This window comes from Martes martes (assembly GCF_963455335.1).
Source record: "Martes martes genome assembly, chromosome: 9".
In the NCBI taxonomy this organism is placed as follows: Eukaryota; Metazoa; Chordata; class Mammalia; order Carnivora; family Mustelidae; genus Martes; species Martes martes.
In genome coordinates this window covers 86,136,091-86,420,460 of record NC_137896.1, presented here as the reverse complement: position 1 = coordinate 86,420,460, position 284,370 = coordinate 86,136,091, and the positions used below count along the sequence as shown (strand labels likewise).

The window sequence follows — 284,370 nt, the reverse complement described above, 5'->3', positions numbered from 1 at the left end:
CTCAGTGCTCACCTGGGACAGATAGGGCAGGTGAAATCTCTTATTTAAGGTGCCAAATCTTGTGGAAGCGAGCAGGGATGTCTTGGCAGCCTGGTATATAGCCTGGTGATCTGACTTCAGGCCAACCAGGGCTGCCAAACAAGGGGCAGTACTAGCACCTCCTGTGTCTCTCAGCACCCTTGTCCATCCAGATAGACCTGGGTTCCAAAGACTCGTCTCTTGTGTCACAAAAGGCAACCAGCTCACTAGCACTTACTTCCCTGAGGGGTTTGCATTTGAGAGACCCCAGAATATTACTTCTACTTCTGCTGTATAAATTTTACTATAACTGTTACTTCTCCTCCTCTAGGCAAGTAATTTGGTAATTTAAAATTTTTCCAAGGGAAAAAAAAAATTTTTTTTTCCAAGGAGCCCCTGGGTGGCTCAGTCAGTTAAGCACCTGCCTTTGGCTCAGGTCATGATCCCGGGGTCCCACGATGGAGCCCTGCATCAGGCTCACTGCTCCTGGGGACCCTGCTTTTCCCTCTCTCTCTGCCCCTCCCTCTGCTCATGCTCTCTCTCTCTGATTTTAAGATAGAATCTTAAATTTTTTTTTCTTGGGGTACCTGGGTGGCTCAGTGGGTTAAAGCCTCTGCCTTCAGCTCGGGTCATGGTCCCAGGGCCCTAGGATCAAGCCCCGAAGCGGGCTCTCTGCTCGGCATGGAGCCTGCTTCTCTGCCTACTTGTGATCTCTGTCAAGTAAATAAATAAAATCTTAAAAAAAAACCTTTTTTTCCTCAAAATGTAAAAATTATTCACATAAAATTTCCATAGTCTTGTTTTCAAATCTCTGCCGTATCTTCCCTTTTTCACTCCTAAAATTGCATACTTAATGCTTCATGCTTTTTTCATTAGTTTTGTTGGAATTCTGTTTTGTAAGAACTAGCTTTTGTGTTATATCTATTGTTTGTTTATTTGCCTTTATTTCATTAACTTTTCCTTCTTAATCATTTTTTTTAAACATTTATTTATTTGACAGCACAAGTAGGCAGAGAGGCCGACAGGGAGGGGCGGGAAGCAGGCTCCCCGCTGAGCAGAGAGCCTGATGCGGGGCTCGATCCCAGGACCCTGGGACCATGACTTGAGCTGAAGGCAGAGGCTTTAACCCACCGAGCCACCCAGGCACTCCTCTTAATCATTTTTTTTTAAAGATTGATTTATTTGTTTTGGGGGGGTACAAGATGGGGAGAGGAGCAAGGGAGAGAGAGAATGCCAACACAGGGCTTGAGTTGGACACTTAACCGACTGAGCCACCCAGGCACCCCTCTTCTTAACCATTTTAAAACCAGTTTTATAATTGGAAAGCAATACAGGGGCACCTGGGTGGCTCAGTGGGTTAAGTGCGTTCAGCTCAGGTCATGATCCCAGGGTCCTGTAATTGAGTCCCACGTTGGGCTCTCTGCTCAGCAGAGAGCCTGTTTCTCCCTCTTCCTCTGCCTGCCACTCCCTCTGCTTGTGCTCTCTCCCTTACTCTGTCAAATAAATAAATAAAATCTTAAAAAAAAAAAAGAAAAAAGCGGTACAAAGAGTCACCTTTTCTTATAAACTATTTCTAAAAGATCAGTTACCCAAAAGAAGAGAAGATTAAAAAAAGAACTATATATGGCTTATAAACATAGCAAGAGAAGACCTTACAAGTAAAATAATGCATCTTTAATAATGGACCTATAGGCTTGAGGGGAAAAGAGGCATCTTAGAGCTAGTGCTCAGTGGAGGGAACCCTGGAAAATAACCCAGTGCTCCTGCCCGCCCACCCCCATCTTTTATTTAAGGTTGGTGTCAGGGAAGACACAGACCTCTGTTTCCTCCCCTGTAGATAGTGACTAATACAGAATGGCCCCACCTGCCTTACTTACTTCATCGGCTGTTGTATTAAATTAGATACTGAATGTGAAGGAGATGACACCTGATCTCCCACTGAGCCCTCTGCCCCCAGTCTTTGTTCGCCCGCAGGTGGCAGAGTAGGAAAGGGTTGTAGAGGAACCCAGCCTACCCTGGCAGGGTTAGTTACCAGGCCGTGGCTCTTAAGGCAACATTATTTTGAAGGGAAGGAGGGGTCTTATTCTCTGTGTAGCTCACTGTGCCTGTTGTCTCATCTCTTCTTCAGCTAAGTTTTATTTTTGATTTTGTATTATAATTCTGTATTTTACAGAGAAGTACGTGGAAAGGGTGGGTGTGCTAAAAATGAGCTCCAAGAACTGGGAGGCAGGAAGGGGGGCTCTGTATTAGTGGTTCCCAAACGTTTTGGTCTCAGGACCCTTTTACACTCTTAAAAATTTTTGAGAACTTCAGGGCTGTGGCTGTAGATATTTACCATAATACAAATATGGAAAAGAATATTAGAAAAAGACTTTAAAAGTATTTATTAATTATGTTAAAATAATAATAATAAATCCTTTACATGCAAGATACTTTTTATAAAAATATATTATCTAAAATGAAAAAATTCAGAGAGTCATTATTTTACAGTTTTGCAAATGTCATTAATGACTGGCTTAACAGAAGATATTCAGATTCTTGTATCTCCTTCTTTACCAGTCTATGATATGTTGTTTGGTTGGAGTAGGTGAATACAAACTCACTTCATACAGATTTGTAGTTGAAAAAAGTAGGAGTATTTTTAATAGCCTTTACAGATAATTGTGGATATCTTCTTTGATGTTTCACCAAAACTGGACAAATGGTAGTTTCTGATAGGTAGTTGCAATGTGAGATCTGAAACCATATCAGTGAATTTCTCATCCTCAGCTATATTCCAATCCATTGATCTGTCTTGCACTTTGAATGGTTCTTTAGCTCATGGTTGAGACATCATGCATTGGTCATTTGGAAAATAATGGCTCGGTGATTGCAGATCTTCCCAATGTAGACATATTTCAATCTATAGTATTACATTCCTTAATATTACTGCTGATGTCATCAGCAAAGTCTTTAAGTACCAGGAAGCTGTGAAGCTCATGGTATGGAGACAAGTTTTCTGAAATTCTAATTTTCACTTGCCAGATCAAATTTTATCATTGGCAAAAGAATACTATCAGTTTTCCTTGATATGACAAGCTCACTTCATTGATTTTTAAGAAAATGACTGTGAAATGCCCACGTCTGAGTAATCATAGTTTGTCAGTTGTTCTTTCCTTTTGGGGGGGGGGATTAGTAATTTTTATAGTAAAAATGTTTCATGGAAAAAGGAGGTGGTTCATTTCTCAATGCAAACAATCACATAAATTTATCTAGTACTTGGTATATATCAGAAGTGCTTTATGTACAGACTATTAATAAGATGTACTCATGGATTTTTAAAAAAATATTTATTTATTTATTTGACACAGAGATCATAAGTAGGCAGAGAGGCAGGCAGAGAGAGAGGTGGAAGCAGGCTCCCTGTGGAGTAGAGAGCCTGATGTGGGGTTTGATCCCAGGACCCTGAGATCATGACCTGAGTCAAAGGCCGAGGCTTAACCCACTGAGCCACCCAGGTGCCCCTCCTTTTTTTTTAAAGATTTTATTTTTAAGTAATCTCTACACCCAATACGGGGCTCAATCTTATAACCCTGAGATCACAAGTCACAGGCTAGCCAGGCACCCCAAGTGTCATGTTAAAAAATCAGTAATTATTGTTCTATCATGGGCATTCTTGTGTGAAGCTAGCCTTTTTGTTAAACCAAAGTGCCTGGGGTGAAGAATATGACTTCAGTGATTTGTATTTAAGTCCCCAGCAGTTTTATCCACTGTTGCTTTTGTATTATCAGTTCAAATGTCAACTGAGTACTGCAAAAAAGTCTTAGTATTATTATAAAAATGGTCTTTACCTCTTGGGCCACACTGGAAGGGCCTTTGGGACCCCCAGGACTCCACGGATCATAATTTGAGAGGCACCAGTGTGTGTGATCATGGGCAATAATAGTTTGTGGCTTTGAACACCTCGGTATCCCTAGACCTCAGTTTTCTCAGCTGTTAAGGGGAGCCAGGGTTCTACACACACAGACCGTGTTTACTAGTTCTTGAAGCCCCTTCTCCCTTAGGATACTGCTCTCTTCCTTCCTTTCTTATGTCTTCTTTCCCCTCCATATCTCCCCACCTCCAGCCTACCTCTTAGAGGTGGGGATCTTCCTTGTTGTTTTCCCTCCTCTTTTGCTCCCTGGGCTATCTTTTTTTTTAAAAAATATTTAATTTATTTATTTGTCAGAGAGAAGGAGAGAAAGAGAGAGCACACAAACAGGCAGAGAGGCAGGCAGAGGCGGAGAGAGAAGCAGGCTCCCTGCCTAGCAAGGAGCCCATGCGGGACTCGATTCCAGCACCCTGGGATCATGACCTGAGCCGAAGGCAGCGGCTTAACCCACTGAACCACCCAGGTGTCCCTCCCTGGGCTATCTTTTTTTTTTTTTTTTTTTAAGATTTTATTTATTTATTTGACAGACAGAGATCACAGGCAGGCAGAGAGAGAGGGGGAAGCAGGCTCCCCGCTGAGCAGAGAGCCCGATGCGGGGATCGATCCCAGGACCCCGGGATCATGACCTGAGCCAAAGGCAGAGGCTTTAACCCACTGAGCCACCCAGGAGCCCCTCCCTGGGCTATCTTATCCCCTCCTTGATCTTAAGCCATCACCTGTAGGCTGACAACTCCCAAATCTCTATTTTCAGTCCAGATGTCTGTCCTGGGCTCCAGCGCTGTGATTCCAGCTGCCCTTGGGACCTCTTCACCTGTATGCCCTACAGGCATGTCAAAGTCAACATGTCTAAACTGATTCCATCATCTTCCCCAACACATTGCCTCCTCGTCCAGAATAGCCAGTCTTGGTTAATCTGTCATCTACCCACAGCTTAAGCCAGAAGCCCAGGAGCCCTCCTCTCCTTATCTGATCCCCTCACTTCCCTCATCTAATCACCCAAGCCTATCAGTGCTGCCTCCTAAAGATTTTCTCAATCTTTTTCTGCTCTCCAGTTCTACCACCACTACCTCAGGTCAGGCCCTCATCACTCCTTAACCAAACTATAGCTTGAACCTTCTCCCTGGGGCCCCTCATCTCCCCTTTCCAATTTGTAATCTGCAACTCTGGCTGGAAACCACAAGATTATCTTCTCACATGTATCTTGTTGTTGTTTTATTTTCTATTAAATAAATTTCCTAAATAAATTTATTTCCTAATAAATTTCCTATTAAATACATATTGAATACTTATCATGCCAGGCCCTGTGTGGGGTGCTGGGGATAGAACATAGAACACAACAGGCATAGTCCTTGGCATCCAGCACTTGCAGTGTATGAGGGGACAGAAGAAACTACAGGGCACAGGTAATCAAGATACAACGTGATGGGGAAGGAAGAGAGGGCAGTGCTTGGGAGCCTCTAGAAGCCTGAGCTGAGGGCTAGCTGAGCCCAAAAGGTGGTGAGGGAACACTTCCTGGAGGAAGCAACACTCTGAGACTACACACTCGGTGAGAGTTAGCTAGGAGTGGTGGGAGTGTGGTGGTGAAAAATTTGCCTGGTAATTTTGTTCATCTCATTTCCCTGCATAAAAGCCCTCTTCTGAGCTTCACCATTGCCAGCAGGATAAAGTTCAAATTCCTTATCATGGAACCCAATCTGCGTGGCCTCACTGACTACTCCCCTGTATTGAGTCTGAGGTACTCTCAGTTAGTTCCCCCAGCCTCTGGCTAGCTCCCCCACAGCTCCAGGCCTTTGCACGTGCAGTTCCTCATGCCCTCCACCCTTCCCACCCACTCTGAATTACCAATGTCAGTTGACTCAGGAGACCTTCCGTGACCCCTCCCATGTAGACTTTGTGGCTCCCTCTTCCGTGCTCCCCTTCTGTGCACACACCTGCACACCTGTGCACTTGGCACATCATTAGAGCTCATCCACGTGTATCTCTGACTCTTGCTCCTACCTGCCAGTGCAGAATTCCAGGTCTAGCCTACCTCCCACACCCTCACCCCGTGAGCATTTTGGGCGTCCCCAGGGTGTGTGTCTCCCCGGCACTGTTGGATAAGGTTAGACAGCTACACCCTCCCACTCCCAGCTATCTTTTCCCCTCCTCCACTCCGCAACCTCCCTTTGCCCCTGTCACACCCCATGGAGCTATCAGTTCTGCTGGACATTGCCACACCCATTAGACACCCCGCGCCTGCTGGGAGCCACTGACACTCCTGCTGGCACGAGGTCAGCTGGCTCCACTGTAGGAGTGGGGCTGGGAGGCTGCTGGCACCCCCAGTGCTTCACAGATCCTTGAGGTTTGGTCCCACGGATATGTGTACGTCACAATTTCGACTTCAACTCAGAATTACTTCCCCCTTTCCACTGAGCAAAGCTTTGGCCCTGGTTCAGTTCACTGTGCTTGCCTCCTTCCCTTAGGAAGAGTTCTTTCCTAACAAGTCTCGCAACCCTTCATGCACATATACTCCCCAAGGTTCTGCCCTTCTTTGGTGGGCTAAATAGGTGTGACCTGCATCACCCTTCAGCTCTAGCCTGGAGGGAAAAATATATGTGTATTTATATATTTAAAATAGTAGATGATACAAGCGATACTGAATAGAGCTTCATCATTAAAAAATAAAAGCAGGGCACCTGGGTGGCTCAGTGGGTTGAAGCCTCTGCCTTCGGCTCAGGTCATGATCTCAGGGCCCTGGGATTGAACCCCTCGACGGGCTCTCCGCTCAATGGGGAGCCTACTTCTCCCTCTCTCTCTCTGCCTGCCTCTCTGCTTGTTTGTGATCTCTGTCAAATAAATAAATCTTTTTTTAAAAAGGCAGTTTAGAAATACATAAAGTAAAAAGGTAAAGCCCCCCTACTAGCCCTTCCCCTATCCTAAAAGCTTACCCTACTGGTAGACACTGTTAATTCTTTGGTGGGAATGTTCAGACTTTTTGCTCCATATTTATACATATGTTTGGCTGGCATAATATTTGAGAAATCTCTTTCCTCTTGGATTTTCCCCTTTCTCACTCTCACATTCCTGGAGCTCATTTCTCCTGAGCTAGCTCCCCAGATTAGAAAATAGAATCAAGTTTCAGGTGTCTCTGGCTTTTGTGTGCCAAAAACTTAGGCACTTACAAGAACTTTAGGGTTTGTGGAATAGCTCATTGAAGGAAAAGGATTCTCTTGCGCAGACTGAATACCTTGGCTAGAAACGAGAAAGAAGGATTTCACTGGGAGTGGAAAGACCCCCAGTTCTTTGCAGACCTCTCCTCCCCATACTGGCTCAGGGCAAGAGAGACAGGGCAGAAAGATCTGTGGTCTCCAGAGTCCCACTTGCCTTCTAGCAGATCACCTGGGCAGGCAGGAATAAGATCCCAAAGAGGGGTGGCCACCAAGCTGTAGGGACAGTCAGCCTGGTCCAAGATTCTTGGGTGCCCATGGGTGGCAGAGAGCAGCAGAGGCTATTAGATTGGCTTCAGCCAGCTTCACAGCCACCTCCTCGGCTCCATGCCCGGCACTTCTCAGTATTCAGGAGAACTCAGATATACCTACAGTTGAGTTTCCTGTTAGCACGATGGGAGCTTACCATAAACATTTGAGTTGAGTTATAGAAACTAAAGTTTGGTGTCGTGCACACTTGAGTTTATGAACAGATTCATTCCTATGGCTTGTGCTATTCAAAAAAAATTGCAGTATATCTTAAAAATGTTTCTCCATCAGTAGTTACAAATTTATCTTGTTCTTTAAAAAAAAAAAAAACAATATCAGGGACGCCTGGGTAGCTCAGTCAGTTAGCATCTGCCTTCAGCTCAGGTCATCATCCCAGGGTTCTGGGATCCCAACATTGAGCCCAGCTTCGGGCTCCTTGCTCAGCAGGGAGCCTGCTTCTCTCCTTGCCTGCCGCCCCTGCTTGTGCTTTCTCTCTCTGACAAATGAATACATAAAACCTTAAAAAACAATAAAAAGCAATATTATTTTCAAAGACATACATGTTCATAGTAGAAAATTTTAACAGTACCAAAGGAGGAAGCAAAAGTTCTCCAGTCCTCTGTTCCTACTCCCTAGGTAGAACTATTGCTAATGGTTTTTCCTTCTCCTCCTCCAACTCCTCCTCCTTCTTTTTTTTTTAAGATTTTATTTATTTGACAGAGAGAGCACAAGCTGGGGGAGTGGCAGGCAGAAGGAGAAGGAGAAGCAGGTTCCCACTAAGTGAGGAGCCTGATATGGTGCTCAGTCCCAGGACCTGGGATCGTGACCTGAGCTGAAGGCAGACACTTAACCAACTGAGCCACCCAGGCGCCCTGCTAACAGCTTCTTAATGGTTCTTGTAGAAATTTTTCTATGCAGATAAAGACATGTATCCATTTCTATATAGCTTTTTTTATATACAAACAATCCCAAACTATGTATACTTATCTGCAACGTATTTGATTCTTTATTTAGCAATTTGATATTATTGCATGAATTGTGTCATTTAAGTAGATATAGTTCAACTTCATTTTTTTAAAATGATGCCCAGTATTCTATAGAATAGATGTGCCACACATATGTAACCAGCCGATTGGCATAAATTTCCAAATTTGTAGCTATTACCAGTTAAGAGCACAATGAACATAATAATATCTAACATTTGTTGACCACAGACATTATTTTTTGCATGTAGTAAGTCACATAACCCTTGTAATAGTCCTGTAACATAGGCCCCAATTACTGCCCCTGCTTCACGAATGATTGAATTAAGTCACAAACAGATCAATAACTTTTTCTGTAGTCACATATCTGGTAGGTTGTTGTTCTGGGATTTGGACCGGGCAGTGAGGTCCCAAGCCTGTACTCTAGATTAGTACAGGCCCTGTGTGGATGCTGTGCACCTGTGCTAATACAGAATATTATAGAATATATATGGAATAATATAGAATAATATAATAATATATTATATTATTATAATATATATATTATAATAATATAATAATATAGAATACATTTGTAGCAACTCCTGGGTCAAAATAAGTGCATGTTAAGCTTTAATAGTGCTAAATGGTCATGAGGTTGTTTTATTAAAAGAGTAATGTGTTTCTTTTTATAATCAAGTGCAGAGCTTGCTTGTTTCCTGAAAACAGAGGGGCTGCAGAGGCTCCTGGGCCCAGAGGCCTCACTAGGTGAGAGCCTTTTTTCTTCCATGGCCAGGGCTTTAGGTCTGAATCCTCTATGGCCTTCTCCCTTCTGGGCTCAACAGGGCTTTCTCAAGGCCTCTCAAGGCCACAGACACAAGCTGCTGGAGAAGTCAGCTCCCGGAGAAGTCAGCTCCTGGACTCCCTTTCTGTCCGTACCCTCTTAGTCTCTCAGGGGTGAGGGTACCGTCTGATTAGAATAGGCCCCAGTTTCCCATTCCATCTGCCTGGAAAGAAAATGGCAGCCACCTACAGAAATGGAACTGGCTGCTCTGTACTTCCCCACCTGCAGCTCCTACATCAAGCCACAAGGGGCCCCATTGTGGGACCTTTAGTCCTGGATCCATACCAGACCTGCGGAGTGTGTGGCATAGCTTCTCCATAGCAGTGGCTTTGTTTTTTTTTTTTTTTTTTCTAAGATTTAATTTATTTATTTGAGAGAGAGACAGAGCCCAAGCAGGGGGAGGGGTGGACAGAAAGGGAGAAGTTGATTTTCTGCTGAGCAGGGAGGCCTGTGTGCTGGCTCAATCCCAGGGCCCCTGAGATCATGACCTGAACCAAAGGCAGCCACCCAAGCAACTGAGCCACCCAGACGCCTACCCCCTATCTTTTTAAAAGTAAATTCTATGCCTAATGTGGGGCTTGAACTCATGACCCCGAGATCAAGAGTCACGTGCTTTAGGGGCACCTGGGTGGCTCAGTAGGTTAAGCATCTGACTCTTGATTTTGGCCCAGGTCATGATTTCAGAGTTGCAAGATTGAGCTCTGCATCAGGCTCCGTCCATGCTGGGCATGGAACCTGCTTAAGATTCTTTCTCTCCCGGGGCGCCTGGGTGGCTCAGTGGGTTAAAGTCTCTGCCTTCGGCTCAGGTCATGATCCCAGGGTCCTGGGATTGAGCCCCACATCAGCCTCTCTGCTCTGCAGGGAGCCTGCTTCCTCCTCTCTCTCTCTGCCTGCCTCTCTGCCTACTTGTGATGTCTGTCAAATAAATAAATAAAATCTTAAAAAAAAAAAAGATTCTTTCTTTCCCCTTTCCTGTCCCCTCTAAAAAAGAAGAGTCGGTGCTCTATTGAGTCCGCTGGGTGCCCCTATGACAGTGGCTTTTATAGGACTGTATCAGTGGTCTGAAAGGGGGCAATTTTGCCCCAACACCACTAGCAGGGGACATTTAGCAATGTTTGGAGCTGTTTTTGGTTGTCACAAATTATGTGGGAGAGTTAGTGGGGTACTACTGGCATACAGTGGGTAGAGAGAGGCCAGGGCTACTGCTAAACATCCTTCAGTGTGCAGAACAGCTGCTCACAAGGAAGAGTTACCAGCCCAAAATGTTACTAGTGTTGAGGCTGAGAAACCATTGGCTACAGAGGCTAGACAGTTCCCAACATGACTGTTAACCATGTGGCTCCTCCTTCTGTTAACAGTGCCAAACACGTTTATGTTTTGTTCTCTTGTAGCTTGCAGCTGTTCTAAGTGCTTTATCTTCATTAACTCATTTAATCCTCACAGGTCTGTGAGGCAGGTTCCACTATTATCATCTCATCTTGCAGATGGGGAAGCCGAGGCATGGAGCTATAAAGTACCTAGTCCAAGGTTCCCATGGTGGCAGTCTAGGCTCAGTCTCCAGATAGCCTCTGCACATGCTCATGGTAAGCACAGCAGGACCTCCCTCCCTTCTTTGCTACTTCTAGAACCTTGGGAGCATGGGGGATTGTTCATAGCTGTACAAGGAGGGAAAAAAAGCAGGACTGGTCTTTACTTCCCGATTCTGATTCTCCCATTTCTGATGGCTTTTGTATTTTTTTTCCTCCACTCAGTTTAACCGAAGTGAGTACTTATTACAGAGATTATGGACAACCATGAAAATTAACTTAGTGAATTTGCATAAAAAATCCTGTGTCCTTCCTACAGTGGTCTCTTAGGGCTCTTTCATTCTATAGGCTGGACTGCTTGGGTGGCAGATTCACTTAAATAGGAGAGCAAACCTGATCACACAGGAGGACAAGGAGGAGCTGGTGAGTCAAGCTTGGGACACCAGGGACACAGGACTACTCTGATTAGGCCCATAGTTTTGATGAAGGGGCTGCTTTTCCAAAGGAGGCCTCCAATAGCCAAGATGAGAAGTTGTAAATGGGGTGAGGGTGGCGGAAGAAGTGGGAGGGGATCTGTTGGATCAAAGCCAGAGGAAATACTTATTGGTTCATTAATTATAGGATGCCATAGGATTGGCTTTGCCTCTGGGTGGGGGCAGTAACCTGTGCTTTAAACAAACAGCCTTGTCACTCAACAATAATGAGCAGCAACAATAAGCATCTTCAATGGGACGAAATTGACAGGTGGCCCACAACATGCAGCCTCAAGCCTGGCCTGGAGCTGAGCTTGAATGCCACACCTGTGGAGCCAACCAGTCTGTGCTCAGGCAGCCCACAGGATCATGGGCACAGAGGTGACATGGTCTTTCTTGGGCCATTTGCCAAGAACCTGTAGGCACTGTAAGACTCTTACCCACAGTCTAGAGAATTGAAGAGACAAGATTAAATTTGAAAGGTTAAACAGAAGCATAAGAAATACCATATATGTCACGTGTAGGGGATGTAGATGCTCAGAGTCAAATGGGAATTCTGGACAGGGATTCCCTACCAGGCAGATGGTAGGGAAGGAGGTCTGTATCCCACCACCATGGTTCTTTTAAAAGCGGGAAACGGGCGCCTGGGTGGCTCAGTGGGTTAAAGCCTCTGCCTTCGGCTCAGGTTATGATTTCAGGGTCCTGGGATCGAGCCCCACATTGGGCTCTCTGCTCAGCAGGGAGCCTGTTTCTCCCCCCAACACCCGCCTGCCTCTCTGCCTACTTGTGATCTCTGTCAAATAAATAAAAATCTTTAAAAACAAAACAAAAAAAATAAAAGTGGGAAACATAAAGAACAAAGAAGAAAGTAAGAAGTCATACTATTAATACTAGTCAGTGGTATGTGTTATTATTTTGGTTACATGCCTAAAGACCTTTTTTCTGTGCACATGTGGATGTATACACACATGTATTTTGTTACATAACTGGGTTCGTCTCATACATAGGTTCTATGACTTGCTTTTTGTATTTAGCAATACATTGTAAACAGTTTTCCTTGACAATAAACACACTTCTTACGGATCTGTAGTATTTCACTGTGTACCTACCATGCTTTAACTAATCCCTTATTATTGCCCCTTGGGTTACTAATAGTAAGGCTTCTACAAAATACTGACTTTGTGTACATCCTTATTTTTATTCTTAGGATACATTCTTTTTTTTTTTTTTTAAAGATTTTATTTATTTATTTGACAGACAGAGATCACAAGAAGGCAGAGAGGCAGGGAGAGAGGGGGAGGGGAGCAGGCTCCCGATTGAGCAGAGAGCCCTATACGGGGCTCGATCCCAGGACTCCAGGATCATGATCTGAGCTGAAGGCAGAGGCTTTAACCCACTGAGCCACCCAGGCGCCCTAGGATAGTCTTGAAGTACAATTGGTAGATCAAAAAATATGCACACTTTCAATGGGTTCATATTTTATATTGCCCAGTTGCCTTCCAGAGAGGACAGATCAACTTAGGCTCTTACCCCCAGTCTTTTTTTTTTTTTTTTTTAAGATTATTTACTTATTTATTTGCTCAATCCCAGGACCCTGAGATCATGACCTGAGCTGAAGGCAGAGGCTTTAACCCACTGAGCCACCCAGGCACCCCTCTTACCCCCAGTCTTATGAGAGCATCTCTTTGCCTGCAGCTTTCCCAATATTAGGGAATACTACCTTTCTTTTTTTTTTTTTTAAAGATTTTATTTATTTATTTGTCAGGGAGAGAGAGACAGTGAGAGGGAACACAAGGAGGGGGAGTGGGAAAGGGAGAAGCAGACTCCCCGCTGAGCAGGGAGCCCAATGCGGGGATTGATCCCAGGACTCTGGGATCATGACCTGAGCCGAAGGCAGACATTTAATGACTGAGCCACCAGGGTGCCCCTACTTTTTTTTAATTGCAAATTTGATAAGCAAAAATAGTAATTTATTGTTGCTGCCTTATTTTGCTTTTCTTTTTAAAAAATTATTATTTTATTAGTGGGACTCTTATTTTTTTTTTACAGGCCAATTAGTCATTGGTAATTCTCTTTTGAAGGATTGATTATGTGCTTTATTTAGTTTTCTATTGGTATATATTTTTTTCATTTCATTTGTTCAGTGTTTTATTATTTAGTGTGGCTTATTCTTTTTTTGTCTTTTTGATTTAAAGGAGAACTTGATATATATTCAAGGTATTAACTCTTTGCCTTTCTTATATAACAAATGTTTATCCTAGATTGTCATTTGCATATTTAAGTATTCATTAATCTAAAATGTCCATGCAATCAAGGTGGTCTTTATAGGCTTTCCGAGCCATTGGACTGGAGGTGGCTGTGACTAGAAGCAGAGAGGCCCACGGGCAGTCCTTGAGCTGGTAACAGGGTGGTAGGATGAGGCCTTCAGTTAGGGCCAGGCTGGTAAGGATCAAGCTGCACAGGTTCAAGGTAGAATGAGAGGTGGCTAAGAAATGGTAACCTTGGGAGGGGGTAATGAGGAGGGAGCAGGAAGAGTCTGGGGTGATTCAAAGGTACTCATCTGGATGGCAGAGTAAGCAGGTGGAGGATGAACTGGAATCAGAAATACATGAAAACGTCGGGGTGGGGAGCAGAGGTGGAGATTGTTATAATCCTCCTTGGGATTGTTGATGGAGGTTCCTGGTGGAGAGAACTCATTGGTATTTGGATCTCTAGGTGGAGCCTATGTTTCTGTCTTTGTGTCAGGCTTAGAAAAAAAAATTTTTTTCTGCTGCAGAATTATATGTTCATATAAATTCTCAATACTTAAATGGTTCTTTTTAACAATTTACATTTATAAGTAAAAAAGGAAAAAATTACATTTAATTCTTAACCTATATGGAATTTGTCACATTTTGGTAAATTCTGAGAGTTAAGAGTTTAACTTCTTTTTCCTAGTCAGTAATGATTAAAATATCTATCCTTAGCCTCCTGTTCTGAAATACTGACTACATCTTACAGTACATTTCCACACACACCTGGGTTTGCTCTAGGACTCTGGTCTGTTCCAGTGAATTGATCTGTTCATACACCAGTACGTTCTGTTTTGATCACCTTTTCTTTAATATAGCTTAATAGATGCTAGTGTAAGGTATATGCCAGCACACTGTTTTTCTCAGAATTTTCTTTGTTCTTTTAAGGTAGACTTCAAAATCAATGTGCTAAGTCCTCCTCCTTTGGACTGCACAGTGGAGCTGAAAACATGGGTCATCCCAGTGGAGTCCTTTATATTCATAAGCACCAAACATTTGGATTTGGAGCTGGATTTGATGGGGCTGGACTTTCTTCACGATGCAGAAATCACCTGGCCTCTTTAAGGAAGAAGCCCCTCCCTCCCATTGACCTCCATGTGGGACATTCCATAGTCTCTGACCCAAAGACAGCCCTATGGACCTTCAGAGCTCTTGTGTCTCTGCTGCTGTGGCTGCTGTATGCCTAGCCATATGCTCCCCGCTGTAGCACGACGATCCTGTCCATCTTGCAGGGGACCCTGCCTCTAGGCAGTGCCCTCTTCAATCCTGGTCTTCTCTAAGGATTTCCTGTGGGTTAGCTCTGGGGATCTTTTCTTAATCTGTTTTTAAATGTGTTATTCCAGAAAGAATTCTTCATAATCACCAGCATTGTAATGGCTTCTTCCTAGTTTCTTCTGAGCATGCGTGTTTTTACCTATTTCACATTTGCTTGGCCCTTGCTTCCCTCCTTCCTTCTCTCCCTCCCTCACTCCCCCTTTCCTTCCTTCCTTCCCTCCCTCCCTCCCTCTTTCTTTCTTTTCTTTCCCTCTCTCCCTCTCTTTCTTTTCTTTTCTTTCCTTTTCTCCCCTTCCCTTCCCTTTTCTTTCTCCCTCCCTTCCTCCCTCCCTTCCTTCCTTCCTTTCTTTCCCTTCCTTCCACTCCTTTCTTACCCTCCCTCCCTCCCTCTTTTCTTTCCCTCCTTTCCTTTCCTTCTTTCTCTTTCTCTCCCTTTCTTTCTTTCTCTTTCCTTCCTTTCTTCTTTTTCTCTTTCTTTTTAAGTGACTACTTCCAGAATCTTTATTACTGAGGAGTAATGAACATACACGAAAGCTACAAATCCTAAGCATACATCTCAGTGAATATTTATAATGTATATACTCTATAACCACCACCGTGATCAAAATATTTCTTGTAGAGTTAAGAAGCTGTGGTGGGAGATTAGATGAAGAGGGAAGTCATGAGTGTGTCCCTAAGCTCCTATCTTTAAAAAAATTTTTTCTTATTTTTAAAGATTTTATTTATTTATTGGAGAGTGAGAGAAAACAGGAGCAGGGGGGAGAAACAGGCTCCCCGCTAAGCAGGAAGCCTGATGTGGGGCTTGAACCCAGGACCCCAAGATCATGACCTGAGCTGAAGGCAGACACTTAATGGACTGAGCCATCCAGGTGCCTCTCTTTTTTTTGCGTATTTTTTCTGTTTAAGATTTATTTATTTTAGAGAGAGTGCAGGAGGAGGGGGGAGGGGAAGAGGAAGAGAGAGAATCTCAAGAAGACTCCCCACTGAGCGGGAGCGCAAGCCCTTTGATTACAACCCTGAGATCATAACCTGAATAGAAATCAAGAGTCAGATGCTTAACTGACTGAGCCATCCAAGTACCCCTCCCATTTTTTTCTAGAACTGTCTTTAAAGGGTATTAAGGGAGCCACACTAAGTCAGGTCTATACGGTGGTGTAGAGAGCAGAACGGTTAGGAGTGGTGGGTTATGTTCTTGTCCTCCTCTCACTAGCCATGGGACTTCTGTGCCTCAGTTTCAGCACCTGTAAAATCAGAGTAGATGATAGCTCCTTCTTCACAAGATTGTCATGAAGATTACATGAGGCGGTACATGTAAGTGCACAAAAAATGTTAATTGTTGTTTTTGTTGTTATTAATAATGAGGAGGAGGAGGAGGTGGCAGTGATTTCTTTTTTTTTTTTTTTGGTGGCAGTGATTCTTAATGAAGGGTACACATCAGAATCACCTGGGGCAATTCTGCAAAATACACGTGCTCAACCTGGCCAGATCTACTGAGTCAGAATCTATATTTTAAACACCTCTCCAAGGTATTCTGTTGCTTATCTGTGATTAAGAAACACTAGGCTGGAGGTGGCCTGACGGGAAGCAGAAAGACCAGTGGGTGGCCCCTGTGATTGTGAGGGCTAGAGGGGTCAGAGCTGGGCAGATTCATGGCAGAGTGGAGAGGTGGCCAAGATGTGGTGACCTTGGGTGGGGAGCAAGGAAGGAAGGGGAGGAGTCTGGGGTGACTCATAGGGTGCTGACCTGAATGATGGAGTGAGCAGGTGGAGGATGAGCCAGCCAGAAACCAGAATACAGGAAGCGGGGCAGGGGTACGGAGGGCCAGAGAGTGTTACAGTTCTCCTTGGGATTGCCGATGGAGGCTCCTGGTAGAAATAACAAGTTAGTATTTGGGCCTCTAGGCCTGGGCCAGTGGTATTTTTCAGGGAGTCATTGGTTTGAAGGAGATAGAGCCATGGACCTAGTCACAGAGCAAATGTTAAGGGCAGAAGATGGCCAAGTTCATAGGCATCCACCTCTGGGAAGGCCTGTGTCCACTCTTTCTTACTCCCTCCCTAGAAATAGAGAAGTGCTTGTTTCTTGTGTAATAACCCCCTTGCTGAGGACCTTTTGGGAATAAACTCTCCCTTGAAGAGGAATAATAACTGTGGGTGACTTCCTCAGAGTTCTCAAAGTTTTCCACATCCCCGATAGAGGAGCTTATCCTTATCTTCAGTACCCTCAGACCGCACATCCGGCTAGGGCAGCGTCTTCTGACATCCCTTCATCCCACATGCTGTCACACATACTCAGTCTACGATGGATGGGTTCTAAGGCTCTGGCTTTCTTCAGGCCATTAATATCAACCAGTTACTCTTTGGTAAAAATTTAGGTCATTCCAGTACCCCTCCCAGTGACATTTGCATTTAGAACTACAGGGGTAATAGAAATAATGGAAGTTGTTGGATTCCTGAGGGAAGGCAATCCTGGAATGAATTAATCATTTGCTCATTCTAGAATACCCCTGTCCAGTAGACCTTGTTACACTGGTGGAAATGTTCTGCGCTATACAACATGATGGCCATGAGCCCTATGTGGCTATTGAGAGTTTGAAAAGTGGCCAATATAACTGAGGAACTGAATTTTTCATTTTAATTTACTAAAAGTTAAATTTAAACTGACAAAAGAAAAGCAGGCACTCTCACTGAGAGATAGGGGCACTAGGCTGGGCACCACCCCACTCAACTCTCCCACCCTCTAGTGTCCCCCAAAGGTAACTTTGAAAATAGGTCTTTGGAATCAAATCAGGAACTCCCACTCCTCTAGCCTCAGTCCCTCAGTTTACCTCCCCAGGAATGCAGGTGTCTATAGCTATCCCCCACAGGCCTTTCTCAGCCCTGTGTTCACCCCACTCCTTCTTACCATAGTACATTGCCCATGTCTTTCCTTCTGCCCTTGCTGCCCCCTCCCTGTTCCTGCTCAGGCCACAGCAAGCCCCACTTCCCCCAAAAAGGCTTCCCTTACACCTGTGCCTTCAGGTGAGGCCAATTTTAGGACCTTGAACAGATTCCTTTGGACTTCTCATTCGGGGTGGGGAGGTGGCAGGGCTGGGTCTCAGGAAGATGTAGCTGTGGGATGGATGTGTGTTAGATGACCACATTTCAGACTTCCTTGACCACTACTCCCTGTGAGAAATCCATCTCGTGTCCCAACCACCACACACCTACAGGCAGATATATAAAACCGAAGCAAAAGTTTTATAAAAATAACATTCTTGCTGTATGTGATGCTTGGATATTTTCTGTTCTACTTATTTTTTTAAAGAAATTTGCTGTTTGTGACCCACTAAACTGATTTCATAACCTAGTAATGGGTCATAGCCCATGGGGTGAAAAATGCAGCATGAGCTCATTGCTCAGAACAGCTGAAAACACAGGCCCCGTGGCCCCATCTAGACCTCACCCTCCGGGCTCCTGGCTGAGCTGCCCCATGATGGCACCGGCAGTCGTGTGCCCCTGGTGGCAGTCTGCCTGGTGTGGCTCTGCGTCTCCTTTCAGGGGCCAGTTGGTCATACTGTCAAGTGGCCATGGTCACAGATGCCGTTGCGGTACTGTGACAGGAGGCTGAAGTCTGTAAAGGGCTCCAGAAATCTGAAGGATGCCAGCTCGGTGTCAGTATCACGGGGCCGTACGTTTCATCCTTCTTGCTGAAGCTCCGCGTGGCGGCGAAGTTCCCAGGCCGAGTGGGGCTCCTCAGGGCCGCTCACCGGCAAGGCTCTGAATAACAAATAGAAGAAGGGCAAAACACGGAGCTCTGCGTGCAGCATCACAGTAATAGAAACGTCTCTTTGGACTTTAGCCCTGAACTGGAAGTTATTAAAAACAGGATCCGCAGCAATAACTACATCAAAATCCTTGCATCTCAACCCAGTGTTTTAGTTTTCTGAGGGTCTCAGATCTGGTAACGCTTAGCACACTGTTCTTTCTTCTTCTTCTTCTTCTTTTTTTAATTGTGTTTAGCTCACGGTTCTAACAAGAGTGGCTCTCTGATTTCCCAACCACTACGGAAGAAAAGAAACAACCTGGAAGGGTGGGGCTGGCAGGTTGTTTTTAGACACTGATGTGTAGATGACAGGAAAGTGAAGGCCATAGGGAGGAACAGAGCAACAATAAGGAAACATCATCACATTATTGTCTCGTTCCATAGGGAATGCTCATAATGATGACCACTTCAGTGAGAAAACTATAGTTTTTTTGTTTGTTTTTTAAAGATTTTACTTATTAAAGAGCATGAGCACAGGGCGGGGTTGGGGGGCAGAGGGAGAAGGAGAAGCTGACTCCCCGCTGAGCTCAGAGCCCATGGGGCCTGAAGCTGGGCCCTGAGATCATGACCTGAGCCAAAGTCAGACACTTAACTAACTGAGCCATGCAGGCACCCTGGAAAAGGATAGTTTTTTTGTTTTTTAAAGATTTTATTCATTCACTCAACAGAGAGAGATAGGGAGAGGGTGAGCACAAGCAGGGGGAGGGGGAGAGATAGGCTCCCTGCCTGAACAGGGAGCCTGATGCAACAGGGGACTCGATCCCAGGATCCTGGGATCATTACTTGAGCTGAAGGCAGATGCATAATTGACTGAGCCATATAGGTGCTGCAAAAAGGATAGTTTTTAAGGCTTTAGGGAATTGTGGGCCAAATTTCAGCAAGATTTCCTTTTAAAGTGATTAAAATACTATTTGACAATTTGGGCTTCACTTATTTATTTATTTATTTGACTGAGAAACAAGTAGGGGGAGTGGCAGGCAGGGGAAGAAGCAGGCTCCCCTCTGAGCAGGGAGCCCAATGCGGGGCTCGATCCCAGGATCCTCCAGTCAGCTGAAGGCCGACTGAGCCACCCAGGTGCCCGAAGCTCCCATTTTTAGAGAAGGTATTTTGTTGGAACCTCAGTGAATCTGGATAAATTTGATGCTGTTGAGCTGATCCTGATTAGGGCTAACCATATTCCTTATGGGTTTGAGGTATGCTGTGATCTCAGGTTCACAAGGCAGGTCCTCCACACCCAGCCTCACAGCCTAAAATCCTCCCATTTCTGTTGGATTCTGTTGTTCATCAGAGTAAATTTGTGCATAAATACTTTCTCACCTGAAAGCTTGCTGTTAGTGGCTCCCTGATGCCCTAAAGATAGATGCAGAGAGGAGACTCTGAGATGGACACTCCCTGGGGATGGCAGGCCTGGGTGGGGTGATCTATGACCAGAGGGCAGGACAAAGCTACCAGGCTTTGGCCTGGAGTGAGTTTTTAGGGAGTAGCGGGGTGGGGGGTTGGGCCGAGGACAAATTTCCCCCTCTTCACCCTGTATTACCCAGTCACTGGGGCAGGGCCCGGTATCTGTTTCTTTGGTGCACTGTCCCCTCAAGGCTCTCTGACCACCAAGTCCCCAGATCTGCTTCTGTGAGTCACCCCGAATGACTGCAGGGGTGTTCCTATCAGTGAACAAAAAGAGAAGCCAAGTATTTCTGAGACAAAGATGATTTATTCCACACCATCTGAGAAAGGGATGTTAAGTGGAAGGCAGTGGGAACTGAGATGTGTTACACCACCAGGAGGCTTCTGTCTTAACAATAGATGATTATATAGTATGCATGCATAATACATTACACATCCTCTTGTTGATATTTGCAAATGCTGTTTGATTACAAAACGATGAAACATTTCTTCTAATGGGGGAGAATAATAATAATAATAAACTAAGATAACAATCTCAAAAGTCTTTGGAAAGATTTCAGAGATTTGCCGAGCCATTCACTGATGTGTCCCCAAGGCCAGAAGTAGAGTAGGGTTTGGTCAAGTGGTGGTTCTAAGAAACTATGTAATAAAATTCTTTATTTTTTTCAGTAGAAGTATAATGTGAGGGGTAGAGAAAAAACACCCAATTCTTACCAGTGGAAATTAGATTCTGATGATGAAGTCAGAATGATTTTTATAGGGAGAAGGGTGGGCAGCAGCAAAAGAAGACAGATGAGTTTAGATTTTAAATGAACCTACTGGTTTTTCACGTGTATGTCATACCTTGCGTTTATCCAGAAGGACCAAAGTCCAGAATTAGCGGTGATTGTAGAGGAAGCCTGTCCAGCACAAAGGTTGCTTGTCTCCTTCCGTATTGACATCTGTATGAGTAGGGGGATGAACAAGGCAAAAACAGGCCCTCTGTTAGGGAGAGGCACAGAGTGTTAATGTAAGAGAGAAAAATTGCCCTATTTCCATTCGTTTCCAGTTCTGTCTCCCTTGAGAATAGTCCTCAAATGGCAGAAGGTGGGGGTGTGGTGGGGGGACCACAGGGAGTGAAATGAAGTACCCAGTTAATAGAGATGTTAGTGGACCTCCCTCCACCCCAGCCTGGGGCAAGGTCCACCTGTCGTCAAGAAATCACAGGCAAGTGTGGAAACTGCCATGAATAGGGTTGAGTTCAGGGCAGTGCAGGGTGTGGCCCCTCAGGGGAGGCTCCTGGGGGCGGCAGGCAGAGGCTTCCTTCCCTGGAAACCAGCTCCTGAAACCGTGACTTGGCTCTAAAGCATTTTTAAGCATCTGAAGGCTGCTGTCTTTGTCAGTCCAGTGCTCTCTCTGGCTATTTGTTCTGGGGGTGGCTGTGCATGAAATGCACCCCAAGCGAGTGCTAGGACAGGCCAGGCTGGCCTGGCAGGTTCAAGGGTGCAGGGCCCGCCCCACAACCGGGGCCCACGACACCATTCCTGAGCGTCAGGGCCCAGACACCAAAGTTCCCTGTGTGTGTCTCGTCTGTGCCTGGCCCTGTGCTGGGCGTTGTCTGGTGGTGTCCTGACACATCATATCCTGGGAGATGGGTCGTATCAGGCCATCCCCATTTTACAGCTAAATAAACAGGGTGGGACGTTAAGTGTCTTATAAAGGGCAGAGCCTGGACTTGGAACCAAGGTTTCCAAGGCCAAAATTGGGGGGCAGGGGGAGGATGCCATTTCTATACCCCACCCTGGTCTAGACCAGAGGTGACTTAGCTGAGAAATGTGCCCTTGGGAGGAGATGGAGCCAGAGCTCCAATAACTGACCACCTCAGCCCAGGGGAAGGGCTAGAGGGGCTCTGAGAGTCCTACCCTTCCAGGGCTGGATCCCTGGATCTGCTCATGGGACCCCCACCCCTCACAGAGCCAGAACCTGCCTGCAGTGTGTCTAGGGGATCCCTCCTGCAGAGTGTTCCTTGCCGGCTCACTCTTCATGAAAGGTTTTCTCAACCAGTGGTCATTTTGGAGAAGGAAGGCAGTAGTTGAGAAACATGTTTTTAGGTAGTGGTGGCCTTTTCCTCCCCTAAAAACAATTAAAAAAAAAAAAAGATTTTGTTTATTTTTTTGACAGAGAGAGAGAAATCACAAGCAGGCAGAGAGGTGGACAGAGAGAGAGGGGGAAGCAGGCTCCCTGCTGAACAGAGAGTCCCATGTGGGGCCCTGCTGAGGGGCTCGATCCCATGACCCTGAGGCAGAGGCTTAACCCACTGAGCCACCCAGGCACCCCCTAAAAACAATTTTTTAGAAACAGTGTTAGGTTTACAGCAAATTAAGAAGGTGGTACACAGATTTCCTATATACCCCCTGCCCCCACACATGCAGAGCTGTCCCCATCATCATCATCCCCCACCAGATCTGTGCATTTGTTACAATTGATGAATCTATGCAGTGGCTCTTTTTTCCCAACAGAATTTCCTCTGAACATGTTTAAAATTGAACACAGATACAAAGGGAACTATTCTGTGTAAGGAGATTGTGGGGAAACCTGCGCATGCCTCCTGTTTCCTGACCCCCTCCTACTACTCCACCCAGATTCTCCAGAACCCAGATATAGTTTATGGCTCCTGTTCTGAGGTGGGGAGAAGTAATGCTACTCTTCTCCCCAGCTGTGCCTCTAGAACATACGTTCCAAGCACCAGGTTTAAAAAAAAAATGATTATATATATATATAAAACATAAAATTTACCATTTTGACCATTTTTGAGTGTATGGTTTAGTGGCATTAAGTATATTCATATTGTTTTGCAACCATCACCACCATCCATCTCCAAACCTTTTTCATCATCCCAAACTGAATCTCTGTACCCACCAAACAGAAACACCTCACCCTCTCTCCCTCCAGATTCTGGCAACCGTTATTCTACTCTGCCTCTGTGAATTTGCCTATTTTAGGTACCTCATAAGTGGCATCAAACAATAATGGTCTTTTTGTGTGTGGCTTATATTACGTAGCATCATGTCTTCAAGGTTTAGTCATGTGGTAGTGTGTGTCAGAATTTCCTTCCTTTTTAAGGTGAAATAATATTCTGCTGTATATATATCCCACGTTTGTTTATTCACTCATCTGCTGATGGACATTCGAGTTGCTTCCACTTAGTGGCTGATGTGAATAATCCTGTTATGAACCTTGTTATGTGTTCTTGTCTCTGCTTATGATTCTTTGGGGTATATACCGAGAAGTGGAATTGTTGGATCATGGGATAATTCAATGTTTAACCTTATTTATTTGTTTAAGAGGGAGAGAGGGAGAGAGAGTGGGACTGGGGGGGAGGGGCAGAGGGAGAGGGAGAGTCTTCTTTTTTTAATTTTAGAGATTTTATTTATTTGAGAGAAAGAGTGAGCAGGAGTGGGGGGAGGGGCGGAGGGAGAAGCAGACTTCCCATTGAGCAGGGAGCCTGATGAGGGGCTTGATTTCAGGACCCTGGGATCATGACCTGAGCCGAAGGCAGATGCTTAACAGACTGAATCACCCTGGCACCCCATGCAGGGAGAGAGAGTCTTAAGCAGACTCCATGCTGAACAAGGAGCCTGATGCAGGACTCCATCCCATGACCCTGAGATCACAACCTGAGCCAAAACCAAGAGTCAGATGCTCAACTGCTCTACCAACTGTGTCACCCAGGCAACTCATATGTTTAACCTTTTGAAGAACTATCAAACCATTTTCCGTAAAGGACGCACCTATATTCCTACCAGCAATGGACGAGGGTTCCAATTTCTCCACATCCTTGCCATCAGGGCAGACGTTTTTAATCTCTTGTTCATGGCTGTATCTCCTGAGACAGGGACAGTGCCTCACACATAGTAGGTACCCAATAAATATTTGTGGGGTTGAATGAGTGGGAGGCTTTGGTCTCTGGGCAGCTGTACCCAGGAGACCTCCTACCTGTTAACCACTCAACAGAACCTTCCCCTGTAGTCCCTGCTCTGCTCTAGGAGAATCACCCTTTTGATTGGGTAAGTTACCTGGAAGTGCCCACTGATGTCAAAGAGGAAATGGTGGCACTGTGGAGATTTGAGACTCTTAACATGCGTGGGAGGCTTTCAGACTGTGGGTCTTGACTCATTTCTGGCTCCGGAAACCCCATTTTTAAGGGTTAAAACCAGGAATTTTAAAAAATGAAATACAAAAAAAATACCAGGGATACCCCATGGAAGAAAGAGTAAATATCATTTTGTGAAACTTTTGTTTTTAGTGTGATATTTATGTATGTTTATAATGGATCACAAAGAATTTGAAAAACACTGTTGGAGAGAGTATACAGCCTCTGCTTAAAGAATTCCCTATGCCAGGGAGGGTTTACTGCCTTACAAGGGAGCACATGCTGCTTGGGGGTCTTCTGGAATATTGGAATGTTTTTCCTTTATTGAGCAGAAACCATTCCACTGAAAGATCTTTCCTTTGAGGTCCTTCTGTGTCCTAGGACGTGCAGTAGGCACTTGAGTTGAAGAGTAGAAGGTGCCCTCAGGAGTTAATGGAGAAGAGAGGTAGGAGAACAATAAGGGGACAGAATGATGTGGGAAGGGAGGGGAGAGGAGAGCTGGGAATGCTGCCTGGAGGGGTCCAGGAAGGAGCCAAAATGAGCCTTGAAGGTTGAATAGGGATTTGCTACTCTCTACCAAGAGAAAAACTTACAGAAAAATATGAAGATGAGGAAGGGCAAATTGTGTTAAAAAAAAATGGCAAGTAATCTGGTCTGGCTGGAGTCCAGGGTTCCTTTTCTTGCCAGTAAGATTTTATTTATTTGTGAGAGAGAGCACGTGCACAAGCAGGGGGAATGGCAGGCAGAGGAAGAAGCAGGCTCCCTGCTGAGCAAGGAGCCCAATGTGGGACTCAATCCCAGGACCCCGTGCTCATGACCAGAACCGAAGGCAGACCCTTAACTGACTGAGTCACCCAGGTGTCCTGAGTCCAAGGTTCCTAAGGAGGTCAGGGTTAGGGATGGCCAACTTGGGGGATGTGAGGCAAGAGAGCAGGCAAAGCTCAGATGTGAAAAGGTCTTTGTGTCAAGGGCCTAGATTTTCATCCTACAGGCAAAGGGGTGTCTTTTCAATATTTAGAAAACAGATGCTTGTCAGGATGTATACTGGGCTCTGGGGAATTCGGGTCAATGAAACCTGAGAAACCATCATCCCTGTGTAGGGAGCTGGTATGAAGTAAAGAAACATAGAAACAAATGGTTATTGAAAGTGAGATGAACAGTGTGATGGGAAATAACAGGGTCCTATGGAAAAGAGTGAAAGGGGTACTTGGTTTAGACTAGGGGGAGAAGGCTTCTGTGAGGAAGTAATGGTTCAGTTGCAGCCTGCAGGTGAAAAGCCTTCTCAGCAGAGGAGGCAGCAGGGGCAAAGGCCACGAGGTGCGGAAGGCCCCGAAGGCAGTGAGAGAAGAGGTGGGAGTGGCTGAGCCCGCCCAGGGAGGGCCCAGGGACCAGACGGGGCAGGCCTAGAGGAAGGATTTGGGATTTTATCCCAAGGGCAGTGAGAAGCCATTGGAGTTTAACCAGGGGTGTGTGTGTGTGTGTAGGTATATGGGGAGGGGAGAGGGGGAAAGAGATTGAGAGAGATTATTTATTTATTTCTACAAGAAAGGAAAAGTACCTGTAGGGCAAAGATCAGAGTCGGGAGGTCCAGAGGAACAGAAGGAAGGGAGGCAGTGAGGGGTGTGGAAAGACCACCCTTGTTTTCCGTGGATCCTGGAGCTTGACTGTTTGGACCTGGGGTTGGGGATAGAAGTGACAGGAGATGCCCAGAGGATATGACACTTGGGGAAATACTGGTTTCTTCTGCCAGAGGGCAGATAGTGGGGAGGAGAGTTCTACTTTATTCCTCAGAACTCCTTTTCCTGGTTTCTTCTTATTCAGACTGGATGCTAACTGAACCTCTTCGTCTTTGTCCAGGCTGTTCACCCTCCCTGGAACACCATTCCGCCTCGTTTCTCTTTCTTCCTAAACCCAGGTGGCTCATCCCTCAAGGCCCAGACGAAGGCCCACATCCTCTATAAGGCTTTCCCCACCATTCCAGCCCCCCTCTGTCTGTGGCCAACAGGAATGGGAAGAATAGTGGCATGTTCTGACACTGCCCTTATAGGGAACCCTCTTCAGCTCCAGCTTCGAACAGGATGAGAGTGTCCCCCACTGAATGACCTCATAACCCCCTCCTACTCTCCTCGCTCCCAGTGAGAGACACACATGGCAGGGGCCCCAGTCACTGTGTTCTGGTCAGCAGAAGACCAGCTGTGAAGCCCCCGGAGGGGGTTCTGATGGCCTTCATGTCCCTCACCATCTGGGTCAAGTGATCCCTAGGCCCTGAGGGAGGAGAGGCTGGGGACTGATGTCAGAACCACCTCCTGGGGTCTGCTTGAATGAGGTCTGGGAAACTCTCATCCCACTTCCAAATGAGGGCTTTCTACTGCTAGAAACAGTGGACTGGGGACATAAAGACTCAAGTTAAAGAAACTTTTAGGTGTCTCCATGAGGACTTGCTGATCTGGGTGGCCTCAGCCTACTCCAGGGGGCAGCCACACTTTTTTTTTTAAAAGTTTTTGTTTGTTTATTTGAGAGAGTGAGCAAGAGAGAGCACAAGCTGGGGGAGGGACAGAGGGAGAGGGAGGAGTAGACTCCCCAGTGAACAGGGAGCCTGATGTGGGACTAGGTCCCAGGACCTGGGATCATGACCTGAGCGGAAGTCAGACACTTAACTGACTGAGCCACCCCAGTGCTGTGTCCTGAGCACACTTGTATCTAACCGGAGGTGGTAGTGATAAGGGTTCTCAGTGCTGCCTTCTTACCTGCTGGGCAGTTGGGCTGCTCAGGAGAACATTCACCACTGTTAGCTAATCCGCCCCCACTGCCACGTTTCCTGGACCACATGGGGAATTACCCTTGTGAGAAGCAGCCCAGACATTGTTCTCACCTGTAGGGCAGAGTCCTCTGTGTCTTTTGAGTGGGATTTATATTAGGTACCCTGTTTGTTTTCTCCAGTAAAGGCATCTGTATGTGGGGACATCTTTGTCCCATTCGATCAACAGATCTCCCTTGGTCCCAGTCTTCCCAGGTCTAGTCTAGGACGACTGCTTCCTTCTCTAAGTGTCCCTCTAGATTCCTTATACTTAATTTACTGCATGCCACGTAATCTCCATTTTAGTTCTGGCCAATCTCACACTTCCCCTCCAAGGAAATTCCACCCACCATTGTTGCATGACACTGAGACAAATGAGCAAAAACAAATATACTTATAGATTTATATTGCTTCATGATTTCTGGGATTAATGTTGCTATCTGAGTCATGCCCAGGCCTGGATTCTGTCTACCCAGCTTTGCTGCATATCTCCTACCACAGCCTTGTGACAAAGGTCTAATTGCTTAATTGTCTTCTACCCTAGTAGACTCTTAGCTCTCAGAGGGCAGCGACTGTTGCATTTATCCTTCCTATGCCTGGCCTGGCACATGAGGTCAGTTCTCCCTATGTATTTGTTCAGTGGGCCATTGCATGAGTTTTAAACTTCTTAAGGGTACAGACTGAGTCTTCCTGTCTCTTACCAGTTCCACATCTCATTCTTGCCCAGAGCTAAGCCAATAATAAGGCTAATAGGTTGGCTGTTGGATGGGAGTGCTGGAGAGTCATCGGGAAAAATTTCTCAGGTCAAACTAAATTTTGATCCTCAAGGAAACAAAGAAACCCGAAGTCTAGACTCCCAAATATCAGGAGTGTCTGTCAGGGATTGGTCTGCCACATGTGCACTGTGATCCTGGGCATTGGGAAGGTGGTGTGGTGAGGTGGGAAACACTTGGGTGGTAAAATAGGAGAGGTGGCCAGTGATGCTCAAGTGCCAGGAACTGAGGAATTTGGTTAATTCAGCTCTCTTCCCCCAGTGTGCAAATTTAAAAGAAAGAAGAAGGGAAGGGGAAGGAGAAGGAGAGAGAATGAGCCTGGGCTTGAAAGCTAAGTCAAAGTGGATCTGAATCCCCTTTTCATCTCCTTTAAACAGGGAACTCCCAGACATGGTATTAATCTCTCTGAGTCCTAGTTTCTGCATCTGTGGAACTGATGGCACATGGCAGACAGTAAATAATGGGAATTATTAGTACCATGGCATCATATTTCTTTTCTTTAATTTTTTAAAAAGATTTTTTATTTATTTGACAGAGAAAGAGAAAGAGGAGTGTGCATGCATGAGCAGGGGGGAGGGACAGGCAGAGGGAGAAGCAGACACCCCGCTGAGCAGGGAGCCCAACACAGGGCTTGATCCAAGAACCCTGAGATCAGGACCTGAACTGAAGGCAGACGCTTAACCGACTGAGCCACCCAGGTGCCTGGCATCATGTTTCTCATGTTTTCTCAGTGAGGGCCCAGCTAACATAAGCCAAGAAAAGGTCATTTATTGGAAGACTCCCAGCTCGTAGCCTTGAAGAAAGGTCGGCTCTGAGGCTTCAGGAAGACCAGAAAACTTGGACCTGGGTTTTCAAGAAAAAGAAGGCTGCCATTAGGTAGAAGCCATGCCTGCCTCTTTGTGTGATCGAGACAGAGTCTCACTGGCTGGTCTGGATCCTGTCTGGACAGTCCCACTGGGGATTGAAGGAGATGGAGTTCTCCCTCAGAAAAGTGAGGTGCTGTATCCAGAAGAATGGCGGGGAGATTGCTAGACAGGCAGAACTGTTGACCGTCACACACGAGACTCCCCTCTCCCCCATCCTGGTGCTCCTGTAGGCCTGCCAGGTGAGTCCTCAAGTGCAAAACGATGTAACTACTGCTTACCTCCCCTGTTTTCTTTTAATTCCTCCATCAGTTTTCCATTTTAACACACTCTGCCCAGCCGGGGCCCACTCTGCCCTGAGCAGGAGTGTGGCATCTTTAGTCAAAGGGCTCCCTGCTCCAGTGCCTCCAGCCTCCTCTCTGACCCTCCCCAAGGGTTCCAGACCCAAATCCTCACCTGCTCTTTGCAAAGTTCTGTACGCCCTACAGAAAAGAACCTCAGGCCAGTTTTAATTTTTTCATTAGCTTTTTCCTACTTTTACTTTTTCAATACTGACTCTTCTTTTTACTTTACCCTTGGCCCAGTCCTGCAGGAAATGTGTTCTTAGGAAGGCTGCTGGGAGACCTTGGGTTTCCAGTAGGATGAGAAGGCTCAACGGAGACTAATGCAAAACCCGAGTATTGAGGGTTGCCGAGTGTCCTTCAGGGCCGGAGGAGGGATCAACTCCCCACTTTGCCAGTCCTTTCTGCTTTCCTCCTCTCCCCTTTTTCCGTGCCCCATATTCTACTGCAAAAATGTCATCCATTCGGGGTGTCTAAAAGGCCTCTAAGCCTGAGGGTCGCACTTGGGAGGTGGAAGATTTCGTGATGACCGCCTCAGGCCCAATAAGGGAGAGAGGCCCACCTTCTCAGTACTGGCCAGTCAGAATATTTGCCTCCTAGAAGATTCCTAGCTCCAGTGCCCTTATACCCCACCAAGGCTTGTCCATTCTAGGAACTTATTGCCTGCTGTGAGCCTGCCCCATCCTTCTGCCCCTATTAAAGCTTCTCTATCTCTTGTCTTATCAGCCTGCTGTATGTTAGAACAGTTATTCCCACAGAGGTGGTAAATTCAAAATCCCAGAAAACTTGTATTTTATAGGGGAGATTTAAGAGGACAGAGTGTCAGTTTCAAAGGGTAGCTGTAAGGATTAGCTCCTTATTGTGGGGGCCCTGTGGATAGTATAGCTTTAGTGCTGGAGGGAGGGAGGGAAGAAAGGATAGACAGATGAATGAACTAATGAGGATGGAAGGAACCAATGGGGAGAGATTCATAATCACAGTCACCTTCTCAGAAGTCTGTCCGTCACATAAACGAATGGCCACCTAGGTGTCTGCCTACGTGGGCCTGGCTTGGGGGACTCTACCAGCCTGAGCATCACTTAGAAGTAAGGAAAAGGATTTTGTGAAAGAAAACTGTGAAAAGCAGTGAAATGTGACATCCGGACAAGGGAATTTTTTCCTTTTCCTTTTTTTGAGATATAATAATCCAGAGACCACAAAATTCAGCCTTTAAAGTGTACAATTGAATAGTTTTTAGTGCATTTGCAAGGTTGTGCAACCATTGTCACTAATTGAAGAACATTTTCATCGCCCCAACAAGAAACCTTGGACCCGTTAGCAGTTGTTCCCCATCCCCCAACACCCAGCAACCACTAGTAGACTGTACTCTCTGTCTCTGTGGATCTGCTTATTCTGAACGTTTCATAGGAATGAAATCCTATAATAAATGCCCTTTTGTGTCTGGTGTCTTTCACTTAACATAATGTTATCTACATTGTAGCTTGTGTCTGTGCTCCATTCCTGTTTCCTGCTGAGTAATATTCCATTGTGTGGATATGCCACATTTTGTTTATCCTGCTGGATGTGTGGAGGGGTTCTAGTTTTTGGCTATTATAAATAATATTTCTATGGATATTTATGTACAAATGTTATTGTGGACATATGTTCTCAGTTTTTTTGGTTTTGTTTCGTTTTTAGTTTTCTTGAATGTATCCTAGGAGTGGAATTGCTGGGTCATATGGTGATTCTGTTTAAGTTTTTGAGGAACTGCCATGGTTGGGGATTTTTGATACCTTTTTTCCCTGATTATAAACAAAAGTTCATTGTAGAAAATTTACAATATATACAAATGTACGGAGAAGAAAGTAAGATTCTCTATATGACCCATTAATAACTACCTTTAACATATCAGTGTATTTCTTGTCTTGTTTATGTACATAACTTAAAAATTGTATTGAGTTTAAAATATATATGGTTTGTGTCTTAATTCTTTCACTTTACCTTCTACTGTAAGCATTTGCCATGTCAACAAATATTATTATATTATTTCTGACCACATTCTGTCATCATCTGATGCATTATAACTTATTTAATTAACTGGCTCTTCTTGGACATGTAGATAATTTCTACATTTTTGTGATTATCACAGGTGGTACAGTATCTTTGTATGTAAATGTCCATCTACCTCTCTGATAAGTTTTTTTTTTAATATGCTGGGGGTTTGTTTTTTGTTTTGTTTTGTTTTAATCTGCTAGGTGTTGTGTTTTTTTTTTTAATATATATTTTTAGGTAAGATCTATGCCCAACATGAGGCTTGAACTTATGACCCCAAGATCAAGGCTCCTGGGTGGCTCAGTAGGTTGAACGTTCGACTCTTGGTTCCAGTTCAGGTCATGATCTCTGGGTGACGGGATCAGCCTCACATCAGGCTCTGTGTTCAAGCTGGGAGTTTCTTGAGATTCTCTCCTTCTCCCTCTGCCGCTCCTCTGCTCGCATTCTCTCTCTTAAATGAATAAATGTTTTTAAAAAAAGAGTTGCATGTTCTACTGATTGAGCCAGCCAGGAGCCCCATGTATCTCTGAAAAGTTTGAGATAAAATCTTAGAAATGAAATTTTTGGGTAAAAGAATGTGAACATTTAAAAAAATAAACGTTTTGCTTTGAAATAATTTTAGGTTTATAAAAAGTTGCAAAGACAGTGCAGAGAGTTCCCATGTAGCCTTCACACAGCTCCCTCTAACATGAATATCTTACCTAACCAGAGTATATTCATCAAAATTAATAAATTAACTTTGGTACATTACTATTAACTAAGTTCCGGACTATATTTGGCTTTTATTAGTGTTCTAACTAATGTCCTTTATCCATTTCAGGATTCAGTCCAAGATACCATGTTGTATTTAAGCATGTGAATATTTTTAAGGCTTTGGGGTGTGTGTGTGTGTGTGTGTGTGTGTGTGTGTGTGTGAAAGTTGTGTCAATTTATATTCCCGTCAGTAGTATAGGGGAGGGCGCCTGGGTGGCTCAGTTGGTTGGGCGACTGCCTTTGGCTCAGGTCATGATCCCGGAGTCCCGGGATTAAGTCCCACATTGGGCTCCCAGCTCCATGGGGAGTCTCTTTCTCCCTCTGACCGTCTCCCTTCTCATGCTTTCTCTCACTCTTTCAAATAAATAAATAAAGTCTTTTAAAAAAATAGTATAGGGGAAAGACTTTGTCAACCTAATAGGTATTATAGCAACAGCAATAACATCAGTTTAGTGGACATTTATTTTTCCTTTTTTTTAAGTATATGGATATGTTATTAGAGAATATATGCAGGAGAGTTTTAAAACCACTTCGTAAATGAAGACCTTTAAGTGGTATGCTGCCAGTTATAGAAATAAACATACAGTTTTGGAAACAATATTTGTCAGTTTTTTTTTTGTTTTTTTTTTTTAAAGATTTTACCTATTTACCCGACAGACAGAGATCACAAGTAGGCAGAGAGGCAGGCAGGCAGAGAGAGAGGAGAAAGCAGGCTCTCCACGGAGCAGAGAGCCCGATGCGGGGCTGGATCCCAGGACCCTGGGATCAGGACCCGAGCCAAAGGCAGAGGCTTTAACCCACTGAGCCACCCAGGCGCCCCCAATCTTTTTAATTATTATTCTTTCTGGATTTTTTTCTCTTTTTAATTAAAAAATTTTTAAATGTGAATTCTGGTATAGTTAACATACAGTGTTGTATTAGTTTCAGGGGTGCAGTGTGGTGATTCCACAATTCTGTACATCCCCTGGTGCCCGTCACAAGTGCGCTTTCTGCCCCTGTCGCCTAGTTCACCCATCCCCCACCCGTCTTTCCTCAGTTTGTTCTCCAGCTTTTGGTTTGTCTCTTTTTTCATTTGTTTTGTTTCTTAAATTCCACATGAGTGACATCATATGATATTTGTCTTCCTCTGACTGACTCCACATAGCGTAATACTCTCCCGCTCCATCCATGTTGCTGCACATGGCAAGATCTCGTTCTTTGGGGCGGCTCAGTAGCGTTCCATTGCATACGCGCCCCCTGCCACATATCCATTTCTCCATCCGCGGATGCCCGAGCTGCTTCCATACTTTGGCTTTTGCAGAGATGCTGCTTATAAACATAGGGGTTTGTATGCACGTATCCATGTATCCTTTTGAATTAGTGTTTCTGTATTTTTGAGGTAAATACCCAGCAGGGCGACTGCAGGATCACAGGGTAGTTTTATGTTTAGCTTCTTGAGGAACGTCCATACTATTTTCTACAGTTGTTGCGCTGGTTTGCATTCCCACTGACAGTGCACGAGGGCTCCTTTTTTCCCACATCCTGACCAGCAGTTGTTTTTTTTTTAATTTCTTTTTTATTTTATAGATATATATATATATTTTTAAATTTCTTTTCAGCGTAACAGAATTCATTGTTTTTGTACCACACCCAGTGCTCCATGCAATACTTGCCCTCCTTAATACCCACCACCTGGCTCCCCCAACCTCCCACCCCCTGCCCCTTCAAAAACCTCAGGTTGTTTTTCAGAGTCCATAGTCTCTCATGGTTCACCTCACCTTCCAATTAAGAAATTTTTTATTTTAGCCATTCTGACAGGTGTGAGGTGATATCTCATTGTAGTTTTGATGTGCATTCCCCCGATGATGAGTGATGGTGAGCGTCTTTTCGTGTGTCTGTTGGCTATCTGCTTGTCTTCTTTGGAGAAATGTCCATTCGTGTCTCCTGACCATTTTTTTTTTTTTCTCCTGACCATTTTTTAAGTTAGTGAGCATTTCTGAATTGGAAGTGGCTTTACAGATTTTTTTCATCTGTTTGGTAAGCACTTATACTTGTTTTTTATTTCCCAATCATCGGTAGGGGCTTTTGTCAACATCTAAGGCTTTAGCTTCCATTCAAGCTGACATAGAGCCAGTGTCAGATGAACATCCAGAAAGCCATCATGGCATCCTGCAGAGTCACCGAGACAGTGTCACCCAGGAAGGGAGGCCTGCCAGATGTTTCCTAAAGGCCTTGTTTTTTCCTGCAGGGGTCTGCCCAGGGCTGTGGAACCTGGGTGCTCTCTGAGGGAGCAAGCTCTGCTGGTGACCCAGAGGCCAGCTGTGTCCAGAGTGGTACAGGGCAGGCAGTGACATGTCCTAAACAGCACTGTCCAGGAGTCCACAGAATGGCGGTTTCGTCCTGGTTCTCTTGCTACCTGTGCGAACTTGAGCAAATCTGGCCCATTTTCTGGGCTCTCTTTTTCTCATCTGGTTAATGGTCAGGATCTCAGGGACTAAATGGACTGTTGCAAAGCACTTTGAAAAGCACTGGACAGGGGGGGGAGAAAAAAAAAAAAAAAAAAAAAAAGCACTGGACAGGTGGGTAATATCGTCATAGCAGATGCTGTCCTGAAGCGGACTGAGGAGTGCCTTATGTGGGTAGTGTGAGTCTCAATCCACCATCCCAGGAGGGCAAAAAATGCTCCTGAGATCAATTCAAGTTCCAACCCTGAACTCACATCCCCTGAACGGGGAGGAAATTTATTACTGTCATTATAGGCCCCCTCTTAATAAGGGTCACCCCAGAATCCAGGAGGCTTCTGGTGCTGCCCAGGAAAGGGGCACTTCTGTAGGCTGTGCTCTCTCTCATGGGCCCTGGTACCCTGTGAGGCTCAGACTCTGCCCTCAGGCCTTGCTTGAGGCTTTCGTCCCCAGGGCCATGCCTCCCCACCACTGAGGCCCACTGCTCCTTGAAGGTGCAGAGCACTAGTCTGGCTCCTCTTCCCACTTCCCAAAACCCTTCTTCCTCTCCCCTTTCACATTTTCCCTCCCAGTGTGGCCTTTAGAACACTCCTCTGAGTCTGCAAGGAGCTCAGGCTCAGGAAAACAGATGCAAAGGGGAGAAGGGCCTAGGGGTGGCTTCTGTCTAGTCCTGAGACTCAAAGAGGACAGATCCCAGGCCTTCTTGGAATGAGAAGGCAAAGGAAAACCACAACCATCTAAACACGAATTAATATCTGAGAAAATAATCTGGCCACACTGAGAAGAAATTGAAAAATATGTCCTCTTGTCCAAATACTGTCACAAACCTGTGTCCTCCAGCATGTCATGCATTGTCTCCGAGCCTGTTTCCTCCACCATGCAGTGAGGCGCTGGTTTCATACCCTCTAGAGCAACTGTGGACACTCACCATCCTACAGTCAGTACTTCCTGGGAAAAGCTGAGCTTTTCTTTTATTTTGACATTCTTGGTCTTTTGTAGTCACCATCACGTGACCTGAACATGACCCCTGTAGCAGCATTGCCAACAGATTTTTCCTGAGGCCTGTGGTTGGTCTGATCTATGATCATTTCTTTTGTTGCTCTGTGTAATCATCATGGTAAATGGGAGCTAGCTCTGGGCTTGGCCTCAGTGCTCTCTCTGCATTATCTCATTTAGTCCATGTAACTGTTTGTTGGGTTGGTCCTACTGTTGTCATTGTATGAAAGAGGAAACAGAGGCCAAGTAGCTTTCCCACAGCAAGATGGTAGGTATGGGACAGAGCTGGCTTGATTCTGAAGCTAAGTTTTCTGGCCCACTGGGTTGTGACCCCTCAGGGAGGCAGAGGGGATTGGAAGGCAAATGTCCTGGGAAGGCTGTGTGATCTTTCTTAGAACCAGTCTAGGAAACCCTCCCTGAAGCAACTCCCAGGTTCTCATGTCTCCCCGGGGCCTGAAGAGATGGAGACAGTGTTGGGAGGAGCACGGGAGCCCCCTCTCTATAGTTCTCTGGGGGTGGGTTGCTACCTGGACGTAAGGTCCGGGACCCTGGCTGCATGCTGACCCTGCAGAGGGTTGTCCTCCTTCCTTCCTTCCATCTTCCCTTCCTTCCTTCCTTCCTTTTTTTTTCTTTTTAAAGATTTTATTTATTCATTCATGAGAGACAGTGGGGTCAGGGGAGAGGTAGAGGGAGAAGCAGACTCCCCACTGAGCAGGGTGCCCGACACAGGGCTCAATCCCGGGACCCTAGGATCATGAACTGAGCCGAAGGCAAATGCTTAACTGACTGAGCCACCCAGGCGCCCATGTCCTCCCCTCTCCAGTGGCTGGGGACAGGCACATGGCTAGTTGTGTTCATGCAAAGGTGGTCTGAGAGTGTGCCAGTGTGCTCCCTTCTTGGGCTGGGGTGGGAGCGATGATGTCTGGGTTTACATCCATTCACTGGGCAGATACTTGTCACTGTCATCACCACCCAAGGGCAGGGACCCACATTCAGGCTCATTATGTAGAGGCAGGTCCAAGGCAGCCTGGAATGATGTAGCTCATACTGACATAAGCAAGTCTCCCCCTCAGTGGTTCTGGCCCACCAGTCCCTCCACTGTCCCCTTGGAGTTACTCCTGCTTCTCTCCTTTTCACCCCATGGGCTAAAAATTGGCTATGGAAAAAGAGAAAACCCCAAGACCTTGTGACCTTCCAAAGATGCATTCTAGCCAACTTCCCTGATGAACTTGTTGGGGAGTGGTATCTTAAGCCAGGTTTGGGGTTATATCACTCGAAAATCATGTTGGACAGGGCTCCTTGGTGCCTTAGTTGGTTAAGTCTCTGACTCTTGCTTTCAGCTCAGGTCATGATCTCATGGCTGTGAGATCGAGCCCTGCATCTGGCTCCATACCCAATGTGGAGTCTGCTTCTCTCTCTCTCTCAGCCTCTCCCCCTGCTCATGCTCTCTCTCTCTCAAATAAGTAAATCTTTTTTTTTCTGTGAAGATTTTATTTATTTATTTGAGAGAGAGAGAGATCACAAGCAGGCAGAGGCAGGCAGAGAGGAGCGGGGGAGCAGGCTCCCCGCTGAGCAGAGAGCCCAATGCGGTGCTCGATCCCAGGACCCTGAGATCATGACCTGAGCTGAAGGCAGAGGCTTAACCCACTGAGCCACCTAGGTGCCCCTAAATAAGCAAATCTTAAAAAAAATCACATTGGACCATTTCTTCTCATTTGTACATATTAAGCCCTTCCTAGGTTGTTCTGGGCCAGGCACTATGGATATAGTGGAAATCCAAGACAGAAGATCTAAAGCCCATCTTCCATTTTACAGGTGGAAACAGGACATCCCAGAAATGCTAAGGAGCTCATTTAAGGCCACACAGCTACTTAGAGCAGTTGTGGGTTTGGAACGTGAGGTTCCTGACTTTCAGCCCTGTGCTCTTTCAACAGCATCTTACACAACTTACAGTACAGTTGGTTGCAGGAGCAGGAACACTGGCTTTGGAACAATTCTAGAACTCTTAGAGGGGAGCAGAGTTCCCCTTGCTGGTGATTTCCCACCCACTGGGCTTGCTGCCAGTATCTTTATGTTTTTTGCTTATAGATGCTTGTCTGGGAGTTGTAATTTTCTTTTGAGACACTGGGAAATCCCATAATTTAAAAAATGATTTGGTGAAATTAAATTCCTACATTTTTGCCCAGTTTGTGCTTCTTCAGAGTTAGTGAGTGAGAGTGTGTGTGTGTGTGTGTGTGTGTGTGTGTGTGGTTATGGGGGCGTTCTAGCAGTTCCTGTCCTCAGGCAATTTCACATAGGTTGATCTGGGTTAGGGCGCTCCATATGTGCTTTGCACAGGGCACAGTGACAAAGAGGAAAGTGGCAATGAAGTGTGCGGAAGACCTAACTCAGGCCCAAATGGAAAGATGTCCTGCCATCTTACTGACTGGGACACTCTGAACAGGGAGGGAGAGGAGGTCTGCATGGCTTCCCTTGGTGGGGTGAGGTGAGGTCTCAGGGAGAGAAGAAAGAGGCTGATAAGGGGTTTTCTTAACCCAGAAGTGTCCAATTTTGAAGGCTCCTGACTCATTGTCAGTATTAGTCATTCATTCACTCAGGTAATTCTGGAAAACATTCAACAAATCCCCTCTGGGCAAAGGCCCTGTGTCAGGTCCCAGGAAGGATGTGTTCTGTATCCAGGGAAATGTCTAGGCTGGTCTCTGTGGTCCAGGAGAGAATCAGTCTCCTGCAGGTCCCGTGGCCTGTGGGCTGGTGTTCCGAGGGCTCCCAACTCAATCTCATTGGCTCTGGAGCTGATTCCTGGCTCCCAGGGTTGGGATGGGGATGAAGACTGCACATCCACCTGCTGCCTCACCAAGCCCAGACTGGAGGGAGCGACGTACTGTGGCGCTGGGCCTGGCTTCTCCGGGAAAGTACTACTGCAGCAAGCCAGGGGGCCAAGCAGCCGGGGTTGGAGGGTCATGGGTTTCCATCCCTCCCTGACTTACACTGGACATTTTGTTAGAGAAGATGAAAGCCAGGCCCACTACCTGGAAATGAACCCAGATTTGGATCTCATGAGAGATCAGGATAGAGTCTCAAGACAGAGGTCTGGGGAATGTGGTGCAGGGATACAGGCCTGAGTGGCCAGTCCCGGGTCAGAGCCTCTCTGGGCCACACAGTGGGGAGAGACAGGGCTGGGTGGGGCAGAACTGCGCTTGGGTCACATTTCTAACTCCTGGGTTTTTTTTGAGCTATGAGTCGGACAGATTTTATCTTGCCTCTTTTGACCCTCCATGAGGCAACAGCTGGGGGCCAGGGGAGAGACAGAGAGCAGCAAGCATGCTGGTTCTTCTTTTGGCCCATTTAGCAATTTCCTGTAATTTTTGAGCAAGAACAGGTATAACCCTTTGCGCCCTGAGGTGTGCAGTCTCCAACACATATGCCTGTGGCCCTGAGGCTATCTGGAAATTGACCCTGGCTCAGTCCAGTCAAAAACAAATTCATTGGGGCACCTGGGTGGCTCAGTGGGTTAAAGCCTCTGCCTTCGGTTCAGGTCATGATCCCAGGGTCCTGGGATCGAGCCCTCCATCGGGCTCTCTGCTTAGCAGGGAACCTGCTTCCCTTCCTCTCTCTCTGCCTGCCTCTCTGCCTGCTTGTGGTCTCTGTCTGTCAAGTAAATAAATAAAATCTTAAAAAAACAACAACAACAACAAAATAAAAAAAAAAAAAAAACCAAACTCATAGACCATGGGAGAAGGTCAGGCACACACTATATACATATGCAACCTTGGCCGGGAGCTTGCATTCATTTGGCTGTTCATTCGGCAGAGAGTTTTGGGCACTTATTTTGTGCAATGCACAGTGAGGGTCCAGGCCCACATCTTACCCATGAAGACATGGGACCACAGGGAGAAAACCACGACCTGGCTTCTGTTTCTAAGTGAGGGAAGCTGGTGGCAGTTTCTTGGCAAATTCAAATGTGTCTGCTGCAAACAGATCCTTTTTCCTCAAGTAATTCTGGGTGCTTTCCAAACTTACCAATTCCCTCAAGAATGGGGGAGGAGGCCAGGAAGCTCTCCAGGGAGAGGAACAGAGTGGTCAAAGGCCCTCTGTTAAAGGAGCGAGTCCCCTTTAAAAACCTGAGGGAAGGCAGTGTGACAAGGAAGGAAAGGTGAGTTTGCAGGGCAGGTTGGGCTCTTGGTGGGTAAGTGGGGACTCTCTGAGCCTCACTCACGATCCCACTTCTTCTCTTCTCCTCACCTAGAACACCCTTTTCCTTCATCAGATCTCAATTCAGGCATCTTAACTTCCAAGGAAAACTGCTACCACAGCTACTCTGAGAAGCCAGTGGTCCAGTTCCATTACCCAGCTTCTTGATTCTTAACCTGTATCTCTCCATTATATTTCTCAAATTGATCTTTCCGAAAGACCTGTAATTCCTTTTTTTTTTTTTTTTTTTTTTTTTTTTTAAAGCAGTTGGGGCTTGAACTCACCACCCTGAGATCAGGACCTGAGCTGAGATCAAGAGTCAGACACTTAACCGACTGAGACACCAAGGTGCCCCAAGGCCTGTAATTCTAGACTGGGAAGGCTTCCATTGCTCCCCATTGCCTTCATTACTATCAGAATCACTGTTTTTCAAGCTTTCTCCATGGGCCAGTTAAAACCCCTCTAGATTTGGTCTTGTCTTCTTTCATGGTCTTCTCTTGACCCCCAAGGGCTAGCTAAAGTGAATCACTTGTAGTGGCCTGCATTCTCATGCCTCAGGGCCTTTGAACCATCTTCCTGGAGCATTCTCCCACATTCCTCATCTAGCCAACTCCATCCCATCCTTCAAAGCTCAGATCAAGGGCTACAGCCTCCAGGAGCCTTTATAAGGGCATCCTCCTTCTGCTCTTCCCCAGCACCCTCCACGGAACTATGTCTGTCAAGGGGCTGGTTGCCCTAGTTCTGCTTCCCCTATAGAGCTTTCTGAGAGCCTAGCTCATTTCTGCTTCCTCAGTACCTAGCGTAGAATATGGCACATAGTTAGCAATAAGTAAAGATCAGTACTGAAGGAATGCATCAGTGAACAAACGAATGAATTCTGCTTGGAGGTGGGGTGCTCACTAGGGAGATAATATTTGAGGTTGAGTCCAAAAGAATGACTAAGAATTTGTGAAGCAGGCATTTTAATTTCTGGGACAAGGAATGGCATGTGCAAAGCATGGAGGTTTGGGAGAATGGGATGTGTTAGGGAAGCTATGGCTAGTTCTGTAGCTGAAGCAGAAGGTGAGTGTGTGGAATATGCCAGAGATGGATCTGGAGGGACAGGACAAGGGACAGTGACTGTCGGGGTCTGGAAAGCCTGACTCCACCCAGTATAGGACAGAGCAGGACATAGAGAGTGCTTTTGATGCCACTAGGAAGGTAGGCAGGAACGGTCAGTGGCAGGCCATGGGGGACTGGAAGAAGGCAATGGGGGTGTGACCCAAAGCAGATCAGGGGACAAAGAGCAGGGGCAGACTTGAGTGGGGTTTAGATGACTGTGACCTACAGCCAGAGGAGGTGTGGGGCTTGTGGGATGGTGACATTGTGGTTTCTGGCATGGGTTCCTGTGTGGCTGGCAAAGCCACTCACCAAGATGTCAGCCCAGAGAGGAGCCAATTTGAGAGAAAGAATATGAGTTTGGATTTGCTTATAAGACCTGAAAATTGTACATCAGAAGGGGCCCTCAGGTTTGGAGAGCTTTTTGAGGTCCCTGTTCAAGGCAGATCTGTGGGGATGGGTTCAGATCCAGGTCTGCCCAGAAGATACTAGCTCCCAAGACCTGATGTTAAATATTCAGGGATTTGCAAGACCGTAGTTAAACCTGCCTTTTATTAAAAAATTTAAGTTCATAAAATTACAATTAAGTAAATTGTTTTAAAAACAAAGGTACTCAACTCATCACTTCTAAGAATTTCAGAATATTATTGTTTATGGCTTTAATTATTTACCTCTGTTAGGTCTCTGGAAATACTATATGACATTGTGTTACTCTGCTATTCTTCCTAATGCCTTCAGTGGCATCACATTGATAGCCTGAAATTGGCCATGGTGGGAATAATTGTACCATGGAAATTGATAAACACTACACATCGGGGCCTGATGTATTGCTTTGTTGACTGCCGAGACTTAGGAAAATTATGGAGAAAATGTTAATAATGCACTTTGAACTTATATATATATATTGTGCCTATAGCCATTATGTTGTGAATGGCCCGGAGAAATTGACCAGAAGTTCTTCCAATATTCAAAAAGTATTACCTGATTCAGTAAAGAAGTTGCTTATTGACAAAGGAGTGAAGTTGCAACATGTGTCTTCATTGTTTCACTTTTTTTTTATTAGTCGGCACAAGCAAAAATACCAACCAGTATTCATGTTAGAACTACACTCATTTGTCAATTATAATTGTAGGTTAGTTATGGATTTAGCAGGTTGGTAAAAATCAATGAAAGTTTTCTGTAAGACTCAATTTGCTATATGCAATTTACACTATAGACTACTGTATATTTTATTACTACTTATAAATTGCTAAACATCTTTAAATGTCAGTTACGTTTGTAATGAACTCACATATGAGGGTTTTTTTTTTCTCCAGAGGGCCTGTTGTTATGTATTTACCAGCACACCACTGGGCAGATTGCCTTAGGCTAAGGAGTGACCAGAGACCAGATTGGACTCCTTGGAAAGATTCCCAGAAGAGGGAGGGAATCATGGATGGAAAGAAGCTTCCATCCATGTAGAGACTGGGGGCAGGTAAGTGAGGCTCAGGTGGAGGGATCGGGCTGGAGGGAGAGTTCTGAGAAAGGCTGTAGGAGTGAAGAGAGCCTGGGGTAGGAAGCAGCTGGGTCCCACTCTTTCCTCTGCCAAGGAGGGTGCAAACTATGTCCTGAGAGTGAGAGGCAGATGGGTGAGGAGGTGAGGTGGGGTGAAGGTTTGGCCCAAGTAGGCAGTGAGGAACACCACAGGGGGTCTGGGAGGATGAGGCTGACTTAGGAAGACAGCAGAGACCACAGCACAGATGTGTAACCGTGAGGGCCAGAAGATGGGGTGTGTACCTGATTCCTGCCATGGGCCAAGCCCTGCTGTGAGGATTGCTGTATTATCTCCCAGGACAATCCTAGGGGAAACCAAGTCTGGGAGAGCTTAAGTCCTTTATCCCCAGCCCCCCCGCCGGGTAGTGGCTGAGTCAGAACTCAGGCACCAGGCTCTGTTGACAAGGCAGGAGCCTGCATGGTGGCACTTCTCTCCTTGGCAGAACCCCTCACACTGTGCAAATAGAAATTTCTTCAGGGCAGAGATGGGCAGGTAGGTGTGGCCACATGTCAAGGGCTTACAGGCATCAGAGTTCCCACAAAGCCTCCTCAGCCTGCGGCCCAGCATATCCTTGCTGTGCCATTCCACAGTGTCTACTGGAAGCTAATAATAATGAAATGGGGCTTGCATTTTTTTAAACACCTTTGTTACTTTATTTTCTAATGATTCATTTTATTATATTTTTTAAAAACAAAGTACATGACAGATTGGGAACTTACAAAATTGGTCCTTGCCTTTAGAATATTTGAGAAGCACTGTTCTAACCCACCCTTATTTTATTTTTTTAAAAAAATTTAAATTTAAATGAAATTAAATTTATTTTTATTTTATTTTAAAACCTTATTTATTTATTTTATTTATTTTTGAGTAATCTCTGTGCCTGATGTGGAGCTCAAACTCACAACCCCGAGATGAAGAGTCCAAGCTCCACCAACTGAGCCAGCCAGGTGCCCTTCTAGCCCCCACTTCTAACCCCATTGCTCCCCTGCTAGAAACCCTTAGTGATTCCTACTGGCTGTGGCAGAGGTTTCAAATGGTGGATGGGGACCAGTTTGTGGAAATTAACTGAATGTGTTATTTTCAGCATTTAAAAAAAAAAAGAAAAGGCATTTTTGTTTCAGTTACTTACCTGTTTCATGTAGTATAGTGCATATGTGTACTAGCATATGGTGAAAAAGGTCTTTCCACGCTCCCAGTAAATACAGATGTTTGAATGTCACTGCCCTGAAGATACGGACCACAGCGCCAGACCTGATGCCCCAAGTCCAGAGGAGAGCATGACTTCTTGGGAAGAAGGTGATGGTGAGCAGTGATTAGAGGATGCCCCGGTTATGGATGAACAGAGGGAACAGGATGAGCCAAGTCAGAAAGACCATGACTTTCATGCTGAGATTGTGTCTCCAGCTTTAAGAGGGCCTGGAGGCCACTGGTACCTCGCAGGGGTGTAAGGGTTCCAGTCCCTGTGATGGGAGCTCAATGGGGAGCCCTTAAGTCTGCCAAGGAAATCGAGAGAGACTTCCCAGAGGAGGCAGTGCCTCAGATGGGAAGAGTTGGGGTTCTCCAGAAGAACAGGCCTGTGGGGAAGGCTAGCCTGGTCAGGTGAATGGCTTATGAGAAGGCACAAGCAAGCCCATCATGTTTGGGGAACCGTGAGGCACTTGGGGTAGGTGGAGTGTGAATTAGGGAGGAGGCCTTCATGTGCTATGTTGTGAGTTGAGATTTTATTTTGGGTTGAGGAGCCATGGAGGAATTTTGAGCCGAAGGATGACATGAGTGGACTTCGTCTCAGGACTCGGGTGGGTGTGAGGAGAGTGGATTAATGTGAGGAGATCTGCAGCTCCGTCGCTGCAGTGGTGGGGCCTGAAGGGAGGCAGTGAGGGTACAGGGGCAAGGAGACTGAGGAGGGGGATCCAGCAGACTGTGGCTGGATTGGGCCCTGAGAAGAGGGAGGCAGTGAGGGTGCCCCTGCTCTGGCTGACTCAGGAAACTGGCTGGGTGGTGGCACCTTCTGCCCGGGAAAGGAACACAGGGGGCCAAGAGGGTCTGAGGAGGAGATCTAATGAGTTCACTGTTGAAAAGAGCGCCTGCCTGGCTGAGGTGATCAAGCATGTGACTCTTGATCTCAGGGTCATGAGTGTGAGCCCCACGTTGCATGTAGAGATTACTAAAAAACCAGAAAACAAACTTAAAACCAAATGGAAGAGGCAGCTGTAGGAGGATGTGGCAGTGGGCAGCTGGAGCAGAGCAGAGAGGTTAGGCCCGGGGTACAGCCCAGGGAGAGCGCAGAGTGAGAGAGACATAGGGTGCTATCCAGGGTGCCACAAGAAACTGGGGACAGTGGTCTTGAGGCACAAGATCCAGAAGCTTGGGTCCCAGGAGCCAATGGGACAGAAAAGACTTAGGAGGAAAAGCAGTGATGCAAATGCCGGAGGCCACAGGCTGTCCTCAGCCCTTCTAGGCAATGGGAAGGAAGGAGAGAAGGAGTCATTGACCAAGGGAAGTGCTGGACCATGTGAGGGAGTTATTTTTTAAAATGTGAGATACTGGTACATGTTGACTCAGCTGAGAGAGGGGAACCCTCCACCAAGAAAGAAAAAAAAAAAAAAGCAAGTATAGGACAGGGACACTTGGAAAAAGCAGTGGAGTGAGTAGCTAGGCGGGAAGGTGCAGGCCTCTGTCGTGCCAGGGGCAAGGCTGGTGTTGCTGTCATGGGGATGGGGCAGGGACGGAGGAAGAGCAGGGCTGTGTGCCAAGCCCAGAGCCTGGGGCCCAGTGTGTAGGTCAGTCTCACTGGCAAGAGTTAGCTGAGAATCTCTGCACCAGGGCCCGGGAGAGGATGCTGAACAGGAACACAGTGACACAGCTGAGACTGCCTGTCCTGGGTGACCCACGTTTCCAGCCCAGGACTGGCTGACATCTAGACTTCACAGGCTTTGGTCCTAGAACTGGGCAGACCAGGCTGGAGAGGGTCTTGGCACAGAGCTTTAGTTTGCTTATCTTACTTTGATTATGGAAAATTTTCAAACACACCCGAAAATTGTGGGAAACTCAAATGAACCCTCTTATACCTATCCTTAACCTTCAGTGATTATTATGATTTTCAGTGCTATTGTATGACCTCCCCCTGTAAGTACCTTTTTGAAAACATTAAAAAAAATCATTTAATAGATTTTATTTTTTTAGAGAAGTTGTAGGTTTACAGTAAAATTGAATGAAAGGTATGGAGAGATTTCCCACATAATCCCTGGTTGAAAACTTTATTTGGAAATAACTTTAAGCTTACAGAAATTGCAAGAATAAGTTTCTGTATTTTTAAATGTTTCTCTTATTAGAGAATATGTTCTCAGACTGTATATAGAAGAATATTAAGATCACTCATGGTCCTACCACCCCGAAATAAGTACTATCACTATTTTGGTATATTTCCTTCCAGTCCTTTTTCTGTGCTTTTATGTACATATATTTAACTGGATCTTTTTTTTTTTTTAAGATTTTTATTTATTTATGTGTCAGAGAGCGAGTACAAGGAGGGGGACTGGCTGGCAGAGAGAGAAGCAGGCTCCCCACTGAGCAGGGAGTCTGATGCAGGACTCAATCCGAGAACCCTGGGATCATGCCCTGAGCTGAAGGCAACTGCTTAAGTGACGGAGCCACCCAAGTGTCCCTAACTGGACTTTTTTTTTTTTTTTCAAGATTTTATCCACTTATTTGACAGAGATCACAAGTAGGCAGAGAGACAGGCAGAGAGAGGAGGAAGCAGGCTCCCCACTGAGCAGAGAGCCCGATGCAGGGCTCGATCCCAGGACCCCAAGACCATGACCTGAGCCGAAGGCAGAGGCCTTAACCCACTGAGCCATCCAGGCACCCCCTAACTGGACTTTTTAATCCAGAAAATAACCCCATCCCCTAAAACCTTTCTGTCTGGTGTGTCCATATGATCTGGCTCAGTCCCAGAGCCCTCACCCCCGAAGCCCTCCACAGAGACTGCAGAGAGCAACCACCGTTGATCCAAGTCTATGGTTTTTGGCTGCTCTCATTCCCTGGTTTCAGTGCCAGTGCAGGTTTCCCCTTAACATTCCTTTCATTTTTGTTTTTTCTTGGGTAGTATAGGTTGATTTCTGTGGGATGAGTTGCCCAGTGCTCCTTGGATCACCGTCTTGCCCACCTTCCACACTCATCTCTGGATTTGGGGCATCTGTGTCTGAGCCTGTCTCCCCAGCTCACCTGAGCACTCTGTGAGGTAGGGCCCTGCTGATTCATCTAAACGTGAGGCACAGTTGGCCTCCAGAAATATGTATGGAATTGAATCAGCCCACTTATTTGGCATTGCCCATACCCATCTACGTTGCAGACTCTTGCCTTACACTAATTTACAGCCAGCAGCATGGTGTCTGGCATACAGTAGGTGCTCAATAAATGTTTGCTACTGCTACTACCAATAACTTGGGGATTTCTGTACATGTTAGGGCTCTGCTGTTTTTCCTCCTTCCCTTTCCCACCTCCCCCCACTTCTCCCAGATGGTAAAGAAAAGACACCACTTTGACATGACAGAGGGAAGGTGTCCCCCCTTTGTCCCCCTGTCTTCTGGAAGTTAGGAACAAATCTAAGTTGGCAGTGGATTCACAAGAAGCCGTTCCCTGCTCTGAGGCTATTTTATATGTTTGCATTGCTCACAATACCAGTTATCATTAGCAGCAATTAAAACTATTTCAGGATCAGTTCAAAGCTGCCTTTGAGGTATTTTAAGTTGGACCAAAGTGTCTAGCTCTAAGCCAAGTTTCCTGGTGTCATTAGAAGCCCACTTGTATTTGGAGAATACCCAATCTGTATATTTTGATTGCCTGAATCTTTCATAAATTTCAGGGGTGTTTGCCACAAGTGGGTCAGTGTCCCCAGAGCTGTTGAGACTGTCTTACAAGTCTCACTCCCACCCTCCGTTAAGTGAAGGGGACCATGGAGATGGGAGAGGAGAAGGGGGTCTGCCAGACCCCTCTGGCCAGGCAGAACCCCTGGGCCCAGGGGGAGGGTGGCAGAAATCAGAGCAGAAAGAGATGAGGGTTTGGTCTAGGGTGAGGGCATCAGGGCTTGGGAAGAAGGTGGGAACCCAGTTTGGAGGGCAGGCTATGGGAAGGGGAAAAGGGAGGCCTTCAGAACACCTTAAGTGATACTCATATTTGATTGAAAGATAAACATAGGGAAAGAACCCCTTTTGGCCTGTTGGACTTGTAGGGAGTTAGTCAATAATGTGTTCTGACTCTTGCTTGGCTGTGGCCCTGACCCCGGTCCTGGAGGACTGGCACTGTGGCCTGAGATCACTGTTCCGGAAACACCTTTAGGGCCCTTTGGGACCCTCCAGGGCCACCGTGGGCACCCAGGCATCTTGCTGCCTACTGACAGAGTGGGTTCAGTTGGTGGGCTGCGCTCGGCAGTTTCCTGATAGAAGGGTTCTGAACTGATGGTAAAGGAAGGTGGAGGGCAATCCAGATGGGCAAAGAGAGGTTCGGGAACAGTAGAGAACTGGGGAAGGGCCCCACAGGCAGAAGTGCCTGTTCAGTCAGGGCAGTGGCAGGGATCAAGGAGGGGGACCAGTTAAGGAAAAGCTACCTCTGCTAATGCCTTTGGCCATGACTGATGTGAGTACTGGGTACTTCCTGCTTGGGAATGGCGGTGCTGGTAGTCGGAGGCTTTGTGGTTTGGGAATAGGGAACCTGCTGGTGCCTTGGTTTTCCCCACAAGCATTGCTTTGGTCAGAGCCCACCAGCCCCACCTTGGTCTCTGATCTGAATCCCTAATTGGATTTTTGTGTAGAATTCACCTCTTTGCCCTTCTTTTCAGCTGGAAGACCCGATGCCATGCCCCACTGAAGCAGAACGCCAGAAGCAACTGTGGGCCCTGCTCCTAGGAGCCGTGCCATCCACCCTGCACACCCCCCCACGCACCCCAGCCCCAGGACTGGGGCCTCTGCACGGGCAGGGGGGAGTTGTATGGGACAGGGGATCGGCACTTAGGGTCTTACTCGTGGTGGTGAGTGCCCAGAGAGGGGAGGAAGGGAGGCCGTGGTGTCCTTGGCCCCACACAGTCGGGGAGGGGGAGGCAGGATGACCCACTTTCAGAGCGGCGGGCCTGTGACTGGGATTGCTTCACATGGTCAGTCTGCATGTGCATGTCTGTCTGCAACTCTTCAAACGGCTGTTAAACATCTGCGTCCTGTTTTCATTAGCTTGTCCGCCATGGTGATGGGACCTGCCTAGTTCTCTGAGCCAACAAGTGTGCCCAGAGGCTGATAAACAGCAGGTGCCTCCAATAAATCGGATTTTAATAGTCCGTGTAAATGTGCGTGTAAATGTGCGTGCAAACACACCTGGGAAATGAAAGGTGGGAGCTGAAGTCTGTATGCAAGTTACACAATTTCAGAGCCGTTTCGAACTGAGGACTGCAGGGTGACCGTGTTTGCATGGATGGCGTGGGTTTTATATGTACAGGAGGTGTGTGCAGTTGTGCAGGGAGCACAGCCCATCTGAGTGCGGTGTGAAGGGGTAGGTGCATATGCATGTGGATGGGGATGTGGCCGAGAAGCCCCCGTCGGATCAGGTGGGGACAAAACCAGCAGTGTACTCCCTAGGGCCTGGGTCAGAATGAAAGCGTGGGACCCCTTGTTCAAAATTATCAGGAATTTCAGGACAACCGTAGCGGCCGGGCAAAGCCAGCTTGGCCTTTCTGAGTGCAGAGCCCCCAGTGACGTCAGGTGATAACTCCCCACAGAGCCTCCTGGGCTGGAGCATGTGTACCTCCTGTCTGCCCCCTCAGCCTTCCTGTGCTGCCCCAGTAAGTCCCTCTGCTCTCTCCCCCTCCAGTTCCCAGGGTGACCCTGATTTGGGGGCTGGGGTGCTAGCCAGAGGCAGCCCCAGATTCTTAGTGAGGGGGTGTGGAGGGTGGCGACTCCCTCGGTCCTTCCTGTTTATTGTCCTGGTTTGCCTCCTTTCCGGTTGAGTATGGTGTACCTGCTTCAGAGCACACTCAGGAGTTGCTGATGGGTAATAAAGAGGGTGTTCCCGCCCTGATACCTGTACTTGTCAATAATTAACCATGATTTCCTAGGTTCTGGGAGGAGGCAGCGGCCCCTGGCCTGCCCCAGCTGGTTTAGCTCATCACTGTGGATTAGCATACCAATTCCAAGGTCCCTGAATGGTTCTAGCGTGTTCCCGGTATGGCTTCTCCCAAGGGGTAAGGGACCTTGAGAAGTTACTTCACCGTGTTCCCGATCCTAGCCTGAGACCAGTTCCTAAACTCAAGGCCTTCCTGCTCTCTCCATAAAGATGAGAGTACTGTGTGCTTTTGTCTGGGGATCCAGAGGGGAACATTCGAGCAGAACGCCTGCCGGTCGGCTCTGAGGAAGGCCACCCACCTCAAGCCAAAGGACCCAAGAGTGTAAAGGTTATTTTGGCAAATGTAAAGGGCAAGGTGGGCAAGAAAGGTGGTCAGGAGTGGAGATTTCGATAAATTTGTTAATCACTAGGGATGGGGCTTGGCCTGCCCCAGAGAGAGGGAGTGACCGAGGGCCCCCCACCCCCGCAGGGGTGTGATGTCCAGTTGGCTTTCCAGGGAAAAAAAAAGTCTTGGTTAAGAATTTGCTAATATCTGTGGTGTCCGTACTCCCACCAGGTCCAATTTCAAGCTACCAGCTGGTTTAGGAACTGACTTACAGAACTCCCAAACATTTAACAACCAGCTCTCACTGTCCATTAGATTGCTGTCCCCACCAGAGGCCATCAGCCACGCAAGCCCCCAGGGCCCACCCGCATGCCTCCTTGAGCCCCGACTCCCACTTCCCTGCCTGTATTTGCAAAATGCCGTTATCCATGCACTGGACAGTGTGTGAGCCTAGGCCTGAGGCCCGTGTGGCCCTTCACACTCCTTGTGCTGCAGTCCTGGGGGAAGGCTGGCAGGTGGGTCTCGCGGGTCACTGCAGAACTGCGGAGGGAACAGGTGTGAAATGGCTTTGCCAAAGTGAACCCCAAACCCAGTCCAGTGCCCAAGTCCCAGTGACTACTATCTCTAATCCAGAGTGATGGGGAGGTCTGACTCAATGTGTGCCCTGTGGGTTGACAAGCCCCATTCAGGAGCAGCTAGCAGTCCGCCTGCTGATGAGCTACCCAGCCTCTCACATGCAGCCTCCTCACACCCTACCACTTCCAGGGACCAGGTGAGCCCGGTGACGAATACCAGGTAACCAGGAAGCCACTGCTAGGTCAGTTCCCTGGACCATAGAATGACACAATGCCCATCTCAGGAGCTTGGAGTCTGTCCACAAAGTTCCCTTGCAGAAGAGGCTTCCTGGTCTTGTGGGTGGCCAGAGTGTTACTCTGGGTGCAGGTGTTCCTGGTGCAATCTTCTTAGAGACCCACCTGCACTTGACACCTTCCCAGTGACTCCATTTCCCCCTCCTCCGGGCTTCTGGAATGGCACAAGGGCCCCACCTTAGCCAGGCAGCTGTGATGAGAGTTGTTGACCCAGCTGCGTCTCTGCTAGCCCACTGTGTCAGCTGGAAGGGGCTGACACAGCAGCAGGGACTGGGGATTTTTCGGCATAGCCAGGGACCCTGGGAACGTCCAGAGGCAGGACCGGGGCCAGGATTGTTGGGGAGTCAGCCAGGCACTGGGGGAATGAGTGGTACAGGGAACGGATGAGAAACAGGCTCTGGGCCAGGAACAATAGCTGAGAGCCGCAGGTGTGCTGCTGTTCCAGCTCCTCTCCTGTCTTAATCCCTCTTGTCTGGTGACAGCACTCCACTGGGTCTGGAGCCCGGCAGGGAACACCTGCTGACCCGAGAGTAAGTTTCTGTGGGGGCTGGAGACAGTCACACGTGTCTGGTTTATGTGAACCTCGCAGTCCAGTTCATTGCTGGAGACAGAGTTATGAATGAACCAGTACACCATCCTGCAACACACGCTCCACTGGGAGTGGGCACACATGTGAGAGCCACAGAAGGCTCCATGGAGGGGGTCACATTTGAAAGAGATCATGAAAGTGGGTCCCCCCAACAGCCCTAGTCTCTCTGCACAGGCCCAAGTCAGGCTCCAAGCCTGGGACTCACAGATCTGCCTTCTGGAAACCCACGGGGTGGCCCAAGGCAGGCTGCACTCCCCAGCAGGAGGTCACACAGCCAAGTTCCTCCATCCAAATCCTCCCAGAACCTCACCACTGGCTTCGCCAACATGGCGGGCATGTCCCCTTCTCGGAACATAAGGGAGTGAGAGTCCCTCACTGCTCTTTCCATGAATGAGGACGGAACTGGGAGAAAGAGGGCTGCGGAGCTTGGGGAAGGGGCTCTTGGAAGCTTCCTGGAAGGTGAGAGGGAACAGGAGGGGAGGAGACAACATCAGTGGCTCAGAGGTCGGGCCCGCCCAGCGCTGGAGCTGGAGCCCATCCGGATCTTGGCGTACACTCCCAGAAGTTCAGGGTTGGCACCAACCCACTTCAGGGCCTTAATGAGGGTGCTCTGGCTGAGGCCTGCCCCCCTCCCCCAAGTGCTGACTCTGAACTAGATGTGATCAGTGAGGGAAAAATGACTGTAGCGATCAAGTTCATGGCAAATGCGTGTGTCTGTGTGTGTGTGTCCCCTCACTTAAAAAACAATTTCTGTGCATTCTTGATTTTGGGACTGTCCTCTATCTTCCCCTCTAGAGAATCTCATGGGGATTCCACACTTGGTTTAGAATGAGAAACACCCACGCCAGGCCTCACATATGGTAGGAGCATGGTGAATGGATGCTCCTTTTCTTTAGCCCCTCAAAGTGGCCATTTGGGGGTGGGGCAAAGGGGCTTCCCCAGGCTGGAAGCTGGTGGGCCTTTGGTCCTTGCCTCCCCCTTCCTTCTCCAGCTGATGACAGACATCTGGATGTCATAACATACTCTGTGTCCTCCTCTGTTATTCTCAGACACGGGCTGGGGAGGGTAACTGAGTGGGTCCCCTCTGACTGGGGCTGGACTTTCTTGCACCGTGGGCTGGCCTGTACCAGTCCCAGCGATGGATGCAGAAGGGTGAGGCACTGATCCTGCTCGTTGGGCAGGATGCTGGCAGGAGGGAGGGCTGAGCAAGGGCGGGGCTTCCAGAACAAAGGAGAATGGGGAGCCCTGGGGGCCTAGGCTAGGCATCAAAAAGGCTCTGCCGATTGAGCAGGCCATAGTAGCTGCCTGCCTCCGTGCCCAGCAGTCAGTCGGACAGCTCGTGCCGGGCCCCCATCCGCCTGCCCCAGACAGGCAGCAAACAACACTCCGCTCCGAGAGGCCTTCTTCTCCAGCGTGATTGCGCCCACACTGCTCTGCGCTTTGCTCTACTTGGCGTGGGTCGGTGCTGCAGTTCCAGAGGAGGGCAGAGGGATGGCGGGGAGCGGAGCCAGGAGCCAGGAGGGCCGTCGGGAGCATGCCTTTGTTCCCGAGCCCTTTGATGGAGCCAACATAGCCCCACACCTCTGGCTGCACCGCTTCGAGGTCATCAACGACCTCAACCACTGGGACCATGCCACGAAACTCAGGTTCCTGAAAGAGTCTCTCAGGGGAGATGCCCTGGAGGTCTATAGTGGACTCAGCCCCAAGGACCAGGAAGACTACGGTGCTGTGAGAGAGACCCTCCTGAAAGCCTTCGGCGGGCCTGGGGCCACCCGCAGCCACCTGCCCAAGGAGATCGTCTTTGCCAACAGCATGGGTAAGGGCTACTACCTCAAGGGGAAAATTGGCAAGGTGCCTGTGAGGTTCCTGGTGGATTCCGGGGCTCAGGTGTCTGTGGTCCACCCCAGCTTGTGGGAGGAGGTCACGGATGGTGACTTGGACACCCTGCGGCCCTTTGAGAATGTGGTAAAAGTGGCCAATGGGGCTGAAATGAAGATCCTGGGCATCTGGGACACGGTGGTGTCCCTGGGGAAGCTGAAGCTGAAGGCAGAGTTCTTAGTGGCCGATGCCAGTGCTGAAGAAGCCATCATCGGTACTGACGTGCTCCAGGACCACAATGCCGTCCTGGACTTCGAGCATCGCACATGCACCCTGAAGGGGAAGAAGTTCCGCCTCCTGCCTGTTGGAGGGTCCTTGGAAGATGAGTTCGACCTGGAGCTCATAGAGGAGGAGCCCTCCTCGGGGGAGGGGGGACAGGAGCTCTCCTACTAAGAAGCCCCCTTTCCTTTATCCCCGTAACATCGGTGGGAGGACCCACCACAGTGGAAGGGAAGGGCAAACAGCCTCAGGGGTCACTGGGTTTTGCCAGCCTTCTGGAACCAACTCTTGCCTCCTCCTCTCCCTCCTCCTCCATCTGCAGGGGCCTTCTGTCCCTGGTCGGGGAGGCTTCCATCTGAGCAGGCACAGGTGAGGGAGAACAGGCTGGCTATCTCAGAGGGAGGGAAGAGTCCTCATAGCGGTCAAGCTGCTATTGGTGGCAAAGATTTAAGACTGGAGGGTTCCAAGACGACTAGAAATGACTGTCTTTCAGAGAGGACTGGGGTACCTCTTCAGATCCCCTGAGATGTGGCTCGGTCCCTTCCAGCTCCACGCGGTCCTTCTCAGTTGGGCTGGGTACGGGCTGCGTCCGGGCTGCAAGGTCCTCACAAGCAAGACCAGCTCTGTGGGCGAGGGTCACAGCTGTCTTGGGAGTCTTCCTTGCTGGGTCTTCCCACCTGCCTGTGTGATGTAGTTTCCTTCTGTCATTTGCTCTGAAACTCACCGAGCCTTATGCCCATAATTCTTTACTTCAAAAACCAATAAAAATTGACTCATGGAAAAAAAACCACATCATGTGTTGATTGGGGATGAATGGAATGGATGTGAGTGACTGGATAAAACGGGGAGAAAATGTCGAAGAGAGGGAAGCTGCAAGGGCTCCGAGAGTGATTAGCCTGGAGATGTAATAGGATATACACACAGTGCCTGTATATATGTCTTGGATTTTCTTAGCCTCGATTTCAAATATTTTTACTTATTTCTTCCATAATTCCTCTATAACTGCAAACTACAATATTTTCACACCCAAATTGCCTCTTCTACCCAAAAGTGACCCTAACGTTATTTGTGAGGTACTGATTGGGGATTGGAAATTTATGGTTCTTGTAAACAAGTGGGAAAGTACGTGCATGGCAAATAGCTCTTACAGCAGCCTGGGAGACAGAGGCAGACCGGGCAGGGGGCAGGTATCGACCTGCACGGAGCAGCCCACGGGAGTCTGAAGGACAGAATGGGGGAGATGGCCGTGGGGGCTCTGGCACCATGAGGACAGCTTCTTCCTGGAGGGACGTGGAGCCTGAGACTAGAGAGATGGGTTGGAGTGGGAAGGACATTCCCAGATTTGGGAGTGGGGTGTTCGTCTTTTTTAGGGGTCTTCCTCATATCCGCTCCTAAGTTCCTGTCCGTTTGGAACTCAGCAGGCCTGAGTAATGGAAACACTCAGCCAAAAAGGATCTGCAGGGAAACTGAGAGTGCAAAGCCTCAAGAGCTTTAATGGGAGGAAGGGGACATCTTCCTTTCCTGAGGGTGGGATGAGCCTCTCCTGGAAGTTTCCGCCTGGATGTCCCCAAAGGAGAGACAACTAGCTGGGCAGGCACCAGAGGCACGGTGGAGTCGTCTTCCTCAGAAGCCTCTGGGGACTTGAGGCTGGCCGTCCCTCGCTGCTCTGAGCCCGGGGCCCTTGCTCCCCATTCCGACTCCAGCCGTGATTCTCCTGGAAACTGAGGCCCAGGCGCAGCCCCTCATCTTCATGATTACCACAGCCCATCCCTAGGCAGCCAAGCACATTAAGAGGAATGAGCTCCAGCAGGCTCCGTGCACGGGGCAGTGGGTGGTGGGTGGTGGGTGGTGCTGGGTCACGAGGAAGTGTTTTTCAGGGCAAGTGAGGCCTGGAGAGACCCCGCTGTGGTGGTGGGAGGAGCCGAGAAGGAGGTAGGAGAACACTGCAGAAGGGGATGGTCTTCTTGTGCCTCCCAGGTCCCTTTCCCAAGCTCCTAACAAATGCAGGCTTCTGTCCTGGGCCAAACCCTCCCCTGAGGGGACAACCCCGGTGGCACCTCCCTGTGACCTATTTTCTCCAGGTCCGAGGCCAGGAAGGAGGGAGGGTGGGGAGGCGGACTGGGGATAGGAAATTGGGTGGCAGGCCAGAATTTCGGGGCGACACCCAGGTTGTCCCCTCTCTGTCCTTGCCCACGTTGTGGCAGGCTGCTGAGCCCTGTCCTGTGGGAACAGGAAGGGTGACCTGTGGCCTGGTGGCAGAGACGCTCACTCCTCTGTTCTGAGCCCCGGGGTGGGCCTGGTGGGGGTGGGGGCCCTGTGACTTCCTAAGCACAGGCCCACAGGAGGAAGGAACCAAAGGGTGGCTCTCACGAGGGAGTGAGACCGGAGACCAATGCTGTGTGCGTGTGAGGTGGTTACAGGTGCAAATGGAGCCTGGGCTGCAGGGGGGTGAACAGCTCTGCTGGGAACGGAGCATCCAGGGGGGCGCCCTGGAGAGCAGCTAGGAAAAGGAGGTTGTGGACCCATCGCAGAGGGCCTGGTGCCTGGGGGAAGGGTTCGTGCATGACTTACGTGCAAGTGCTTAAAATGTGGTAGACCTGGAACAGTCCTCCGGCTCCTATGCCGCTCTGGGAGCCAGGGTGATATTCGGATGTAGGGTCTCAATTTGAGATGATGGAAAGGCAGGGGCATCAAAGTAAAGGTTTAATCCCGGCTGCCAGGGAGAATCCGATGGGAAGAGCAATGAAAGCCCGTTCCTCAGGGTCCTGTAGGGCATCCAGGCTGGAGAACATGTGGGCAGCGTCGCAGCTGTATTTACCACCCCCCCCCCCTCCGGTGACTCAAAGGGCAATACCCGGACCAGCAGGAAAGCAACATCAGTGTCACCTGGAGCTTATTAGAAACGCAGGCTCTACCCCACCTAGACCTGCACAAGAGCCTCCACCGGGTGGGGGGGGTGGGGGGGTGGTGTGTGTGTGTAAAGGACAAAACAACAGAAAGCCCTCTCCAGGTGACTCTCGTGCACAGCAAAGTTTGAAAAGCTCTGGGGAAGAACGTTCTGATCCTCTAGTTACGGGGCAACTCATGGCTCCCACAAGGCACCCATTTCTCTACTAATGACCACCACACCCTGAATTTGCCGTTAACTCCCCGGACTATCCTAGATAATTCCTCATGCCCTTATCCCGCATTTGTTTTATTTTTAAGCTTTTGTTTTGGAATAATTTCAGACCTTCAGAAAAGTTGCAAGAGCACCACAAAGAATTTCCATCCGTTTTACCTACTTCCCTAGTCACTTTTTTAAGATTCTTTATTATTTTTATTTTTTATTTTTTAAAATATTTATTTGACAGAGAGAGATCACAAGTGGGCAGAGAGGCAGGCAGAGAGAGAGAGAGAGGAGGAAGCAGGCTCCCCATGGAGCAGAGAGCCCGATGCGGGACTCCATCCCAGGACCCTGAGATCATGACCTGAGCAGAAGGCAAAGGCTTAACCCACTGAGCCACCCAGGCGCCCAAGATTCTTTTTTTAAAATTTTATTTATTTTATCTTAAAATTTTTTTTTGAAGATTTTTTTTTATTTGACAGACATCACAAGTAGGCAGAGAGAGAGGAGGAAGCAGGCTCCCCGAAGAGCAGAGAGCCTGACGTGGGGCCCCTGGAACCATGACCTGAGCCGAAGGCAAAGGCTTTAACCCACTGAGCCACCCAGGGTGCCCCTAAGACTCTATTTCTTAGGGAGAAACAGATTACAAGCAAGGGGAGGGGCAGAGGGAGAGGCAAAAGCAGACGCCCTGCTGAGCACAGAGCCCTCGGCATTAGATCTCATGATCCTGAATCAGGACCTGAGCTGAAATCAAGAGTCAGAAACTCAACTGCCTGAACCACCCAGGCAGCCCCACCCCCAAATGGTAACATTTTTATCAGTTAACCTTTTTCTTTCATTCTCCCCTGGACTATAGCTACATGTATATGAACTGTTTGAAAATTGCAAATATGCATTTACTTCTAAAGACGTTAGTGTTTATTTCCAAAAAAACCAAGGACTTCTTTAAGAATAAAATCTTTAAGATTTTTTATTAGAGAGAGACCAAGAGAGGGCTTCATCTTGTATCTTCCTTGGACCAGCATTGGGATCGGCCGTTTCTCCAAGGAACCCTGGTTCCTTCTAGTGGAATCTGATGTTCAGAAACCAGGATCTAGGTGTTTGGTGTGTTCATTGTTACTGGGGTGTCCTTATATCACTGGTGTGGTCAGATCTAAGAAAAAACACCTGCTTCATCCATTTATGTTTCTACATCTGTCTCTCTGTGTATTAACAGTGAGTTCATACTGATCCGTCCAACTCCAACCCAGGATGACAGGGTTTTCTCTAACCTTCTCCCTTTCCGTCTTCGCAGCTTCGTTCTCCAGCGAGAAATCTAGCTCCAGGTGACTTACATGCTCAGCCTTAGCATACCCAGAAAGTAGTTTCAGAATTGCTAACCCTGTGCCTACGAAACACAAACACACGAGCAACCACTTATTAATCACCTACTCAATGGGAAGTGTGGGTGGTCCTTGGCAGCAAATGAGAAGAAAAAGAAATGATGAAATCTGACCACAGTCATCTTAAGGAGAGCCAAGGCTCCCAGGTGTGTAAAGCCCTGGGTGCCGGCGTGAAGGTTTTACTTTGTCTTGAGGACACAAGGTGCTCGTCAGGCGAGGAGCTGGAGTCAGACCCGAGGTCATAAATCTTTCTCCTGTAGCAGTGCTGAGGCCGTGGCTGGCCTCTGTACCCCACAGTGGTGACCTGGCCCGCCCACCTGGTCCTCCGCCACTGAAGAGACACGACGCGGCTGTCAGCGGATGCCACCACACGTTCTAGTCCCGTCAGTCACTGTGTGATTCAGGGCCCACTCTTGCCAAGCAATCCCGGTAATGCAGGTGCCTTCGTTGGCCGGGCCGCCAGGAGGGCAACTCTGGTCAGGCCTCTCTCACCAGCCCCTCTCCCGGCGGTTCTGGTCCTCACTGGGGGTTCGCACACTGGCTCTCAAGTTGTGACTGCTCGGATACCATGGGCCGGCTTTCCTGAAGCCTGGACGGGGGCACTTCTCCAGGGCACAGGCTGTCGTGGGACTTGTCTGCGGCCGGCCTTGCCCTGCTTCACTTCTCTGGGCTCCTGTTAGAGCATCTTCCTGCCCTAGGAAGTGTGTGAGAGCTGAGCCGTGCCCTCTGGGGATCTGCAGTCTGAGGAAGGAGGCAGCCCTGCAAAGGGACCCCAGGCCTTAGAGTGGCCCAGCGCTGTGTCCCCTCCCCACTGCCCTCTGCACGGGGCCAGGAAGGGCTCCAGAGAGTGGATCTTTAAGCTGAAGACAAGTGGTTGTTTCCCAAGAAGAAGCGGGGGACAGGGGGAGAGGTAGGAAGGGGAGACCAGTGGGGCTGGCTAGTGGGGTGATTGGGGGTGGGGAGAGACAGAAGGCCAGTGTGGAGGGTCTTGTATGACTTTTGAGGCGACTCCAGAAGGCCAGAGATAATTGATGGTGGATTTTTTCAGCTTTAAGATGCACTCTATTAAAAAGTACACTATCAATTTATTTTAAAGTTTAAAGTTACAGGTTTATCTTAATGTGTATGAGGAAAAATATATATATATACTAATAGTTTGTCCTTTTGTGAACACTTTGGGTGCACTGGGCCTAAAGTAGATAAAACTGTGACTCCATTATCCATAAGCCAGAGGACGAGGCAGTATGATGATCGGGCAATGGGCATATAGGCCAAAATTTTGGAAGCAGTATGCAAATGACTGAAATTTGGGAAATACGTTGATAGGTTTCTCCTCAATAGAATGTAAGCTCCAGAAAAGAGCTCTTTTGTGCCCCATGATACCCAGCAGGCTTGGTGCATATCTGGGCCTTGATAAACAGTTGTTGAAAGACTTGACAGGTGATTGAATGAGCAAGGTAGTGACTCAACAGGTGTCCCTCCTAAGTGACATCAGGAATGACCTCAGCTGTAGATCAGACAATATGAAGGAAGGCTGAGATTTCTCTTGGAGTTCATCCAGAAGGGTTGCATACAGTGGCGAGTGATCAGAACTTGGTGGACTTAGAACGTCCCAAGGACCTTGTCGAGTCACAGGGCTGTAGGGGACCTTGGCAGATATCCTACCCAGAGCCGTGCCTCTAGCATCCTGGGCAGGTATCGTCACAGGCTGGGCTCCCCGAGAAGCCGACTGTGAGGTGAAGTTCGCCTGCCGCACATTTGTTAGGGATCTGGGGATCAGCACCTGTGGAAGGGCAGGAAGCGGGGTAGGGCAGGAGGAGAAGCGAGGCGGTCTCAGTAGGGGCCTCAGCCAACCTTATGAGAAGTTCTGAAGCTGAACTGATTCTTGAGAACTGTCAGGAGCTGAAGCAAAGGAGCCGGGCAGTTACGCCCCTTGGCGAGAGGGCCTCAGAGGGCCGTGCCCTTGGGCAAGGCCGCTGGCTTCACCTAGGCCACCCCAGAAGGATGCCCATGGCTTCATCCCTGCAAGGAGACCTGGGTGATGTGTCCGAGTCTTTCACAGGTGTCCGTCCAGCCTCCGTACATTATCAGCTTAATCCTTATTTTTTGGAAAAGAAAAAACATCCATGCATGTATCAATGGTATATCCCGATTTAAGAAGCCGTAGAAGGTGGGTGTGTTGGGGGGTGTGGGTGGGTAGGGGTGGTGGAGGTAGGTCCCAAAGTAGAGAAAATACTTGACTTCATCTCAAGTAACAATTGCCTGGTGGGAGGTGCTGCAAAGCATTCTGGTACCGCCCGTTCAGACCCAGCCAGAAAGAGGCCGTGATCGATTAGTGAGGTCCAACCCGGGAGCAAGCGTGGAGGGGGAGCACCCGATTCCTCTACTGTGTGTGGTCAGGGCCCTTCATCCCTAGGTGATGGGGAGCTCTGGAAGGTTATAGGCAGGGAGGTGACAGGAGGACCCCTCCATGTGTAATGCATCTGAGCCCCAGCTCACAAACACTGAGATTTAAGGGAAATGGCAGTCCAGAATGTTTTTCCAAAATTAAAGCTAATTGCATCCATCTCAGTCCCCAGTCAGCCAGGCTGTTGAGAGGGTCACTCTCAGTCCTTTTAGGGGCTCTCCCAGAACCTGACACAGCACAGAAGCTTTGTGGGGAGAGGGGCAACAAGTCATGGACACCCCGTGCACCGTCATCATGGAGAGGACCATGTCCCTGGTCACGTGATCCCTTTAGGCCACGTGGTTGTGCTGCTTTCTGCTGCACGCAGGAGCGCGAACAGCTGGGGCCTCAGGTCTTGCCTTCGGAGGGACACCAGGCAGCCCCTCCCTGGGATGTCTTGACACCTCTGGGGCCACTGACCGGTGTGTCGGTGCCTGTTCTCTCCAGGACTATCCAGCCACCGTGTCTTCCTCATCCCCTCCCTTGCGTCGCGGAGCCCACCCCACACCTCCCTGGCCGAGGCATTCAAATAGATTTTTTTTTTTTTTAGTTTGACAGAGAGGTTACAAGTAGACAGATTTGGGGGGGCGGGGGAGGCAGGCTCCCCGCTGAGCAGAGAAGCCATGCAGGGCTGGATCCCAGGACCCTAAGATCATGACCTGAGCCAAAGGCAGAGGCTTAACCCACTGAGCCACGCAGGCGCCCCTCGAATAAATTCTCATTGAGGGTTTAGGCAGGTACAAAAGTTGAAAAAGTTAGGCAGGTACAAAAGTACCATGTCTTCTAGTCAACGCTGGCTGGTAGCCCAGGACCAGAAGCAAACCCTAAAAGGCTAAATTACTTGTCTGAAATGGAAGTCGGGACAAGAATCTAGAGCAAAAGCCCACATGATGGTGTTTTCGTGTTCCGCGCTGATGTGCATTCCAGTGTCCTGTGGACAGGGAACAGGCTTAAGACTGGATGGAGAGGGGTTGTCTGCAGGGGAGGGGCGTCTGCGCCGGCCGGGGTGCAGGCTAAAGAGCCTGACAAGCAGCCTCAGTGGTGAAGGGGGACCAGTTCCCGAGGTAACGGGGGGTTTCGCCCCTCAGGGAACACTTGACAATGTCTGAAGACCTTTCTGGTTGTCACAGATTTCAGGGAGGTGGGGGGGAGAAGGGGATGCCACTGGTGTCTAGGGGTAGAGAGAGGCCAGGGATGCAGCTCAGTCTCCCACAGTGCACGGGGCAGCCCCCCAAAAGGAAACTCCCAGCCCTGAATGTCAACAGTAGGCCAAGGCTGAGGAACTGGGCTGAGGTAACTCACAGTTTGCTGATTTGGCAATTTCTAAGTCTTACAAAACCTCTGGAATGTAGGTTTTATCTCCATTTAACAGGTGGGAAAACTGACATTAGGGGAGGTTCGTTGGCTCAGCCTTGTTCAAATGATAGATGGCTGAACTGGGAGCGTAAGCCTGCCTGCCTTCAGAATGTTCAGTTCAGTCTGCTGGGGCAGTCCACACAGAGATTTGGTAAGAATGAATTTGTTTTCATCTATTATAAATAGACCGAGGAAGACAAAGTGGGTGGAAACGAATTTGGAAAGCGGAAATGTTCAACAAATGGGCCTTGGTGAGCTAAGCAATATGTAAAGTATTTGTAAAACTTTTGAACGTGTTCACTGTGGTTAGACACCATTCAATTTATGAAAATTAAAAATCTGTAAAAATTACCAAATGAGTAGAAGAGACATGATTGACTGAGAATAAACTTGGGAGGTAGAACTCCCCGAAAACCTCCCCCGAATTCCCGGTCCTTTAGTTACTTCATTGCTTGGTTAATTTGTCATTGTTTACATTCCTTTTAGTAATTGTTGTTGTTGTTTTTACAAATGCAGGGAGTGCTCATTACAGGAAAACCAGAAAATTAGGTCAACCCAAAAATAGATAAAGAAACTTCTTGAAGAAGCTTCTACCTAGTCACCCACCCGAGGTCAAACACGGCCCATTTTCCCAGGACCTTTTTCTATGGACATTTATATGGGTGTCTTTTCCTTCACCCTTTCACTCCCTCTACTGTTTTTTCTTTCTTCCTTTTTAGCAAAAATTTCAGCAAAAATTTAATTTTCTTCCTTTTTAGAAAAAAAATTTCTTTCTTCCTTTTTAGTACTTTCTCCTCGTAAACTTCCCTACTTTATGTAACTAATGCCCTATGTAGGACATGCAGATTGTTTTCAGCATGTTGCTGTTACAAACCTCACCTTACAGTGAAGAAAAGGAAGGAATTCCAGCCACACACACCACAGATCTCACAGCCATGATGTCCGGTGAAAGCAGACAGACCCGAACATGGCCAGTGTGAGTCCACGCACATAACCTGAAACCAACAGGCAAACTCAGCCACCGTGTGTAGAGATGCACAGTCAGGAGGCAAGGGAAGGTATGCGATCATGACAGACGCGGGGCGGCCAGGATGGTGCATCAGGAAGGGCATCTGGGGACACGTGGGGGCCAGCAGTGTCTTGATTTGTGACTGGGTGGGGCTGGTGTGGGCATTTACTTAGCAATAACTCACTAGGCAGAATGTGGATGGTCTATGCAACTTCATCTGTGTGCATGGCATTTCACAAACCACTTTTGAAAAATGAGCAGAATTAAGATAGGTGGCAGAAATATTAAGTAGAAATTTAAAAGAGGGCAAAACTTCTGAAATTTAAGCAAAATACTTGAGGCACAAAAAGATGCATTCTGCCTCCATACTACCTCAAAATCCCAATTTTTGAAAAATGTGGGCCTTATTTTTATTTTATTTAAATTCAATTAGCCAACATAGAGCACATCATTAGTTTCAGAGGTAGAGTTCAGTTAACCATCAGTTGCATAGAACACCCAGTGCTCCTCACATCACGTGCCCTCCTTCCTGTCACCCGGTCACCCCATTCCCCACCGGCCTCCCCTCCAGCGACCCTCGGTTCGTTTCCCAGCGTCCAGGGTCTCTCAAGGTTTGTCTCCCTCTCTGATTTCTTCCCATTCAGTTTTCCCTCCCTTCCCCTATGAACTTCTGCACAATTTCTTATTTTTGTGGACTATATTTTTAGACCAAATTGTCCTTTGGGCTGAAGTGTGTCTCCTCCCCTGTTCTCATCCAGATTGTTTTCTATCAAATTGCTTTTGTTTGTGCCAAGTCATGTGGATTATTCTAAAGCCCAGGTATTTTTCGGGGCCCTCTGGCCTGCCTTCCTACAACTCTGCCAGTGTTGAAGTCCTTCATCTGTAATAAAAGCCTCACTTGCTGGCTTTCACCGTCAGCCCTCTGGGGTACGTGACACTGGAGTCATCGTCCTGCCTCAGCTGTGGGCCTGAAGTCTGTCTCACGCTTGTGTTCACTCATTTACTCACTTGTCCATCGGTCTACCAGCATGGATGGCTGAGTACCCCGTGTGCTGGGCATGGTTCTAGGCGCTGGGACAGCACTGTTTCTGGAGAGTTCTGTCTCTGCTCTTACAGAGCCCCCTTTTAACATGAAACAGACAAACCAGAATGTCCTGTGATGAGAAGAAATGAGTCAGGATGAGAGGGAGAGTGGGTAGAAAGTGAGGAAGGTTGTGTAGTTTGTACAGAGGGGGTCCTGGGGACCTTGCGGGCATGGTGACCTCTTTGCAGAGACCCGAGCAGAGCAAAAAAAGCCATGGAGGTGTTGGGGGCTGGCATTCTGGGCAGGAGTAGCAGCAAGTGCAAAGGCCCTGGGTGTTCAGAAAATAGTCCATGGGGTGGGGTGGTAGGACCTGAGGTCCAGGAGGGTGGCCAAGGCCAGCTCAGGTGGGGACTTGCCACTGAAGAGATCTAACATTGTGCTGAGAGATGGAGTTCCACAGGTAGATTTTGCCCTGAGGAAGGCTGGGGTCTGATGGCTGTTTAAAAAGGATAATAGAGGGAGGGGGGCCTGGGTGGCTCAGTCGGTTAAGCGCCCGACTCTTGATTTCAGCTGAGGTGGTGACTTCAGGGTGGTGGGCTCAAGCCCCGCACAGGGCTCCACTCTGGGTGTGGAGCCTGCTTAAGACTCTTTCTCTCTCTCTTTGTCTCTGCCCCTCTGCTCCTCTAAAAAAGATAGTGAGGGGTATGGGGGGAGGGTCCCTGGGGACAGAGCGGGGAGAGACCAGCTTCCTGTGACCTAGGGGCTTCACTCTGTGGTGGCCCCTTCACGCTGGAGACTTTCCACTGAGCCCCCTTCTCTCTCTCTGAGCCGTGGCAGTGGGTGGCACTCCCTTCTGGGACTGGCAGGTCCATAGCCAAGGACGGGGGAGTGAGCTCGTCTCTGAAAAATGCATCTTGTCGGAGATGCCCCCTCACTTTAGCTGTCAAGAAGTTTTGGATCCTGATTCTGTTAGGCAATCAGGGTGTCATCGTACCACTTTGGGGTCACCATCAGATGTGGGGAATGTGCCATCCATACCTCAGTCCACATTAGTGTATTCATGTTGACTAGAACAGGATGCCTTCCTGTAGCTAGGCTAGCATCCACTAATCTAATCTCATGGGACCACAAGTTATTTATTTATTTATTTATAAAGATGTTATTTATTTTAGAATGAAAGAGCGAGCACAAGTGGGTGGCAGAAGAAAAGGGAGAAGCAGACTCCCTGCTGAGCAGAGAGTCCAATTCAGGGCTCCTAGTTCCAGGGCCGTGGGATCATGACCTGAGCCGAAGGCAGACACTGAACAGACTGAGCCACCCAGGCACCCCAGGGACCACAAGTGATTTATTAATACTGAAATTTGCAAGTGATTTTCTCTTTATACAACAGAGCAGAGTCCAGGCTAGTCCTGTGAAAATAATATTCTCATTTACTTACAATCTGATAAACTTATTTGAGTTGGAGAGAAAGGGTGGTGTTCCTTCTGCTTCTGACAGGTGACTCAGACCCAGGCCAGCTCTGCTGCTGCCCCCAGCCTCTATGGAAACCCCCAGAGGAGCCCCAGTTCCTCTAGACAAGTAGGGATTACTTTCAGCCCTGGGGCAGCTCCCCTCTATTCTTTGGCAAGTTTATTTCCACTGCTTTAAAAAAACCCACACTCACCTTCCCTCTCCATGCTCTTGACCCCAATTACCTTACCCCTGCTTAGCCAACCTCACTGCTCTCTGCTGCCAAAGAAGGGACCACAGTGTTTTTTTGTTTTAACACACAGGTTGCTCTCTTTATAATTGTGTTCTCCTTGTTCTCTACAAAGGTGATTCTGAAATGACTTCTAAAATATGTATCTTAAAATAGAAGACATTTTAAATAAAAATCAAGGTCAAGAAAAGGACTAGGGGGAATTTAAACACACACACAGACACACAAATCAGGGTCTCACATAATTACTAACAGTGAGGTGTGAATTTGGCTCTGAGCTTCCTGGCAGCCTAAGCAATAAGAGAAAGGTGACCCATTTAATGATTCACTTTTTCCCGAGGAAACACACACCCATTCTTCAGGGAAAGCAGTGGGATTCCTGCTCTGAGTTCCAGACAAGTAGTTTCACCCACCATTGAGGGCTGTAAGTGTGGTGAAGAGGAAGCAGTGCCCCACCCGAGTCCTCTCCTGGTCGTCTGTCTCCACTGATGACTCTTCTGGGCCCCATGCTGTTCCATGCCCTGTGCTGGTCTGTGCTTGCCCCGCAGCTGCCTTAACCAACGGTTTTAATTGCAAAGTTGAAGAGAATTGTCACAACCTCTTGGTTTATACTTGAAACGTGGGGTCTCTGTTGACTGGCTAGGGCTCTGGTGACTGTTGTTCTAAATTTGCTGTTGGAAAGACACATGCAAATGCTGGGACCCAAGGCACCTCCCACTCTTCTGAGGAGATGTCTACAAAATGGAGGCATTTTAGCTGGGGGGTCTCTGGCTTCACCAGCCCTGTACTTCCTGGTTTCTCTTTGAGAGTCTCTGAGCTGCTTTGCCAGGCTGGAGGGTTTTAGGATTTGTGTTTCCACTTTTTGAACAGCAAGCAGGTGAGGCGCCACCTGAACAAAACACCCCTTTCCCCACCTTTGGCCACAGTCCATACCTGAGTCACCCTCTTGTCTCTCCTCCTGTCATTTTTAACCACTTCCTGCTTGCCCTTCGTTGTCTAAGTAGCATGGTCAGAATGACATATTTGAACACTTCCCTGCCATCTCATGTAATTTTCCCTTCCAGGCTGATTTCTTTTCTGAATGTTGGAATTTTGTCTTCTGGAGACCTAAGATACATTTCTGACTGTGGTCGTAAAATAATGATTGCTCATATGTATTGAATGCTCCTGAAAGTCAGCCACCCGGCTGGGCTCTTTCCATCTCCTCTCTCTTAATCCTCCCAACAGCCCCAGGAGATAGATATTATTATTATCCTCCTTTTTCAAGATGGGAAAATGGAGCCCAAGACCAGTGGCCCCAGGTCACCTGGAGTATAGTGGGTGGAGCTGGCACTGGGCCTTGGATCCATCCGACCAGAGTCTGTGTGCTTGACCGTCACCCGGGACCCCCTTTCAGGGTACCCCCGAGGATGTCTCATTCCACTGTCGATCAGGATCAGCGCCGTGATAACGGCATCTTCTCCCTTCTGGGCGATGGGAGTATCAGCAAGGCAAGAATTTGTCAGACGTTTTTTAACTAAATGACCTTTCCAGCAGACGGTTTGGGTCTCCCACCCCTACTGGCTGCTAGGCAGGTTGGGGGACGGCCCCCGGGTATTATCCAGCCTGGTATCTGGGTGACCAACAGGGTTGGTTGGGCTGGTGTTTCTCCCTTCTCCTCTGTCCCCTAGGCCCTTCCCAGGTGTCTCCTCTCCCAGGCCCATGGCTTCCTTGAAGGTAGACCTATTCCAGACACAGAGCTCCCTACCGTGGGTGTCACCACTCACCTTTGCCCCCAGGTGAGGCCAAGAGCGTCCTAGGAAAGCCTCCTCTCTCTTCCCTCAGGGCCTCGATGAACCTCTCCAGCCCTGAGTCCCCAGTCACCAGCTCCATCCTGGCCTTGGGGCCACACCGTTTGCTCTGCACTGGCTCTGGCCTCCATCGTCCCATGAAATCCTCAGCCTGTCTTCACCAGAGATGCTGCGCTTGTGCACAGGGAGGGCAGACCCCAGAAGCTGCAGCCTGGCAGAGCCTGTCCTCCTGTCTGCTGAAAGCGTGTCCGTCATTTGCCTCCAACACGTAGCTGCTTTTTCCTCTGGGCAGATGTCCACCCCTAGTCATCAGTGAGAGGTCTCATCTGCTTCGTGGGTCCCTAAAAGAACGTTCCATGAATTCCACGTGGGGCAGAGTGGCCACCCAGTCAGTGCCAAGCCCAGAACAACACTTCCTGCAGAGTCCCTGCCTGGGGGGCCCTCGGACGCCCTTAATGGATGTGAAGGCCCAAGTGGGCAACAGGAACGAGAGGCTGCTGTTCCGTAGACGCTTGGCAGAAAGCCTTGCTGTGTCCCTCCTCGTCTAGGTCTTGGTGACATCTAAGAGGTGGGCCAAAGTGTCACTGGATTCAAGGGAACGCCAAGGCTACGTGCAAGTGTGTTAATACTGGCTGACTGAAATGATGGCCCAGGGCCCCCAGCCCAGAAGACGTGGTGGAGAGAGCATGTCTCCAAGTCCCGTAAGAAGGTCTTCCTCAGCAGCGTGCTGGGTTCTTGTCACCAGAGCCCCAGGAGGTTCAGGAGTCGGGGACTCCCCCTCAGAATGGACAGAGAGGAGCGCGAAGGTGGACGTGAGGACGGCGACTCAGTGACGGCAATCCACGGTTGTCTTGTGTGTTCCCGGTTTCTGCCTCATCCCCTGGACCGTAAGGTCCCTTCACAGAAACTAGATCGCTGCGTCCAAAGGCTTTGAAAAGATGCCAAATACGGGAAACGGGTTAGGGGAGGACGCCGCTCCTGCAAAAATGGAGGCGAAGGAGTGTGGGCTCTGGAGTCCGAGTCCCCCGGCACCGCAGACTCAGGGCCAAACACCTCGCCTCCCACTGCCCGTGTCCCCCACCCCCAGAGATGGGGCTGATGCTGACATCAGGGGTCCGGGAGGTGCTGAGGCAGAGCCCCCAGGGGGCGTGAGCTGACCATCAGGGTGACGTGGACCCGGACAGCAGAAGCAAGGCCACTTCCTCGGGCTCCTGTGAACAAGCAAAGTCAGGAAACCTTGGGAGTAAGATTTGTCACCATGCAGGGAGACTGTCTGTCTGTGCGAGCTGCCTGGGTGATTATCTGCAGCCTGGAGCTTCCTGTCATCCGCCCAGCAAACGGGGGACCGGCGCTGGCCCCTCGCGCCTTCCACCCCTGCTGCGGACCGTGTGCTCTCCGGTGGGTTTTCTCTGGAGCCTGTCCACGGAGGTCCTCGACTGGCCTGGCACATGGCCCCTGCTTTTGAGAGAAAGCAGAAGGGCAAGGCTACTTTTCCCAAGTAGAAGGACCAGAAAGACCCATTTTTAATAAGTCCCACGGGCTGCAGACCATCCTAACTTAAACCACTTCTTAGGTGGTTTTAAGAATGAGAGGTCACTAGTCAAGAAGGAGAAAGCCCTCCTTTTCTTTCCTCTTGACTCTGAACAAGTGCTTTCTTGAGGGAGCAAGAAGAGGCCATTGAGGGGGCACTGGGCTCAGAGGCTTGTGGGGCAGGGTCTGAGGGGCAGAGCCAGTGGGTGACCCTAGAAAGTGGCATCAGAGGGCAGGGTTTTGTGATCTGTCCCTATGTGTGTCCCTCTGCCTTACGACAGAGCCAGGCTCAATTTTGTTAAATGAGTGAATGTAAATTAACCAAATGGGTTCATATGTGAAATAACCAACCCCCTAAAGCAGGTGCCTTCTCTCCTCTTGATCGCATGCGTCCTTCTCAGTTGGCTGTCCTCCCTGCACGCGTCCCATCACACACCACATGCTCTGTCCACCCCTGCCCCTGCCAGACCCCAGTCCTACAGGGCTGCCCCCTTTCCCTGCAGGCTTACTCCTGTCCTAGCAGACACCTGCTTTCTTCAGGGCCCATCTGGAAAGCTGCCACTGCTGTGATGGCTCATGGCACATCCCTGCCCAGCTTTAGTCCATAACCGACCACGTGGTGTTACATTGTGACTACATCTCTGTCTTTTCCAGCAGAGCGTGGGCATCAGCAGGGGTGCCAGCCCGGTGACCAGTGAGCCCGGGGCGAGTGCGGAGCAAGGACAGGTGAGAGCAGCAGCCACACGATCCTTGCCCGAGCCACGCCATCTCAACTCATCACGGAACCCGAGAGCTGAGAACTTTTGGCCAGCGAACTTCCCATGAAATTAAGGAGTCTGATTGATCACCTCAGTTCTATAAGTAAAAACCACGAGAGGGTACAAAACATCAGGAAGACCAGAATTTCTTTAATAATGAAATAATTTATTTGTTAACGGTGGAACAGTACAGAAGTTTACATATACACAGCAAAGATTCTCTAAAACATGTAGTAGTTCTAAAAATGCATGTGCTAACTGTAGTAAAAAGCACCATTCTCTAGATCTTGACACAGGATTTACATTGGCTTCATATTTACACCAAGAAATAAACATCTGGAAACAGAATTCCATACTCTCTCATCTGCTGCTCCCCTGTTTAGGCTGTGTTTACTAGGAAGATGGCCCCAACATTGATGGTTAACAGCAATATTCCCAGAGCACCAATTCTAGGGACAAGGGGTAAAAGGCAAGTTTGGTTCTCAGGTAAAAGCTAAAATGAAGAATGCCCCATCAACTCACCACCCTCCCCAGAATAAGAAATCAAAATCAAAAATTTGGATAAACCTTAGAATCGGGTGCCTCACTAATTCTCATTTTATGATTTTGAGAGAAGACAAAGATACTCAATTTCTTTAGCCAGTCAAGAGCTGACTCTAGAAGTGCCAGACAGTTATTTCTTCTTTCAGAAGAATGTAAGAAAAGCGTCCATGGAACAAATATTGAGGAAATCATGATAAATCGCATATCACACACACACCCCTCCCCATCCCCAGATAGCTTTGAAAACAAAACATCCCATAGTCACAGAGATCTGAATGAGAAAAACCACCCCATCTGCAAGGGTCTTTGGGTCATCTTCCCCCAGAAAGGATTTGAAAACTCAGTAGCCAGCTACCTAAGCATGCCGCATCCAAGAGTTAGATACAGGAAAACAACAACAACAACACAAAAAAACCCCAAAACAACCCAGATTGACCTGCAGGAAATCGCCTTGTGGCAGTTGACTTCCTGGGGTTCGACACACGGCAGGTAGAGGAGGAAGGCAAAGAAGCTTGGGAAACAAGCAGAGAAGGAAGAGAAGACAGATTCAGGAATAGATTATAAAGCACAATGAAAGTGGTATTCTTGCCGATGCAGTATGGTATAAAAACCTAAATGTGTATGTATATACTTTTCAAAAATAAGTTTTCTCTTTAAAGGATGGGGCAGAGGCAAGAAGAAAAAAAGCCCATAACACCCATTTGCAACCCCCCAAGACCGCAATAGACAAGTTATTTTGAGTACCACCATCCTACCTAGTTGACACTTTTTTTCACCCCACAGCCCAGGACCTGCTCTTGGCCACTTTGGGGATGGATCAGAGAGGCTCACGGGAAACCCAGGTAAGGACCCTTTGTTTCTTTTGAAAACAAGCAGAGGTTAAAGGACCACCCTTTCCTTAGAAGAAACCTGCTCCAGGGGCCAAATGCCAGGTCAGGGCCCTACCACAGTGCTCAATTTTGAATTGACCCTGAAATCGAGTCTGGGGTAGACTGGGAGAGGAATTTAGATCCTGCTCAAAATAGTGATTCAAAGGGCATTACAAACTAGCATTAGGTCTGTGACTAGACACAGGAGTCAGCGGTCACTAGCAGCACCTTGAAGAATTCAAGATCTTTGCTCAGCAGCAGAAAACCCACACAATCCCCTGGGTGCTTTGCTGTTTTAAGCCAACGGGCAGAGAAAGCTAGGCTTTCTGGGCTGTTCACAGAAGCACACAGACGTAGTTTTCTCACTGCACAAAACTGGACTACATACTCTTCTTATGCCATCTGCATTGCAATGGTATCGGTGAGAGTATAGATTTCTCTTGTCTTTTAAAATCAATTTTACATAAAAATATGCATGTGCCTATATTTACACACATCTATAGTTACATACAATTGTCAAAGTCTTAAAGGCTGGGGTTTCTATCTTTGCCCATCCCCTCCCCCCCCCAACAACCCTCATAGAAAGGTTTTTCATTTTTCTTTAAAAAACCCTAAACAACCAAAAAGACTTTATAGTTCCGAACAGTCACGCTGGTGGATCAGTGAATGAGAAGACAGGTTGGCAAATCAGGGCTGCTGATAGCCGCGTGGGGAAGGGGAGTAGCTGCCTCGGGCTGAGTTTGCTGGTCCTGAAGGTTACAGTTTTGGTTAGAGAGAGGCCTAGCTGGCATGCCGATTTGGTCCACCTCGAGCTTTTGCAAAGTAAGGTCTACCCTGGTGTCAGTTTATCACAAGTGCATTAAAAATATATCCATTTCCACATTTATATATGCAAATTGAAAAGGACCAGACAAACAGTGCAAAGGTCAAATAATTACTGTTTTATATTGGGACAGTACATTTCAGATTTCAACCAAAAGACAAAAATGCAGTTTAACTTAAACACAGAAAATAACGGCATCTCTCAGATGCCTTATTTCTAAATCGAACAAATACACAAATTCTATTCCCTTCCCTCCCCCAAAGCAAGCCCACCAGCTTTGCCCAAAGTCTTGAGTTTTCGATGCCATTTGGCATCCAGCATCTTGGCCTTGTGACGGGCTTCAATGTAGCAATTAAAACGCTTGAGAGGTCTAGCGAATGGCATTCGAAAGGGACCTCAAAGTGCAGATACATCTTTTCAAACATGTTACAGGCTGAGCTGGCTCTTTGAACACTATCACTCTGCTTAAATTCAGGAAGCAGGCTTTAAAAATGCAAAAGGCATACAAGTTGTATTTCAGTGCAAATCTTCAGCTGGTCATTGGAAAAGATTCCAAAAAAAAAAAAAAAATTCTCTGTGTCACCTGCCCCTCCCTCCCCGCCCCACCCCCACAAAAGCTGAAATTCAGGAAAAAAAAAACCAGAACAAAACAAAAACAGAAGTACAGATGACTTTGGAATCATTTAAAGAATCAACTATTTCCAATTAAAAATTTTAATACATTAGAATCATTAAAATGAAAGAACAAAAGTAATCTTGCTTTGTTTAGACGGCTCTAATGAATGCGCTTCCGCGTAGCGCGCGTTTGAACTCTGAGTCGTGTAGAAGGTGGAGGCGCTGGAGGCGAGGCGAGGCCGGGGGGCCAGAGACCGCAGGCGGTGGGGGCTCGGGGCGGCCACCTGCGCGCCGCTGCTTCAGCCGTGGAGCCCTTAGGTTGCAGTGCGTCTGGATTTTAGGAATGTTCTTGTCACTGTGTGACACACACTCTGTTTCAGCATCACAGGTTTTACAAATGGTTCAAATTCAATGAAAAACATTTGCCAGAGGCTGAAAACCTCGACCTCAAAAATATGAATGCAAAAATATTAAGGGGAATGAACCAATTTTGTAGATACCTACATACAAAGTTTCTAGAACATCTATAAAAGCACAAAGTCATAAGAATTTGTTTTCCATTACATTAGTTTATATAAAATGAATAAATAGTATTTATAGATTTAATGTGTCTTATGTACATATACATGTGCTCTGTTTTAGCTTAAATAAAAATGCTACAAAGTGGGAGACCACTTGAGGGAGAAATCATAACCAAAAAGAAAGATCAGCCTTTTAAACTCAACCCCAGAAGCCTCCATAAAGAAGTTTCTGGGTGTATCCAAAAATAAGGAGAGGAATTCTAATAACACTGTACCATCCCCTCCTGTTCACCTGCAACACAGGGTAGAAATGTGGACTTTTCCTTTCACTGATGATGGACACTAGCTCAGCTAGCGCCAAAGCTCAGTTATTGCTGAAAGTTAAATAGGAAAATAGATTAGAGTTGGACCCAATGTCACTTATTTGGGGGTGAAAAAAAGGCATAATCACTTTGTGTTAAGTGGGAAATGGAGATCTCGTTTATCTCTGAGGTAGGAAAAAAAAATGTTCCAGAGACAAGTAGCATAACAAACTTTGAGGGAAAAACGTGCCTTGGGATAGCAGTACGCAGCACGGTCCCAAGAATATCGCACACAAAGAGATTGTACCATCTTGTTTGTGACAACAAACGCTGCTGGAGCTTGCATGAACTGTGCGACCCCAAAGACGTGCTCTAGCACAGTGTCCACTTCCAGGCGAGAACTACTGCTCCCATCCACACGCGGCTGGGTGGGGGGTGAGCACGGGGGAGGGGGGTGAAGGGTATGTTTTCTGGAGGTGTTCCTGACTCCTCACTGGGGTGAGGTCCACGGTGAAGTGCTCTTAAATGCTGCTTTCGAAGCTTGCTTTGGAGTTCTGAGATCAGGATCTCAACTTTAAAAGTTTGTTTCCTTCCATTTCCTAAGCACAAGACACTTTCGGACATTCCTGCTAGGTGAGTAACATAGCCAGAAAACTTTAAGACAGGTATGCTAGACTACCCGGGGACAGTAAATAAGGGGGGGAGAGTGCTGGGCGGTGAAAGTTGCTTATTCGGTCTGAGAATTCTTGGGTGCTTCAGAGTGATTGGAATGTACAGTCTGGCAGACGGATTTTTATGGAGAGAAAGAGAAACTAGTGGATGCAATCAGAAACCCACCATCCTAAGCACTTCCTGGAAAACGTTTACAGAGCTGGTTCTGGTACAGGTGGTACACGGAGGCTGACGTGCAAGGGGACTGTGGTTGGGTCTGATACGCTACCTAATCCGCTTGGCCGGCAGAGACCTCCGGGAGGCAGCCGCGGCGACCCCGCGCTCTCAGAGGCCCAGACACGTCTTGTGATTGTCCTGGAGCTTTATTCTCTTCATGCTGGAGCTGGAGTAGCCCTCGTCACTGCCCAGGCTCTGCATGCTGCCCCGCTCGTCCGAGTCGCTCACGCTGCTGCTGCTCCAGTCCAAGTCGCCCGTGAGATAGTCTGTGCTTTCAACGTCCACGTCGATCTCTTCTGTGGGGAGGACAAGAGACACAGGTGGAGGCGCACCACGGGACACTCGGGCCCAACCGCCAAGCCAGCCCTGCCAGGCCCTGTGCTGGAGCCCCAGCCGGAGTGCGAGGAGGTAAGAGGGACTCGTCACTGCGGGTCCAGTGATTGGACATCGCGACAGCTCAAGTGGGCCAGGCCTCTGTTCCTCCCTGGTGTGGCCTCTGGGGACACACACACAGGTGCTTACCCCTGTCGGAGTCCGAGCGCTCTGAGGAGACCGTGGAGCCGATGCTGTCCATCCGTATCCTCTCGATGCCCAGCTTCTCCAGCTGCCGCTTCAGGTGCCGCTGCTCTCGCTGAAGCTGGTCTATTTGGTGAATGGCTTTTCTGTCACAATCTTCAAGTTTCTGCAAGTCAAAGGGGGAGCTGTTGGAGCCCGCAGGCCAACTTCCAAATGGGCAAGGACTCTGCATCTTGCCTTCGAGCCCCCTGACAGGCCGGCTTTCCTCAGAAGCTCTGCAGTGTCCCTCATTTCGCTTCTCCCAAGGCAGGACTGGGGCCTCCTGCCTTTGGCTATTCTCCGCAGCACCGACCTCGCTGTGGTTACCTGCCCGGTCACAGGTAGGGATCTGGGGGCTGAGCTCAGCCCCTCTAATGCCGGGGAAGAGCTAGCAGCCCCCCAGGTCTGTGGGGACACCCTGAGCACTGCTCTCTGAACTACAGCCCGCCATGGGCCAGGAGCTGTAACACGGCCGTGCAGAAGGAGGGTTCGTCAGCTCCGTGTTCTAATGATATCAACACCTGAGTTATTCTAGATCTCAATTAACTTCTGTTCAGTAGCAGGAAAGTCTTTGCAAGTCCTGATTCCAAACTGTCCAACATAAGAGCTTAAGCGCATTTCCAAAGACCACTTGTTTTTATGAATCTGTTTAACTGTGGTTATGTTGCTCTAGACAGAGGTTCTTTTTCCCTCCAGAATTGTCAGGAAGGCAGGCCACTAACCATAATTAAGGAGACATTTGTCCAACAGTGACTAAAGGGTTATTGCTAAACAGTGAGTTCCGGCTGTGGCTCGCAGCAGTCTGACTACAACTCTACTCTCTCACTTTTTGCTCTTCAAGCTACGTGCTACACGCAGACTGTTTCAGACCCTCTGGGAGGTGCTAGGGATACAAGGTGAGCATAAAGACCTCGTCCCCTCCTCCGACAATGGAGACAACCAAACAGTCACACAAACCATGGTCAGATGACAACTGTGATAAGTGCTAAGAGAGAGAGAGATCCAATAATAGCTCAACTGTGGCAGGAAGGACGTAAGCAGGTCAAGAAAGGCTTCCCTGAGCTAGTGATACCTGTGTTGAGATCTAAAGGATGACAAGAAGTTAACTAGGTGAAGAAGGGAGGAGAAAACATACCAACCAGAGGGAACGGCACGTACAAAGGCCCTGTGGCTAGAAAGCATGACAAGTGCAAGGGGCTGAAAGGGCACAGGACCCAAGATACCACTGTACAGGCAGGTGAGGGCCAGGTCATGCAGCCTGGGGCAGGCCTGCTGACAGTCTGCCGTAAGCCACTGAAGAATTTTAAACAGGGTAACATGTTGACTTGGGCTTTGGAAGGATTACTCTTGGGAAGCACAGAGCTTAGCTCAGAGGCAGCTAGAAGAATACAGGGAGGCTTCTGAGGAGTTCACTGCAGTAGATGGTGGTAGGGTGAAATGGGAGTTAGCCTGTGAAATATTTAGGTCTTGGAGAGGACTCAGATATGGCTAACAGAGCAAGGGCTAGCAAGGTTGATCCTGAGTTTCTGGCTTAATCAAACAATTAGAGGACCCTTTAACTGCTGCTACACAGGGGTTAGAAATACTGAGTTGGGTTCTGGACATGTTCGGTTTGGGATGCCCGAGATCATCAAAGAGGCAGGCTGGAGGATGATACACATTTGCTATCCCTCATCAACAGACAAATCCTTAATGGACAGGTAAAGCTAAAAATGAATCCCAAGGATCTTCTTACCTTTATGTGCAATTTGGCTTTTGTCAATAAACTCAACGTAGTGTGTCGGTTCGATTCGGGCCCAAGCGGAACTAGCCCCTTCAACTTCTCCAGGCACAAGCGAAGATGGGCCCGCCTACAAAAACAAGGTCACAGTAGCATTGAGAATTTCACAGTGGGCCAGAAGGCGCTCTGGAAGAACAAGTTCTAAAAGAGCAGGAAGTTGCCCAGGCCCAGGCCAACGCCACCAATGACCTCTGGTCAAACAAACATCTTTGGACATTGGACAACTCTGGTGAAAGCCACAGAGAAGCCAAAACTGGGGTTTTCTCATCTCTTTATAATAAAGGTGTTAGGGAAGGGACTAAGATCTACTCTTATTAGGCATATTTGTCGGGTTATCTCCAAGTTTCTGGGTTTGGATGTGACCTGACAGCCAGGGTTTGAATCCTTTTCAGCCCATACTTCCTCTTTTCCCAATCATGGGCCACTAGAACTCGAGCACTGCTGTATGTAGCATTTACACACGTGAATGGCCTGTGTGGTTACTCATTACAGCTTGCTTTAGAATAGTGAAGATCAAATCCACGTAAGTCACTAACATTGAGACCTGGTTAAAAAAATTATCGTGTAGCTATCCAGCAGAATACTATGCAGCTATGAAAAGAACCAGAATGTGTTCTACTTACTACCAGGAAAGAACTCTCAGATACATTGTGAAATGAAGAAAAGCAAGATACCATACCATGCATACAACATGCCATCTCCGGACAAAACAGAGGAAAAGTAATTGTGTTTTTTTCTATAGACATAAAATCTTGAACAATAAGTAAGAAACTAATCTAACAGCAAGGAGAGAGAAGTCAGGGAAGAGGTGGAGATAAGGTAATATTTACTGAATGACTTGTATCTTTTGGCTTTTCAACTATGTAAACTGTTCAAAAAGTACATTAAAGAAAATGAGGGGTGCCTGGGTGGCTCAGTGGGTTGAGCCTCTGCCTTCAGCTCGGGTCGTGATCTCAGGGTCCTGGGATCGAGCCCCGCATCGGGCTCTCTGCTCAGTGGGGAGCCTGCTTCCCCCTCTCTCTCTGCCTGCCTCTCTGCCTACTTGTGGTCTCTGTCTGTCAAATAAATAAATGAAATCTTTTTTAAAAAATGAGCAAGCACATCATAAGCACTGCTACACTACACAGCCATGCAGAACAGCTAGAGATAACCACACGTGGACCCTGGAGGGGGCACAGAGGTGCAGTGGGACAGAGCGGGAAGGGAGAAAGCCCGGAGGTGGCGGAAGCCGCAGTGAGCCCCTCAAGAGAGGACCTTTAGTTACCGACTGACCAGAGTCCCTAAAGTTTTGGAAATTAACACTTCATTTCTTTGTGCTTTATTCGGGAACCTAGCAGAGCCCATGAGTGGGAGAAACACCCAGGATTCAGAGTTTTTGCCTCAGCCTACCACATTCTAAAAGCCTTCGCAGGCCATTCCAACCCATCGTGATTCCTCCACTTTCTGAGGACTTACTGGTTTATACTAGTCAAGGGGACATTCACTGTTCTGGTGGAATCATTTGGTATTTGCTACTTAACCACTCATTCATCGCAAACTCCTCAGAAGGTTGGACTGCCACTTAATCACTGCTGAGTTACTATGGTGCCTCCCCCTCCCACTTCCTTAATAAATGTCTGCTGAGGGGGTTACGTCACTATTCAACTAGATCGTAAGCTTCTGGAGGACACAGTCCATCTCTCCTCCACCTCTGCTCCTTCAACAGTGCTCCGGCTCCTGGGGTTTTAGATACATGCCCACAGCCCACACACAACCATCCAGAGCAGAGTTCCTGGGAGCCTGGGAGGCTACCAGCTGAACAGGGAGACACCCTTAAAGCTTAATTTGCTCCCTTTGCCACTTAAAATTTTTGACCATATTAGCGAAAGTGAAAATGGCTTCAGAAAGCTCCAAGAGGTCCATATGTATGATAACGACCAAGGAAGTCTCTTCACACCCTTCATACGAAGCCTTCGGGATGTTCTTCCAAGGCAGACCTAACAAATGGTGCATTAGACATCCTGATGAGCCCGTGTCTCATCTGCTTCCAAGCCTCCTTCCTTGTCTAGCTCTCAGAGGAGCTGTCCTAGACTCTCCAAGGGCCCCTGAAGCCTGGACAGACTTGAAGAGCACAGCATTTGCTCCTGAGCTAGGAAGATTTAATGGCACAAAAATGCCTTACTCTTTGATAAGACTTCCACTTGCCCTGAAACCCTGTCCGTGAGGAATGGCCACAAGCAAAGGGTCCCATTACAGGTTTGCTCCACCGACCACTGCAGGAGGGAAAAAGCAAAGCAGAACCTGTGTGTAAAATGGACCTGTTCCCTTTGGATGATAACATTCAAGAAGAGTCATGAAAACAGATCATATAAGAAACACCATGAGAAGGTAAAGTCAATTATACAGTTAGCCAAATTATTTCTCCCAAAGTTTACAAACAAATTGTCAAGTTAGGAAAAAAAGTTCAAAAATTAGATGTAGACATTTTTCAGTTTAACTTGTTACCTGCAAAGACAGCATGATTCAGAACAGAGTCCTATTAGTCATTTTATGATGTGGGTTTATCTGCAAATATGAGTATGTAAATTTTTTAGGAAGTTTGTCTACTGATAAAAATATAATAAAGTCATCTTTCCCTGCATTGTCATTTCTAGTTCTGTAGGGAGTCTAGCCCAGAAAAGTATAATTCTCACTACCCAAATGTGGGTTTTTCCAAAGAACACTTCAAGTTGTGAAACTAGAAATAAGCCATTTGAGTAATTCAAGCTAAGGATAATACATGTACATTTTTTTTTTTTTTTGGCCTGGTTCTATGAAAATAAGACCAGAGCTTTCCCCATAATTTTGTCGAGATCCAAAGCCAACTCCTGTCCTTAGTAGTGCCTGCCTTGGCCTCCTCAAGTGCCCAATGGCTGCCCTGCCCACCTGCCTGCAGACATCCCCACGCTGGCACCTGGGCCAAGCACAGGGAAGGGGTGAGGTCTATGGAGTGGGCTCAGTTCTGTCATGTAATAGCGAAATTTGACTCTCGAACCAGATAAATAAGCCAACAGACCCCTCTGTAAAAGCTGCCCTTGAGGCTCCTCAACCCTGAGACACACATGGGCACGCTGCACCCAGGATCTGGAACCCCTCAGCCAGCCTTGAGAGCACCCAGGAAGCACGAGATCTAGAGCAAGTAACACAAGCACTTGCCTCAGCTCTTCCTCCCCAGTCCGGACTACTCCCCTGGCCAGGGCTGTGGTTCTCAAGGAGGGGGATCAGTGTCCCATTTTGAACCAGGTCTAAATCCCCCTTGGGGAACCAGCAGAGGTTCTGCCACACGTACTTAACAGGAAGCTACTCCATCCCCCAGTCTGCTCCGGACTGAGACCTCCTCCCATCCCATCTTCTTCAGCCAGTCCTCTTCCGGCTGCCAAGAGCTGCCTCCCAGCTCCCCAGCCCCAGGAGAAGAGGGTTGTGCTGAGCTCTGGCTCCCTCCTGCTCCCAGCTGCCTCTTCTGCTTGCACCGATCCAACTGCTTTGTTCCTAGGTCATAAACTTTGACAAACGTCATGTGCTGACTCTTCAGAAATACTGCTTTAATTATTCTGAAGGGACAGATACACCTTTGGTCTACAGTGGCATAAAGAGACCAATCTTTGATCTGAGCTATAATCAGTAATGCTCAGAATCCAGTGTGCCCTGTGACTAGGGATAACTAAACTAGATACAAACTACAGTTTTTCTTCAGTTAAGATTTTGAAAAGGATCTCAAATTCTACTTTTGTTTTTAGTTCTTTTAATAGTCACCATACAACCAAATGCCAGCGTAGTATGTAAGAGCAAAGGTTTGGGACCTTGGCTTTGCTACTGACTTCCTGGGTGACCTTGAGCCAATCCCTTCACTCCATGTGGCACCAGCTTCCTCAGCAGCAGACAGGAACACCACGCCTGACAGCACCAATGTATTAACTGGGACAAGGTATGGAAGTCCCTGGCCAGGGTCTGACAGGAGTGCTCCCTATGTGGTAGCAGTTATTCTTTCAATTCTAGCTTCTTCTGTAGACCAATAATTACAGGGAACAAACAGATTTGGACAGCACTATAATATTCCTCTGAAAATCAAAAGGGGACTCAAAGTGTCTCACTAGGTAGATAGAGGCTATCTGGTAAAAATCCAAGTGTTCCTTAAAGAAAACACTTGTAACCTATTTTCTATGGCAATACAGATCTTGCTTATGCTAAAGATACTATTTTTACATTTAAAAAAAATCAAGGACAGTGAAGGAGACCATCAACAAAAGCAACCTACTGAATGGGAGGAGATATTTGCAAATGCCATATCCAATAAAGGGCTAGTACCCAAAATATATAAAGAGCTGATACAACACCACCCCAAAAATATAATCCAATTAAAAATGGGGAGAAGACATGAATGGACATTTCTCCAAAGAAGGTCTACAGATGACCAACAGACACATGGGAAGGAGCTTGACCTCACTCATCACCACCTCATATCTCAGAATGGCTAAAATAAAAAACACAACAAGTGGGGGCAAAGACGTGGAGAAAAAGGAACCCTCTTGCACTGCTGGTGGGAATGCAAACTGGTGCAGCCACTGTGGAAAAGTGTGGAGGTTCCTCAAAAAGTTAAAAATAGAGCTACCCTATGATGCAGCAATCTCACTACTGGAGCAAAACAACTAAACACTAATTCAAAACAACTTATAAACAGTAGCATTCTCTCCTTCTCTCCAACAGCCCAAGTATGGCAGCAGCTCAAGTGTCCATGGACAGATGAATGGATAAGGAAGATGCGGTATAAATATACACACGAACACAGTATTATTCTACCCTAAGAATGAAATCTTTCTTTGCAACGGTGTGGATGGAGCTAGAGAGTATAACGTTAAGTGAAATAAGTCAGAGAAAGACAAATACTGTATGATTTCACTCACATGTGGAGTTTAAACAAAACAAACGAGCAAAGGAAGAAAAGAAAAAAGAGGCAAACCAAGAGTCTCTTAACTAGAGAGAACCAACCTACGGTCACCAAAGGGGAGGTGGGTGGGGGATGGGGAAACCAGCAAGGGGCATTAAGGAGGGCACTTGGGACGGATACTGGGCGATGTGTGGAAGTGCTGAATCAGTCATATTGTACACCTGAAACTAATTATTACACTATGTTAACTATACTGGAATTTAAAAAATTCAAAAACTCAGCAAGGATCTTATAAAGCTCACGCATACAAAAGAAAAAACTTCTTGGCCACATGTCATGTAGAGTGTTGGGTAGAAGGGAACCCAAGGCTGGGGCGGGGGGTGCTGAAGAGCACCCTATCTGCTCCCGCTGCCCTTCAACAGCCCAAAGAAAATACAGCTGCAAATACTGACCTTGGAAAGCCAAGCACATCTCTGGGTGTGCTGTCTATAGCCAAAGCACCTAAAATCTCTCTCAAACAACAGCAAGAAGAAAGGAGAGCATATTTAAGAATGAACTTAAAACAGCTTTGGAAGGAAACTATAAAACTTTGCTGAGACACATAAGAAAATCTGAGTAAATGGGAAAAATGTGGCACCTTCCTAGATATGAAACTTAAAAGCAAAGATGCCAATGTTGCTCAAGTCTGTCTATGAATTTGACCTAATTCCAGGAAAAAAAAATCACAAGTGTTCTTCTTAATGCTGGGACTCATGTAGAGTTTAGACTCTACATGAGTCTAAACTCCATCTAGACGAACACATGGATAAGGGATTGCCAGATTTTTGAAAAAGAAGAATGAGGAGGAATGTGCTATACTAGATATTAATTTGTATTATAAAGCTTTAATAATTAAAAAATACAGGAGGGGGCAGACAAATCAAGTGAACAGAATAAAAAATTCCCAGAAAGAGACTGAAGATATAGGTATGAATTTAACATATAACAGAGGTAACACTGCAAATCCTTGGGAAAGGAATGAATTACTGAGAAAACAGAGGAATGGGGAGATACCACACTGTTGTCCGTTTTCCTTAAGTCTTGTCAGCCATGAATTATGGAAATTATGGAATTATGGAAAACTAAATACCCAAGTGAAAGGAAGTCATTAATGAGGCAGCTCTGGGCTGCTTGAGGCACTACCACATACCAGAGCTTGGGCACCAACAGAAGGCACCCGGGCCAGCCAGTGCACTCTTAAAGACAGTTCTGAATGCGGCGTGCCTGGGTGGCTCAGTTGGTTAAGCGTCTGCCTTTAGCTCAGGTCATGATCCCAGGGTCCTGGCATTAAGCCCCACATTGGGCTCCCTGCTCAGCGGAGAGCCTGCTTCGCCTTCTCCCTCTGTCTGCTGCTCTGCCTACTTGTGCTCTCTGTCAAACAAATAAATAAAATCTAAAAAAAAAAAAAAAAAAGAAAGTTCTAAATGCTTCTCTCTTTATTTCTGCCCCCAGACTTAAGCTCCCTCTAGTCTATCCATATCTCTCTCCCTCTCAGGCCAGCAGACTTGTCAACTGGGGAATAAACTGGGAAAAGAGTAAGATCAGAAGCAGACTGTGCCATCTGATAGTGCTCCTGAATTTGTAGGTTACCCAAAAAGTTCTTCCTGACTTGAACATGGTCAGGAGTGGGAATGGTATCCAACCGGGTGCATGTGCATGTCTGCATGGTAAGGGAGGACTGCTGTCAGAGATTTTTTTTTTAAACTGAAGGTCTAACCAAATGTTTTCCTTTCATAGTCAAGTGTAGGACAGGACACAAAGAATTAGAAGGTGAGAGCAGAGTGTACAGGATGGCAGCCAGAGAAGGGGGTAGATAAGTAAGTTCACAGGTGGAAATCTGGAAACATACACTTGACTCTTTCATTCATTTACTCCACCTGCATTTCCCAAGGAGGATTACTGTGTACTGCTACTTTCACAGGTGCTTGGATACAAATGCTGAGTTAGATCAAGTCCCTGCCTTCGTGCTTCTTAAAATTTAGCTGGACAGCAGAAGTAAACAAATTATTGAAGAATTATTGATCTGCACTACCTTCAGGCTATGACAAATAGCAGCTCTCACCGAAAGTTCTAGAACAGGCTCCCCTTTGCCCTCTACAAAGCCTATTCTTTCTTTTCCCTCACCCATATCTTGACTTAAAAGGTGTCAAGCTTCCATAGAACATCAGAAGCTGGTTTTTTCCCTTTCCAAATAGATCACATTCATTTCTTCATTCATTCACACACAGACTTCCTACATAGCCAACTGTTCTTTCATTACCAAATAATGGGAAAGATCAAGACTTTCATTTTGTGTTAACCCACTAGAGCCCAGAAATAACAATGTATCTGCAGTTGCTGATCTGAGAGTAGAATCTGGTATCTTAGGCAATCCATGTCCCTTCTCTTTGGGAAAAGCCCTACCTAACAAAGATACACAGTATCTCACTGAGTACTACTTTTCATTAAAACTGGGCTTCATATTCTTCACCAAAGGAAAAAAAAAGCAAACAATAAACAATAGCCAATTTAACCGTAAAGTTTCACCATCTTATTTCCTAGCTTTGTATGGGCACAGATTTAGCCAATTAAATAGCTTCATAAATTCTACAGGATAATTGGAGGTTTAATAAAAATTTCAGGTATGCTACGTATAAGCTGTATAGTGAGAAAAAAAGGTTTAGTATAGAATAAGAAGAAACAAATCATCTCATGGGGTCAAAAATTACTCCCTAAAAGTGATTACAGGTCACAAGAGATCCTTCCTCCAGATTTGGGATTAAGAACAGAGCCTTATCTGGTCAAACAAAAGGTCCAGGCGAAGACTACAAGTCATGCTTTGAGGGGAAAAAAAGGACTCTCCTCCTTTCCCGAAAATGATCCCTTTATAAATAATTCCAGATGCATTACTATTACCAACTTAATTAGAACCTAGGAAGGTTTTGAAGATTTTTGATAATTGTGATAAGGAATCCTTATAAAAGATACAGAGATAGGGAACCTGGGTGGCTCAGTGGGTTAAAGCTTCTGCTTTCAGCTCAGGTCATGATCCCAGGGTCCTGGGATAGAGTCCCACATCAGGCTCTCTGCTCAGCGGGGAGCCTGCTTCCTCCTCTCTCTCTGCCTGCCTCTCTGCCTACTTGTGATCTCTGTCGAATAAATAAATAAAATCGTTAAAAAAAAAAAGATACAGAGATAGTTCTATATGCTAGCAGTATGGGAACAGGTCACTTGATGAACAAGGCATAAATAGCAATTCATTGTGGCTACATTTTGAAGTTATAAGATCACTTCTCCACTAAAAGTATGAAATACACAGTATATTCATTAATATGTCCTTTCTAGAGACCAATTTAAAAAATGGACACAATACATATCATGGCTAGTACCTGCTAGCTTTCTTACCCTTTGACTATTAATGCTTATGACAAAAAGTCAGGCAGTGCCCCCAATGCTCCAGTGGGGACTGGAAATTAGTTGAATAAGCAGCACAGGTCTTTTCTCCAAATTTTTCCAAGGGCAGATGCCATCTATCCAAGAGGTATAGTCCAAGAAAGACAGATTCTAGAGGTACAAATCTGGGTGTTCTTCCACACCATCAATGTAGGCCAGATTTGCACACTGATAACTACATCCCTTCTTTGTAATAACCAGGCCATGCCCTTAGCCCCATGTGGCAACAAAGCAATGCGGATTCATTACAACACCCTAGAGTGAAATCTGAATGTGGTCAAGAAAGTTCAGAAACAGTAGGAGTGGCGCAATGCCTACCACAACTTGGGCCCGATGCAAATGTTACACCCCTACCCTCTTACGATAGGAGGAGCTTGGCCATTTGGAAAGTGGAAATAATGATAGGGACCTGCAATCAATTAGAATATCCTGCCAGAAGAGACCTGATTGCAGAGGTTTCTCATACCAGACCAGAGGCCACTGAAATACTGTTAGACCAAATGAAAATAATAGCTTAGATCAGGCTGCTGAATCCTCCCCACAGAGCGCACACAAAAATCTTTTGTCATGGGGTCAGAAGACTCTAGCAGAGGTAATCTCTCTAGACCAGCTAGCTGCCTAATTCCAGCAAGGCCTGCATATGTACCATTCCAGAAAAACGAGTGTCTATTATTAAAGAAGATCCCAGAGCCTTCTTTTGAAAAAAAGTCCAACCTAGCATCTGACTCCTGCCCCACTGACTACAGCTTATATGCAGTCAGTGTCCATTTGCTGAAGTGTTACTGAAAGGCATTGAGACCAGAGGAATTCCCAGAAAACAGACGAATTATCATCAACAAAGCCATATAACAACAAAATTTCCTATATTCCAACAAGAGTTAATTAGTAATTACAATGGGAATACAAGTGATTTAAAAATCGGGGCACTTGGGTGGCTCAGTGAGTTAAAGCCCCTGCCTTTGGCTCAGTTCATGATCTCAGGATCCAGGGATAGAGCCCCGCATCAGGTTCTCTGCTTGGCAGGGAGCCTGCTTCCTCCTCTCTCTCTCTGCCTGCCTCTCTGCCTACTTGTAATCTCTGTCAAATAAGTAAATAAAAATCTTAAAAATTTTTATATATATATACATTATATATATATAAATAAATGTGGGGGGATGCCTGTGTGGCTCAGTTGGTTAAGTGGCTGCCCTCAGCTCAGGTCATGATCTCAGTGTCTTGGGATCGAGTCCCACATCGGGTTCCTTGCTCAGCAGGGAGCCTGCTTCTCCCTCTGCCTCTGTCAGCTACTCTGTCTGCCTGTGCTTGCTCTTTCTGACAAATAAACAAAATCTTAAAAGAAAAATTTATATATATATATGTGTGTGTGTATATATGTATGTATAAATGTTGGAATACCTCTTAAAAGAAATATGCAAGATGTACAGGGAGACACTGTAAAACTTCAGAGAGAAATTGGATCTGAATAAATGAAGTCACATACCAAATCCTGGATGGAAAGAGCTAATACATGAACATGAACTTTTATTTATTTATTTATTTTTAAAGATTTTATTTATTTCACAGACAGAGATCACAAGCAGGCAGAGAGGCAGGCAGAGAGAGAGAGAGAGGAGGAAACAGGCTCCCCACTGAGCAGAGAGCCTGATGTGGGGCTCAATCCCAGGACCCTGAGATCACGACCTGAGCCAAAGGCAGAGGCTTTAACCCACTGAGCCACCCAGGCGCCCCGTGAACATGAACTTTTAAAAGGTTCATTTATACTGAAATTATTAGATTTTTATTTTGAAAGTCCCAAAGGGATTTGGAGGTTGGGGAGATGGACTGACCATAAAATTCATAGGGAAAAATAAACTAGTGAAAATAGCTAACAACATGGTAAAATTAAAAAAAAGAAAGAAAGAAAAGGAGAAGGGAGTAGGGATTTGCTTTACCAGATCTCGAAGTGCATGGTAAAACCTCAATGACTGAAACAATATTCACTGGCAGAGGAAGAGCAGAGCAGATGATCAGTGGAACAGAAGAACCAGTCTAGAAATGGACTCAGCCACAAACAAGAATTTAGTATACAATAGAGGCAGCAAGTTCAGACAGTGAGAGAAAATGGATTCTGTTAAAGGAAATGATAAACTGGACAATAATATGATACTCAAAGGGGCAATCTCTTTCATATAGATCCTTCATATATAAAATCTTTTCAAAGTAAGGGGGAAAAAAATGCCCGAGTAGAAAATTGGGCAAAGGTTATTTAACAGGCAGCATAAATACAAAAAAGTAAGAAAATGATTTGACTATGCTAGTGATGTAAGAAATGCAAATTGAAACAAGTTGTCTGTTTTTACTTTTTACGTATCAACTTCATAAAGGTCTTAAATTATAATATCACCTTGTGAAGGTATAAGGAAAATACAGCTGGTAACCTGCCCACGGGCAATCCAGCAGTCACATCGAAAACCGTAACGATATGTATATCATTATTTCCACAACTATAACTTTACCTTAAGGATGTAATTATGGTGGACAGAGGTTTATCTACGACGTAGTTTAAGGAAGTACTGTGTGTATTAGCCAAATACAGGAAAGAACCTAAAACAGGGGACTGGTTATATGAGTTACCGCCCATCTGTAGGAGGGAACACGGGCATTCACTAAAAGTAATGTTAGAGAAGGAGACTTGAGGACACTGGAAAATATTCATAATGTAGCTTGAAAAGAAGATAGAAATTATTTACTGTGGGATCCCATGTTGATTTAAAAAAAAAAAGGCATGCACAAAACCTAGATGGGTACAGAACTTAGTAGGAATATTAGCAGCTGTTACTATTGCAAGACCTAGGACAGGCGATTTTTATATTTTTTGTGCTTTTTGGAACTTCCCAATTTTCTACCCTAAACTAAATATATATTTTTAACGATTTTACTTATTCATGAGAGAGAGAGAGAGGCAGAGGCCGAGGGTGAAGCAGGCTCCCCACAGGGAGCCCGATGCGGGGCTCGATCCCAGGATCATGACCTGAGCCAAAGGCAGATGCTTAACCATCTGAGCCACCCAGGCACCCCCTAAACTATATTTTTAAGTCATTTTCCAAAAGCAACTGTGGCGATACACTTCAAAGTTCCACTGCTGTCTTCTGGCAGCTAGAATTATGGATGATTTAAATTGTTCTTAGAAAGACTTTCTATAGTTCTCAAAATTTTCTGTAAGATTAGTTTTTTTTTTTTTTTAAAGATTACATTTATTTGAGAGAGAGAGAGAGAGCAAATGCGAGAAAGATCATAGAGGGAGAGAGAGAAGCCCCTGAGTGGAGAGCCTGAGGTGGGACTCGATCCCAGGACCCCAGGATCATGACTTGAGCTGAAGGCAGATGCTTAACCCATGAGCCTCCCAGGTGTCCCTGTAAGATTAGTTTTAAAAAGAAAAACCATGGGGCACCTGGGTGGCTCAGTGGGTTAAAGCCCCTGCCTTCGGCTCAGGTCATGATCCCAGGGTCCTGAGATGGAGTCCCGAATCTGGCTCTCTGCTCAGCAGGGAGCCTGCTTCCCCTCTCTCTCCGTCTGCCTCTCTGCCTACTTGTGACCTCTTTCTCTGTTAAATAAATTAAAAAAAAAAAAAAAAAACAACTTTAAAAAGAAAAGCCATACACTCAAAAGTGTTTCCTGAGCAGGCTGGATCCACAAGGCCTAGTCACAGTTCAGGGAAGCACAGGCAGAGTGACAGCTGCTCCCATCTAAACTGATAAACTGAACCCTCCACCCCGGGAGCATGGGCTTCATCGGACTCTGTATTCCTAGCACCTGGGACCCAGCATCTTCAGCCCTCCAGATTGCCTGATCTAGAGAATGGAAAATACAAGCCTTCTAGAATGGTGGAGGTGGGGTATTTTCCTACCAACACCAAGGATAGTAAAGTGGTAATGTTGAGTATTTTGTCCTCATAGTGGAGTCCTGATGAAGACCACTCATTCAGAATCTCTAAAGTGCCACAGAAAAGGATTCTGTTTAAAAATCTAACCGAAGCATAATCAACTCTGCAGTATCAAAGAGGAAAACAAATTCCCATTGTTGAAAGCTCTTTTCCTAAGGTTCTTTTTTTTTTTTTTTTTTAAGAGTCATGTCAATCTTTTTATGTGATGTTTTAAGGTAAAAAATGGCTAAAGTGCACATGCACTTGGCAAAGCAGGATTCTCTTATGGGCACCAACTACTAAAACCAGGAGACGACCAGAGCAGCTGCTCAGCCGACTTCAAAACCGAAGATTCTTAAGCATCTACACTCATATGGGGAGAAAAGCGGAGCAACTTTAAGTTCCTCTCCTGGACTGCAGCAACCAATGTTTGGTTAAATTAAGAAATTTGAGTCTTTACTTCCTTCTTTTCTGTTCACATGCTCTGGACTAGAGAAAGAATTATCAAGACCTTAAAAGACCGAATTCCAAAAAAGAAAGGACAGTAAGGAAACTAGATAACTCTTCAGCGAGCAAAAGTAGACTGGTCACACGGAAGCTGTGTGAATTAGAAGCAGCTTGCTCAGTGGGGGCTCCAAATCTAGTTTTCTAGATTATTTGCCTCCACAGCCTCTCACGTACACCTCAATCTGAGCACATAGTGCTCATTGAGACGGTCTCTCTGTCTTTCCCATTACACAGACTACATTTCTCACGGATGGGGACCTTGCTGATCTAATACCCCCAGTGTGAACTCATTTAATACCTAGTACTGAGCACAAGTTCTGGAGACACTGTAGGCAAAAAATAAACACGCCTGAATGGCTAAAAAGTAAAACTGACATTGTGTGGCATTCTTGCATAGGTAAAAAGCATAAAGTAGTGGTAAGTTCAAGAGCCCTTACCCAAAGGGGTAAAATTTTCATAACAAAATGACTGTCTAATGGAATAATAAAAAAGTAAATGCCTAAGTAAGGTGGGGGAGGAGAACTAGAAGACTTTTCAGCAGAAAGAGTCCCAGTTTACCCGGTTCACCCCCAAGGCAGAAAGCTGAGAATCCAAAGATGAGAAAGAGAGGCCACATCTGACTACCTTTCCACCTTAAAAGATACTTTTGAGTTCCCAATTCATGAGCCGGAAATCCCTAAAGCATAAAGGAAGCTTTGACTTCAAACGCAGTCCCAATCACAGAATAATTAAAAGGGAAGAAGAGGGATGGGAGCACGTGTGCAGTGAGGCACACACAGAATTCCTTAGCGGAGTCACGCTACGGGTTCACCCTGTTCCAACATTCTCCTTCCCAGTAAGTCGGGTCTGCCTTTTCCCTGCGGAACGGGTCACTCAGATCCTGACTTTCAGAGGCAGGCTCCCTCTTCAAAGAAGGTTTGCATGAAATAACCGTATGTATTTGCAGAACCATCACTACCCATCATCATCTAGCTCACGCACAGCACCGAGAAAGCCACTCAGTCTGAACGGGTAGCCTGTATTTCAAATTGATGGGCGCTCGGAGACCAGAATGAAGCTTGTTCAATGGTTCGCAGCCCTGGCAGCACATGAGAATCACCTGGGGAGCTTTTAAAAAAAATACTAGAGCAGAGTCTCAACCCAAACCAATTAAAGCAGAATTGCTAGGGGTGAGGTCTGAGCATTGGTTTCTTTCTTTCCTTTTTTAAAGCCCCAAAAGGAATGACTACTAATTCTCCCCCCCACCCCAGCATAGTTAAAGTGGTTACTTCTTTTTTTTTTTAAGTCTTTATTAGAGATAAAATATTTGCTTTAAAATACTCCATGGAGAGGGGTAGTTTTGATTATCTAAGATTGACAAAATGCTAATGATGGTTGAAGCTGGGTAATGGATACACAGAACTTGATTACATTATTTGTTCTCATATATTTGAAGATTTCTAGAAGTTCTTTTATAAAATTGGCAGAAATAAAATCTGTTCCTTCTCCCCAAGTGTATAAATGTAATTTAATACAAAAATATTTTTAAGAAAACATTAAAATAAAAACTTTGCAAGTGACTCTAAGTACAACCAGAGTCAAGATCCACCAGGCTACATCGTTGAAGGAGGGGCAAACCAAATTTAAAAAATAAAGATTCAAACAAACAGCAAGAGGCAATCCAGGTGAGAGAGATCAACTCAGGCTCAGCCAGATGGATCCCAGGGAGGGTGGCAGGCCTCCACTAGTGAATCACCATCTCCAATTTGTGCTATGCATATATTTGCCTGAATTTTGAGAATCTTTATTCACAAGTAAACTGTAAATACACACACATATGTATGTATATTTATATATATCTGGGTGTGTACACGATTTAAGACAGAACTACCAATTATATTCAGCAGCATGTCATTTTTTTAAAAACACTATTTGTGGAAACACAGCTCATGACCTAAAATGCTTTGGCCTGTGAAACAGTCACCCAGGAAGGCGCTCCTTAGGAGAAGCAGGTGGCAGGAGTGAGGGGTGGGGGTGTGGCTTCTGGAACCTGCAAGCCCTTCGTCTACCTAAGTGATTTAGGGGCAGCGCTGCTCAGACGACCGACCAGAGGAAACTCTTACATCAGGTGTCGCTTGTGGGAAGAGCCAAGAAAAAACAGCCAAGTCTCCAAGATCAGAGGACATATCAAAAAAGACCCCCATCCCACCCCCAAATTCCCAACTCACCTATTCTTCTCCATTTCATTGTGAGTTGATCTGAAAGAAGGAACAGTAAGAAAAGAGTGAGATTCTTCTGGTCTTAAAGGACTGCTTCAACACCAATACAGTTATTTTAACTTCTTTCTCTCCAGAGTTGGTAGGAGAGAAAACAGAAAGGGAAGGAAAACTCAGTGGGCTCTGCTACACAAATCAGTTCCTTTGAGGAGTTAGATAAACGTAAATGTGTAAAATAGAGTTCAAGGACAAGTGGCCAACTTAAGAGGCATGCAATCCCTGGTGGAAATGTAATCCATTTTAAGAAAGGAAATAAAAGGGGTCTATTTATACAAAGGGAAAAACAGCTGCGCCATGTGATGCGAATTCGGGTTCTAGAACAGTGAAGAAGCTTTCTTCAGGCTGAGGGCAGAAGAGTGGTGGTGTCACCCCTCTGAATCCTGCAGTTTTTCTAGGTGAGTAGATACGCCAAATTTTTATGCTAAGTTGCTTAACAATAGGATACAATTTTAAGTGGATAAAAATAATCCCTCATCCCTCAATCTTTCTACTCCTGACGTAATTATCTGATCATGTCCACCCTCCTGAAAAATGCTACTGGTGAACAGCTCCCAGAGGACTTCGGGAAGGGGCTTCTAAAACTGAGCTCCACATAAAGACGATACGGATTGGTTTAAAGCCACGGTGAGGGTGAAATGTGAAGTCTAGCTTTGCCACTGACTAGTACTGTAGAAGAAACAAAATCCTTTACCACCTTGTCCTTGATTAACCCCTCTGTAAAATGGGAGTAAAAATTAGTGTCAATTATCTACTCAACACACGTAGATCAATGAGGTAGCAACTGTCAAAGTGATTAGAGAGCCTTGGACGAAAGCTGTGGTGGATGTGAAATCCTGTTATTAAAGTGTTTATAGCTGGCCCTGAATATAGGGCCTGGTCTAAGAATTTATAGACAGGTTTCCACAGAAGTCACAGGAAGCCAGTCAATATGGCCACTACAGTGTCCTCCTCACGCAACTCCTCCCTAATTACAAACTTGGGGAACCTCCCAGCGTTATAAAGGAGCTGAATCTTGACTTTTCTTCATGGAAATTCTCTGGAATCTAACCCGTTCAGGAGACAGCACCCTGGCTCAGGCCAGAACCTTCTGGACCTACAGAGAAATTCTCACAGTAATCATAGAAAAAAAGGACCTCTGTGAATGCTCCGCCACTCATTTATACCGGGGGGGGGGGGCAATCACACCCAAGTTCATTCACACCAGAGAAGGCTGGTGGGGTGTGTATAGGGGTTTGTAGTCTCGGAATGAGAAATTTCCAATCCAGCAATAAAACTTCTCTTCCACAAGGCTCCTGGGACATCAATTTTTATTAATGAGGAAAACTGAGAAAATAATGACAGTATTTTAAGTTTTAGAGTATTTGTTTTCTAGGTAAAGAACCTCAAAATTGGTTACTGTAAAAGCTTTACATTGATTCGCTTGGTTTTCCCTCAGCCTTCTTCAGTTACATTTTTCTGAAGATTTACTTCCTGCAATGGCTGGCAGGATATCACAGTTAACAAGTTGGGCCCGCACTACAAACCTTTGGCTTTAAAGCACGTGGCATTTTAGTTTTAACAGGGAATAACAAGTTCAAAGTCTGACAGATTTTTTAAATGCATGAAAGTATATGACAGCAGTTGGTCAGGATTTCCCTGTTTAATTGTAGGCAAGGACCATCCCAGGAAGGTGGTGGAGGAGAGAAGGCCGGGTATTTGAAAAGCATATCACCTCTGATTACAGAGAAGAGCATGCAGGGCACTCTTACCAAAAATTTCTGGATTCTTTGAAGCTACACACAAGAAAAATTCTGAATCCCCAAGATAAACTTTTTAACAAATTCCGTAGGAAGGACAACTCCTTCTAGACTTTGAACAGTTTTGGAAACTACAGATCTTATCTGATTACTTAAGAGTCTTGAACACGAGCACCTAGGTGCCTCAGTCGGTTGAGCGTCTGCCTTTGGCTCAGGTCATGATCCTGGAGTCACAGGACGGAGTCCCACATCGGGCTCCCTGCTCAGTGGGGAGTCTGCTGCTCCCTCTGAACCTACCCCCCCACATGCTCTCTCTCTCTCTCTCTCAAATAAATAAATAAAATCTTAAAAGTACTGAACGCACTGTGATTTTTACAAGGGGACTTACGTCTAATGTCACCATTTAAAAATATATTCTTACAAGGGGCACCTGGGTGGCTGAGTCAGTTAACATCTGACTCAATCTCAGTTCAGGTCTTGGTCTCAGGGTCATGAGTTCAAGCCTCACACTGAGCTGCACACTGGGCATGGAGCCTACTTAAAAAAGAATATATGTATATCTATGCTCACAAAAAGATAACTAAGCCAAAGTACAGAGTGTATGAGAATGGGAAAAGTTCTTGGGTTCAAAAAGAGTCTCCATGTCAGCTCAGCTATATACCCCTGTTGCACAGAAGAGCTAGGAGGCAGGTCCTGAACTTCCCCTTTCATGAGTGCCAAAGCCTGCTCTACAGTTTAACAAAATAGACCTTTAAAAACAACTCTGGATTTCAGTTCTAAATAATTAGTAACTCTTTTCAAAAATCAGTAGGAAAGAAAAAAAGATTCCACTGCATGTATTCCAGTAGTTCTCTGGATGATTCTGAAGCGATCAATATTCAAATTTCATTTTTGTTTTTTTAAACAAGCAATTAGAGAAACTGGATTAAAATCTGCATTTTTAGTTCCCAAGAAGTTGGATATGTGACTAAATCTTTAATTTTTTATTGTCCAAGTAAAAGTAGTCCCCTGACTCTACAACCAAAGAGCACAGCATTTCAACCTGAATTAAAAGAATAAACTATTATCTGGTGGTTATGTAAACCAGCAGTAATCTCGCCATCGCCCTTACCTCAGTGCAAAATCCTGACCATACATGGCCTCAGAGAGAAGTCTAATTCAAATCAAAGGGGTCAAACTGCATTCTCTGGGGCGATGTCTCACTGTTCAGGTAAGGGTCATTCCTTACATGATCACATTTAAACAAAACAACCTACTCCTGCTTCATGTTTGCTTGGTGCCATCTCCAGGTTTAATTAAGGTCTCTCTCAGAGATCCTTGCACCACTGAGGATATGACACTAATTCTTCAATGGTCAAGAACATGGGAAACTGTGATAGCCTCCGGTCTGTAAGCATGGAAAGCACACCAAACCCATTAACAGAAGACAGCTTTTCCAAACCTCGGTAGTTATAGCTATTTTTTCCATAATAACACTGGATAGTAAAGAGAAAGAGTCTGTTTCGTGGCTTGCAGTTCTCAACTATCATTATTTTTCTTTCCTAATCACCTTTGAGGACCAGACTGCTTCTCTTTCAATATCCCTTTCTCTTCCTCTCCCCGCCACTGAACCTCTTCCAACTTTCCTGTGAAACTTAGGGAAAAATAAAGTGCTAAAGATTAAGCCTTGACTAGCAGAGTGGACAATTCCTTCCAAATCATGAATGGACAAGAATAAAAGTAACAGATGGAGTACCCTTTTCAGGAAAAATAAACAAAAAGGCTTCAAAGTTCTTCCAAACAAAATTCAAAGAATACTGTAACAAAATGCAACACAGCTAAATCGTTTTATACCACTGCATAATGCAAGTCAATATTAACATTCTTCTTATAGGCCCTTAATACCCACACACAGATCTATTAGCTACCACCTTCAGGTAATGGGCAACATGGGAGGGAAAGGAAAAGCCACGAGGTTGTTAATTACCAGGTTCATCCCTCAGGTGCCTTCTTATTCAAGAGCTCAGCACATGTGTGCGGCTCACATCCTGTGGTTCTACCAACACTAAGTACAATGGGATGAATCAAGGACAGAAGCAGCAGCAAGAGCAAGTGAGTTTTAGGTTTAAGTGGGACCTCCTGGCTTTTAGTGGTCTGTATTATGCCACAGAGGCTAACCAAATACAGTTACTTGCAGCCAGGAATAAGGATTCTAAGTCAGTGATGAAAATGTGAATGACTTTATTGGAATGAAAGGTATAAGTAAACAGACCTAACAGATTTCCTGGCTAACTTATATTTTAAGGGCAAAGAAGGGAAAAAGGGGAAAGTAACATTAATAGAGTACATCATAGGTAGCAGGAACTATACTCAGGGTTTTAATGTGATTTCACTGACCATTAACCACATACTTCCCAGTGAAATTCACAGATTTTAAGAACTAGAAGGCTAACATAAAAGGGTTGTAGCATATTAATATTTTAATATTAATCCTCCATCACCAAAAAGGCAGGTCTTAACCTCCATCATTCCTTTGCCATTATAAACAGATTTAACAGTTTATGAGACAAACCACTGCATTTCATTTACATGTCAAATATGAAATCTTACCACCTACACTAAATTGGATACTTTAGCATGTTTATAAAATCTTCACTATGAAAAGAGAAATGGATAATGTCCAGCATTTTCAATTATAAAAAAACCTGCCTTTAATCTGAAACTTCTGAAGGCAACATATTGTCATTGTTCCTAATCTCACTGGAAGTTTCCATAGATTTTTGTTCCAAAAGGGAAGAAAAGCAAAATAAAGTTAAAAAGTTCATAAAGAAATGTAAAACATTTCCATTTCTCTCTTCTGTCCCCTCAACTCAAACAGAAGGGCTCCTTCCTCCAATGGCTTAAGACCATGTGTGCCTGACTGAATCATGACTGCTACTTAATGTATTTACTGGGTTATAATCACAACAGGCAACTTCCATTCTGCAGTTTGTATCATCTGTGGTATAATCTAAAAGAGAAAGAAATATTTACCAAATTACCTGCTACTGCTGTTATTCTTCTTGGATTTGTTCCTCCGTTTTAAGGCATCTCTGTCCTTGTTATTGTATGGTAACATGGAGGCATAACCATGTTCAGCTTCTAGAAAACCGAAGGATCCAGTTAATGAATGAGCCTAGAACATTCAATACTCTCTCCCCTCTACAGTATTTCCTTTTTAAATTTTATTTTTCATTAAAAGAATATTGTGTTAAGAAACCAACGATGCAAGGTGGAATTCTTAGAACAATGATTGTTTTTTTAAAATTGTGTGAATACCCTCAGTTCGGAGCAGGTGTAAGAAGCATTCCAGCTGCTCATTGTTGAGAAAGACACAGCAAGTCGCTGAGCTCATGGAGCTTGGGTTCCCCACTGGCAACGTCCAGCAGGTTGGCGTGCTTTAAGTGGGACCAGCCTCGGGCGAAGGTGCGGGGCAAACACCGGGAACCCAGAGGGCGGGGAAGCGGGGGGCGCAGGGGAATCGCTGCTCCTCCAGCTGGGAGACGGGGCGCCGGGCCCACTTGGGGGCCGGTCCGGACGAGCCCCGGTGGGGTAAACCAAGGGTCTGGCCAAGTGGACCCCAGGCACCCCATTTGCTTTGCGGTGGGGGGCAGCGCTCGGGACTCCGGGGGCAGCGGCTCCTTTCCCACCCTCATTCATTGCCTTTGGGGCAGCAGCGGCCTCCCTTCGGACCGCGCGTGGGGAGAGCTGGAGGGGTTGGGAGCGCTCGCGGTTGCGGTCTCTGCGCCTCCAACCACCCCCAGAGCGGCTGGGCGCCCCTACCCCGCGGCCGGGCCCCTCAGAGCCCCCGGCCCCGGCTCGGGACGGACCCCTCCCGTCCCCGTGCACCTCTCTCCCGCCGCTCCAGGTAGTCAGCCGCCTCCAGCAGCATCTGGATGTTCATCCGAACCGCCGCCGCCATTCTGCACCGGGGGCCGGAGCCGCGGGACCAACCCCCACTGCCCACGGGCTCGCCGCAGCCGCCGGACACCCGCGCCCTGCTGTGGACCCCGCAGAGCAGGGTTGAGAGAGCCTCTCTGGCGACCACGCTCGCCGGAAGTGGGGAAGGGGGTCCGGTGAGCTGGGCACCGCCGACACCGTGACAGAACCCGAAGAAGAGCAGCAGCCGCCACCGCCGCGGAGTGTTTATCTCCGACTCACCATCCCCCCGCCCCCAGGCCCTTCTCTTGACAGGCCCGCTTCGGCTGCGTTCCTCATTGGGCACCCTAAAGAATACCCCGCCCCTGGCCTTGTCCGATTGGGGAAAAGCATTACGGCCCCGCCCCCTAGAGTCCGCTCCTCTCTCTGGTTGGTCACGCTTGACAAGGCCCGGGCTCCACCCCCCCTTTCCAATTGGTGACAGGATTCGCAACTCCGCCTCGTGCTCCTTCCCTGTTTTCCATTGGTTCTATACCGACAACCCCCTTTTGCTTTGTTAGTATTGGCCCAGAGCTACAGAAAGCGAGCCACTTTGCCTATCTCCCATTGGTGGAGCCGGCTGAAACCTCCCAGCTACGATGACGTCACCTTTCTCCGGGCTCAGCGAGCCCTGAGTGGCTGGTGATCAGCGGCGCCGCTACTCCTCCCCTGATCTGGCATTGGCTGGGAGGGCTGACCTGGGCGCCGGCGCTGATTCACCGGCCGCAGCGGAGCTCCGCTCCGTCCGGCCCATCCCGGCCCCGCCTCGGACCTGTTGCCCGGACCTGTCCCCGGGGAAAAGTTCCGAGAGCCTGCCGGTTATCCCTCGAGTGGAAGGCTGGCACCGCGCGTCTCCTGGGCTCTTTGTCCTGCTTGGATTCCTGGCCGGAGCCCTTGGTCCGGCGGCCACAGTCCCAGAGGTTCCAGGCTTCCCAGCTCCCGGGCGGCTGTGGGCCCCGCCGCGAATCCCACTGAAGCGAGAGCGGCGCCGGCAACCTGGTGCGCCCAGGGCTTCCGCCGGCGCCACGTGGCTCTGGGGCTTGAAGGAAAAAGCTTGCCTTGCGTTGAATGCTCGCTGCCCAGCGTTTTTTCTCCTCAGAAAGCGGCGGAATCGGGCAGCAGTTTACAGCCCTGCGCGTCTCTGTTGGCACTCCCCACCCCTACCCCAAGTGCAGGCATAATCACTCCCTCAAAAACTTACTGCATCTACAGAATCCCCGGCGTTGGATCTCGAGATTTTTTGACCCAAATCTCGATCAGGGTCTTTCCTTCCCTTTTAATTCTAGATGAAAACATTAAAAAACAAAAACAAAAAAAACCTTCCTCTGTTCAAGTTTATAAATGGTGTGTGTGGTGTGGTACCAGTAGAAATATATAGAACTAAAAATTTAAGGATTATTCCCTAAACCTATCAAGATTTATAACCCAAGTTACATTGTTAATATACTGACATCTCCATTTTAAAAAGGAGGAATAAATGTCTTCGTAAGCTTGAACATATTTCATAAAGCTTTTAAAAAAAAGCTTACTGTTGGCAATACATGAAAATAATAGCTTGCTATGTGTCACCTGCATTATCACTAATCCTTAATATGACCCCATTAGATAGGCTAATAATTACATTTTGAACACGAGGAAACTGAGACCCAGAGAAGCTAAATGACTTTTCTTGTCATCCATTTAGCCAGAGATGGAGACTGAACCTAGACTAGATCTGTTTCACCTAGAGCCCATGCTACCAATGCCTTAAATAAGAGTTAAGAAAGAGATTTCCTGACTAAGTCACAAACACTGACACTCAAACACTGGGGGGAGAGGAAGAAACATGTAATCATGGGAATTTTTTTTAAACGTGTCCTTTTTAGTGGTTGACAAATCCATTAAAATTAAAGTCAACAGAATTAACAAGTAGAATAAATGTAGTAAAGCATGCCTGACCTATAGGAAACATTTTCTGCTTTTAACGGTTAACTGAATCTAAAAGATTGTTTTTTTATGATTGCTAATACACTGAAGATAAATGTATTAAAGAAAGCACAAAGAAATGAGAATGGGAATATAACATTTTTAACAAGTATTTTTTTTTTCAAGATTTCATTTATTTGAGAGAGTGTGAGAGAGAATACTTGAGTGGTGGGAAGAGGGTGGGGAGAGGGACAGGGAGAAGCAGACTCCCCGCTAAGCAAGGAGCCAGATGTGGGACTTGATCCCAGGACCCTAAGTCATGACCTAAGACAAAGGCAGATGCTTAACCAACTGAGCCACCCAGGTGCCCCATTTAATGAGCATTTTTAAATTGCAAGTTATTTGTAATACAAATTTTAAAGTCATAATGAGTACAATCCTACTAAAGTACTAAAACTGATAATAATAAAAACACTTCATTATCTTAAATTTGGATATTATATACTTTTATATTTTCTGTGACTTTATCATGAACATTCAGCATATTTCTTAATTCTTTCTCTCTTATCCTCAACTTTTTTTTTAGCCCAGTCTTATTTCAGTACCATGATCCTTCCCTTTGAATCAATGTGATTGAAAACCACTACATAAAAAGGGAAGAAAAGGTTGTCAGAAACAGAAAATTAACACTTTAAATATCAGTGGGTTTATCTTTTTTTTTTCTTTTGAAGATTTTATTCTTAAGTAATATCTGCACCCAACATGGGACTTGAATTTACAACCTTGAGATCAAGAGTTGCATGCTTTTCCAACTGAGCCAGCCAGGTGCCCACTAACAGGTTTATCTTAAACCATGGACAAAATACTAAGTCATATAACAATCACAGAATTAGATGAAAGAATGGACTTTCCACCATGGTGGTGGTGGTGGATGAAATTATCAACTAGCCAGTACCACCACCTAGGAATTAGTATCATGAATTTTCAAGGGTATTTGGTGCCATCTACTGGAGATCAAGTAGTACAAAACAAAGATTTTGTTTTGTTTTTCTAGAAATTATTTTACACAAATGTACACAATGTCTACTTAAGATAATCTAAAAGTACAGGTTTTGAAGAAAGAAGTAAAAATCCTAAAACAAAGTATAAGTGGTGACCCCGGCACCTCGTCCCTCAAACGCATTATAAAAGCATTGATCACTAGACACAAACCCAAAAATAAAAAATGGGAATTCCAGAATGTTTGAACCTAAACTTTGTGACCAGGACTTTAAATAAGAAGTTATGCACGAATATGGGCTGTCCAACACTAGTTCACATTTTCAAGCAGGCATCAAGATAAACTAACAGAGGGCACCTGGGTGGCTCAGTGGGTTAAACCGCTGCCTTCGGCTCAGGTCATGATCTCAGGGTTCTGGGATCGAGTCCCGCATCTGGCTCCCTGCTGAGCAGAGAGCCTGCTTCCCTCTCTCTCTCTGCTTACTTGTGATCTCTCTCTGTCAAATAAATAAAATCTTTAAAAAAAAAAAAGATAAACTAACAGACTTGGGAAAGAGAAAGAAAATGCTGAAAATGGGGAAGCATAAACACAGAAGGTATTATACTTGTTGATAATCTTAACTGCATCTTTTAAAAGGCTAAGACCCAGCCTCCTTCCCTTGAGCAGCTTATGTTCCAGGACCACATAGAATACTATGTAAACGCTAATGCAATGTTATGGTAATTGTGATAGAGATGCCTCTTCAGTGAATCCCTCAGAGTGGCAGGAAGATTACTGTGGTATTAAAATCCTTAAATATCTAAAAAGTTCCAAACTTTTGGGAGTTTGGGAAAGGGAATTAAAAAAACCCTACTTGTAACTGAGCTTGAGACCTAACCACTACGACATTAAAATAAATTTTGTTTTTTATGTTTCTGAGGAACTGATTTTATTCTTTGAAGTATAAAAATGAATGAAATTTGCTATATCCATATTAATCCCCTTCTTTGTGGCTACTTTGGATGCTCTGATATCATATTATCAGATGATCTAGTATCATGATACAAGCTTTAAAAACCTTTACTGCTTTCCAAAAATTAGTTACTCCATGAATATTTGTGACTTTAAAAACAGAGCAATAGCTTAACAGTGGTAGTACATTTCACAAACCACTGTGGTAGCAGTTGAAAAAAGCAGAGGTATATATATTGGCATGGAAAGATCTCCAAGGCAGTGTTGAGTAAAGAGGCTGTAAAATGTTCCTATAGCATATTCTTTATGGAAAAAAAAAAAAGAACCCCAAACTATGTACTTCCCTCCTTCACAACTTTGTTACATATACAGGTATATAGTCAAAGGTCTGGAAGGATACACTGCAGAGGAGCAACAGGACCAAGACTGTTCAAAAGGGGTTTAGCTTTGTCTTAAAGTTTTAAAATTTTTCCAGGAAAAAAAATGTGTCCACTTATTACTTGGGTAACTAAAGGTTAACATAAAGATCAAAGGAAGTGGTTAAATGAAAAAAAGGTTACTGAACTATTTTCATGGATTGAGCAGATATTTTGGAGTGCTTTACTCTGCGCCAAGCACTATGTGGTGCTGGGGCTACAGCAGCAAACAAGACAGAAGCCCTGATACTCAGAGCTGGATGTCTGGTTTAAGAACCAGACTGTAATAAATGAATACAGTATGGCAGGCAGTGATAACTGCTACTAGGAAAAGGGAACTTTGCAGAACATATGAAGAAACTGGAAGCTTCACATATGCTAGTGGAAATGTAAAATAGTGCAGCTGCTTTTGAAAACAGTTTGACAAGTGCCTCAAAAAGTCAAACATTAATATATGAGCCAGCAATTCCACTCCTAGTTTTACACCCAAAAGAACTGAAAATATGTTCATACAAAAACCTGTGTACTAATGTTCATAGCATCACTACTTATAAAAGCCAGAAAGTGAAGTACAAATGCCTATCAACTGATGAATTGTAAAAATGTGGTAGATTCACAGAATATTAATTGACTTTAAAAAGGAATGAAGTAATGACACAATGCTACAATGGGAACAAACCTTGAAAACATGTTAAGTGAAAGAAACCAGATATAAAAGGCCAAATACTGTATGATTCAATTTATATGAAATGTACAGAAGAGGCACATCTTTATTTTAGGATTTTATTTATTTACTTGTGAGAGAGTGAGAGAGCATGAGAGGGGAGAGGGTCAGAGGGAGAAGCAGACTACTTGCTGCGCAGGGAGCCCGATGCGGGACTTGATCCTGGGACTCCAGGATCATGACCTAAGGCGATGGCAGTCGCCCAAACAACTGAGCCACCCAGGTGCCCATTTTTGGGTGCCAGAGGCACATTTTTAGAGACAAAATGTACATTAGTGGTTTCAGGGGTGGGGGGAGTGGGGGGAATGAGGGTGGCAGGGAGGGATGAAGAGTGACTGTTAATTGGGTATGGGATCTCTTTGGGGTGAAGAAAATATTTTGTAATTAGACAGTGATGATAACTGAATATACTAGGGATGCCTGGGTGGCTCAGGTCATGGTCCCCTATGTTGGGCTCCCTGCTCAGTGGCTCAGTGTGGAGCCTGCTTCTCCTCTCCCTCAGCCCCTCCTCCTGCTTGTGCTCTCTCTTAAGTAAATAAAATCTTAAAAAAAAAAAAAAAAAAAACCCAAACCCTGAATATACTAAAACCCACTGAAATGGTACCACTGTAAAAGGGTGAATTTTTTGGTGTGTGAATTTCTCCTCAATTTTTTTAAATGTTAAAGTAAGTAGAACAGGGTAAAGGGATAGAGAGGGAAGCAGGGTTGCTGTTTTGGATAAGATGGTCAGGAAAGACCTTATTTTGGGCAGAGACATAAAGCCACCCCTGCAAGTCAGGGTGGAAGTCGGGGAGCAGAAAGGAACATTCCAGGAGGAAGAGCAAATGGGAAGACTCTTAGGTACATTCACACATGTTCTCAAGGAACAGCAAGGTCAGGAGCTTGGTTAAAGGCAGCAGCAAGGGGCTGAGGCTGTGGGAAGCCAGGGTTCAGACTGTATAGGGTTGTACACTGCAGTAAGAACTGGACTTTATTTTTTAAGATTTATTTATTTATTTTAGTGAGAGACAGAGAGCAAGAGCAAGTGAGAGTGAGTGCATGGGGGTGGGGGGTGGGGTAGGCATGACAGGAGAACAGAGAATCCCAAGCAGACTCTGCAGCATGGAACCTGACACTGGGCTTGGTCTTATGACATTGAGATCATGAATTGAGTTGAAATCATGACCTGATGCACATTTTAAAAGGTTTGCCTCTGCTGCTGCAAGAGAGGCTATTGCAGCAATCCAAGCAAGAGAGATAACTTATGTTAGTCTAGGTGGTAGGTGGTCAGATTCAATCTGATTTAATCAGATTCAAATCACCATGATGTATACTTTAAATATCTTAAAGTTTTATATGTCAATTATACCTCAGTAAATCTGGGGAAAAACAACAGTTGGATGCAAAATATACTGAGGTTAGAGCCAAAAAGTTTGCTAATGAATGTGGGGTATGAGAAAGAGAGGAGGTCAAGGATGACCCTACAGATTTTGGTCTGAGCAAAGGCGTGAAAGGATTGGCCATTTACTGAGATGGGGAAGCCTCAGAGAAGGCTGGGCAGGGAAATGAGAATTGAGCCAACCTTAACATTGATGTGCCTAATAATCTAGGCACATAATTGCACAACTGCACAAGCCTACAATTCAATAAAATGGCTAGGCTGGAAGTATAAGCTGGAAGCCACATTGGAGACTCAATAAGGAAGACAATGGAGAGTCCAGGAATTAAACCCCAACGCACTCCAACATTTAGATACTTAGAAAGAGAAGATATGGTACAATTTTTGTCTGAGAAGCAGCAGCTTGCTAGAGGAAGACAAAGATGCTCCATATTTTTCTTACAGAATCAGATGATCTGATGGATAAAACTTCCTTTAAACCAGGACTTCTGGGGGTGCCTGGGTGGCTCAGTCTCTTTAGCACCCAACTCTTGATTTCTGCTCAGGTCATGATCCCAGGGTCGTGGGACTGAGCCCTGCCTCAGGCTCCACGCTCAGCACAGTCTGCTTGTCCCTCTCCCTCTGCTCCTCCCTGTGCTTATGCTCTCTCTCTTAAAGTTTAAAAAATCTTAAAAACAAAAAAACCCCCAAATGATTAAACAAAAACAGGACTTCCTTTAGGATCACAGGTGTCTTATCTCTGGCTTTTCAGACGTCTTCCTCTTCCATTTCTTGGAGTTAGCTCATGGAGAGCAAACCTATTGACCTACGAGGTATTCTCACGTTATTTTTTACCAAGCACTGTGCTTTGGGGATCTTGAGTCAAATCTCTATTAACACCACATGAAGATGACAATCCAAAAATCTGTAATGTGGTCTTGGGTATATTATTTTATCTCAGAAGTTTTAGCTTTCTTATTAAAACCACAGCTGGATCTGCCTTCCTTAAGTGTGCACAAATGTGGTCAGAAAAAGTCCTTATTGTGGATAATTTAGAGACATACAGCTCAGGTGGCAAAAACTCCAAGCAAAATAATCTAACCACCTGGGGGCAGGGACATTTGTGCAATTGGTATTACAAACTGTGCAACTGATGTAGCGTAAATCCCAGTATTTCCTGCTTTTATGGTTTGAAGAGCCTCAGCTTTCTCATCTGGGAAGTGGAGATAATAGTACCTGCTCTATCTCTTACGGATTAAATAAACCAAGGTGCTTTGTGCACACTGTATTATGCAGTGCAGCCATACTACTATTATTTTCTTTGCAGGAAATGAATTTGCCAGGACAATTTTTAAAGAACTACAACAGGTGGTCAAATTTCAGATGCAATAATGATTTATAATCCAGCAAAAAATGCTTGTAAAATCATTTACATACAAGGATAGTGATTACAGAATCCTTTTTTTTGAAGTTTTTTTTTAAAAGTAATCTCTATACCCAATGCGGGGCTCTAACTCATAACCCCGAGTCACATGCTCCACTGAATGAGCCAGCCAAGTGCCCCCAAACTTTTAAAAATAATGAAAGACTTTAAAAAAAAAAACAACAAAAAACCATTATGTGTGCCCATCAGTAAAGATTATTACAGTCCACCCTATAATGAGCTGTGACTGCTGCCCTTAATAAATAGAGGCAATATTACATGCACTGGTAAGAAACAATCCTGGGGCGCCTGGGTGGATCAGGTGGTTAAGTGCCAGACTCTTGATCTCAGTTCAGGTCTTGATCTCAGGGCTGTGAGTTCAAGCCTGCATTAGGCTCTATGCTAGATGTGAAGCCTACTTAAATAAAAGATAAAAGAAATAATTTTAGGATGTACTAGTAAATTAAAAAAGGACAGGTGCAGAATAGTGTGTAGAGTCTGCTTATATTTGAATAACAAAGATATGTACACATATACGTTTGTGTATATATGGAATATCTCTAAAAGGATGCACAATTAGCTCTTCACTATATACCCTTTGTTCTGTCTGAATTGTGTTCCATGTGTTTGTATTACTACTCAAAAATAAAGTAAAATAAAATCTAACCACAGAACCTCAAATATCAGCAAGGTATGGGTAGTGGTTGTTATCTTTGGTATAAAAGGGTTTCCCTCAACTAAGAAAAAGAAAAACTTGCCAAAAGAAGCGGCTCCAGCGGGTGCCTGGGTGGCTCAGTGGGTTAAGCCGCTGCCTTCAGCTCAGGTCATGATCTGATGGTCCTGGGATCGAGTCCCATATTGGGCTTTCTGCTCAGCAGGGAGCCTGCTTCCCTCTCTCTCTCTGCCTGCCTCTGCCTACTTGTGATCTCTGTCAAATAAATTAAAAAAAAAAAAGAAGAGGCTCCAAGACTTGGAATAAGCATTTCACACGAATGTGTATATATATATATGACCAACACATTTTTAAAATGTTCATCCTCCTTAGAAACTGAACAAATTAAAACCAAATACTAGTTTACCAGATTGGAAATTAAAAAAGTATTACACCTGACACTGGTGCACACATGAAAATTGGAAGGCTTATACTTTACTGGTGAGAGATGGTTGTTACCTTTCTAGCCATACATATATCAAAAGCCTTAAGACATGCACACACACCCCTTTATCTCAACCAGCAATGCCATATCTAAGAATGGAACCTGAGGAAATAATGCAACAAGTACAAAAAGATGTATGTAACAGGAACACTACTCACAGTTTTAATTAAAACAGCAAGTCATGGGAGGGAAGCCAATGTTTGCTCATAAAAGATTAGTTAATAAATTATGGTACAACCAAGTAGCTAAACTTAAGTTTCTAAATAACATGTAAGTATTAAAAACTGTTCACAGTACATGGGAGAAAAAAGATTAGCAAAAGAGAATAGCATATAAATTCTGATATAACGGGTAGGGACAATAAATATATACCATAGGAGGCTAGAAAGACATATACCAAAATATTGTTTCTGGGGATAGATGGAGGTGATTTTTGGCTCTTCTTTTTGCTTTTTGGTTTCTTCCAAGTTTTCATATAATAAGCATATATGCTTTTTAAAATGGGGAAAAACAATAGAGGAAATAATTGGGGCAAAAACCACAGAAGATTGAAAAAAACCCAGTTATTTGTAAGTTACTAATGAAATCTAAATCTACGTAGGGGAAAAAAACCTGTAGGGGGAAAATTTTATACAGCAATACAAGTATTTATCAAATACAAAAGGGTAGAAATATTGCTTTATTTGAGAAACTTACATCCAAATTACTTTTATGTGTTTTAAAAAGTCCTAATGTACACCAAGAAAACATATACAGATTCCACAATAAGAAGAACAAAAAAATGGGGCTGATTGCCCCAAATGATATTTCCTAAAAGAAAAAAATGCAGTATTTAACTTTCGTTCTTTTGAGTCAGGGTATGTGAACTGCATACATCATAAATAAAAATTTTCTTACTTTACAAGGAGGAAGGACTGTGATCCTGTTTTTTATGCATATTAAATATGAAATACAAAATCCACTCTTCTGAACAAGGTAAGGGAAAAAAAATCATTCTTTATCATTTCAGTTTTCATGCAATGAAATCCAAAGGTCTGTTGAATCCGCCTTTTCGATTCATGTACTGCCTATGATGAGAAGAGAAAACTCATTGTGTATTAAAAAAAAATTCCAGACTCCTCTTATAAAAAAATTATAATATAAATCATCTTTAAATTGGCAAAGTCTAGGGCAAAAGTATTCATGGTTATTTAATGCACATTAAGGATATTATATCATTTTCAAAATAACCTAAAGCCTTTCAGATTTCTTTAAAATCCAAATAGAAGTATGGAAATATACTTCCAAAATTATTTGGAAAGGTTCTACAGACTTTAAAAAAAAAAAAAAAAAGAGGTTGAAAATCCCTATCTACAGGTAACAATAAGGAAATAGAGAAGAGCTCTAAAACAGGTACCCATCATGTAAATCTGATTGCATATTGTACTAGTTCTCCTCATTAAGACCTTCTTTGAAAATAATTTTATAAAGGGTCGTTAATGATGATTCTGGTCCTCACCTTAACTCACAGCATTCTCAGATCACATTATACATATTCTAAGCTAATTGGAATACTAGTCTTTTATCATTGGTAAAGGTTGAGAGAAAGGCACTTGAAGATGTCATTCTGAATTCAGTGAAATTTCAGGTATGGATTGTTTATTTCTGTGGTATTGATAAAATATGCCTTAATATACTTAATATACTTAACAGAAAAATATATTTGTAGCTGAAATCCTTACACAATCATTCTAGGTAAATAATTCAGGAGGGATCGAATTTAAATCTGTAATTGTAATAAAATTAAAGCCTAAAGGCTTGAGAATATGCTGTTTAGAAAAAAGAACAATGTTGAGTTTTAAAAATTTTAAGCCAACAGCCTTCTCTGTAATAGTTATTAGTTCACACGTAAATTGGAAATTATTCTAACACACCAGAATATAAGCAAAGAAGATCAAAACAAGGAACTATATGGAAACTGCTACATTTCCTACAAACACATCTCATAAATAAATTCTTTCCCAAGCACCTAATTTTTATTATTAGTTCAAACATAGTAATGGGAGCTAAGCATACCTGTACTTCCTCTTCTGAGACACATTTATGGCATAGGCATTTACAGAACCATCCACCTTTTTCCCCTAGAGAAAAGCAATAAACAAATATAAAAAATGGGAAGGATATATTAAATGCCTCAAAGAGCTGGATCCTATAAACATACTCAGTCATACTCAGTCGAATGACTGTACATACAACTCTTGGTTTTAGCTCAGGTCATGATCTCAGGGTCATGAGATAGCCACGCTCAGCTGGAGGTCTACTCGGGATTCTCTCCCTCGCCCTGTGCCCCTCTCCCTACCTCCCCTCTCTAAAATAAACAAATAAATAAATAAATCTTTTAAAAACCCAGAATGCAGAAATAACAGGTGTTAATGTTAAGTGTCACTTTTATCTTAGCCTTTCTTATGTGGCATCTACCTTCTTTTTCACTAACTCCTTTATGGGTCTTTTGATCTGGCCAAGTTAACCCATCATTTGCTGTTTCTCATGTCTAAATTACCTTCTCAACCCTCATCCAAGAACCCCAACCATCTAGTTCTTATCCATCATTCAAGGGCCAATTCAAGTGGTTCAGCTGACAGAAAGCACCCTCTACCCTTCCCCAGACTGTTAACTGTGCTTCCCTCATAATACCTTCCATTTTCTACCTTGCATTTTCATGATGTATATACATGATGTTACTTTCTCTGAGACTGAAAGCTTCTTGATGGAGGGATATGGATATCAGTTACCTTTGCATTCTCACACCCTAGGCCCCTGAACTTGCAGGTGCTCAGAAAATGACTATTAAATATATGAACACCACCGATCAATGCCATCTCTTTCATACACATGTGACCTCCACTTCCCTCCCTCCCTCCCCCACCATTACTCATGGGAGTATACCCTATCTGCATAGCACACCTACTAGGTATCTCTGTTAGGATAAAAAAAGGATTCTTATCCACTGCCCTAAAGGTATGCACAGGTCAGGTATATATTTGAGGTGGAGCTAAAGTAAATGCATTTGGGGGCACCTGGCTGGCTCAGTTGATCAAGTGTCTGACTCTTGATTTTGGCTCAGGTCATGATCTGGGGGTTGTGGGATTGAGCCCTGTGTCGGGCTTCGCACTCAGTGGAGGTTCTGCTGGAGATTCTCTCTCTCTCTTTGCCCCTTTTCCTGCTCGCACTCTCTCCAAAACTGAATAAATAAATCTTAAAAAAATAATAAATACATGTATTTGGTCTTACTTTTCTATTCCTGTTTTCACTACATTGTTGGGAGGGTGCGGAGAGTACAATACTGGGTAAATTACTTGAGGTGTATAATTTTACCCTCCCAAAAATATAAAGCAGGCATGATTTTGAAAGACTGGCTTAGAAAAAAAGTAATGATTCTAACTATTTTATTAAGTTCAATTCCTAAAGGATTACTGGTTTTTGAAAACTATTTGAAGAGTTGTATATTATTAGCCTGTTTTGATTTACATGCTAAAATAGAAAATTACCCATTAACAAACAATCAAATTCTGAAACATTCTAGAATGTGAAAATTTAAGGGAAAATAAGTGACCACACTGGCACATGAAAAAGTAGCATAGACCTATGATGAAATATCACAAGATACACATTACTAAAAGGCAAATGAACAGAGAAGCTTTACAAGTGATGGCCATGAAACTAACTGCATATAAACTAGATTAATATCCTTGTTGATGTCCTTAAGAAAACAAATGACATCATTTCTTCTCATGGTACTCCTTTATTTTTATGGGATGCATGAATTCTCACCTATTTTTTTCTTTTATTAAAGATTATTTATTTATTTATTTGACAGACAGAGATAGGCAGAGAGGCAGGCAGAGAGAGGAAGGGAAGCAGGCTCCCTGCTGAGCAGAGCGCCCGATGTGGGGCTTGATCCCAGAACCCTGGGATCATGACCTGATCATGACCCACTGAGCCACCCAGGCGCCCTATTTTTTTCTTTTATAAATAAACACCTTCAGCACAGACTACAGTTAAAAGTATGGCTCCAGGGTCATGATCCCAGGATCCTGGGACTGAGCCCCATGTGGGGCTCCCTGCTCAGCTGAGAGCCTGCTTCTCCCTCTGCTCCTCCCCACTGCTCATACTCTCTCTCAAATAAATAAATAAAATCTTAAAAAAAAAAAGTATGGTTCCATTTTTACATCTGATTCTCAGAATTTCAAACTTAACATCAAACAATAGAAACCCGCTGCTCCAGCCCCAGCCGCCCAAAAATAATTCTGATAGATTCCCCTCCCTATTCTTCTAACAACAGCAAAATTACAGTTGCTTTACTTCGGAGATATTTTTGTTCACTCAGTGTACACATTAATAAACTATTTCACTTATAAAATACTCTTTGGCAAAACAAATAAGGATTTGGTGTACTCAAGGGAAAAAAAGCCAGATACATAAACTGCATTAAATTCCAAAATGTAGAATAACCATTTGTGAGAACAAGAGCTCCTCATTTTCTTACCTCAAAACAGTCATGCCTCATTATTCCTCTTAGGTTATACACTGTCATTTTAAAAACATGTGAGCTCTAGGGGCGCTTGGGTGACTCAGTAGGTTAAGCCTCTGCCTTTGGCTCAGGTCATGGTCCCAGGGTTCTGGGATCAAGCCCCGCCTCAGGCTCTCTGCTCGACAGGGAGCCTGCTTCCCCTTCTCTCTGCCTACCTCTCTGCCTACTTGCGATCTCTGTCAAATAAATAAATAAAATCTTTAAAAAAAATAAAAATAAAAATAAAAACATGTGAGCTCTACACAATCACAACCATTAGTAAGAAACTTTTACAGATTCTGAGATTACCCCACTCCATTCACAAGATTTGGATTATTTTTGACATTTTTTCTTAAGAACCTATTTCCATTTACAAAACTAAATGGACTTAAAATTCTAGAGAATGTTTTTAAACTATATTCTCAAAGAAAATATATATTCCTTCCACACATACTCTCTATTCTTACTAGCTCCTTCTCTCTTCTCTCCTCTTTCCACATCCTCTATCTCCCCTCCTCCCCATTTCTCTTTCTTTCCCATCTCCCTATCTCTTTCTACTCTTTACCCCACCCCCCGCAACATATAATCCCTTCTCTTCATCATCTTCTTCAAAAACCCTCCCTCTTTTTCCTCCCCCAGTTCCTTATGCTCTTCAGTATTATGATCAAGGCTAGGAAACATTCACTTTCCAATCTCCCCTCTTCTGAGCTTTGAGATATATATATACAGCTACCCAATGTCATCTTCCTCTGTAGCTGAATTTCATTCTTGTTTAACAGGATTTTTCTGTCCTAGAACCCTTTCTTGGTTAACCCCATTTCCTAGTCTTTCAGCCTGTCACTTTGGAGTCCTCAATGACTACTCACTCCTACCACCACCATCAACTCTGGCTCCTGAGTAGACTCAATATTCTGGCCTCAGTTCAGGCCTTCATCATCTTTCATTTGCATGACCCAGCAGTTCTCCTTGCCTCCAACCTAATCTGTCTCCTATCTGTCCTCCACGTTGTCCTGGCTCAACTTTTTTTTTTTTTTTTTTTAAAAGATTTTATTTATTTATTTGACAGAGAGAGATCACAAGTAGGCAGAGAGGCAGGCAGAGAGAGGGGGGGAAGCAGGCTCCCTGCCGAGCAGAGAGCCCGACTCGGGGCTCAATCCCAGGACCCTGAGATCGTGACCTGAGCTGAAGGCAGAGGCTTAACCCACTGAACCACCCAGGTCTCCCCTGGCTCATCTTTCTTTTTTCTTTTTTTTTTAATTTACTTGACAGAGATCACAAGCAGGCAGAGAGAGACAGGCAGAGAGAGAGAGAGAGGAGGAAGCAGGGTCCCTGCGGAGCAGAGAGTCCAATGTGGGGCTCAATCCCAGGACCCTGAGATTGTGACCTGAGCTGAAGGCAGAGGCTTAACCCACTGAGCCACCCAGGTGCCCCCGGCTCATCTTTCTAAATGCACATATCATTGCTTCTTCTCCTCAGCACCTAAAGAATCAACTCTAAGTTCCTTAGCATGGCTAAGAGTATCAAAAGCTTCCACAATTTGCTCCCTATCCCACTTTCTAACCTCATTCCTAGCCCATCAGAACCTCTTACTAGTCACTGAATTTGAAATTCCCACAACACACTATGCTCCTTCATGCCTACATACATTCTCATGAGCTCTTCCCTCTATTCAAATGATCTTCCTCCTCTTCATCTGATCACCCTGAAGATCAAACTTAAACATCAGGCAAACACTCCCCAAATTCTAATGGCAGCTTAGTGCTTCCTTCTCTGTGCTCTCAATGCCCTTCACACAGATACTTCACATCTTCTAAAGGAAAAAACTTGTGTGAATGGAAGAAATTATGAGCAACAGTAAAATAATATGGAAATTTGTGACAGTATGAACAGATTAATTCAAATCAGAATGTTTAACTGGCTACATGTTTTACTTACTTTTGTGGAGTCAAAAGAGGCAAATCCCATTAATTTCATCATTTCTATTTCTTCCTCTGTTTTGCCCTCTAAGTCCTCCTCTGCAAAAAAATAACACACAAAAATTTTTTTTTAAAATTTCTATCACTTTATTATAGACATCCCACCTTTCCAAAGTTTGTGGTATACCACTTTGCTTTTAGAAAAGACCTACATTAGGGGCACCTGGGTGGCTTAGTCAGTTAAGCATCCAGTTCGTGGTTTTGGCTCAGGTCATGATCTTGCAGTTGTAGGATCGAGCACCATATTGGGCTCTGCGTTCAGGGTGGAGTCTGCTTCAGATTCTTTCTCCCTTTCCCTTCCCTGCTTGTGCTTGCTCACACACACACTCTCTCTAAAATAAATACTTTAAAAGAAAAAAAAAAAGACCTGTGTTAGTACTTTTTTTGCTAACCAAAAGAAATGTGAAGAGGATTTTTATTTTTAAGAAAAAAGTATTACTGTACTAATGTAGGTCTTTTTTTTTTTCTTTAAAGATTTTATTTATTGATTTGACGCAGAGAGACACAGCAAGACAGGGAACACAAGCAGGGGGAGCGGGAAAGGGAGAAGCAGGGAGCCAGATGCAGGGCTCGATCCCAGAACCCGGGGATCATGACCTGAACCCAAGGCAGCCGCTTAACAACTGAGCCACCCAGGTGCCCCCTAATGTAGGTCTTTTGTAAAAGCAAAGTGGTGTACCACAAACTTTCAGAAAGCATGACTCTTTGCTTTATGCCATTTCGGCTTAGGAAAGGTTTCATAGGAAGGCTCAACTTCTGTACCCAGGGGCAGGGGCCATGGGACATGACCTGTATAAAAAGGGAGGTGGCAACAGATTAACAGTTATTTCAGGTGCCTGGGTGGCTCAGTTGGTTGAGTCTGCCTTCAGCTCAGGTCATGGTCTCAGGGTCCTGGCAGGGTTCCCTGCTAGGCGGGGAGTCTGCTTCTGCCTCTCCCCTGTCTCTCCTCTCTGCTCATATTCTTGCTTGCCCTCTCTCTCTCAAAAATTACATAATATCTTAAAAAAAAAAGTTATTACATCTCAGCAGTAGAGAATACACAAATAATTAGCTAAAGACTTGGAAATTGGAAAAAATTCCTCCTCAGTTTGGACACAATGTAACTTAAGATGCACGGAGGGAATATGCTCTCCATCCTCCATCAGAAGGGAATGCTTAAAAAAGGATATGGTTGGGGCGCCTGGGTGGCTCAGTGGGTTAAGGCCTCTGCCTTCGGCTCAGGTCACGGTCCTAGGATCCTGGGATCGAGCCCTGCAACAGGCTCTCTGCTCAACAGGGAGCCTGCTTCCTCCTCTCTCTCTCTGCCTGCCCCTCTGCCTTCTTGTGATCTTTGTCTGTCAAATAAATAAATAAAATCTTTCAAAAAAAAAAAAAAAAGGACATGCTTGGAGCCTTTGGGCAGGACCACTTTTAATGTCAGATACAACACTAGTTTTAAAGGTACTTCCAAAATAGAATATTCTCATTTTTAACTGTCCTTCTTATATCAAGAGCACCACAGATAACCAGCAACTCACTAAGGTACAATAATAACAAAATCTCAACACCAATGAACACCATAAAAAAACTAATACTTAAATGTCCCCAAATTATACTTTTATAATTTTATCATGACTAAAGTTCTATGAACACAGCTGTGTTTTTCCTACAGTTATTTATCTAATAACATTACCAGTAATCTGGCGTTCTTTGCTCTTTGTTTCTTTTGTTTCTTTCTTTTCCTCATCTCTTCTTTCTTTCAGTCGAGAAGGGGAAGGAGATGTGGATCTATGTCGTCTTGGGGATCTAATATTCAATAAGTAAAGATATCAGAAGCAGAGATATAACTGATGACTTGTGTTGATTGGCAAAGATGTACATGAGCTCCTAAAAGGTAAAGGCTGAACAAAAGCCAGGTTCCAGAGAACGAGGAGTCCATTCCCCATAGCAGAACAAGGAAGAAGGTTCTGCCTAGGCCCTCTCTGTTAACAAAAAGCCAAAAATGTAATTTATTGCTTTAATCATCAGTCTCAGTACAGCTAGGGTTGAAAAAATTTTCTGTAAGGCAGAAAAATAAGTCTCTAACAATTACAAATACACAAGAAGTTGACTTAAACAGCAATTGATACTTAAGAATCAAGAGTCAATTTCTCAGTTCTTTCAAGATCTCACATTCTTGTTTATATATTTGAGTAAACCCTCATCACCAAAAAGTTAGTAAAAACAAAACAGGGACACCTGGCTGGCTCAGTCCATGGAACATGCGACTCCTGATCCCAGGACTGCAAGTTGGAGCCCATTCTGGGTATAGAGATTACTTATAAAAATGAAATCTTGGGGCGTCTGGGTGGCTCAGTGGGTTAAGCCTCTGCCTTCGGCTCAGGTCGTGGTCTCAGGGTCCTGGGATCGAGCCCCACGTCGGGCTCTCTGCTTGGCAAGGAGCCTGCTTCCCTTCCTCTCTCTCTGCCTGCCTCTCTGCCTGCTTGTGATCTCTGTCTCTCTAATAAAAATAAATTAAAAAAAAAAAATGAAATCTTAAACAAACAAAAAAACCCTAAAACCAAAAAACCCCCAAATACAAAACCTTTACTTCCTACTCCTGCCAAACACCACACTAGTGTTTTTCATGTATTATTTCTCATTTCCTCCTCAAGGCAACTCTATGGCACAGTGTGATTAACCCCGTTTTACCAATGTTAATGTTCAGTTTAAAATGTGGGCTTAAGTTTCCCTTATTTCATGAAACTGTAAATTCCTTCTAAGTGATAAAAACAAAACTAAGGGCACCGACTAGTTTCTTTGGGGCTGGTACAACTTCTGGGTTTTTTCTGCACTCACCTAGAGCGTCTTCTGTGTGGGGATCGAGAGCGGCTCCTTCGCCGATCTCTCTCCCGGGACCGGGACCTTTCTCGGCGCCTGCGTTCTCGCTCACGTGAGGTGGACCGGGACCGCCTGCGCTCTAATACAAACACACAAAATCTTTTTGCAGAGGCAAAATATTACTTCAAATTTCTAGAGCTGCGCCGTCCGAAGGAAATATAATGCCAGCCATTTCTAGTAGTCATATTAAAAAAATTAAGACACAGGTAGAATTAATTTTAATATTGTTATGTGACCCAATATATCCCAACTATTACCACTTCGCCATGTACGCGATATAAAAATTACTGAAATGATTACTTTGTTGTTGTTGTTTAATAAGAAATCTGGAGTGTATTCTATACTTAAACAGCAGTTCCTAATTCAGACTGAGCACATTTTAAGTGCTCAATAGCCGTATGTGGATCGTGGCCTCATTCAAATTTTTAGTCTTGACTAGTTGAAGGTGATAAAAACCAACCAGAGGAGGAAGAACGGAGGGTCTAAGTGAGATTTCCTGATCGAAGTCCTGTTCTTTACATCCCACTGCCTCATTTATGGGGGTGGGTGCCAGAAGATATCACGAGATGCGCTCCCTGGACGCAAAATTCTAAATATCGCTTTTCCTATTACATAAACTGGGAAGGAAACTAACAATGAGCATTCAAGAACTAGCCATTACCACATGCTGAGTGTTATGGAATGTGACAATAATTCTCACGTCAGTTTTTAAAGATAGGTAGTACTACCCCAATGTCTAATTACGGTAATTCGGCCTCAGAAGGGCCGGATGACTTGCACAAAGCCACCCAGAAATTAAGTGAGGGAACCGTGGTCTGATTCTAAATCCTTCAGTCACAAGTATAAACAAGTTATTGTATGAGTCTGACAGAGAGTCCGCGAAACTAACTCAGAGAAGGGAAAATTGCCTTCACACCTGAGGGCTGAAAAGTACAGGGCTCAAGTCTTCGTACCCCCCCCCCAACCCCCCACTTCTCCTCCTCAGGAGAGTAAGGCCCCTTTCTCCGCTGCGCTCGTACTTGGGGTGAGAAAAGGGAGGGGGGCCACGCCTCCGACCAAGCCCCAGACCAGCCAAACTCCTTCGGGACTCACCCCTCCGTGGGGAACGGCTGCGACTGCGACCCATTCGTAATCTTCCTCCGCCTCACCCTGCCCCGGAAGCGACTGCGCAACAACTTCCGGGAAGATCGGGTACTGAGCTTTCACCGCCGACTGGAAAACGTAGACACGACTCTGGAGGGTTCCGGTTGTAAAGAAGGGGGACTGCGCTGAGCCTGCCTAGAATCGTGCAGCCTGCGGGGCTGCCACGACTTCTGAGCGTGGACATTGTCACCTGAGACTCTCTAACAAGCTCCATACAAGCTCCATAGCCCAGTTTTTGAGTCCTGCTTGCAGATGCTGCTTGCCACCAGAAACTAAAACCAGATACCAGAAGCCATGGACTCCAAACAAGACCCCATGACACAGTTTTCCACCGGTTTGGTTCAGTTCAGCCGCCGTGCTAACCCTCCACATAGCCTCCGGCTCACTGACATCTAATTGTATTAACAGAGAACCCAGCTATCAGTGCCATGATAGATCTGACTGCATCCATTTAAGGGAAGAAAAGAATTGGGGCATTCATTCTGAGACGTCTCCTCTCCACACCCCCCACCCCAAAAGCCCCAAGGTCCACTTGCTTACCAGCCCCTTAATTACCTTAACCCCATAAAACCCTGACCATGAGACCTAATAGGAAAAATGTGCCTATAGAGCATGAGCTCCCCTTCTCTATTCTCTAGCTACTGAATAAATGACCTGCTTGCCCTCAAATACTGTTTCGTTATTTGGCAAACGGTATTGAGTAGGAAAAACAAAGAACAAAACCTTCCACTTTGGTAACAAGATTCTGGTGAGAACAGAGTTATCATCTCTGCTCCTCTAGCCTCGCTTTCCCAGTGGCTTCCCATCTTTGCTTCCATGATGGGCTTTAAAATGTGCCTCTGAAGGACATTTGGGTGGCTCAGTCGGTTAAGTGTCTGTCTTCCAGTCAGGTCGTGATCCCAGCGTCAAGGGATCAAGTCCCACCTCAGGCTTGTTGCTCAGCAGGGAGCCTGCTTCAGCCTCTGCCTGCTGTTCTCCTTGCTTGTGCTCATTTTCTTGTTCTCTGACAAATAAAATCTTAAAAAAAAATAAAATGTGCTACTTCATATTATATAAAGGCCTGGTAAAAGCTGTATATCCTCCCACTTGATACAGTTCTCATTTTCCCATTTTTCTTTCTAGTTCTTGCCCACCACACGCATAAAATATTTTATACCAAACAAATTCTAGACCTACCATACACAAAGTTTATGTCCAAACAGGGGAGCGCTAGGGTGGGTCAGGAGGCAGAAGGAGCAAGGGGAAAACATGGGTGAGAGCCTTTATTGTGGTTTTTGCAGGCAGGAATAGCAGAGGCAGGGTAAGCCTAAGAGGTTTTGTTTGTTAGAGAGGGAGAGGGAGGGGTGGGGTAGAGGAAGAGGGGGAGAGAGAATCTCAAGCAGGCTCTGTGCCCAACACCCAGCTGAGCCTGACGCAGGGCTGCATCTCAAGACACTGAGATTATGACCTGAGCCAAAATCCAGTTGGATGCTTAATTGACTGAGCCACCCAGGCACCCCGAGGTAAGAGATTTAAGATTGGCTAGAAAAATTTCAGTGCGTTTTGGGACATAGGGGTTTGGTACCTGGTCCTGGGGTCATTAGAGCAGAGCAGTATTGCCTTGGCTTGTGAAACTTTGATAAAAAAGGTGGTTGCACACCTAAATACCAGAGGATTAATCAGTGAAAAAGACACAAGTCTGCTCTTGAGTAATTTGCAGTCCAGCGAGGGATACACACACCTAAATAGCGTGCAAGTGCATCTATAGAGAAAGAATTAGATACTGTAGGACAGGTCCCTAACGGTTTCGAGGGGGAGGATTGGCAAGAAGTCTCTATGAGGAAATAATGTCCAAACAAGACCTTAAGAAGGAGTAGAAATTAGCCAGGAGAATGGGGCGACATTTGTGGGGAGAGATGGAAGAGATTGTCCAGGTAGAGACTGAATGTGTGAAGACAAGAGGCAAGGGAAAGGAAATGTAAAGGCTGGAGTAGGTTTGTAAACTAGGGTTATGGTAAAGAGTTATTGTGAGACAAAGGCACCAGGGAGTCTTTGAGGGCTTTTAAGGATGGGAGGGAATCAGATTTGAGTTTATTCAGAGAACAACTGATGTGGATACTTGACTAGAGGGGGTATATAATAGGAGGCTGGTAAAATAATCTAGATTGGAAATTACTGGCATGTGCTAAAATGATATCCATAAGTAAGGTGGAAAGTGGCTGTATCTGAGAAATAGTTGCTAAAATGGGAAAAACTTGATGATTTTGGATACAGATGATGGGAGAATTAGAAGATTCAAGAATGACATCCAGGTTTCTGGCTTGTTAAAACTGAATAGCTAGATGGTAGCATCACTTGCTAAGATTAAGACATATATGAAAAATTCGGGAGAAAGATGATGTCCAGATCTGGACATGCTAATTTGAGGTGCCACTGTGAACACTCAGGAGGAGATGCCAACTAGATGTGTATCTGAAGCTCACTGGAGAGATCCAGGCTGGAACTACAGAGAAACAATTAATCAGAGGGGCGCCTGGGTGGTTCAGTCAGTTAAGTGTCTGCCTTGAGGTCAGGCATGATCCCAGGGTCCTGGGATTGAGCCCCATGTTGGGCTCCTTGCTCAGAGCAGAGTCTGCTTCTCCCTGTCTTGTGTTTTCTCTCAAATAAATAAAATCTTAAAAAAGGAAAAATCATCAGAATACAGATGTCCATTTGAAGCCACTGGAGTACATGAAATCTCCTGGTGCAGGTTCAGGACAGAAAAGGGCCTGAAGACAGCCAGAAGAGACTAAGATGAGTCCCCAAAAGGACACTACGGAGTGGGCAGAGAAACAGAATGAACCAGGTGTGAAGTCAGAGAAATTTAAGAGAAGGCTGCTTTTTAAGGAGGAGAAAGTAGTAAATTTTAAGTGTTTGTTAAAAAGAATAAAAAAAGAAAACCCTCATCTAACCTATAGAATTTAGCAACAAAGTCTTTGTTGACTCAAGTTTTAGTGGAGTTGAGTTGTGCATGGGTTTTGAAGTGGAGACAGAATTTGGAGAACCGTTATGAGTAGTTTAACTGATACAGGGCAAAATATGGCAGTGGGTGGAGGTAAATGTTTGAAGGTTTTTCAAAGATGTTGAGAAACTTAACCACATTTAAATACTGGTATGAATGAGTCAGTATAGAGAAAAGAAGTAAAGATACAGAAGAGTAAGGAAAAAACCAAAGGAGGAAGTTCCCTAAAGGAGATCAAACCTTATCTGAGGGCACCTGGGTGGCTCAGTGGGCTAAGCCTCTGCCTTCGGCTCAGGTCATGATCTCAGGGTCCTGAGATCGAGCCCCACATCGGGCTCTCTGCTCAGCGGAGAGCCTGCTTCCCCCCCTCTCTCTGCCTGCCTCTCTGCCTACTTGTGATTTCTCTTTCTGTGTGTCAAATAGATAAACAAAATCTTAAAAAAAAAAAAAAACAAAAAAACCAAAAACCTTATCTGGGAAAAGAAATGGTGTGTTTCCAAAAGTCTTCTTCCCCTTTAAATTGTGGGACAGGAATGGGTTCTGCTAGGGCTTCCTTACTTACTAATCAAACTGCCTTCTCTCAGGATGTAGGTTATCCAGCACTGTGTATCTTTCAGCACTGTACCTAGAAGAAAATCCTTTATATTTCTAATAAATAGTTTGAGGTACCCTCATTCCATTTTAATGGAATTCAAGTGGGGTAGGATCAACACTTGTGATCACACTTGCTTTTAAGTTCCCTCCCCAACCAGACAGTAGTTTTCCAATAAAGGCAAACTGTATTTAAAGTATGCATATACCTTACATAAGAACCAACATTAATAATCTGTGATTGTCCGCAAATGTACTATTCTCTAGCCTTGGTTAAATTTTGTTTTACTATGCTAGTCCTATTTTTAAAAAATCACCAGCTCTTACAAAAGTATTATACTTTATCATTACATAATGGGTGCATGCCGCTGAGTCAATAATCTTCCCCCTAAATTAGATGCAGTCTGACCTCTACTTAACAGTGATTGATGATGTTTGAGGCTTTTTGCTTTTATGCCCCTGCATCTGGACCCTGGGAAAAATGTCAAACTTTCTGGCTGAGGAGGAATTGTACCAGGTCTTTTGTTTTTTTAGGTTCACATTGCTTAAAATTATGAACCAACATTATCATTTCAAGTATTTGATCTACCATTGGCACCCCGGCTCTAATAGCTATTATTAACATGGGTTCATCTTTAAGGGAATATAACTTTTGACATAGTTTCAACATTAATAGTTCAATATTCTGGACCAACTATTCAACAGAACTTTCTGCAACAACAGAAATATTCTCTCTCTCTCCCATCTGATACTGTAGCCACTAGTTACATGTGGTTACTAAGCACAATGTACCTAGTATGACTGAGGAAGTAAATTTTAACTTTTATTTAATCTTTACTAACTTAAATAGCCACGAGGGCTCCTGGGTGGCTCAGGCAGTCAAGCATCTGACTCTTAATCTCAGCATCTTGAGTTCAAGCCCTTAAAAACTGGATGAGTGCTGCGTGTTCTATGTAAGTGATGAATCACTATGTTCTGCTCCTGAAACTAGTACTATACTCTATGTTAGCTAACTTGAATTTAAATAAATTTTTAAAAATAACCACAGTGATCCTTGGTAACCTCACTTTTGCACTTGATACTGAAAATTATTAATATATAATGGTAATCCCATTGAAAGACTTAAACTGTGATAAAATGTGAGCCACTGAACAGTTACTAAAACTAGTGACTACCACTGTTCATTTAATTTTGACTGTACCTTGCTAAGTTTCAAGGGAAATCCATTAAAAAAAAGATATGTTCATATTCCTCTTTAATAATTTAGCATGAGGCTCTAGAATATTTTCTCTTAAGGACCGCTACTTTACTTTGAATAAACTGATGCTAAAAACCAATTTACTGATAATAATTATTAATGGGTAAATATCGTTTTCTAGCCTTAGTAACTTAAAAAAAAAAAGATTTGGCAATGGCTATGAGGCAAAAGGCAGTCAAACACAAAAGCTTTCATATAATAGTTTATATGATACTTCAGCTGATACTATTAATACTCTATGGAAAATATTCCCATTGAAAAGAATGAAAAGTTGCTGCTAAGAAAATAAAAACAAAAGCAAATTTCTACTATCAGTAGCTGACAAATTATCAACTTCTCAGATGAAAACACAACCTACTTGTGATTGAAGAAGTAGCTCTTATTTGTGGACGACGTAAGCAATTTGGATAGGAAAGAACCAAAGAACAGGAACCATATATAATTCAAATTTGGATAATTTATATAATGAAATGAAATAATTTTACTCACTAATACACTCAAACTTTCTCTTTACTCCCAGTATTTCTAAAAATTCAATTAACCACATAATTCAAATTAAGGTTCTTTGTATTTTTTAGCGAGGAACCTCTGATGCTAGAATAAGACAGAAAAAAAGCATCTCATGAAAGATATGTTATAGCCAAATATAAAAATAAGAAAAGCAGCCTCTTGATATAGCTAAATTATTGTATTTAGAACATTTAAACTAAGGGGCACCTGGGTGGCTCAGTTTTTAAGCGTCTGTGTTCGGCTCAGGTCATGATCCCAGTCCCAGGGTCCTGGGATCGAGCCCCGCATTGGGCTCCCTGCTCAGCAAGAAGCCTGCTTCCCCCTCTCCCGCCCCCCCTGCCTGTGTTCCCTCTCTTGCTGTGTCTCTGTCAAATAAATAAATAAAATCTTAAAAAAAAATAAAATAATAAAATAAAACATTTAAGCTCAGTTTGGGGGTGGGAGAGGGGGAGGCATTTAAAAGTTTCCTTTAAGTCAAAGAGGATTAATTTTGAAAGGAGAAAAGCAATTTATGAACCTATGGACATATTACTGAGGAAGAAAAACTATCAAATTCTAGAAGTTAAATCAAATTGGGAAAAAAATCTAACTAGAAAGAAAAAAACTCTGTTTTCAACAGAAGTTTTTTTTTTTTTTTGGTCCATTTTATATAAGAGCTTATTTATTCTTTTTCCAAATGGGTATTTATTATTTGTACAGACACATAAAAATGATTCCCAATTTTTAAAACATACTACAAATATACATTAACCACAAAAAGCATTTACTCTCACTGGAAAGAAGAGGAGCATGGCTATTTGCAAAATAGCAGTGAACACAAGAAGGAAACATATAAATCATGACAAGTGTACATCCCATTTTTGACAAAAATAAGTTCTATTTTTACATTAATACTTTACTGTAAGCTTCTATGAGATCCTCTGACCTTATTTACATATAATCTGAAATTTCTATTAGCATGTATAACTCAAAGGCACTCAATTCAGAGGTTATAAGGTCCTGAGCTTAAGTAGGAAATAGGATTCCCAACCAAAATTTGAACATAAATAATTCTGAAGATTAGAGAATATGAAAATATTTAAAGTGTAGTATTTGGTACATAAATAATCCATGACCTAAGAATGAAGTACAGAATGTCAAAGAAAAGACCATGTAAGGCAAAGAAATATCCTCAGGTTCCAACTGATTTTCTCCCCCAATTCAAGTTCATTTGAAAGTCTAAAGCTGATTTTGTTAAAAATCCTAAGAAACCTAAATTAAAAGCAAAATAAAATAGCATGAAAATGCTTACGTTAAATAAAAAATTCCCCAGCTTCGTCTCCAAAACCACAAAAAGTATTTAATGATTAAAAACAAGCACAGCTTGGAGGGATATCAGAATATGAGGAGGAATCATAAAGAGCATTTGAAAAAATTAAAGGACAGCTTTAAATGCACCAACTGAAAGAGCATTTATAATTTGCCATTCAATTGTTCCTTTAGCATTCTTTTAGCCAAATAAAAATAAATTTACAGACAGATAACTGACATTCACAAACATTAGGTAGGATCAAGGTTTAAATTAAAAATTAACCCTATATTAGGCTGCAATATGAAATTTACCTACAGCGATTTTCTACTGATGCTTAAAAATTAAAAGCATGAGTCAACATCTTTGTAACAAATGGTTCAACAGATATTTTCTTGGCTTTAAAATTTTTTTTCATGTATGCATAGAAATGTAATGAGCATAAGAATAGTCTTCTGTATTATCTGTACAGTTCATAAGGCCTTTGTCATTGTTAGTCACCTTAGATGTGAATATCAGTAGGGCCATTAAATTAAAGCTGGCCGAAAAAGTTTTCAAAGTGCTACTATTTCCAACTGATGAGATCCTCAGCTTTCTGCATTTTCTGGATGATGATTATTTTCAGTTCTTTTTTCTGGAGATATATACAGGAAGTTACAGCAGATGTATAAAGGGAAGATCAGAAGTCTGCTGTCCAAGTTCATCACTACTTGTTCCTATAAAACAAATGTATAGCTTTAATGACAAGACAAACAGAAAAGAGAAAACCAAACTGTTGAATTGAGTAAACTGTAGGAGATCACATGGTGGTTAAGAGCTTGCATCTCAAGTCTCAAAGTCATTGTTCTAATCTTGAAACGCCCATCAACTAGCTGTGACATTGGGCAAGTCAATGACTTGTCAACTGCAGCTTCCTTACTGTAAAATAAATAAAACTACCCACCACACATGATTATAGTGAGAATTAAATGAGACAATGCACATAGAGGACTCAGCAAAGCTGGCCAAGTATGAAATACTCAGTAATGGAAATTATTTTCACTACTGAAAAATTTCTATCAAGTACCTACATATTTAATGAATAGATATAGTCAAGAAACATATGGCAATTTGGCTTCATTTTCTGATGGCCTTCACGTAGAGCAAATAAATGGGAAGAAGGTGGGAAGCCATTATTAGCACCAACAAGCATGGTTCCCATGTTCCCACTCTTGTCTGAGATTTTCCACTGTCTCTAACGCAAACATACGATTTGTCTCCTGGAATGTAAAATACATTATCCTGTAAAAATTTCAGGCTCAGTTACATCAGTGCACAAGAGAATGCCCTGAAATCTCACAGAGACAGGATTTGATCCTATACCAGAAAGTCATAAATGTAACCATCTCTCATTCTACAGATCTCCATTTGGAACCCTGTATGAACAGCATTTGGTGAAAAGAGTGAGTCTTTAGGGTAAAAGGAGCAGCACTGGAACTTCTACTTTTTGAATTCTTAGATACATTTTCTGCAGTAATTTACATTAGTTTTGCCTTATTTTATGTATTTTGAAGAATACACTATTAAATATTAAACACTTTTTTATTTTTTACTACAGAAGATGCTCCTGCAATGGAAAGAGATTAACACACTGGAACATGTGAATGACTGATGTAGGCTTAATTGGACATGGCTTCTGTATTGGGGGGAAAAGCAAGAAAAATTGGATAAAGAAGGTAAGGAACACACACATGCGCGCGCGCACACACACACACACACACACACGGTATCTCCATATATCCCTAAACAGGGAAAGTGGTGTTTAAAAAAAAATGTTAGTGAATGAAAAGAGTGAGATGATGGGTCAAGTGAGGCAATCACCTGGGCTGATGGTATTAACAGGGTTAGCAGAGAGGAATGATGTCAAACATAGTTGGTCTTTAGAACCTTGAGTCAGCCTGGCCTTGACAAAGTCTGTAGCTACAACCCAGGTGAAGGCACACTTACAAAATTTGTTGAGGACATTTGTTTTGGCAATTTGTGTATTTGATGATAAAAACCAAGATTCAGTGTTACAACGAAACAAAAACTCCAAGGAAGATTCTAGTATTTCAATATAGTTAGGGCTGGGAGTAGGGGTAGGTCTAAGTGCCAACTTTTAGATAAGAGGGGAGCCATGTGGACATTACTTGAGAGCTGGAAGGACAAACTGATTTCTGAGTATTAGGTTGTACTAATTCCCAATCCCTATCCCCAAACTAGACAGATTTAATCTTAGCTTTACTAAACCTTTAATTCCACGTGAGAGCTCAATTCACATCTATGTTCACACTGAAGTGCCGTAAGTTCCATTTTCTTTCCTCCATGACAGAGTGGAAGCTGAGAAGCCCATAGACAACAGCATCAGACAGAGTGGCGGCATCTTCCTAGGTTTCCATTTCTACTTCCAGACTAATTACTTCTCCATCTTCACAAATCCCTGCTTCTCTGAGGCTCACCACCTATTCTGTACTAGAGCTCTATTACTGCTCCACATGCTTCATCTAGGTCTGAATTCCAGGATCTATACATCTAACTCTCCACTTAGCTGCAATTTGACTTTGACTCTCCATCCCAGCTCTTGAATGTCTTACCAGGTTACTTTTTTTGCCCATCCCTCAAGTACCAGTGTCCCCTATGTTTCTGACCTGTTAGACGCCCTACATATTCCCTGGAAGCTATCTCATCCAGTCATTATTTCTTCCCCAGGCAATGTCTGTAAACGCCAGAAGCATTTATCCCCCACCCAACACACTTTTATCTCAATGCCCTCAAATTAAATATGGCTTAAATTGAATTCATCATCTTTTCACCCGTACTGGTCATGTTCATTTTCCTTCCTATAATTCAAATCAAAGGAAAAACTACTATAAATCAAGACAGTAGGAACATTTAAAAAAATATATTTTATTTATTTATTTGTCAGAGAGAGAGCACAAGCAGGGGGAGCAGCAGAGGGAGAAGAAGACACCTAGTTGAGCAGAAAGCCTGATGTGGGACTCGATCCCGGGACCTTGGGATCATGACCCAAGCCAAAGGCAAACCCTTAAACAACCAAGCACCCGGGCGTCCCTAGGAACTATCTTTAATTGCTCTCTTACCTTCACACAATTAGGCACCAAATTCTATCAACTGCACTGCTTTATTTCTAGAACCCATCAACATTTCTCCACCCCCATTGCTCCCTTCCTTCAATTAAGGTTTTCATCCTTTATCTGGATTATAGCAATAGCTTCAAAATCACCTTTCACCTATTACCATGTCTCTAATCCTTCACATACATTGCTGAAATCCTTCATCTAATGCAAATCTAGTCTGCATAGTTCTGTAAGACAGACAGCCATAAAATATACAAAAATCAGGGGCGCCTGGGTGGCACAGAACCTAGCACCCAGCAGGGACTCCAATGTTTCTGAATGAACAATTCAAGAAACACTTGAAATACAACTATTATCTTGGCCTGGTGTTTCCAAGACTCTGGCTGCTTTGAGCCATGACAGAACTTTTTATGAAGTTCCAGATAGAAAGTAAAGACAGCCATTGCTCATGCAGCTCCAGAGGGTGTCAGGGGGACCAACAGAGTTCTACTGAAGGCAGATTTGAACTTTTCTTATTATATATCTACCTTCTCAAATATTATCTACCATGTGAGAGAGTCTGCTCTGTTGCTAGAATTGCAACAAGTGGAGGATCCTCTGTCAGAATGTGATTAAAGGAGCTCTCATACAGGCTATGTGAGGTTAGAACTATCACTTCAAGGTTCCTTGCAGTGCTAAATTCTGATATTCTGTCAGAGGCTCTTTGGTCTAAAGAAAATAGCTAATTTCTAATAATTTATGTGAACTATGGGCTCTGAACGCCTTATTAAAACAGTATGTCCCTTGGAATAGTGATTAGTTTTAATAGAAGTAAACTTCCTTAATATTTTTTAAAGATTATTTATTTAGGGGCACCTGGGTGGCTCAGTGAGTTAAGCCTCTGCCTTCAACTCAGGTCATGGTCTCAGGGTCCTGGGATTGAGCCCCGCATCGGGCTCTCTGCTCAGCGGGGAACCTGCTTCATCCTCTCTCTCTGCCTGCCTCTCTGCCTACTTGTGATCTCTCTCTGTCAAATAAATAAGTAAAATCTTAAAAAAAAAAAAAAAGATTATTTATTTACTTCGGGGGCGGGGAAGCGTGCGAGAGCACGTGCTCATGTGAGCAAGACACAGCATGTGTTCCAGCGAGCAAGAGCAGTGGGGAGAGGCAGAGGGAGAAGCAGACAGCCCAATGAACAGGGAGCCCATGCGGGGCTTGATCCCAGGACTGAGCTGAAGGTACTTAACCGACTAAGCCACCCAGGTGCCCTTAAACTTCATTAATATTTTAACAGCTCTCATATTACTTTTCAAAAATGTTTTACTTTCTCATCATGACATTTTGGAACTTCAGCAGGCATGTGATATATGAAGAAAATTAAATAAACAGCTTTAGACAGTGTTTTGGGAACATCACAGATGCTTGCTACTTTAGAAATCTATTGTGCTAGAGGACAATGTTCTCCTAATATTCAGGAGCTATTGCAGACATACTGGATTACCTTCAAAGTGTTTGCTATTAATCTATAAATAAATGCACTTATGAACACAATGGATAAAGCAATTAAGATTCCTAACTTTTTAAAGAAGTTATTCAGGATAAACAATTATTTACCAATTATCAGCTTTTCCCTGCCCCTCAAATCAAATTTTGTTTTTTCTTTTTTTGTCTTAGCTCTACTTCTAATAAAATGGGGGTAAATTATGCATATGTGAACATGGTATTTCCATCTCTATCTTCAAAAAACCTTTCAGTCAATCTTGGGGCACCTGGGTGGCTCAGTGGGTTAAGCCTCTGCCTTCAGCTCAGGTCATGGTCTCAGGGTCCTGGGATAGAACCCCGCATCTAGCTCTCTGCTCAGCAGAGAGCCTGCTTCCCCCTCCCTCTATCTCTGCCTGCCTCTCTGCCTACTTGTGATCTCTCTCTGTCAAATAAATAAACAAATAAATAATCTTAAAAAACAAAACACAAAAAACTTTTCAATCTTTAAATCAAATGTTAATTCTACTTAAGAATTTTCAAAAGAGGATTCAAAAGACAAATACTATAACCATACAATAGAAAAGTAATCAAACATACCTGATCTTTTTCAAGAGTAAGTATTTGATAGCCAGTTGTTCTACTACATATTAATTTTCCACTACTATCAAAAGAGGCCAAACGTAATCTAGGATTTAAAAAAAATACAAATTAAAAAACAGACATATGGGGTTTTTTTTAAGATTTGATTTTTAAGTAATTTCTATACCCAACCTGGGGCTCAAACCCACAACCCCAAGATCAAGAATCTCATGCTCCTAAACATATGATTTTTGAACCACAGATTAATTTAAACAAGTCCTCCCTCACTTTAATATTTACTTTTCTCTTCCATATTCTTTAATTTGATAAAAGATTTTAGAAGTCTTTTCCAATTCTAAACTGATCCCCTTAGAGATTTGTAAGGTGTGCTATTATACATATCTGTGATATAAATTAATTCATCTGTGTCTTTTTTATTGTGGTAGAATATACATAAAATTTACCCTTTTAACCATCTCTAAGTGTATAATTCTCAGCATTAAAAACATTCACACTGTTCTAAAATCATCACTGCCATCCATCTCCAGAACTTTTTTATCTTCCCATCTGAAAGTCTATACCCAGCAAACACAAATTCCCCATTACCCCTACCTTGGTCTGGGACAACCGCCATTCTACTTTCTCTATGAACTTGTCTACCTGAGGTACTGCATGAGTGGAATCATGTAGCATCTACTCTTTTGTGACTGGCTTATTTCACTTAACATAATGTTGTCATCAAGGCTCATGTTGGTGCATGTGTAAGAATTTCCTACCATTTCAAGGCTGAATAAAATTCCATTGTAGGTACAGACAATATCTACATGGACATCCGTGATGGACAATTGGGTTGCTTTCACTTTCTGGCCATTAAATAAGGCTGCTGCGAAAATGAATGTAATAATAATATCTTTGCCAGTCCCTGCATACAATTTTTTTATCTATCTATCTATCTATCTATCTATTTATTTAAAGATTTTATTATCTATTTGAGTGAGCAAGAGAGAACACAGGGGGAGGGGCAAAGGCAGACGGAGAAGCAGACTCCCCGCTGAGCGGGGGCCTCACATGGGGCTTGATTCTGGGACTCCAGAATCATGACCTGACCTGAAGGCAGACACTTAACTGACTAAGCCACCCAGGCGCCCCCCTCCTTACAATTCTTTTGGGTAATACCCAGAAGAGGAATTGCTGGATCATATGGTAATTCTATGTTTAATTTTTTGAGGAAATGCCATTTCATTTTCCACAAAAGATACACCATTTTACATTCCCACTAGCAACGAACAAAGGTCCAATTTCCCCACATCCTCATCAACACTTTTTGTTTTTTGTATTTTTTAAAGATTTTATTTTTATTTATTTGTCAGAGAGAGAGAGAGAGAGAGGGAGAGTGCGCACAGGCTGGCAGAATGGCAGGCAGAGGCAGAGGGAGAAGCAGGCACCCCGCCGGGCAAGGAGCCCGATGTGGGACTCGATCCCAGGACACCAGGATCATGACCTGAGCCGAAGGCAGCTGCTTAACTGACTGAGCCACCCAGGCATCCCTGTTTTGTTTTTGATAGTAACCATTCTAATGGGTTTGAAGTGGCATCTCATTGTGACTTTGATCTGCGTTTCTCTAATGATTAGTGATGTTGAGTATCTCTTTTCAAGCAAGATCCTTTCATGCTTGAAAAGATGTGTATTGGCCATCTGCAGATCTTCTTTGGAGAAATGTTTAAATCCCCTGCCTATGTTTGAATGAGGCTGTTTGCTTTTTTGTTGTGGAGTTTTAGGAGTTCTCTAGATATTCTGGATATTAGCTCCTTATCAGATACATGGTTAGCAAATAATTTCTCTCATTCTCTCCATTGCCTTTTTACTCTTGTTGATAGTGTCCTTTGATACACAAGAGTTTTAAATTTTGATGAAATCCAATTCATTTTTTTTCTTTTGTTGCCTATGCTTTGGTGTCATACTGAAGAAATCATTGCCAAATCCAACGTCAAGTTTTCCCCCTGGGTGGCTCAGTCATTAAGCATCTGCCTTTGGTTCACATCATGATCCCTGGGTTGTGGGATCGAGCTCCGCATCAGGCTCCCTGCTCAGCAGGAAGCCTGCTTCTCCCTCTCCCCCTTCCCCTGCTTATGTTCCCTCTCTCGCTGTCTCTGTCTCTCTGTGTCAAATAAATAAATAAATAAAATCTTAAAAAAAAAAAAAAAAAAAGCTTTCCCCCTGTGTTTTCTTCCAAGAGTTGTTTTATAGTCTCAGCTCTTATGTTTAGGTCTTCGATCCATTTTGAGTTAATTTTTGCATATGGTGTAAGGTAAGGATAAATATACGACTTTAAAAAATCTACTCATAAAAGCTATTTTCTAACTTGTCAGGATCCTCTCCAGTAAGATAGCAAGCTCAACCACCAGGCGAAGTTGGACATATGAAATCCCACAGAAAGTGAAGGACAATCCCAGACATGTTTTCTTAGAAAAATATCTTGCTGTCTTTCCATTCTGAACCTTTAATCTGCAAGAACAGCAGCAAGGCAACAGCTTCAAGCCTATTATCCATCTTATATCATTTATATTCAGCCTATTCTTTCTGACACACTAGATCCAGACTTTTTGATTTGGATTATTACTAACATGTCACAGGAAAAGAAGCTTACTATTTTCCTGCACTTTCATATATACTGTATCTTACCAAAACTCTACTGCTGCTGGCGTAAATTATCAGGTTTTATTTTATTTCTTGTATTTTTTTCTGGAGGGAGGAGGAGTGGGGCAGGGAAATTTCATCCTACCTAAATGCTATGCTCCTTCGAGGCTGTAAACTGACAGATCCACTACACGGCTGATTCAGCGTATTGCGTTTGAAAATGATGTATCGATTGGTGTAAGTTACAAGCAGGTCAAAGCCAAAGTTAAAACCTGTCCACCGCCAGCAGTACTAAGAAATACAAAAGAGAAAGATTTACTTCAGTTTATCATACTAGCAAGTCAAAGATAAAAAGTTCAAAATGTCTTTTCTTTCTTTAACTCACTCCAAATATTTCTCTCTCATGTGTACCTTTCCCTTAGGGCTTACCACACAGAATATATCTGTGAATATATATAAAGGTTTACCACATGGGTACAGTACATTTCAGAGCCAGAAAAGCAGCCTTTATGATCGTCATTCTTTAAGGTACTTTCCTAATATCACCTCTTCGTGATCTGTTATGTCTCCACACCACAATTCTATCGTAAATAATAAGGCTTTTCACTGCAACTCTAAGGAGGTATAACTTAGGGGGCTAGGAGTCTATAAGGAGGTAGGAAGATCCCACTAAAACCCACCTTGCTTTAAAAATACTATAAATTCCTTAAATAACTAACTGACACATACACATTGGTACTTTATTTTTTAAAGTTTATTTAGTAATCTCTACATCCAATGTGGGGCTCATGACCCTGAGATCAAGAGTTGCATGCTCTTCTGAGTCTGCGAGGCACCTCACAACTGAATTATTTTAAATACCAACATGGGGTCCACACGTTTATTTCATCTATCACCCAATAGTTAATGGAATATTAAGCAAGCTGGTATAGTATAGTAAAGGAAAGTTAGAGTTTCAAGTGTTTGGTTGACATTCTGAATTACAACATACGTGCCAAGTACTGCTCTAGGCATAGAAGAACAGCAAGTTTCTGCCCTGGTAGAATGTGTATTTTAATATGTGTATATGTTTGTGTGGAAGGAATAGATGGAACAGAATGGAATGGAAGAGAACAAAACAGAATAAAATGTCAGGAGAGAGTGACAGGATAGGGAAGGAGGGCCTAGCTAGGAAGCCTGCTGGTTCAGAGAGGTGGTCAGGGAAAGTCTCTCCATGGAGATACTAGGTGAGCCGGGCGCTGAGTCAACTAAGGGGCAGACCAGTAACTATCTGGGAAAAGGGTGACTTGGGCAAAGAGAACAATAAGAAGGGCTATGTGGCTAGGGCAGTCACGTGGGTGGACAGAAGATGGGGATAATTTCAGAGAGTCGGTCAGGGGTCAGAAAATGTAAGGCCTAGAAGTCCAAAGTAAGGAAGAGCATGCATTTCTTCTAAGTGTAGTAAGAGGCTGATGGAAAGTTTTAGGGAGGGAAGTAACATCTAATTTGCATTTTAAAAAGATGACTTTGGCTGCTATATGGAAAACAACATGTAGAAGAGCAAAAGTGAAAACAGGGAGAGCAGTTATGAGGCTATTACAATAGCCCAGACAAGAGATAATGCTGGCTTGGACTTGGATGGTAGTGGCAGACAAGCTAAGAATAGATTTCACAAGTAGAGCCCGGAAGAATTTTTTATGAACACCAGTTGTGGTATTTAAGAAAGAAATATCCGAAGTTTGGAGCTTATTCAATGATTAACAGAGGGGCCATTTATGGGTTAGAGAATTACTTGGGAAGGAGAAAGTTTGGGGATGAAAATCAGAATTCAGCTTGGGACTATTTTATTCAGGATGCTACTAGGATTCTAAGAAAGATGTCGAGTGACTAGCTACATATGTGAATCTGGAGTTAGATGTCATCAGTGTGAAGTCATGGGAACTAGATGATATCACTTTGGAGTGAGCTTTGACAGGGAAGAAGTCCAAGCACTGAGCTTCTAGTCATACCAACATTTGCTGAGAAAGAGAAGGATCTAGGCAAAGACTTAGAAGTCACTTAGGCACTAAGTCACTAAGTCTTTCACTTAGGTGAAGACTTAGAAGCCACTGAATTGGGAAGAAAACCAGCAAGATATGCTGTACTGGAAGTCAAATGGAGAAAATCTCTAATAAAGAGTGAGTGCAGATGTATCACGTCGCCAAGAACTTTTGGAAGACCAAAAGCTAACTACCTGACCTGGCAATGTGGAAATCACTGGTGACAATAGCATGGTAGTTTCACTGGAGTTTACTGCGATAAATAAATTAGAGTGAATTCAAGAGAGCATCAGAAAACAGGAAGTGTAGACAAATATGGGTAACTTTTGCAATGAGTTTTTTGCTTAAAAGAGATGCTCAGAAATGGGAGTGGTAGCTAGAGAAGAACGTGGAGTCGGGGTGTGGTTCCAGATGGGTGGTGGTATGATATGGTATATGCTCAATGAGAATGACCCAGTAGAAGAGAAAAACTGATGATGCAGGACAGGGAGGTGAAAACTGGAGGAGCAAAGCTTCTGAATAGGTGAGAAGGGATGGAGTTTTTTATGAGGGGAGGGGATGGACTGGGACAGCAGCAGATGGTTCATCCATTCTAGTTAGAGGAAAAGCATGACACACAGCTATAGCTGCAGGTAGACTGGCAGAACTGCTGGGTAGGAGGATACGTAGATTCTCTTCGTATTGCTTTCATTTTCTGTGTGATGAAAGAAACAAGGTCATAGATAAGAATGAGGGTGGTGGCACTGTCCCTTTTAAAGAAGGTCTGAGAGGTACTCAAAGACTGGCAGATGAATTCACTAGGGAAATACAGGAGGATCCCCATGCAGCACCTGTTTGAAGTTTACAGTTACAAACATTCAAGTAACACCTTGAGGGGGGGGTTTACACTGTGTTTCTTTAGTCATAGACATCTATTTGGAAGCAGGCGTGCAGTGCATATCAAGTCAGGATTTAATAAGAATTGGAGTTTACCCAGCTGAGCTTGACGAGAGGAAAAAGAGAAGTTAAGAGTATTAGCCAGGGACCAATTTTAAGATGGAACATAAAATGTAAGTCAAGTAAAGAAAGAAGTAGCAAGGTGGTGAGAGGATAATGGGAAAAAGGTAATAAGAACAATGTATTGTGCATCCCACTGGAGTTAAAAAATTGCTGGGAGTCCAGGTTCTAGAAAGAGAGTGCTAGAAGGAAAAAGAAGTAGAGTCTGAAAATGATATGCCTGAAATGGCGGTTCTGAAGGGGATGTATTATTTAGTAAAGCAAAAAATGAGGATCTATGTCCAGGAAATGGGTACTGGAGGTAAGGTAGAGCATAAGATCACTGTGGGGAGGAAGGTCAGGGAACAGAGATGCTGAAATCACCAAGACGGGTGACAAGAACAGTGATAAATACAGACAGCCCTGTGAATGATGGCTATAATAAGGGTCGTGACTGGTGTAGCAGAAGCATGTGCTTCAAAGGAGCTGTGGCTCAATGAAGGGTGAGGGAGGAACAAGTTGTGGAAGCAGCAACAAGGAAGACTAAGAAATAAAGACACCTACTTATTCCCCTTTCATATGCTGCTAACATTTATTATAATTATGAATGCAAACATAATTAACTTCTAAAAACAAAGAAGTTACAATAAGGGAATATTTAGGAAAAAATAATGAATGGTTGTCTAAATTAGGCTGAATTATTATTATTTTTTAAAGGGGAAGGGGCAGAAGAAAGAGAGAGAACCTTAACAGTTTCCACGCCCAGTGCATGAGTCTGATGCGGGGCTTGATCTCACAATCCTGAGATCATGACCTAAGCTGAAATCAAGAGTCGGATATTTAACTGACTGAGCCACTCAGGCACCCCAGGCTGAATTATTTTTTAAGATGAAAACTACAATTAGAGTGGGATTTTTAAAAATGTAGTTCATGTCCCATTAAAATCAATTTAATGAGTCACAATAAGCTTTTTTTAAAAATTAAATACAAAATAGGACCTTTGGACACAGCAACAGTTAAATACTATTTCACAGTACTTCTGTTTCACTTATATACATTTATATATAGTGATAATGAAAAACAGAAGTCTAAATGTGGGTAGCAAAGGGTTTGAATGTCTTTGATTTAAGGTAACCGTAAAATAGAAAGAATCACTTTTAACTATGTAATAGCTCCCATATAATTTCTTACTTATCTTAATTTCTGGATTGCTAAGGGATCTTCTTCTTCTTTCTCTTAGTGGGACACAAAAAGTTCAACAGCCTCATGCAACACAACTAAGCACCTAACTTCCTGTCCAGGAGATCAAGCTATAGAAACTACCAAAAAAGCTCCTCTAAGGTATGGCAGGTGCCATGATTGTTACTGAAAGTGTATTTTGCACTAATAGTATTACAATTTGCATGAGAATGTTAAGAGTCATAACCCATACTTACTTCCCCATCTTTGGCAAGCTTTCTACCACACCTCATGCTATTTCCCTCTAGTTCTTCTTTATTGATTTCTTGAGGCCTAGAAATACACATAAGATGTGAAATCTCATAGAAAATAGGCAACTAATAGTTTAGAAATAATTGTTAAGTTTAAAAGAACAGAAAAACTTGCTAATAGATTTAAAAATATCTTTTTGTGTTATAGATATAATAAGAATACATGGATTAAATCTAGCCCATTGCCTTTGCTTAAAAAAAAATTAATGTTTCACTTATTGCCCTGACTTCTAGAATACTTTTTATTAGGGCTCAGCCAAACCAGAGAAGAGGGGAAAAATGTCTATGAGAAACTGTGATCAAGGAAATAAAACACTCAAAATTCTAACTACTAAGTAAAGTAAGTTAAAATCTATTACTTAAGATGTGACAGTTTCATCTACCATTGGACATTACTGTTTCATATCCAAGCCATCTTTTACGTAGTATAATCATGTAAACTCAAGATTTAATAGAAACAGCTGTAGAACTGGTTCCCTACTTTAAAAATCTTAACCAATCTAGAAAAACACTTTTGTTTCAAGTTATGGTAACAAAAAATGCATTATTATTAGTTTGGAATTCCAAATGACAAAAGTAATACAATATATTCATCATATACAACATTTATTAAGTGCCTAGATACTGGGGACATCATCATCACCAAACTGAAATACTGAAATACAATATATTAAAAAAATACATAAATGTATATAAAACTAATAAAACATGTCCTTGATACCCAAGAGTTTAGTCTAGTAGAGAACTAGACATATAAGTAATAATTAAAATAATGTGGAGAGTGTTGTGATGTTAGGAGAACAAAGAAAGCACATTTACTGCCTGGGATTAGAGGGGGCTCATCACAGAGGAGCCTGAAAAGGAGTTTGTTGGGGTAGAGGTCAAGGTGGGATTCTATGCAGGTGAAGGGCATTCCAGATAGAAGGTATAGTAGGTAAGAAGAATCTGGAGCATAAAAAAATACCAAATGTATGAAGAATTCAGTACAGCTAGAGCTAAGATGAGCACGTGATGGGATGAAGTAAAAGACATTTGGGATGGACTACTGACGGGCCCCCCATGCTATGCTAATAAGAGTTTCAACTTTTCCTGTAGATGGTAGAGAGTTTCCAGGCATTAGTTCTGTTACTTTCACATTTTTTATTATGAAAAATTTCAAACCTAAAAGTGGATAAAACAGTATAATAGGCTTAATGTTCTAACCATCTAGCTTCATTAATCTTGTTTCAGTTTTATTCCAAGCCCACTTCTCCCCATATCCCTCCTGACTGACTGTTTTGAGGCTAATTCTCCAGACATATCCTTTAATCTGTAAATAGTTCAGTATGAATTTCTTAAGGATGAGGACTTTTTAAAAATGCTTATATCACACACAAAGAATAACAACTGTCCCTATCATCAGATCCCCAGACACAGTTAAGCAGGGAAGTGACACAATTCTATTTCTGCTTCAGAAAGATAACCTGTCGGCAGTGTGGAAGAGCATGGAAGAGGAGAACCCTGGAGGCAGACTTCACTACATTATAACCTAACATCCCAGAAACACACTTTCTCACTTTAGTAGCCCTGCAGCAACGAGGAGGGGCTCAGTATCTATGAAACAGAGCACTTCGTCGCAGTGCTATAATCATACATACACTTCTGTGGGGAGGAAACCCACTCAGTCCAGCTCAGTTTCTTAGGTCAGATTCTATGCTCAGTTCATAGATACAGATGAGGGAAATGTTGAAAAATAAGAACACCTAACATCTAAAAACTGAATATACAAAAGAATGAGGATGATTTTGAAAATATTTCATATATTACAAAAGGCTTCAAATCTGAATTCCATTAAATAATTAACTTTTTTGTTGTTTTTTGATTTATTATTTCTATTTCAACAATCTTACTATATTTATGTAGGATAAGAGTGCTGTGAATATATTTGGAAAAAGATCTAAAATAAATTATCAATAAGGCAGAAACCAAGAATCCTGGAAAATAACCTCATAATTATTACCATGAGTTTGTATAACACTTTCATACAGTCACTGTTTGGATATAAACATAACAGGTCATATATTTTAGCAGGTCTTTTGGTGTATAAAAATGGGTTAAAAGAGATTGGGGCAAAAATGTCAACCTTAAGGCCTCTTCCACATACACTCTCGGATGGACTGTCTCCTCACATGGTCTATACCAAGGAGCCCGATTATAGATCAAATAATAAGTGTGGAAGCATGTCTGTGACCTGCAAAGCACACCAAAAGAACAGATAATCCGCTTTCCCCTCAGATGAAAAAAGCACAGAAATATTTTTTCAGGGGGGCATCTATAACTGGATTATGTCAACTCATTTCAGACTCAAAGGTCTTCAAAACACTTATTAGCTAATTAATAAGAATTAGAATTTTATAATACTACCAGAAATAAAAGTAGCTTTACCTACACAGAAATATGAAAATCAGGCTTGGCGGAAGCATTATTCCAAGTTCTATTTCCGTATGTTCAAAGAAAATCATTATACAACACTAGGCAAAACAGTTTATGAATTACTCAATTTTTACAAATACAGCAAATGACTATTCAAACGTTCCATTAATTGACCAGAAAGATTATTAATAACATTGATCATGTTACAGAAATATAAGAATAAAAGTTGATTAATGATCTTTTTTCTACTTTAACATCTCTTAATTTTTCAATATAATAAATGCATTTAAAAATTCACAGCAGAAAACCCCTGTTTGGGGTTTGTTTGCTTTTAACCAACAGTGCTATGATCTAACATACTTACCCCACCTCACTGTCTTGTTCTGCTCGGAGCATAGCAAGCCACTGCTGTTTGTACACTGAAGACAGCCATTCTAAAATAGAAAAATAAGCACAAAAGAATAATAATAAATATTGAAGAACATAAAGCATTTAAAAATTTTAAGAACGTGATAAAATTGTTACCTTTTTTTTTTTTAAAGATTTTATTTACTTATTTGACAGACAGAGATCACAAGTAGGCAGAGAGGCAGGCAGAGAGGGGGTGGGGGGGGGAGCAGGCCCCCTGCTGAGCAGAGAGCCCGATGTGGGGCTCAATTCCAGGACCCTGAGATCATGACCTGAGCCCGAAGGCAGACTTAACCCACTGAGCCACCCAGGTGCCCCGACCATTTCTAAACTCAAGATTAAAATAGCAATAAATAAAGCTGGTAGTTTATATTTTATAAAAATGCTGTTAACAATATGGGCTTAATGATTTTAGTGTGGTAAAGGCTATTTTGCTTTCCTTTAGGATAGACCCTACTCAGATTACATGCATTTATTATTTTCTAAAAGATTTTATTTATTTATTTGACCAGGAGTGGGGTGGGGTAGAGAGTGTACAAGCAGGGAGAGCAACAGAGGGAGGAGAAGAAGGCTCCTCACTGAGCAGGGAGCCCAATGTGGGGCTCGATCCCGGGACCTTAGGATCATGACCTTGGTTGAAGGCAGATGCTTAACCTACTCAGCCACCCAAGGCGCCCCAGATTACATGCATTCAAATTAGGACTTAAATCTTCAGTTAAAAGTAGATTCTGGCATTTAATAGTCTCCTTTTCACAGATCATATTAATTTTTATAAGAAACATACCTAAAGTAATATTTTCAGTTTTTATGTAACTTTTATAGAAAACTGAATAAATTGTTTTATTAAATTATCTAAAAATAATAACTAATTAGTGGGAGATATATTATCAGATATATCATGCATACTCAAAATATAATTTTGGGGAGCGCCTGCATGGCACAGTTGGTTTAAGCATCCAACTCTTGGTTCTGGCTCAGGCTGTAATCTCAGGGTTGTGAGACAGAACTCTACCTTGGCACTCTGCGTGAAGTCTGGCTGAGATTCTCTCTTCCCCTCCCTTTGCCCCTCCTGCCTGTTAGCTCGCTCTCTAAAATAAATAAATCTTTAAAAAATAATTTTGGCATATTAGATTTAGGTAACATATTAAAAAGAGATTTTAATTCAGTCTAAATGGAATAAAAGTTACAATTTTTTTCCTTTAACAAAGCAAACCATTTTTTGCACAAGTCTATGTAAAACTGAAATTTTAGTTAAAGAAATTTATTAATAATAGAGGTAGAATTGGCTTAGTACCATATTTATTTTTCTTCTTTTATTTATTCCCAACCAAATGTTGTATAAGTATACTTCAAATACTTCAATACTCTTTTTTTTTAAAGATTTTATTTATTTATTTGAGAGAGAGCAATCACAAGTAGGCAGAGAGGCAGGCAGAGAGAGAGAGAGGGAAGCAGCCTCCCCACTGAGCAGAGAGCCCGACACGGGACTCGATCCTAGGACCCTGAATCATGATCCGAGCCGAAGGCAGAGGCTTTAACCCACTGAGCCACCCAGGCGCCCCTCAACACTCATTTTTAAAAGTCTGGTCTAGAGGTAAAAATCCAGAAAAAATAATAGAAGGGAAAGTCAAGTTGGGTCCAAAACAATCCTAGTGAAGCATCTCAGAAAATTAATCAGACTTATTTTGCATATTAATAAACTGCATATGGCCCACTCAAAAAATAAAGTAAAAGTCTGGTCTAAAATAGTATACTAGTTAATCAGATTAAAGAACACCCATAATAATATATAAACTTGGTACATAGTATACTTTTGTTTTTATTTCAATGTATACATATTAATAAAGAGGACTAGAAGAATTCATCAAGATACTCATTCTAGATGATGGGATTAGTTTCTCTTTGCTCATATTTAAAACAAAACAAAACTGTACCACGAAAACTAGAGTCATTTAAATAGCCTGGGTAGTGCTTAAAGGGAAAATACTCAATATAGAATGTGAACACAGAAAATTACCTATGTAGTATGATTTCACTTTGGTACAAAAATGTGTAATCTTTTTGGGATTAAAGGTAATTTCTATTCTCTTTTTTCTCTTTTCTATGACATATATTACTATTATAATCAGAAAGATAATACTTAAAGTCATAATTAAGTCATGTTCTCTTACCTGAAGGTACTAGAGAATCTTGTTCAATAATTCTTGCAGAGGCCAAATCACTGATAATATACTGTAACCTTAAATGTCTGAATACTGACACAAATGGTTTTCCTTGTTCAGTTTCAAGGAAGGTCATACCTTCAAAATCTATAAAAAACAGTTTAAATTCAATAGGCATTGTTTTCAAATCTATTTTATTCCTAAATGTTTTTATGGGCAGGGAGATACACACATACACAAACACACACACACACACGTGCATGCACATGCACATAGATGTACACACATGTATGTCGATTAGAATACAAATAAACTAGTTTTCAAAGATTATATAAACCTGTGGTATATGGATAAAAACTTAGAGATTTAGGAAGAAGCCCCAGGAAATTAATTTTGGTCCCAAGTGGCCTTTGGGCTAGGAATTCAGGTGTACACCTAGTTCTGGGGTTTGGAGCTTCCAGTGCCGCAGGGTTTGGGAAAGGATGGTTTGAGAACGGTAGTAAGGGTTACAGTATCTCTCTAGAAACCCTCTTCCCAGGGACTGAACACTCCAGTGGAACTCCAGGGCTCAAATGCCAAACTTAAGGGTCTTCATAAGATACACAGGACATGGATTTGTCTCTTGGGGTTCATCGAATTTTTGTTTTAGCTACATATGATAAACACTACTAGTTAATACATTAATTCTCTTAAAATACAAAATAAGACACATAGACACTATAGCCATTGATTTGCAACATATGTATTGAAATAGTTCAATACCAACCAAAATCGAATGATATATTGTCTAGTGGTATGCTGGAGATGGCTTGCACTGGCTTATAGGAGCTGATGGTGTGCATTTCATCTCTCAACTCTGCATTCAGTGTCAATGATGTCATATTGGTAGCTTGGAACTGGCCACACTGGGAGAATTTGTATCATGGAAATTTTAAAACGCTGCAAATCAGGGATTATTTTTTTCAGAGACCAGTATATTAAGACATACATACGTAATGCAATAACATTTTTTTTTAAGGGAATACTAAACACAAAATTCAAGATAGTGGTTGGGAAAGTCAGAGAGACACAACAGGAGAGAAGCACAGGAGTAGACTGAAGTTACTGTTCTAGTCCTTGAAGATTAGTTTGTGGTGGTTCAATATATTACTAAAAATAATCAAAAAAGGTGGCCATGCAGGGGCTAAAAATGACTGTGAACTAAGAAAATCATGAACTAAGGATTATGATTTACCCACTTCTTTGCACCTAAAGTTTTTTCCCTATTATCTGTTTTAGCAAAGTAAAAAGTAAATACATTGCATGTTCCATCTCTATCCCAGTAAGAATTTAATGGCAGTAGATCCTTATGAATTTTATTTAGATCAGTCTTCTCTGAGAATCTGACAAAAATTACGGAAGTTCTTACCTTGCAAAATAGATGCAACACAAGCATACATATAAAGTTCTGCATACACTTTTGGGGGTTAGTGACATACTGAAGCCTGTAGATGGGATCCCCCCTTTGTTAAGAACTGTTGCCTGATAGACAGGTTTAATGTGTTACAGAAAATTCAGTGTGGTCAAACAAAAGACAAATGTAATCACCAAGACCTATTGGTGATAAAATAGGAAAGGTGATACTTTGGGGAGTCAAACTATGGTGTTAGTTCAAGGAATATAATTCAGTTAAAACATGCAAGGCATTTTTCTTATCCAGCTTTACTTTTCTCAATTTAAATTAGGAGCTGAATTAGATAACTGCTTAAAGTCTTCACCAGATCTAAAATTCTCTAGGTCTACAAATAAGTTAGGACCTGATTTTAATAAATTTCAATTAAAAAGACTCTCAAAACAAGTGCTTAATAAAAATTTCAGGCATACCTTTTCTCCTCTTAGAAAACCAGACATCTGTTTCGGTCAAAAGTTGTTTTAAAGATCCATTCCATGAAGGCACAAGTTGAAGGAACATCCACTAGGTTAAAAAAGCAAATTTAAGAAAAAAATTATAAGATTTCATCATGTTACAATTTTACATTCATACTGCTTCCACCTTAAAACGTAATATCTAGGGGCACCTGGGTGGCTCAGTCGGTTAAGCATCCAACTCTTGACTTCGGCTCAGGTCATGATCTTAGGGTTGTGAGACTGAGCCCTACATTGGGCTCCACACTGTATTGAGCCTGCTTAAGATTCTCTCTCTTCCTCTCTCCCTTTCCCTCGCTCTCCCTTTGCCCCTCTCTCCCTTTCATCATGGTCCAAAGGTCCATAGTCCTTTAATCGTGGTTCAATGATAAAAACTAAAACAGTGTGTGATAAAGAATAAATGAATTCCTAAAGTATTTAAGGCCTCAAACGCAGCATAGTTACACAATTAAAATGCTAAAGGTTTAATACATATTACCTTAGTAATTTTACACTCATTTATTCTACTCATCTATTAACTCAATTTTGCTAAGTATCATTAAGGTTATAAAATAATCCTAATTACTTAATATTAATTTAATAGATAATTTGATAATAATTTATTTAAAAAGGGAAAAAGGAGTTTCTTATTGCTTTATTACTGGTGAGATAGTATACAGACCAGTTAGGGGCATGGGTTTTTAAATCCTTGCCCTGCCAATTACAGCTGGGCAAATTACTTAATTTTTCTGGGCCTTAATTTCTTTATTTATAAAATGAACATGATACCTCATAGGACATTAAAAGAATTATTATGTGTAACTTACTTTGATCGTGCCTGGCACACAGTAAGCACTTATCACTACTGGCATAAGAGCAATTACAACAATAGGAAACAATGAATGCTACCACTGGCTCAGAGACAGAAATGGCCTGTCTACCCCTCCTTCACTGATTACATAACTCAGTTACTAAACTTCCCTCCGGGGGGCTGGGGGTAGAACACAACCTTTTTTTTTTTTTTTTTTTAAGATTTTATTTATTTATTTGACAAATAGGCAGAGAGGCAGGCAGGGAGCGGGGGAAGCAGTCTCCCTGCTGAGCAGAGAGCCCGATGCGGGGCTTGATCCCAGGACCCTGAAATCATGACCTGAGTCGAGGACAGAGGCTTAACCCACTGAGCCACCCAGGTACCCCAAAACACAACATTAATAAAATGTCATCTCAACCATAAAATAAGCAATTGCAATGATATAACTTGGAAGTGTCTCATTCTCAGATTTTTTTTTTTAAGATTTAATTTATTTGACAGAGAGCGATCACAAGTAGGCAGAGAGGCAGGCAGAGAGAGGAGGAAACAGGCTCCCTGTTGAGCAGAGAGAGAGAGCCCAACAGGTCATGATCCCAGGGGCTCGATCCCAAGACTCTGGGATCATGACCTGAGCCGAAGGCAGAGGTTTTAACCCACTGAGCCACCCAGCTGTCCCTCATTCTCAGATTCTGAAGCTGTGTTAAATAGAGACTCTGTTGCTGGTGACAAAAGGCTAAAAGCAAAATTATTCAGTGGGAAAAGCAATGAACTAGGACTCACAAACCTGGGTTCTACCTCAAGTCTGCCACTTAGTAACTTGAAGAGTTCTAAGTCCTGTCATCTACAGAACAAGAAAGATAGCTGATTTGTTACTTCAGAGTTGTGAAAATAAAATCACTTTAAAGATGTTAAAACCTTTCAGACAATTATCACATGATCTCTGATATGAGGAATTTGAGACGCAGGGCAGGGGGTTGTGGGGGGTAGGGAAGGAAAAAAATGAAACAAGATGGGATCGGGAGGGAGACAAACCATAAGAGACTCTTTATCCAACAAAACAAACTGAGGGTTGCTGGGGGGTTGGGGTTAGGGATATGGTGGTTGGGTTATGGACATTGGGAAGGGTATGTGCTATGGTGAGTGCTGTGAAATGTGTAAGTCTGATGATTCACAGACCTGTAACCCCTGGAGCAAACAATACATTATATGTTAATAAAAATAATTAAAAAAAAAGAAAAAAAAAGGATGATATTAAAACCTTTCAAAAGTATGAAATGAAACATATGCCTGAAGTGCAAATAAGGTCTTTAAAGAATTTTACCATTTTCTAGAAAAAGTGAAAATTTCATCATGACTTCATTAATTCAACTTTGAAAACATTTCTGAAAACCATATAAAATATTTAACATTTCTGATTACGTAAATAACATAACAGCACGCTTCTTGTTGAAAAACATGTGGGAAAAAAACAGAAACATACTACTAGGATAGAAAAGTATGTAAAACCAAACAAAGGAAATAGGATGCAAGCTCTCATGGCCCACAGCTTGACGTCAACTGCAGACCCAACAGTAAGAGAGGTACCTTGCATTCCCAACAGGAAGAAGCCAACTCTACTATTCTAGTAGGAGAAAGGAAGAATTTCTTCTTGGCCAGCAACAAGCTCAGTTAATAAGAAGATACAGACAACACGCAACTCTAGCTTTCCTCCAAGGGATTTTGCTTCATTCAAAGCAGCCCCTCCCAACTTCCTCTTTTTCTTGATAAAGTAATGTCCCTCTCCCTTGAGGTCTGGACTTGCTTATGGTTTGTTATAGCTTACATGTCCCAAAGTCCAACTGCTCTACTATTCCCAAATAAATCCATCTTGCTGGTAAAATAACTGGCTTTTGTACTTTAAAGGTTGACAAGTATAAAGAATGAAATTAAAATCACACATGATAGCAAACAAAGTTTTTTTTTTTTAACATTTTGGCATATTTCCTTGAACATTTCTTACATTTACACCATTCCTTTATCACTGGACACCAGCTGTTTCCAGTTTTTCACTATTATAAGTAATGCTGAGGTGATGCCCTTACATACTATTATGTCATTACCTTTTTAAGAGCTGTGTACACATCCATCTCCACTTGCATCACAAATAAGTTAGATGAACCAATGAGCTGTTTCATGACATTTATACTAGAAAAGAAAAACAGAGGTATAGTGAGTTTATCCTCACGCACAGGCTAAAACATCCTGGTGGAACTAAAAAATTTAAGTCTTTCTTATGAAAAGAAAATGACATCAGTCTTTTTGCCCAACACAAAGAATCTTAGACAGAAATAACCTATCTGAGCACAAGGATATTTTAATTCAGAGAGAATACTCTGAAAGGTCTTTCTTTGAACTGACAGGAAAACAAAGAACTTTGATCTGCTGATTAATCAAGTTAAAACAAGGTCTCAATGAGATAACTTTTGGTATGCCCTGATAGAGTGGCAGTGTTCCTATTTTGCCTTTCCTGCCCATTCACTGTTTAAAAAAAAAAAAAAAAAAAAGACATTCATCGAAATTCACTGAAACATCTGTATGTTCAAAGTAACCTTTAACATTGAGGGTTAAGAGAATTGCTTAGTCTTAAAGCATGTTTTCATCACTATTAAAGAGTAATATCAAGAAATATGTTATTAGTTTAAATTTGGAGTGGAACAGATATCACCAGCTGTTTTTCCCCCTTCCTTTAAGCCGTAAAAACCAGAAGAACCTCTAGGTTTTTAAGATGGCCACTACAATTTATCTTCTTTTTGAAAGACCTCAATGAGAAATTATAAAAAGGAAAAAGATTAAACTGTTTCTAATGATTTTCTTTTTTTTCTTAAAAAGATTTTAATTATTTGACAGAGAGAGAGAGAGATGGAGAGAACAACCTGGGAGAGCGGCAGGCAGAGGGAGAGGGAGAAGCAGCCTCCCCACTGAGCAAGGAGCCGGATGTGGGGCTTGATCCCAGGACTCTGGAATCATGACCTGAGCTGAAAGCAGACACTTAACCAACTGAACCACCCAGGCACCCTGATGATTTTCAAACCAAACATAATGCAGAGCTTTGTTTATACCTTGCCATTATTAGGTAATGATTTTTTTTGGCAGAAAAATATTTCTCAATCTTTTCTACCTGTTACCTCTTAAGGGCAGAGGAAAGGACAGGAACAAGGAATCCAGGAGATGGGTCTTAGCCATAAAAATAACATTTCTATGATTTCTTGTATTTCATCTTTAAGGCTCAAAGAAACTTGAATTCTCTCTATTCCATATTGTATTTAAACGTAAAAATGTTTACCTTTTCCCCCACCACTTCCCTACCCACCCTTGCAAGAAAAACCAAACCAAACAAACAAAAAACACCCACAGAAAAACCAACAAATCAGTAAAACTGACATCACAGGAATCATCTCTTCGAGGGCAGAAACCATGACATAATCACCTCTGCATCCTTCACAGCACCTAACAGAGTACCTTCGTATATAGTGGACATTCAAGAATTGTTTGTTGAAGGAAGGCAGGAAGGAATTATCAGCCCATGTTATTCAAAAGGCCAACTGATGGTGAATTTGACTTCATCAGGCCTAGCAAAAAGTTTAAAAGAACTTCCTTAAACTTAATTTTGCAGGGGTGCCTGGCTGGCTCAGTTGGAGCATGCAACTCTTGATCTCAGGGTTGCAAGTTCAAGCCCCACATTGGGTCTGATTACTTAAAATAAAATCTTTAAAACTTAAATTTTGCAATGGTAAAGAAGGTTTTTAAATAAACTTTTAGATTCTCAGGGCACCTGGGTGGCTCAGTCATTAAGTGGCTGCCTTCTTACCAGATCGTGATCCCAGGGTCCTGGGATCGAGCCCCGAGTTGGGCTCCCTGCTCTGCAGGAAGCCTGCTTCTCCCTCTCCCACTCCCCCTGCTTGTGTTCCCTCTCTGGCTGTCTCTCTTGCTCTCTGTCAAATACATAAAATCTTTAAAAAACAAAAGAAAACACAAAAAAACCAAACTTTTAGATTCTCTCAGAGCATAGCAAAGGTAAGGTAACACCATTTTTCTATAGTTTTATAGTAACAATGAATTATTCAATTAAAATTAGTTAAAATAGTAGACATAATACACATTATTTATGACAATAATACACATATTATTTATGAAATTCGTGAAGCATTTCTTCAGTTCATAGATGTCAAGATACCTTTCATTAAATTATTCACTTTTCATAAGTAATATATTTTTGTATAAAGCAAATGCATACTTTAACAAATAACCATTATTTTAGGGTGATTAATTACAATGTTATTTAAAATTAAAATACCTGAGTTCCTTAAAAAGTTCAACATTCTGGTGAGTCATCAAATTGTTCAGAAGCCATTCAAGGCACCTGAAATTAAAACATGGCATTATTTATTACATGATACATAAAAAAATATATCCTGTATTTATGGCTTATGTAGTAGGACTTACAGTTAAAATAAAAACAATTAGTCTTGCCAGAATATGCTCAAATTTTTAAATTTAACAACCAAAAATTTAGTATTGTTTTTGTCAGCAGTTATTAAGGAAATACTCCCTTTATATTAATAAGAGCATTTCTAATTAAGAAAACCTCATTTCAAGTTGGTGTTACATCATTTATGAAGGGGCCTTCACACTTCTATTACCTCCTTTCTAATTTGAAAATGGGTACTGTAATACTCAGGAGTTAAAAACATTGCCAGTAGGTGTACTGATAACAATATCTATGATGCCTATTACTTAAAAAATATTAATAGAAAATGCAAAGAGTGACCAGAGTTTTTATAAGCCACGTATAAGCATGTATAACCCACCCATGGTCACTTACAAAGACAACACTTTCAAGGAATTTACTAATTCATCCAAATGTGAAAAAGGACTATTTATAACAAAATTCTAGTCCCCTATTTTTTTTTTCTTTCTTTCTTACAGCTATACATTCTCTTAAGAAACCAAAGCAGCCAACTTCCCACAAGTGGGATGGGAGGAAAAATAAAAAAGGTAACTCACTTTTTCTTTACAGAATCTAATCCATAGGTCCCTGCTGATGTGTAATAGCCACATACAGTTTTCACATTAATTGTTTCCTTCATTGTCTCACCACACTGCTGTATTAAACCATCCTGTAAATATAAATAAGCACTGGAAAGGCCCATTTCACGTGGGAAAAATTAGCTCTGAATATGCGCTTTTACATATTAAAAAGTAAAAAAAAAAAAAGGAAGAAGGAAAGAAAAGAAAGAAAACTCATTAAGTGCAGCAAGCCCAAATTTTTAAGTCCAATAAAAATACTGAAAAAAAAAAATCCAGCAAGTATTCAACTAAATACTTGGAATTGAAAAACAGAATGGAGGGGGTAAAAGCAGTAAGGCAGTAAAGTAGAGATGAATATTGCTATTCTCTTTCTTTTTTATTCTTCCTCTCTCTGGGAACTTTGCAAATTTAAGCAGCATTATGTCGGGTTTGCCTGTTCTTTTAAAATTAAGACCTTTTAACATACTCAGGAGACCATGTGATAGAGCTAGGCAAGTAAACAGTATGAATCATCAGAAAGTGTTTATTAAAGTATAAAACACTTATCAACTTCTAAGAGATGCACCTAAAACAAATACATTACTATTTACACTGAAATACTAATCTGAAATGTTTATATGTAAGATTTCAAATGAACTAATTTTATTCAATATATGAAAAGAATGTCACTTTTTACCTAAACTTCTGAAACATATTCATCATGCAAGTATATTAAGTTAGTGAGTTAAGTCATAAAGATGATGCAGAAAATGGGTTTATGACAAAACCAAAAGGACTAAAGTTAGAAAATAAAGTGTACTTGTTGAAAATAAGTACTGAAAGGATGACAAATTTAAAAAATTAAATGATCCCAGCTAAGTATATTGAGCAAGCTATTTACTAATACTTCAAATAAATAAGTATACAAATGTCACAGAAGAGGAAACTTAATGAACTTTTTCTAAAGATCAAAATAAAATACTGACCTTCCTTTAGGATTTTAAACTTACCTGAAAGTTATTTGAGCTACCCCCCTCTTAACCCCTTCCGCTTTCCTCTTAACACCTTGTCAGCAAGTCCAGTGGATTATCCTTGATTAATCTTTCTGTGATCCTGTTTTTCCTCCCCATGCTTATTGCTACTGCCCTACTTTAGACACTCACTTGGACTACTGCATTAAGATTTTGTCTCTAATGTACTCATCTTTTCTTCAATACATCCTTCGCATTATTTCTGAAGCATTCTTTCTAAAACTTCTGAAGTAAACTTTCTAAAACTTTTTGATTTGATCTAAAACTTTTGATTGTTCCCCTTTTCTGAAAGGGGAACATGGGTGGCTCAGTTGGTTGGGTGTCCAACTCTTGGGTTTCAGTTCAGGTCATGGTCTCATGGGTCATGGGATCAGGCCCCATGTGGGGTCCTGTGCTCAGAAGGGAGTCTGCTTGAGGATTCTCTCCCTCTGTCCCATCCCCCACTTGCATGCAAGCTCTCTCAAAAGAAAAAAAAAATCTTCCAAAAGTACCTACATATAAAGTCTAAAGTATAGAGGGATTTTCACAGTCTGGCCTCTGCCGCCCTCTCTGCAACCCTTTTTTTTTTTGTGTGCTGGAGCTTCTTATATGTGCTTCTTGTCTCTGTGCTAGAGCCATGTTCCACTCAGTTTCTCTGATCCTCCACTGTTTCACATCTCTGAGTATTAATTTACTCTGTAGAAAATGCTTCCTTCCCCTCTTTTTTGCAAGATAAATAAATTTTCAGTTTTCAAGACTCAACCTCCTTCTTTGCACCACCAAGCTAAACTAACTACTCCCTCTGTTCACCTGCTAAATCCTACAGGATGTTTATTATCATATCTATAATACTGGGCAGTTCTCACTTTATCTCTGGGTCTATTTATCAACTCTCCCTCCCCCATTCCACACACACATTATATTGTGAGTTTCCTGAAGGTGGGGACTATGTCTTAATTTACCTTTAAATTCCTATGCCTAGTTTGACACATTGCTCAATATACTTCTATTGAAAGAACAAATCTATCATTCTACCAATGGATTATATATATTTATGTGGTTTACCACAATTATTTCATAATTAAGAAAAAGTTGACAAAGTGGGCACTCAATCTTTTTCAAACCCATGCCCTAAAATGAATTTGTAATCATAAGTGATCTGCTTAATAACAGTCAAGATAAATCATTAATGAATAGAGATCTGTAAATGGACTTAGACAAGTAAACTCTTACATTATAGTAATTCTAAGGTATCTACACTGAAATAGCTTGCATTCATCTTACACAGACGGGATGACCCCCTCAGTTATAATAAATCGGTTTTCACTGAGCATTTTACTTTATTGTAGTATTTTTTTGGGTTAAGCATTTTAAGTGACTTATTACAAATGACATATTTACACATTTCATTTTTTAAAATTTTTTTTATAAAGATTTTATTTATTGATTTGACAGAGAGAGATCACAAGTAGGCAGAGAAGCAGGCAGAGAGAGAGGGGGAAGCAGGCTCCCCGCTTAGCAAAGAGCCCGATACGGGGCTTGATCCCAGGACCCTGAGATCATGACCTGAGCCAAAGGCAGAGGCTTAACCCACTGAGCCACCCAGGCGCCCCTTCATTTTTATTTTTAAAAATTATAAAAAGCTAAGCTTTTTGTTTTTAGAATAGATACTTTGAAACAAAGATCCAACTGTGATCCTTTCTTTGAAAAATGTGCATACTCACCAACTGCAACATACAAGCTGCTGCCAAAATGGCAATAACTCGACTGGGCTTTATTAAGACATCATCTCTATATAGTGACCCAAAGGCAACCTGCAGTGCTGAAAGCCAAAGTAGACCCAGGGAATGAAATAACAGTGACATCTATAAAAGTATTACAAAAATAACAATAATGACCATCTTTATATTCGAAGACATACATCAAAATGTAGGATGTACATAAAAGGTTAAGAGAAGTATCACTATTTAAAATGCTAGTAATGGTTACTGATTAATGGTGCTAATTTAAAAACAATGTTACAAACTGCCATTTATTCTACCTAGCAGAGCTGAATTCTTCTACATCTAATCTTGATATTAGTTGCTGGTCACAATTAAGATACCCTTGGAAAAAGTTTTATAGATACCCTGAGTAGACCAATCATTAAGCAACACAGACCCCATGATGATCTTAACCCTGATGCTTTCAGTGCTTCCTTCCTGGGGAGTGGGGAATAGCGCCTGGTCCACTCCATGCCACACTCTCCCTGAGCCACCACAGCTATATAGGCCTGTCCTTCCTTCTCTCCACTGCCACTCTTGCACGTGTTTTATAAATATCCTTAACTTTTCTCTTTGCCTATGTTGTGAGTACTGGGTACTTACACTTGGGCAATCAAAGAGGGGAGCAGAGAACGAGAAGTGGAACAGGAATTAGGAGAATGATAGGTCTACTGAGGCTCACTAAACTGCTGAGGCCTAAAATAAGTCCCTAAATCCTCTGGGCCTCTCAGCTTCCTCATCTAAGAACTCAGAGCTCTTAAACACCGATTACATGATTCATACCCTCTTGTTCCCAGAGAAAGTCTTCATACATGGGAAATAATCAATAAACACTATATATCAGCTTTTCTTTTCTTTCCTTTTTTTTTTAACCAGCTTTTCTATGTGATTTTCAAAAACAGTCATACTCTTCCTTCCTTCACCCTACATCCTCCATATCCCAGGCAGATATAATTATAAACAGTAAACAGTAAACAGTAAACAGACTGATAAAGCCTATAAGTAGATTAGGGACAGATAGAACAGAATTGGTGAAAACTATGGAGCTGAGCAAATCAATACAAAGCTGACACTCTTTGGTATTAAATGAAGCTTTCTTCTAGCCTATAAGGTTGAAAGAAAATATTTATTTTCTACCAAAAGCATAAAAAGGTTATGTTATAATTTTTAAAAAATAGTAATTATGGTGATGGTTACCTTCTATATCAATATTCTGGTCCGGAATCTCCAGTTCAATAATATTCATGCTGGATTCTTTCCAAGAACCACTGAACATACTAGAAAAGTAGCCAGACTTAAAAAACAAAACAAAACACCCAATTATCCAGTACTTTCTGCGTCTTCCAAATTATTTTCCCAATTCTAATTCCAAGCAATTCTTCTATCAAAATGAATCCATATTATTTTAGGAGAAAAAGAACAGCTAAATATGTCTATAGGATAATGAAATTAAGGACACTTTAGGTATGTCAAAATACTTTGTTTAGTATCAATTTAATGAAAATTAAACCAAATTCTCATATTACTATCTGAACTGAATTCCTATACTACTTTGAACCTTACATTAGTTTTTTACTTAGTTAAAACAATTTCTAAGTCTATTACAGGTACACGTTTTCCTTCTCAATGGCATTCTAAATTTAAGCCTAGGAAATATAGCATGTATTTAAGACCCTCATAAACCTATGACAACACACAAGGTAAATACATGATCATGCACTGAGAAGAAGTGAAGACTAAGAACCTTCCTACTGTTAAATCCTTACTGTTGGTGGCTATAAATGGGATGATCCCCAGAAATCAGGATAAATCTAAAGTTTAGTTTTATCTAATCAGAAAATTCCAGAATGGACCTAAATTCTTGGAAAGGTACCAGAATGGACGAAGCCTTTAGTTACCTTCTAGATAGCACCTCTCATAATTTGAATTACTTTGGAATACATCAAAGAGTAATTAATTTTACTGAATACTTAGTATGTATAAGGCACTGTGAATATAGCAGTAAACAAGACAGACATTGTTTCTGTCCTTAGGGGCTTACTATATTTTAGCATGTGGTTTATACTATAATCAATATAGTTGCTCTTGAGAGGGAAAGCCTTCACTGAGGCATTCTCATCCTTAAATCCACAAAACTGCTTTCAGTGATTAAAAAAAAGTTATGGACCCTATCCTCAAGTTGAGACCAATATTCTGATATATTCCCTGAGCTGTATATTTCAAGCCAAAGTAACCTTGTTCAAAAAAATTAAATAAAAACCACTATGATTAAAATGTTATAGAAAAAGTTCTTTTAAAATATTTCTACTGAAAATCTTATACTATACTGTCTTACCAGTAATTACTGTCAAACGGTGAAGAAGAGAGAAAATATAAACTCCAAAGGATAAAAACTGAATTGCTCACTGTTCTATTCCCAGTGCCTAGAACAATGATTTGAAGAAAGAATAGATAGATTTGATGAAAGAATAAATGAGTAAAATATGTGAGCCATTAGAGCAACATTTTCTTTCATTCTCAGAGTTCTGAATCTTTAAATTGGGGTGACAGATGGTAATATTTTTAGCACACAAACCAAATAGATATATCAGCTAAATGAATTACTCTGTATTTGCTAGGTCTTTAATTTAACTGCATTTTCCAGAAGGAAAGAAGAGTAAGTGTCAAGAACTTTCTATTCATTTTCAATCATATCTACAAAATAACATTTTGGCTAAGGTCATCTAGTTTAAATAATTATATTTTAAAAAATTCAGCAATCTTAACTTTAGACGTTTTTCCCTAACTTTTTTCCCTTTTGTCAACAAAAGGCACCAAAATAAGAACCTTACTGTAATAATGACCAAAAGATATTTGCTGGCCTGGTATGACAAGGAAAATTCAAAATCTGTTTTCTAGACTACACTAACTGTGTGCTGTATTTCCTATAAAACAAGACTTTGGAATCAAATGATAGGACTTAAACAACTACTGTCCGTACAAAGAGACTGCTATGAAATGCAATTAGAAAGAACATGACTTGAAAGAGTTTGAGCTATTTTTAAGTAACTACCTTGTTCACTCTAACGGAAAAATAAAATACTTACTTGACATAGATATATTTTGTGTAAGCTCCACTCTTCTCCTAGAGCACAAATCTTAATGTCACTATTTTCACCATTCAAAAATAATGTTTGATAAATGTATTTGGATGTACTCTTTAATTTTTTCCTGTTAAAAGAAAAGCAAATTTTATATATGTGTAAAACTGAATGTTTTACTGATTTTGCATAAAACTCCAAATATTCCTTTTGTTCAATTTCTATGAAATAGAGCCAACTTAACCACTGTGTAAAAGGATAGAAACATGTAATATTCAAATTTGCATTAGTACCTAAGAAACTAATAACAGTAGTTATCTAATAGGGTACTCTATTTCTAAGAGGGTTAATAGTGGCTAGATGGGACAACATGTACATGTGACCTTTCACTGTGCACCATTTTTGCAATTCGTGATTGTTGAACTAAGTGAATTACCTGTAGATCAGCACAGTGATTTTTGCTTACTTGCTCGTTTAGAGAACAGTACTAGGGAGGATCTCAATACAACTGCAATGATACTTCTATGCAACTACAAAGTGGAGAACAAGAGTAAAAATTTTACCTACCCAAGTAATTTTTTAGAATAATTTAGATTTAATCTTATTTTGGTACCAAACCATTTTAACTAGTTAAACATTTTTTCCCCATTAGACCAATGATTTGCAGCCTTACATCAAAGGTTTTCAAAACTATGCTCAATGGAGAAGTGTCTTTGGGGCCACCAGAGAGAGCTGGGGAACAAACCCTGGGCATCCTCACCTCACTTCATCTAGAACAGCATCACAACTTAGGGATTTCTGCATTAAGATTTCATTTAAAAGATGAATTATATATATTTTTTAAGTCTGATAATCATTGTTCAAAATGGTCCAATGAATAAGAAAAGCCCTAGGCAGAGACCGATATATACCTTTTTATATTCCTGGCCAATCCTGACAAGTTTTCTTGGTAGTTAAAAAATTTTAATCTTTAAGAAAATGAAGTATTTCAGATGATGTTTTGAACCAATGTGTTTGACAAGTCTTCCCAACAGACAGTAAAAGGAGCACATGCTTTGGTGGTGGAGAGACTTGGGTTTGAATCCCAGCTCCACCATAGCTCAGTTACCCCGGATATAAAGAGGATATTAGTAGTAATCACCTTACTGGGTTACTGTGAGAAATAAATGGGGCAATATAGTTTCCAGTTCCCGATGGCACCATCCCCAAATTACATAAAAGATTAAAAGTACAGAAAGGATTAAGCCCACAACAACAGAAAGTAAGGGTGGGCTTATAACCTGATGAGAGAATTTGATGGATCTGGAGGTTAGAAAATAAAATGGAATAGAAAAGAGCAGCAGAAGCCACAGCCCGGAATGCATCATGAAGGTCTAGAATGGAGGCTGAAGCCCATCTGCCCTTCAGAAGCCTGTGTGGGTTGAGGGCAGGGGTCTCAGGAGAAGCAAAAGGCTAAAAGTGAGGCTGAAAATGGGGAAACATGTTCCTTTAATGGCCTCTTCCACAGTGTATGAACAAAGAATACAGACAACCAGAGTACAGATAACTCAGGCATAAAGATTCCAAGGCTATTCTAAGAAGGAGAGGACAAATCTCTCAGGAAAAGCCAAGATTTTAGTGTAGTTGTTGGTACCCGACAAAGCAATCCTCATTGTGGTGTTTGAGAAATCTGTAGCCTGTGAGCTCTTAACACATTCACCCTGAATCATGGTCCCCAAACTATGTGTCGAAGCACCTGGAGCACCACACCAAACTCAGGGACGCGTGTAGAATACTTTATATTCGAGGGCAACAACTCATCTTTCAGATACCATGCTATCTACTACTATTAAGCAATAGTTTGAACCTAACTATGAGATACTTCTTTAGGACCAGAGGAACCATGGAAAAAATTGCTGAGCCACTAAGGGTGCTGTGACCAAAAAAAGTTTGGGAATCTCTGCTCTAAACAAACTCACTCACCCCATCACCCAATTTAGTAGTCAGTCTTCCTATGTAAAGGGAAGGCTTAGTAGAAATAGGTTTAGTCAATTAAAACACACACACACACACACGTTTTTCATTCTTAAATATAAAAAGACAAGCAAGGATGACAAAACATGAAGAGAATTAGGAGCACTAAGGACTATTAAAAAGAGAGAAACTGGCCCCAGAGGAAATATATTAATTCAGGGAAGAGAGAACTTAAAACACTCTAAAATTAGTATAGCTAAATATCTGAGATTACTACATTTATAAAACAACAGGACACTATGATAAAGGAAACAAGGGAAAAAAGAGCTCTTGGAGACTAAAAACATGGTTACTGAAATTACAAAGCCAAAACAGAGGCTGACTGAGAAAGTTAAGGAAATTTCCCAGAATATAAAACAAAAAAAACTAAAAAGGAAAAAAAAAAGAAAAGAGAAAGAGGTAGAATCCAAAAAACCCAGAATCTGGTTAAGAGGAGTCCAAGAAAGAGAAAACAAAGATAACAGGAAAAAGGAAATCATGGAAGAAATTAATGGAAGAAAATTTCTCCAAACTAGTCTCCAGATTGTAAGGATCAATCAAGTACTGAGGCATTAAAAAACCCACACTTAAGCACATTCTAGTTAAATTCCAAAATACCACAGGAAAAAATTCCAAAATTTCCAGAGGAAAAAACGGTCACCTACAAAGAAAAAAGAATTAGACCAGAATCCAATTTCTCATCCACACTGTAGGCTAGAAGACAATGAAGTAACGTCATCAACGGTATGAAGTTATACATGAAGTTATTTTAGATATCTATACTCAAAGGATGAATAAGGTGAAAGACTAAATTTACATTTAGATAAGCCCGAATTACCTCCTTTTGCATCTTTCTGAGGAAGATACATGAGGATGCAGTTCTCTAAAATGGCTGAGAAAGAAAAAGACGCAGGCTACAGAAAACAGTAGATCCAATCCTAGAGATCTGGTAAAATTAAGTCCCAGGATAAGCTCAGACCTGGAGAGCAATGGATCCAGAATGGAACAGGAAGATGAAGGGACCCAAGAGCAGGGGTCTTGGGTTTGGAGGAGAACACCATGAAACTATGTTTGGAAAGATAGGAAAACCTGAATATAGAATGAAGGAATATTACTCTTTTGTCAATGGCGAGAAGGGGGGAGGCAGCTAGAAACTAGGAAAATGAAAAAGCAAAACAAAAAAGGGAACTATTGCAATAAGATACAAATGAAAACAGGGTGTGAATTTGAGCACTTGATGGAATGGAGAAAAAAGATGGCACTTAAATGTGAGGTTAGAAAATGTCTCCAATAGAAAAACAAGGAGTTGTGACACTGCACCCAGGAAGTATCATTTATAATCCTATCACACTATTTGACTTTAAGGTGAACAGTATTTACATAATTCTAACAACAAATACTGTTTACTGGTTTCAAAATTTAAAGACAGTCTAGGCACAGCAAACACACAAGATCTGGTTACAGAACAGCTGAGTTTTAATAGTTACCTAACGTAAAAGTAAAAAATACAATTGTCAAAAGGTGTGAATGAAGTGGAAGGCTGGCTTGGAAGCCACAGTTTTTCATGGTGTAGTTGATTGAGATGGCAGAGTGCATCAGACAACCTCAGGGAGCATAACTGGTGCCAACACACATATTTCTAGGTCTTAATATTTTCTTACACTCCTCATCCATGCCAGGCTGAATAGCCAGGCCTCTTCCACTGATAACAAAAGATACTAAATTCTCCATGTATTTTCTAATAAGCGTTTGCTCTAAAGACTTTCCATTCTAGCCCACTCATGTAGTTCAGGGGTTGGCAAAGCTTTTCTATAAAGGTCTGGACAGTAAATATTTTTGGCTCTGTGGGCCAGACAGGCTCCAGGCAAGTTTGTTGGCATCCCAACAGGCAGCTGCCTGCTTGCCCGCCTTGGCCTACCACATCTCAGCAAACTTCTCTACCGTCTAGTGTGGGCTATAGCCACACCATCTCCAATATCTGAATCTCAGCTGGGGAAAGATGGCTATATTCCAAATTTGTTTCTTTCTTGGGTATTCTGTTTCAGTCTGAGAAGTTGTGATTGCACCTTTAAATCCTTTATTCCTGTATATTTTTAGAGATCTCTTTACCTCAGTAGTTTACCTTCAGTAGTTAATTCCCCATTACTTGCAAATAATGGTTATATTAAAATTTCCCTGTTCAAATTACAGCATAATTTCTCTTTTGAATGGACCCTGACAAAGATTTCAATAATGACATTAAATATAAATGATCTAAAAAATAATTAAATGGCAAAGATTATCCTAATGGATTAAAAAAAAAAAAAAGACCCAATTACATGCTCTCTCCAAAATATCTATTATAAAGATACAGGTAAAAAACGAAAATGGAAAAGATGTACCTTTTAAACACTTATCAAAAGAAAGTAATAATGGAAATTTACTAGGGCCAAAGAGAGATATTTTGTAATGATAAAGGGTGCCAAATTATCAAGGAGACATAGTATTTACTGAGTGCTTCAACACCAGGCACCACGCATTATACACAATCTAGTATTCATCAAACCCTAAAAGCCAAGTATTATCAACTCCATTTTACTTATGAGGAATTAAAGCTATTAAGCACAGAATCCAGACTAGAACTCAGAATCTGAGCTCCTTATATTAGACTGACTCTCCAAAAAGGTGGTAGGGGCGAAGGGGGAGGGGGAGGTGAAGGTGGTGTCCATTTTTGTGAATAAATACAAGCATTCATATATAAAACTTAGGAAAGATTGTTTAGATATCAAACTATTAACAGACATAATCCATAATACTTTTATTTTACAATAGATAAGTTACACTTGTGTAGCAAAGTTTTAAAAATCTTTTTCTAAAATTTCATCTAATAAATTACATTTATGTGGCCCCACTGATTATCTTAAAAAAAAAAAAAGGCAACCAGATTGCTTTATGTGAAAACATTCTACGCATAAGCTACATTCTGATTTTCTAATTCACAAGTAAACATCCTGTTTTTCCAACTCTTTGAAAAAAGGTTAAGCAAACTGCAGCACTGACTGACACACATCCACGGTCAACGTTCAAGTACTAGAGACTCTGAAAGACTTTGTTCCTGGTAAGGAACACATGTACGGTATTGATAAACTTCGCCTTTACAGTTAGAGAGAACTCCTCGTGTATGTGATCACTTCCCTTTACACTGGTGGACGACAGCGGGGGGGGGGGGGGGGGGGCTTAAGGTAACCGGATGCGAAACAACTCGTTCTCCTGCCACCCACTCAGAGGACAATGGCCAGCCAGCCGTTCCAGTCTAAGGTTTAATGAGGCTTGGCGTTTACCAGTCTCATCCTGGGGCTGTAATGCCACTCGGGCAGCGTCTGTGGTTTATAATCCAGATCGCCAGGCGTCTCCCAAGGCGCTCCCATCCGCCGCGCATCAGGCAGGCTCCCACGCTTCCCGGTCAAGGGCGCATCGGGTCCTCACCCGCTGGGCAGCACCGCACTCCGAAGTGCAGCCGGCACCGGGCTTGTCCGCAGGCGCGGCCCTGGAACCGCCCAACAGGTGCGGACGCGTCCCTCCACGTACCTGCGCGGGGTGTTGAGGAGCCGCTGCTGCTCGTCCCCTTCCTCCTCATCCTCGTCTGTCTCAGAGTCGGGGTGACAGTAGCAGAAGGCCCCGCTGCTCCGCTTGCGCTTGCGGCTGCCCGGGCAGTAACAGAAGCCGTGGCCGGCCGCATCGCCGCCAGTCTCCGGCCTGCGAGTCGAGCCCCCCGCCCCAGAACCCGGCTCCTGCTGGGCTCGGGCTCGCCCCGGGTGGCGCAGCACTCGGCTGCTCAGCGAGCCCATGGACCACGGCTCCCCGGGACTTCAGGGAGCGCACCTCAGGAAGCCCAACGGAGACCGTCTCCCGCCATGCCCCGGCCGTCGCCGGCCTCCACCCAGCCCGGGTGCCTATACCGCCACCTTCTCACGCGCAGCCCCAACCGTTGCAGCGGACGCTACCGCCTCCATCCTCCGCCCCGCCCGCCGCGCCTATGCGCGCGGCGCGCCGGGACCGCAGGACCTCGCCCCCTCGCTTTCGCAACAAAGCGCGGACGGGAGGGCGCGTGCGCGCGGCGAGCCTCCGGAAGGGGCGGGGAAAGGCGAGCGTGCGTGGTGGGTGGGGCTGCGCCGAAAAGTATCCGGTGCGCTGGAACTGGGAATCGCGTAGGCCCTTGCTGTTGTGCTGTCAGCTTGGGTCTCACACTACCGGGAACTTTGGAGCCAACCTAGATGTTAGCATTATTCCACACACCCCATTGTATTGGCCCGACCGGGAGACCCCCCCCTCATTGATTCACTCTGCAAAGGTTCCTTGAGTTCCGGATACCTAACCCAGTAGGCTCTGTGCTAGGCAAGGGACAAAAGGGACAGCTGTTTGGACTCTTCCTTGGAAGAGCTGACCACTCGCTGGGATCACGCCTTGCGGAGATTTGGCACGGCTTCCTCGGGGAGGAGGCCCTGCAATGTGGAGTTTGCTAGGCTGTTGTGTTTCTTAAACATCAGCCTTCTGCTGCCCTAGACGGGTTATGGCAAGTGTTCCCTGCACTCCTTACCTTCTCTCCTAGCGGCAGTGGAACGTCTGGATAGGGTCTGGTACCGGGACCCGCAGGGCTTACAGTGCCTTTGGGAGGCCCGAGGAAAATTTACAGCTGTCTGCCTGGAGTGTATAGCAGTTGCTGTGGACTCTGGACAGCCAGCTTTTACTCCCTGACTCCCTTCTGCTACTTTTTAAATAAAGTATTTGCAATGAATTACTCAGAGTAACACGATAAACACCTATGGACCCACAAGTATGATGGAATTTAAAATTAAAATTGCTTTCATTCTTTTAAATAGAACAATAGACAACGAGATCCTCCTCCATCTCAGTCTGTCTCTCCTCCGCTGTAACCACCCTAAGAATAGTGTGTATAATTTTTCCCATGCAATGTTCTTACACCGGTAAGTAAATACGTTCCTTAGAACATTTAGGCATGTAATTAAATGGAATCATACTGTACCTATCATTCTGCACCTTTCTCCTTTCTCAAAATTATACTTTCAAGACTTATCCAGTTGACAAATATCCAGTTAACCTTCACTGTTCGTTGTGTCACTAACCCATAATTTGTTTACCGTGAGGGAGTTAGATTGCTTCTACTTTAATGTTCTTATAGAGTAGCAATTAACACCATGTGCAAAGATTCACCAAATAAATTCATAGAAGTGGATTCCCTGGGAACTTTACAACTTTATTAGCTATTGCCAAATCGTTCTCTGAAATGATTCTGCCAATTTATACTCCCATCAGCAGTATGTGTAGTTGGGGCCCCAGCGGACGGGTGTTTGACTCATTCCTGAGAAAATTTGAAAGGTAGAGGCTGGCTGAGGCAAGTTGGTGGGGGGTGGGGAGGAGAGGGACAGAGAATGTCCGCAGCAAGGGGATCAGTGTTCGTGCCCAGAATTTGTCAGCATAAAGGATGTGCAAGTGTTTCCCATGGAAGAAGTGTGGGCCACCAGAAGATAGCCAGCATGGGATCATCTTAGATTCCGTCCTAGGGAACTGGGTGGAAGGACACGCTGACTTCAGCAAAGAACACACGTGGGTGTTGCGTTCTTAGGGGCTGGAAAAGGAAAATACATTTGCCTTGCTAAAGGAACAGAAGAGGAATAGTTCCCTGGTGACGAGGTTGATAAAGGAACCCAGAAGAATGCCCCAAAGAATCGTTAAGCGTTAAATACCTGCCTTTGTTAAACAGTGTTGATCCTCTACAACAGTCAGGTAAGACCTTCCCTGCTCCCGTTTACAACACTGCTCCCTCCTGCTACAACACTGGCTAAGTTTGGGCTGGGTGTGGAAGGAAACTAAGGTAGAGAAAGAAGAGAAGTCCACTTTATTCGTTATTCCTGCTGGCAATAGGCCAGAGCTAAACAAGGGAAGAAGCCTCAACTGTAAATCAAGTTTGAAATTTTGACTAGACATATTAATTACTAAAATGACCTTAAGGGACTGCACAGTAGGACTTTTTAAAACCTAAGAGTGACCAGAAAAGTCCCAGCTCTATCCTCTGACTCAATTTCCATCTAAAGCCATGAGATAGGCCCATGAATAAATGAACAGTGGGAGAGAAAAAGTTGCCTCATAATTATATTCCAGACTCATGCTTGTTTCTCACAATAAACAAACATTTCTCCAAGGTGGCCTTATCCTGCTTCCAGTCAACAAATGCAATTTGTATAAAAATTTTGGTGAAGTTATATATATAATTTAAAGATAAAACTACAAAAAATTTGTAATGCTTCCAAAGAAAATAAAGTTGGAGATTCCATACTTTTCTAGGTAGATTTCAAAGTAGAAGTACTGTTTCCTATAATTAATCGGAATGACTAAGCAGTCATACAAGTAGCCTTCTCCAGTAACTCAAGCATTTATAATGGGCAGTATAAACAAATTGAAAAATATCTTTATATTTCATCCATCAAAATACAATAGATACTATAGAATGAACAAAGAAGGCAATTATTCTTACTAAATACAAATGTTCTATTTAGTAGAACAGAGAGCATCACTCATATTCTGGAGAATAAATTAATACATTATTTTATACCATTAAGTAGTGTTTGGTATATGTGAACATTAGTTTTATAGCAATAAGTGTACATAAAACTAAATATATTGTTTTTTCTTAATGTTGTAGTTTCTAGTGCTCGCTTCGGCAGCACATATATTAATGTTGTAGTTTCTAATAGAAACTAAACGACACAAGTTTTTTAAAGATAGTGGAAAAGTCAGTTAGAGAAAGAATATACCTCATTTTAAAGATAACATGTTTTATTAAAATTATTTTTCCATGTTGTATACAAACTGAACTTTGGAATAAAATCAAGTACACCTTCAGAATAATTCTAGAGTTGAAAGACACAATGCAAATGTAAATTAGTACAAATCAACAAAATTGACAAGTACTTTAAAAATTATTTTTAGCACAAAAAAATTCCTTTAAGTGAAAGTAAATTCAGAACATTATACCCATCACCAAAATAATACCTAGTTGGACACTTAATTTTTTTTCCATTCATCTTCCAGCTTGATTAAGATATTAACCATAATATTGTGGAATGTTCAGCATTTATGTTTGTTAACCGCACATATATGATCTGTATAACCACACTAAGAATTTAATTTGTTCAGACAAGTGGCTGATTTTGGTATACTTCAACCTGGAGAGAGTAAATAATCTTAATATAAGATGTGAGGAAGGAAGTCTCCCATCCAAACTTTTGTAGAGATCAACTAACAGTGCAGACAAAATCTAAACAAAGGAGAGTAATGGATGTCTTCAAAGTATGACCATGTAAAACAGCAAATTGGATGGATATTCTTATGAACTAGATGCTCACAATTTCAAATCAAGAAATTACTAGTAGAAATTACTAGCCTTAGTAATTAAAGGCTAAATTTAGCCAATTAAAGGCCAAAACTAGTCAAGAAATTACTGCCCTTTCAAATACAAAGTATTTGAAAATACTTTGATTTTAAGACAATCATTCAGTCTTTCACTTTAACAGTTTTTCACCAAAATCATGAAATAAATTTAATACATTCCAATTTCTGTGAAATACAGATGAGGAAGATACCTGTTAAAAAACCATGGAATACATTTTTATTTTTAATTTTAAATCTCCTTTTAGGTTTTATAAGCTTTGAAATACAAGTACAGCTTTAAAGCATCATAATGAGTAATTATAGATGAATAGTAATATAGTCAGTCTATATCCTAGGAAGCATCTGTAGGCGTTTTAATTGGAAATAAGCATTCTGAGATAATGCTAATAGCAGTGTAGAAAAATGAACTTAAAAGAAGAAATCCAAAGTGTTGGGAATCCTCCTATCCTTGGATTTTATTTTAATCATCTCCTCCACAGAGAATGAGCAGTACCTTCCTGTAGTCTCCAGATGTGTCTCCCTGGGGACAAGCGAAGCAAAGGTATAGTCAGATAAATGGGTTTCAACAGGGAATACACAGCTCAGAGTCATCTGTGTTAACTTTTTCAATCTTGTCTGGCTTTTTCTCAGAAAGGTGTTTTTTTAAAAACAACATTTGTGGGGCACCTGGGTGGCTCAGTGGGTTAAGCCTCTGCCTTCGGCTCAGGTCATGATCTCAGGGTCCTGGGATCCAGCCCCGCATGGGGCTCTCTGCTCAGCAGGGAGCCTGCCTCCCCCTCTCTCTCTGCCTACTTGTGACCTCTGTCAAATAAATAAATAAAATCTTCAAAAAAAGTTTTTAAAAAAATTCTTTCATTGCAAAAATAATATATGTTCAATGTAAAGAATAAAGACCTAAAAGAAGGGGCGCCCGGGTGGCTCAGCTGGTTAAGCATCTGTCTTCAGCTCAGGTCATGATCCAGGGTCCTGGGATTGAGCCCTGTACTGGGCTCCCTGCTCAGTGAGGAACCTGCTTCTCCCTCTCCCTCTGCCTGTTGCTCTCCCTACTTGTGCTTGCTCTCTGTCAAATAAATAAATAAATAAATAAATAAATAAAGTATTTTTTAAAAATCTAAAAAAGACCTAAAAAAAGAACATAAAAATCTGAATTCTACCATCCAGAGATTACTATTCTTAACAATTTGGTGTGTGCATATCCTTCGGGACTTTTTCCATGTGTATAGGTTCCTATGTGACGGGCCTATAGTGTTCTGTATTCTGCTTTTTTTTTTACACAATGCAGACTATTTAATTTATTAAATATTTTTAAATTTAATTTTAATTTTTAATTTATTAAATATTTTAATTTATTAAATATTCTACAACATCATTCTTTAATGATTAAAAGGAATTCCATCATATACAGATAAAATAATTTACTTGGTCACCCTTCCCCATTGTTAGATATTTGTTGTTTCCAGTTTTTCACTATTATAAATACTGCGGCAATGAGCAATTATAGTTAAATTTTGTGCATTTCTTGATGATCTAGTCAAGATAAATTTTCATAAAATGGATATTACCACATTAATGGTCATGTATTCTCTTAAGCCTTTCAATATGCGCTGGAAAATAGCCTTCCAGAAAGACGTTATAATTTGTACATATAATTTTTTATGCTCTAATTAATAGATCAATTTTTGTTTGTGCTTCATGGGCACTAGAAAAGGGGGAATCTCGAGGCGGCTGGTTGGCTGGGATAGTTAAGGGTCTGACTCTCAGTTTCCGCTCATCTCATGATCTCACAGTTGTGAGACTGAGCCCAGCCCTGGACTCCGTGCGCAGCGGGAGTCAGCTTCAGATTCTTTCTCCCTCTCCCTCTTGCTCTCTCTGTCTAAAATAAATAAATATATCTTAAAAAGAAGAAGGAGGAGGAGGAGGAGGAGGCGGGGGGAGGGGGAGGGGTGAGGGAGAGGGGAAGAAGAAGAAGGGGGGGAGAAGAAGGGGAAGAAGAAGAAGAAGAAAGAAAGAAGGAGGAGGAGGAGGAGGAGTGGAGGGGGGAGGGGGAGAAGAAGAAGAGGAAGAAGAAGAAGAAGAAAGAAGAAGAAGGAGGAGGAGGAGGAGGAGAAGAAGAAGAAGAAGAAGAAGAAGAAAGGAAGATGGGGTGTCTGGGTGGCTCAGTCAGTTAAGCATCTGCCTTCAGCTCAGGTCATGATCCCAGGGTCCTGGGATCGAGTCCCACGTCAGTCTCCTTGCTCAGCAGGGAGCCTGCTTCTCCTCCTCTCTCTGCCACTCCCCCTTCTTGTGTTCTCTCTCACTCCCTCTCAAATAAATAAAATCTTAAAAAAAAATAAGAGGGAATCTCTGTCTATAGGATTCAAAGTTTGATATATAAACCTATTGAAATAAATCTTAACATACCCTTCTTTATGCTTTGCCTCATCAATCTGCCAAAGAATAAGGATGTGTTAAACACTATCTGGCATCCTATTGCCATCAATGTCTTCTTTTGGAGCTTCAAATTTCTTATTTATAGATTTGAATGCAATACTTGTTTGACATCTAAAGTTTCATGACAGTTAAATTGTTGTTGTGAACAGCCGCCTATCTTAATATAAAGTGATCCATTTTTTCCTATTTAATGCTTTTTCTCCTTAAATTCTTTTTTTTCCTAATAGTGTTATCCCTGCTTTCTTTTCTACATTGTCAAATATCAGCTGCCTTTATTTTAAGCCGCTTACTTGTCACTGTGGTTTAGTTGTTCCTTATAAACAGCACAGACTAGGATTTTACATTTTTATGTAATCTGAGGGCTTATTTATAACTCATATTTTTGTCTTACTTCTGTCATTTTCTCTTTTTTAAAGATTTTATTTATTTATTTGTTGGAGAGAGAGAGGAAGCACAAGCAGGGCGAATGGCAGGCAGAGAGAGAGGGAGAGCAGGCTCCCTGTTGAGCAAAGAGCCCAACTTGGGGATGGGATCCCAGGACCCTGCGATCATGATTTGAGCCCAAGGCAGATGTTTAACCCACTGAACCACCCAGGCATCCCTGTCATTTTTTCTATTACTGATGTATTTTATGTATCTGTTCTGGTCCTTCTGACAACTGTTATTAAATGGGCAGTGTATCCTTTTTTTTTTTTTAAGATTTTATTTACTTACCTGACAGAGTCACAGCAAGAGAGAGAACACAAGTGGGGGGAGTGGGGGAGGGAGAGCGGGTTTCTTGCTGAGCAGGGAGCCTGACCCAGGACCATGACCTGAGCTGAAGGCAAATGCCCAACGACTGAGCCCCCCAGGCACTCCCAATGTATTCTTTATTCTTAATTTTTTCCAGTGTTGTGTGAGTACACATATATATACATATAATGTAAATATATTCATAGGGATGTTGTCCGAGCCAGTCAATTTTTGTACCCCATCAATTTTAGTGCCTGTATAGATTTACCTTGTATAAATTTTCAATAATTGAGTCATCCCCTATTAGTTAACAAAAATAATAATACATAATAAATTATGCACCATAAGTATATGCCATATAATTTATACAAATATAAACAACAGGGGCATCTGGGTGGCTCAGTGGATTGAGCCTCTGCCTTCAGCTCAGGTCATGATCTCAGGGTCCTGGGATCGAGCCCTACATCGGGCTCTCTGCACAATGGGGAGCCTGCTTCCCCCCCTCTCTCTGCCTGCCTCTCTGCCTACTTGTGATCTCTCTCTGTCAAATAAATAAATAAAATATTAAAAAAACAAAAAAACCCATAAAGTAATATAAATATAAATAATACTATGATAAAATATAATATTTATTGAAATTTTTTACATTTTGTGAAATGATTTTATTCAAATTTGTTCATGTCTTTTTTATTATGGTAAAAAATATATATCACAAATTTTGCCATTTTAACCATTTAAAGTGTGTAATTCAGTAGCACTAATTACATCACATTGTTGTATAACCATCATCACTGTCTATTTATAAAATCTTTTCATTTCCCCAACTCTGTAACCACTAACCAATAACCCTCCATTTCCTATCTCCCCCACCCCTGGTAATCTCTAATCTACTTTCTGTCTCTGTGAATTTACCTATTCTAAATATTTCATGTAAGTACACAGAATCATACAGTATTTGTCCTCTTCTGTCTGGTTTATTCCACTTAGCATGTTCTGAAGGTACATTCATGTATCAGAAACTTCATTCCTTTTTATGAATGTATATGCCTCATTTTGTTTATCCATTCATCTGCTGCTGGATACTTAGGTTGTTGCCGCCTTTTGCGATTATGAATAATGTTTACATTGGTGTATAAGTATCTGTTAGAGTCCCTGTTTTCATTTCTTTTGAGTATATAGCAGGGAGCAGAATTGCTGGGTCATTTGGTAATTCTATGTTTAACTGTATTTTTTATGTTTAACTCTTTGAGGAAGTGCCAGACTATTTTTCACAGTGTCTGCACCATTTTACATCCACACCAGCAATGCACAAAGGTTATAGTTTCTCCATATCCTCTCCAACATTTGTTATTTTCTGTTGTTTTTTAAAATTAATAGTCATCCTAGTAGGTATGAAGTGGTATTTCATTGTGGTTTTGATTTGCATTTCCCTAATGATTAATGATGTCGGGCATCTTTTCATGTGCTTATTGGCCATTTGTTTATCTTCCTTGGAGAAATGTCTATTCAATTCCTTTGTCATTTTTAAAAAAGATTTTATTTATTTATTTGACAGACAGAGATTACAAGTAGGCAGAGAGGCAGGCAGAGAGAGAGAAGGAAGCAGGCTCCCCACTGAGCAGAGAGCCCCATGTGGGGCTCGATATGGGGCTCGATGTGGGGCTCCATCCCAGGACCCTGAGATCATGACCTGAGCCAAAGGCAGAGGCTTTAACCCACTGAGCCACCCAGGTGCCCTCCTTTGTCATTTTTAAATTGGGCTGTTTGTTTTTTCATTGAGTAGTAGGAACACTTTATATATTCTGGATAGTAAATCCAGATTTACTAAATATTGCAAATATTTATTGCAAATATTTTCTCCTGGCCTCTGGATTCGTGTACTTTTATTCTGTTATTCTGTTTATTCTATTTTTATTGTTATTTTCTCTAAAGAAATTCCTAAACATGTAATAGCTAAGTAAGAGGTCTAGTTTTTTGTTTTTGTTTTTGTTTTTGTTTTTTTAACATTTACTGCCAGGGCACCTTGGAGGCTCCGTCATTTAAGGGTCTGACTCTTGATTTTGGTTCAGGTCATGATCTTGGGGTCCTGAGATTAAACACTGCATCAGGATCTGAGCTCAGCACGGAGTCTGCTTCTCTCTCTCTCCTTTTACCACCACCCCCCACCGACTCATGCACCCATGCTTTCTCTCTCAAATAAGTAAATAAATCTTTAAAACAACAACAACAAAAACAACAAACATTTATTGCCAACTTGCTTCCCAGAAAGTTTAGACCACCTTATAGTCCCTCCATAAGACATGGTGAATTTTCCTCAAGCCCTTCTCAATGCTGGCTATGATCTCTTTAGACTTTGTTAAGGTATGAAGTGAAAGATGGTGACTTGTTTTTACTTGAAATTCATTGTACATTATTGGTATTAAACATTCTATACGTTTATTGTCCATTAGTGTTTCATCTTTCGTGAAGTAAGTGCCTGTTTTCTTTTCGGATTTTTCTCCTATTTCTTTGTGATTTGCAGCAGCTCTTCATAAAGGGATATTAATTCTATATTATATAGTATAAATATTATTTTCCCTTAACTTCCCTTATGGTCATCCTTAAATCTTAAAAGTATTTTACCTATAGCTAGCTATATTTCAGCTCTGCAAGCTGAAGTTACCTCATAGTCGGTCCAGAAATAGAAACAAGTTCCTAAATGCCTGTATACATAGTAACAAACTCAGCAGCTCAGACCACCTCATAATTATACTCTGCAGGCTATGTGTGGGATTCAGAATATTTAATTCACGGATCAAATCCTGATTTGAAGTTTACTGTGGAGGCAATACCAGCTTCTAGGGAAGTGCATCTTGGTTTCATATTCCTGAGGCTTCTGGCTTCCTCAGGAAGCAAAATCCCAGTAATGAGGGGTTTTGAGGGATGTGAGTCATTTCTCATCACCCCTGGGCCAGGTCCTGACTCCTGGAAGTCTGCTGCCATTAGGTAAAGAAAGGCAGCTATCCAGGGCAACATGCTTTCCCATATTTTCCGCAGACCTCAGCTGGCCCGGGAGAGGGTTCTGGATGACCGATTTCGTTGTGTCCCTTTCACCGTAAGCAGGTAGACAGGGAAAATGCGTTGTTGAAAGTATTCATTAAAATATACTCTTTCTCTGTCTGGGGTCAACATGAAATAATTACTATATTTAGAAAGCAAACATTTCCAGCTTTTAGCCTGGCCGGGATTTAAACATCCGTGTGAAAGGGGAGAAACTGGAAATACCTGAATCGCAGTGCCATCTTTAAAGGGGAGGCTATCTGCCAGGGAGCAGCTAAGAAGTGTCTGAATACCTGGGTTGGAACCCCATTCTTTCCTCAGAGCCTTCCCCTGGGCCAAGGCCAGGCTCCCGTGACCCACCTTGATGAAGGAGTACAGAGACTTTCCATAGAGCCTCTTGAAGTTTTCCCGGATGTCCATCATATCAATCTCCGCTCGGGAAACCATAACTCTGATCAGGGTGTCGTCATCGGTGCCCAAGCCCTAAGGAAGAAAACAAGATCCATGCTGGTTTCCAGACAGTGTTCTTCTTTAGCTTATCAAGGCAAATCTTTGCGTGGCTCTCCTGGTGATGTCCTACCACAACCTTAGAAAGCATGTGGAACGCTGCTCCTCACCAGTGTTCAAGGCTTTCCAGCGTTCTGCGTTCTGACCAGAGAAGACCCCTCCCTGCCACTAGAGACATAGTCTGCATTCCCAGCCAGCTGCCTCGCCTGCCGCGATCCCTCCCCCTGAATGTCCTCCTTCCCTCCCCAGCCTCACCACCCTTCCTCCCGTATGGAAGCCCCTCATGTAAAACTTCCTTGAAGGTCCTGCTCACAGATACCAACTTCTTTATGTAGTCTTTTCTGATCCTCACCCCCTCAACAAATATGGGAAAAAAATACTCTTCTTTCTGTGTTCCTATATATTTGGGTCCTCAACTACCGTCTTACCTTCTATTTTGTTCTTATTGGTGTTCTGCCCATACCTGCCTTTCCCTTCCTACCTTTTGATCTCTCCCGCACCTCCCATGGTTCCCAGCAAGGGTGTCTGCACAGAGGATAAGGCACGGTTAGGAGCCTGGGCTCTGAAGCCAGACTGCCAGTGTGTGTATCCCTGCTCTGTTGCATCCTCACTGAGGACCCTGGGCAAGCTGCGTACCTCCCTATGTCTCAGTTTTCTCATCTGTAAAATGGGGGTTAATAATAGTACCTGCCCCACACAGCTGTGATAGGGATAAAATTAATCCATGTGTATACAGCACTAGGAATAGTGATCACGTTATAAGCGCTCAATAAATATTACCTAGTATTTTTATTAACAGGCACTCAGTGAAGTATTTGATGAACTGAATATCTCAGGCTGATTTTGGTTAATTTGTGTAGGAAACATAAGTAAACATGAAAGTAGACAAAAACATGTTGAAGTCATTCAGATGCTAAAAATGAAGCCATTTACCTTCATAGATTTATAAAGCCTTTCAGCAAAATATGCAGATTTGTTCCTCATGCACTTTACTGTTAAGAGATTAAAAAAGGAAATAACAAAATTACAGATAAAATCTATGAGAAAAAAATGACAGTTGTTCCTTCTGTTTCTACAAGGTATGAAATAATATCTCTCAATTGCTTTGTCGGAAAAATTTTAGCCAAACAATGTCTTATGAACACAGGCCATGGAGAAGTAATTAATAAAGCAATTAATCGGAGAAATAATAAAGGCAATTAAAGTAAAAGGCAGCATACAGTTTGAAAATGATTACTATTTTGAAACTCTTATTAGTTCTAACCATTCATAGACTTGCAAGATGCAGCTACTATAGGGTTATCTTTCCAGTATACTGAGATATAAAGGCACGGAGGATATAAAATATAGAAAACTATATAACAGAGTAACAATCAGATCATATGTAATACTTCTTGTTTAAAATTCTGGATCTTATTATTATGAGTGATTTAAACTTTTTTTTTAATCCCTGAAACCAAAAAACTGTATCTCTATGACAACAAACTGGTAAGAAGGTAAGTCTATAAACGTTTGTTTCTTTGCTCCCCACCCCATGACCAGCTTACCTATGGCCAGAAGAGCATCTTCAAAACTACCAGATGTTTCAGACTTAATACTCTGCTCAATATCCTTCTGCGATATCCTTTTGTATTCATCAAACACTACAAACAGTAATAGAGTGGAATTATAAATAATAAAAAAAAATACAGGGAACTAAAATTTATGGAGAGAATAAGCATCTTTCTAGAGCTCGCTCTTTATGCTTTGGCATACATCAGGAGGAAATTAATTATCAATGTCAGTGAGAACCAGGAGGCATATGGCAAGTGGAATGGGTGCCCTAGCAGGACGAAGGAATATTGTGCCTCTTGGAGGGTTTCAGGCAAGCCCTTTCCCTTATTTGGGACCTCGCTTTCTCACACATAAAATGGTGATAATGTCTAGAGAGATTTGCTTTCTTTTCTCATTGTTCCCTTTAATAGGCAGAACATGACTTTCTGTAATTTTGGCCTTGGCAATCACCTGTATGTTCATCTTCCTTTTGGCTCATCAAAACTAGAGCAATTCAACCCTTTCAATTGTGAGTCACATTTGGTAACAAACGGTTGCATCTTTTAATAGACTGTAATGTAATTATTTTTTTTTACTTTTTGCCAAGTATTTTTGAATGTGATAAATCTATTTTCCTCTCACTGCCTCCTTCTGGAGCCTTCTTAGAGTGGATTATTTGTTTTATCTTCTTAACATTAATTCTTTGGGGTGCTGTCCCAGGCCCCATCAGGGTGATTCTCACAGGGCTGTCAATCCAGGGACACCCCGCCTCTCAACATAGATCTCTCAACATAGACATAAGCTCTACCGGACCAGAACCAGTCTTACCCTCCTGGGGATTTTTAAACTGAGCAGATCCTGGGGGTGGTCAAAAGGAGTGAGTCATCTTTAACCCTAGACAACGTAAGAATCACCTGGGAAACCTGGGAAACTTCCTGGATGTCACTTTCAGGGAATCAGAGTCAGCCAGTCTGAAGCAGGGGTTCAAGAATCAGCATTTTCAATGAAGACCAGACTTTGGAAACTCTGCCTTACAAATAAAATATGTGACTCCCTTCCACTGAGATCCCCAGATCTGCCTTGATTTCTGTACTTCCTGGAAATGTTCGGGTCTCCCTTCAATTCAATGAGCCACCAGTATTTTCCATTTTCCCTCTTGTCCCATTCTGTATTATTTCTTCTTCCTACTTAAGTTGGAGTCTGCGTCTACTGCTTAGAATCAAAAGATCTAATTGATACATTTTCTAAGCCTCAGTTTTCTTCTCTGTGAAATGGTGTAGATACTGGCTGCTCCAATGGGATGCTGTGACAAACAACGCTTATAATATGCTTAGCACTGGGGATGCCTGGGTGTCTCAGTTCATTAAGTGTCTGCCTTTGGCTCAGGTCACGATCCCAGGGTCTTGGGATTGAGCCCCACATTCAGGCTCCCTGCTCAGTGGGGAGCCTGCTTCTCCCTCTGCCTGCTGCTCCCCCTTGCTTGTGCTTGTTCTCTCTCTCTGTCAAATAAAAAAGAAAAATCTTTAATATGCTTAGCACTGTACCTAGAAGATAACCAATAAAACCCTACTAGTTATTTGAATCCTCACTATTATTGTTGGTTGCTAAGAAAATTATGAAGTTTTCTTTATCCAAAAAGTACTTAGATTTTCTTCCAGAGGCTTACAAGCAGATATTTTACAACGTCCCGACAACTGACTTGTGCCTCGACGTGAAAATGGTTAGGTATTTGCATTTTTTGAGGACCTGCAGTTCTTGGAAAATACCACAAGGGGGAGATTTATGTAATTAGTCATCTGGCAAGGAAGGGAAGGCGAAGAAATAGGGAGCTGAGTCAGAAGTTGGTGCATTTGACGGTAGCCCATGACATTTATTAACAGGTGTAATCACCTATTTTTAGTCACTGTGGAATATCTGAAGTAGATGCAACTTCCAAATGCGCTGTAATTTTCAATTACTTTATGTTTTCAATTTACCAAACTCATTCTTCTCAAATTTCCCATGGGTTTTGTAAATTGTGTGTGATTATAAGGCATGGTGGGTTTATAAAATTATGATGCAGCACAAAGACCTAAAGAGCTTACATACAAGATGAAATATCTTATTAAACCCTTATTGCTGTTTACAAGAAGAAAATAAACCTGACGACAAATGTGCTACAATTTTATCCCCCACAGAAGTTAAAAGCACATTATAAAGACTAAGCATTATCAGAAGCAAATTAGGAACATTACACATAGGAAATAAAATTTGAAATTATCCACTATTTATTTTATGCAACATACTCCCTAAAGAAATCACTTCTATTAGCTTTCAACTTGGATATGAACTAGGAATAAATGTCAACCAACAATTTTATTTTATTGCTCACTGATGTACTGAAGATTTTTTTGTATGTAATTAAAATTAAATGCGGCTGCTTTAGAAAAAGGACTGACCATGAAGGCTGGTTTCCTACAAATAGAAATGCCAAACTTCTATGAATGTGTTGTGTATCTGGTAATTTTTCATAATCAATCTTTTAGCAGGCATCTGGGGGGTTCAGTGGGTTAAGGGTCTGCCTTCAGCTCAGGTCATGATCAGGTCCTGGGATCCCTGCTCAGTGGGGAGTCTGCTTCTCCCTCTGCCTCTTTCCTCTGCCTTTCCCTCTGCTCCTCCCCCTCACTCATCCTCTCTCTCTCTCTCAAAGAAATAAATGGAATCTTTAAAAAAAGAAAAAAGAAATTGGCCTTCATGCACATTGTTTCACTTATACATTTCCAAGGTAAAACATCTAAGACAATTCAGTACAATCTGTTCTTTGTACAAATAAAGGGGGGGAAATTCTCAATTAATTAAGGACAATACAGTTTTCATCATCTTTCAGTTTCTTTGAAGATGAGGCAAGTGCCTTACCATGCAACAGATGATTTCGGTTCCGGGAACAGAGAACAGTTAGAAATTTCACTTCATCTGTCCCCCATTTCTTCTCTCCAGCCTCATACAGGTCCTGAAGCCAAACAAAGCAAAAGTTCAAAACCATCACAGAGAAGGTGCCAGGAAACATGCAAATATTTCCGGAACATAAAAGAGCTGAGCTGGCTTTGTTTTATTTTGTTGATGATGGGTGTGGAAGTGCTGTTTGTGGTTAGTAGCAACGACTCAAGATTTTTCCTTAGGTATAAAAGTAATGGGACCTTGGGGTGCCTGGATGGCCCAGTTGGTTAAGCATCTGATTCCTGATTTCAGCTCAGGTCATGATCTCAGGGTCTTGAAACTGAGCCCGGCCTCAGCTCTGTCCTGGGCGTGGAGCATGCTTAAGATTCTCTCTTTCCCTCTGACCCTTCCAGCCCCCTGCCCCCGAAAAGAGACTAATGGGAGAGTCAGAGCAAGCACCAGCAGCTCCCAATACAGGGCTAAATGGTTCTATCTTTATCCTTCTTTCTTTTTTTTTTTTCTTTTTCTTTTATTTATTTTTTTTCTTTTTAAAGATTTTAAGTAGTTTCTGCACCCAACGTGGGCTCAAACTCACAACCCTGAGATCAAGAGTCACATGCTCCACCGACTGAATCAGCCAGGTGCCCCACATTGTTCTACCTTAAGAGCTAAAAGAAATGCCCTAGACTAGGCATTCTTTATAGCAGCCACCAACCAAATGTGGCTATTTATATTTTAACTAACTAAAATTAAATTAAATTAAAAATTCAACTCCTCAGTCAGACTAGCTATATTTCAAGTGCTCTGTGGCCACACGTGGCTAGTCTGACCCAGGTGTTGAGTTTTATATTTTATTTATTTAATTAAAAATAGCTAGTGGTTACCCATACTAGACTATGCCACTGTAAACACTTTTAGCATCACGGAAAGTTCTACAGGACAACACCGCTCTAGAATAATCTGTGATTTGCTCAAGGCTACGGAAGTTCTCATGGTAGAACCAGGACCCATTAGTAACTGCTTATAGTCCTTTTTTTCTGTAACTGCTTATATTCCAAACGGGTAGGGGTATAAGAAACTCTGGTTGCTTTAACTCTGTTATTGACAAATCAAAACTATTATTCATATCACCTCACTGCTATTTAAAAACAAAACAAAACGGCAAGTGTTGGCGAGGATGTAGAAAAACTGGAACACTGTGCAGTTGATGAGAATGGAGAATGATGAGCTACTACGGAAAACAGTAGGGCTGTTCCTGAAAAAGTTAAAAATAGAACTACCATAGGATCTAATGACACTACTTCTGAGTATACAGCCAAAAGAACGGAGACCAGATCTTACAGAGTTACCTGTGCACGTGTTCATAGCAGCAGTATTCACAAGGGCCAAAAGGTAGAAGCAACCCAAACTGTCCACTGACGCATGAATGGAGAAGCAAAATGTGGGCGAATGCATGCCACGGAATTCTGTGCAGCCTGACAAAGGACGGGAATTTTGACACATGCTGCACCATAGGCGAACCTTAAGGACAGTATGCTAAGCGAAATAAGCCAGTTACATAACACGAATACTGTGATTAACTTGTTATGAGGTGTCTAGAGAGGTCAAACTTCTAGAAACAGGAAGCCGAACTGTGGTTGTCAGTGGCTGGGGGGAGGGGAGAAATGAGGAGTTGTTTAATGCGTATAGGGTTTCAGTTCTGCAAGGTGAGAAAGTTCTGGAGACGGCCACACAAGAATGTGCACAGAGTTAATACTACTGACCTGTACACTTAAAAGTGGTGAAGACAGCAAATTTTATGTTACGTGCATGCTGTTAAAACAAATGTCTTTAAGGCCCTTCTGTTTATCTATAATCTGCAGCTGGCTTGCTAAATTTCTCAAATTGCCCTTATTTGACACATTTTATCACTCCCTGTGGGCTCTCTTCCATCTATCTCCTCATTCTTCACTTCTTTGTCTCATTTCCTCCCTGCCTTAGAGTCCGTTCACAGAACCATGGAATTTTAAAGCTCGGAGGGCACAAAGGCTTCATGTAAGCTGTCGAGTAATTGTAAGGGCCTATTTAGCCAGAGGGATTCCATCTTGGGTTAAACAGTGATTTTGTTGCTTATGCAGTAAAACTTAAACTGACCCTGCCCCCGCTCAGGGACTTACTTAAAAGCAAGCCTGGGAAACCAGTCCCAGGTAACAAAGCCCAAATACAAGGGTGGGTCAGGCCAGGTGGAGGTATCCAATCAGTGGGGGCGCATACTGTCTCCCTAGCTACCAAAGAGTGTGGGTCCCGCCTTTTGGGCGCCAATTCTGACCAAGGTGATAGGCTAGTTCAAATATCTACGAGGGTAATTTGTAATTCAATTGGTGACCTGTGTGTGACCTAGCATGACTGTGCAGCTTTCTCTGTGTGTTACAATTTCATGGGCCACCTGTGTGTGGCCAGGCCCAACCACATGGCCTTTGCCCTTAAAAGCTAGTCTGCAAAGCAGAGAGAGGTCGCCCTCTCTGTAAGAGGCGAGGCCCCGAACGGTCGGTTTGATTCTTGATGCTTGGCACAAAATAAAGCTTTGCTTGACCTTCGCTTTGTATCAGTCTCGCTCCTTTAATCACGGACCCATTATTGGGGGACCTTTCAGTAATAAACTATAAAATTCAGATTTCCATCGAAGACCATTTCTCGTGAGCCCCTCTGGCTCTATTTATCTCGTCTTGCTCTTCATTTGGCTCCATGCTCATCTGTTATTTTCTCACTTTTTATTTTTTAGCTGTTGTTTAATTGAAATCTGTTTTTCTTTCAATCTGAAATCTGCCTCTTCCTTACAGTGTGGCCCCGTCTGCCTCCCTTCCTGCTTCTGTGCATTCATGGGCCACATGGTGTTTGGGCTGAGGCATTTGTGGCTTTTCATTCTTAAAAGACGAGCAGCCTATCTGGATGTGGTTTTTCTCTCCAGGACAAGGTTGAGTGGAGTCTTCTTGGAGTTCCTCACATTCTATTTGGATGGATTTCAAGCAGGAGCTCCAGTACCTCTTCCACAAGGGCAGCCGAGACACAGGAGTTCCTTGAGGAATGTCTTCCTGTTTGCATGAAGCCACTGTGCCTGCTTCCCCAGCTTGGGGTTGTGGGGGTGGGGAGGGGGCCAGCCTCTTTTCTGGGGCAGAAATGTCCTTCTGGAGTCATTGGCCGAGGTTCACTGCCCATCTGGCATTTGAATGGCCCTCCTCCATAGTTTCCAATGTTGCTGCAGATTTCCCCTATTTTTTTAATATTTGCTGGTTTGTTTGTTTTTTCAGAAGAAGGGAATCAAAATGTGCCACCTAGCCAAAGCACTCAAGGGCATTTTTAATGTAGTTTTAATATATCACAGGTTTCTTTCTAAAGTGGGAATTCAGAGGGCTCCTAGTTATGTCCTTCGGTGCAAGTTTCATCCCAAAAACAGATACAATTGGATTTGCTGGATAACAGCCTCTATATTTTAAGATTTCTACCTTCAATACATAACCATTACCTAATTCCAACTGCCCTGGTCATTCTTCTCATCTCAAACTTCTTTACTTTCCTCCGTCAGAATCAAGCTGTAACTCCCAGTGTTTGCAAACACTCCCCTTGCTGCTGAGACAAGTCACAGAGCAAAGGCTGACAAGGTTTTCCTCCTGTTTTATCCTAGAAGAGCTGAAATCTCAGCAGCAGTTGTTCTTAAATCCCTCACCTCTTGGTAAGACTTGAAAGGATCCAGAAGAACCTTCTCTGAGCTCTGCTCCCTCTGTCTGACTTCCCTAGCCCAAACTTATTTAGAAACTCCTTTTCAGCCCAATCACTCCCCAGGGGAACTGTGCTCCTTGGAGAACCCCCAAAACATTTGTTCATGGAATTGCATGGTTTTAAAAAATCAGACAGACCTGGATTCCAAGAGCCCAATTCCACCAGCTATGTGATCTGGGACAAGTTATTATATCTTTGCATCAGTTTCTTTTTTTTTGTTTTAATTTTTAATTTTTTATTAACATATAATGTATTATTAGCCCCAGGGGTACAGGTCTGTGCATCGCCAGGTTTACATACTTCACAGCACTCACCATAGCACATACCCTCCCTAATGTCCATAACCCAACCACCCTCCCTACCCTCGTTTATTTTGTGAGATTAAGAGTCTCTTATGGTTTGTCTCCCTCCCGAGCCCATCTTGTTTCATTTTTTCCTTCCCTACCCTCCGAATCCCCCACGTTGCCTCTCAAATTCTTCATATCAGGAAGATCATATGATAATTGTTTTTCTAATTGACTTATTTTGCTCAGCATATACCCTCTAGTTCCATCCATGTCGTTGCAAAAGGCAAGATTTCATTCTTCTGACGGCTGCATAGTATTCTATTGTATATATATACCACCTCTTCTTTATCCATTCATCTGTTGATGGACATCTAGGTTCTTTCCATGGTTTGGCTATTGTGGACATCACTGCTATAAACATTCGGGTGCACGTGCCCCTTTGGATCACTACATTTGTATCTTTACGGTAAATACCCAGTAGTGCAATTGCTGGGTCGTAGGGTAGCTCTATTTTCAGCTTTTTGAGGAACCTCAAGCTGTTTTCCAGAGTGGCTGCATCAGCTTGCATTCCCACCAACAGTGTAGGAGGGTTCCCCTTTCTCTGCATCCTCGCCAGCATCTGTCATTTCCTGACTTGTTCATTTTAGCCATTCTGGCTGGTGTGAGGTGGTATCTCATTGTGGTTTTGATTTGTATTTCCCTGAATTTGCATCAGTTTCTTAATCTCTAAAGCATAATAAGTAATAGTATCTACTTCACAGATGTGTTGTAAGGGAAAAGCATGAGGTAGTTAATGCAATGCCTGGCACCTAGGAGACCCACCAGAAAATGATGGGGGGTATTCACCTGGGCTATGAAGTCTCCCTCCAACATATCCAAAATTGCTGTCCTTGAGGCAGCCGAAATTCACATAAGCATCTGGGAGTTCCAGTACCTCCTGCTCCTCAAAGCTTCTGGATTAAAGGCAATTTCCTATTTCTCCAGTGTGGAATGGGCCTCTCTGTGTCCTGAGAACTCTTACAACATTTTTACCCCTCTCCTTTCTGGTGAAATCAACAGGTTCTTTCCCGCAGAAGCTATAGGGTTCATACCTCACATACTGAATGGGACCAATCCTTCCCTATGGTTGTATATTGGTAAGAGTACAGGGTCTAGATCCAGATTGCCCAGGTTCATATCCTAGTTCTGCCATGTGAACTTGAGCAAGGAAATGGACTTCTGTAAGCCTCAATTCCCTCATCCATAAAAAGGGGATAGCAGTACTTGGGTCATAGGGTTATTGCAAGGATTCATACTTTATGTCGACAGCTCTCAACAGTGTTTGGTACCTGGCAAGGCCCTGCTTTTTATTAGCTATTGTAATTAGTGTTATCTGGCCACAGTAAATCGGGGGTTGGTACCAGGACTGCCATCAGTGGGCTGGCACCAGGGAAACATCTGCCTCTTGGGGTTTGATATTAACTTTGCCCAATAGGGTACACACTGTGCCAGGCTGTTTTATACAGGTTCTATCAAATGTTCTCTCTGGGAAAGTAAAAATGCAAGGTAAATAAAGCACAGGCAGGTCCCTTCACCTCCAAGTGATTCAGAAGACACTCCATGGTTCTCTGGGGTGGCCATACCATGGTCCCAATGTCAAGAACCCAGGGATATTATATAATGATGCCCTGCATCACCGCAAGCCCCAGGTATATTTCTGCAAGAAATTTCTGCCATTAAAGGTCATCTGGGGGGCCTGGGTGGGTCAATCGATTAGGGGTCATGATCCTGGTATCCCGAGATAGAGCCCTGCATCAGGCTACTTGCTCTGTGGGGAGTCTGTTTCTCCCTCCCCCTCTTCCTCTGCTGCTCTCCCTGCTCATGCTCTTTCTCACTCAAACAAACAAATGAAATCTTAAAAAAAAAAAGGTAATAAATAAATAAATAAATAAATAATAAATAAAAAGGTCATTTGTGGGAATTCCCCCCCCCCCCCCAGAGAACATATCCTAGCCTGGCCAATATACACTGAAATACAAGAAGGAGTCCATCAAATAAGGCTTTACCGGCAAAAGAAAAGAGAGAAACTGCAGTTCTACTGACCTGAGCATCCTGTCTCATGAGAGCATCATCCAGATAATTTCCTTCGTCCCTGCCACCCTGAGAAAAACAAAAAGAATGAGACAGTATCCATGAAGATTGGGTAGGGGGAGGAGCACTGTCAAGACAGAATGTCTGGAACCCAAGGACAGGGTAAGTAAACAGAATGCCAACAGGGGTCACACTTCCAGCCTAGGGAGGGATAACAGATGTCCTCTGAATGCGCCTCCATTATTCCTATGGCTCTAATCTGTGCATAGATAGCATTACCAACCAGAGAGCCAGTGGTTCCTGCATGCTGTGTGGGTGTCTCTGCCAGTAGAAGGGGAAGGACAACCCACCTGCTGACTGCTCCCTCTCCTGCTGTCTCCTTTCCTGTTTCTTTCCCTGCGCCACGTCCTACCATTCCTATGTCTTCCTGGCTGACCAAAGCCTTCCTAACTGACACATCTCCACTGATCAGTTCTGCCAAACGGGCTGGGAACAGAAGAGAATCAAGAGTCTAGGACCCGAGGTGGGGCTTAAGGAGCAGGTGAAAATGCCCCATCCCTCACCGATACCGGGTTCCGGGGAGGGCGGGGTGAAGGCTTGGAGGAATGCTAACAAGCCACAAAACAGGCGACTTTCCTCTGGTTTGTGAGCCTGTTTTTATTTGTCATGCTGTCTCAATATTCAATGGTCTAGGCATGGCTTGGCAGAATGATAAATCTGGCAGGCAAAGAAAAAATGGGTAGGAAATAAGAAAAGCAGGCTGGCATTTTAAAATATCAGAGACAGGGGACAGGTGGGGTTAGAGATGATTCCCAGGGTCCTATTTGTTGGAAGAAGAGCAACCATAGGAACAGAAACATGCAGGTCAGGAAGGTGAGCCAGTTTGGGGTGGGAGGAGGGAAAGGAGTTCAGGTTTAGGTTAGGAGGCCCGATTTGAGGAAGCACCTTAAAAAGCAGCGAGAGGGCACCTGGGTGGCTCAGTGTGTTAAGCCGCTGCCTTCGGCTCAGGTCATGATCTCAGGGTCCTGGGATGGAGTCCCACATCGGACTCTCTGCTCATTAGGGAGCCTGCTTCCTCTCCCTCTCTCTGCCTACCTCTCTGCCTACTTGTGATCTCTCTCTGTCAAATAAATAAATAAAATCTTTAAAAAAAAAAAAGCAGTGAGAAATGAGAGTCTTACACTCAGGAAGGAGGTTGGGATAAAGACAAAATTGGGAAGTCATGTGAAATATCTCATGTACGCATCTGCTATTTTCTGGTGCCCCTGCTCCCACACTAGCCCAGTCCTGCTTTATTTCTCATCTGGAATAGTGAAGTAACTTCCTACCAGACCTCCCAGCTTCCAGTTCAGCTGACCTTACACATCACGATTACATTACTCTTCCGAAAATGCAATTCACTCCCATGTTCCCAAACCTTCAGTGGCTCCCTACTGCTCTCCCAACAAGGGATCCCAGTTCATCCTTCCACCTGACTCCTAGAATTACCTGCCAATTGCTCAGTCAGTTGTTCCCTGAACACACCCCACACCCCGTGTTTCCTGCCTCCTTGCCTCTCTCTGGCTGTTCTTGCCTGTGATGCCCCCACCTAGACCCCAGCAAGCCCCCAGGTCCTCTGCGAATGGGCACCTCTGTCACGAAGGTTCTTCTCTGTTTCTGCAACCAGATTCTGTCCTTGAACCTTCCTTTAACTCTGTTCCTCTCCACGGGTACTTTTCCTGACTTTATTACGGCAACCTGTGTACCTGATATATTCCTTTATGACAATATGAACTTGTAAAGCCTAGAAGCTGTCTCAACGCACTGAGTAGTAAGGATATCTGGCACGTATTAGGTACTGGGATATATACATTCAAATAACTGGGCATGCGTGACTACCCAGAGTCTCTAAAAGAAAGATGAAAACAAACGACAGGCCCAAGAACAACACCTGGGGAATGTTCACATTTGGGAGGACGAAAGGATGGGAAAGTCTGGAAAAGGGGATACAGAGTGAGCTCTCCAGCAGAACTGAACCCCGGTAAGCAGCAGCTCAGAGAGGGAGCGACTCACAGCGGACAGAGACACCAGCACCCTCTGGAACATGAATGAAGTGTCAGAGCGAATGTCATCTTCAAGGCTCCGCCCGTATTCTGGAAAGGGAACAAAATTAGCTGCATGAAAACAGGGTCCTGCCCAGCCCTGTGTCCTGCTCCAGGACCGTCTGTCTCCCCCAATCCCCCACAGGATTCGCCAGCTTGCTAAAGCAGCTCCTCATGATGGTTTTCACCCTGCACACACTTCTGCCCAAACTGAACTCTGATAAGAAGGTAAGTTTAGGTTGTCATTACGGAGGAAGCAAAGCTGTTCCTGTTCCCTAACATGGGAGGTCGAGGAAGGCTGCGGCTGTAACCCTCCCTCTAGGTTCCAGGGCTCTGTTCTCACCGTGGTTCCCAGTGACACAGAGAAGGGGGATGGCTGAAAGGAAAATGGAGCAGTTTCTGAAACTATGTCTGGGGACCATCAGGGGACCGTCAGGCCCAAATTTCCAGCACGTGCCTTCTCTGCCGGGGCGCTCCTTGGAGAGTTTCCCCAGAGATCCTCTAACTCTTCATAGCCCCTTGGGGATAGAAAACCTACATTCAGCAGATGTGGGGATCTGAGTGCTTGACCCATCCTCCCAAGGTCTAGCATCACCCGCTCTGAAATCTTACCAAAAAACTCTTACTGTTTTGTTTTGTTTTCTTTCTACCAGAGTAGTGCATATTCGCTATGGGAAACTTAGGGAAAAACAAGTAAGTAAAATGAAGGAAGAAAAAAAAAACACCTACAAAACTCCACTATAATGAATTTCATGAAATTTACGAATATCCTTCCATAGACATTTTGGGGACTACCTATCACTCCACTGTGTGGGTACACCGTAGTTTGCTTAGCCAATCTGCCGCCGCTGGACATTTTTAGCTATATGAACAAGACCAAATAAGAACTGTAGGCTAAACCTTTGTGCATTTTTAAAATTGCCTTCTTAGGGCAAAAAGGCATATTTTAACGGCTCTTCATAAAGCACTACCCTCTGGAGATTGTCCATCTTACTGAGATGGCTGGAGGGCATACAGTCGCATCTGGAGGGAAGAAGTTGGGCTAGACAGCCCCTCCAAGCCATTCCCTGGGATGCTAAGATTCAGTGGTCCCACCACTTTTGCACAAACACATTTGATTCTCTGCTTGGTAATAAGGAGCAAACTTCCAACTTCCAACTTCCCGGGTCATAAAACACTACACTGGGTGGAGTGGCATCTTCACCAGAAAAGTCTGGAGAAGCCAAAAGACTCTCATTTCCCTAGACAGGGATATGCCTGGAACTGAGGCTCCCTCATGGTCAGCGTCACTGTACGAGGAGAGTTTAGTCGGTACGTAACGACCCGCTGCTAGTTTACTTCTCAAATCACAGTGAAGCCTCAAGGGGAGCCACTAAGGATGCTACATACGAAGCTGGTAGGTCTGGTTTATGCGTCGGATCTCCTCGGGTGTCCGGGAGGCCAGGATCTCAATCAGGCAGCCCTCATCCGTGCCGGCTCCCTGCACACGAAACCCAGAGGAGAGGCAGTTAGGAGCCAGTTCACAACGCTGGATCCCAGACATGGAGGCATATATACCCAGGAATCCCCAGAGAATAAAGACAACCCACCAGGTTCTAGCAATAGGATTTGCTCATTTTAATTATCCTGCCCAAATTTCAAAGTGTTTACCATAGTTGCTTCCAGTAATAACAAATATTTATCAGCTGTTTCTACTGATGGTTATTGTGCCAGATTATGGACAGTGTCTGCCCTCTGGGGGTTAATCTCTCCTTGACTTCCGTACTTTTTCCTTTGAAGGGCAGAATCTTCTGGCAAAGACTGTTAACCTCTTTGCTTTCCTGGAACCTTCCACGAGGCTGTTTATACGGACATGGTTAGGGAGGGTAACTGCATTGGAATTTTGTAGCTGGCCATTCAAAACTGGCAGACCCAGGACTAGGGCACAGTGGGCCCAGCACCAAGGGAGCCCAAGAACCTTTTCTGACAGTTCAGAGCCTCCAGCAGACCCAGAGGCTCCACTGTGTTGGCCATAAAGTTTCATATCACAGAAGCAGCTAACATGACAAAAGTTCCTAGAGCTGCACTACAGACACAACTATCACCACTCCCTAGGGAGCCCCAGGAAAGGGCAAATGATCGACTGCATCACTTTGTCGAAAACAGCTCTTAAGTGACAACTGCTGTAAGGTCATGTCACATTTTCTCATTGTCCTCAACGAGGGGAAATCTCTCTCCTGTGCCTCACCCTCCACTCTCACAAGGCTTTTGTTACTTTCTTGGGGAAGCTGGTCAGCGGCTGCAGGACAGGAGGGCCACACACCTTCATGGCCCTTCGCAGTTCCTGCACGTCGTACAGCACAGTGGGCATCATCATTCCCACGATCACCCGCTCGAAGTTGCCACTCAGTTCTGACTTCAGGTCGTCTATCAGGTCCTGCAAAGCAAGCAAGGGGCTCTGTGTAACCGCCACGCTAACTTAAACCAGCCACTCTCAAAGCGTGGGCCCGGGATGCCTGGGGTCTCCAGACCCCTTGGGGGGGCCTGCAAGATCGGAGCTCGCTTCATGATAACAGGAAGACAGTATCTGCCTTTTTGCTGTCATTCTCTCACAGTTGTACAGTGGAGTTTTGCAACGGCTACTGGACACATCTGCATTTCCACAATTATGTTAAAAGGCTTTTAAAATGCCCTCTTTCCAACTATGTATCTGTACAAGACCGGATTTTCTTCCTATACTTCAACCAGAACCATGCATCACTGCAAACAATGCAGAAACAGAATTTGACGGTCCTCCACTAAGCCAGGCATTAAAGAACTTTGCAAAATGTGGAACAATGCCAATTTTCTTGCTAAATGATTTTGTTTTGGAATATACAGCTATTTTTCATAAAAGTGTTACTTATATTAACATGTAATATGTTTATTATTTTTTAAGTAAGTTACCTTATGTATTTTTAGGTGCCTCAGTTTTAATTTCTAATATGGCAAATCTCAATAGATATAATCCACAAGAACAAAAAAGTCCTCAGTACGTTAAGAATGTAAAAGGGGGAAGCGCCTGGGTGGCTCAGTGGGTTAAGCCTCTGCCTTCGGCTCAGGTCATGATCTCAGGGTCCTGGGATGGAGCCCCACATCGGGCTCTCTGCTCAGCAGGGAGCTTGCTTCCCCTCCCTCTCTGCCTGCCTCTCTGCCTACTTGTGATCTCTCCCTCTCTGTCAAATAAATAAATAAAACATTAAAAAAAAAAAGAGTGTAAAAGGGTCTTGAGATCAAAAAGTTTGTAAACACTGACTTAAATGTATTCACTCAGCCATGTATTTTGAATATATTTCCAAGTCAATAATCACCTATGACATTTTTAACGGCTGCTAAAATTTCTTTCTGTAGATGTAATATAATTTCTTTCATCAGTCCCATTTCTGTTTTTGTACTGTTATGTATACATGCATTTAGCTGTATCTTTGTGATCATCCATGATTATTTCTTAAGACTCAATTCCTAAAAAGAAATGTAATTCTTTGGACAAAGGATGAAATCCTAAAAAAGTTTATTCACATCTCCTCCTAGAACAGATCAGAAAATTTAAGAACCCACCTAAGTTCGACCAAAATAAAGAAGCTGAGATACGGTTCAAGTCTGATCTCTGATTCTCACACACCCGACTGCACAGCCCCTGTATTTCAATCTCTTGTGCATATTTTTATGTCAAATCCACACACATTCTAGGAAGGAACAAACAAATTAGAGCTCAATCCCTTAATGCTGGGCATCTTAACAAACTGCCATCAGATTAGCTTCATTCTGAGGCTGACTATTCCAGGTCACACATCACATACGTGTTCACACCAATTTGTGCTCATTAGACGTCTTTGGGACGGAGAAGCATTTCAAATGCCCATAAGACCGTCTGAGCTATGAAGACTCCCATTCCCCACTGGGGTCCCAGCCCAAGCTGGCACGCAGGCGCCCTAGGGGATCACCGAGCCAGCTCTGCCCCAGCTCGCACTTCAGTGCCAGCCTTCGAGCAGCAGAGGCAGTCGGACTAAGGTCTCCCGAGGATAGAAACACTTATCAATTTATCAGAGTGACTGTACTCCGGGACCTAAAACACTCATCGATGATGTTCTCTCAATGAAAAGATTCTTGCGAATCACACAGCTAGGTTTTCAGTGAGGAGGAAAGGTTGGGTGGAACGGCTCTGGTAAGTGGGTTGTTGAGAACGGGAGTTTGAAAGAGGGTCCCTGAGGGGTGCACGATTCAGACCACAAGGGGTAAGCGACCACCCTCTGAATGCGTAAGCTAAGGAATTATGTACATGTTCCCAAACATCCTGGCCCCACTCTAGGATTTCAGAGGGTGTCCCTCAACCCAGGATCATCAAAGGGATGAATATTTGTGACAAATGGGTTTATGTGGAGGAGTTGGAATAGACTCTAAATCCTAGGAGAGCCCGTTTAGAACAAACTAGATATAAATACTGCCTAAAAGGCAGCCTGACCAGGATCGGGGAGGCAGCGCGGGAAGCTCAGCCCAGCGGGCGCTCACAAGGGTGGAGGCCGAGTCCACAGAGCGACCAAGTCCCAGCAAGGAGCTGGGTGGGACGACACCAAGAGCGCCACCAAGTGGACGGAGCATGCTGAAAAAAATTTTTTTTTTCAAGAACATCTTTCAACAAGGCAAGGAATGCGCTTTTGAAAACCCAGGGCCACTTCAGGAATCTAGCTGGGGAAGAGACTGCTCCCTCCTCCCTGCTCCCTGACAGGTTCTTCATCAGCGCCTAGAGCCGGAGAGGCTCCGTCCTACCCTGCCGATGGTGCTCTTGTAGGCCGTCCTGATTTCCTGACGCTGGGCTGTGTTGCGGTAGGCGAGGACACTGATGATGGCATCTTCATCGGTGCCTGGCAGAGAGTGAGGACAGTGAGTGAGGTGATGAGAGAGGAGTGAGAAAACAGGTTCCCCCGACGACACTAGTGTTACCCAAATCCATGCAGAGACCTTTTTAAGAAAAGAGGTCCTGGGATGCCTCGGTGGCTCAGTTGGTTAAGGTTTACCTTTGGCTCAGGTCATGATCCCAGGGTCCTGGGATCAAGTCCCACATTGGGCTCTTAGCTCAGTGGGGAGCCTGCCCCTCCCCGCACTCATGGTCCCCCCCACACCCCAACAAATATATAAAAAAGATCTTAAAAAAAAAGAAGGTCCTTGTTCAGTAGGCTTGTCTATTTTTTCAGGAACTGGACATTAGATTTGAGTCTTAGCCCCTCTTTTAACCAACTGTTCACCACTGGACAAAAAAGCTAACTTCTCTGAGCATCAGCTTCCTAATCCACAAATGTGAGTGATCACAGCACTTTCCTTCACAGGCGGCTGCAAGTGTTCAATAAAACAAGGAAGCGAATTCCTTAGTACAATGCCCCACAAAGACAAAATATTCACTCAATACTGACTGGGATTGTGCTTTATCCCCTCTCTGTAATTCTTTTTTTTTTTTTTTTTTTTTTTTTTAATATTTTATTTATTTATCTGACAGACAGAGGTCACAAGTAGGCAGAGAGGCAGGCAGAGAGAGAGAAGGAGGAAGCAGGCTCCCCGCGGAGCAGAGAACCCGATGCGGGACTCGATCCCAGGACCCCGGGATCATGACCTGAGCCGAAGGCAGCGGCTTAACCCACTGAGCCACCCAGGCGTCCCCCCTCTCTGTAATTCTTTTTATGTCTTTTGGTTCCCCTATATCTTCTATGTTTTTGCTTTTCTCCCCCCGCTTTTTTTTTTTAAGATTTTATTTATCGGGGCATCTGGGTGGCTCAGTGGGTTAAAGCCTCTGCCTTCGGCTCAGGTCATGATCCCAGGGTCCTGGGATCAAGCCCCACATTGGGCTCCCTGCTCAGCAGGGAGCCTGCTTCCTCCTCTCTCTCTCTGCCTGCCTCTCTGCCTACTTGTGATTTCAGTCTGTCAAATAAATAAATAAAATCTTTTAAAAAAAGATTTTATTTATCTATTTGAGAGAAAGAGAGAGAACAAGAGTGACAGAGGAGGAGAAGGGAGAAGCAAACTCCCTGCTGAGCAGAGAGCGCAAAGCAAAGCGGGGCTCAATCCCAGGACCCTGGGATCATGATCTGAGCCAAAGGCAGACACCTAACCGAACGAGCCACCCAGGTGCTCCTCTCCTCATTTTTAATCTTGTTATCATTTCCTCTGAGTTTTGAAACGATCTGGACTCTTAACTCACTCGGCACTCTGCAGGGTTTTTTTTCTTAATTTCGATATAATTAGCGAACAGTATATGTATTAGTTTCAGGTATACAAAATAGTGATTCAACAATTCTGTACCTCGCTGAGCATTCCTCACTGGTGTACTCAATCCCCTTCACCCATTTCACTTGGCACTTGCCGGGTTTTAATGGGCTGCTCACTGCATGCACTGTGCTTGGAGATCCATAAATGTGTTTCTCATTTCCAAGCTATCTTTCCTGACCTCAAGCAGTTCCCTTTTGATAACTGCTGACAAATTCCCACTGGGCAACAGCCTACCAGAACTTTATGAGAATTTCACATTTTAAACATCCTAAATTTTGTTTGCCTGTTTCTTGCAGCAACTTTTACCAGGGGGGCCTTATTTTGATTTTTCACAATTGGTCCCTTGTCATGGTAACAGCTGGAGGTTTGTGTATGTTTGGTGAGTTTTCTGCTTCCTTACTGTTTAACCTGTAGGGGAAATTGTGAGGTGACTACAGAAGAGATTCTATTGGGATATTTCAGGAGAAATGAAAAAAATCTAGATTTACCATAGTTATTCTTTGTAAGATTAGAAAGCCAGAAAAGTGTGAGATGTAGGGAGGAACTATAGAACTTTGTTTACATATCTTAGGGACCTACTTTCTGCTCTCCTAAAAAAAAAAAGAAAATAAAAAGAAAGAGGCATCTATATGCAACCTTCCTGTTCTCCTTCAGAACTCCCCGGGGGGTGGGGGGGATCCAACTCTAGCTTACGCTCACCCATTTCTATAAAAGGCACCATCTTTCTTTCAGTCAGTCAGTCAGGTTTGAGCCCTCAAAATAGCTTTGATTTTTTTTTTTTTTTAACCTTCTCTCATCCTCCACATTCAACTTTCCTGCCAAGGCATATAAAATCTAATTCTAAAAATCTTTTTTGCAGCGGTCCCCTCTTTGATTCCTACCACTTCTACTATAATTCAGGATTTTAGGGGCTTAGACACATGTAATATCTGTTAACTCATATTCTTATCTCCTAATTGGTCTTTCCAAAGTCTTGCCAGATTCATTTTCCTAAAAAGAAACACTCTCAGAGGGTCCCTCCCCTGCTCAGGAATACACAGTGCCCCCCTACCCCCCACTGTCTGCTGGATTCACTACAAGTAGGGCAGACTAGCATTTGAGACTTTCTATAATATCCCATTCACTGTTGTAAATATCCACAGGAAACAATATCAGGCAGCCAAATTCACAGACCTAGCTCTTCACTTATTGTACTTGATCCAACTGTACTGCACTCCTTTCTCCTGACCTCTTTCATTCCTATTCTATTGGTTTGTATGTCCCTTTAGCCACCCCCCAGAGTGCCACGATTGTGGCACTGTTTCCTGGCCAATGCCTTTGGGCCATCACCCCATGCCTGTGATTCTACAGGTGGCCTTCTCGGTGGCAACCCCAGGACCTCCTTTTGGTACCAGTCAAATCCCGCTTTCCAAATATCTCCTGCTGCAAGGCACCTTTCCATGTATTTACTGTGACTCCCCTAAGCCTCAGCTAAACTGGAAGGTGGGACAATGCTCATATTCATCCCATGCCTTTGCTCATACTGTTCCATTCACCTGAAACACATTCTCTCTTATCTCTACCGAAACAGTTTACCTTGCAAAAGCCCACCTCAAATTCTACATCCTCGGAGAAGTTTTGCCTGATGCCCCCAAATTGAATGGGATCTCCTCTCTGAACCTAATGGGATCTCATCTGTGCCCCTCCTATCACTGTCATATTCTGATAGCTATTACCACACTATTATAGTTATTTCTGTGTACGCCTTTCCATCTAGCATCCATGATTATAAAACAATGGTTTTATAATCATTGTCTCCTCCAACTGTCTGCCTTACATTAGTCCCCACACAGCAGAAGCTGACAAGAATTGGTTGTCAAATGTCTCTTGACTTTTATTTTGAGACTTCTGAATGCCATGTGGTCCACATTCTGAATTTCGGTATTCTTGCTATATACCAAAGAAGTAGGAGAACATGACAAAGAGTGGGCCAAGCACACTTTCCATCTTATTTATGAAAAAGGGAAAAATGAGGAGAAGTACTATTGATTCAGAACAATGTTCCATTCAGAGGTGGGCAGCGGGATAGCATGGGGACTTAAACGCTAGCTCTGGAGTCACATTGTCTGGGTTTGGCTCTCTGGAATCGCCTAGAATCCTGACTCTAACACCTACTAGCCCTGCGACGTTGGGCAAGTTAGCTAACCTCCCCGAATCTCAACTTCACAGCAGTAAAACAAGCTGCTGTTATTGTTCTTGTCGTATTTGCTGCTCGTAACATTGGGCCTAAGTAAAATGAGCTCTTTGGGGGGAGAAAAACTGAGAAATACGGCTTCATGATCCAGTGTTTTTAACCAAATTGCAAGGAGATTATAAACAGCAGCTATGAACCAAGGACACTTCTCTGGCCAAATGTCCACCCAGGCAAGAGTGGTCAGAGCACGCCAGTGTGACTATGCCCACTGGAGGCCTTTGCCTGCCGAGTGTGATTCAGGGCTCAGTTCCACTTACTATGTGACTTCACTTCACATCCATGAAATGGGCTGAAAATATCAAGAGCAATCGCTGCTTTCACTACACTGCTGGGCTATTGTGTACATGCCCATTTAAATAATACTTGTGAAAGTGCTTTGTACCATACACATACAGCACTACCTGGAAAACAGATACATTTCTGGAGTTTTACATATAGATTGGTAATGTTCTCATGCAAAACAGATTAAAATGGGAGAAATCCAGAATGAGTGAATTAAATGTTAATTCTATAAGAAAAATGAGTAAGGAATGCCCTCCCACCTAATCTGTCTTAAAAGTCAACTTGTTCCCACTGTCTTGTCTTAGAGACCTACTCATTTTTTGCCAGTGGACACAGCACCCTGTGTGACTCTGTGATGCACAACATAGAAGGGCATTTTCCCCTCCAGTGGGACACTTACCAAGCCCCTTCATGGCCTTCCTCAGGGTCTGGGCATCTTCAGTGGCACTGAATGACGAAGCAGCTTTGATGGTGCCTCCTTTGGCTGCCTGAGCACACAGAGAAAGATGTGACTGAGCGCCATCACCTCCTTCAACACCTACCAAGGGCCAGACACTATTCTAACTGCTGGGGATATGGCAGTGAGCATGAGAGAGGAGGCTCTCGCTCCCATGGAGCTGATGCTCTATTTAGGCAGACCTAAATAGGCCAACAAATGAAGACACACTTGGTGACCAGTGGTGGGAAGTGCTGAGGAGCAGACAGAGATGTCCCAGAGGGGCTGCTCTGAGCAGTGACATTTACGCTGAGATCTGAATGACATGAAGCAGCTGACCATGAAAAGATGGGGGTTGTGGGGTACAGTGGTGGTGGTGGTGATAGTGGTGTCACAGGCGGAGGAAATAGCCAAGGCAAGGGCCTGAGGCTGGACCTAGCTTGTATTCTAGGAGCAGGACAGAGGCCAGTGTGGCCCAAGTTGGTGTGGGAAAGGAGGACAGTGATAAGCTAAGTTCCACTACCACCTGTGCCATAATCTTGTTCTCTGCCACCACCCCTCCCCCAAGAAAGGAACTAATCAAACCTGAATCCAATCAAGCCCCTAGAGCCAAATACCAATGTACAGAAAATAGAAGAGAGAGGGAAATGTCAACCTACAGCCATAGGGTTGTAATCAGCAAAATCCAGACTGTGAGAAGCACTACTTGATGAATGATCTAGGTTCATTAAGAAATCAATTGCAAAGAGAATAAGAAAAGAGAGAGGGGCGCCTCGGTGGCTCAGTGGGTTAAAGCCTCTGCCTTCAGCTCAGGTCATGATCTCAGGGTCCTGGGATCGAGCCCCGCATCGGGCTCTCTGCTCAACGGGGAACCTGCTTCCTCCTCTCTCTCTGCCTGCCTCTCTGACTACTTGTAATCTCTCTCTATCAAATAAATAAATAAAATCTTTAAAAAGAAAAGAGAGAGATGGGGGGATTAATAGTTTAAAAGATATTTTAAAAGGTGTATCAATAATCATAATTTGGATCCTAAACCAACACTAGAAAAATAAGTTATGACACAACTGGAAATCTGAACACTGACTTGATATTTGATGACATTAAGGAACCAGCATTAACATTTTTAGGTATGATAATGGTCCTGTGCTTATCTTTTATTTTTAAGAGTTTTAATCTTATATAGATTGAAATGGTTTACAGGTGAGAGGATAAGGTGTCCGGAATTTGCCACAAAATAACACAAGTTGTGGGAATTAAGTGGAGATAAAGAAGAAACAGGGCTGACCATGAGTTAATAATTATTGGTAAGCACACAGGGATTCTTTTTAATACTCAGTCTACTTTCCGATATATTTATACTTTTCCATAATAAAAGTTTCAAAAATGAAAAAGGAAAAAAGAAAATCAGAGAGGTGGGCTGGGGCCAGAACAAGGCAGCCCTCACTGGGGTAAGGAGTTTGTAGTCTGTCCTAAGTGCAATCGGAAGCCACTGGCAGTTTAAGCAAGAGGATCAGGGGGTGTGATCTGATTTACATGTTAAAAAGATCTCTCTCGGGTTAAGCCTCTGCCTCCGGCTCAGGTCCTGATCTCAGGGTCCTGGGATCTAGCCCCATATCGAGCTCTCTGCTCAGTGGGGTGCCTGTTTCCCTCCTCTCTCTGTCTCTGCCTCTCTGCCTACTTGTGATCTCTCTCTCTCTCTGTCAAATAAATAAGTAAAATCTTTAAAAAAAAAAAAAAAATCTCTCAGGCTGCTGAAGGGAGAGGCAGAGACCAGTTGAGAATCTGGGGCAAGCCCCATGGATATGATATTAGACGAGGGTGACGTGAAACGGAAAGAAACAGGCAGGCACAGCACATGTTTTGGAACAAAGGCAACAGAACTTGCTGATGGACGGACATGGGAGATAAGGAAAGAAAAGAATCAAGTGTAACTCTGGATCTCTCCCCTGAGCAGCCAAGTGCAGAGTGATGTTATTTACCTAGATGGGGAAATCTAGAGAATTACCAGTTTTGGCATCAGGGCAACAGGGGCAGTGGGGAGTGGGATTTAGAAGTTCTATTTTCAAAATGTTAAGCTTGGGATGTCCATTAAACACTCAAGTGGAGTTGTCAAAAGGACAGCTGATTATAAAATATAAGTAGAAATCAAGTCAAGACACATCACCACTTGGCTGGTATTGGATGAAAAGACCTAGGGAGAAAGTGGTTTAAGAACAGGGGTCATAGGACAAGCTTGGGCCTCTCTAGTAGTAGAGGTCAAGCAGAAGAGAATCTAGAAAGGATGATGAAGAAAGATCAGTCCTTGGGGTGCCTAGGTGGCTCAGCTGGTTAAGTGTCTGCCTTCGGCTCAGGTCATGATCCCAGGATCCTGGGATCAAACCCCACGTCAGGCTCCCTGCTCAGGGGGGAGCCTGCTTTCCCTCTCTCACATCCCCTCCCCCTGCTTGTGTTCTCTCTCTCTCTCTCTCTCAAATAAATAAAGTCTTTAAGGAAGGAAGGAAGGAAGAAAGGAAGGAGAGATTGGTCCTTAAAGTAAAAGGAAAAACAGGATAGCATGTTGTCCAGAGGCTAAGGAAGGAGGGAGGGGTCAGTGCCTGCCAAAGGTAGTGGAAGAGGAGGACACAGAAGGGATGGTGAGATTTGGCAACGAGGTTTCTGGTGACCCTGACAAGAACTTTTACAGTGGAATGGAGGAAACTGAAACCTGACTGAGTAGGCAGAGGAGAAAATGGAAGTCATGAGGAGGAGAGAGCCACCCTAGACAACAGAGACGATGACTGGCATCACTAGAAATGATCAAATGTCTTAAAGAGGTACTCTGATGTGTACAAGGGATTAAAAATTAGTGAACATGAGGTGAAAGACCTGTACTCTGAGAACTATAAAACACTGATAAAAGAAACTGAAGATGACACAAACAAATGGAGAGGTATTCCATGTTCATGGATTGGGAGAACAAATATTGTTAAAATGTCCACACTACCCAAATTTTAAAAATTTACCCAGATTTAATGTAATTGCTATCAAAATACCAACATTTTTCACAGAACTAGAAAAAATAATGGTAGAATTTGTATGGAACCACAATAGATCCTGAATAGCCAAAGCAATCTTGAAAAAAAGAATAAAACTGGAGGTATCACCATCAGATTTCAAGATATACTATAAGCTGTAGTAATCAAAACAATATGGTACTGGCACAAAAATAGGCATATAGACCAATGGAACAGAATAGAGAGCCCAGAAATAAACCCATGATTTTACAGTTAATTGATCTTCAAGAAAGGATGCATGAATATGCAATGGGAAAAAGTCTCTTCAACAAATGGTGTTGGGAAAACTATCCAGCTACAATCAAAAGAATGAAACTGAGCCACTTTCTTACACCATACACAAAAATAAACTCAAAATGGACTAAAGACCTAAATGTGAGACCTGAAACCATAAAACCATAAAATTCCTAGAATGAAAACATAATCTCTTTGACATCAGAGGTAGAAACATTTTTCTAGATAGGTCTTAAAATGGAAGGGAAACAAAAGCAAAATTAAACTCCTGGGACTATACCAAAATGAAAAGCTTTTGCACAGTGAAGGAAACCACCAACAAAACAAAGAGACAACCCACTGAATGGGAGAAGATATTTTCCAAATGATATATCCGATAAGGGGTTAAGGTCCAGAATACATACATAATCTATTGTAGAGAGAAAAATGGAGTCTCTCATGTCAAGCAATGACACAAGCAGTTAAGGTACCGCAGCTACAAAGTATCAGCAGGACCAATGTCAGCTGACTCTCCAGAACTGATAAGAAGCAGAACCAGAGGAGGTCTGCAGAGCCCCAAAACTGATTAAATCCCTTTAAAAAGGGAAGGATTTTGGCAACTAACTGTCAGGTTCTTCAGACATGACCCTTCTATGTCTGACCACTTAAAAAAGGCAACTGCTGCCAAAGGCTCTGCCTGATGGACCTCCAAACAGAACTGAGATCCTTCACCGCTTGAATATCAGAAGCAGTGAGTGCCGAGTGCTGACCTGGACCAGACCGAGGCCTTAGCTCAACTGTGTGCCCACAGACTGACTTCATGTCTGGTTGCTTAACCTCCTACGCTCTTCTGTTAACTTGTTTGTTGTGTGGCTTGTCTTCTGTCCTGCTTTGTGTGCTGTACAAGAAGCCAAGTTTAATCACACATGAATTGTCATTGAGTTTGGAATCCTGAACCTGCTCTATCATTGTGATTTAACTTCGATTTATGATTGAATAAAGCTGACACTGTGGAAAGACACAACTTGTGTGCCTTCATTGCATGCTCATGACATTTATACAACTCTACATCAGAAAAACAAATATTCTAATTAAAAATGGGCAGAAGACGTGAACAGACATTTTTCTAAGAAGCCATCTGTATGGATGGACACAAGAAGATGCTCAACATCATTCATCATTAGGGAAATACAAATCAAAACCACAGTAAGATATCACCTCACACCTGTCAGAATGGCTAAAATCAAGAACACAAGAAACAACAAGTGTTGGCGAGGATGTGGAGAAAAAGGAACCCTCACTGCTGCTGGTAGGAAAGCAAACTGATGGATGCAGCTGCTGTGGAGGACAGTATGGAGATTCTTCAAAGTAAAAATAGAATTACCATATGGTTCAGTAATTCCACTATTGGGTATTCCAAAGAAAGCAAAAACACTAACTCAAAAGGATACATGCACCCCTATATTTACTGTAGCATCATTCAAAATAGCCAAAATATGAAATCAACCAAAGTGTCCATCCATATAGATGAACAGATAAAGAGGATGTGGTAGATCTAATATGATGGACTATTACTCAGCCATAAAAAAAGAAGGAGGGGCATCTGGGTGGCTCAGTTGGTTAAGCGTCTGCCTTCAGCTCAGGTCATGACCCCAGGGTCCTGGGATCAAGTCCCACAGCCGGCTCCCTGCTCAGCAGGAGTCTGCTTTTTCCTTTCCCTCTGCTTCTCTCCCCTCCCCTGCTCATGCTCAATCTCTCTCTCTCTCTCTCTGAAATAAATAAGCTTTAAAAATAAATAAATAGGGGCGCCTTGGTGGCTCAGTGGGTTAAAGCCTCTGCCTTCTTCGGCTCAGGTCATGATCCCAGGGTTCTGGGATCAAGCCCCGCATCGGGCTCTCTGCTTAGCAGGGAGCCTGCTTCCCCCTCTCTCTCTGCCTGCCTCTCTGCCTGCTTGTGATCTGTCTGTCAAATAAATAAATAAAATCTTTTAAAGATATATATTAAAAATAAAGAAAGAAAGAAAAAAGAATGAAATCTGGCTATTTGCAGCAACACAGATGGATCTAGAGAGTATTATGCTATATGGAATAAGTCAGTCAGAGAAATACAAATACCATATGTCACTCATATGTGGAATTTAAGAAATAAATAAATGAACAAAGAAAAAGAAGACAGGGACTCCTGGGTGGCTCAGTCGGTTAAGCTGCTGCCTTCGGCTCAGGTCATGATCCCAGGGTCCTGGGACTGAGTCCCGCATCAGGCTCCTTGCTCGGCTGGGAGCCTGCTTCTCTCTCTGCCTCTGCCTGCCACTCTGCCTGCTTGTGCGCTCGCTCTCTCTCTCTCTTTGATAAATAAATAAATAAATAAATAAATAAATAAAATCTTAAAAAAAAAAAAGAAAAACAGACTCTTAACTACAGAGAACAAACTGATGGTTACCAAAGGGGAGTGGGTAGGGATGTAGGAAACAGGTGATGGGGACCGAGAATACTCTTATTATGATAAGCACCGAATAATGTAAAGAGTTGTTGAATCACTATATTGTACACCTGAAACTAATGTCACACTGTGTGTTAACAATGCTGGAATTTTAAAAAGTAATAAATAAAAATTTAAAATGAGTGAACCTGATCCTGTCAAAATAAAAATCAAAAAATTAAAAACAGCAGGAAGCAAAACAGGCCAGTGACCAGTAGGGACCACTTCAGTTGGATTATGATTTAGAGATAATTTGCTGATTAAGATCAAGGTGCCCTGAATATTCTGAATATATCTACTGATTTACTAATACATGATTTATGTTGTGGGAGGTAGTGTAGAGAAATAAAGATAATGCAATATAAAAAATCTTTTGCCTGGGTGGCTCAGTCAGTCAAGCGTCTGCCTTCGGCTCAGTTCATGATCTCAGGGATCAAGCCCCGCTAAGTGGCGAGTCTGCTTCTCCCTCTCCCTCTGTGATCTCTCCTGCTTTCGCTCTCTCTCAAATAAATAAAATCTTAATAAATAAATAAATAATAGGCTCAGTTGGTTAGGCAGCCTGCTCTTGATTTCAGCTCAGGTCATGATCTCTGGGTCCTGGGATTGAACCCCATGTCAGGCTCCAGGTCTACTTAAGAATTCTCTATCCCTCTCCCTTTGCCCCTATCTTGCTCTCACTCTCTCCCAAATAAATAAAAAAATAAGTCTTTAAAAATAAATAAACAAGGGCGCCTGGGTGGCTCAGTGGGTTAAAGTCTCTGCCTTCGGCTCAGGTCATGATCTCAGGGTCCTGGGATCGAGCCCTACATCGGCCTCTCTGCTCAGCAGGGAGCCTGCTTCCCTTCCTCTCTCTCTGCCTGCCTCTGCCTATTTGTGATCTCTGACTGTCAAATAAATAAATTCTTAAAAAAACAAATAAACAAACATATAAATAAGTAGATGGGGAAATTCAGTGACAGGGCATAAAACACAGAATACTAAGGTAAAGCTGGGGGGTGGGAAGGAAACCAAAATGTAGACCTTAAGGGCCTGTACAGTTTTTAGCGGGAAGCCACAGGTTTCTCTGCCTAGAAGCCAAAGCAAGAGGGAATTGTAAAAAGTAATGAGATTCACTGTAAGAGGAAAAGAGTCCAGTTGCCCAAGAAATGCCCTGCTTTTCTTTGTACTGAGTTTACAGAGAGACAATCTGCATTATTAGAGCTCTTCTGGGCTCCCTGATTTAGCCGTAGAGGATAGAATCAAAATAGCTTTGGGTTGGTTTTTTTTTTAAAGATTTTATTTATTCATTTGAGAGGCACAGAGTGAGTGACAGAGAGAGAACAAGCTGGAGGAGGCACATAGGGAGAGGGAGAAGCAGGCTCCCTGCCGAGCAGAGAGCCCAACATGGGATTCCATCCGAGGACCCTGGGATCATGACCCAAGCTGAAGGCAGATGCCCAACTGACTGAGCCACCCAGGCGCCCCACTAGCTTTGATTTTAAATATATCTTCCCCTCTGTATCTGACACTAAGCATTATTATAGCCCTTCAGCCACCCATGTTTTGATATTCTGAATTCTGTTTTCTTGTCTTTTTTTTTTTAAGATTTTATTTATTTATCAGAGAGAGAGAGAGAGCACAAGCAGGCAGAGGCAGAGAGAGAAGCAGGCCCCCTGCCAAACAAGGAGCCCAATGTGGGACTCGATCCCAGGATCCTGAAATCATGACCCGAGCTGAAGGCAGCGGCTTAACCAACTGAGCTACTCAGGCGTCCCTGTTTTCTTGTCTTTAAAAATGACCTAACTGGTCACTAGAACTGTTCTACCTCATCTCCTTTCCCTTAGTTAATTTGTCAGGTGTCTGCCATTGTGGTGTGCATTTGATTGGCTAAGGTGGCACATGGGGAAGGATCTAAGTGACTTCTTGGCACCAGGAAGTCAATGGGGTTCAGACCAAGCTGATACCTTCCTCTGTTCACAGCTGGTACTATGTGCTTTCACAATGCTAGGGTTCACAAGCTGAGGATACGGTAAATTAAGGGCTCAGGTCACACAGTAGGTCTGTTTCTTCTGACTTTTCTGATAATGTCCTTTTTGGCAAATGGCGCTAGGATGTTACAGTGATGGGAGGAAACAGAACAGGGAGATGATATGAATTGTTGGAATGTGAGAAGGGTTTTATATCTTATATAAGCCTTGGTTGAAATGTACCCATAGACTTGTGCCCACAATCCAGAAAATCTAATATTCATGGACAGAATTCCATCTCCTCTACATGACTCTTGGGGTCACCAACACTATAAAGGGAATTCTAATATTGAGGGAAATTTCATCTGTGGGTCTTTGTGAAGGAGACACAGCAGGCTACAGTGCAAGGTAGTAAAGCTTAGTAGGGGGAACATGGATATTGGGAGTGGGACAGACCCAGCTTTGAATCTTGGCTTCAACCCTTTCTAGCTGGGTTGTCAATAGGGGGAGTTTCATTTTTCTCACCTGTACATAAGAATAATGATATCAACTCACAGACTTGGAATAACAAAGCAGATTAATATAACAAAGTATTTAGCACAGAATCAGGCAAACAGTAAACTCCAACACAAAAATTCAAACTCAGTAGCTATCATCATCATCGTAATTATTAACTATGACTTCAACAAGATCTCCACAATAAATATAAGAGTGAAGATTCTTGTATCTACTTCTTATAATATCTCCTAATGTAAGCCTATGGGGTAATGCCAAAGCAAAATCCAGAACAGAGCATTTGTACAGGTGGCAAAAGCAAAGTAGAATAGATTGAAGGCTCTCTGATGATTTAATTTCATGCAAGAATATAATATGGACCAACTAGATGATCAGAGGATTTTTATGCCCTTAGGGAAGCTCTCTAGGAAGAGACTTTGCTCAGTATGGCCCACATCAAGACCATCCAAAGGCCTCAGGCACAGAGAGTATGGGCCTTGTCAGATGCAAGCCCAGGCCTTCAACTCCTAGATACAGTCAGCATCTAGCACTTAGTCATGACCTTCTATGCACTTGACAGAGAAAAGTAGAATTCCATGACATTACCTTCCTTGGGTACTGTCACAGGTTGAACTGTAACCCCCCCCCCCAAAAGATATGCTGAAGTCCTAACCCCCAGGACTTCAGAATGTATCCTTTTTTTGGAAACAGGGTCATTGAAGATATAATTAATTACATTAAGATGAGGTCATCCTAATAAGACAGCACATGCAGACACAGACACACAGGGAGAACACGACATGACACTGAAGGCAGAGACTGCAGTTAAGCCTAAGACTGCCAGCAAACCCCCAGAAGCCAGGAAGAGGCAAGGAAGGAACCACCTACAGGTTGCAGAGGGATCCTGACCCTGCCAACACCTCGATTTTGAATTTCTGGCCCCCAGAAGAGTGAGACAACAAATTTCTATTATTTTAAGCTGCCCAGTTTGTGGGACTTTGTTACGGCAGCCCTAGGACATTAATACAGCTTCTTTCATTCTTTTCTTCTACTACGCCTCAATCGTAATAAGCAAACTGGTGATCTGCTGTCAAAATTCCCACTTGGCCTAACTTACACTATGAGACAGTTTTCTGAGGGAAATGTTTCACAGGGTTCTTTGGAGCTTTACTGCAAAATTTTGGTCGATGCCCAGACACTGCATTCAACTTTAACACAAACTGCATTGCTGAGGGACGCTATTGTGGGATTAAAATTAATATCTAACAAGACCAATCGATGGAGAGATATGCAAAGATGTGTCAGCTTATCAGTTACATTCTCAGTGATTCTTTCTTCCAGGAAAAAGATAAGCTCAGGGACCTTGTTCCTGGTAGCGCTGTGGTAACCTTATTGATCAAATTCCAGGGTGTAATGTACCATTATCTCTTCTGGGAAGGCAGGGGATTGTGTCCCAGGAAGGTTTCTTGTGGCAGCAGGCAAAGGGAACAGGGAGGATGTAGGAAAGAATAACAAAAATGAATGGCTAGAAAAAGGCATTAGATCACTAGTGATGAAATATTATTCCGTTATTAGAATAATCAGGAAGATAGTAAATGTCAAAAGTTGGAATATGATACAATGGAATACTGTAGGTTCACAACCCCCTCAGGAGCTTTCCTGGCTTCATGTGAAGCCGACCCCAGTAGGCGGAGGGCATGGGGAGATTGAAGAGAGACAGGCCACCCCACGTCGGTAGGTGGCAATTATAACAGTGGCAAAGGGAACTCACATACAAGGCTTGTCTTGAATGGCAGTGAGACAAACTGATTGCTGGACTCAACCTCGAGATCTTAAAAGTTTATAAAGACGCCCTAGATGGGCTCAGGCATGTACCCCATGATGCTGTCTTCAACCCCACATCACCATCTCAAGGTGAGGGACCAGACTCTGGAGCAGGAAAGGTAAGCAGAACTCATGTTCAAAGACAGGGGTGGGGGTGAGGAGCCTCCGACTGCCCAGGTCCAGGTAACCGGTCAGTCAGTGGTCACATCTTTTTTGATGACATTCCCCAACAAATACTAATCAGCAATAAAAAAAAGCCTGAAGGAACAAACTGCTGAAACTCACAGCAACATGGACAGATTGCCAAAAATATAATGCTCAGTGAAAAAAGCCAGACACACAAGAGTACATACTCTATGGTCCCATTGATAGGATGTTCTAGAACAGGCAAACTAATCTATGGTAATGACAATCAGAACAGTGGTTGTATTTCTGGGATGGAGTGGGGAGCAGAGAGAGGACTGACCTGGAAGAGGCATAAAGGAACTTCCTAGAGTGAGGAAATGTTCTATCTTGATAGAGGAGTAGGTCACATGGCCCATAGGTTTGTCAAAACTCATCTACCAGTAACCTTAAGAGTGATGCATTTCACTATATATAAATTAAACATCTATTTTAAAAAATACTCTAAGTACTTGACTACAATAACTTTTAAAACTTTTTTTTGGAGGGCGCCTGAGTGGCTCAGTGGGTTAAAGCCTCTGCCTTCAGCTCAGGTCATGATCCCAGGGTCCTGGGATCGAGCCCCGCATCGGGCTCTCTGCTCTGCAGGGAGCCTGCTTCCTCCTCTCTCTCTGCCTACTTGTGATCTCTGTCTGTCAAATAGATAAATGAGATCTTTAAAAAACAAAACAAAACAAAACTTTTTTTTGGAGATTTTATTTATTTGAGAGAGAGAAGATGGGAGAGGGGAGGGTCAGAGGAAGAAGCAGACTACCCATCAAGCAGGGAGCCCGATGTGGGACTCAATCCAGGGACTCCAGGATCATGACCTGAGCCAAGGCAGCTGCTTAACCAACTGAGCCACCCAGGCACCCAAAACATGTTTTCATTTTAGAAATGTATCATATGGTCATTGTAGAGATTTGGAAAATTAAAAAAAAAAAAAAAGAAGAAGAAGAAAATTAAAACACCCAGAACTCCACCATCTAGAATAAATGATTTTAATATGGCACAAAATATAATATAAACATGTTAGCAAAGCCAAGATTAGAGTGAATATATAACCGTTTTTTACACTTTTATTACTACTATTTAAAAATCATTATACATGTGAGTACGGTATAAAATAAAATGATGGAAAACAATTGGGAATTACAATATTGTGACTATTTTATGTTTTTCTTCCCCTTTAAAAATGTCCTTTATCTGTCCAATAAGTAACAGTGGTGATGGAAAAACAGGTATTAGGAGGAAAGATGAGAGCAACTGAGGTATTTTCCTTGAAAGGAGAGCACAGCAAAGGGTCACCAGGTTATAGGTTTCACATGTGAGAAGCCTGTGAGCTTGTTGCAGACAGGAAGACCGTCGCAATGATTTTGAGTCCCCAGAGCCAAGTACTATATCTGACACAAAGCTGGAACACTGTAAACATTTCTGAATAAATGTTCTCCGTGTCTAGGGAGAATCAAGAAGAAATGAATTTTAAAGTAAAGCATGGATATTTAGAGCAGATATGAGTAAGGTTTTGACTGTCATGGATGATAAAGAAAATTCTAGAATGTCTAGTGTAAGACAATGTTAAGAGTATATTACTATTTGTTCAAGATAGTTTATACCTCCATCTTCCTAGAGGAGGCCATTTAGAGCTGGAAGGATCTCCAGTTCCTTTCCAGGTATAAGATTGTATTTCTATTATTCCTTCCAAGAAGACCAGGGATCAGAATCACCTGTCAGTTCAGATACATTATTTGGGTGGGAGAAGGGGAGCAGATGGCCAGCCTCAGGTACAGCCTGTTTGTAGCTAAGAGGCTCAGCTTCCACCTCAACACTGAACTTCATGGAACTCCCAAAGGGATCCAATTCCCTGCCTGTCCCAAAGATGAGATAATCAAGCTCTGAGGAGTCCAATCACGGCCAAAAACAGGAGGCAGATGACAAGCCCATATGGCCAGCAAACACCCTTCTAAATGAGCCTCCAATGATGTTACACCAAAATGCGGCTGGCACTTGTTTCACAATGGTAGGACCTGTGGGACTTCTGGATGTTAGAAGGACTCCAAGGACTCTCTTGTTGAATTAATTTTCAGGGTCAGGTTATTCACCATCCCTGAAAGAAATGAAAATGGCTTGGGGAAAAAAAACACACAAAAAAACAACACAACTGCCTTTTCATTTCCTCCTTTCTCCCCTCTATTAAGCAAACAACTCTCTGTAAAGTCAACAGTCCTGAATACACATCCTGTACCTGTCCGTGGCTGGCACCAGGTAGGGCGAGGCACTCCCCAACTTACCATGGCCGGGACTCTCTATCAAGATCAGAGTTCAGTCACGGGAGCAGAAGTTCCTCTGTGATAAAAGCAGAGGGGAAATTACTGTGATGAGAGATGCGTCATTAAAATCATTAATCAAGATAACTTGTAGTCTGTAGAAGTTAAACAATTAGGAAATGACACCCACTGTCCTGGAAAGGCCAGCTATTGATTGGCCAAAAATACAAAGGCCGGGTTAATAATTAAAGAGAAACTGGTCAAGCAAGCCAAGTTCATTACTCCAACAGAATACTTTCCCACCTGCTCTTCGGTCTGGAGATACACATTGTGGAAATGGTTCCTATTGTTTGCTAGGATGCAGTACATTGCTTGTTGTCAAGGTAAACCTGGATTCTGAACAGTGAGCTCTAGTGGAACAGAAGAAGTGCCTTCTTGGAGAGAAAAGATAATGCAACCCCATTATGGAAAAGTACGGCTAACCAGCCCGCGCTCTGAGTGTGTGCACATGCGTCTGCGTGCACACGCGCGCGTGTGTGTGTGCGTGTGTGCGTGTGGCTGGTACCCAGCCAGCATGAGACTTGTCATCTACAGATGACCCACTCTCACTGCCACCATCTTGGGATGCACAAGTGCTTCTTCCCTCAAAGTGCAGCCTTAAACACTCAGCTTTGTCTTCCGTTCTCTTCAGCAAGGATGCTCGATCATCGCACATGTACTCAGTCACTCAGAATGCAAGGAAGCCTTGACTCTGGGCCAGGACTCTTGGCCTCATGATTGACAGGCAGGCCTCTGAGGGACAGGCCAACTGACTTCCTGTTTCCATATTGAAGTCCTACGGAAAAGGCTGTTTTCCTAAGCATTTTGTTAGCTCCTTGATACTCAAAAGAATCATCCTGGAACCAGAAGCATGGGCATCCCCTGGGAGCAGTCTCAGGACCCCACCCCAGACCTACTGCCAGAGTCTGCATTTTAACAAGAATCCCCCCAAATTTGTCTGCATAGTTGTTTGAAAATCACTGGCCGAGGCCACCCTACCAAGCAGCACTTTTCAATTACACCTAAGAATTACGAAATCCTCTCCACTTTATTACCAGCTGAGTCAGTCTGCTCACATTCATTCCATCTCCCAGCTGTCCTGAGGCTCAGCTCCATTCTTCCTTGTCTCCCATCACCCACTGCAGACTTGCCTTATGACCACATGGGGGTCAATCCCTTCCTGAGGGAAAGGCCAACTTGTTCTGGGGCACAGCCTGAGCAAGGGTGGGGAATGAGCAGTGGCCTCAGGGACAATGAGGAGACGAGGCTGCCAGGGCAGAGGGCTCATTTCAGGGAAGGCTCAGAGATAAGGTTAGAAAAGCAGGTAGGAAACTTATAGGCAAGGCCTTGTATGCCCAGCTGAGGAGTGTGACTTGATACTGTAGATAATGAGAAAATACTGGGAAGGTTTTGATTTTTGCAGAGAAATGATATAACAAAAGACACGCTCCCTTCCACAGGACGCTATTGCACAGAACAGACAGGAGTGAGAAACAGGGGGTCAGGAAGGCTTGAGAAAGCATTAAGGAACAGACAGAGGCAGAGACCTAGGTGGGGCGTGGCCCCTGGAATAGGATATACATAGGAAATATCTGGAAGGAATTCTTTGCTAGATTTAGTGGCTCACGGACTGTAGGGACTTATTCACTCAATCACCCGATATTCAAAAGGTACCTCTATATTCCAGGCACTGTTCGAGTCAACAGAGATAATAGAGTGAGTGAGACAGAGAACAGGACTTCAAGGAGCTTACAGTCCACTAGGAAAGGCAGACAACAAATAAATCAATAAATAAGATGATTTCAGGATGAGTAAGGTGAAAATATGAAAGGACCAATGCTATGGAACAGGAATTAGCAAACTACAGCTCATGGCCAAATCCTTTTTTTTTTTTTTTTTTTTTTTGGTATGGCCTACAAGTTAAGAATGCTTTATACATTTTCAGTGATTGGCAAAAAGTCAAAAGAACATTATTTCATGAACATGAACATTATATAAAATTCAAATTTCAGTGTTCATAAATAAACACTCCTTGGAGCTTGGTTATACCCATTTGTTTACATATTATCTGTCACTGCTTTCATACTACAACAGCAGAACTGAGTGGTTGGGACAGACCACATGACTCACAGAGCCGAAGATACTTAATATCTGGTCCTTCACAGAAGAAATTTGTTGAATCCTGGTTTGGAAGATGATGTGATCAGGTTACTGCGACAGAGTTAGCCTGGACAGGGTGGCAAGGAGAAGACATCTGAGCTAAGACCTGAATGAGAAGAGGCTAGCTATTCAGTGCTGGAGGAGAATTACTGAAGGCAGAAGGAACAGTTAAAGCAAAGGCCCTGAGGCAGTGATGAATTTACTGTGTTTGAGGAATGAACAACCACATCATGAACAAGGGCCAGAGTGGCATGAGATGGGGTTGGAGTAGGGTCAAGACTATCCGTGGAAGCAGGAAGGGGTATGTCTCATTTGCCGAGAATGTGCTAGGGGAAGCCAAGAGCAGGGCTCTTTGAGACTTAGCCACGACTTTGTTTGGAGGCCCTGTTTCACATCATATAAATGATCAAAATGTGCCAATATCCCTCATTAAGAGTAATTTATATGTGAGTTGGATTGAGTTTCTGCCAACTGGTGGACCACCTAGCAGACCCGGCTTTAAGGAGCAAGGGCCCTCCCTTTGTTTCTATATAGTTTTGGAATACGGTAATCCTTCCTTATCTGTGGTTTTCATCAATTGCGATCCAGAAGCAGGCAATTCTCCTTCTGAAATCAGGTCAGTGGTGGCCTAACACTACCTCAAACACCTACATCATTCACCTAACTTCATCTCATCACACAGACATTTCGTCATGCCACATCATCACAAGAAGAAGGGTAACTACAGGGGTGCCTGGGTGGCTCAGTTGGTTAAGCATCTGCCTTCAGTATAGGTCATGATCCCAGGATCCCAGGATTGAGTCCCACATCAGGCTCCTAGCTCAGCAGAGACCCTACTTCTTCCTCTCCCTCTGCCCCTACCCGTTTGTGCTCTCTCACACTTCTCTCTCTTGAGTAAATAAATAAAATCTTTTTTAAAAAAGGGGGAGGCTAACTACAGTACAGTAAGGTATTTTGAGAGAGAGGGATGCCTGGGTGGCTCAGCTGTTAGGAGTCTGCCTTCGGCTCAGGTCATGATCTCAGGGTCCTGGGATCGAGCCTTGCATCAGGCTCCCTGCTCAGCGGGAAGCCTGCTTCTCCCTCTCCCACTCCCCCTGCTTGTGTTCCCTCTCTCTGTCAAAAAATAAATAAAATCTTGGGAAAAAAAGATATTTTGAGAGAGAGACCACATTCATGTAACTTTTATTATATCATTAGAATTATTTTATTATTAGTTCTTGTTGTTAATCTCTTACTGTGCCTAATTTATAAATTAAACTTTATCATAGGTATGTATGTGTAGGAAAAAACAGTATAAATAGGGTTCCATTCTACCTGCAGTTTCAGGCATCTGTTGGGGGCTCCTGGAACGTATACCCCACAGATAAGGGGGAAATGCTGTAGATGACAACAACAAGTAAGGAGGCAGGGAAGAGTAACATCTCCCCCAAAAGCCAGCCTTTAATATAAATTCTTCCAATCCTCCTGACCACATCAAGAGGTGGAAAAAAACGCTTGAGTGAAATCTTCTGGAAATACTGAGAGCCATTATTCAAAGAGCTAGAAATAATTTACTAAAGGGAAAAAAATGTATCATACTTGAACACAGGGTGCTTTTAGCCAGACAATCTATTTTGAAACTTGGACAGCACTCAGCTGAAGTCCGTTTATATAGAGGCAGCTGTTGTATATTTGTTATTTACTAGCACGAAACAAGTTTCTCAGTAGATTATAGAAATGAAGGCAGGAAACAGTACCCCTCGATTCTTTCATCAGATGCCAGCTAATACATGTAAAGTTAACCCATGCTCATGCTTACTGGCCCAGTGTCTGGTGCCTAGTAAGGAGCAAGGATGGGTGGGGAGTGGAAAGGAGGGAAGGAATCACTTGGACCACCTCCTGGGACAGAACTGTCACAGGAAGGCACTGGTGGTTCAGTGGTAGAATTCTCACCCCCCAGAACTGCCACAGAATTGCCACCTCCCAGAACTGCTGCTTCTTAACTGCCCCAAATGAGCAGCTCCCAAAGAATGCCACGCCCTTCTTCTGGAAGCTCAAACTCTAAAGTCCTCCCACGTTCTCCTCCAGCCTGAAGAGCCAAGGACTCTTTATAGGAACACTTTTCTGCCTCAGCTTCCTGGATCCATTCATTCTTCCTCTCTAAAGGCCAGCCTACAAGCCCATAAACTGAACAATATCACCGGGTTCATAATGACTCAGACTTTGTGTTAGGGTTTCCAAAGCTTCTTGGCTGCTCACAGGTGGGGCAAACGAATTAGCAACTGTACCCCAGTTTTAGGAAAAAGGGAAACCCACTCAGGTCTGGGCATGGCTCAGATGACCTTAAAAGCATCAGGGGCTCTTCAAGATGGGAAGATGAAGACTGAAGGGCCCGTATGGTTCTGCAGTCTGGGGGGGGGGGTGGACGGCAGCTTCTTCATATATCTGAGCTCTACGAGCAGGGTTCATACTAGGGCTCCTGAAAATGTTAAGCCATTGTTTTAGAGCGACTGGAAGAAAGCTGGGAACGCAACATAAGAGATGGACCCCGAGAGCAGCTCTTTAGAACATGCGAAGTTATTAAATAAGTTCAACTTATTTCAGTTAAGATTACAAAAATCTGCAGAAGTAATTTATGATGGAGTCATAAAGAAAAAAATCAGATACGTCGAGAACAGATCCGTATAGTTTTCTGCTTGGGTGTACAAGAGGGTAATTTTTACACCATTCCACAAACTGCCCTATTGTAACACTGCTAGAAATGCCCTCATGCAGGAAGTTCCTTATGTCCTTATGGCAGACACAAGGAACAAGGAAATCCTATTTCGTGTGATATTTCAGGAGGCCAGATATGGAGTGCGGTGGATTCCTCCCCACTGAGGCCAGAATTTGGAAAGCAGGCAAATTAGATCATTTCCTGCGCATTAGACTAGTAAAATCAGCAAATAACCATCAAAACAAAGATATGCAAATTCAATTTCAATGAGAAAGAATGGCTCCTGACCTAAGGCCACTTTGCTGAAACTATTAGCATATTGAAAGAAAGATGGTGTCCAAGCTCCACACAAAATTCTCAGAGATGCTTACTTTGAAATATTCATCAAAGCCCAGTCCTACGGAAAGGGTGGCTTGGCCCTAGAGACAATGGTCCACGATCAGATACTTCCCACAGCTGTGTTATCTATCTAATACCCTTTTGTTCTGATTCTGTGATTGCCAAGCAACAGTTGGACTGGTTTGGCTTCCCACGTGGACCTGTCTTCAAAGTCTGGAGCACAAGGATTTTTGTCTCAGTAACAATTACATTTCTTTCTTTTCTTTTCTTTAAGATTTTATTTGTTTATTTGAGATAGAGAGCACAAGTGGGGATGGGGAGAGGCAGAAGGAGAGAGAGAAGCAAGCTCCCTGCCAAGCAGGGAGCCCCATGTGGGACTTGATCCCAGGACCCTGGGATCACGACCAAAGCCGAAGGCAGATGCTTAACCGACTGAGCCACCCAGGCATCCCATATATTTCTCAATGTAATAAAGATATTATCATAAATAAAATCTTAAAAAAAAAAAAAGGGCGCCTGGGTAGCTCAGTGGGTTAAGCATCTGCCTTCAGCTCAGGTCATGGTCTCAGGGTCCTGGGATCGAGTCCCGAATCGGGCTTTCTGCTCAGCAGGGAGCCTGCTTCCCTCTCTCCCTCTGCCTGCCTCTCTGCCTACCTGTGATCTCTCTCTGTCAGATAAATAAAATCTTTTTTTTAAAAAAAAAAAGATACTATCAGGATGTGTGTGTTGCATTTGAGGGCATGTGTGCGGTGAGCCTGTAGATGTGAACCCATCCTTGAGAGCTGAACCCCTTCTTAGTGTGCTGATGAATGCAATTTCTCTGGTCCTGCTGGATGTGGCACCACATTGAATTCACCCCAAGTACTGGATTTCCCCCTTGAGACACCCCGTAACTTGGCCACCTCCATCCAGAATCATCACACTGACCCAGGTCCAGGAGGGGCAACCAGAATGTTCATTAGGAAGGGATCTGCAGTCCTTGTGGCACATTCCTACTGAATCCCTCTCTTCCCTGGAAGATCACATGTGAGTGAGTCACTCACCATTTTACTTTGGTACATGGTTTCATTTTACATCCCACGGGATGACAAATTTAAACTTCTAGCCTGTGGATTTGCGGAGGGTGTGCCGGACCCCACCTAAGCACTGACGGCTTTCAAAACTGTCTACGAAATAGGAAAATGAATGCAACCCTTTTTTCCTTGGAGCTTAGATCCTTCAAAAAGTAAAGAAAGTTTTGTTGCCATGATGGGGTTTGCATCTGGAGAAGTAAGCATTTCCAAACATTTAATCAAAGGCAAAGTATGTCAGCCAAAGGAAGGCAGACAAATTTGGAAACCTGGATGTTAAGAATCTTAGGGAAGTGGGGAGCTTGGGTGGCTCAGTGGGTTAAAGCCTTTGCCTTGGGCTCAGGTCATGATCTCAGGGTCCTGGGATCGAGCCCCGCATCGGGCTCTCTGCTCAGCAGGGAGCCTGCTTCCCTTCCTCTCTCTCTCTGCCTGCTTCTCTGCCTACTTGTGATCTCTGTCAAATAAATAAAATCTTTAAAAAAAAAAAAAGAATCTTAGGGAAGAATGTATTCCAGCACGGCACCTGACAAGCAACTGATTAACAGTGTTTTGTCTAGCTTTTAGCCACTTATTCACAGCATGGTGGGGGACAATCATAATAATTTCAATCCACAAATAATTTTAAAACACCCGTTTTACATACAATTTAAACCATCCCCACTCCTCTGTCACTGCCACATCATGCCAAAGTTTTTTTCTCTACTCAAAGGATTCCTTTGTCCAAAAGGCAGGGGGAAGGAGGGAAGGTACATTTATTAAGTACTCCTCTACATTATCTTAATTAATCTACCCAATAACGTTTGGAGTCACAACTACTACTTCCACTTTGCAAACCAGTGGGATGATATAATAATGAAAGCTGACTATGGTGAGTTCTCCGAGATAAGATTAGAAAAATTAAAAGACAGCTGAGGTGGTCTAAATGCTTGCTGAGCGAGGGACTGGGTCCCGTACTCTCAGTTCAACGCCTCCCTTGTTAGACGTCTCTGTACTTCACATGATACCTCGGTTCCCCAGGCACAAGCTTCGAGTAGGGCACACTCAAAGCATATTGTAATAAGCTTTTTTTTTTTAGGGTTTTTTTAAAATTTTTAATTTATTTTCAGCGTAACAGTATTCATTGTTTTTTCACCACACCCAGTGCTCCATGCAATCTGTGCCCTCCCTAATACCCACCACCTGGTTCCCCCAACCTCCCACCCCCCGCCCCTTCAAAACCCTCAGGTTGTTTTTCAGAGTCTGTAGTCTCTCATGGTTCACCTCCCCTCCCAATTTCCCTCAACTCCCTTCTCCTCTCCATCTACCCTTGTCCTCTATATTATTTGTTATGCTCCACAAATAAGTGAAACCATATGATACTTGACTCTCTCTGTTTGACTTATTTCACTCAGCATAATCTCTTCCAGTCCTGTCCATGTTGCTACAAAAGTTGGGTATTCATCCTTTCTGATGGAGGTATAATACTCCATAGTGTATATGGACCACATCTTCCTTATCCATTCATCCGTTGAAGGGCATCTTGGTTCTTTCCACAGTTTGGCGACCGTGGCCATTGCTGCTATAAACATTGGGGTACAGATGGCCCTTCTTTTCACTACATCTGTATCTTTGGGGTAAATACCCAGTAGTGCAATTGCAGGGTCATAGGGAAGCTCTATTTTTAACTTCTTGAGGAATCTCCACACTGTTCTCCAAAGTGGCTGCACCAGCTTGCATTCCCACCAACAGTGTAAGAGGGTTCCCCTTTCTCCACATCCTCTCCAACACACGTTGTTTCCTGTCTTGCTAATTTTGGCCATTCTAACTGGTGTAAGGTGGTATCTCAATGTGGTTTTGATTTGAATCTCCCTGATGGCTAGTGATGATGAACATTTTTTCATGTGTCTGATAGCCATTTGTATGTCTTCATTGGAGACATGTCTGTTCATATCTTCTGCCTATTTTTTAATATGATTTTAAATGTGTAGCTACCCGCCCTGGTTTCTCTGGGCACTGTATGCAGGTGCACAGAACAGTGCTTCGGGTTTTCCTAAGTGATGCCCTTCCTTGTTATCTGAGCAACTCCCAGTACCACATGTGGACTGGAGGTGGCATTCTCATTGGCTGGCCTTTTGTTGGTAGCAGCGTTTTGTTTTGTTTTGTTTTGTTTTGTTTAACTCTTCTGCCTGTTAACCGCAAACAAACTGTTTGGATTCCCCTCCTCTCAGGACAGTGACCATGGAAACAAGAAGCTAATGTAATGGGCATGCTGGTCATTGCTCACAATCATGGGACTGACGGGACAGTTTCACTGACATTTCATGCACATTTGTTCATTTATTCATTCAACATGATCAGAATGCCTGCCCCATGCCAGGTACCATTTTATTTATTTATACCTTAATTTCCACCTATCCACCCTTCATCCAGAGAATATCTGCTATGCTCTGTCTGTTCAAGAGTAGTCTATCACTGGGGCGCCTGAGTGGCTCAGTTGTTAGGTATCTGCCTTTGGCTCAGGTCATGATCGCAGGGTCCTGGGTTTGAGCCCCACATCGGGCTCCCTGCTCAGCGGGAAGCCTGCTTCTCCCTCTCCCACTCCCCCTGCTTCTGTTCCCTCTCTCACTCTCTCTCTCTGTCAAATAAATAAATAAATAAAATCTTAAAAAAGAAAGAGTAGTCTATCATTTAAAAAAGAACTCTTGGGGATGCCTGCGTAGCTCTCTTGGTTAAGTGTCTGCCTTCAGCTGAGGTCATAATCTCATGGTCCCGGAATCGAGTCCTGCATCAGGCTCCCTGCTCAGTGGGGATACTGCTTCTCCCTCTGCCTGCCACTCCCCCTGCTTGTGTTCTCTCTCTCTCTGACAAATAAATAAAATCTTTTAAAAAAAGGAAAGAAAAGAAAAAGAAAAAGAAATCTTGGAGGCTGCTAGAGATAAGTCTGTTGAACTTGCTTCTCATTGCAAGGATCCTCTACCAAACCTTCCCGAATGGTCACCTCCAGTCTTTAGTCATCCTCCTCTGGTCGTGGGGCTCATCCTCCATGGGGCAGGTTCTGCCACCGCTGGGTAGCTCAGCATCAGGAAAGCTAGCCTTGCATTCCTTGCTCTGTACACTGGAGCCACAGAGACTTAATTTGTGGGTAAATATTTGTTAACCACTTATTGTACTGAGCGCCTGGGTGCTTTCATCCATATGGTATCATTTGCCCTTCCCCTGTCCAGTGAATGAGGTCTGATAACGTAAGTTTAGAAAAGTTAAGCACAGTACCCAAGGTCACTCCAGTAGGAGGTGGCAGGAGCAGTTTTTTTACATGTCTGTCTGACTCTAGAGACCTTTATATTATACTAGGGCAAATGCATGCATGTGTCCATGTGTATACAGGCAGGTGACAACACTAGGAGCTCTTAGGGTAAAAATGGAATAAATACTGTAAACTGTCACATTTTTGCTGAGCTAGATGCATTCTTGTTCTTTGAATCTTTTATGAGCTGGGTGCAAAACAAAATCAAACAAAACAAAACCACGACAAAAATGTTCCTCTCCCAGACTTATCGGGCAGAAAGTGGCTACACTTCTGCAGTCAGCTCCCAACCCAAAGTGTTGAATACAAGCCTACTGGCTGTCTGAAGAGAAAGTCCATTTCATTTTTCTTTTTTTTTTAAGATCTATTTATTTGAGAGAGAGAGAGAGAGAGCACGAGCTGGTGAGTCGGGGGGAGAGGGAGAGAATCTTTTAAGTAGACTTCCTGTCAGCAGGGAGCCCCCTGACGTGGGGCCCCATGCGGTGCCATCAGGACCAATCCCACCACCCATGAGATCACAACCTGAGCTGAAACCAAGAGCTGGGTGCCCAAAGAACTAAGCCACCCAGGCACCCCATGGAGAGAAAGCCCATTTCCAACCCACTTGACCCTGCCCTAGTTCTGCCATCCTGCCTTTCCAGTGCAAGAATAATGCAACCCAGCTCTGTGATAACGTCTTCTGAAGCAGACACACGGTCAGACTAGTGCCGTCCCCAGGGAGAGACACAAGGATCCCATCCAGGCACATTCTGTGCCCATCTTCCCCACCCACCAGCATCCTGTGCTGAGTATGGTGGGAGTAGGACATGGGGGGTCATAGCTGATCCAACCGTAATACAAAAGTGCCCAAAAGTGCAGCCTGCTTCAGAGACTGACTGATGCCCCAGGGGCAGTCTGAATCGAGTATCAAAGGGGGTTAGAAATAATTCCCCCCCTCTGGTTATATGTATCTTAATGCCAGCAATATTAAGACTATCCAGTGTAGGGGCACCTGGGTGGCTCAGTGGGTTAAGCCTCTGCCTTCAGTTCAGGTCATGATCCCAGGGTTCTGGGATCGAGCCCCACATCGGACTCTCTGGTCAGCAGGGAGCCTGCCTCCCCCCACCCTCTGCCTGCCTCTCTGCCTACTTGTGATCTCTCTCTCTGTCAAATAAATTTTAAAAATCTTAAAACAAAACAAAACAAAACTATCCAGTGTATACCGTTAGGGGGAGAAAGAAGAAATGCCAAAAATAGCTCGTCTGGCTTATGCTATGAACCAAGAACCTTATGGGCTTTCATTCAAAGGGTTTGGCACAGCTGTGACATGTTTTCTCAAGCCCTAGATGACCATTGCTTATGTTCTGTGCTATGGCAGTGACCGCCTAGACTTAAAAGTATTCTTTTGATCTTCCAGAGTTGTTTTTCTCGGATTTCAGATCAAAACGTCCAGCAAAGCACAGGTGAGACAGCAATTCCAAGGTTGAGATGTAAGTGCCCCAAGAAAGCAGGAGTAGAAATGTGGGGGGTGGGGACACTTGTCTCCAGAAGGAACTCATTTCTGCCAGTGTAGGACTGTCAGGGTAGAGAGGATTTCAGGGAATGCCCAGCCCACCCCTTCATGTTGCAGATGGAATGCCCATCTATAGGGAAGTGGTGGGTCTGCCCTCTGGGTCATGTGCATGGTAATAATGTGTTGGGTTCCCTTGTCTGACCTGAGGTACAGCAGATGCCGGCATCGTGGGCACATAGGCTCCCACTGGGATGGGAGAATCCACACCATTTTTCTGACGAGAATCACGAACAGGAAGGTCCAAGCCTGACTGTGGTGCAGCTAACCTCATGGTCTAGTGGCTCATTTCACATGATGGCGGGAATTCCTCCCTTAGAGACCATGTCATCCTTCCTCCATAACCACATGGCCAGAGACTGGAGCCCAACCACTTGGGTTTAGAACTCTCCGACACACACTTGTAGCTATATGACTGGGGACAAGTTATTCTTTCTCTGTACTTCAGTATCCTCATTGGTAACATGGAATTAATAACAACAGCTACTTTATGGGGTTGTTGCAAAGATTAAACCAGTTATTGCATCATATGAAGTACTTAGAAGAGGGCACACATTATGTACTCAACAAACGCTCACTATTCTTTTTATTACTATTCTCTCCAGGTAACCTTCGTCTGCCACATCTACATATTCTAGCATTACCTGTTCAGTGAGCTGTTCAGGGTGTGGGTTACCAACTCTACTTGTACTAAAAACATCTGTGGAGTAGAGTTCAGGCTTTCACATCTACCAACATGTCAGACTGGATTTCCCATATGGTTCTTTTGGCCACCAAGTCTGTGTGGGTCTGTACTCTGACAATATCATTGTCCTCACACTACTAGGTATTTACCCCAAAGATACAGATGCAGTGATCCAAAGGGGCACCTGCATCCCAATGTTTATAGCCGCAATGCCCACAACAGCCAAACTATGGAGAGAGCCCAGATGTCCATCAATGGATGGATGGATAAAGAAGATGTGGTATGTATCTCCAATGGAACATGACTCAGCCATCAAAAAGAATGAAATCTGATCATGTGCAACAATGTGGAGGGAACTAGAGGGTATGACACTAAGCAAAATAAGTCAATCAGTGAAAGACAATTATCGTATGATCTCGCTCATATGCGGAATTTAAGAAACAAAACAGAGGATCATAGGGGAAGAGAGGAAAAAATAAAAGACAAAATCAGGGAGGGTGACAAATAAGAGACTCTTAATCATAGGAAACAAACTGAGGGTTGCTGGAGGGGCAGTGGTTGGAGCAATGGGGTAACTGGATGATGGCCATTAAGGGCGGCACATGATATAATGAGCACTGGGTGTTACATAAGACTGATGAGTCACTGAACTCTACCTCTGAAACTAATAATACACTATATGTTAGTTAATTAATTTTTTTAAAAAGATTTGTTTATTTATTTGACAGAGAGAGAGAGAGATAGCAAGAGGAGGAACACAAGCTGGGGAGAGGGAGAGGGAGAAGCAGGCTTCCTGCTGAGCAGGGAGCCTGATGCGGGGTTAGATCCCAGGACCCTGGGATCATGACCTGAGCTGAAGGCAGATGCTTAAGGACTGAGCCACCCAGGTGCCCCATAGTTAACTGAATCTAAATTAGTTAATTAAAAAAAGATCATTGTCCTCACAGCTGCCTGAATGCTAAGACAGCACCTTCCCGGGACTCTGCTCACAGGATTTCCAACCTGGGCTCCCACTTTCCAGGGTTTGGAGGTGGTGATGAGGCAGAGAGGATACTAACTATAGAGGAGTGTGAGAGAGGGAATTTTGGGTGGTGACAGAAATGTTCCGTATCTTGATTCTTGATTGGGGGAGTAGTACCGACTTATATGCATTCGTCAAAACTTATTCAACTCGCGTCACACCCATTAGGATGGCTCCTATACGCACACACACAGAAAATAAAAGGTGTCAGGGAAGATGTGGAGAAAGTGGAACACCTGAGTACTGCTGGTAAGAATGTAAAATGGTACAGCCACTATGAAAATCAGTACGGCAGTTCCTCAAAAAAATTAAAAATTGAATAATTATTATATGATCCAGCAATGCCACTTCTGGGTATATATATATTCTAGGATACACATATATTCTTTCAAAAGAACTGAAAGCCAGGACTTGGGGAGATATTTGTACACCCACATTCACAACAGTATTAGTCACAAGAGCCAAAAGGTGGAACCATGGACAACCCATGTGTCGATAGACAGATGGATAGATAAACAGGATCTGGTACGTACATACATAAAATGGAATATTATTCAGCCTTAGAGAGTAGGGAATGTTGACATGTGCTACAACGTAGATGAACCTTAAGGACACTGCGCTAAGTGAAAAAGTCACAAATACTGTACAATTCCACTCAGAGAAGTCAAAATCAGGAGACAGGAAGTGGAATGGCAGGGCCAGGGCATGGGAGAAGGGAGGAAGAAGAAGTTCTAGTTTAGTAGGTACAGAGCTTCAGTTTTACAAAATGGAGAGAGTTCTGGGATTAGATGGTACTGATGGTTGCACAACACTGTCAATGTGCTTGAGGCCACTCAACTATACACTAAAAAATGGTTAAGATGGTAAATTTTATCCTAGGTGTATTTCAGCACAATGTTTTAAAATGTTTTTTTTTTAAAACATGAACTCCTTAAAAAAAAAACAAAAACTCACCAAACTAACCACGTAAGATCTGTGCATTTTATTGTATGTAAATTATACCTCAATAAAATAATACACATCTATATAGCTTAAGAGGTCAAGGTCTCAGCTTTGTAGGTTGATAGTGGCCTCTTAGGGGAAACACATTATTATCCTCATTGAGCAATATCTACTTTTTTTTTTGCCTTATTTATTTATTTTTTTAATTTTTAAATTTTTTTAAAGAATTTTTTAAAGGATTTTATTTATTTATTTGACAGACAGAGATCACAAGTAAGCAGAGAGGCAGGCAGAGAGAGAGGGAGGAAGCAGGCTCCCTGCTGAGCAGAGAGCCCCATGCGGGGTTCAATCCCAGGACCCTGGGATCATGACCTGAGTCAAAGGCAGAGGCTTTAACCCACTGAGCCACCCAAGCACCCCAATTTTTTTACTTTTTATTAACATATAATGTATTATTAGCCCCAGGGGTACAGGTCTGTGAACTGCCAGGTTTACACACTTCACAGCACTCACCATAACACATACCTCCCCAATGTCCATAACCCAGTCACCCTCTCCCTACCCCCTTCCCTCAGCAACCCTCAGTTTGTTTTGTGAGATTAAGAGTCTCGAGCAATATCTACTTTTAAGGCAAAACCCAACTCAGTGAATCCAAAATTCCATATAGCTTTTGCACAGCATCATGGGTAAAATCACTTCTCCTCAGTCTAACAATGATTTAAAGAGAAAATCTGTCTCTCGTGGTTAGGCTTTGCCACAGGTTACATCATGTTTACTGACCCATTTTTGGAGTTATTTTAGAATCAGAGCCCCTCAAGGAAATGTGAAAGGTCACTTTATTCCATGTTCCTTCTTCAAAAGTAAGTAAACTATTCCAGACACATGAGAATCTAATGCAGAAACTCCAAGTAACTGATAACAAGCTACTGCACTGACCTCTAATTCTAGCTTGTTCCAGAACCATGTTTTCACATGCCCGTCTACACTTAGGTCCCCTCAGCCTCTTCTTATGAATCACAAAGTACAGACTGCCATGTCCCAAGACCCAGATTCCAAGGTCTTGACATCTTCTCTTGTGTCCACAAGCCCGAGTCTTAGGGATAAGGCAAGAGAAGCACCTCACTGGAAAAAAGAACCCTGACTCTAGCAGCTAGTTTTTCTCTTCTACACCTTCCCAGAGAAAGGAAAATGTACTCCATCTTTCTTTACAAAATCCTTGTGATGCAGGAAGGGAACAGACAGCCTGGATCTGAGTGAGAAACTGGAGCACAGGAAGGAAGGGATCTCCCACGAGTCGGTGAGAAACCAAACATGCGGCCGGGCCCCCTGTTGTCCAGCTAGTTTTATTTACTTACTTGTAGGTAGAAAAACAGGTATTATGCAGCCCACGCCTTTCCTTATCAACATCACCACTTCTTCTTCTTTTATTTTGTAAGGTTTATTTATTTATTTGAGAGACAGAAAAAGAGAGAGAGAGCCTGTGTGCAAACCTGCGCATGTGGGGATGGAGTGGGGGAGGGGCAGAGACCGAGAGGTCAAGCAGACTCCCAGCTGAGCGTGGAGCCGGACACAGCCCCATCCCAGGCCCCTGAGATCAGGACCTGACTGGAAATCAAGAGCCGGCTGCTTAACGGACTGAGCCACCCAGGCGCCCCTCGACACCACCACTTCCGTTTGCCCAGGAAGGGAGAAAACAAACTCTCTTCCCAGATGAACAGGAAAAGCAGCTGAGTTTTCCTTCCTAGATTTACACGGGCTCAACCTTGGAGATCTGGAAGTGAGGAGAAAATAAACACTGGTCTCTGAAATGTCACATTTTCTCCTGCCACCTCCCATGCCCAGCAAATATGTGAGTTCTAGCTGTGTGGGCATCTCCCACTCCCCCTGGAGTAGCCACTCCCTCAGTGGGCCAAGGCCGGGTTCTAGTTCCAAATCTTGCCAGCATTCAAGCTGACTCTGGCAGAACACAAAAACAGAACCGTTAAAATTCTACCACAGTGGATTTCTGGTTCACATAGGGAACTTGCTGTTTCTGACGCAGCCTCTCTCAATTTTTCATGAAAAACCTGATGTAGGCATGGGGAGGCACAAAAAGGAACTCATGACAAAACCGAAGGCTAGTACTGACATGAGATTATATCAGCAGCTGAGAGGAACTGAAACTACTTTAAGACAGATGGAGAGTGAAAGTGTGTGTGTGCACACGGGCAGGACAGTGGGGAGATGGGTGATACCTCCCTATCACCTCTGTCTGTTAAGGGGATCCACCCAGAAAACCTCATCCCAGTCCACCCATATGAGCTGAGGAGCTGTGAGGTGGATCCATTATTAGCCCTACTCACCCCCAAACCAGCAGAGAGGTGTTGGGAAGGACACCGTGGTGGCAGAAAGGATGCAGGAAAAGGTGACCAATGAGAAGAACCTTGGCAGAAATGCATGCTGGGAAGTATATTTTAGGTCTTTACATTTTATATATTATATATAAACTATAACTATATATTATTATTAAATTATTATTATATTAATCAATGTTAATATATTAATTTATTATTAACAAACATTAATCGTTACTTAATATTATAATTAGCATTACATATTAATACTATATATTACTATAATAAATATTATATAATTCTATAAAATTATAACATGTTTATAATTTAGAATTATAATAAATACATATTACATCTATATAGTTCAGAGAACCAGCACTGGGGGCAGGAAAAGATGCCACCTCAGAGAAGCAGAGAAGAACAAAGAGAAAATGAGCCAGAAACTGGGAACTGGACCAGGCACCGTACCAACAACTTTGGCACCTGATGCCAACACAAAAAGGTACCCCAGGTGGGGGCCTCCTGTCTTTTGAAAGTCACAGCTTCTACACCTGCCCTGTACAATGCCGTAGCCACGAGGCCACGTGTGGTTACCAAGCAACTGAAATTCAGCCAGTGCCACTGAGAAACTAAATTTTAAATTTTGTTTGATTTTAATTAAATTTAAATTTTAAAATTGATGCAGTATAAACCATCTTTCCATAGCATACAACTTTTATGTTTTGGTCAGGCTGTCTTTCACTTTAACCCCCTTGCACGGAGTACACACATCAGGCATGCTACATCTTTTCTAGTGTTACACCTAATCTCGCCACCCATCTAGTTGGTGTCAACAGATATGCTCACTCTGAATATTTTTCTTTGCACTGATGTAATTTTTTTCACGTGCTTATTTCAATGTTTTATAGACAGCACCAGTTATAGTGCTATTTATGTAAATTATAATTTATAATTAAATTTACATTCTTCTAGGGACACCTGGGTGGCTCAGTCAGTTGGGCATCTGCCTTCGGCTCAGGTCATGATCCCAGGGTCCTGGACTGAGCCCTGTAGCAGGCTCCCTGCTCCATGGGGAGTCTGTATCTCCCTCTCCCTCTGCCTGCCGCTCTCCTTGCTTGTGTGCTCTCTCTCTCTCTGTGAAATAAATAAATAAAATCTTATAAAAAGATTTAAATTCTTCTTACTTCAATTATAACAAATTATTTTTTAGTTAAAAACAGTAAGTATGGGAGTGTGTGCTCTTTGGCACCTCTCCAGCCAGCAGCCTACCCGACACCCTCTCCTGTGTCCCCAGGTCTGCCCCTTCTCTTCCTTTTCCTCCAACTCAGGTGGAACAGCTGCCAAGGTACAGAGTTTTGTGAAAGCCCTTATGGAGAAGACCATCATTCTCCAGGTTGAAACCTCAACTACAATAGAAAATGTAAAGGCCAAGATCAAGGATAAGGAAGGGATTCCTCCTGATCACCAGAGACTGACCTTCACAGGCAAGTAACTGGAATGTACTCTGTCTGACTACAACATCCTTTTTTTTTTTTTTAAAGATTTTATTTATTTATTTGACAGAGAGACAGCGAGAGCTAAAGGACAAGTAGGGGTTAGAGGGTGAGGGAGAAGCAGGCTCCCCACTGAGCAGGGAGCCCCATGTGGGGCTCGATCCCAAGACCCTGGGATCATGACCTGAGCTGAAGGTTTAACGACTGAGCCACCCAGGCACCCCTGACTACAACATTCTGAAACTGTGTTGAGACTTCCTGGTAGTGCTAGAAACAGAAGAAATCTTACACCACTCCCAAGAAGGATAAGCGTAAGAGGAAGAAGGTTAAGCTGGCTGTCTTGAAATACTGTAAGGCGGAGAAGAATGGCAAAATCGTTGTGTTCCTCAGGAGCGCCCTTTGGATGAATATGGCGCTGAAGTGTTTATGGCTAGCTACTTTGACAGACATTATTGTGGCAAATGTCTGACCTATTGCTTCAACAAACCTGAAGACAAGTAACTGTATGTGGGTTAATAAAAAACATGAACTAATGACGACAAAAAAAAAAAAAGTATAGACACATTTTAAAATTTAAAACCAGGGGCGCCTGGGTGGCTCAGTGGGTTAAAGCCTCTGCCTTTGGCTCAGGTCATGATCCCAGGGTCCTGGGATCGAGCCCCGCATCAGGTTCTCTGCTCAGCGGGGAGCCTGCTTCCCTCTGTCTCTGCCTGCCTCTCTGCCTGCTTGTGATCTTTGTCTGTCAAATAAATAAATAAAATCTTTAAAAAAAAATAAAATAAAATTTAAAACCAAGGCATGTGAGGGAGGTAGAATTGAGTGGAGAGGCAGAGGCATGATAAGCTGCACAGTTAAAAAAAAAAAAGGAGACTGAACTGGCAGAAAGAGAGACAGAGAAAGAGAGCATAAGCAGGGAGAGCAGCAGGCAGGAGGAGAGGGAGAAGTGGGCTCCCTGCACAGGGAGGTAGGGGGGGTTGATCCCAGAACCCTGGGATCATGACGTGAGCTAAACGCAGACACTTAACCCACTGGGCCACCCAGGCTCCCCAACAAAAGCAGCTTTAAAAGTGTAATGCTTTTCAGGAAACAATGTCCAATGGAATAAAGACAGTCTCTTCAACAAATGGTGTTGGGAAAATTGGACAGCCACATGCAGAAAAGTGAAACTGGACCATTTCCTTACACCACACATGAAAATAGACTCAAAATGGATGAAGGACCTCAATGTGAGAAAGGAACCCATCAAAATCCTTGAGAGCACAGGCAGAAACCTCTTCCACCTCAGCCTCCGCAACGTCTTCCTAGGAACATCGCCAAAGGCAAGGGAAGCAAGGGCAAAAATGAACTATTGGGACTTCATCAAGATCAAAAGCTTTTGCACAGCAAAAGAAACAGTTAACAAAACCAAAAGACAACTGACAGAATGGAAGAAGGTATTTGCAAATGACCTATCAGATAACGGGCTAGTATCCAAAATCTATAAAGAACTTATCAAACTCAACACCCAAAGAACAAATAATCCAATCAAGAAATGGGCAGAGGACATGAACAGACATTTCTGCAAAGAAGACATCCAGATGGCCAACAGACACGTGAAAAAGTGCTCCACATCACTCGGCATCAGGGAAATACAAATAAAAACCACAATGAGATACCACCTCACACCAGCCAGAATGGCTAAAATGAACAAGTCAGGAAATGACAGATGCTGGCGAGGATGCAGAGAAAGGGGAACCCTCCTACACTGCTGGTGGGAATGCAAGCTGGTGCAACCACTCTGGAAAACAGCATGAGGTTCCTCCAGAAGTTGAAAATAGAGCTACCCTACGACCCAGCAATCGCACTACTGGGTATTTACCCTAAAGATACAAATGTAGTGATCCGAAGGGGCACGTACACCCGAATGTTTATAGCAGCAATGTCCACAATAGCCAAACTATGAAAAGAACCTAGATGTCCATCAACAGATGAATGGATAAAGAAGAGATAGTATATATATACAATGGAATACTATGCAGCCATCAAAAGAAATGAAATCTTGCCATTTGCAAGGGCATAGATGGAACTAGAGGGTATTATGCTTAGAGAAATAAGTCAATCAGGAGAAAGACAACTATCATATGATCTCCCTGATATGATGAAGTAGAGATGCACAGTGGGGGGTTTGGGGGGTAGGAAAAGAATAAGTGAAACAAGATAGGATCAGGAGGGAGACAAACCATAAGAGACCCTTAATCTCACAAAACAAACTGAGGGTGGCCGGGGGGAGAGAGGTAGGGAGAGGGTGGTTAGATTATGGATGTTGGGGATGGTACGTACTATGGTGAGTGCTGTGAAGTATGTAAACCTGGCGATGCACAGACCTGTACCCCTGGGGCTAATAATACATTATATGTTAATAAAAAAAAAGTGTTACGCTTTTAGTTTCAAAGTCAAATCATGGATTCTAAAAGAGATGAGCCATTTTTTCCAATGTGGATGCAAATATTAAAAGGAAAATTATTTTTTGGCATTCCATTCAGATACTAGAAAACTTCTAAATATGTTTAAAATGATTTGGGTATATGAATCTACATGAAAATTAAATTATGTGAAATTAAATACAGACCAAATATTTCTGATGGAAATTTAGCATTCAGATTCAGATGTTCTGTCAGTATATAATATTCACACCAGACTGTTAGGACTTAGTATGAAAAGAAGACTGTAAAACATCCCAATATTTTTTTCTATTGACTAGACTTTGAAATGATAATACTTTAGATCTACTGGGTAAAATGTAAAATAATCTATATTATTAAATCTCATTTCACCCGTCTCTTTTAACTTTTTACAATGTGACTACTAGATAATTCAGACTTACATTTGTGCCTTGCTCTGTCCTTCTACTGCATACCACTGCTCTAGACACACTTGGCCTTGTTTAATAATAATGATTACAGCTATTGCTGAATCCTTATTGTACTATGTGTCAGATACTGTTCTAAACACTTCACGTGAACGACCAGATGATTACTTTTAAATCCCACAAAAAAAAAAAAAAAAAAAAAACTTGCTCATCTTCTTAGTGCTTTCATTTCCCCATGTGTTAAAAAAAAAAAGAAAGAAAAACACAAAATGTGGCCTAGGACAAAATGCTATAGAGAAGAAGAGAAAAGGAATTAGGCCTCAGAATATTTAAAGGGATGGCCTATTCCTGGAAATAATCCACGTAATTGCTCAAAAGAAAGTTCAGGGAACTAAGGGGCACCCTCACTATTTGGCAAAATAACACTTACCTAAATTGGTGGGAGGGGCCCCTGGGTGGCTCACTCAGTTAATGGTCTGCCTTAGGCTCAGGTCATGATTTCAGGGTCCTGGGATGGAGCCCTGGGTCAAGGTCCCTACTCAGTGGGGAGTCTGCTTGTCCTTCTCCCTCTGTCCCTTCCTGTGCTGGTGCTCCCTCTCTCCTAAATAGATAAATAAATAAAATCTTTAAAAAGTAATTAGTTAATAGGAAGGGGGAAATGACTAGTGTAATAACATCAAGAAATCCTTTGAGACTAATAAGTTTGGCTTAAATATTTTGTACTCAGCATATCAGGCCCAGGTTAATTTTCTATGATCCATCCTTCCCCTCCCTTTATTTAATCAAGAGGCAATGGGGCGCCTGGGTGGCTCAGTGGGTTCAGCCTCTGCCTTGTCTCGGGTCATGATCTCAGGGTCCTGGGATCGAGTCCTGCATCGGGCTCTCTGCTCAGCGGAGAGCCTGCTTCCTCCTCTCTCTCTCTGCCTGCCTCTCTGCCTACTTGTGATCTCTGTCTGTCAAATAAATAAATAAAATCTTAAAAAAAAAAAAAAAGAAAAAAAGAGGCAAGACATTTTAGATTTGTAAAACATACATATGTATTTAAGAGGGCTCACCAACTCATATCTAAATATCTTTCTTTTCACTATTGTTTGGTTTCAACTGAATTGTTTTTGTGGGGTTTTTTGTTTTCATAAAAAATAGAATCCTCCATCCAGGAATCCTTCTAAAAGAAATGGAGACTATCTGCAGAGATCATAAAAAATTTACTATTACCACCTTGGGAAATATCACAGGAAGGATAAAACAGAAAACACTGGCTAGCTTTTTAAAAATAACCTTTATTTCTGAATAGTAAAGATAATAAATGTACATGACAGAAAATTTATCTGGTTTATTTATTATAATTTTATTTCTGTTTTAGCAACAGAATATAGCAACAGAAAGTTTAAATCTGGTAAATTTAAATTAGATGAGAATTTAATATAACTTATATAGTAAAATGTATTATTTGGTTTATTGATTGTACTTTTATTTCTGTTTTAGCAACCTCAGGATTTTATGGTGGGTAACAATATAAGGCAGTTAGTGGTACTTTTACCTGTAACTGTTAACCTCTCCTGCCCTCCAGCTGTTATTAAATTGCCTGGGTGAGCTGATAAACTTGTTTCATAAACCCACCAGAATACAGATAGAAGTAAAATTTTCCATTGCAATGCTGAAAATTATGGACCTTTCCACTGCCAATGAATGGAAAAGATTAACTTTCAGAAAACTGTAGAGACTGTGAGGCCTTAAGCAATCCCCTATTTCCCTTTCCTTTTATTTTGTAAATTATTTAATCAACTTTAAGCACTGAGAAGGACATTTTAAAACAATGTAAACTTACCATCTATTATTATTTCTATTTGTGCCAATATTGTATTAATTGTATTATACATAATCACAATTACAACTGTGATTAATTGTAATCACAGTATGTATATGATATCGTGTTCTACTCTTTCCTCTTAATTTTTCATACTGCACACAATCACCATATGGGTCACTGTACTAAAATTATACTCTTCCATTATATTGATATCTTGTAATTTATTCAATGTCCCCACTATTGGTTGTTCAGGTTTTAAAACCATGGCTACAATCTTTATATTTAGCTTTGCAAGATATTTTATTCTTCTTTTTGACGTATTTCTTGTGATATCTGATACTTATGAATATTTCCAGTTGTCCTCCAAATTTACAAGGACATCCAAACCCCCACTAGCCATAAGCTTGCTTGCTTTATTTCTTTATAACGTAACATTTGAGTACAATACTAAATCTTATTATTGATTTAACTTGCTTTTTTAAATCAGTAGTAGGAACACTGACTCCTTTTTTTCGACTCCTTTTCTTCTTTGTGTATTATCTGTTTCTATTTTAGATAATTTTTCACCTATTTTTAGCATCTTGGTGCTTTACTAAAATTTACAGAAATTTTCCTATGTTATAAAATTTAATATTTTATGTCTAAAATTAGGTATTTTCCCAATTTAATACTATCCTTTTAACTCAAGAAAGCCAAAATTTGGAAGAAAAAGTTTCAATCATATCTGGCCATCTTTTCCTTTGTATTCCTCCCTCTTATTATTTAAATAGTTGGAAGGTTTCTTTTTTGGTGAAATATTGGTAACTGTTGAGCTGGGTGATGAATAAACACAGAGGTCCATTTTACTATTCTCTCACTTGGGTGTATGTTGGGAAATATCCGTAATAAAAACTTTTTTTTTTTTTTAAATATTTTATTTATTTATTTGACAGAGAAAGAGAGATCACAAGCAGGCAGAGAGGCAGGCAGAGAGAGAGGGGAGGAAGCAGGCTCCCCCCTGAGCAGAGAGCCTGACGTGGGGCTCGATCCCAGGACGCTGGGATCATGACCTGAGCCAAAGGCAGACGCTTAACCCACTGAGCCACCCAGGTCCCCTAATAATCACTTCTAATAGGCTGATAGGAGGACGCTCCAGCAAACTACTGGGAGACAGAATAGTAAAGAAAGCAAGATTTTTTTCAAATTTTGATAAAATAAACATAACAAAGTTTACCATTTTAACCAGTTTTAAGTGTATAATTCAGTGGTATTTTTCTTTCTTTCTTTTTTTTTTTAAAGAGGAGAAACACTTTTTTTTTTTTTTAAGATTTTATTTATTTGACAGAGATCACAAGTAGGCAGAGAGGCAGGCAGCGAGAGGAGGAAGTGAGAGGAGGATGCAGGCTCCCCGATGAGCAGAGAGCCTGATGCAGGGCTTGATCCCAGGACCCTGGGATCATGACCTGAGCCGAAGGCAGAGGCTTAACCCACTGAGCCAGCCAGGTGACCCTCAGTGGTATTTTTCTTAAAGATTTATTTATTTATTGAAGAGAGAGAGCATGAGTGGGAGGGTTGGAGACAGAGGGAGAAAAGCAGACTCCCTGTTAAGCAGGGAGTCCAATGTAGGGCTTGATCCCATGACCCCGAGACCCCGAGACCATGACCAGAACTGAAACAAAAAGCTGGACATTCAACTCACTAAGCTACCCAGGTGCCCCAATTCAGTGGTATTAATTACATTCACCATGTCATGCAACCATCCCCACTATCCATTTCCAGAACTCTTCCATCATCCCAAACAGAAACTCTGTACCCATTCAATAATAACTCCCCATTTCTCCCTTACTTCAGTCCCTGCTAACCATTATTCTACTTCTTGTCTCTGAATCTGGTTAGTAGATATGTCATATGTGGAACCGTATCATATTTCAACTTGTGTGTCTCAGTAATTTTACAACCATGACTGGCCCGGAGGGAGGGAGTGTGGCTGTCACTCCACCCTCTCAGCTCCAAGGAATAACCCTTCCACAGATTCACCAAAGCACAGAAAACACAGGGAATCCAGTCTCCTCCTCTGGGAGGCCCCAGGGCAGCTCTAATAGGGAGCTCAAGAGAACCTGGAAAGAGTAGAATATGCCAAGGACACAATTACGTTTATCTTTTCAATAAACAGCAGACCAGTATTTCAACCTAAAAGAAGTTCATACAACTCAGTGTTTATGAAGGTGTGGTTTCCAGACAACGTCATTAGAAACTGGGAACTTGTTAAAAGTGCACAGTCTTGGGCCCAACACCACACCTACAAAACTCTGAGGGTAGGGTCCGGCAATTTGGTTTGTAAGAAGCCCACCAGGTGATTTTTGTTGTTGTTGTTGTTTTTAAGATTTTATTTATTTATTTGACAGACAGAGATCACAAGTAGGCAGAGAGGCAGGGGGAAGCAGGCTCCCCGCTGAGCAGAGAGCCTGATGCGGGGCTTGATCCCAGGACCCTGAGACCATGACCTGAGCAGGTCAGAGGCTTAACCCACCAAGCCACCTAGGCGCCCTGCCCACCAGGTGATTCTGATGCGTTCTCAAATTTGAGAACTACTGCTCTACAGTAATGATTCTAGATTCTAACTACTGATGCTCAAAAAGGTTCTCAGAACGCTCCATGGTCATTCCTAAGTGTAGATTCCCATTCCTGATCATACATCAAGTGAGTATAAGGGAATGCAGGTAAAAAACAGGAAAAATTATATTAATGGGAAGAGTCATAATTAACACTTTTTAAAATATTTGTATAAATATGAGTCAGGAAATGTGTTTGTCAAAGATTATTTAAATAGAGTTCTTGAAACCATTCACTGCAAACGTGCATTTCTCCTGGCAAACCTGACCTGTTATTTTATGATATCTGTGAAACTCTGAATTCAATTCTCTTCCCACATGCTAGCAGAGGCTGTAATGGAGATCATTCCATGCTGGACAGAGCAGGCTGGGAATCCAGAACATAAGCGAAATTCCAGTCTCTGCTCTGCCCTCCAGATTTAACCCCACCTAACACAGCTACTCTATTCTGACATAACAGTGACATAGTAGTGACTATTGTGCAGGATTTCTGAGAGGATCACTAATAATGTCAATCACCATCATACCTTCCTTTCTCATTAAGAGAACTTTCACTGAGTTTTTGTGGTTTGGAAAACCAGGAACATAAGACTCATCCCAGGAAGAAATGACTGGTCCAAGGCAACCCCATTCCAATGGCAACAAATGGTTTTCAAGTGGCCAAGTGACCCACTTCAGGCCAAGGAGAAATAAGAACAAGCCTACCAAGAGGCTTCAGAGAAAGACTTCTTCCAGATTAAAAAGACAGAGATTAGGCTTCCTTCTTTCTTCTGGCCTTGGATGATATCAGGACACCGTGTCTGGAGCTATGCTTCAAAAGGATCCTAATTATAATATAGACTGTAAGACACCTAACATGATACCTAGGAAAAGTTCTCAAATTTTAGTGTGCAGCAAAAGCACCCGAGGAGTGTTTAGACATACAGATTTTAGGGATGCTGTACTCAAGAACTTGAATCAGTAAATCTCGGATAGGGCCCAAAGACCTTATTGAATCCATTTTCAATAAGCACCCCAGGTGATCCCCCTCACATCCTGTTCTGGGCCCTGGTTCTCACACAGGTGGTCCCTGCATGAGACCCCAGCTCCAAAACTGCAGCTCACCAGGTGTACAGACCTACTCATAGTTCTTCCTTAAATATTGATTTTGCCTCATCAGGTACCAGGCATTGTGACAGAAACAAAGATGGAGGAAACAGTATCTTGCTATCAAGGAGCTCTGTAAGCTAGTAAGACAAACAGCCGATCCAAAGACAAAGCAGCAGGTGCTAACTATTGTCAAGAGTTGCATGGTGGGAGACGAGAGACTGAGCCCATCTCCCCACCCCGCCCCATCCCTAGTCAAATGTTCTCGTTTGACTTAGGCTTCCAATGACAGATTGCAAGAGTGAAAGGGTTTGCTGGCAGGGAGAGGAACAGTAAAAATGAAGCTTCAGCTATGATTTGGAAAACAGTTTGTTTGGAGTGGGGCTGGAGCCTTAGACCTGGAAGAGAGTGGTAGGAGACAAAATTCTGGAAAGGTGATTTTCACAAATGGGTCATTTTGTGACAGGTTGAGCTTGGACACTGGACTCAATTTTCCAGGCCATGGGAAATCATACATTCATTCAGCACACACAGTGCCACACACCCTCTGTGCTAGGCCAGGGGATGGGGGCTGTGTAGTTCCTGCCCTCAGAGGAGCTGAGAGCTGAGGGGGCGACCCAGGCTGAATATCAGACACAGTAAGGTGTGAACATTCCTGTGATGGGAGAATCACAGGGAAAGAGGAGTATCCATACTGGAGAGGCCCCTCACTCAGATTAAGTCAAATGGGGAAGGAGACTGTGTCCACACCGAACCTTGAAGGGTTGGCCACGTGTAGGACAGGGAAATAGGGAGTCTTGTTTCTCCAAGGCTCAGTCTCTGCCTTGATTTCCTTCCTGGCACCCAGCACTTCTATTTTATTAAAACAAAACATGCGTTAGAGAAATGCGCTAAGCAGCAGAACAGATGCAAAGGAAAATGAGGATTTATTATATGGGACAGTAGTTCTGACTGTGGACCCTCCAGGACCTGTCCCCCAAGACTGGTTGGTCCTGCCCCCCACAGGCCTACAGAATGACCTTAATTTCTGAGGGCCCTCCCACTCTCCCATCTGGAACTAGCCCTGCTCTCATCAACAGGCCATACTTCCAGTGGATAACAGCCTTCCTTTGTCATCCCTGTGCCTGTACATAAATCTCTCCTCTCCCACCTCCAAGAAGCCTTCTCTGACCGCCCATGACAGAGTTAGGCACACCTCTATTGTTCTGCGGTCTGTGCAAAGTGCACCAAATCATTTATCATACAGTCCTATGAGTTTTGAATTATCGATCTGCTTGTTTACCTCCCTAAAGAGAGGGTCTGTGTTTTACCTTCGAATCTCTAGGGCCTGTCACATTATATGATAGATGGGTGGCCCTGTATTCGTTGGGCAGGAGCTGCTGACATCCTGCCTTGTACCTGAAGCCTCTTCCCCAAAGGGCTGGGCTGTCTCCCCTGCCTTTAAATGCTGCCCCAAGTCTTGCTACCACCTGGCTTGGCCCCCCGGAATCAAGAGCAGCACATTGTCTTGGTTCATATCTGCTACACTCCTCACTCACTTACCACATGGGACCCCCTGGATATTTAGAATGACCCAGGTCAGCATCAAGTTCATCTCAGACAAGTGGTACGGACACAGGTTTCTACCTCTCCCCCGCTGAAAGAGTCCAGCCCCACAGCCGGCTTAAACTCCCAGCCCTGCCTTTTCAGGCCGATTCCCCATTATTTTTTTTTCTTTTTTAAGATTTTATTTATTTCTTTATTTGACGAGAGATACAGCGAGAGAGGGAACACAAGCAGGGGGAGTGGAAGACGGAGAAGCAGGCTTCCCGCTGAGCAGGGAGCCCGGCACAGGGCTCAATCCCAGGACCCTGGGATCATGACCTGAGCCAAGGCAGATGCTTAACTGACTGAGACACCCAGGGGCCCGCCGATTCCCCGTTCTTACTGCACTATGTAGGACAACAGGGTGGTAGAGCACAGAAAGTTGAACCAGACTGCCAAACTCAAATCCTAACTCTACCATTTGCATGTAGCATGTGACCTCCAGCAAATTACTGAACCCGTTTGTGCCTCAGTTTCCTCACTTACTCAATGGGGATGATAATGGGAGCACCCATGTATTATGGATGAAAATTTAGTAAATAACATGCCAGTTGTTTGGCACAGGGCCAGGCTCCTAGGAAACACCAGCGAACATTAGCTATTCACATTTATGACATGGACCCTCCAACAGGAAGAAGCAGGGGCCTCACCGACTAAGACATAGTCTACCTCTGAAGCCAAGGCCAGGACCCTCAGTGCCCAAGATCTGATAGCACCGCTTGGACTTTGACCAAGGGTCTTGCCCTAACAAGTCTATCTAGTCTACAGGCTGGGACTTATCCCATCTACTCCTGTCTCTGCTTCTGTAGCTAAAAAAACATACGGAACTGATCAGACCAAGTAAATTCAGGGCTTTCTCCACCAGGCAGTTCAAAGCACCTTACATTCTTTTTGGAACTAGCTGGAGTATAGCCAAATGAAAAATCAGCCCAATTGAAATGTATGAGAAACGAGCAATTGCTAGTATAGCTCACTGGAGACCGAAGCATCATTGCGTATTGGCTCTTTGCATACAAATAAGAAAATATATGATCATGTATTAATTTTGAGGTTGGAAAATCTGATAATATATATTTATTTTCCATTTCTACTTCATTCTCCCTCTTCAAATGGGTAGGTGATATCTGTAACTCTATGTTTTAAAAATTGATAATATGTGAATATGATTTAAAAAATTCAAATAATACAAAATGGTATAAAGTGATAAATCTGGATGAACTTTGCCCCCCCCACCTTGTTTTGGCAACCACTGTGATAAGTTTCCTGTGCACACTATCAGAAATATTTAATGCATTAACAAGCATATAGATGATAGTCTCCATCATTCTTACCAAAAAAGTAATAGCATACTATGCAATCTTATATTTTACTTTTTAAAAAAAAAATTTTATTTATTTGACAGAGAGAAATCACAAGTAGGCAGAGAAGCAGGCAGAGAAAGAGGGGGAAACAGGCTCCCTGCTGGGCAGAGAGCCTGATGCGGGGCTCGATCCCAGGATCCTGAGATCACGACCTAAGCCGAAGACAGAGGCTTAACCCACTGAGCCACCCAGGAGCCCCTATATTTTACTTTTTTTAAAAAAGTGTTTTTAAAAGATTCTTTGATATCATCCAAATCTGTTCCTGTCAACCTGCATCACTTTTTAACAGCTGCACAATACTGCACTGAATGGATGTTCCATAATTTAACCACCCCTTGTTGATAGATATTTAGTTTGTTTCCAATCTGTTGCTATAAACAATGCTGCAATATATATATATATCCTTGTACACTGGCCTCTACACACATATCCAAGTATATCTTTATGATAAATTCAGAATTCAAATTGCTAGAACAAAGGCAAATCCATTCTAAAATTTTGACAAACAACCAAATTTCAGGGCAATTCCATCTATGTACCTGCTAGGTACCATGACTGGGTTTGGACAGGTGTCCACCCCCTTGAAATTACATGAATAATGTCAAATATGTGTTTCTTTTTCTCAAGAGACAATCCATAGCTTTACTGAGATTCTCAAAAGGGTATGTAACTAACAAGGATGAGAAGTACTGAGTCAAATGGATTCTTGTATAGCATCCAAAAGCATTGACAGCAGAAGTTGAAGCAAGGTAGGACCCAGAAAAGACCTTCCTAAATGCTCCCTGGAGAGAAGCGAGAGGGAGGATGCCAGGGACTGATTATACCAGCGGGGTTGTATCTAGTAAGGATCTCCTACAGGGGAGATGACTCAAGTACACATAAATCAGGAGAACTTGTTCCCATTCACAAACCAGCCCTTCTATGTTAGTTTCTGGTAATAATCTAATGTTACCTCTGATAGGGGGGCAGCACAGGGGGGATGAGAGCCTTAACCCAGAGAAATGAATCCACAGGGCAGGAAGGTCTTTCTACTGGACCTGACAAAAGGCCCCTCTTGGGACCTGCAGCTCTGTCGTAAGTCGGGCCATTCATACTGTAGGCCTTAAAGGATTAATGATGGGGAGGGGGGGGAGGTTTGCTGAAGGTGTTTTCTAGAGCAAATTATAGTCTGGCCTATAGCTGCAATTTATCCCTCCAGCTGATTGCGGTTCATTCTGCTAAGAACATTTCCTCGGTTTCTTTGTCTAGCAATCTGGACCAAGAAGCAATATGGCAATTTACTGACCTCAAACATCTTGAACCTTTAAAAAAAATTCTTCAAAGGTGATGGTTTAGGTTCCTGTAGCAAAAGCTCTTAGTCCAGTGCAGACACAACTGAATACTAACAAACTACTCCCAATAAAACAAGCAACAGGCCTTACAAATCCTAAATTCCTAGGTACATTATTCTTAATATAGTAATCCATCTCAGGGTCAATTAAGTTTTAAAATTAAACAAAGCCTCTTTGGTTTAAACCCTCTATTTGGTCTAGGGGTGTCAAACATTGTAAAACTATAGGGGGAATTTCATGTGATAGGGCATAATAAAAAGCTGTCCTTGAGAATGGGGACAATGTCAGCTTTTACCATATTATTTACAGCATAACGACAGGCCTAAGTTCCTTGAAGTCCCATGTTTTCGTTAATACTTTACTCAATTTATCAAGCATGCATATATTCATATAAGTCTTTCTAAAGCTTAGTTTCTCAAAGCAAGGTCCAAGAAACATCTGAATCACAATCATCCAGGGAAACTATTAAATATGCATTTTCCTGGGCCCAATTCTGTCACATTGGATGAGAATCAGGGGTAAGTGGCATTAAGAATATGCATGTTGTCGAGCTTCCTGAGGAATTCTGATGCACCCTGAAGTGATGAAGCTATGACTTTAGAGGTCATCTTAGTTTAACCTTCCACCCTTAACAGCCCCATCCAAAAGGGGCTACAATGCCCCTGCCTAAACACCTCTTGCTGAGAAAGCTCTCCATCTCCAAGTTCACCCAGCCTAGGGGTTTCAAAAGCCACACTCTTACGTCCAGCAGAATGCACCATCCAACCCAGCTCTGCCCAACACCACAAGGAGTAAGTTTATTCTCTGGTCCACATGCCAAGTCCCTCAAGAATTGAGGGCCATTAATTTGTGTCCCCTCACCCACCTCATCTGTAAAACAAGGTTAGGAACCCTACCTCAAGTTGAAATAACAATTAAATGAGGAACCAAGGATGACTGTTACTCAAAGTCCCTCCAGGTAGGACATGGTGGCACCCACTGAACGGCCTCCATAGTAGCCCTAATTTTAGTGAGAGCAAACCCTCAAGGGCTAGGTTTGGGCCAAATCACAGCTCCCAAATATTTTAAGTTTCTTGTTTTATAATAAAACGTATAAATTCTGAATTCTACTCCAAAATATATCTGGTTGTTTTTATCTCAAAGATCGAGGTAAGAGTGACTCCCCACCCCCCCGCAACCCCAGGCCCTTGGTTTATTCTGAAGCTTCAGTTATTCCCTGGCAGTGCCTGGCACTCATTATTGAAGAAGACTGGGCTTCCCTGACAAGCAGAAGATCAGGATGGGGAAAACAAGTGACTGGATAAACATAAAGAAATGGGCCAAATGCCATAAGTATGAGGATGACCAGGGAGCTCATTCTTCAGATGCTGAGAACTGGTGTGATTTGACTTGACTGTGCATGTTACTCTCTAACTTGCTTTCAGAGAAAAATGATCCCTAGCCAAATATTAAAATATTTAGGAGGGAAATTCCTATATGCCCTTGATCTAATAGTCATGTGCCTCTGTGTGTGTGTGTGTGTGTATGTGTTTCCCCCAAAACAACAGAAATCTGGCCTGAGCTGAATCTAAGGGATCTGGCCTTGACCAGATAGGGCTGACTCTGGGAAGGAAGCCCGTTTTGGGTGGCTGTGATTACCCATCTCATTCCTGCTCCCTTCTCTCCTGCTTCCCCCTCCACCTGTGTCTTCTGAGAATTCCCTGGTATGGAAAGGGCTAGGGTTTGGCAATCAGAAGTGTTACCTGCAAAGTAAGGAGGAGGTGGGATGGGTAATTTGGAGGGGGTGACCCTATCCACTCTTTCCACTGCCAGCTGGAGAAAGCAGAGGCCCACGTGTCATGGAAGGTGTGGGTTACTCAGTGCTGCTCACAAACGCGCATCCCCGCGGAGAGCACTTACAGGGGGCCAGATTGCTGAAAAGCAAAAGCCTCTTTGGCCCCAAAGTCTCCTGCTAGTCAAAGCCAAGACAAAAAAGAGTGAGACGGCCCCTGGCAGACTCAAGTCATAGATCTCGTAAGAATAACTATTCCCGGAGCGCCTGGGTGGCTCAGTGGATTAAGCCTCTGCCTGCGGCTCAGGTCATGATCTCGGGGTCCTGGGATCGAGCCCCGCACGGGCTCTCTGCTCAGCACGGAGCCTGCTTCCTCCTCTCTCTCTGACTGCCTCTCTGCCTACTTGCGATCTCTCTCTCTCTCTGTCAAATAAATAAATAAAATCTTTAAAAAAAAAAAAAAAGAGTAACAGATTCCCATGCGCCAGCCAGACATTCTGCTGAGGGCATTAGATACATGAGGAGGGAAAGGGTAAGAAACTAGGAAAACCGCGAGGAGAAAAGAAAGTAGTAAAAAGAAAACGGGTAGTAGACTGAGGCCACTGCAAGGAGTACTAACTCAGTCATTTCTTGTTAATGCCTGAAGCCAGCACAGTTCTTGGCACATGAACTCAATAAATAACCGCTGTGGTCTCCGACCCGTCTCCATTCTGAGCTGTATAAACTGCTCCTTCTGGACGGTGCAGGGGGACACCCGCCTGCCCCGGCCGCCGGCGCCCGCTCCACCCTTTGGCCGCCCAAGCCCCGCCCGCAGGCCGGCGGCGGGCACCCCCTCCTGGGCGCGGCACAGGGCTGTCCCCCCGAGGGTGCTGCGACCCCTTCCCCGACCCCTTCCCCGAGCCCAGGACCCCCGGCCTGGGTCCCCCCTTACCGCTCGAGCCGAGATGGGGCTGCGCTCGTCCCCCGCGGCCGCTCAGATCACACCCTAGAGGGGCCGGGCAGCGGGTCTTATCCCGGGCAGACCCGCCCCACTTCGGGGTGGAGACTGAGTCCGAGTTCCTGGTTGTCCCTCTGCACACGGGACCGGAAAATCCTTCGGGTGGGGTGGGGACAAAGCGCACCTGGGGCTCAGGCCCGGTACCGCAGCGCCTGGCGCCCAGCTGGGGACCAGCCTTGCCCCCAAGCCTGGGGCTGCGCCCCGGGCACATGCCCGCGCCCCACCGGGGACCGGACCCGCCGTCCAGGCTCTGCGGTCTCGTCGCCCTCCCGGATAGCACCGCCCAGCCCCGCGCCTCCCTCGGCAGACTCCGAGCACTTGGACTCTCCGGGTCTGCGGCTCCCAGGCGCCGCAACACTCTTGGAGGTGCGAGTATGTGCCCTGCGGCCGCGGAGGCCGGAGTCCCGCTGCGAATCACAGCTTCCTCCCGGGGAAACTGCACTTTCTCTCGCCCCGTTTGGGCCAGAGCAGTAGGGAGTGAAATCACCAAGGCAACTTGTTTCTCTCCTGCACATTAAAACAAATACCCATCAAAAGGCCCCAGCAACCTCCCCATCTCCCTTGAGGAAATGGAGTTCCCTTTCTTTTGGAAGGAGACCTTCGGGAATAGGAGTGCAGAGCAGCTCCTTCTCTCCTTCCCAGTAAATAACCAGGGTTTGGAACTGGTCGGTAGCCCCCAGGTTCGGCCCGGGAGCCGGGCTCAGGCCGTGTAGACCAGTTGTATGCGTTCGTTTCTGCCTCCCTGAGTGACGCTGGCCTCTTGAAGGCACCTACTAAGCCTAGGTCGTCCTGGCACACACGCCTAGTATTGGTGTCAGCACATAGTAGGTGCTTGGTGCTTACAGAATGAATCCTTTGAGCCTACTGCAAATTCGGATGTTATTTAACAGAGGGTGGGTAGCTTGGGGGAGTGTGTTTGCTATCCAATAGAACAAAATCCAAGTGGCGACTGCACCCTTAAAGTCAGAGAGGTAACGTTAAATCAGGACGATTTAGCAAAAGGAGGAGGTTTGACATAGTCTTTTAAGAACATGGATTTTAAAATCAGAGTGGTTTAGATTCTAGACCTCGTTCTGCCCCTTTTCTCTGCTTTGATAACTTAAAGTTTCTAGCTTCAGTTTATGAACTAATCTAGAGGAAACAAAATCAGGATGAAAAAGAATGAAACAGGATCATTCATTTCCTCAGAGTAATTAGAGAGACTACTACATTCCTTAAAAAGTAACAGGGGCGCCTGGGTGGCTCAGTTGGTTGGGCGTCTGCCTTTGGCTCAGGTCATGATCTCAGGATCCTGGGATCAGCCCCACATGGGGCTCTCTGCTGAGCAGGAAGCCTGCTTCCCACCCACCCCCCGCCTATTTGTGATCTCTCTCTCTGTGTCAAATAAATAAATAAAATCTTTAAAAAAAAAAAGTAACAGTTAGGCTACTCTAAAAATAAATAAAAGGTTTGAGAATGGAGCTGAGGCTCTCTGCCAAGATCACCTTTGCCAGGCAGGTACACCTAGCTCACAATTGCCCTTTTCTCCTATAAATGCCTTCACATGGGGTTGAGGAGCCACAGTCCAAAGCTAACTTTCTGGGTACAAAAGGTCAGAAGTAAATTTGTGATACCCTTCCTATTCTAGAGCTCCTGTGGACTTGCACTGGAGCTAAATTTCTATAGAAACCACATCTGTGTTCTGCTGCTTCTTTGCACTCTTCTGCTCGTGTCAAGTACAGGGTTTCCCAAGAATGAGCCCATAAAGTTAAGCACTTACACAAGAATCTCCATCTCGGTCTCTGCTTCTAGGGAGACTTATCTAAGACAGAGTATTAAAAAAATTATTATCATTGTTGAAATTAAAGACTCAAAGGAGCCTTTTAAAAATTGTATTTATTTTTTTAATTTCTTTTCAGTGTTCCAGAATTCATTGTTTATGCACCACACCCAATGCTCCATGCAATACGTGTCCTCCATAATACCTACCACCAGGCTCACCCAACCTCCCACCCCTCTCCCCTCCAAAACCCTCAGATTATTTTTCAGAGTCCCAGCTCTCATGGTTCATCTTCCCCTCCAATTTTCCCCAACTCACTTCTCAAAGGAGCCTTTAAAGATAGCAGAATGAACACATGCCTTTGCCTCCCCTCTCTCTTGAATTTCAAGTAAAACAAGAGCAGATTTTAAAAAAAAATCTCACAAGAACAAGGTAACAAGAGAAGAAAAAGAACGAGATTTTGGAAGGTGGAAAGCAGATAGACCTAGATCATGGACCTAGCAGACCTGAGAAAAGAGGACTCCTGAGCCCAGAGTAGATCAAGCAAGGTCAAGCAGGTCAAGAAGTGACATAGTATGGCAGAACTTCTCAGACTATGTAGGTCTTGCTACATCAGGGTGCTTCTGAAAGTGGTTATAGACTTAAGAATAGAAACAGCGGATTTTGTCTAAGTCTCTAGAATCCCCAAGACCACACCGCGGCCACCACCCCTCTCCCACTTTGGCAAAAGATTGAAACCATACCTCTAGAGGGCATAAAGCAGAGGGTCTCCTGAATGGGGCATACCGGGTGTAGTCAAGTTGTTCTGGTTACTTAAGTCTCCCTCCTAAAGAACCTCAAAACTTGGGGACTTTAAACAACCATCATTTTATGGTATCTCATGATCTCCTGGGTTGGGCAATTCTCTGTTCCACATGACATCGACAAAGGTCATCTAGTGGTATTCAGCTGACAAGGAGGTCAGTCTGGAGGCTTCACTCACATGTTTGGTATCATGGCAAGGGGAGCTGGGAGGCTGGCCTCAGCTGGCACAGGCCACCAGAGCATCTGACTAAGCATGCTCTCTCCACGTGGCAGTTCCGGGGTCGTCGTATTTCCTACACGGAGGCTCAGGCTCCCAGAAAGGATGCTCCAAGAGATCCAGGCAGACGTTAGTAGGCTTCTTACCACCTAGGCTCAGAAGCCCCTGAATGTTATTTCCATTACATCCTATAGGTCATGCAAATCACTAAGGCTAGCCCAGACTCAAGGGAAGGGGAATTAGGCTCCATCCCTGAATGGGGGGACTAACAAAAATTTTGCAGTGTTAAATAACAAAAACTCAGCCAAGTACATTTTAAAGATCCCGTTGGCTTTATTAATTGATTCATGAATCAGGCAGCGCCCTATCTAGCAATGAGAAGGGAAGTCCAAAGGGCTACAGAAAGGGAAAGATTGTTAAAGGTAGGGAGAGAGTGGAAAAAAGGAAATTATTAGCAAAGAATCCATTGTTTTAGAGAAGGTTGCCCTCCTAAGCGGAACAGATGAGGTCTATCAGTAAATTTCCTAGTGTTAATCAGGAAATTCCATGACTGGTTAAAGGTTATGTTCCTGGGTGTGGGGGTCTGGTAGAACTGCAGACAGGTTAGGTATTAAGTCTTGGTTTAATGACTTGGGGGCTCATCCTAAGTGATGCCATTTTGGGCCTGTGGTTTTCTATTTAATCAGCGGCCACCCTTAGAAAGGGAAATTGCACTGAAATTGAGTATCTATATGAAACTTAATATGAGGAATATTGAGCTGGTCAGTATTCTTCCTTATGTGGTTTCTCTACTACTGGCAGCCAGAATGTGGAGTTTGGAATATTCCTCCTTGGGGAGAGTAAAGACCTACAAAGACCATCAGGTACTCCATGAAACTAGAGCAACCCTTTAGTGAACTTATCCTAGTGAAGTCCTACCCACCTGCACATAACGTCTGGGTCACATTTAAGATCTTACTTTTAGGAGTGCTAGATAAAATTGAGGACACCTAGTTAAATGGAATTGCAGGTAAACAATAAACAATTCTTTACTAAAGTATAGAATACTTACATGCCATAAGTATGTCCTAAATATTGCATAGGATACACTGATCCAAAACATTGTTTATCTAAAATTCAAATTTAACTATGTATCCTGTTTTGTTTCATTTTGCTAAATCTGACACTCTTAAATAAGAACAGATAGCTGAAAGTCATCAGAATTTAAGAGAAGGATCTGACATAAATCAGAACAGGAAAAAAGAAACTTCAAAGAAACAGAGTATGTAGAGAAAGGAAAACTTCTAAAAATCTATTATCAATTTCCCTTGAGAAATAAAAAGAATTAGAAAAAAAACAGAATAGAGTCTCTAAAAAAATGAACACTCACAGCACCAAACTGAGTTCTTGTAAATTAAAAATATGATAGCAAGGGGGCATCTGGGTGGCTCAGTCGGGTACATGTCTGCCTTCGGCTCAGGTCATGATCCCAGGGCTCTCGGATCGAGCCCCGCATCAGGCTCCCTGCTCAGTTGAAAGCCTGCTTCTCCCTCTCCCACTCCCCCTGCTTGTGTTCTCTCTCTCTTACTCTCTCTGATAAGTAGCAAAATCTTTTTTTTTTTTAAGATTTTTTTTTATTTATTTACTTGTCAGAGAGAGAGAGAGAGAGTGAGCACAGGCTCCCCGCGGAGCAAGGAGCCCGATGTGGAACTCGATCCCAGGACGCAGGGATCATGACCTGAGCCGAAGGCAGCCGCTTAACCAACTGAGCCACCCAAATCTTTAAAACTGAGCCACCCAAATCTTTAAAAAAATATATAGCAAAAATGAAAAACTCAGTACAGTGGTAAGAAGAAAAAATTAAGGAAATATCCTAGGATGTATAGACAAAAGGCAAAAAGGAGAGAAAGATAAGAATATTTGAAAACCAGCCCAAGACATCTGGGAAACAGAGAAGAAATCAATTAAATAATCCAATTATATATTTTTAGAACTACAGGATATTGCTACCCGAAACCGGTTTTGCCTCTTGGTGAGTGTCGAGACAAAAGACACAACCAATCCATAATCTAGGAAAAGAAAGTGTTTTACTTGTAACATGTAAAAGAGAACATCGGGTGGAAACTTCCCACAGTAGTGTCTCCCGAACAGTGGGGGATAAGTTAAGTGCTCACACATATTCATGGAAGGGTTTGTGCAATGAAGAATTAGGCAGGGATTTGGGGTAAAGGTCAGCTTAAGGGAATAGAGTCCAACATCTGAAACTAATGATGTACTTTAAGTTGGCTAATTGAATTTAAATTAAAAAAAAAAAAAAAGATAATAGAGTCCAGGTCAAAGTCACAAGCGCTGGCTGGCAAGGGTCAGCGTCATCAATTCTCTGGCTCCAGTTGGTCTGGTATCTGAGCACTCAAAGAAGTTTAATATCCAGGGGTGTCTGGGTGGCTTAGTTGTTAAGCAGCTGCCTTCAGCTCAGGTCATGATCCCAGAGTCCTGGGATCAAGCCCCACATCAGTGGGGAAGCCTACGTCTCCCTCTTCCACTTTCCCTGCTTGTGTTCCCTCTCTTACCGTGTCTCTGTCAAATAAATAAATAAAATCTTAAAAAAAAAAAAAAGGAAGTTTAAGATCCTGCAAAGAAGAACTACAACAGGCCAGTCTTCATTTTTGAACTAGCCCTGGGAGTTTTACCACTGATTTATTGTCCCTGATATGATGAGGTTATCTACTGGCCTAAGAGTGATTGTTTGATCTTACATTCTTTTTTTTTTTTTAAGATTTTTAAAAATTTTTATTTATTTGAAAGACAGAGATCACAAGTAGGCAGAGAGGCAGGCAGAGAGAGAGGAAGGGAAGCAGGATCCCCGCTGAGCAGAGAGCCCAATGTAGGGCTCCATCCCAGGACCCTGAGATCATGACCTGAGCTGAAGGCAGAGGCTTTAACCCACTGAGCCACCCAGGCGCCCCTTGCTCTTACATTATTTCACAAGGTAGTGGGGGGCCTGAAGTGACATTTCTTATGTCAAGAAATCTATATCTGTCTTTTTTCCCTAATTCGTTCTGCTTACATTGAAAGTGCTCATTGAACCCAGCACAATGGACAAAAACAGAATCACATCAGAGTATATCATGATAACATTTCAGAAGACCAGGGAAACAGAGAAGATCTGACAAGCACCCAGAGGGAAAAATGAGGTTGCATTACTGGAGGGGAGGGGTAGAATTTCTTCTGCCTTTCAAGGTCCTTCGAGCTGGACTAAGAATCAAATTGACATGAGACAGATTAACACAAGAAAGTCAAATTTAATAGCATACATACAGGAAATCCACACAGACATGAGAATTCCAAAGATAGTGAGGCTACATGACACTTATACGAGCTAAGAAGAGGTAAGAGTCTGAGGATACAAAGGGGAGAAAGACCATTAGCAGGAAGGTGAGAGGAGATATTTGGAAAACAAAAGTTGCCCTATTATGTAGGTAAGTTTCTCAAGTAAGGAGGAAATTTGTTAATAGCTTTCTTCCTAGTACAAGCAGACAGCTGGGGGGCAGGTAAAGAGCTTTTCTCAAATCATCTGGGTTTTGATTGCTTTTAACTCAAAATAATGTTTGTGCCAAGCAGCCATCTTGGAGCAACCTGCCATTGACCCCTACAATGCAAAGGATCAAGAACCAGAATGGCATCAGATTTCTCCACAGCAACACATCAAACTGAAAGACTATGGAATAATGCCTTTACAATTCTGAGAGACAATTATTTCCAGCACAGATTCTCATAGCCACTCAAGCTATTGGTCAAGCATAGGGGTAAATAAAGTTATTTTCAGGCATGCAAGATTTCAAAAAGTTGATCTTCTGTCTATCTTTTCTTGGGAAGCTTTCAGATGGTATGTTCCATTGAAACAAGTAGGTAAACCAAGATTTTTTTAAAAAGTTATCGAATAGTACAATGGACAACCAAAATTGAATGGCAGGGAAGAGTGTTCAGTGGACACTATAGTTATTGATCTCTAATTCTCTGTAACTGTAGAGTATAGCTAACATCTATATGGGCACTTACTATGTGCCGGTCACTATTTCAGGTACTTTAGATATACAGTTTTAGTCAATAAATCCTCACAACAGCTCTATCGGTTAGATACTCACAGAGAGTAGGTGTCAATAAGTATTACTATTGATGGTATACAGTCATTTATTAATTCAACAAAATTGTGTCAAATTTCCTGTGACAGAGTGTATTGGCCCAAGAAAAGTGACGTGTTGTGTGGCTCTCAAGGCTGTCTTTTTTTTTTTTTAAGACTTTATTTATTTATTTGACAGACAGAGATCACAAGTAGACAGAGATGGGGGGGAGAAGAAGGCTCCCCGCTGAGCAGAGAGCCCAATGCAGGACTCAATCCCAGGACCCTGGGATCATGACCCGAGCCAAAGGCAGGGGCTTAACCCACAGAGCCACCCAGGCACCCCTCTCAAGGCTGAATCTTAAAAGGTGACACAGCTTCCATCTACTTATCTTGCTCAGAAAAAATGCCTGTGGAGGCTCGAGCGACTGTGTGAAGCAAGCAGATATGCCCTGAGGACACCATGCTGCCCAGAGCACGTGGACAGAGCCCAGGAGGCTAAAGAGAGAGGCAGAGAAGCCCCTGCTGTTCCCGCCCTGGCAGTCTGAACTTCCCAAGTCCCAGTGCCTGCCGGACACGTGGATGGAAAAGGCTTTGAGAGGACTCCCTCATCTTCTCTGTCACATGGAAGCCCGCTGAGAGACCCTGCATGAGAACCACCTGGCTGAGCCCAGTCGCTCACCAGAATCAGGAGAGATGACAATAGTCAATGATTGCTGGGGTTATTTTATAGAGCAATAGATAACTAGACCTCTTCCAGAGAAGAGTGAGGGGTTAGCCCAGTCTTCTGACTCTCCTTTTCCCATGCTTCTTGAAGTGGACTAAGGCAAAAAGGGAAAATTTTTACTCTGAATGGCAAGCTCCTCTCGGATATGGATATCGAGTCTGGCTGTTTGCCGGGAAGGAGGCAAGGGCAAAGGCCAAATAACGTTTGGCCCCTTGGGACTGTGGCTTTGTAAAACACTGGGAAAAAATCTTGCAGGGGTGACATTCCTTGCCAGCTGGCTCGCTCCGCATTCTTTTCAGGCTGCCAGAAGGTAACCATGCTTCAGCTTAAGATATGAGAAGAGGATTATAACAGCATCCAAATAGACAGGCAGGGAGCCAAGAAGAATTAGCTCATCCTGTTTGGGAACAAATGGAAAGCATACATAAAACTTTAAACATTCAAGGATGAGTAAGCATAAAAAAGTATATAGAACTATGAAAAAATCCTGGAACATAGAAACAAAAACATAACATCTAAAAGGCAAAAAAACTTTAAAAAATTTTAAAAAAATAATTTTTTAAAGGATTTTATGTTTATTCGAGAGAGGGGGAGAGGGAGAGAGAGAGAGAGAGCGCGAGAGCACATGTGAGCAGGGAGGGGGAGGGTAGAGGTAGAGGTAGAGAATCCGAGGCAGATTCCCTGCTGAGCATGGAGCCGGACTGGGGGCTTGACTTACACATGACCCTGAGATCATGACCTGAGCTGAAATCAAGAGTTGGACATCCAACTGACTGAGCCACCCAGGTGCCTGGCAGAAAAAAATTTTAAACAGTCTCTGCTATGCCTTTGACAGATAAACTAAAAAACATATCAGTAATCCAAACAATATTTTAATGACATAGAATTAATAGTTATGAACTAAACTGGATTCCATATTCTACAGAGAAAGCACCTTCTTTTCTTTTCTTTTTTTAAGGTTTTATTTATTTATTTGACAGACAGAGATCACAAGCAGGCAGAGAGGCAGGCGGAGAGAGAGGAGGAAGCAGGCTCCCCGCAGAGCAGAGAGCCTGATTCGGGGCTCGATCCCAGGACCCCCGGATCATGACCCAAGCCGAAGGCAGAGGCTTAACCCACTGAGCCACCCAGGTGCCCCAAGCACCTTCTTTTCAATTGCCTACTGAATATTTACAAAAACTAACGGGATATTTATTTGCAAGAAAATCCTCATTAAATTCCAAAATAAAAATAGGGTTTGAATCTCAGCTCTACCATTTATTAGCTGGAGACTGAAAGAAAGTCACTGATCATTTCTATGGCTCAGTTTTCTCATCCATTAGTGGGAATAATGACAGTACCTACCTCATAGGTGTAATAAGGATTAATTGACTTAATATATGTATATTTTTAAGTTCTTGGTCCATTGTAAGCTCTATATTAGTATTGGCTATTTTTCTGATAACAGCTATATAAAGTTAAAATTCAATAATAAAACTTTTAAAGAAGATTTTATTTATTTATTTGAGGGAGAGAAAGTGAGAAACAGAGCATGAGTGGAGGGGCATGGGCACAGGGAGAGGGAGAATCAGACTCCCTGCTGAGCAGGGAGCCCGCCATGGGGCTCAACCTGGGACCCTGGGATCATGACCTGAGCTGAAGACAGATGCTTAACTGACTGAGCCACCCAGGCACCCTTCAGTAATAAAACTTTTAACCAATCCCTCCTTTCCTCAATCAATAGTATTTGCTACCATCTAATATGTGTGTGTGTGTGTGTGTGTGTGCGCGTGCGTGTGTGTATGAATGCCATGTTTGGGGGCTCTAAAGGAAGCTAACTTTGACACCATCCTTCAAGATATTTCTCTGTTGTCTCCAAGAACCCACTGGTATCAAAGAAAAATCTGATATTCAACTGATTCTTGTTCCTTTGTACGTAATCTGGTTTTTCTCACTAGAAAAATTCAAGATGTTTTCCCCCCTTTTTACACATTTAGGAGTAGGAACTGTTTCTCTAGTCCTGGTTGGCTTTCTTAGGTCTGTTCATTCCAAAGACTTGACTCTTTTCTGAATCAGAGTGCTCTTCTTTTAGATTATCTCTCTCCCATTATCTCCATTCTTTTGGTCTGGAATTTTTGTTTGATGCTGTAGGAACTTTTGACCTTATTTTCCATGTCACTTAACTTCTCTTTCATTGGTTGTTTTTGTTTCTTTTTGGTTTTGTTTTTGCTTTAGTCCTTTACCTCTGAGTTTGAGAGACTCTTTAGGATTAATCTTACATGTTCATTCATTCCGTTTTCAGTTGTGTCCATTTTATTCAGCCCACCTACCACATTTTTAAAAATATAGCTTTTATTTTAATCAAAGTTGCAAATGCACAGAATTATATTTATTTTAATAAAAGTTGCAAATACACAGGATTTTGAGAGGTAAAGAGTTCTACAAGGCTTGTTGCAACAAAAATGGCAGTACCCCATCTCCTCTTCTCCATCTTTCTGCTAGGCAACTAGTGCTGCTTTAGGCACAAACTCATTGGGGCATCATAGAATCCATTGATTCCTGAAGTTATATAGTAGGGCATCCCAATCACAAGTCACAGCAGTGTATTAGGCTTATTTAAAAAAAAAATCTATGAAAGCTTTGTAAGAGGGACTCTCATGTAGAAAACATGTGTTTTCTAATTTGAAAAGATACATGCACCCCATGTGCATTGCAGCATTATTTACAATAGCCAAGAGATGAAATCTCTAGATTCAGTCAGTAAAGAGACAACAAGCCCCAATGGATTTAGGCAGCATTATTACTCAGAGCATAGCAGGCAGCATGGGATCCATCTTGCCTCCAAGTCCCATGGGGCATCCAACTGGAGGTGGATACCAGGCATACTGTGGATCTGTGTCACAGCTGAGGAAGAGTGGACCTAGGAAACCCCTAATCTTATAAGGAGACTGCTAACAAACCTGCTTATCCCCCCAGAGAGAGATATTATCTTTTATTACACTAAATGTAAGCAAACAATCTCCAGGGAAGGAAGGCCAAGGTCTCTAGCTTTATTACCCTGGGATATCTCCAGCTCTCTATGGGGAACCTCTGGTTTATGATGTCTCTTATGCAAAGATCCTTGAACAAAATGGTCTATGTCTTTTGCTCAGAAAACCCAAAGCCCATGGAGAATTATCTCCCAACAATTATAACACCTTTTTTATAAAATTCTGAATATGCCAAGCTTTATTCACACCCTAGTTGGAAAGAATAACTTTTAATGTGATGAAAATGTCACTGTAGATCATGACATACATGACATATGAAAACTGCTGAACAATGTATAAAAAATAATGACTATATTAAGTAACTTTTGCTTTTGAAATTCTTAACTCTATACTGAAGTTTCTTGGGAGTGGCATTACTGACATTTCAGCTGTATAATTTTTCACTGTGGGAGACTGACCTGGGCATTATAGGATGTTTAACAGCATCCCTGGCTTTCACCCAAGATATGTCACCAGTGCTACCCCAAGTGTGACAAACAAAAATGTCTCCAGACACTGCCAAAGTTGTCCTGGAAGCAAAGTCACCTCCCACTGAGAACCACTGCTCTATGCTATTCTCTTTCGTGTAGTTCCATAGTTTAAAAATTGTTAAACATCCAATATTTAGTAATAAATCAGTGAAAGCTATGCAAGACCACTATACTGAAAACAATAAAACATTATGAAGGGAAATAAAGATCTAATTAAATGGAGGGAAGTATTTTGTTCATAATTTGAAGATTCAATATTGTAAATATGTAATGCTTCCAAAACGATCTATATCTATAGATTCAACACAATCCAATTCACCCTATCAGAGGTTTATATTGTATATGTGGAAATGGACAAATGGATTTTGAAATTTAAGCTGAAATGCAAAAGGCCAAAAATAGGCAAGTCTATCTTGAAAAAGGATCAAAGCCAGAAATATAAAGATATCAAGAATTGATAATATAGCTCTTAAGTCAGTATGGTAGTCACAAAAAGATAGACAAATGAACCAACATAACAAAAGAGGGCAGAAAGAGACCTTCATATAGTCACCTGATTTATAACAAAGGATGGATTTTCCATACATGGTGCTAGGTCAATTTGATATCATATGAGAAAATAATAAATCTTGACACTTACCTAAAAGAGAATCAATTGCAGATGGATTGTATATCCACACATGAAAGGAAAAGCAATAAAGCTTTTAGAAAAAGATGTAAGTGAATAGTATACATTAAAAACATCGTAGAGCAAAAGAAACAGAGTATGTACTTACTGCATTACTAGATATTTACTAACTACAAAGGGAAAAATAGTAACTTTAAAGTGGGGACACCTGGCAGACACCAGCATAACCCAGAGATCAAAGTTAACATCACCACTGTTAAGATATATTGACATCATGTTCCTCCTGCTCCATGCACTGAGAATACAACACCACTCCTTCAAAGAGGCATAAACCTGAATTTAATCCTGAATTGAACCTAAACATTAGACAAATGCAAACTGAGAGCATTTTACAAAATAACTGGTCGATACTCCTAAAGTGGTAAGGTCATTAAAGACAAAGACTAAAGAACAATTCCAGATTAATGGAGACCAAGACAACATGGCAACTAAAGGCCATTTTTTTTAAAAGATTTTATTTATTTATTCATTTATTTGACAGAGATCACAAGTAGGCGGAGAGGCAGGCAGAGAGAGAGGAGGAAGCAGGCTCTCCGCTGAGCAGAGCGCCCGATGCGGGGCTCGATCCCAGGACCCTGGGATCATGACCTGAGCCGAAGGCAGAGGCTTTAACCCACTGAGCCACCCAGGTGCCCCAACTAAAGGCCATTTGTAATTCTGGATTGAATCCTGGTCTGGAAAATGACATTAGAGAGACAACTGATGACACTTTAATAAGGTCTGTCGATGAGTAATGTTAATTTCTTGATTTTGATAAGTGGACTATAGTCAAGCAAGAGATGGAAATACAAAGTTAGATGAAGGGAATATGGGGGGTTTTTGGTACTATTTTTGCAAAAGTCTGAAATTGTTTCATAATGGAAAGCTAAAAAGAAAGACAATTAAAAATTTATGTTAAGAATTTTACAGAAAATTGGCAAAAGACTTGAGCGGGCACTTTGTAAAAGAAAATATCCAAATAACCAATAGATAGCATGAAAAAAGTGCTCAACTTTAGTCATTAAGAAGAGCACATTAAAGCCCTGGGGAGATATCTCTGTGCATACCAGAATATGTAAAATGAAAAAGACTGGTTATATCAAGTGTTGTCAAAATGGAGGCACTACCATTCTCACGCATTGTCAGTAGGAGCATAATTAGTACAACCATACTGGGAAATACTATGGCAGCATCAGCTCAAGCTGAACAAATGTAGATGCCAGCAATATGTAAGTAATGTGCATTGAGAGACATTTTTAAAGAATTTTCATAGCAGGCTTATTTGTAATAGCCAATAACTGGAAACAATTCACACGTCCATCAGTTTGGAACATCGGAGAAATAAACGGTGGAATGGAAACACAAGGGAACACTGCACAGTAAGAGAAAGAACAAATTACAGCTCAACAATATGCATGTCTTTCTCAAATAAAACACTGAGTGGTGGAAGCCAGGCATCAAACAGCGCCCAATACTATTATGGTAAGTTGAAAAGCTGATAAAATTCATCTATGCTCTTATAAAAATTTTATTTATTCATTTGAGAGAAAGAATGAGTGAGCAAGTGAGAGAGCACAAGTGGCAGAGAAAGAAGAAGAAGCAGACTCCCCACTGAGCAGGGAGCCCGAAGTGGGGCTCAATCCTAGGGCCCCGGGATCGTGACCTGAACTGAAGGCAGGCACTTAATGGACTGAGCCACCTGCGCGCCCCTCATCTATGATCTCAGAAGTCAAGGTAATGCTTACCTCTGGAGTGACTAGAAAGCCTTCTAGGGTTCTGGTAGTCGGTTACTTGATCTGGGTGCTGATTACATGGGTGTGTTCATTTTAATGCAAATTCATTGACCTGGGCACTTTTCTGCGTCTGCGTTATGCTTCTGTAAGAAGTCAACAATAAAGAAATCTTTTAGTAGAAGTCACTGCATTTCTCTAGCGGAGTAATAAAGGCAAGCCTCGTGCTGGCTGACAAATGAATTCATCTCCTGGACTGAAGACTGCTTTGATTGGTTCTTCAGGAAAAAGTATTTTCAAAACAAAGTGATGGTCTCACTTAATCGTTTTCTCAGTGACAGCCTAACAACGGCAAAGTAAAAGAACTTCATGAGACCCAAATCGTGAAGCAATGACTAAACATATTTTTGAGAACTTTGTGCATTTTCATATTTGGAAGAAAATCATGTTACTAAAATGCTGGGTAAAAGGAACTATACTTAAAATGTCATTTCTTTTTTTTTTTTTTTAATGCCATTTCTTTCTTAAAAATAAATGGTTGCTTGATTTTACCAGGAAAACACAAAAGCACAAGGCTGTAATTATGAGTTGTATTTAGCCTCTGAGAGTGCGTGTTATCGTCCAGGCCACACAGACTCTCTGCTCAACCCGCTGTTTGTACTCCAGGTCTTGAGCCTTCTTCAGGTCATTGGCATTGACTTGAAGGCAGACAAGAGAACTTTCCACTGTGATGGAAAGGTTCTGTGTCCTAACTGGGGTGGTGGTTACACTGGTGTGTGCATTTATTACAACCCACTGAACTGTACACTTAAAAATTGCACCTTCAAGTGTAATATAAATTATGCCCCAACTAAAAAGAAGAATGTTAAAAATCATTAATGGCTATTGGCTGCCTGGAGTTAGAATTTATTTAACCAATACCCCATTATGGTTTTTTTTTTAAAGATTTTATTTATTTATATGAGAGAGAGAGAGAGCATGAGCTGGGGGAGCGGCAGAGGAAGAGGGAGAGAGTCAAGCAGACCCCCACTGAGCTTGGAGCCCAACTTGCTCACAGTGGGTAGATCACAGATCCCAGGACCCTGAAATCGTGACCTGAGCCAAAGTCAACACTTAACCAACTGTGCCACCCAGGCGCCCCCCACCCCCGATTATGTTATTAATAAGGCCTTCTAGCATTTTCCAGAAGTACTAGTTCTCAGGGAGCTGAGCTCTCTGTAGCTTGAACCGTGTCTCCTGAATTTAAACATCTGACGGTTCAAACAGAATCAGATGAACAAGAGAAGAACTGGCTCTTAATGAGTGCTGTAAAACTTGTTATTCAATTTAATGAAATTGCACGACGGAATGAGAACATATTTCCAATTCACATATGAAGAAAACGAGAACTAAACTAAAGTTCTTTCTGCACAGGCAGCTCTGCATTTGGCTTCCTGCTTCCCCAGTTTAAGTCTCCGCGAAAGTCGGCTTCCAGTATCTGGGGGAGCCTGCCATCTAGTGGCAGGACAGGCAGCACAGTCATAGAGCCGAAAGTAGCATGGAGTGAGCGAGCTTAGCTTCGCCTTTTTACAAAACTCTGAAGGTCTCCTGGCAGAAGAGAATTCTCCATCTGTGGATCGCCAGTGACAGGTTAGTCATCCACCAAAGGTCTTGAAAAGATCTTCGGAAAAGGTGCTTGGAAGCTGAAGAGCATTGAGGGAGCTCTTTTGAAAGGACAGATGGGAGACTCTCAGGCACTGACCCTTCTTCTCTCCACCAGGGCCTCACTAGTGATGACAGCCAAGGACAACAGGGCTACAATTTGCCCATACTCACTGACACATCTATGCCAAATTTAAAAAAGGCTGCTTTCATATGGGTGGACAAAGCCCCAGAGTGTATGGCTTGGTAAGTGGAAAGTAGATTGTATTTCAGTCCTCCTCCCTACTTCTGCCAGGAGCTCTTGTACAGTGGACAACCTGCACAACCACTCATTGCAGTCCCCATGCAGCAACAGTACTTTCTCCTGGCACTTCAAATGCCCAAAGCAAACACTGATACCTAAAAACTGGGGCAGGAGATAGGCACATCCCACCATCATATGTATCCTTAAGATACTTGGGACTTGAATTTCAGTTTTCTTTTCAACAATCACTGTCAATTTTAGCTTTCTCTTCAGGCCTAGGTGTTGAAGGCCTCACTTCAGATGAAACACAGAAAAGATTGGGAGCCTCTGAGGAGAATAGCATCACATTGCTTTGTCATGAAAGATTATAGTGCAGAATTGCATAGATCCAAAAGTGATGGATAAAGGGCTTAGGAAATGTTACACTTTAAAATCCACGGACAGGTCAAAGACACATTGTAGAATATGGCAGGGAGACATTTATTTATTTAGCAAACTTTTATTAAACACCCTGGTTTGAGATACTGGGCTAGGAAGGGAATACAATGGTGACCAAACAAGAGTCTGTCTGCCCAGCAGACATAAACACACACACACACACACACACACACACACACACACACACCCCGCAGCTGGGTTCCATGCCCTAGAACACCTCTATTCTCCTTTCCTGAGTTGATGTTCATCTTTCTGAAGCACATCTTGCTGTAGCCTTCTCCTACTTCACCCTGCAATTAGGACTTTCTTCATACTGCATCTCTTTTAGCATTTATCACAGTAGAATTATTTCTATTTTATTTGCTTATGTTTATTTATTTTATCAGCTTCCCCTCCCTCTGAACCAGGTTTTGGTTTCTTGACTTTATTGGTTGTTTTCCATTTCGTTCATTCTTACTTTTATTTTTATTATTTCTTTTCTTACACTCTCTTGAAGTTTACGTTGTTGTTCTTCCCATGTCTTCAGTTGAACTCTGACTTATTTATTCATTTATTCATTTGTTCCTTGTTATTGTACTAAAATATATATAATACAAACTTGCCATTTTAACTACTTTAAGTGTGCAATTCAGTGACATTAAATATGCAATGTTGTACCACCATCATTACTATTTCCAAAATTTTTTTACCACCCCAAGTGGAAACTCTGTGCCCATTAAGCAATAAGTCTCCAGTCCCACAGTCACCTCCAGTCCCTGGTAACTTCTCACCTCCTTTCTATCTCTATGCCTATTCTAGATGCTTCATACGAGTAAAAATCATACACTGTTTGTTCTTTTGTGTCTTACTTAGCATGTTTTCAAGGTTTACCTATGTATCAGAACTTCATTCTTTTTCATGGCCAAATAAGATTCCTTTATATGTACTGACAACATTTTGATCATCCATTCACCTATTGATGAATACTTGGGTTGTTTCTACCTTTTGTTTATTGTGCAGAATGCTGCTCTGAACATTGTCATAGAAGCACATATTCGAATCTTTGTTTTTAACTCTTTTGGGTATATACATATGATTACCTCTTTATATCACTGGGAGTTCCAATAGACTATAGACCCAGAGGAATCGTCCTATTCATTTTTATATCCCCAGATGTAGCACAGGCCAAACACAGTAGGAAGGGGTATGAGTTTGATAAATAAATGAGTTATGATAATTCTTTACATTTATGGGTCACCTGGCAGTTTCAAAGCATTATCTTTTTTTTTTTTTTACTTTGATCTTTACAATGACCCTGGAAGTACGTAGAAGAATCTGATTGTATTATTTCCATTTTCCAGAGGAGGACAGCAAAGGTGAGCAGATCCGTGTCAGTCACCAAGCATTCAAATCCAGATCTTTTGCCTTCTAGCTCAACTCTGTTTTCATCCTATCTTATTATTTTGGACAAATCATTGGTGAAAATGATCCACTCTTACTGAAAATTGATTACAGGAATGTAATAAAGGTTTTCTGTAAAAGAGCGGGGGAAGCTGAGGTGTCTTGATTTGTCTTCATTCACTAGTAAAATAGTTCCTGTATTTGGAATTTAAACGATCCAGACTGACCATTGAACCTTGTAGATGTTATCGTGTTATTGCTCTGTATAAAACCTTTCAAGGGCTTCATACTGCTCCAAGGTTAAAAAAAAAAAAAATCCTTACCAAGTTTACCCACCCCATAGAGTCTGGCTCTTAACTTCTCTGCTCCAATCCTGATAGGCCCTAGACAGTTAAATGAGTGAACTGGTGGGGAGTGAGATGACACAGCATTGACTCTGAGCTGCAGTTGTGGAAAGTGACAGAGAGTGGCGGGCACTGTGGGGGCGTGGGGGCGTGCCATCTAAAGTGGGCAGCCACGCCTTGGTTTGTTGCCCTGGGGGCATGCAGACCCAGTGTGCCCACATCTTCAAACTTTTTAGAGAAGCAGAAATTTGGATATTTTGTGTGAGTTTTACATATTTTTTAAATAGACTTCACTTTCTTAAAAGATTGATTTATTTATCCTAGAGAGTGTGCACCTGCAAGCAGGGAGGAGGGGCAGAAGGAGAGACAGAATCTCAAGCAGACTCCCCGCTGAGCGAGGAACCCGAGGCAGGGCTCCATCTCCCAAACCTGAGAGCATGACCTGAGCCGAAATTGAGTCTGACGCTTAACAGATGTGGTGCCCAACAGACGACTTTTTAGAGCAGTTTTAGGTTCACAGCAAAATTGAGAGGAAAGCATAGAGATTTCTCATTTTCTTCCTGTCCTCACTCATGCACAGCCTCCCTACTATCACCATTCTTGAACCAGAGTGGTGACTGTCCCAGCTGATGAATCTGCAAGGACACAGCAATATCACCCAGAGTCCATAGTTTATATTCGGGTTCCCTCTGGGGGTTGTACATTCTAAGGGTTTGGACAAATGGGTAATGACATGTATCCACTATTGTTGCATCATGCAGAATAGTTTCACTGTCCTAAAATCCTCTGCACAACTGATTTAAATTTAAAAACCAGTTGGGCCAAACTGAGTGTGAATCTGAGAAAACAGGCCAGGCTGGCCACAACCCACAGGACACGGGGTCCTCAGCTCTCTCTCCCTGCATGTTTCTCCTGCCTTGGTCCATGGCCCTCTATTCTCCAGTCCTGCTGGACATCTTCTGGTAGCTCTACTGCCATGGTTGTGGGCACTGGCTGCACATGAGAATGACTGGGAAGCTGGAAGGAAAAAAAGTGGTATCTTGGTCCCACCTCTTGATATTTATCTTTCAGGCTCCCCAGGGGATTCTCATGTACAGTACAGCAGGATTGACAATATGTCATTGATTGCCAAGCAGATTTCCTGCCTCCAGCTTCACTGTCCTCTGGTTAATTTTTCACACTGCAGCAAGAAGAGTCTTTTTAAAGCATAAATCTCAGCAAGTTACTTCTCTGCTCAAAACCCTCCCACGGCTGCTCCTTGACATCAGGATAAATGACTTTGCATGCTCGGGAGGTCCTTCAGGATCGGACCCCTGCTGAGCCTCCCAGCCTCATCTCTTCCCATCACCTGTGCTCCTCCCCGCCAGGAATGCACCTTATTTCAGTCAGGCTGAACCTCTGAAGTTCCATGATGTACTCTTTCACCCATGAGCCTTTGCACGTGTGCAATGGGAGACGTCTATGTGAGAATCGTCACCGGGCACTGTTGGGGTGAGGGAGGGGGAGAGGATCAGAAGTGGTGTAGGGAGGAGGCCAACACTAATGCCATCCTCAAAAAGATGGAAAGCTTCTTGAAGGCTGAGATTGTAATCAGTATTGCTATTTTCCATCTCTCCAATCTTCTAGGGCCAAGACTTATATGAGTATATGAAGCAAATTCTGAAATGAAGTGAATATAATTGAATTACATTTTCAAAAAGTATTCTCTGGGCTGTTTGGTTATTTAGGGAGGAGGCTCATTCTTAGCCCGAATGAGAATCCAAGTACAACAGTAGCCGTAATAACTCATTTATTCATTCAGTGACACTAATATCTATTGGTCATTTATTGCTAATTAGTTAAGACTGGAAAATCCATCAATGATTAGAAAACTGTATACATGCGTGGGGGAAAGGGAAGCTAACTCATACTTAGGATATCAGAAAACTTTACTAAAGAGATAATGTCTAATTTGAGTTCTGAGGGACAAGCAGAAGCCACTCAGTGCTCTTGCTCTCTCTCCCTCTTGTGTGTGTGTGTGTGTGTGTGTGTGTGTGTGTGTGTGTGTGTGTGTGTGTGTTGGATAGGCCTGCTGAAAAAGAGGAAATTTCAGGCAAAGAGGGCAGCAGATCTAAAGCTTTATAGTTAAATGAAGGTTTGGCGGGTTCTCGAAAGTGAAAGTAATAATTCTACAAATGTGAGCCTGAATGATTCTAGGACCCCTTTCCAGGGCTCTCAAGTTCTGGCTTAGCATCTCAAGTACTGGTTTAACATAGCTGAAATAGCATCTAATTGAGAAAGTTAAATATAGTTCAGTTTCTGGCTGGTGAATTCCATCCCCCAGGAGTCTCTTAAGAGACTGTAGGAAAGAGAAGAAGGAAGGGTGCAATGGCAACAGTCAGAGGGGGGGTGACATTTATATTGTAATTTACCTCCCAACAGTCGCCTTTCTTGGGAACTCTAACCATCAGGGAGGACCTTCGGCCCACAGTTCATACTTGTATCCAGCAAATGTAGAGTCCTTGCTTCTGTTACATAGATGAGAAGCAAGGTTCTTCTAGGGTCACACAGCAGAAGCCTGACATTTGGGGAATGTGATTGGTGATCTCTGTCCTCCCACAGAGGAGCCCCATGGTGAGAAAGGACTCCAGAAGCCAAATAACTAAGGGACTTTCCAAATCAAACATCTTCAATGAAATGCAGAACCTGCTGAGCCATGCCTGACCTAGCTAGCTAGAGACATAGCCCTGTGGTACCCCTGAGAGCTTATGCCCAGCCAGATTTTCTACCATTAACACAGCTCCTTTTAATTGCAGCTTTCTTCCTAGATGACTCCTACTAAAACATCCTAGACAGAAGGGATCACATAGATGATGTAAGTTTCTCAGATTGCCTGTCACCTGGTAGAAAGCCAAGTCCCAAGGGCGTGTGCTGTAGGGTTGTAGGCAGATTCAGAGTTTATGTATCACCTAAGATGAATAGGTTGAATGAGGTACCAAGTCCAGGGCAATATCAGGACCTCGGCTTTGAAAGGAGGGGCTCACAGGGAAGAAGATATTCCAAAAAAGAGAAAAGCCTGGTTGGGGGGTTCTTTAAAGGCACTTAACCTACTTTATGATTTTCTCTAGGACTGACCAATACCTTAGAGTCAAGATAAAACTTATTTTCTTGGTCCCTCCTCTTTTCTCCTCTTATCACTCTGCAGAAAAAAATATTAATTGCAATAGATCCTTTATATAATCGATTAATAGTGTATAGTTCTTTGAGAATTCCTTAGTTCTCTAAGACCATTAGTAATTATGAAGGTTGAGCTGAAGGCCGGGCTCACTCACTAGTGAAACTAGTGGATACTAGCTGGGAAAAGACATGACAGACTTCAGTTTGTGCTGGGGTCTTCACAGGCTCCTTCTTGTTTAGATCTCCTATAGACATGAAATGGATATTATTTTCTGTTTTCAAAATTACCAGCAGTCTGCAACCACTCTGGAAAACAATGTGGAGGTTCCTCAAAAAACTGAAAATAGAGCTACCCTATGACCCAGCAATTGCACTGCTGGGTATATATTTTAAAGATACAAACGTGGTGCTCCGAAGGGGCACGTGCACCCGAATGTTTATAGCAGCAATGTCCACAATAGCCAAACTATGGAAAGAACCTAGATGTCCATCAACAGATGAATGGATAAAGAAGATGTGGTATATATACACAATGGAATACTATGCAGCCATCAAAAGAAATGAAATCTTGCCATTTGCGACGACATGGATGGAACTAGAGGGTATTATGCTTAGCGAAATAAGTCAATCGGAGAAAGACAACTATCATATGATCTCTTTGATACGAGGAAGTGGAGATGCAATGTGGGGGGGTTTAGGGGGAGGTAGGAAAAGAAAAAATGAAAAGATGGGATTGGGAGGGAGACAAACCATAAAAGAGTCAATCTCAAAAAACAGACTGAGTGTTGCTGGGGGGAGGGGGGACGGGAGAGGGTGGTGGGGATATGGACATTGGGGAGGGTATGTGCTATGATGAGTGCTTTGAAATGTGTAAACCTGGCGATTCACAGACCTGTACCCCTGGGGATAAAAATACATTATATGTTTATTAAAATAAATTAATTAATTAAAAAATATTGGAATAGAATATAAAAAAAAATTACCAGCAGTCATAGCCTTTGAGTGTTACCCTTGCATGGTAGAGATCAGAAACTGTAAGTACAAATGCCTGGACCTATTCAGGTCTGGATGTTGCACCTTACTTTATTAAAACCTAGTGAATAAAACAAAATAAATAAAACAGTGTAAAATATCAATAGGTGACAACAGAAATAAGTGCTTATATCCACCAAAATATACGCACACTCTTATTTGTGAAGCCAAAAACTAGAAAAGCATAACGCCCATCAAAAGTAAACTGTGGGGTGCCTCGGTGGCTCAGTTGGTTAAGCGTCCGACTCTTGATTTTGGCTCAGGTCTTGATTTCAGAGTGGGGGATTGAGTCCCACGTTGGGCTCTGTTCTCAGCATGGAGTCTGCTTGTCCCTCTTACTCTGCGCCTCCCCCACTCTCTCTCACTCTCCAATGAATAAATAAATAAAACCTTTTTTAAAAAAGTAAATTGTGACAGAGTCCCACAATACAGAAGAAGAGGGAATGACTGGTACAGTACAGCAGCACAGACGAGTCTCACAGACATAACGTTGAATGAAAGACATCAGACACACATATATCTAGACCCATATATGAAGTTCAGAAACAGGCAAAAGTAATCTGTGGTGATAGGAGTCAGGATGTTATGCTTGCTGGGTCTGGCTATTCAGTGCTTACACTTGCTGGGATCTGCTGAGGGACACAAAGAAGCTTCTGGAGTGTTGGAAATATTCTCTATCAAGGTAATGGTCACCCGAGTGTATACATGTGTAAAAATTCACCTTGCTGTGCACATAAGATGTGCCCCTTCTACTGTTTACAAGTTATATCTAAAAAAACAAAACCAAAAACAAATCTGTGTAAAAAGCATCTGCCTTGCCTCTGATCTTACAGGATTCAGAACAGGTATGGACATAAACCAAAAAATGTAGTGAGATGGTCCTTGAGAGAAGAATAAATAGACACCATGAGTGGAAAACGTGTTACTGCTAATTTATGGGTAGAAAGGGTAGTCTTGGCAGTTTATGAGAGCACAAATCGGGCTCCGCAGCCATTGGCAATACATTGAACTTCACCCTGATTTTTCTTTCATCAATAAATCGCTTAGACTGTCTGAATGGTTAATTTTTTATTTTAAACTTTCTTAAATTAAAGAATGACATGTATACAGTAAAAATAATATATCATACCTTTGACAAATACATATATAAGGGCATGGATTATCATCAAGTGAACACACCCAAATAACCATCTACCATCCAAGCCAAGAAAGAGAATATTACCTTTATCCCAAAGGTTTCCTGTGTCCATTTCCTTGTTTTTGTTGTTCTTAGGGTGGTAGTGGTTCTTTTTTTTTTTTTAACAATTCATTGTTTTTTAATCCACTTTTAGAACACTTCTAGCAACCTCAAAAGTTCCCTCTTGTCCATATGATTGGTTCCTACTCTTGCCATCAACTTCAGGCAACCATTGATTTGCTTTCTGTCTCTATGGTTCTGCCTTTTGTAGAAATTTCATATAAACGGAATCAGGCAATACGTTGTCTTCTTTCCTTAGCATGATATTTTTGAGGTTCATGCATTTGTTGCAAGGATCAGTAATTTCTTCCTTTTTATTGCTAATGTCTATATTATTGTATAGATAAACCACACTGTTTTTCCATCTGTTGATGGACAGTTCGGTTGTTTCCAATTTGAGGCTATTATGAATAATGCCACTGTGAATATCTGTGACCAGTGTTTCTTTGGGCACGTATTTTCATTTCTCTTGGATACATACATAGAAGTGGAATTGCTAGGTTTTATTTATATTTAACTTAAGAAACTGCCAAACTTTTCCTTTTCCCAAGTAACTCTCATTTTACATTTTACATTTTACATTCTCCAGGAATGTCTGACGGTTCCAATTGCTCTACAGTCTCACCAGTACTTATTTTCAGTCTTTCTGCTCATAGGCATTCTAGTGAGGCTGTGGTTCTCTGTCTTGTTAACTTTCATTTCCTCAGTGATTAATGATGTTGAAGATTTCTGTGTATGCTTGTTAGCCATTTGAATATCTTCTCTGATGAAATGTCTACTCAAGTCTTTTGCTTACTTTTTATTGGATTGTTTGTCTTATTATGTTGTAGGAGTTATCTGTGTGTTCTGGTTACTAGTCCTTTATCAGATACACGATTTGCAAATATTTTCTCCAAATCTACCTTGTATTTGCATTTTTAATGATGTCTTTTGAAGTGCAAAAATCTTAACTTTTTATTTATTTATTTTTAGAAATTTTATTAGTTTAGAGAGAGAGAGAGCGCAAGAGTGGGGAGAGGGGCAGAAGAAGAAAGCGAGAATCTTAAGCAGACTCCGTGCTGAGTGTGGAGCACAACTCAGGGCTTGATTCCACACCCCTAGGTTGACAACTTGAGCTGAAATCAAGAGTCAGATGCTCAACTGACTGAGTCACCAAGGTGTCCCCCAAATTTAACCTTTTTAAACTGGTATATAATTCACATGCCATAAAGTTCTCCTTTGTAAAGTGTACAATTAAATGGGGTTTTGGGGTTTTCTTTTTCTTTTTAGGGAGGCAGGGGGAGGGGCAGAGGGAAAGGGAGAGAGAAAATCTTAGCCAGGCTCCACGCAGGGCTTGGTCTCATGACCCCGAGATCATGATCTAAGCCAAAATCAAGAGTCAGACACTTAGCCAACTGAGCCAGCCAGGGCACCCCTAAATGGTTTTTAGTATAGCCACTGCCACTATCTAGTTCCAGAACATTTTCATCATCCCTAAAAAAGAAACCCCTTACCCATTAGCAGTCATCCCCCATTCCTTCCTTTTCCCACCGGTTGAACCACTTATTTATGCTCTGTCTCCATGGATCTGCTTATTCTAGGCATTTCATATAAATTTGGTATTATGATATGTGGCCTTAAGTTTCTGGCTTTTTTGGTTTAGCATATTGTTTTCAAGGATCACCCATTTCGTAGTGTGGATAAATACTTTGTTCCCATTTTTTTTTTTTTTTACTTCATTCCTTTTTACAGCTGAGTAATACTCCATTATATGGATATGTCACATTTTATTTATCCATTCCTCAGATTATGGACATTGGGCTCAGGAGGGAGACAAATCATAAGAGACTTTTAATGTCACCTTGTTTCTTTGTTTATTTGTTTATTATCTGTTTTGTCTTTGCCAGAGTGTAATCCTGGGGGAGCAGAGATTTGACTGTATTATTCTCAGCACAGTGCCTGGCCAGTAGTAGGCAGGCAGTAAGTGGTTGAATTAATGATTCAAAAATTTTTTCTTACATTTCCACTCAAGGGGAGCCTGGGTGGTTTGGCCCTGGGATAGAACCTGCAGCTGGCTCCCTGCTCAGTGAGGAGTCTCCTTGTCCCTCTGCCCCTCCCCCTGCTCATGTTCCTTCCCTCCCTCCCTCCCTCCCTCTCTCTCTCTCTCTCAAATAAATAAATAAATAAATAAATTCTTTAAAAAAAAATCTCCACTCAGGCACCCCTTTTAATTTGCCAACTGGAAAAATTCCACTTAAATGTCTCACAGACACTTCAACCTTGAAATGACCAAAATATTATTCTTGTCCCTGTCCTCCCCTCCAGCCAATGGCTAAGCCAAGAACTTGGAAACCATTTTCCACCAGGATCTCTCACCTGGATTCAACAGCAATTGCACTACTGCTGTTGAAACTGCCTCCTGTTGGGTTCTTCTAGATTCATCTCCTGAGTTACCTGCTGAAACCCAAGTTTGATCATGTCACATCACTGCTTCAAACTCTTGGGCAGCTCCTCACTGACTTCATGTAAAGGCCAAATTATCTTAGCAGGGCACTCAGGCCTTTGCTAATGTGGCTCTTGCCCACTTCTCTAGCAGTCCCACATGTCTCAGCTCAAGCCATACAGAGCTGCTTGTAATTCCGAGCGTAGGTGCTATTACACTCCTCAGCCTCTCTTACTCTTCTGCTCTTGTTTTTGTGGCACATCCCCTTCTTTCCTGTGTCACTTCATCTATGAAAAAATTTTCTGACCCGTATTATATTTCTCAGAACTCTTGATTTTGAGGAACGGAAACCCAACACAAACTAGCTTCAGTTAAAAGGGGTTGTATTAACTCATATAAGGAAGGACTGGATGGAGGCAGCCTCAGGAATGGCTGGATCCAGACACTTAAATAATTCCGTTATCACTCTCTCTGTCTCTGTCTACACACACACACACACACACACACAGGAATTTTGTCTTCTTATTATGAGTTGATTTCATTCTTGTGAAGGGAAAAATGTGGTCAAGGGAGTTCCAGGCTTACATATACTTTGTTTACCCCAGGGGAGAATGAAGTCTTCTTCCCCTGGTTCAGCTTATAACAATTATGGGAGAATCTAAGATTACCTTGGCTGTAGACAAGTACCCAGCCATTGACCTGTGGCTGGAGGAAAAAATGTTATAAATGGCCGGGACTTGGACTGTTCTTCTTAACCTGGGGAGGGGGAATGTGTACTCCTTTTGCTGGTGAACCCTTCTTCAATAAAAGAGAGTACTGTTATCAGGAAAAGAGAGTAGACCACCGATGTGTACTATAACCACCTTCTCACCCCTCCCTCCCACTCCTTTCATGTTCCTGTTGTCCTCTGTGCAGAGGCAGAGGGACGGATGGGGGAAAAAACAGATTTCTGAGTCAGACATAGGTTCAATGATTGGCTTTATAATGACTATGTGACCTTGAGAAAGTTTTAATCCTTGTTGTGCCTTTACTTTCTCATCTATACAATATTTTAGGATAGCTGTGAGGATTAAAGACAACACAGGTCAAGTATCTGGGCCACAGATGGTACCCATATTAATAATACTCGTAACATTCAATCGTCTGTCTTCGCCTAGCTCCTCCTTCTAGACCATGAATTACTTTAGGCAGGGCCTTGTTTTAGGCACAATAAAACTCAGTTACAATAGCTGGGCTCAGATACTGGTGTATCCACTTGCTAGGTTTGCTCTAACAAGCACCACAGGCTACATGGCTTGAACAACAGAAATTTATGCTTTATTGTTTTGGAGGCTAAAAATCTGAGATCAAGACGTCGACAGGGTGGGTTTCATCTGAAGATTTTCTCTTTGGCTCATAGATGGCTGCCTTCTCTCAGTCTCCACAGGGTCTTTCCTCTGTGTTTTTGTGTCCTGACTACCTCTTCCTGCAAGGACACCTGTCATATTGAACTACGGCCCACCCTAATGACCTCATTTTAACTTAGTCATCCCCTTAAAGGCCCTATCTCCAAATACAGAGGTCAGGACTTCAACATGTGAATTTTGGGGGGATGCAATTCAACCCATTATTACTCATTTTCATCCAAAATATGAGCGAAAAGGCATGCAGGATAAGGCAAGTTTTCAGGATAAGGGAGTCATTTAGGGGGATACCTGGGTGGCTCAGTCAGTTAAGCGGCTGCCTCCAGCTTGGGTCATGATCCCGGGGTCCTGGGATTGAATCCCGTAGAGGGTTCCTTGCTTGGTGGGGATCCTGCTTCTCCCTCTGCCTGCCACTCTCCGTTCGTGTTCTTTCTCTCTCTCTCTGACAAATAAATAAATAAATAAATAAATAAAATCTTTTAAGAAAGGGAGTCATTTAGTTCCGTTTTTCTCAATCTTGGCTTTATAATAATAGTTCACTGCATATTTTAAAAAGATTTTATTTATTTATTTGACACAGAGGAGGGGTTCATTGCATTTACATGGTCTTCTTCTTCTTCTTTCTTTCTTTTTTCTTTTTTTTTTTTTGACTCTCCAAAGCACCTTCATATCTATTACTTGATTTTACTGCGTTATTCCCGAGGGCCCTGAACTAGATTTCAGGAACAGATAACCAGGGAGCCAAAGACACAAGGTTAACAAAAAAAAAGGCCACCAGGGGGCGCTGCGAATAAGCCCTGGGAAATCCAAGGGCTCTAGTTCTGAGCCTAGACCTGGAGCAGGCCCAGCATCCTACCAACTGACTCAGGCACCTCTGCACATGAATGCCTGGCTATCGGTTGGGCCCAGGCTGAGCTATGGTTGCCCTCCCAGGGCATCTCATCACTAATTACGTCCCAGTTCTGGGATCTGGCCCCGTGTAAACCCTCTCCCATGCATATGAACTAAGTGGACAGCACAGAAGTTCAATGGGAGCCCAGCCAGCCTTTCAACCCTGCTTGAGTCCCAGGAGATAAAATATTAATATTGGACAAAGCCTGTGCCCACAGGGGTGGCAGTGCGCTCAGCAGTGGACACAGTATGGACAGCAGGCTGGCTCTGGAGAAGGCTCGAGTGCTGGGAGAGGTCTCAGTCACATGCCTCTACTTCAGCCCCAGTGTCCAGTCTTCTTATGCTTCCTCCTGCTTTGATGGTCAAGAGTAGGTGCTTATATTCTACCAACTCATTTATATCTGAAGTCCTGTGGGGGGTGCTTTTGGTTCTCACAGCATTCTCCCTTCCCCCTGGAAGCAGAATATTCCCAGTCTATGGGATTTGAGGGGGGCTGCCAATCACAATGTTCTCTCCTATCCAGCCTGACCTCAGCCCAGGTCGGAAACATGCTCAGAATCTAGGCCCGGATGTTTAAAGAAAACTTGGAGAGATGTCACCCACCAGGCACTGCTGTCACTGGGACCTCATTTGGGATGAAGATGAGGACTGAAGACCACCTATACTCCATTCTTTAGTGGAACACAGAGCAGTGGAAAATGAAAGTTCTCTGAAGCGGGGTCTTGTTCATTCTATATTAAAATATTCCTTTCTTTTAGTCAAGGCAAGCAACCAGGCCCTTGTATTCCTTTGACAGATGAAGTCTGTGCTGTAGGGTAGAAAGCAAAAGCCACTGAAGCTCTTTCTTTTAATGTGTGTGTGTGTGTGTGTGTGTGTGTGTGTATGTATGTGTGTCAGAAAGGCTATACTCCTCTAAGTCCTAAACTCCTTAAAGAGCTAGTTGCCTCAGGAGGAGAGGGGATACCCGTGATGCCTTCAGGGAAGGAGTGGAAACAATGGAGGATTAGCTACATGTCCAACAAGTCGGGGCTCCACTCCTGTCCCAAGCTGGTTGCTAAACATTTACCCGCATACCACTGCGTGTAAGAGTGACCTTTTCCCAATCTCCTTCAGGTAAACGGCTGCTTCTTTGGGGAGAATGAGCGAAGGGGCAGGAGAGAGTACAAGCAGTGCTTCCCTCCTAAAAAGCAGACTGGGAAGTTCTTCATGGAAACAAATGAAATGGAAATAGGGGGTGTCCTCCTACTGTCCTTCCTTTCCTTTTTTTTTTTTTTTCCCCTTTTTACCTCATATATACTGGAAATATTAGAAAAGGATAGGCGGCCACAGAGTATGGCGGCTAAGAGCAAGGCTTTAAAGTCAGACAGAATTTGGGTTCCCAGCGCAGCCTGCACACTAACTGTGCGGTGTTGTGTGAAGTAGAGTAAAGTTGGAATGAGGAGTATCCTGATAGGCCAGGCCACTCGGTTCTTCACTTCTCTCAGAGAATCCTGATGGGCCCCTGAGTCCTGCCCTCACTTTCTCTGAGCTACTGTATTGCATGGTGGTAGTGGTCTACAGAAATATGGATAGATCTATGTGATAACCTGATAATTCGTGCAGAACTCAGGTCTCAACAGCCCAAGCAGCTCTCCTGTCTGCCTCTTCCAGACACATCTAAAAACAAAATGCCTGGGGTGCCTAGGTAGTTCAGTCAGTTAAGCATCTGACTTTTGATTTCAACCCAGGTCATGATCTCAGGGTCATGAGATGGAACTCTGCGTCATGCTCCGTGCTAGGCATGGAACCTGCTTCAGATTCTCTCTCTCCACCCCTTCTGCCCCTCCCCAACCTCAATCCCTCTCTTAAAAAAAAAAAAAAAAAAAAAAAAAAAAAGACCTTTACAAAATGCCAGACTGGAGATCCTGCTCCCTAACATCTGTCTTTTGGTTTTCTTTGTGAGGGAGTTGGTAGATCCCTTGGCTTTTCTGAATTTCAGCTTCTGCATTCATAGGATGGAAATAAAAATACAGCTTCATTGCCTTTTATAGATACAGATGAAAAGGCCCAGAACGTTTTAACCATTGCAAATTTGTTACATTTTTCTAGTTTCCCAGTTGGATTCAATTAGGGTCATGACCGTGTTGTTGCCTCCCCTAGCCTAAAAGAAAAAAGCCACTATTAACCTTCAATTATTTACCACAAATCCAAAGGAAAAGTCTTTGGCCCGGGTCCCAATGGACCTTTAAAGCTATTTTCTTACTCAGAGTTTAAAAAGCTGGTAAGCTGGTTTAAATAACCTGGTACATGTTTTGTATTGCTCTTCTCCATAGAATGTGAGGGACCAAGAGTGAACCCTCCCTACTAAGTCGTGTTAGGCAGGTGCCAAACTTCTTTACCTTCTTGTTTTCTTGGTTTACTTTTTCCTCCTACTGTTCTCATTTGGTTGTATTGTTGGGGTGTGTGTATGTGTGCATGTGTACACATGTGTGTATGTGTATATAGGAATGCGTGTGTGTGGTCTGTTTAGAGGGAGACAGACTTTGGAAGCACAGAATGGTAACACCTGATGTGTAGCAACCCCCCACCTCACACACACACCTCAGGAAAAGGAAAGACCAACAGAATAAAGAATAAAGAAATGAAAATAAATTGAGATAAAAATAGGTAACACAAAAAAGCCCATGCACAAAAATCAAGTCTTTCCTTTTCTCAATTTCATGTTCTCTTTTTTCCTTTTTTATTGAATTCGGATTTTTTTCCTTCCCATTTCTATAAGTCTTTTTCCTTTCTCTGTGCCCTTATTAACTCAATCTCATTAACACTTCCAAAACCAGAAGTCATTATCCTGACACCATCCACCGCTCTTAAGTTCTACTTCTCTCTGAATTGCCCCAACTGTTCTCAGGTTCCACTTTAGGTCAGCTGCCCAATTAAAAAAAAAAAAAAAAAAAAGCAACTCAGAATCATTCCTTATTTTTAAAATCTGCTTTATCGAGATATAATTTACATATGACAAAATCTCACCCATTTTAAGTGTATGGTTTAATGCATTTTAAACAAATGTATGCAGTCATGTAACCACCACTATAATCAAGATATAAAATAGTTTCGTCGCTCCAGAAAGTTTTCTTTCTGTCACCAGAGTTTTGCCTTTCCTAGAATGTCATGTAAATGGAATTAAATGGTAGGTAGTTTTTTGTGTCTGGCTTCTTTTCTCAGCCTATTGCTTTTAGGGTTTGTCTATATTGTTGCATGTATTGGTATTCATTCATTTTTGTGGCTGAGAGATATTGCACTGTACAGAAACATCGCAATTGTTTGTTTATGCATTCACCTGTTGATGGACATTTGCACTGTTTTCACTTTGGACTTATTATGAATTAAGTGAATATTCACATATGGGTCTTTGTGTGGACATTTATTTCACTACCTTTGGGAGGTTCCATTTCTAGGAAAAGAATTGTTGGGTTGGATGATAAGTGTAGTTTAACCTTGTAAAACATGAATAAACGGTTTTCCAAAGAGGGTGCATCATTTTCATTACCACCAGCAATGTATGAAACTCCCAGTTGCTCCATATCATTGTCAATGCTTTGTACTGTCTGTTTTTTAAATTTTAGCCATTTTTGTGGATGTGTAGTGTTACTTCATTGTCCTTTTAATTTATATTTCCCAGACGAATAATGTTGTTGGATGTACTTTCAGAATGTGCTTATTTGCCTTACGTATAACTTCTTTGGTGAACTGTCCACATTTGTTGCCCATTTAAACGTTGGGTTGTTTGTTTTCCTATTATTGATTTTGTAGGAGTTCTTTACATTTTCTGGATATAAGTCCTTTATCAGATACATATTTTGCCTATTGAAATAACCTGAAATTCAGAGTCATGAATAAGGTTTTCCTATCAATGTTATTTACAATTATGATGAAATTGAAAACGAGTCACAATCTAATAAAAGGGAAACTGCCCACTTCTTTATGATTCAAAGGAATATTTTGCAGTCACTTAATATTAAAAATTTAAAGATTTGGAAACCTGCTTTTGATATATTTTTAAGTAGAAAATAAAATTTTGTATAATATCAGCCATGCATTAAAAAAGCCTGGAAGAATATGCCGAATAATAAGAATGATAATATTTAAGAGGTAAGATTACAGCTGGGTTTTAAATTTTCTACACTTTTCTATATTTTTTCCTTTTCTTTTTATTTATTTTATTTTTTTAAGATTTTACTTATTTATTTGACAGAGACCACAGGTAGGCAGAGAGGCAGGCAGAGAGAGGAAGGGAAGCAGGCTCCCTGCTCAGCAGAGAGCCCGACGTGGGGCTCGAACCCAGGACCTTGGGATCATGACCCAAAGTGAAGGCAGAGGCTTTAACCCACTGAGCCACACAGGTGCCCCTCCTTTTTTTTTTTTTTTTTTTGAGATTTGTATTTATTTATTTATCAGAGAGAGAGAGAGAGAACACAAGTAGGGGGAATGGCAGACAGAGAGAGAAGCAGGCTCCTTGTTCAGCAGGGAGCCTGATACAGTACTCAATCCCAGGACCTTGGGATCATAACCTGAGCCAAAGGCAGACGCTTAACCAACAGAGCAACCCAGGCGCCCACTTTTCTACACTTTCAAGATTTACAGAGTAGGCATATCTTAGTTAAAAAAGGAAAAGCATGTCATAAAAAAAGTACATGGTTAAAGCAGTGGTTAATGCTTCCTTTACAAGTTCACCTGAACTGTGGCATGATTTGTGATACCATTAGCAACCGAGTGAGTTTGTTAATTCCTTAACAGACCACCCAAAAGCTTTGAACTATAATTCCAGCTCTGTCCTTGAACTTTAGGCAATTTTCTTTCCATCTAAAATGGGATTCAGAACTGTGAATTACCTAGCAAGGCTGCCATATTGCTTTCTGAGGAACTTCTCCCCAAGTATGTGCTCTAAGATATACAAAAGCTCCGGAGCTTGTGTTCAATGACTTGGGAAGACCTTGAGAAGTCAGACATGACTTTAAGACTTAGAAGAGAGAATATCTGTGTTTCGGTCAATAGAGAATGAGACCAAAGACCCACGGACTCAGAGAGCTGGAGGGAAAGCAGTGTGAGGAAAGAGAAAAGGCTTGGGTTGAAGAAGATACTGGAGCTAAGAAGAGAACAGACTGGAGCTAAGAAGAGAAAGAGGAAACGGAGGAAAGAAGGGAGAATGGAAGCAAACAGGTCTCCGGACTGAGAAAGGTCAGACTTGGAATCAGAACTTTGTAGATACATTTTGCACCTGTGAAGTCTTAGACTACAACTAATTTGTAAGCTTTTACTCATTTTTATTTCTAGTTCTGAAGTTATTTGTTATCTTGTGAAGATTGGAAAGAAAGTACATTTACTCCTGGGTTTATCGAGAGGAAGGAAATCAGAGGTCCCTGTAAGGATTACTCTCAGGAGAAGGCAATTTCCTAAGGTAAAATATCTTGAGAAGGTCAGTGATTCAACTGAGAGCAGAGATATTTTTGAACGTGGTCAATTACTTTACCCAAGGCAGGCACAGTATATATGTTGGCTGGTGAGTCATCCGTGAAACCAAGAAATAGCATTCAAATGATTACTCAGAAGAGCCAGCAGAGGGTTGTGTTTTTTTTTTTTTAATTTGTTAGCCAACAAAATCTAACCAAGATTTTCTTCTTTGAAGCTTGATAAAATGGAAATGCAAAGGGCCGAGAATAACCCACACAATGGTGGAGAAGAACAAAGTGGGAGGACTTCCTCTATTGGGTATTTACATGGACTATAAATAATTTTGGCACAAGGATGGACATATTGACCAGTGGAATAGAATATAAATCTGGAAAGAGAATCCATGTGCATATAGATATTTTATTTATGACAAAAAATGCACTGCAAAAATAAAAATAAAAAGGCACCACAAAGCAGTCAAGAAAGGTAATTTTTTCAATACATGGTGCTGGGACAACTGGATAATAATGAGGGGAAGCATGACCCTTACCTTACACCATACATAAAAATTCATTCCAGAGGTATCATAGACAAAAATGTGAAAGGCAAGGGGTACCTGGGTGGCTCAGTCAGTTAAGCATCTGCCTCAAGGTCCTGAGATCAAACCCCGCATAGAGCTCGCTGCTCAGCTGGAAGGCTGCTTCTCTGTCTCCCTTCACTGGTTCCCCTGCTTGTACTCTCTCTCTTTGTCAAATAAATAAATAAGTACAATATTTTTTAAAAATGTAAAAGGCAAAATAAAGCTTCTAGAGGGCAATATAAAACAAAAGCTTCATGACTTCAGATAGGAAAAGATTACTAAGTACTAGCCATAAAGAAAAAGATTGATAATATTTGAGTACATTAAAATTTAAAATCTCATTAAAAAGAAAGATTTTTAAAAATTAATTAATTATTATTATTATGCATTAGTGTGTGAGAGTGGTGGGTGTGGTTGGGGGAGAGAGGGAGAGGGAGAGAGAATCCTAAGCAAGTTCCACATTCAAAGCAGAGCCCTACATGGGGCTCGATATCACAACCCTGAGATCATGACCTGAGCCAAAATTGAGAGTCAGACATTCAAACAACTGTGCCACCCAAGCACTGTGGAAAGATTTTTTTAAAATAGGACACAAAAGAACTAATCATAGAGAAAAAGATGGATAAATTTGATATTTATTTAACATTTAAATTTAATGTTAGTATTAAGAACTTCAATTCATTAAAAGAAATGGAATATGGAGAAGATATTTGCAACACCTATGACCTACTGAGAGTTCAAGTATGGAATACATAAAGAAATTCTACAAACCATTAAGAAGATGACAGTGAACCCAAAAGAAAAGTGGGCAAAACACTGGAACAGATACTTTTTGGGGAAAAAATGGATATCCAGTGGATAAGAGACATATGAAAAGATACTTAATCACTAATAATCAGAGTAATACAAATAAAAACCATAACCAGACACCATTATATACCCACCAGAATGGTTAAAATTAGAAGACCAATCCTATGAAGTGTTGGTGAGGATATGGACAAGAAATACATTCGTACACTGCTAGAGGAGTGTAGATTAGTACAACACTTCAGAAAATTCTCGATAGTATCTAATAAAATTGAAGTTATATATAACTTATGTAACTTATAAATAACAATATCATTTATAGGAAACAAAAATACATTAGTACATATTGTCTACAAGACATGTATAAGAATGATCATAGCAGCTCTATTTGTAATCCTCTCAAACTGGAAATGTCTCAAAATCCATCAACAGAAGAATGAATATAGAAATAGTGGTATAGGGGTGCCTGGGTGGCTCAGTGGGTTAAAGCCTCTGCCTTCGGCTCAGGTCATGATCCCAGGGTCCTGGGATCGAGCCCCACATCGGGCTCTCTGCTCAGCAGGAAGCCTGCTTCCTCCTCTCTCTCTGCCTGCCTCTCTGCCAACTTGTGATCTCTGTCCGTCAAATAAATAGATAAAATTAAAAAAAAAAAAGAAATAGTGGTATATTCATACAATAGAATGCTATTAAGCAAAGTAAAAGAAAACAAGAGCTGCACATAATAACCTGTGTGAATCTTAAAAACATATTGTTGAATAAAAGAGGTCAGATCCACAGGAATATATATGGCATAATTCCATTTTATATAAAGTGAAATACAGGAACAAAATTACTATTTAGGGTTCCATGCTTAGGAGATAAAACTATAAAGAAAATAGTTATCACAGAAGTTAAGGTAATAATTATCTTTGAAAAGAAAAGTAGTGATTAGGAGCAATCACTTTGGGGACTTCTGGAATGTTGGCAATTCTGTAACTCTTGACCTAGGTGTTACTTTGTGAAATGTCATCAAGTTGTTTTGTAAACTTTACTGTTTGTGTACTAGATGGGCCCAAGAAGATATAGAAAAATCGAGTAAGCCAATAACCTTAGAAGTTGGTAGCCAAAGATCCACTTCCTAAGAGGAACCAGATCCTGTGATTCTATGCTTAGATTCTAACAAACTTTCAAGGAACAAATATTTCCTATTTGCTACAACTGTCCCTGTGCTAGAACCAAATAAAAAAAGCAGAACCAAATTTTTAAAAAGCAGAAGAAATTAAAAACACAAGTTAAGCTCACTTATAAAAAGATTCCAGCATTCTAATATTCTAATAAAGTACAGTTGACCCTTGACCAACATGGGTTTGAGCTGCATGGGTCCACTTATACAGGAATTGTTTTCAATAAATATACATACAGTACAGTAAATGTATTTTATTTTCCTTATGATTTTCTTAATCACATTTTCTTCTCTCTACCTTACTTTATTGGGGGAATACAATATATAATACATACAACATTCACAATGCGTTAATAGACTATTTATGTTATTGGCGAGGTTTCCAGTTAACAGTAAGCTATATTAGTAATTAGTTAAATTTGGGGGGAGTCAAAAATTATATGCAGATTTTCAACTGCACAGGACTTGCCAACCTTTATTCCCTTGTTGTTCAAGGGTCAACAGTACTAGTAAGTCAAATCTTGCAATTCATTAACAGAATAATAACTACGACCATGCAAGATTTATCCCAGGAATGAAAAGATGTTTCAACACAGGCATATCTAGAATGCAATACACTGGAAAGGCAAAATAAAAGAGGAAGATGATATGCTCACTCACTCAGTAGAAGACACAGAAGTATACCTTCATACCACACATAAAGGGGGTAGAATTCCCATCTGGGAGATATTATTCAGCCATGAAAAAGAATGATGTACTGATACATGGAACCTTGAAAACATTATGCTAAGTACAAGAAACCATATGCAAAAGCCACAAATTGTATGATTCCATTTATATGAAATTTCCAGAATAGGCAGATCCACGGAAACATAATTTGTCTGCAACAGCTATAACGAAAAACACAACTCAAGCAAGTGTCATACTAGAAATGCAAGTATGGTTTATTATGGGGGTTTGTTTTAATATGTCCCGATATATTTTTTTAAGATTTTGTTTATTTATTTGGCAGACAGAGATCACAAGTAGGCAGAGAGGCAGGCAGAGAGAGAGAGAGAGGTGGAAGCAGGCTCCCTGCTGAGCAGAGCACCCAATTCGGGGCTCGATCCCAAGACCCTGGGATCATGACCTGAGCCAAAGGCAGAGGCTTTAACCCATTGAGCCACCCAGGTGCCCCAATATGTCCCAATATTAATAGATCAAAGGAAAAAAAAATACAATCATCTCAGGATAAAATGCCACTTAGCAAAATAGAACATCCTTTCCTGATTAAACAAACAAACTGAAATCAAAACAAAACCCAGAACATCTTAGTATCCTAGGAATAGCTAGATTTTTTTTTGCCATCATAAAAACCTGGCATCATACTTTAATTTCCATCAAAGTAAGGAAGAAGATATACTTTAATAAGATTCTGAAAATCCTAACCAGTATAACTAAGTAAGGAAATAATTTCAGAGGTGAAGTACCTTTGTTTTTTCTTCAATAAAGAAAGAGAGAGCAAGTGAGTGGGAGGGAGAGAGAGCGTCTTAAGCAGCTCAGTGTGGAGCCTGATGTATGGCTCCATCTCATGACTCTGAGATCATGACCTGAGCTGAAACCGAGAGTCAGTTGCCTAACTGACAGAGCTAGCCAGGAGCCCTGAGGAAAGTACCACTTAAAGTAAGAAAAATTGGGAACCTGGGTGGCTCAGTGGGTTAAAGCCTCTGCTTTCAGCTCAGGTCATGATCCCAGGGTCCTGGGATTGAGTCCTGCATCGGGCTCTCTGCTCAGCAGGGAGCCTGCTTCCTCCTGCCTCTCTGCCTGCTTGTGATCTCTGTCTGTCAAATAAATAAATAAGATATTTAGAAAAAAAAATAAAGTAAGAAAAATTTATTATTTAAAATGATAACAAAGAATAACCAGAGGGACCCCTGGCTGGCTCAGTCAGTAGAGCATTTGACCCTTGATCTCAGGGTCGTGAGTTCAAACCCCACGTTGGGCATGGAGTTCAGTTAAAAAGGAAAAAAAAGGGGAAAAAAAGAATAACTAGAAACCTGAAGAGAATAAGCCAAGGAAATCCTAGAAAGTTTTGGGAAATTGCAAGAATGGGCACACTATTTTGCAGCTCTTCTCAGAGATGGAGTGTATTTCTCCACACTTTGAATCTGAGTTGGACCATTGACTTAGGATAATGGGACATTAGTAAACATGATGCAAGCAGAAACTTGCAAAATACTTAAGCAATGGAACTTGCCCTCTTTTTAAACCATTTTTAGGAATTCAAAACCACTACTCTTTTTTTTTTTTAAATTTAAGTTCAATTAGCGAACATCATTAGCTTCAGATGCAGAGTTTGGTAATTCATCAGTTGCATATAACACCCAATTCTCATCACATCACATGCCCTCCTTAATGCCCATCATCCAATTGCCCCATCCCTCTTCCCCTCCCCTCCAGCAACCCTCAGTTTGTTTCCTATAGTTAAGAATCTCTCATGGTTTATCTCCCTCTCTTATTTCTTTCCATTCTGTTTTTCCTCCCTTCCCTATAATCCTCTGCACTGTTTCTTATATTCCACATGAGTGAAACCATATGATAATTGTCTTTCCATATGATAATTGTCTTTCCCCGATTCACTTATTTCACTCAGCATAATACCCTTCAGTAAAGGGTAAGTAATCATCATTTCTGATGGCTGAGTAATATTCCACTGTGTGTGTAACTATCTATTTATCTATACACCACATCTTCTTTATCCATTCTTCTTTCGATGGACATCTCAGCTCTTTCCATAGTTTGACTACTGTGGCCATCTCTACTATAAACATTGGGGTGTATGTGCCTCTTCAGATCATTACATTTTTATCTTTGGCGAAACCACTACTCTTGAATGGAGCCCACGTCAGCCTGCTGAATGGTGAGAGACATGTGGCTAAGTCACCTCACAGCCCCAGCTGACACAGAACCAACTACTAAATATATATGAGTGAGGCCATCCTGGACTAGCCATGCTAGCTAAGGTGTCAATTGACTAAAGAGATAACCTGAGCTGGCCTAGACCAGAAGACCAACCAGCTGGCCCACAGAGATATGAGAAATGACACATGCTTGTTATTTGAAGCTACTAAATTTGGGGGTGGTTTGTTATGCAGCAAGAGCTAACTGGAACAGAAATTATACAAGGATTTATTAAAGTAGTCAGTTCCTTTTTGTACAATTAATATGCAAAATTGATACATTGTTAGCAAATACAATGGGAGAAAAGATCTCATTTGCAATAGCAATACTACCAACAATTTACCTGAAGATCAACTTAACTAGAAATAGGCAGGACCCGAGTAAAGAAAATGTGGTATCTCTATGATGGGGTATTAGTTTTTGCTAAATTAATCTCTAAACTCAATGTGACCCCAATCAAAATATCAAAACAATCTTATTTTTTATTTTTTAAAGATTTTATTTATCTATTTGACACACAAAGAGAGATCATAAGTAGGCAGAGAGGCAGGTGGAGAGAGAGGGGGAAGCAGGCTCCCCGCTGACCAGAGAGCCCGGTGTAGGGCTCGATCCCAGGACCCTGAGATCATGACCTGAGCTGAACACAGAGGCTTAAACCACCAAGCCACTCAGGCACCCCAAAACAATTTTAAACTTAAAAAAAACCAACATTGGGTTTATCTGTAGAAATAAAAAATCTGAACAGAAAGATATTGGGAAGAGGGTGGTCAGAGTAGATATTTAAATGCATTTTAAAGGTACAAGAATTAAAAAGTTGGGTTTTAGAAAAAAAATTTAAACAGATCAATGGAATAAAATCCAGAAATAGACTGAAATACACATGAGATTTTAGTAGATGATAATGCTGACATTTCTAGTCCATGAGAGGAAAGATGGATTATCTTTTAAAAACAGTGTTGGGACTATTTGAGGAAAAAGTTAAGTTGTATAACCCCACTACTTTCATCAAAGTAAATTCCCAAAGGAAAGTAATAAAATGTTAAAATGGAGCTATAAAGGTACTAGCAATAAAGAAGCCAGATACAAAAGGCCACATATTGTATGATTCTATTTATAGGAAATGTCCTAGGAATCCATAGAGACAGAAAGTAGATTGCTGATTTGCCAGGGTTTGGGGAGACAGGGAAATGGGGAATGACTGCTTGATGTATATGAGGTTTCTTTGGGGGTAAAGAAAAAGCTCTAACATTAGTGGCAACAGTTGCACAACTTTGGAAACACGAAAAACCACTGCATTGTACATGTTTGAACTGTAAACTTACTAGTACGTCAATTATACTTCAATAAAACTCGTATTTGGAAAAGAAGAAAAAGAAGAACAGGAAAGAACCCAGAGGCTGGAGAGTCCAGAGAGGGACTCTCTCCAATAGCTAGCTCAGACACTGGTACTGGGTCTGGAAGGGTATTTTTGAGAAGCAGATGTTATAATTTGTAGGTGAGAAAGGTAGAAAAGGGATTAGCCTCTTTTGTCTCTATTCCATTACTCTGCCTTTTCTCAAGACCTTAGGACTCTGCATGCCCTGGATAATCATTTTAAACTTACCAAATGGTTTTTAAAAAAAAAAAAAAGAAGAAAATTTTCTAGAAGAAAATATAGATGAATTCATTTATAATTTTGTCATAAAGACATTACTTAGCGTGACACAAAACCCAGAAGTCAAATGGAAAATGACTGATGCATTTGCACAGAAATTAGTTTTTATGTTAAAAAGCCACATATATGTGAAAACAGTATTATAGTTGCTTTTTAAAAGGTTTAATCTTTAGAGATACATACTGAAATACTTGAGATGAAATGAGATGATGTCTGGGATCTGCTTCAAAATAATTTGGAGGGTGAAGTTTGGTAATGAGTACATGGGATACTCTACTCTTTGCTTTTTAATGTTTGATTTTTCCATAATAGAAAGTAAAAAATAAATAGCAAGAAAAAAATCTATATATAAATTTCAAAGATGAACTGAAAACAAATATTTGCAGCGTAAGATATTAAAAGGACTAATTCCTTAATTTATAAAGAGCTCATAAAAAGCACTAAGGAAAAGACAACCCAAATGAAAAAAGTAGGTGAAAATTTCAACAACAGGCAGAACAATGCAAAGGAAACAAAACAGTCAGTAAACTTGTGAAATGATAATCAAGTCAACCGCACTCATACATGCAAAGGAAAGCAATAGTAAGATGTCATTTCTCCACCTAGAAAACTGAAGAGTTTTGATAAAAAGCAGTATTGGTAAAGGAGGGAGACAGCTGGACTGTCCACTATGGTAGGAGTATAGGTTGGTACTACCTATTAAAAAGATAATTTCATAATATATGTCAACATGTTAAAAATATAAACCATTGTGCATACAATGGAATATTATTCAGCCTTTGAAATGAAGGAAATTCTGACATATGAGACAACATGGATGAACCTTGAGGACATGATGCTAAGTGAAAGAAGCCAGACACAAAAGGACAAGTGCTGTATGATTCCACTTAGATGAGGTACCTAGAATAGTCAAAATCATAGAGATCGAAAGTAGAATGGTGATTGCTAGGGGCAGGAGGCATGGGGGCGTAGAGTTGCTGCTTTGTTTGTTGGTTGCTTTTACTGAAGTAGAGTTGACACCCAATGTTATGCTCATTTCAGGTGTACAACATAGTGATTCAGCTTCTCTCTCCCTTATGCTGCGCTCATAAGCGTAGCTCCCATCTGTCACCATGCAATGCGATTATAGAACTTTGACTAGGGGCACCTGGGTGGCTCATTGGGTTAAAGCCTCTGCCTTTGGCTCCGGTCCTAATCCCAGGGTCCTGGGATGGAGCCCTGCATCGGGCTCTCTGCTCAGCGGGAAGCCTCCTTCCCCCAACACCTGCCTGCCTCTCTGCCTACTTGTGATCTGTCAAATAAATAAATAAAATCTTAAAAAAAAAACAACTTTGACTATATTCCCTGTGCTGGGCTTTCGTCCTCATGACCTATTCATTTCGTATTGGAAGCCTGTATCTCCCATTCCCCATTCACCCATTTCGCCCTCTTCCCTCTGGCAACCATCAGTGTGTTCTCTGTATTTATGGGTGAGAGTCACCTTTTGATGGGTAAAGAGCTTCAGCTTTGCAAGATGGAAAGAGTTCTGGAAACAGATGATGGTGATGGTTGCGGGAAAATTCGAATGTACTTAATACCACTGAACTGAACTATATACACTTAGTCTTTAAGACAGTAAATTCTGTATTATGTCTATTTTATCGTAAGTTTAAAAAATGGGGGGGGGGACACATACCCCTTGAGTCAGCAGTTCCACTTGCAAACATTTACCTTATGTTAGAAAGTGAAAATACGCCAGGTATTTGGTTCCCGTTGTAACAACAAAAACTTCAAACAACCCGAATGTCCAGCAATAGTTAAGTTGGCTACATAAAAGATGGTGAAATGATACAACATCCCTGCAGATTTTGAAAAGGTGAACTGAGTTCTGAAATAGGTTACTGAGCAATCAAGGCAACAGAGGTCCACAGAGTATGTATCGTATGGCCCACGTGGACACATTATCAAAAATCTGTGCGCTCTGTGCATCTTCATGATAATTTTTATAGAACCATAAAATGTTTTGCTGCAGTTACAAATAAATTATTAATAATAGAGCGAGGAGTATTGATGGCTGCGAATGAGACGTCACGTCAAACCTTTTGGTAGTGCTTGGGATTTTTCCCCCATTGGAATGTATTCGTTTTTGGTTTTTCTAAGTATAAAGGAAATGTAACATTTTGTACTCAGATCCTGAGCCTTGGCATATGGCTTACAAGATGTATTTCCATTTGGGTCTCTTCTCTAACCATCCTTATTGAACAGGTCAAATTTCCAAATCGTAACATTAAATGTTACTTTGACTGTCTATACCTTTCTTCTGTTTTTCCTTCTCTCCTTCCATTCCTCCGGAGTGCTCACTTCCCTGCCTAAATTCAACCACTGCCTTGTGTGTGGCTCTTAGATGCTGCGTCGGGACGTCTTTGGAACTGCTGCCTCGAACTTTTTGTAGCTCTCCTTGTACCTGGTACACACACAGCGTGTACTGAAATTTCAGTGCCTCTCTAAAAAATACGTTTTTCTGGGTCGTGTCTGATGCTCTTGCTTTGAAAGCCTCCGAGCGGCAGTCCTAACCCTTTGTTCCCAGCACCTCAACCCTGCAACTCCTTTCCTCTCTCGCTTTTTTGTAGTGTCGTGTTTGCCGCAACTGGTAAGCCTGGAGCTGTTTGGGTGTGGGTGTCCTCTAACTTCTCACAGATGGTTTTCGTCTTTGGTCCTTAGCTCCCTTCTCAGGGTGAGCAGAGTAAAGAGTTCTGGACCCTTGAGCCCACAGACCAAAGTTTAGTCCCAGCTTGGTCATCAATTTCCTGTGTAATTCTGTAATGAAGGTGAACTTTGGACCCCCTGACCCTCCAGCCCTCCCCACCCTCATTCTCACTACTAGTTAAGTCTCAGCCAAGAACTTCACACCCTGGATAAACTCAAAATGGCAGCAAGAGCATGAGTCCTAGAGTTGACAAGGATTAGAGTTGATTCCACTATGACCACCTATTCTCTTGACCTCCTTGGGCTTCAGGTCCTTCCATGTGCAGACCTTCCGCAACTTGTGGTGGGGTTACGTCCCAGGAAAACCCATCATAAACTGAAAATATCTTAAGTCTGAATGCATTTAATACATGTAACCTACTCAACATCATAGCTTAGCCTAACTTAAACACGTTCAGAACCCTTACAGCATCTCAGAACCCTCTCGGCCTATAGTTGGGCAAAATTGTCCAACACAAAGCCTATTATCCAACATTATTATCCAAAATTATCCAACACAAAGCCTATTTTATTTACTTATTTTTTTAAAAGATTTTATTTATTTGACAGACAAAGATCACAAGTAGGCAGAGAGGCAGGCAGAGAGAGAGGAGGAAGCAGGCTCTCTGCCAAGCAGAGAGCCTGATGCGGGGCTTAATCCCAGGACCCTGGGACCATGACCTGAGCCGAAGGCAGAGGCTTTAACCCACTGAGCCACTCAGGCGCCCCACAAAGCCTATTTTATAATCAAGTATTGAATATCTCATGAAATTTGTTGAATACCGTACAGAAAGTGAACCACAGGATGGTTGTGTGGGTACGGAATGGTGGTAAGCATATGGGTTGTTGACCTTTGTGACTGTGTTGCTGACTGGGAGCTGTGTCTTGCTGCTACTGCCCACTGTCATGAGAGAGGACCCTACTGCCTATCATTAGCCCAGGAAAAGATCCAAATTCAAAACTCAGAAGGGTTTCTACAGACTGTGTACCACTTTTGCACCATGGTAAAATTGAAAAACAAAAAATCGTTCCTTGAAGGGAGCCTGGGTGCTCAGTAGGTTAAGCCTCTGCCGTCAGCTTGGGTCACAATCTCAGGGTCTTGGGATTGAGTCCCACATCTGCTCCGTGCTCAGCAGGAACTCTGCTTCTCCCTCTCCCTTTGCCCCTCCCCTCTACTAGTGCATTCTCTCTCTCAAATAAATGAATTAAATCTTAAAAAAAAAAGTCATTTGTGAACCATCCTAAGTCTGGGATCGTCCGTATTATGGGCAATAAACAGTCATACTTGCCCAATGCCCAGTCCTGCCCTACCTGACTGGGTTGGAGCCTACAACTCAGTTTGTCCATAGCATTCATCCTCTCTATAGGTGGCACCCCTGGCTCCCAGGCCCTCTGGTACTCCTTCTCCTCTCCCACTAACTGCACCTCATGGCTTATTCCACTCAAGCCTGTACTCTTAGCCAACCGAAGCTCTCTGCAGAGAAAGTAGGGAGAGGCAGGTGGAAGGCAGCTGTGAAGGAGATGGATGGGGGAGATGAAGGGCAGCTCTTCAGCTCCAAAACCCTCAGTGTGACATGGCCCCCTAGGGGGTCTGGTCTCATACCCTCTTGTGTTCACTGTTTCCCCAGTGGACATTTTGAATAATTGCAGAGGTAGGATTTCTGGTTAGCTGGAGATTAATCTTACAGGGCGAGGTGAGTCATGCTTTCATTTCATTGTTTGAGAGGCCAGTGCCTGCTCACGAGAGGACACCAGCTCTCCGGGAATGGTTTCTCCGTAACTTCGTGGCTTCCATCCAGTCAACAAGGAGAGCATGCGGGTGTTGTTTTATTTCACACTCTTGGTGTGCTGCTCTGTGCTGTTTGTTATAACACTTTCCACAACTTTCTTTCTCTCCCCCACCTCCAAAAATAGCAAATGACATTGCTTGCCCAGATTTTCCACCTGAGTTTGTTTTGCATTTTGAGAGAACTCAGCACGGTGCTGAGTGCTGCCTCAGCACCAACTAAATCCTGGTATTTAACCCCGGGACAAAGTCAAAGGTTCTACGTTTCTGCTACGCAGCTGCAAGGCTGCCTTTATTCTTGGCATGAGAAAAAGGGATATTGTTTGTGATGTGAGAACTATATATGGGAATATCTTAGATGTGCGTGGATTTTTGCATTAAATATGTTTCTGAAATTTAATGTGTACATATTTATCTTGCAGCAAAGTTAAGCTTACCCAGTATGGCTGGTAAATAGGGTTTCTAGGATAATTGAGTATCTGGAGAGAAGGAAACCTACCTTCTATAGAACACAAGTGTAACCTGGTTTCTCCGGGCTCCATTAGCCATAGGATTCAAATGAGGGTCACAGGACTAGTGATAACTCTCAGGCAGGGTCAGCTTAGTGGTTGGGCAACCTGTACAGTTGCATAGGCTCTGTACTGAGACAGGCCCTGCCCTTGTAACTCCCTGCTGTGGCTGTCATGTCATGAAATTCTTTTTTTTCTCTTAATTTTTATTTTATTAGTTTCAGAGGTAGAATTTAGTGATCCATCAGTGCATATAACACCCAGTTCTCATGGCATCACATGCCCTCCTTAATGCCCATCACCCAGTTACCCCATCCCCACAGCCCTCCCTCCCCTCTAGCAACCCTCAGTTTGTTTCCTAGAGTTCAGTGTCTCTTATGGTTTGCTTTCCTCTCAATGTTCATCTTACTTTATTTTTCCTTCTCTTCCCCTATGTTCATCTGCTTTGTTTCTTAAATTTTACACATGAGTAAAATCATGTAGTATTTGTCTTTCTCTGACCTATTTCACTTAGCATCATATCCCCTAATTCCATCCATGCCATTGCAAATGGCAAGATTTCATTCGTTTTGATGGCTGAGTAAAATTCCATTGTATATATAGAATTTCTTTCATGAAATTCTTTTTTTTAAAGGATTTTTTATTTATCTGTTTCACAGACAGATCACAAGTAGGCAGAGAGGCAGGCAGAGAGAGTGAGGAGGAAGCTTTAAATCACTGAGCTACCCAGGAGCCCCTCATGAAATTCTTAAAATAAAAACAAGGGGCCCACATTTTCATTTTGCCCTGGGTCTTGCAAATTAGGGAGCCAGTCCTGTTCCCTGGCTCTGCTTCCATCTACTTTTGCTCTCCGTTGCTACAACCCCTTGTTAAAACCAATCCGAATTCTGTCCAGCAGCTCCCTGGGGTGTGGGTTTCACAAATTTGATGAAATCACCTGGTCACCTGCTTTGTGCCACTGAATTTCTTTCCTCTCCTGCCCCCACAGATAGACACCATGGCTCTCCCATCTCCTTGCCATTGCCTCTTCTCCAAACCTTCCCTTCTTCTCCAGCTACCTTCTCCCTCCATCCTACAGCTTTATCATCAGCCCTTAGAGTCTAGTTCCTAGTTCCCTTTGAGGTCCTCTCTAAGCATGGGTGAACACTTTTCCAAGAACATGTCCATTTACCAACTCTGTGCTTCTCAGAATACCACTTCTGGAGTACATTAATAAGCGCAACAACAAAGAGAGGGGGTTTCCTGGGCAAATGAATTTGTGAAACACTACAAATTAGATGCTGTTCTTGGAGATTTAACTAACCACTATTAAGTATGTTGAAAGTTTAGGGAAGAAACTACTTAATTTAACCCAGTGTTTCCCAAATTAAATTGGGCATTCAACTTGCCCTCTCTCTCTCTCTCACACACACACACACACTTAAGGCTGCAGACAGCATTTCTGGGTGATGCTCACTTAGAATCTACTACATTGATGTAAACCAATTCTGAATATAATTTAATCTTTCTCTGAGGGCTTATAAAGTCCTAGCATTTACCTTTTGATCTGTGGACAAACAGAATCACATTTAAAATACATGGAAGACATTCGGCCTTAGACACCTAGGCACATGGTAGATACTCAGCAAATACTTAGTGCATTACTGAATTTATTTATTTATTTTTTTAAAGATTTTATTTATTTATTTGACAGACCAAGATCACAAATAGGCAGAGAGGCAGGCCGAGAGAGAAGAGGAAGCAGGCTTTCTGCTGAGCAGAGAGCCCGACTCGGGGCTTGATCTCAGGACCCTGGGATCATGACCTGAGCCGAAAGCAGAGGCTTTAACCCACTGAGCTACCCAGGTGCCCCTGCATTACCGAATTTAAAGAAACTTTGGGTTTCAGCTTCTTACACTTAGAGGGTTACTTGGTCCTAAGTTAGTCTCTAATATCACTTAATAAATATGCAATGTTTTTTATGCCAGGCCCTTGGCCAGGCACTAAAATGTAAAGAACAGGCTCCTCCTCCAAAAGAACTCATAGCAGAAAATAAGCAATAGACAAATAATTGTAATATAATACGATACTGTTATAGGAGATATATACTAAGTGTTATGGGAGTATAGA

The 284,370-nt window shown here is 43.0% G+C and overlaps 5 protein-coding genes across 7 annotated transcripts; 1 reads left to right on the top strand and 4 right to left on the bottom strand.

Moving 5' to 3' along the window:
- The first annotated feature begins 52,087 nt into the window (after nt 1-52,087).
- On the top strand, nt 52,088-53,666 carry ASPRV1 (aspartic peptidase retroviral like 1). The gene has a single exon (XM_080814627.1). It carries the CDS (start codon nt 52,288-52,290, stop codon nt 53,065-53,067), a length of 780 nt encoding a protein of 259 aa, XP_080670753.1. The 5' UTR covers nt 52,088-52,287; the 3' UTR covers nt 53,068-53,666.
- Nucleotides 53,667-71,326: 17,660 nt separating this feature from the next.
- On the bottom strand, nt 71,327-96,863 carry MXD1 (MAX dimerization protein 1). Its single transcript, XM_080813303.1, has 6 exons — nt 96,530-96,863; nt 95,683-95,782; nt 90,879-90,908; nt 75,845-75,959; nt 74,077-74,236; nt 71,327-73,850 (listed from the first exon to the last, which is right to left on the bottom strand). Exons 1-6 carry the CDS (start codon nt 96,600-96,602, stop codon nt 73,663-73,665), a joined length of 666 nt encoding a protein of 221 aa, XP_080669429.1. The 5' UTR covers nt 96,603-96,863; the 3' UTR covers nt 71,327-73,662.
- Nucleotides 96,864-105,666: 8,803 nt separating this feature from the next.
- On the bottom strand, nt 105,667-116,095 carry SNRNP27 (small nuclear ribonucleoprotein U4/U6.U5 subunit 27). 2 transcript variants are annotated; one of them, XR_013967490.1, is made up of 7 exons: nt 116,008-116,077; nt 114,874-114,994; nt 113,729-113,841; nt 112,016-112,095; nt 107,587-107,651; nt 106,429-106,598; nt 105,667-106,341 (listed from the first exon to the last, which is right to left on the bottom strand). XR_013967490.1 is itself a non-coding variant. In XM_080814840.1 (6 exons), exons 1-6 carry the CDS (start codon nt 116,039-116,041, stop codon nt 106,544-106,546), a joined length of 468 nt encoding a protein of 155 aa, XP_080670966.1. In that variant the 5' UTR covers nt 116,042-116,095; the 3' UTR covers nt 105,667-106,543. The 2 variants fall into 2 exon arrangements, 1 of the variants encoding a protein (XP_080670966.1); XM_080814840.1 differs by having other exon boundaries at nt 105,667-106,598; nt 116,008-116,095.
- Nucleotides 116,096-122,829: 6,734 nt separating this feature from the next.
- GMCL1 (germ cell-less 1, spermatogenesis associated) lies at nt 122,830-159,595 on the bottom strand. Of its 2 annotated transcripts, XM_080814089.1 has the most exons (14): nt 159,097-159,595; nt 153,544-153,667; nt 151,655-151,751; nt 150,419-150,516; nt 147,682-147,794; nt 146,972-147,037; nt 144,738-144,822; nt 141,807-141,897; nt 139,953-140,090; nt 137,738-137,807; nt 134,908-134,983; nt 130,624-130,769; nt 127,860-127,947; nt 122,830-123,401 (listed from the first exon to the last, which is right to left on the bottom strand). In XM_080814089.1, the coding sequence occupies exons 1-14, from the start codon at nt 159,354-159,356 to the stop codon at nt 123,273-123,275; spliced, it is 1,581 nt and encodes a 526-aa protein (XP_080670215.1). In that variant the 5' UTR covers nt 159,357-159,595; the 3' UTR covers nt 122,830-123,272. The 2 variants fall into 2 exon arrangements, with proteins under 2 accessions (XP_080670215.1, XP_080670216.1); XM_080814090.1 differs by lacking the exons at nt 122,830-123,401; nt 127,860-127,947; nt 130,624-130,769 and adding exons at nt 131,285-131,401; nt 133,162-133,190.
- A 2,754-nt stretch (nt 159,596-162,349) lies between these two features.
- On the bottom strand, nt 162,350-237,360 carry ANXA4 (annexin A4). Its single transcript, XM_080814841.1, has 13 exons — nt 236,917-237,360; nt 204,019-204,073; nt 191,521-191,608; nt 187,115-187,209; nt 184,632-184,745; nt 183,719-183,809; nt 182,301-182,380; nt 180,261-180,317; nt 174,115-174,208; nt 171,234-171,329; nt 170,620-170,678; nt 169,540-169,662; nt 162,350-163,498 (listed from the first exon to the last, which is right to left on the bottom strand). Exons 2-13 carry the CDS (start codon nt 204,019-204,021, stop codon nt 163,439-163,441), a joined length of 960 nt encoding a protein of 319 aa, XP_080670967.1. The 5' UTR covers nt 204,022-204,073; nt 236,917-237,360; the 3' UTR covers nt 162,350-163,438.
- Between the last annotated feature and the right edge of the window lie 47,010 nt (nt 237,361-284,370).

Excerpts from the sequence above, each read along its gene's own strand:
- SNRNP27 (XM_080814840.1), bottom strand. The coding sequence starts at position 116,041 with ATGGGTCGCAGTCGCAGCCGTTCCCCACGGAGGG. Across the intron at positions 114,995-116,007 it reads CAGCCGTTCCCCACGGAGGG|AGCGCAGGCGGTCCCGGTCC; the intron begins GTGAGTCCCGAA and ends TGTTTGTATTAG. Across the intron at positions 113,842-114,873 it reads CCACACAGAAGACGCTCTAG|ATCCCCAAGACGACATAGAT; the intron begins GTGAGTGCAGAA and ends ATTGAATATTAG.
- ANXA4 (XM_080814841.1), bottom strand. Across the intron at positions 180,318-182,300 it reads TGCTGGTGTCTCTGTCCGCT|GGTGGCAGGGACGAAGGAAA; the intron begins GTGAGTCGCTCC and ends TGTTTTTCTCAG. Across the intron at positions 174,209-180,260 it reads TCATGAGACAGGATGCTCAG|GACCTGTATGAGGCTGGAGA; the intron begins GTCAGTAGAACT and ends GTTTGGCTTCAG.
- MXD1 (XM_080813303.1), bottom strand. The coding sequence starts at position 96,602 with ATGGCGGCGGCGGTTCGGATGAACATCCAGATGCTGCTGGAGGCGGCT. Across the intron at positions 90,909-95,682 it reads AAGAATAACAGCAGTAGCAG|ATCAACTCACAATGAAATGG; the intron begins GTAATTTGGTAA and ends TCCTTCTTTCAG. Across the intron at positions 74,237-75,844 it reads AAGCCAAATTGCACATAAAG|AAACTTGAAGATTGTGACAG; the intron begins GTAAGAAGATCC and ends TTTGACTTGCAG.
- ASPRV1 (XM_080814627.1), top strand. The coding sequence starts at position 52,288 with ATGGCGGGGAGCGGAGCCAGGAGCCAGGAGGGCCGTCGGGAGCATGCC.
- GMCL1 (XM_080814089.1), bottom strand. The coding sequence starts at position 159,356 with ATGGGCTCGCTGAGCAGCCGAGTGCTGCGCCACCCGGGGCGAGCCCGA. Across the intron at positions 147,795-150,418 it reads CAGCTTGTATGTTGCAGTTG|GATGGTTTAATACAGCAGTG; the intron begins GTGAGTATGCAC and ends TTATATTTACAG. Across the intron at positions 130,770-134,907 it reads AGCTTGCCAAAGATGGGGAA|TACTGCTGGCGGTGGACAGG; the intron begins GTAAGTATGGGT and ends TGTATTTCTTAG.